Source organism: Mustela lutreola, chromosome 2, assembly GCF_030435805.1.
Source record: "Mustela lutreola isolate mMusLut2 chromosome 2, mMusLut2.pri, whole genome shotgun sequence".
NCBI lineage: Eukaryota > Metazoa > Chordata > Mammalia > Carnivora > Mustelidae > Mustela > Mustela lutreola.
Window position 1 is genome coordinate 75,796,820 of NC_081291.1, and position 217,180 is coordinate 76,013,999.

The 217,180-nt window shown below is 42.2% G+C and overlaps 4 protein-coding genes across 5 annotated transcripts; 2 read left to right on the top strand and 2 right to left on the bottom strand.

Annotated features, from left to right (window-relative positions):
- Positions 1–23,193: 23,193 nt before the first annotated feature.
- LOC131825818 (NADH dehydrogenase [ubiquinone] 1 beta subcomplex subunit 1-like) lies at positions 23,194–23,364 on the bottom strand. The gene is given in 1 exon segment (XM_059165198.1): positions 23,194–23,364. A coding segment is annotated over 1 exon segment (171 nt).
- A 33,329-nt stretch (positions 23,365–56,693) lies between these two features.
- DYNC1LI1 (dynein cytoplasmic 1 light intermediate chain 1) lies at positions 56,694–104,195 on the top strand. The gene is made up of 13 exons (XM_059162384.1): positions 56,694–56,973; positions 57,157–57,230; positions 82,064–82,180; positions 82,912–83,142; positions 83,996–84,165; positions 86,828–86,921; positions 89,509–89,644; positions 90,638–90,749; positions 92,956–93,015; positions 93,139–93,183; positions 93,841–93,961; positions 95,301–95,456; positions 97,271–104,195. The coding sequence occupies exons 1-13, from the start codon at positions 56,828–56,830 to the stop codon at positions 97,381–97,383; spliced, it is 1,575 nt and encodes a 524-aa protein (XP_059018367.1). The 5' UTR covers positions 56,694–56,827; the 3' UTR covers positions 97,384–104,195.
- A 9,177-nt stretch (positions 104,196–113,372) lies between these two features.
- On the top strand, positions 113,373–163,784 carry CMTM6 (CKLF like MARVEL transmembrane domain containing 6). Of its 2 annotated transcripts, XM_059162387.1 has the most exons (5): positions 113,373–113,614; positions 124,585–124,761; positions 128,542–128,640; positions 162,682–162,825; positions 163,575–163,784. In XM_059162387.1, the coding sequence occupies exons 1-4, from the start codon at positions 113,477–113,479 to the stop codon at positions 162,802–162,804; spliced, it is 537 nt and encodes a 178-aa protein (XP_059018370.1). In that variant the 5' UTR covers positions 113,373–113,476; the 3' UTR covers positions 162,805–162,825; positions 163,575–163,784. The 2 variants fall into 2 exon arrangements, with proteins under 2 accessions (XP_059018370.1, XP_059018369.1); XM_059162386.1 differs by lacking the exons at positions 162,682–162,825; positions 163,575–163,784 and adding an exon at positions 132,298–135,202 and having other exon boundaries at positions 113,377–113,614.
- Positions 147,509–204,397, bottom strand: CMTM7 (CKLF like MARVEL transmembrane domain containing 7). The gene is made up of 5 exons (XM_059162388.1): positions 204,188–204,397; positions 160,990–161,163; positions 154,102–154,200; positions 151,202–151,283; positions 147,509–148,132 (listed from the first exon to the last, which is right to left on the bottom strand). The coding sequence occupies exons 1-5, from the start codon at positions 204,338–204,340 to the stop codon at positions 148,119–148,121; spliced, it is 522 nt and encodes a 173-aa protein (XP_059018371.1). The 5' UTR covers positions 204,341–204,397; the 3' UTR covers positions 147,509–148,118.
- Positions 204,398–217,180: the final 12,783 nt, after the last annotated feature.

Genomic DNA, 217,180 nt, shown 5'->3' on the forward strand with positions numbered 1-217,180 from the left:
AATAAATATAATACTAATGCATACTACCACATGGGTGAACCTTGAAAACATTATGCTAAGTAGAAGAAATCAGTTATCAAAAAACCACTTATTGTGTGATTCTTACATGAAATGTCCAGAATACACAAATCTATGGAAACAAAAAGTAGATCAGCAGTTGGTTGAGGCTGGGTAGTTGAGAGATAAAGAGTTTCCTGATACCTATAACTCAAGATTCTTAGGGTTGCACCTCCAGTTGGGTTAAATAGAAGGAGATGCCTTGGTGCCTTCATTAAAAGGTATGGATGTTGAGCTGACCAGATTTAGTTTCTCAGAAGATGTGGGTTTGTTCTGGGGGTAATGAAAATGTTCCAAGGGGTGCCTGGGTGGCTCTGTGTGATAAGGCCTCTGCCTTTGGCCCAGGTCATGATCTCAGGGTCCTAGGATTGAGCCCCACATCAGGCTCTCTGCTCAGCAGGGAGCCTGCTTCCTCCTCTCTTTGCCTGCCTCTCTGCCTACTTGTGATCTCTCTCTGTGTGTCAAATAAATAAATAAAATCTTAAAAAAAAGAAAATGTTCCAAAATTGTGGTAATTGTCACATAACTTTGTGAATATACTCAAAACTAATGAATTGTACACCTTAAGTATGTGAATTATATGGTAGGTGAATTATATATTCATAAAAGTACTACAAAATGGAGGGCACCTGGATGGCTCAGTGGGTTAAGCCACTGCCTTTGGCCCAGGTCATGATCCCAGGGTCATGGGATCGAGTCCCACATCGGGCTCTCTGTTCAGCAGGGGGCCTGCTTCCCTTCCTCTCTCTCTGCCTGCCTCTCTGCCTACTTGTGATCTCCCTCTGTCAAATAAATAAATAAAAAATCTTAAAAAAAAAAGTACTACAAAATGATAATCGAGAAAAAGATATTGCTTTGGAAGTGGATTAGCAACTTAAAAATAAAATTAGCTCAGACCTTTAATCAATATTAAACTTGAAAATCATTTCCAGAGATGCTCGGGTGGCTCAGTTGGTTAGGTGTCATGATCCTGGGGTCTTAAGATCAAGTCCCAGATGGGGCTCCCTGTTCAGGGAAGTTTGCTTCTCCCTCTGCCTGTTGTTCCCCTGCCTGTGTTCTCTCTTTCTGATAAATAAATTTTAAAAAATCATTTTTTAAAAAAATTAAAAAGAAAGAAAAGAAAGTCATTTCCAAATAAGCCAGAGTTAAGGAAAAATGTTAAAACAAAAAGGTAGTTTTGACATATCAGCCAGCACTAAGGACAGCAGGAAGGAAGGTGAGGAGAAGCCTGGACTTTTTGCGACCACAGAATTGCCACACCAACCTGGAACTACTTAGCTCTGGACTTTGATGTTTAAGCCACTCCTATCTGAATTTTCTGTAAAATGTGGCCAAATTCTAAACCCAAGTGATACAGTGCCTTATATAATTTTTAACTTTTAAATATCTTCAATACTTTCTTTTCAGAAATTTGTAAGAACTCTTAATAAATTGTATTCTAATTCACAGTTTAAAAAAAAGGTAGAAGAGGAAAACTGGATATCTACATGCAAAAGAATGAAGCTAGGTCTTTACCTTAATTAAGTCAAAATGGATCAAAGATCTAAATGTAAGGGCTAAAACTATGAAACTCTTAGAAGAAAACATAGTGGAAAGGCTTCATGACAATTGGATATAACATCAAAATCATAAACAACAAAAGTAAAAAAATAGATAAAATGGACTTCATTAAATTAAAATCTTCATATATCAAAGGACACTGTCAACAGAGTGAAAAGGAAACCTAACTGAATGGGAGAAAATATTTGTAAATCAATATTTCATAGTAGATTAGTATCCAGAATATATGAAGAAACCCTACAACTGAGCAACATAAAATTCTGATTTTATTTATTTATTTTTAATTTTTTCTTTTTGTTTACAATTTCTTTCTTTCTTTTAAAGATTTTATTTATTTGTTTGTTTATTTGACAGAGAGAGGGTGCAGAGAGAGCAAGCATATGCAGGGGGAGAGGCAGGCAGAGGGATAAATGACTCCCTACAGAGCAAGGAGCCCAATGAGGGACTCGATCCTATAAACCTGGGATCATGACCTGAGCTGAAGGCAGCTGCTTAACTTATTGAGCCACTCAGGTATTCTGAAATCCTGATTTTAAAATGGTCAAAGGACTCAAATAAACATTTCTCTAAAGAAGATATATAACCAATAAGCTCATGAAAAAATGTTCAATAGTATTAATCATTAGGAAAATGAAAATCAAAACTGAAATATCATGCCACTTCACACCCATTAGGATAGCCATTATAAAAAGCAAAACAAAACACAGATAGCAAGTGGTGAGGATAGAGAGAAATTGGAACACTTGTGCACTAATGGTGAAAATGTAAAATGGTACAGCTGCTGTGGAAAACAGCCTGGTAATTCCTCAAAAAAATTAATCATAGAATTATCATATGATTCAGCAATTTCAGCTCAGGTCATGATCTAAGTGTCCTGGGATTGAGTCCTGCATCAGGCTCCCTGCTCAACAGGGAGTCTGCTTCTCCCTCTACCTCTCCATCCTGTTTTCTCTTGCTCTCTCTCACACTCTCTCTGTCTCTCAAATAAATAAATAAAGTCTTTAACAAAATAAAATAAAATAAGTAAAATAAAATAAATGCTATAACCTACAGTGTGATATATCAAGTGGAGCCATGAAAAATGGCAGGTACTCAAATTTTTGTCCTACAAGTTTGGTCATTTCACATCATTAGACATAATAACTATATGCATTATCTTTGATCTACAACACATGGAGGGAGTTAGTAGCCTTAGTCATATCTCAGAAAGGCAATCCTTTAAACAGAAAGTCTACACTTAGTGAGTTTAGTTTTATATATGTTGGGTTGGAAGTACATGCAGAATATCCAAGTGGATGTTTAGGAGATCATTGGGTATAAGGCTCTGGAGCTAAGAGAAAGATTTAGGCTGAAGAACAAGTTCTAAACATTGTGGAAGATGGTGGAGGAGTAGCAAGCTGATATGACAACAGGTAGCAGGAGTTCAGCTAGATAGTTATCAAATCATTCCAAACACCTACAAATTCAAAAGGAGATCAAAGAGAAGAAGAGCAGCAATTCTAGAAACAGATAATTGACCACTTTCTGAAAGGTAGTAGTGAATCCGAAGTAGTGAATCCGAAGTGACGGGAAGATAGACCGCAAAGGGGAGGGGCAGGCTCCCAGCAAGTGGCGGAGCAACAGAGCACAAAATCAGAACTTTTAGAACTCTGCTCCACAGAGGGACATAGCTCCAGAGGCTAAGTGGGGGTGGAGACCTCGCAGGGACAGCGTGGTCTCAGGTCTTGTGGGGTCACAGAAGGATGGGGGGGTGTCTGAGTATTGCAGAGCTCACAGGTATCAGAGCAGGGAAGCTGGCTACAGAGACAGAGCCGAGGAGTTAGCTCTCAACTTGGGGTTACCTTAAACTGTGATCTGTGGAACAGTCAGATCACTGCTCTTTGAGCAGGGACTCCACTAGTGGCAGATCGGGGGTTCCAGGAAGAGCAGCAGGGATCTGCTGGGTTTGGAGACTCCAAATGGGGCTGTGTGCCAGAGACAGAAATGCTCAGTCACAGGCCAGGTGAGCTCAGAGCACGGCCAGAGACCAGGGAGACAGGAGTGATTGAGCGCTTTTTTTCTGAGGGTGCACTGAGGAGAGGGGCCCTGAGCTCTTAGCTACTCTGGATTGGAGATTGGGAGGCCACCATTTTCATTCCCACCCTCCAGGGCTCTACAGAAAGTGTTCAGGGAACAAAAGCTCCCAAGCGAACCTGAGCAGATTACTTAGCTCAGCCCCTGGCAAGGGCAGCACAGTTCTGCCTCCAGCAAAGACACTTGAGAATCACTACAACAGGCCCCTCTCCCAGAAGATCAGCAAGAAATCCAGCCAAGACCAAGCTCACTTACCAAGGAGAACGTGGAACTCCAGAGGAGTGGAAAGCAAAGTATGGAATTCATGGCTTTCTCCCCATGATTCTTTAGTCTTACAAAGTTAATTAAACTTTTAAAAATTTTTTTCTTATTCTAATTTTTTAACTTTTACTCCTTCCTCTTTTAACATTTTCTAACTAGTTTATCTTAACAATACCTTTCTTTAAAAAAATCTTTTTGAACCTTTATTATTATAGTTATATTTTATCCTTCATTGTATCTAACTTTATCTTTTGTATACACATAGGGTTTTTTATTCTAGAAAACTTTGGATACAACTTCCTCTCATAGATCAAAATAAACCTTAAATCTAGCACAGGGTTTGTTCTAGTCCCCAGCCTGAGCAAATTCTCTCCAGTTTCTTTTTCTTTCTTTTCCCAACTAACTTATCAACTCCTTTTTTAGAATTTTTAAAAATTTTTCATATGTATAGTCATATTCCATCCCTTCATCGTGTTTACCCTTGTGTGTATGTGTGTGTGTGTGTATGTGTGTGTGTGTGTGTGTGTGTGTGTTTCTTTCTTTAAAATTTTGGGAGGTAGTTTTTTCTAAGAGACTAAAATACTCCCAAAATCAAGTGGGTGGCTCTGTTCTAGTCACCAGTCTAATGTATATGTTTTTTCTTTTTCTTTCTTTTTTTTTTAATTTTTTGAACTATTTTTTACCCCCTTTCTTCTCCCCACAATTTGAGGTCTCTTCCAATTTGGTTAACGCACATTTTTCTGGGGTCTTTGCCACTGTTTTGGTATTTTATTCTTCCATTCATATATTCTTATCTGGATAAAATGTCAAGGTGGAAAAACTTACCACAAAAAAAAAGAACAAGAGGCAGTACCAAAGGCTAGGGACCTAATCAATACGGACGTTGGTAGACCCGTCTGTATTGATTAGATCTAGAGTTCAGAATGAGGTTTCGCAAGGTGCTAGCTGGGTTCGAAAAAGGCATGGAAGATATTTGAGAAACCCTGTCTGAAATAAAAGCCCTTTCTGGAGAAATAAAAGAACTAATATCTAACCAAACTAAAATTTAAAAAGCTATTAATGCAGTACAATAAAAAACAGAGGCTCTTACTGCTAGGATAAATGAGGCAGAAGAGAGGATTAGTGATATATAAGACCAAATGATGGAGAATAAAGAAGCTGAGCAAAAGAGAAACAACTACTGGACCACGAGGGGAGAATTCAAGAGATAAATGATATCATAAGATGAAACAATATTAGAATAATTGGGATTCCAGAAGAAGAAGAAAGGGGGGGGGCGCAGAAAACATATTGGAGCAATTATTGCAGAGAATTTTCCTAATACGGCAAAGGGAACAAGCATCAAAACCCAAGAGGCACAGAGAACCCACTGAAAATCAATAAAAATAGGTCCACACCCTGTCATCTAATAGTAAAACTTAAAAGTCTTACTGACAAAGAGAAATCCTGAAAGCAGCCCGGGACAAGAAGTCTGTAACATACAATGGTAAAAATATTAGATTGGCAGCAGACTTATCCACAGAGACCTGGCAGGCCAGAAAGAATTGGCATGATATATTCAGAGCACTAAATGAGAAAAACATGCAGCCAAGAATACTATATCCAGCTAGGCTATCATTGAAAATAGGAGAGATTAAAAGCTTCCAGGACAAACAAAAACTAAAAGAGTTTGTAAACACCAAACCAGCTCTATAGGAAATATTGAAAGGGGTCCTCTAAACAAAGAGAGAGCCAGAAGTAGTAGACAGGAACAGAGACAATATACAGTAACACTCACCTTATAGGCAATACAATGGCACTAAATTCATATCTCTCAATAGTTACCCTGAATGTAAATGGGCTAAATGCCCCTGTCAAAAGACACAGGGTATCAGGATGGATAAAAAAACAAAACCCATCAATATGCTGTCTATAAGAAACTCATTTTAGAACCAAAGACACCTCCAGATTTAAAGTGCGGGGGTGAAAACAATTTACCATGCTAATGGACATCAAAAGAAAGCTGGGGCGGCAATCCTTATATCAGATCAATTCGATTTTAAGCCAAAGATTATAATAAGAGATGAGGAAGGACTCTATATCATACCTAAAAGGTCTATCCAACAAAAAGATCTAACAATTCTAAACATCTATGCCCCTATCATGGGAGCAGCCAACTACATAAACTAATTAAAAACAAAATCAAAAAACACATCGACAATAATACAATAATAGTAGGAGACTTTAACACCCCCCTCACTGAAATGGACAGATCATCCAAGCAAAAGATCAACAAGGAAATAAAGGCCTTAAATAACACACTGGACCAAATGGACCTCACAGATATATTCAGAACATTCAATCCCAAAGCAGCAGAATACACAGTCTTCTCTAGTACACATGGAACATTCTCCAGAATAGATCACATCCTGGGTCACAAATCAGGTCTCAACCAGTACCAAAAGGTTGGGATCATTCCCTGCATATTTTCAGACCACAATTCTCTGAAGCTAGAACTCAACCACAAGAGGATATTTGGAAAGAACCCAAATACCTGGAGACTAAAGAATGAATAGGTCAACCAGGAAATTAAAGAAGAATTGAAAAAATTCATGGAAACAAATGATAATGAAAACACAATGGTTCAAAATCTGTGGGAAACAGCAAAGGCAGTCCTGAAAGGAAAATATATAGTGATACAAGCCTTTCTCAAGAAACAAGAAAGGTCTCAAATACACAACCCAACCTTACTCCTAAAGGAGTAAGGAACAACAAAGAAAGCCTAAACCCAGCAGGAGAAGAGAAATAATAAAGATCAGAGCAGAAATCAATGAAATAGAAACCAAAAGAACAGTAGAACAGATCAACGAAACTAGGAGTTCATTCTTTGAAAGAATTAATAAGATTGATAAACCCCTGGCCAGACTTATCAAAAAGAAAAGAGAAAGGACCCAAATAAATAAAATCATGAATGAAAGAGGAGAGATCACAACCAACACCAAAGAAATACAAACAATTATAAGAACATTTTATAAACAACTATACGTCAGCAAATTTGACAATTTGGAAGAAATGGATGCATTCCTAGAGACTTATAAACTACCACAACAGAGCCAGATGAAATAGAAAACGTGAACAGACCCATAACCAGTAAGGAGGTTGAAGCAGTCATCAAAAATCTCCCAACAAACAACCAGGGGATGGCTCCCCAGGGGAATTCTACCAACACTTAAAGAAGAATTAATTCCTATTCTCCTGAAACTGTTCCAAAAAATAGAAATAGAAGGAAACTTCCGAACTCATTTTATGAGGCCAGCATCTCCTTGATCCCAAAACCAGACAAGGATCCCATCAAAAAAGAGAACTAATGGCCAATATCCTTGATGAACACAGATGTGAAAATTCTCACCAAAATACTAGCCAATAGGATCCAACAGTACATTAAAAGAATTATTCGCCACGACAAAGTGGGATTTATTCCAGGGCTGCAAGATTGGTTCAACATCCGCAAATCAATCAATGTGATACAACACATTAATAAAAGAAAGAACAAGAACCATATGATACTCTCAATAGATGCTGAAAAAGCACTTGACAAAGTACAGCATCCTTTCTTGATCAAAACTCTTCAAAGTGTAGGGACAGAGGGTACATACCTCAATATTATCAAAGCCATTTATGAAAAATCCACCGCAAATATCATTCTCAATGGAGAAAAACTGAGAGCTTTTCCACTAAGGTCAGGAACACGGCAGGGATGTCCACTATCACCACCACTATTCAACATAGTACTAGAAGTCCTAGCCTCAGCAATCAGACAACAAAAAGAAATTAAAGGCATCCAAATTGGCAAAGAAGAAGTCAAACTATCACTCTTTGCAGATGATATGATACTTTATGTGGAAAACTCAAAAGACTCCACTCCAAATCTGCTAGAACTCATACAGGAATTCAGTAAAGTGTCAGGACATAAAATCAATGCACAGAAATCAGTTACATTTCTATACACCAACAAGACAGAAGAAAGAGAAAATAAGGAGTTGATCCCATTTATAATTTCACCCAAAACCATAAGATACCTAGGAATAAACCTAACCAAAGAAGCAAAGAATCTATACTCAGAAAACTATAAAGTACTCATGAAAGAAATGGAGGAAGACACAAAGAAATGGAAAAATGTTCCAAGCTCATGGATTGGAAGAACAAATATTGTGAAAATGTCTATGCTACCTAAAGCAATCTACATATTTAATGCAATCCCTTTCAAAATCCCATCCTTTTTTTTTTTTTTCAAAGAAATGGAACAAATAATCCTAAAATTTACATGGAACCAGAAAAGACCATGATTAGCCAGAGGAATGTTGAAAAAGAAAGCCAAAGTTGGTGGCATCACAATTCCAGACTTCAAGCTCTATTACAAAACTGTCATCATCAAGACAGTATGGTACTGGCACACAAACAGACACATAGATCAGTGGAACAGAATTGAGAGCCCAGAAACAGACCCTCAACTCTATGGTCAACTAATCTTTGACAAAGCAGGAAAAAATGTCCAATGGAGAAAAGACAGTCTCTTCAACAAATGGTGTTGGGAAAATTGGACAGCCACATGCAGAAAAATGAAACTGGACCATTTCCTTACACCACACACAAAAATAGACTCCAAATGGATGAAAGACCTCAATGTGAGAAAGAAATCCATCAAAATCCTTGAGGAGAAGACAGGCAGCAACCTCTTCAACCTCAGCCACAGCAACTTCTTCCTAGGAACATCACCAAATGCAAGGGAAGCAAGGGAAAAAATGAACTATTGGGACTTCATCAAGATCAAAAACTTCTGCACAGCAAAGGAAACAGTCAACAAAACCAAAAGACAACTGACAGAATGGGAGAAGATACTTGCAAATGACATATCTGATAAAGGGCTAGTATCCAAAATCTATAAAGAACTTATCAAACTCAACACCCAAGGAACAAGTAATCCAATCAAGAAATGGGCAGAGGACATGAACAGACATTTCTGCAAAGAAGACATCCAGATGGCCAAAAGACACATGAAAAAGTGCTCCACATCACTCGGCATCAGGGAACTACAAATCAAAACCACAATGAGATACCACCTCACACCAGTCAGAATGGCTGAAATTAACAAGTCAGGAAATGACAGATGTTGGCAAGGATGCGGAGAAAGGGGAATTTCCTATACTGTTGGTGGGAATGCAAGGTGGTACAGCCACTCTGGAAAACAGCATGGAGGTTCCTCAAAAAGTTGAAAATAGAGCTACCCTACAACCCAGCAATCATACTACTGGGTATTTACCCTAAAGATACAAATGTAGTGATTCAAAAATTCACATGTACCTGAATGCTTATAGAGAAGATGTAGTATATATACATGTGTGTACACACACACACACACACACACACACACACACACACACACACAATGGAATACTATGTAGTCATCAAAAGAAATCTTGCCATTTGCGATGACATGGATGGAACTAGAGGGTATTATGCTGAGCAAAATAAGTCAATCAGAAAAAGATAATTATCATATGATCTCCCTGATATGAGGAAGTTGAGAGGCAAAGTGGGGGGTTTGGGGGGTAGAGAAGGAATAAATGAAACAAGATGGGATCAGGAGGGAGACATACCATAAGAGACTTAATCTCACAAAACTGAGGGTTGCCAGAGGGAGGTGGGTAGGGAAAGGGTGGTTGGGTTACAGACATTGGAAAAGGTATGTGCTATGGTGAGTGCTGTGAAGTGTATAAACCTGGCGATTCACAGACCTATACCCACTGGGCTAATAATACATTATATGTTAATAAAAATTTAAAAATTTTAAAAAAAGAATAAGTTCTAGGGAAATCAGCCCAGATTTGGTAACTGGAGCTATGTGTGAGCTTTTTCAGAGACAGCATTCACATGACCCTGCTGGAAAAAGAAGGTTAAAAAAAAAAACCAACTAATTTTCTCTATATACACAAATTACCAACTTGGCAAGACAGTAAACTTGGTGAGTTAGTTGTATTTTCTTTGAAATGTTATGCTTTTAATTATGCTTTTAATTTACAATAAACCTAATTGCCTAATGGTCCATGTGATAAATTACATATATGTTATTCTGAGTCTACCCAAGTGTTAATAGTGGCTGTGGCAGAGAGTGTTGGGAATTCCCTGCAATCTTTCTCTTCTTCTTCTTCCTTAGTAATAGGAACCCTGTTGTTTAGCTTGGCACACTGGTGCCCAAATTACTATTTCAGTCCCAATAGAACTTTATTATTAGAGTTCTACTCAGATTTTCTATTTCTTCTAGAGCTAGTTTCAGTAGTTTGTGTCTTTCCAGGAACTTTTCCAATTCATCTAGGCTATCTAATTTGTTGGATACAATTGCCCACAGAATTTCCAGTACTTTTTATTTATGTTAGGTCTGTAGTAATGTCCTCTCTTTTATTTCTGATTTTAGTAATCTGAGTCTTCTTTTTTTCTCAGTCTAGCTAAAGAACTGTCAATTTTGTCGGTCTTCTCAAAAAAACAAAGTTTAGGTTTGGTGATTGTCTATATTATTTTTCTATTCTATTTTTCTATTTTTTATTTTTCTATTCTATTTTTCTATTTTATATTATTTTTCAATTCTATATTATTTCTATTTTAATTCTTATTATTTCCCTCCTTCTGATTGCTTTGGGTTTAATTTGCTCTTCTTTTTCTAGTTTCATAAGATAAAAGGATAAGCAACAGATTTGTTATCATTCCTGTTTGAAAATGTAGGCATTTACAACTATAAATTTCCCTTTGAACACTGCTTTACTTGAGTCATATAAGTTTTAAAATACTGTTTTCATTTTCACTCATCTCAAAGTATTTTCTAATTTCACCAGTGATTTCTTCTTTATGTTTTTAAATTTCCACATATTTGTGAATTCCACAAGTTCTTCTGTTATTGGATTTAATTTCATTCCGTTATAGTTGGAGATGATACTTTGTATGATGTCAATCCTTTAAAATTTATTGAGATGTGTTTTATGGCCTAATATATGTTCTATCCTAGAGAATGGTGCATGTGCACTTGAGAAGAATGTGTATTCTGTTGTTGCTGGACAGAGTGTTCTATAGATGTCTATTAGGTCTAGTTGGTTTATAGTGTTGTTAAAGTCTTTTACTTTTTTTTCTGACCTTAAGTCTTCTTTTTTCTTGTTGATCTTCTGTCTAGTTGTTTTATTCATTATTGAAAGTAAGGTGTTGAGACATCAACACCTTATTGTTGAATTGTCTGTTTTCCCCCTTCAATTCTGTCAGTTTTTCATTCATTTAAATTTTTGGCCCTGTTATGAGGTGAATACATATTTATAATCACTACATATTGAGGGATTGATTCTTTGATCTTTAGGAAATGTCCTTCCTTGTTTCTAGTAACAATTTTTATCTTAAAGCCCATTTTGGTTGAGACTAGTTAGCCATTGTAGCTTTCTTTTGGTTACTCTTTGCATGGTATATCTTTTCCCATCCTTTTGCTTTAAACCTATTTGAGTCTTTGAATCTAAATTGTCTCTTGTAAATACAACATATTTGGATCTTTTTTTAAACTATTCTGCTAATCTCTGCCTTTGATGGAGTGTTTAAACCATTTACATGTAATAAAATTATTAGTAAGATAGAATTTGTGTCTGTCATTTTACCATTGCTTTCTGATTTGTCTCATGTATTTTTATTTTTCCTATTGCTTTATCTTGTGCTAAATGTTTTTACTGTACCATTTTTATTCCCTTGTACTTTTAAAAATATATATCTATTTATATAATAAATATAATATTATTATATAATATAATATTTATATATTCTATATTTATATAATAAATATTATATATATATTTGTTGTTCTATTAGTGATTGCCTTGGAGACTACAATCAACATCTAAACATCTAATAATCTAGTTTTACTAGTACAAACTTAATTTCAATAGTATATAGAAACTTTTCTCCAATATAAATTCATTCCTTCCCTCCTCCTTTGTGCTATTATTGACATACAAAGTACTTTGTTATACATTATATGCCCAATGACATATTTATAAATATTGCTTTATGCAATTGTCTTTTAAATCAGATGGGAAAAGAAAAGGATTTCAAACAAAAGTTACATTTATAGTCTTTTTTAAATATATTTTTAAATATTTATTTATTTATTTATTTATTTAAGAGAGAGAGAGACAGTGAGAGAGAGCATGAGCGAGAAGGTCAGAGGGAGAAACAGACTCCCTGTGGAGCTGGGAGCCTGAGGTGGGACTCAACAAGACTCCAGGATCATGACCTGAGCTGACGGCAGTCTTAACCAACTGAGCCACCCAGGAGCACCCATTTATAATCTTTTATATTTAGCTTTGTGTTGCCTTTACCAGTGATCTTTATTTCTTCATGTAGGAAAAGGGAAATGTAAATAGGGTAAGTTAAAATGCCACAAAGTCATTGTTCTTACCATGATTCACTAACTTTTCTTGGATAAATGTTTCTTGGATTACTGCAAGTCTTTGATTTATATCCAGCATTCCAAAAAAGATTTTAGCAATTTTTGCCTATGTTCTCATTACATTTATGGAGGAATGGATTTTTGGAAATCTTTATTTTGCCATTCCCACTAATGTCACTCTAATGCCTAGCTAAAAGTTCTGTATTCCCTATCTTTTCCAGTAAATATTGTGATTTAAATCACAACATTTAGTGTGACTAAATTTTGGCCAATGAGTTATAAAAGGTATTGTGTGGTAACTTCTGAGGAAACCAACTTAAAAGACAGCTGTTGCTGGGGCGCCTGGGTGGCTCAGTGGGTTAAAGCCTCTGCCTTCAACTCAGGTCATGATCCCAGGGTCCTGGGATAGAGCCCCGCAACAGGCTCTCTGCTCCGTGGGTAGTCTGCTTCCTCCTCTCTCTGCCAGCCTCTCTGCCTACTTGTGATCTCTGTTTGTCAAATAAATAAGCAAAATCTTAAAAAAAAAAAAAAAAAGACAGCTGCCCCGGCACCTGGGTGGTTGAGCCTTTGGCTCTTGGTTTTGGCTCAGGTTGTGATCTCAGGGTCCTGGAATCAAGCTCTGCATTGGGCTCCACACTCAACACAGAAGTCTACTGAAGCTTCTCTCTTCCTGTCACTCTGCCTCTCCTTGCTGCTCTCTTCCTGATAAATAAATCCGGGGAGTGGGGGGGGGGGGAGCTGTGCTGTGCCCTTTGTTCCCTTCCTATTCCCTTATCCATATTCCCTGGAGTATGAATATTAGGTTTAGAGCTCTGGCAGCTATCTTGGTCCCTGAGAATGAGGACCATACCCTAAGAATGGTGCAGTGGAGAGCTGTAAATAGATGCCTCGTGATGATTTTGGAGCCACCATACAAGCTCTCGACAGCCTGTTTCCAAATATATTAAGTAAATATTTTTCTGTCTATTACTTTTAATATTTTCCTCCTAATAATTGCAGCTGAAATTAATTCTGACCCAGATGGTACCTACCATTGGATTGTAGGAATATTAGTTGCTTTTACTTTTTAAAATATTTTTACTTATTAGTATTTATTATCTTATGTGAGAAAAAAGCTATTTACATGTAAATAAATGTATAGTAATATTAATGTATGTACTAAAACATACATATATGAATGTAATACATAAATGTAGATATAAAAATGCATATATATCACATTTGTGTGTGTATATCATGTATATACATATGGACATACACATATATATGTTTCCATCTTTTTATGTTTTAGAGGGTTGAAAACTGTCTTCTTTTACATGGTCGTCTATCAGAATGATGCATTTCCAAAATAATTGGAACACAATCATGACTAGTCAATCAAGTAAATCAAGAATTCAATCCTAAAACTTTTTTTCAGTTGCAAGGTGGGGGTTAGGTGAGGATGAGCTGGAGGTGGAGGAGGAGATTACAGTGTGTGGGAGATGTGGGTGGATGGAGACTGCAAAAAGATATGCTAGTAAAACAAGGAGCACAGACACACATCAGCACAGCAAAGTCTGAAACAGCCTCCTCTTCTCCCACTCCTATTTTTAGAGGGAGACCGTCCATTAGGATCTAAAGACTCTAATGTTATTTCAGTGTTCATAAAATCTTTACAATAGTGTTTTTCCTGCCTTCTCTGACTACTACATAATTAAAACTAGGTAAGCCAGTTCTCCACCCAGAACCATTACAGAGGAGGCAGCCTGGAGTTACCTTGAAAAAACGTATATATGATTTAAGCTTAGGTGACTGCCATACTTACCTCTGGGTAAAATATAAGAGAAAATGGTTGAGATGAAATTAGAAACAAAAAATCAGAATAAGCACTTCTTTCTTCTCTTGTGAAAATAAGAATTTAAGCCTCTCTCTGGAAATTTCTATGTGATAATAGAATGGCTGAGTCTTCCATGTTCTCTTTTCCTGTATTACTTTTAATTGGCTATATACATGCATAAATCTTAAAAATAAAATTATATTAAAGAGTTCAGAATCACCACTCCTTGCTTTCCAATCCTACTATCTAGAACCAACTGCATTCAATACTTTTGTTTACTCTTCATTAGTTGCCTTATTAGTTGCCTATTTCTAAACAATGTGTTTATTACATTAATATTTATCAAATTTAGACACCATTTATAGCTTTCTGAATCAGTTAGTTTCAAGTTAGAAAAATAAAACCCTCATCAGATTACTTAGTAAAGAAAACGTGATGCAGCTATAAAGGGATTGGAATTGTCATTCCCAATTTGGGGTGATTCCACCCCCCAGGAAACATTTGGCAATGTTCTAACAATGTCTGGAGACATTATCGTCACAGCTGGGTAGAGGCTCCTGGTATCTAGTGGGCAGAGTCAGTCCATGGATGCTGCTAATTATCTTAAAACACACAGGGCAGCCCCTGAAACAAAGAATCATCCAGCGCACAGTATCAATAGTGTTCAAGTTGACAAGAAAACTTAGACTGAAAGAACTGGAAAGAACTGGGGGAAGGGGAGGCAACACTAGGATCCGCAACTGCAGAAAGCCACTGTGACTTCCAGAGCCAGTGGGTCAGTGTGAGAAGGCAATGCTAACAAAGGCCATCACAGGAAGCAATAAACCCAGTAGGATGGCCTAGTACTACCAGGAAATGTTCAGAGGAAACTGAGGACATAGAGGAGAAGGAGCTACTACCAGAGATGTTGCCCAAAGCAGGGAGAATGGGGAAGAGAAATATCCTGGCTTCTCCTTGTCTCTTACCCTCCAATCCCCTGGCACTGCCATTGGCTGAACTTAGCCAGAAGCCAGTCATCCAGGTCTGGGAAGCATAGCCCTTGCAATAGGAGCCCAAGAGGAGAAGGCAGTGTATGAACTAGAAAGCAAATTACCAGCTGGTCAATTACCAGCACACCTTTCCATTATGGAAGATGGGGATCAAACTCTATTTGATAGCTACTTCCCTCACTACTCTACTTTCTCTAAATGCATTAGAAAATCTATCCATTTTCTTTTTTTCTTTTTAGTGACCTCCTCATAATCTTCTTTCCTTATATATATTCTTGAATATATTCACAAGTTTCCCTAGCTTTTCCTTTTAAAGAAATTTTACCTCTTCTTACACTGTCTGTTGGTATTTGTTAATTACACTATTTTCCCTAGTGAGACAGGCACACAATAAATAATCAATCCCTTTCATCTGACCTGTCTCAGAATCAGTGGTAGTCCCAGGATGCTTGTGCCAGTCTACAGATGAGAAGCCATGGACTTAGCAAAGCAAATCCAAATGTCTTGCCTGTATTACTATAGTAGTAGTTGACCTTGCTGGTGTCCTGCCCTGATCCCTTGTACTGTGCTGGTGCCTCAACCTCAGCTATTGTAGTGTTGGGGCTAATGGCTTCAATATGCCCTTCCCTGGAGAACTATTCTTGGTCAATGAGAGCCACCTTACTGAGAAATGCCTGGGAGGCTATATCTCATCTCCATGCATCGTGCAGCCAGTGACTGATACAGGGATACAAAAGCCAAGCCCCCTTGCCTCAAAGAGGACAACTCTGTGGTGTCATTCACACTCCAAAACTCTTCAGGGAGTCAGGTTTAAGTTAGACTTCAACTGAAATCTCATCTTTGTTTAGCCACTTCCCCTGCTCTATCTTGCTTCCCTTATTTTCTTCCAAGTGTCTCCTGAAAGCAGAATTTCAGTGTGTCTCTTAAATAAGCATTCAGCCTCAATTGCTGTTTCTAAAAACCCAATCAAAGATGATGGTGAACATCAGACATTTTTTGGCTTCTCAGCATGCATTCTCCCTTCCTAACGGCACAAGAGTTTCCTTTGGGAAATGATCTCCCACACCTTTTGAACAGTCTTGATGGGACCAAATCTGGGTATGTGCTCTGCCGTCATGGAAGCTAAAGGAGCTTGTGAAGTTCCTTTCCATTAAATCCCTCCTCTCACTGCTTTGGTATAGCAGGCCCAGGCATGTGACCTAAATTCAGCCAACTTGACATTCTGTCCTGGCATTATGAATCTTAAGTGAGTAATACAAAGATAGAATAGTTCTTTGAGGTTCATTTATTCCATTACAGACTTCTGCTAGCCTGCTTCTCCTTCTCAACCTTTCTGGGCCTTTTAGCGTCAAAAGCCTTGGTTCCTGCCCATTTTCAAGCTACTTGGCTAGGCTTTTGTGAGTGCTTCAAATCCTTCCAGTGATGTCCCTCTTATATAAAGTCTCTCACCCAGGCTCTCTTGCTTATTACCAAAAGAATGATAAGTAATGTGATTCTTACTGTCCTTCATCTAAGCACAGAGTGAAAATGGATCTGGGACAGAACCACTGATTCAGAAGAGGGCAGACACAGGGCTTCTGAGCTTGGTGAGTAACAGCCTACCTGGACAACTCTCCTGGCTTCAAGAAAGAAGAAGGCGTAAACAAAGCATTTCTCAACTGGGTAAATTATACTTTGATCCTGTGTGAGATGCTGAATTAGCCTCTTGTCTTAGTAAGCCATTATCTGGCTTTCAAGATCCAAATAAACACATACCTTAATCTGAAACCTCCCCTCTGTTGACATTTTTCCTTTTCTTATATGTTTATGCATTTTTTCCCATTTCTTTTCTTATATGTTCAAACAACAATCCTGAAAATAGAGGAATTCAATGGTATGGAAACAGCTGTACTCCTTAACAAAAATATCTTCTGGATGAAAAGTTTTTCTTATGAATGGAATTTTCTCCCAAAATTGTTCGAGTTTTGGATTATAGGAAGGAAATGAGCTCAACAGAAAAACCAAAATAGACACACATGATTCCAGAGGAATCTGAAGACAACCTTCTGGTCTGAGTTGCCAGGCAACTGTCTCTCCAAGGATGCTGCCATTTTGAGGTTATAGAATAATCAGGTACTTGAATTTCTGACTCAAGATATATTGGGACCATAATAAATTTATCTTCATGATTTTAAAAAAGTATAAGCAGAAACCTCTCTCCCTCTTGGCACACATGTTCCATTGCTTGACTATTTGTATGTTTGTTTATTTGTTTCACAATTTCTTTGCTGTGTGCCTTCAGAATTGTGTGCCAATAGACTTTCATCTGTTTGGGATGGTTTTGTTGGATCCTGGTGAGAGTAGGGATGAGTGGAAGACTACTCAAGATACTGATTTCTACTTGCTTCAGATTCTGATCTTACAGTCAGTAACATGTTTTATCCATAAGAAAAAAAAGAAAAAATTGCACGTAAACATCACCTAAAACATCCTTGGAAACAGCTTTATGTCTAGAAACAGGGTCCCCGCACATAAGGAAACAAGCTATTGTTGGATAAAGAGCTAGACAGACACAGGCACGTGGAAGAGTGTTTTTATCAATATTTGGAAACAATCCCTCCAGTGATACAATTGTCTGTTCAAGGACTTGTGTATAAAATCGCAGAATTGAGTTTTAGAAAAAATTCAATACTAATTTTCCATTTTCTTTTTGTCTGTACTATGATATGCTACTTTTTACTCATTTTCTTATTACTATAAGCCTAATTTGTGCAAGGTTTTCTGCTAGATATGAGTCTACCCAAGCAGCAAAGTCCATAGTCCTAGCCTTAAAGGTGCACCCTTTCTAGAGATGGAGAGTGACATGTCAACAACTCTTGACCTCCCTGATATAGGAATGAAATAGTAGGATCTACTGTCTGTGCCATTACAATGGCCTATTACCTAAGGCCTTTTAGAGTTATGAAATATATTATTTATAGTGTGAGCCTATTTTTTCTCTCAGGGTTCTTGGTTGTGAACAGTGGAAACTAACTAAACAGAAAAAGAATGTAGGAGAGGGTGTCAGGGAATCAAGTCTGCATGGCTAGGCATGGCAAAGGTGCAGTCTCAGGGCCTCTGGCGGTGGGGGTGGGAAGACTAAGCATCAGGAACCCAGGTGGAGGCCATATGTAGAAGAGTGTAGTCAGTAAACAGTGCTGGGCCTGTACTGGGCCTGATGGGGAAGGGGAAGTTGGGCCCTTTGGGAAGCTGCCACTATTTTCTACCCATACCACATATGGGGAATTCCTTCAAACAATGATTAATGAATAGGAAAGAATTGATTCTAGAAACAAACAAACAAACACAAAAAAAAAAACCCAAGTGTCCACTACATGTATTATTTACCATTGAATCTCAAAATCTAGGTACAATCTAGCCATAATGAGCACAATTCTTCGTTATTAGGGGAGAAAGTATCAATGGAAGACTGGAGGTAAAATCACCTACCTCAAATCTTTAATTTTATAGTTAAGGAAACTTATGCCTTAGGCGACTGTGAACTTCTACTGTTATACTGTTATCAGCTAGTTTTCTGGTTCTCAGGTCTTTGGACGTGGACTAGAACTATACCACTGGCTTTTCTGGATCTTCAGCTTACAGACAGCATATCACAGTACTTTTCAGCCTCCAAAGTCATGTGAACCAATTCCTTATAACAAATTTCTAACTTCAGATATAGATATTGATTCTGTGTTTCTAACGTCATATATCTATTTATCTGTCTATAGATACTGATTCTGTGTTTCTAGAAAACCCTAATACAGCATCCTTGTTTGGCCTCCCCCCACTTCCCTGTCCTGCTTCATTCATTTTCTAAATGGTCTTCCCTGGAAACATTTCCTTAATAAATCACTTCTACATGAATACACATCTCAAAGTCTGCTCTAGGGCACCTGACCTTCTAGGATAATTCCCCAAATCCCCCCTTTTTTAATGTCCTAGCCCCTCCCATAGGATGCCACACATCTCCCAATGATCTACTAACTGCAGGGTTAATGCTTGATCCAGTAGGGGTCCTCCTGGACCCTGTTCCTGGGCTATGACCAGCATTTGCTCTGCATAATCATTGCCTGGGCCAGGGCAGTAGTTAAGTATTTTGAATATTTACCCTGAGCCTATTTAAGTGTTAGGGTTATATAACATAAAAACTAACCAGAGTGTCTCCTGCATTCATAAACCCTCTTAGTTTTCAGATAAACTTAATATATAGGGGAGATCCTCCTGGGTCATGTTTGAGCCACATGAGCCTTCCATTCTGGCTGTGATTGATTAAATCATGGTTAAATCCAAGCTGGGCTAAGCAAGTTCTCTCCCCTAGAAACTTAAAACTGGAACTGAGGGACAGAGGGTTGGTATTTGTTGGGGTGGAGTCCCATCATGGCATTATCCCCTTAAGGGGAAGTTCCGTGAATACCTATTCTTGTCCCATCCAGGGCTTGAATGTTGAACTCTTCCAGGAGTAGCTTTCCAATACATCACCATTTTTGCTTACATTTGCTAGAGTAGCTTTTGATTTAAAAAAGTAACTGGAAAATTCTTACCAAATAGCTTATATTACCATCTGGAACAAGCGCAGTTTGTTTGTCTTGTGTGTCACCTTCAGCACTTAGCATAGTGCAGCATGGGTTAGGTACTAACCTCATACATATTTGCTGCCTCTATATACAGGTCTCTATTTTATTATTATTTCTGTAGGAAAGAGAAGAGTACTTTATGTACATGTAAATATACAGGAAAATGGAAAATTTGGAAAGTAGAAAATTTCACCAGATCAGATGAGTATGTGTGAGGAGCCATGGGGCTCAGCTGGTTAAGTGTTGGCCATCAGCTCAGGTCACAATTTCAGAGTCCTGGGACTGAGCCAGGCGTTGGGCTCTCTGCTGAGTGGGGAGCCTGCTTCTCCCTCTCCCTCTGCTACCCACCCTGCTTGTTCTCTCTCAAATGAATAAATAAAATCTTTTAAAAATAAGAAAATAAAAATTTAAAAATTAAAGGGTGCCAGGGTGGCTCAGCTGGTTAAGTGACTATCTTCTGCTCAGGTCATGATCCCAGACCCCTGGGACTGAGTCCCGCATCAGGCTCCCCGTTCAACAGGGAGTCTGCTTCTCCCTCTGACCTTCCCCCTCTAATACTCTCTCTCAAATAAAGAAATAAATACATTTTTTAATAAATTTTTTTAAAATTTTAAAAACAAATTTAAATGCCTCCTGCTTGTGTTCATACTTTTTCTTCATCAAGTTTTCCTCCAAATAATTAGCCTATCTCATGGCCTACCTTTGTTTCTTAAATGTAACATAGTTTAAACACTGATTAGTGTTAAAAAGCTTTAAAGTTAAAAATCTGAAATCTCTGTCACCTTGGTGAACATGTACTCACTGCTACTGAAGTAAACCATTTGGGCAGCATCTCTGATTTCCTCAAGTCACTATTCAGTGTTACTCCATTTATTTTCTTCCTTTGTTCACTCTATAGTCTATACCTCTCAATACCCCATTTTGATCTCTTAAGTCAAAAATTGTAGCAACTGCAGCTTAGGAACTTAGAGAAAATGACTGTGCTCAAGATACATTCTTTTTCACTCTGCTAACATGAACTAGTCTTTGAAGTAAAGAGAAGTCTAAGTTGTTGCTACTTACATCTGGAGAGAGAAAACCAGAAGTTTCACCTCCAGAAATCAGGTTGTCATCATCATTGCCAGAGAATCAAGCCAGCAAGAGGCTGTTCTCGGGCACAAAACAACTGGTTTTGCTCCTGGTGGCTTCTGCTGAGTCATCAGTAACAGTCAGACAACATGTAGGTGCCAACAGCAGCAGTCAAAACAGGCAAAAACACACGGTGGGGAAAAGTTGAGTTCTACTTCCTGCTTGTCAGCAGACCCAGTCTGTCGTTATTTTGAAGTTATATGAAAGTTCCAGGAAACAGATCTTTAAAAGATTTGCAGGTTTTGTTGCTTAACTAGGAAGTCTGAGCAAGCCAGAGGCTTAGGAATGGAGCACATGGACCCAGAGAAAATGATTTTTGTGTGTATGGGGCAAGAAAATGAACTTGAACCCATAGGAACTATGAAATATTTTCATTTTCTGTCACTTGACTGTGACAAAGTTGCCACAGGAACTTAACAGAAAAGTCTATGAAAGATACCTTAACATCTGAGGGTGTGACATCTAATAAGAAAGAGGCCTTCTCATCACAATTCCAAAGCATTACTTCATTTTGCCCTAGGGTGACTCAAGTGTATCCATCAAAGCAGAGCAACTGTCTGAACATGGGGAGCACACCCACTAAACTGCTGTTTATTAACTTTGGGCCCTTGAAAACAAAGCCAAGTCCTCACCTTGAATATAGGAAAGCAGAAGATAGCAGGCTCTGGTTCAGGTCTCTCGGTTCCATCTTTGCAATAGTGAGACATGGCACCATTTACAGAGGGTCTAAATGCGCCAGGCATTCTGCAAGACCATCATACCCATTGTGTCGCAAAGTCTCCTGGGCAACTTAGTAAGGCACGCGTTGCCTCCACTCTCTGTTTTACCAAAGAGGAAACTAAGTCTCAGAGAGGCTAAGTGACTTGCCCATGACCACCCAGTGGGTGGAAAGCCAAGATTAGAATAGAGCTTTCTTTGTCTGTCCCCAAAGCCCAGGTTCTTTTGCTACAAGGAAATGCCTGGAAAAACTGAGAGTTGTTTGCTGCCCCTCTGCGCGGCAGAAAGATGTTCATAGCCTGTCCCTCACCTTCCTTAAGACTTAGTAGCATTTCCTTGCTAAGTATGGTCTCCAGATCAGCATATCAGCCCAGTATCTTCTGGAAGCATCTTACACATGCTGAAACTCAGGCTCCACCCCAGACCTACTAAGCCAGAATCCACTCTCTAAAGTTGGAAGAGAACAGATCACCTTCCTGGTACCTTCATTACAGGCCTTTAATAACAGACTAATTATTCTGTGGCAGAGAGCAACTCCGAGAAACAGCTTCTATGCCTTTCATCAAACCTTTTGCAGTGTGTTCCTTTCACTGAGAAAGGGATGTCACTTCTACTGACCCCTTGCCAGAGCAGAAATCTCCATCAAACAAGAACAGGAAAGAAGCAAGGGGAAGTGTTTCATCAGGTTTTGCTGATAAGGCTGTTGGCAGCTGCATTTCCTAGCACCTGAAGAGTACAAGGTAATGCTAAATATTAACACCTAAGAAGATTAGTGGGGATTGATGGAGGAGAGTCTCACTGGGTTAAAGGTCATTTGCTTACAAATCTCAGGACAAAGAAGACTCAAACAGTCCTTGGGGAGGAGACTCCTAGTTAAAGCAACAAGAAAGGAGGCCAGGAGGAAGGTCTGTGTTTCTAGAGCCTCTTGTGGGATCTGAGTTCTGTTTCTCCAGTATGGGTGGTAACCAGTTATGGTGACTATGCTTAAAGGGACTTCTCTTCTATAGGGGAGGGTGGACCTAAGTGAAATAAGTCAGACAGAGAAAGACAAGTACAGTGCGATTTCACATACATGTAGAATCTGAAAAACAAAGCAAATGAACCAATGAATGGGAAGGGCTTCTTGAGGCTCCAGGGTTTGGACAAAATAAAGGGTTACTAGGCAGAGGAAATTAGGGAGACAAGAAAAGAGCAAGTAAACTTGAAGTAGAGTGAAGAGGTTGGTAAATAAGAGAAAGTAACTCAAGATGGAGAGAGAGAAGAAATTCTTCACTATTAGAACCATACAACAATATCTATTTTTTTGCTGATTTTTTTTTTTTTTTTTCAGATCGAAATACCATTGGCTCCAACTTCTGGATCTTTGGAAACCTAAAACCCTCCCAAAGGTGTCTTCAGGTTACCAGGAGCTCATTTTTCCCTGGGTCCATCAGGTTTACAGTTTGCACATCTGTTTTTGTTTTGTTTTGTTTTGTTTTTATGAATGAGTTTTTATTTCTCTCCTCGTTTTTAAAATGTGAATATTCCAGAATTCAGTCACAGCCTTTACTTCCAGGTGACTCCTTCACTGCATCTCAATTCCCTCTTAAACAATACACTCTTGTTCCAGAGGCAGTTAGCTTTTCATCATTCTTTGTCTAGATAACATCCAAGGACAAAGCCCACAGGCACAAGTAAATGTAACTGGTGGTCACGAACAACCTGAATTATGTTCATTATGAGTGCTGTAGCCTTGGTGACAAACACGACCCCACTACCGCTCTGCACTTCTTTCTAATGCTCAGGTCCTTTCTATGAAACACCATGCAATGATTGTACCCACTTGACTTTATAGATGATGTTTAAATTCAATAAATGTTTTCATCTTCAAAAACAAACAAACAAACAACAACAACAAAACAGAAAGAAATCGGGCCAAGAAATATAATTAGCAAGCCAAGGAGACAGGATTTGAATTCACATCCATCTGATTCACTGGCAATCTGTTACATTGGTGGCCCTAGTGACCCATGCCTCCTGGTATTCATGCCTGTGTGTTCCCTTCCGCTTGAATCTGGACTGGGCCTGTGACTTGCTTTAGCCAAAAGAATGCAGGTAGAGTTCCAGGTCCAGGTTCCTGGGATCCCTGAGCTGCCACGCAAGAGGGCTGACTATGCCCCTGGAGAGAACCCGTGGAGAGGGAAAAGCTCTGACACCGCATGGAGAAGCTAGGCACCCAGCAGCCAGGGTTAAGGTAAAGCCCCAGTCATATGATCCCAATTAAACCTTTCCCAACGGCACTCACCCCCCACTCTGGACAGTGATCCTAGAGGAGCCATCAGACATGATGGACACTATGCCCCAGCAGACATCCTGTGGAACAGAGATGACAGGGCTTTGCTTTGTTCAAACTGCTGACCAATAGAACTGTGCAAAGTGATAAAAATGGTGGTTAAGTCCCTAAGTTTTGAGTAGTCTGTTATGTATCAATAGGTAACCAAGACACACCTCTGTCCTGTGGCTGAGGAGATGGAGACCGTGACAAATTTATGAAGTCCTTGAGCAAGAGAGAAAGATGGACAGGGAAAGAGTGGGTACAAGACAATTGCCAGGGGTGGAAAGAAAAAAGACAAAGGGCATAATTATGCAGACCTCTAAGTAGCGGAAACAAGAAGTAACAGAATCTTTAGGTCTCATACCTTTGCCAGGCAGTATTTCTGCCCCAGAGCAATCCTCACAGTGGAATTAATGCAAGGAAGATTAAAAGGCAAGACTCAGAAGTGCCTATTTTCAACAACAAGGTAATAGATCAAAATGTTCATAAAAGCTTTCTCTGGGTAGTGGTATCACAAAAAAAGCCTCATAAGTTAGTTTTTTGCTCTCTTCCAGTTCTTCCATATTTTCTACAATGATTGTTTTCCATTTAATTTTTTTCAAAGCCTTAATTATCAAAGAGATAAAAGTACATGGATTTTAATCCCCCCCCCAAGTGCTATAGGAAAGCTCTTCACTCTCCATTTCCACTTCTTCTCCCCATCTTGCACCACACAGGTAATTCCTTTAATGATTTCTGTTCTAGTTCTTTGAGTGGTTAGGTCCACATCCTTACATAATGTGCTTATATTTCCATAACTTGGTTTATTAACCTGAGGCATCTATAGGTTCCCTATTACAAAAGTCTTATTATTTTACTGAACAAATGCACTGAATACCTACTATGTGCCAGTACCATTCAGATGCAGCCCTTTTATGGCACATATTCTAGTAAAGGGAGGTGGTTGATCAAAAGCAAAGAAATAATATCCAATAATAAAAAGTACTATGAAGAAAACCACATAAAGTATGGGGCAGTATGGTTGAGTATATTTTACAAAAATTGGCTACAATCTTCCATCCCACATGCTCATCTAGAATCTTACCATTCACTTATCAAGAAGTAGAGTATATTTTCCTGACCTTTAAATCTGGGTGGATTGGTGACTTCCACAATACATCAGCAGAAACAATACTTGTGATTTCCAAGGCTAGATCATAAAAGGTGATAAAATTTCCGATTTGCCAGAATACTCTCTTGAAACTTTCAGTTGCCATAGAAAAGAATCCAGCTGCTCTGAAATTGCCATGCTGTGAGGAAGCTCAAACTAGCACACAGAATGGAACCACAGAGAGATGCCCTATAACCACAAGAAGATAGAGGGGTGACCAGTCAGTTCCCAAGTGTTCCAGCCCCCAGGCCCTCCCTTAAGCCTCTGACAGCTGATTCTTGAATGGTGAGAGGTCAGCCTTGCAAAAATCTGGAAGCAAAGTAGTCCAGGTAGAGGAAACAGGAAGTAAAAATGACCTAAGTGAAGAATGAGAGTCACTGGGGATGTCTGGCTAGCTTAGTCAGTGGAGCATGTGACTCTTGATCTCAGGGTTGTGAGTTCAAGTCCCAAGCTGGGCATAGAGTTTACTTTTAAAAAATTAAAAATTAAAAGAGAGAGAGAACACAAGCAGGGTGAGAAGCAGAGGGAGAAACAGGCTTGCTGCTGAACACGGAGCCCAACACAGGACTCGATCCCAGGACGCCGGGATCACGACCTGAGCCAAAGGCAGACAGTTAACCAACAGAGACACCCAGGCGCTTCTCCCTGTATGTATTTTATACCTCAATTTAAAAAATCAACTTCTCATGCTAGAAGAACAGAAAAGAGGTAGTGTTAATTTAGTTCAGCTTTTCTACCTCTTCCTCATCACCGATTACTCTTGCAATTTTTATTTATTTATTTATTTATTTATTTATTTTTAAAGATTTAATTTATTTATTTGACAGAGAGAAAGAGAGAAATCACAAGTAGGCGGGGAGGCAGGCAGAGAGAGAGAGGGGAAAGCAGGCTCTCTGCTGAGCAGAGATCCCGATGCAGACCTCAATCCCAGGACACTGAAACCATAACCTGAGAGGAAGGCAGACGCTTAACCCACTGAGCCACTCAGATGTCCCTAATTTTGCAATTTTAAATAATATACTTAAGCCTCTGGTTTTTGTTCCATAAACATCTATCAATAGTTCTTCCTTCTATCAAGTAAGATGAACATATTGGGACTACTATTCTTACTCCCCTTTGTTCTCCAACCCTTCTTTCTCCTCCCACTTGTTTTCAGCTCTCCTTTACATTTCTTAGATCAATAAAAGTTACATTCTCTTCTGTAACCATAATGAAGTCTTCTGGGTTTTAAGTTACTCCTAAATGTTGAAATCTAAGAAACAAAGTTTACATTCTTGTGATGATATAAATATTGCTGCTGGCTGAGTCAAGTGGGATGGATACAAATTCACCCATCCCTGTTTGTTGACAACAGGGCCAATGTCATGCTCTCTTTATCACTTGAAGAGTATTCTTAGCATCTAAGTCAAATAAATACTCTTTTATTTATGAATTAGTTAGCTATTGCTGCATAACAAATCACTCCTAAACTTAGTCCTTTAAAACAATAATGATCCGATATTTCTTATGAGAGTATAGGTCAGTTAAGTGGTTCTGCTCATCTGACTGGACTTGGTCAATCTCTAATGGACTCACTGCCGTGGCTACGTTTAGTTGCTGGATTAGGGTAGGAGCTGGCTGGTCTAGAACTGCCTTGGCTTTGATGACTTTAGTTTTCTTCTATGTATTTTTGATATCTTTCTAACAGGTTAACCTGGGTTTGTTCTCATGGTGGTGGCAGGGCTTCAAGAGAGAGAGCTAAAACATGTAATAACTTTTCATGTTTCTTCTTGGATCATTTGCTACTGTACCACTATGAGCTAAGTCGAGTCCTATGGCAGAGTTGGGGTGTTGGTAGGGAGTGTACAGAAGAGGTGGATACAGGATAGTCATTATTAATAGGGCCATTAATGCAAGTCACTAAGTCTGCTACACTTAAACTATCCCTGCCTCAAAAGTATACCACATTTTCCTTTGCTTCATTTGTATAGTTATTTTCTAGTGTTTCGAATTGGTTGGTTTTTTGCTATTGAAAAAAGAAACGTGCTTTTTTCACCACATGATTAATATTATTTAGCTTCTTATTCCTTTTCCCTATTGTCTGAAATTTATTTCATGCTTCTTAAAAACATTCTTGTGTTGGGGTGCCTGGGTGGCTCAGTGGGTTAAGCCTCTACCCTTGGCTCAGATCATGATCTCAGGGTCCTGGAATGGAGTCCCCCATCAGGATCTCTGCTTGGCGGGGAGCCTGCTTCCCCTCTCTCTCTCTCTCTGCCCACCTGTGATCGATCTCTCTCTCTCTCTCTGTCAAATAAATAAATAAAAATCTTAAAAAAAAATTCTGTGAAAGCCCACTGAGTTTTTGTCTAATGTGAACTGACTGTATTTAGGCTAGTTAAACAGTTGATATGCTAGAATACCTTTTTACAGCACTCCTTGGGGAGTTCTACTGTGTCATACTTATCACATCTTCCTTCTGCAGAAAGGATACTTGAGAGACAAAATTTCTAAGCTCTTTCATGTCTGATAAGTTTGATGTCTTAATCTTGTTCCTTCATTGATTACCTGCTGTTTCTTATTCTCCTAGGAAACTTGTAGGTTCTCTTAATCCATGATATTCTAATGGTTCACTCTAGACTTCGGTCTTTTTAAAACACGTATTATACCAGGCACTCAAAAGTTTCTTTCAAACTACAGACTGCTATAGAAAATGTTGTTCCATATTTCTTTAATAACTTCCTTCCTTTGGTTTCCAAATTCTCCCTTCACTGACCTCCTATTATTTAGAGATTAAACCTTGTAGAGTGGCTTTCTATGTTCACCATCTTTTCTGTTTTCCATTTCTTTGATTTTGCTCAAAGCAAAATCACCTATTTCCTAGGTGACTTCCTTTCCCCCCCCAAGCTCTCTATTGATTTTTTAAACTGCCATTATGTTTCTTTTCTTGTGCTCCTGTTTCCTCCCACCCACAGTATTCTGTTTTTGTTTTATAAATGTAATAGCTTCTCAAATCTCTTTGAAGTCCTCTAAGTTTTTTTTGTTTGGTTATGTATTTGATCATGCCTCCTTCTGTTCTCTGATTTATCTCCATGTCCTCTGCGGTTAATTTTTCCTTTGATTTGGTATTTCTTTTTCATAATTCAAACATTCTTAGTATTTTTGATAGTCCTTTGTTAACTGTACATACCTAAGATTAAAAGACTAGATAGATTTTTTTCAAGATAGTTTATACTGATATTCTCTGGTAGTGTATGTATTGGTCTCTTTCTTTTGGCCTCTCTCTCAACTGAGAGTTCTGTTTAGGTGGCCAGGGCTTATTTATGAGCAGACTTTTCTTTAGAATTAACAAAAAGGGAGTAAGTTTGAGGTTATAAGAGCCAAAGATCCCAGAAAGGGGAACACTTCATTCCTGGAGCCCTCCAAGCAGTTCATTTAGTTTCTTTAGAGAGTCTATGGTAGATTGTTAATAGTATGGTTCCCAGTGAATCACATCTCCCTGTGTCCATGCCCCTTTAACAACAGCTTTGTAGCAACCCATCAAAGGCGAAGTCTATTTCTCACATCTTAAATCTGGTCTGGCCTGTGACTTGCTTTGGCTAATGAAATGCAGGAGAAGTGACAATATGCAAGTTCTGGAGCCTTGGCCACAAGCGGCCTTGCAGCTTCTTCCTTCCTTGTCTTAGAATGTTCCTACCACAATGTAAGAAAGACTGAGCTGGATGACTGAATGAGGACAGACCATGGGGAGAGGGGCTCAGATGAGTCAGAACTAAGGCCCCAGGCCATCTTAGATGCTCCAGACCCAAGGAAGCTGCCAGTTGACTGCAGCAGCATATGTGATTCTAGGTGAGAGGCCAGCCAACCCATAAAATTGTGCAAAATAAACAATTTTTCTATTTTCAGCCACTAAAATCTGGAGCAGTTTGTCATGCAGTCGTGATAACTGATGCAGAGCTTTTTTAAAAAATTGTTTTTGTTTTTGTCTGGATTGCCTGTGCTCTGCATGTGTGAGGTAGATGCAAAGTAGAGATCTAATTGGTTCAGTTATTCCAAAAACATAAAATCAACTAACCCTTGTTTTCTGTTCTTCTCATTCCTGCCTTCACACCAAACATCTCTAACCCTTGAATCTTTCTTTGTAAGGTAGAGATTGCTGGTCACCTGACCCAACAAACATTCTCCCCTCCCTACTTAGTAACACAACTCTGATTTTAACAATGTATTTGGCTAAGACAGTTTGTTCCTTTATTTTTAAAGATTATTTATTTGAGAAAGAAAGAGAGAGCATGAATGGAGGGAGGGGTAGCAGGAGAGGAAGACACAGACTTCCCGTTGAGTGGGGGGCTCATTCCCAGGACCCTAAGATCATGACCTGAGCCGAAGTCAGATACTTAACTGACTGAGCCATCCAGGCACCCCAAGACAGTATATTTTTAAGCCTTGCAGCGAGGGCCTGCCACATGAAGAAGTTCTAAGCAATGAGATCTAAGTGGTAGAGTTCAGTGGGATTTCCAGACACACTGCTAAAATGGAATTAACCTGCTAAGAAGGGTCCCTTTTTGCTCTTCTGTTCTTCCTTCTGTGTGCTGCCTGGAATATAGACGTAATGGCTGGAGCTCTAGCTGCCACCTTGGCAACTCTAGCTACCACCTATGAGATGACTTTGAAGCTGAAAGCTATCACAAATAGTACTGCTGGAGAGGAGGCTGAGTCCCTGATGACAGAGTGGAGCTGCCCTTTCAGCTACGCACTGCCTAGTTCCAGAATTCTTTTACATGAGACAAGAATAAGCTTCTCTCTTGTTTAAGGTACTGCTAATTACCCCCCCCACACACACACCCTGTTTTATATATCTGAATTTAATCCTAACTATAATAATTTGGCCTCTGCCTCTTACCCTGGGTTCCTTCTCCACTGCATCCATCACCCATATGTATCTTGGGGTGCTTCTATTTCTAGAAGTTCTATTGGACTTTAGAGTATCTTCCATGTCTCATCTTAGTATGTTCAATTTTTCTTCCATTTTTTTGAAAACATAAAATACAGTGATAATAATGATTTAATGTCCTTTCTGCTAATTCTAACATTTGTGTCAGTTTATGTCTACTCCACTAACTGAAGTTTCCCTTTTTAGCATTTCCTACAACTAATTCTGAAAGGTCTGCATTGCCTTAGGTTGGGTTCCCCTAGAAGCAGACACTGATACAAGGATTTGAGTTGGGGGTGATGCCAGACTGGGAGGGGACTAGGAAAGGGAGAGAGGGCAGGAAAGGGAACTCAGTACAGAATGTGATAATAAGCAGGTCACTGCCATAGGCATCTGGGACCTAATTCCACTGAGGACCTGGTAAGATGGTATAAAGATGTGCTACCCAAGGGACAAGTAAACAGGGATATTTAGACACTGTCTCCCATAGGTCACTGGTTGAGCATTGCTTCAGAAGGTATCTTCTTGCACTTCAAGGCTGCCTGTCCAGACAGCCCTGAACAAGGCTCCTTTAGCTAGGGAAAGCCCTCAGGGAAAACTTCTCAGGTGCATGCAGTAGGAAGTGGATGACATATCTGAGAATGCTGTGTGCTGAGAGAATATGAGCGGCACTCTGCCAATGTCTGTGATCTACTTCATTACTGGAGCCCCAGTATCCATTCTGCAAACAAGAAAAGAATTATCTGCTCTCTCCAAAGTGCTTTGCCTTTCCCAGTGTAGCTTTCATTGACTTGTCCTGATTCAATGGACTATGCACCTTCTGGTTTATTTTTGTTCCTAGGCACTTCACCAACCCTTGTGCTTCTTCCAAGTGTAGGAAGAGATATTTTATCCTATTATGTGTAATCAGCTGATGGGGAAGGCGGTGCTCTTTCAGATTCCCAAGCACCAGAAGAACATAGCCTCACTTCTGGCTGGGCAGCTAGCCGTCTGGCCATTCCATTTTCAGTGCCATGATGTAATTTAATTTCTAAAAACAGCCCAAGTCTGGAGTCTGATGGCCTGGTCAAATCTGGCAAATCTTTGCGACTCAGTTTCCTTATCTGAAAAACAACAAAGAGGGTGTGGGCAGAGGTTATCTCTAGGGTTCTTGCAAGCCTAAGGACTCTGATCTGTATGTTGGCAGGCCTGGTCTGCAACTCCACAGCCAAGGAGAGCCATCTTCGTATGTCACAGATTTCCCGGTTAGGAGGCTTCCCCTCAACTCTGTCCTCAGACTTCTGGTCTCATTGTCATTTGACTCTGCAATCCCACACCTGAGAGAATACCTCAATGAAATACCCAAAGGTCAAGTGGTCAGTACGAAGGTGTTCACCACAAATTCATAGAAGAATGGCAAAACAGTTTATAGTATATCCAGGTGATGGAATATGATTCAGGTGACAGAAACACTTTTTCTTTTCTTTTAAAGATTTTATTTATTTATTTGACAGACAGAAATCACAAGTAGGCAGAGAGGCAGGCAGAGAGAGAGGGGAAGCAAGCTCCCTGATGAGCAGAGAGCCCAATGTGGGGCTCAATTCCAGGACCCTAGGATCATGCCCAAGCCGAAGGCAGAGGCTTTTCTTTTTTTTTTTTTTTAAAGATTTTATTATTTATTTATTTATTTATTTGACAGAGAGAGATCACAAGTAGGCAGAGAAGCAGGCAGAGAGAGAGAGGAGGAAGCAGGCTCCCCGGTGAGCAGAGAGCCCGATGCAGGACTCGATCCCAGGACCCTGAGATCATGACCTGAGCCGAAGGCAGCGGCTTAACCCGCTGAGCCACCCAGGCGCCCCACAGGTGACAGAAACATTTTGAAGAATTGTCAGTGACATGCAGAATCATACAGCCCATGATACACTATATGAAAAATGGATACCAAATCATGGTTCCAATATATGATTATATTATAAAAGATCTGTATTGTAATTACATACTTCTAAGTTAATCCATTTTGTTTACATATTTGTAAAGAGAGGAACATGGAATTACTGTAGGTTTTTCTCTTCCTTACCTTTTCCTGTATTTTCTAAGTTTTCTGCCATTACCAGAAGTATATATTATTCTTATGAACAAGAAGAAGAAAAAAGTGTTCTCTTTTCAAAAGAATTAAAACAACATATTTGAGCCTTCTTCTTTATCTGCAAGAGCTCTAATATGGGCACTGGTACTCTGCTGGGCATCCATTCCTCACTGGATTTAACTGTCATGACCATCATAGGTATTTAAAAATGTTACCTGCATTGTCTACATATAGATGAGGGAGTCTGAGGCCCCATTCCTTCCGATGTCTTGCAAATGCTGCTGTCTCCGTTTTCAGCTGAGTGTCATCTGCCCAGACTTGTGCTGACTCTACAGGGAGAGGGTGACCTCCTTTGCTCTGGGTACAGTTGTAGAAGGGGGTTGGGAACTGCAAATGGTGAAGGCTTCAGTGCCAATTTGCATTTGCTTCACAGCGATAGCTATGGCTGGATTTTCTGCTACTTTACTTTAAAGGCAAACAGATCCTGCAAGGCAAATGTGGGTTTTCAAAAGACTGTACTGTCTTTTAAGTAAGGAACACGCAGCCCATTTATGAATAGGACTCTGACTCTTGTGGCAGAGTCTGTCAGTGCCCCACCCCAATGTCCTTTGCCTCCCTAAAGGACTGCTCATGTCCCTCTGTTTGGGGACATTTTCTGACCTTGGGGAGTGGGCGTTGTTGGGGCCACTCTAGGACAGGCCTGAAGTGTCCGAGAGCTAATACACTGGAGCAAACCAAGACACTGAGGGATAAATGTATAAATACCCCCATTCTTTCACTCAGCGGGACAATTTGTAGGAACATCCCAGCACACTCTCGGATAGGCCTGGGCAGGATCAAGCCCCAGTTGCTGACAGAAAACTGCTGATTAACATCTGTCTTATTGGCTCTCCACCCTTTCCTTCTCCCTGAATAAACTATTTGCACCCTTGCCTCAGGGTTTGCTTTTGGGGGAAACCAAACTAAGGAAAATTCACCCTTTAGGTACCTGACAATGGGTCATTTGGAACAAAAGACATCATCCTGATCCCTCCCCCTAAAACCAAAGTGGAATTAAGGATACTAAGTTTATCTACTGCATAGGCCATAAAGCAGAAGGCTGCCCTGAATTCCAACAATTTGAGGGTCTCTAAGTTGGCTATGGTTAGCACCCGAGGTGCCAGCCAGCAGCACACTGTTTCCTTTTACTATAAAGAAAGAACTCATCCTGGACACAGGCTGCAAAAGAAAAAAACAGAACCCACTTCGTTTCCCTGGAGCACTGAAGACATTTCCCCCCAGGCCAGCAAGAGCTTTTAAATTACTGTGCCCTAAAAATAACAGTCTCACTCCTGCATGGGTTATAAAAACTGAAATGGTGGGTTATTTCCACCCACCTCCAGGGAAGCTGCTCAGAGTTCTGAGCGTTGAGAGGGATTATGTAATGACTTGGTGCTATCTTCAACTGGGCAGAGCAACTCACTCTTCTGTGAGGGGCTTTCAGGGTAATGCAACAGGACATTTAAGGATCTAACAGGAGGGAAGGAGAGGGGTGAAGAGGGAAGAGAGGATTAGAAAGTCTGGATCACAGAAGGGCCTGCCTACCTCCCTCCTTGAGTTGGGGAGCCTCCTGCACTCCCCACTTGCACCATGCTCCAGAAGGCCCTGATTGGTTCTTCCTGACTGGTTCCCTGAAGCACTGAAGACATTTCAGAACCTGACTAGTTCTTCCTAGCTGGGAATTTCTCCACACCATGTCTGGAACTGACTGCTGACCTAGAATTGACCACTGACCTGGAGTTTACCACTGGTCTAGAGTCAATCCCTGACAGGTATGTAGAGAACACACAGGCTTTCAAAATGTTTACTGATAGGGAATCAAACACACTCAGCTTTGCGGAAGAAGCCAGAGGCCATGGTTGATTCCAATTCAATTTCTGAGTGACAAATATGCAGCTGTCACTGATGTTTATCATGACTGGAGCACCAGACCAGTCCAGAATCTCCATGGAAAGTAATGAGTTCTTCTCAATACTTGTTTATTTTTTTTTTATTTTTTTTTATTTTTTTTTTTTAATTTTTTTTTTTAAAGATTTTATTTATTTATTTGTCAGAGAGAGAGCGAGCGAGAGCAAGCACAGGCAGACAGAGTGGAAGGCAGAGTCAGAGGGAGAAGCAGGCTCCCTGCGGAGCAAGGAGCCCGATGTGGGACTCGATCCCAGGACGCCGGGATCATGACCTGAGCCGAAGGCAGCTGCTTAACCAACTGAGCCACCCAGGCGTCCCTCAATACTTGTTTAAAATGAAACACATTGCCAGGGCACCTGGGTGGCTCAGTTGGTTAAGAATCTGCCTTTGGCTCAGGTCATGATCCCAGAGTCATGGGATTAAGCCCCACACTGGGCTCCCAGCTCAGAGGTGAGTCTGTTTCTCCCTCTGCCTCTCCTCCTGGCTTGTCCTCTCTCATTCACTCTCTGTCTCTCTCAAAACAAAGAAAGAAAAAAACTTTAAAATGAAACACATTGGGGCGCCTGGGTGACTCGGTGGGTTAAGCCTCTGCCTTCGGCTCTCAGGTCATGCTCTCAGGGTCCTGGGATCAAGCCCCACATCAGGCTCTCTGCTCATCGGGGAGCCTGCTTCCTCCTCTCACTCTCTCTGCCTGCCTCTCTGCCTATTTGTGATGTCTGTCTGTCAAATAAATAAATAAAGTCTTTAAAAAAAAATAAAAAATAAAATGAAACACATTGCCACTAGCTGTGACCGTCACTCTGCTATCCATCACTTTCTTTTTTTTTTTTTTTAAAGATTTTATTTATTTATTTGACAGAGAGAGATCACAAGTAGGCATAGAGGCAGGCAGAGAGAGAGAGAGAGGAGGAAGCAGGCTCCCTGCTGAGCAGAGAGCCCGATGCGGGACTCGATCCCAGGACCCTGAGATCATGACCTGAGCCGAAGGCAGCGGCTTAACCCACTGAGCCACCCAGGTGCCCTATCCATCACTTTCTAAAAAGATTCTGATCTTCTGAATAAGGATGCTATACATTATAGGACTGTATAATTATAGGCTGCATAACTGTAAAAAATTAGTGGACATACAATGTACCCAAATGAGAAGAAACAGCAGGGTGAAGGGAATTGTACACAGATTGGAGGGGGGGGCATTTAATATGGGCTTGATAAATGTTCATTTTAATTGAAAAAAGAAAAATAAAAAAGAAAATCTGGATAGAACTACAGCTTTCTGAGTCCCTGAGAATATGATGACCTAGGACTGAGCAAATTTACACTTGTCATCCAAGTGTAACTATTAGTGTAACTTTTATTATTAGTGTAACTAATAGCATCCCCTTTTAGCTCTCAAAAGTGTCCTGGTTTGGAATAAATTGTATGGACATTCAACCTAAGAATGATAGTTCAAAGAGGCAACTGACTTATTTGGTATTATCCATATATGTATCTCTGAGGCAGCTTCTACTGCTCATTGCCCAACTCTGTGAGCAGAGAAATTGCTCATCCTTCTTCTTCCTGGTGCCTTGCAAATAATGGATAAAGACAATGATGGAAGGAAGGAATGAATGAGAAGAGGCCCCAACTGCTGATGGTAACTGGGACCTGGAATCACTGAGTTAGAATGGGAAGAGATCGTCAAACTCATCTTATTTTGTAGGTGAGGAAGGTCTGTCTGAGAACTGTAAAGTAGCAGATGCCTGGGTGGCTCAGTTGACTAAGTGTCTGCCTTCAGCTCAGGTCATGATCCCAGGGTCCTGGGATCGAGTGCTGCATTGGGCTCTCTGCTCACCAGGGAGCCTGCTTCTCCCTCTGACTGCCTCTTCCCCTTGTACTTGCATTCTCTCCCTCTCTGAAAAATAAATAAAATCTTTAAAAAAAAAAAAAAAAAACCTGTAAAGTAGCTTGCTGACTTGAAATCTCAAGATTATTACTATGCAAAGTGTAGTGGGTAGACTAGTGGCAACAGAAGTACCCGTTAGCTTATCAGAAAGGCAGACTTTCGGGTCCCACCCAAAAGTCATACTAAGGTCTGTGAAGGACTGGCGGTTTTACCCTACTCTCAAGCTAATAAATGAGTTTGTTAGTGTCTCATAAAAACTAACAGAGGACACAAGACTCCTGAGTCGAAGGATTTTATTACAGCATAGCAAGAGGCATGAGCATGCTGTTGGTTTGCATTGGCTCCCCTCGCCCCTCCAGGTCCCATGGGGGAGACATGGGGAGGCCCAGGGACAGTGTTTGCATCAAAGCTGAGAAACACTTAGCTTAGGGAATTCACTGCTTTTAAAATGAGCAGTAAGCAAACCTGCTTTTTGTTCTTTTGGGGGGTTCCGGAGGGATGTTATCTTCTCCCTCGCTGCAAAAACAACCCTAAGAAATGGCCCTGGTAATAAAGAGCCAAGGCCCTTGCATTTTTAGCATACCCAGCAAGAAGACATGAAAGGGGCACTCAGGGCCCAGGGCACCTTACTTGTCCCAACAACCTGCTGAACTGAACACTGCATTTTAACCAGATCCCTTGGTGATTTATTTGTATGTTAAAGTGTGAGAAGTGCTTCTCTAGACTACTTGTCCAGAGCATCTTGAGTTTACTAATCAAGCCACCCTTATAAGGGCAACCAGCCTAAGACTCATCACCATTGTTAGAATCCGTGGCTCCTCTCTTGCCTTTTGGTTACAATTCCTCAGTCATGTCTGCCTTCATATGTTTTCATCAGGACTGATCTTATAGTATACCAACACTGGGGAAGGTGGGGGGGTGGGGAGAATATAGAGTGGAGAAGAAAAAGTGGAGCTCAAAGAGTAAGTCCCAAATAAGGAATTATGTTTCTCAAATATCAGGAAGTCCAAAGGAGGGTAGTTCAAGCCTAATATGACAAATCCACAACGCTATTAGGAACCCAGATCTATTGCATCTTTCTGCCCTTCCAACCTTGGCATTTGACTTTTATACTCTTGATGGCAAAATGACTATTATACCTCCAGGCAGCACATCAGTATTCAAAGAAGGAAGCAAGAGGGGCAAAATCCACATGCCAGAAGAGTCTCTCGCTTTCTATCATTAAAATAATAATGTTCCTGAAACCCCACCCAGCAGACTTCTGTCTAATCCTATCAGCCAGGAGTGGGTCATATGGCCTTTCCCAAGTGTAAGTAAGACTGGGAGGCTACATGTTTTAACTGGTATGATGATCATCAGGCAAAACTGCAATTTTGTTAGTGAGGAAGAAGAGAGTACTGGATATCCAATAGACAATTAGTAACTGATGCCACAGAGCCTACCTAAGCACACTGGGAATGGGGAGCGAGGGTGAGTATCTGGTCCCAAAGCCCCAGGCTTATCACAGGGAGCAACGAGGACCACTGGCTTTGGCCTCACAGTCACAAGGGGCCTCAAATTTTGTCTTTTGATCTTATATAGTCCATTCATTGCATTTTGAACACAGTTGACATAGGTTTGAACTGTGCAGGTCCACTCATATGGTGATTATTTACATTAAAGTAAATGTACTTTATCTTAAGATTTTCTTAACCCTTTCTGTTCTCTAGTTTACTTGTTTGTATGAATATATAAAACACACATAACATACAAAATATGTGTTAATCATCTGTTATGTTATTGGTAAGGCCTCCTATCAATGGTAGGCTATTATTAAGTTTTTGGGGAGTCAAAAGTTATACACGGTTTTTCAACTGTGTGTGTGGGGGGGGGGGTCAGTGCCCCTAACCCTTGTGTTGTTCAAGGGTTAACTATGTATGTCAAGATTCTAACTTTATTAAAAATAAATAATTAAGATAAGGAGTAGAGTTTTTACAATTCTCTTTTGACTTTTCTTCCCACACAAAAAAATTTTACCAGGAGTTTAAAATATAGAACCATTCCTGATGTCTCACATTTTCTAGCTTTGTTGCATTGGCTTAACAAGTAATAATAGGCAGTTGATGGAAATATGGGCCCTCACATACAACAAAAAGAACTACCTTATGTAATCTGGAGAAGTCTGTTTGGGCTAAGTAGGAGAAAGGTAGAGCAAGGGATATTTGATGTTGTAGTTTTGATCTTTCCCGTGGGCGGCGAAATGTGGCTATTCATTTTGGTGGCCTTGACCCTACCCAGGGGACCTCCATAGACCCTTCCCAAGGCAGTGCGAAACTAAATTCCTGCTTCAGTTGATCCGTGGTCTGTTCTCTTAGGCAGGCAATAGATAATAAGCTGAACTCTGAGTCAAGATCATGACATCCAGCATGCCCACTTCTCCCCAACAGCTCTCACTCCTCCATCTTCCTCAGCTCTTTCCTTTAGGGAATTTCAGCCTGTCTGCTTAGAGGGCAGATGCTCTGGATGCAAATGTTGCTGTAGGAGGTTCACTTCAAGCAAACTGTGCATTCAGCTTTAGCCAGTTCTTGCTCCAAATCTGGACACCAAAGTCACCCCTAGCTGATGAATCCCTATGTAATACTCTGGTTGCATCAGCCATTGTCCTCCAATTGTTAGAGAAAACACCAACAATTTTAGGAATGATGTTTTAGGCTCTTCTACCCAAAGTGTTGTCCATAGACCAGCATCATCTGGGAGCTAATTAGAAATGCAGACTTTCCATCCTGATCTCTGATATTCTGCATAAGAATCTGACTTTTAACAAGAACCCTGGTGTTCCTAGTTCACAGTGAAGTTTGAGAAGTCCAGCCTTAAACGTTAGCACCTTAAATCACAAATCATACATCCAGCCTCTCTGCTCATTCATTCAGCCACCTTATGATTATAATCACTGCTGCAGTGAAATGCCAACCCCAACATCCTCTTCCTTGTCTCTTTAATAAAAATAACCTCAGTTTTATTTGGAGGAAACAATGTACCTTCCTAAAAGACTACATTTACCAACTGCCCTTGTAGTTACAGAAGGCTATGAGACTAGATTCTCACCAATGACAGGCAAGTGGAAATGTTTATGGGCCTAATGGTAAGTCTAAAAAACAGGTGGTATTTCATTCTTGCTTCTTTCCTCCTAACTGTTGTTGGCACATGGATATTACAATGGGCCATCAGCAGTCATTTGGGACATGAGGTGATCTCAAGCATGGGAAGCACAGGCTGAGGATGGCAGAATAAAAAGATAAAAGCTTATATCCCAGATGACACACTGAAACCACTATCTCAGCCTGGAGCTGCCTCTGTGCAGACTTCTTTTATAGGAAAGAGAAACTCTATCTTGTTTAAGCCACTGTACTTTGGGATTTTCTGTTATATGCTGCTGTTATTTGTATAAAGGTCTAGAACTTGCTGACCAAAAAAGAAAAAAAAAAGGCAAATGTCTAGTCCCTCAGCAATTTGACCTCTCCTTGTAAGTTATACAATGAGATTCTGCATTATACACCAGTCTGTCTGAGCTCTGACAATGTGACTTTCCTGTGTGACCCTGAGAAATGATCTGGTGACGGAAAGTTGAGGGCAGGGCTGTGAGGGTGCCAGTCGAGGAGGATCGCCAGGTGGCTACCTGGTCCCCTTCCAGATAACCATTACAGACTGAAAAATCCACTCTTCTGCCTCTTAAGAACCCCTGTATTTATTAATTGTTTTCTGGGTTATAAAGAGTTAATTGATTTTTTTATATACCTTAGTGTTCTAGACAGAACTACCATTCTATTCTTATTATTAATCCAGGAGGATTTCACTGTAATTTTGATATCTTATCTTCCAAACTGCAGTGAAGCTATTATTTGTTTTATGCTTTCTATCTCACAAAGCCCGTTCACATACTTAGTTTTACTTAATCCTCAGCAGCTCTGGAAGAAGGCATTCAATCCACACATTTATAGATGAGGAAACTAAGACTGAGAGAGGTTAAGTAATGTGCCCCAAGACACAAAGGTAGGAAGAAATAGTTATTTCATCAATTTCCTTGTCACAGTGCCATGTACTCTAATCCTATGCAGGGACTCAATGGGACCAGAAGATAAGTGCAGGAGATATATTGGGGAAGTGGCAGAAAGTATCCTCTTCAATCACACCATATAGACTTTGCATATTTACATACACTGTATACTATATACCACTGGCTATAAGCTGGTTTAATTTTTCCTTTCTTCCTGAGCTGGAAGGGATATGAGATTATCTGTTATTACACAATTCATCCCTCAGATGAAGATTCCAAAGCCCAGAGAAATGAAATAATTTATTTTAGATCCTAGAGTTAGATACAGGGCCTAGATTATGCCACAAAACTCCTTACCTCCAGGAAAGTGAATGCTCCTCCAAAAACATCCCCATGAGTTTTGGTAAATTCTGAGTAGATCATGTTATCATAGCAATGTTTTGGCCAAAATAAAGAAGTATGCTTGATTTAGTGTCTCAAGATGCAGCTCTGGTTGCTACCTAAATCTGGCCCAGACTTGCACTGATTAACACCAAAATGAATCACTGGCTGATCTGGGACATGCATATTAATACGAGAATTAGTCCCTTTAGAAGCCACCGCTTGCACACAGCTATGGTTTTAAATCAGCACATGATTACCTTTCTTATTGTGTTTTGCTTTGTTTTTAAGATTTTATTTATTTATTTTTGCACATGCAAGAAAGAGAAAGAGAAAATAAATAAAAAATCTTAAAAAAAAAAAAAAAAAAGGGACGCCTGGGTGGCTCAGTTGGTTGGATGACTGCCTTCGGCTCAGGTCATGATCCTGGAGTCCCGGGATCGAGTCCCGCATTGGGCTCCCAGCTCCATGGGGAGTCTGCTTCTCTCTCTGACCTTCTCCTCGTTCATGCTCTCTCTCACTGTCTCTCTCTCAAGTAAATAAATAAAAAATCTTTAAAAAAAAAAAAAAAAAGAAAGAAAGAGAAAGAGAGCATGATCCAGGAGGAGGGATAGAGAGAGAAAAAGACTCCCCACTGAGCAGGGAGCCCCAATGCAAGACTTGATCCCAGGACCCTGGGATCATAACCTGAGCTGAAGGCAGAAGCTTAGCTGACTGTGCCACCCAGGGGCCCACACGATTACCTTTGAAGTACCTTGAGTTTAAATTTGAAAAAAAATGCCTAAAATCATTCACTACATAGCTTTAGTCATAAATATTGCTCTACAGAGATATAGATACAAATCAGCCAGCTTTTCTTGTAGTATAGGAACATCCAGCTGTTTCTTCAACCAAACACCAGATGAGGAAACTAACTTGCAATTGGGCTTCACACTGTAGGAAAAGAAATCCATACCTTCAGAGACCAGAAGCATCTTCAGTGTGGCCAGATATCTCCCTTACAAGAGGCAAGTTAAGCAGTGGTGTGCTTGCTGGTCAGTCAGCTGGCTAAAATAAAGCATCCCCTGGGGGCCTGGGTGGCTCAGTCAGTTAAGCATCTGCCCTCAGTTCAGGTGGTGATCTGTGGGTCCTAAGATCAAGCCCTGCGCATGGGGCTTCCTGCTCAGCAGGGAGTCTGTGTCTCTTTCTCTCTCTCTCTCTCCCTCTGCCCCTCCTCTCTGCTTGTTCTCTCTCTCAAATACAGAAATAAAATCTTTTTAAAAAAATAAAATAAAAATGAAATCATCCCCATTTGTAGCACTTGCTGGTACACAGCCAGTTTCAAGCTACTGATGTAGTATCACTGAACACCGAGGTGGGAAGAGATGTGCACATGTGCTTCAGTGCCTTGAGAGGCAAGGACCAAGACAGACTGGGAGATCAGTCACTTCTCTCTTGTTCAGGGGCGTATCTTCGTGTTCAGATTATCAGGCACAATTGGCTATGCTATTTAAGATTTTTGTTCTTTCTGTGTTTTATTTTTTGGTCAAATTCTTTAAATGAGTCAATGCAAGTGAAATGTACTTCTGATCTTTTTCTCCCTTAGTTGGAAACAGGTAAAATCTAGACATTGTTCTGTGTAAAGCTTTAAAAGATAAAACATTTCTATTTGGTACCTCTTCTTCAGAGCCCCCAGTGTTACTCTAGATGCCCCCTCCCTTCATTGCCCTGAACTGTTTAATTTTAGTCATACACTGTAGGTAGTTTTTCCCTGTCTCATTATTCCTGTCCTTTGGGACATTCCTTTAGGGTTTTGCTTTCTCTCTGATGATTGTAATAATTAAAGCTAATAATAAATAGTACTTTATATGTGGCAGGCACTGTTCTAAGTGCTTGACAAAATTGAACTCATTCAATTTTCACAGCCACCCTATGTGGTAAGTACTATTAATATCTCCATTTCATAGATTAATAAACTGAGGCACACAGCAGTTAAGGAATAGCCTTAAATAACAGAGTTAATAAGTGGAAGAAGAGAAGTTAACTCAGGTGGTTTGCCCTTAGGCTCCACGCTCTTCCCTTGTTGTCTTCTCCTTTTCCCATAGAGATGAGTTAAATGGATAAACTAATATATATTAACATTAATTTGTTATCTAATACTAGTTTATTACTTCCCAGCTAATAGAAGGCCATAATTCATTACATGAATAGAGGGCCCTGAGGAAATCAATCTAATGATGGAATTCTGCCCTTATGACAAGCCATTAAGGAGATAATTTGAGGGTGACATTTTTTTCTCATGCTCCACAGATCACAAACACTCTAATTTCAATGAAAGCCATAAAAGCAGCAAACTCAAAACTTGAAAGAAGAAATCTGAGGGGGAAGGTACATGAACCCTGTCTTTTGACAGTGTGTGGGGAACACACAGTTCAGGTACTGTCACTGAAAATCCAAATACCACTTGGAGCTTTCCTACCCTAAAAAGATGAGGAAACTTGGCTTAGGTTCTCCTTTTGGAGGCTGAGCAGTCCCTCCCCAGGATTTCAGGCTCCACCTCCTCATGCTTGTTTGAGTCCTTGCTCCAGTGGTTACAAGGCAGCTTCAGACCTACTGTCCCTGCATCACATTTTCAGAAGTTCCTGCAAAAATATCAATGAGACCAAACATGTGATTATTTTCATTTTTACTAAAAATCTGTTAAGACACAGAGGAAAGGATCACCTCACAGATTACACAGCCATCTATCATCTCATGAGGCCCCAACAAATTCTGCAGGTCACACTCCTTTCAAAAAATCTTCCACCCTCCATGAGGGAGCTTTTTGTGAGTAGTCCCCCAGCTTTGGCTGTTTTTCCCATGGGAAACAGCCCCACCAACCCAAATGTTTCTCTAGCTTTCAACAGCTCTTTCCCCTCGAATTCTGATAAACCAAAAAAATCTCTATCTTGTTCAGTAAAAAACGTTAAGGAAAATAGTGAGCTAAGAAAATCTGATTCTCCACAGGAAAATCTACTTATAGATAAGTTATTCGAGTAAGAGTTAGCACTAAATTGGTGGATATAGGATCAATATATAAAGATCAATAGCATAAGAGCTTCTTAATCTCAGGAAACAAACTGAGGGTTGCTGGGTGGTGAGGGTGGCTGGGTGAGGGACACTGGGGAGAGTATGTGCTAAGGTGAGTGCTATGAAGTATATAAGACTGATGATTCACAGACCTGTACCCCTGAAGCAAATAATACATTATTTGTTAATAAAAAAATCAACAGTATGTCCACACATATATAACCAACAATTACATAACCTTAACTTATTATTATTCTAATAAATAATAAATGAATCAGCATATATTTACAAAGATGCCATTTGGCCTATTTGCAAAAACTATACAGCACCTATTGATAGCACCTAATAGAACAACCTAACTGCTCCTCAGAGAGACAGTGAATTCATTCATTCATTCATTCATGGAATTAATGTCAGCAAATTAATTAATTAGTTAATTAATAAACTGTGGCTTATTCATATTCTTCTATATAGCAATTAAAATGAACAATTCAAAACCCATCTATATATTACATGGCTCAATCTTGGAAATATAATACTGAATGAAAAAAGCAATTTGCAAAATGTACGTGTAGTATATAATTCATGTAAAAATTTAAAACACACAAAACAATTGACTGTATGAAGACATCTGCATGAGAATGAAGTTCACCTATTTTTAAGACAAAGACTAACTCTAACGAAGAAAGAATTGGAAAAGTATGCCAGTAGAGTGGGCTTTCTTTAAAAAATTCTAAGAAGATCATACACCTTATATCTATGTTATACGTCAAATATATTCAATAAAAGAAAATTCTAAGAGGGGAAACTTTCTGTGATGTCATTACATTAATTTTATATAATGTGTATATTATGAATGCATATTAATGTCAATATATTTTTTGATATGTATATACTTGAAATATAATTAGAAATTAAATGGAAATTTCATGAGTTCAAGGAAGACTTCGGTGAGATAACACTGAAAAGCCTTACATCTTTTTTAATAACTTTTACTCTAATCATGTATATATATTTTTTTTTAAAGATTTTATTTATTTATTTGACAGAGAGAGATCACAAGTAGGCAGAGAGGCAGGCAGAGAGAGAGGAGGAAGCAGGCTCCCCACTGAGCAGAGAGCCTGATGCGGGACCCGATCCCAGGACCCTGAGATCATGACCTGAGCCGAAGGCAGCGGCTTAACCCACTGAGCCACCCAGGCGCCCTAATCATGTATATTTTTGAATGTACAAACCAAAAAAGAAATTTTGGACCTTAGCAGGAAATCAGAGGGACTAACCAAATGTTGTAAAATAAGGATCAAACTCCTTAATGGAAATTTTATCATCACAGAAAGGTCAGATTAGATGTGCAATAATTCAGCTGAATTTTGCAAGGTTTAGTCCCTTAACACTCCTATCCGTTTTCTTATCTAATGGCTGAACTGTGAAATCCCTTCCAGCTCTAACATTTTCTGTTGAGAGCCTAGACCTCAGATCAGCTTGTCAGGAGTGCCCTGCTCCTGGCTAAAGTGAGAAGCAGTCACTCTCTCCTCAGCTAGAAAGAATTAAGTGGGGAAGCCTCAGGATACAGAAAATCTGTATTTTATTGCTTGCCATGTAATGACAATGTGGACCAGAAATCCACACCTAGAATTGGCATTTAGGACCCAGAGGGAGCCCTGAGAAGAGGGATGCTGAGAAGGTCAGTCCTGTAGATGAGACAATTATTTTTCTGCCTCTTTTGTTTGTTAGGGAACAAGTGTATTTACTTTGTTCTTAAGTGTTGAGCTATTTTGAATTCGCTTTAACACACATTTCTTATTGCCTATAGTAAAAATTTTATGGCAATTTAAATATAAATTCAATAGTTGCATTTTTGTTTGAAGTAATTATTATAATGGTATTATAGGGGTTTTCTTTTTAAGAAAAAGGATCCTTATTTTTTTTTTTAAAGAATTTTATTTATTTATTTGACAAACAGAGATCACAAGTAGGCAGAGAGGCAGGCAGAGAGAGAGGGAGAAGCAGGCTCCCTACTGAGCAGAGAGCCTGATGCGGAGCTCCATCCCTGGACCCTGAGATCATGACCGGAGCCGAAAGCAGAGGCTTTAACCCACTGAGCCACCCAGGTGCTCCAGGATCCTTATTTTTAAAGATATATATTGAGGGGCGCCTGGCTCAGTTGGTTGAGGTCATGATCTTGATTTTGGTTCAGGTCATGATCTCAGGATCATGAGCTCCAGCCCTTAACTGGGCTCTGCCATAAGCAGGGAGTCTGCTTAAAATTCTCTTCCTCTCCTTCTGCCCCTCCACCCCTCAAATAAACCCATCTTTTTTTTTTTTTTTTTTTTTAGATTTTATTTATTGTTTGACAGAGAAAGAAAGAGAGAGAGCGCACAAGCAGGGGAAGTGGCAGGCAGAGGGAGAGGGAGTAGCAGGCTCCTTGCAGAGCAGAGGAAGCCCAATATGGGACTCAATCTCAAGACTCTGGGATCATAACCTGAGCCAAAGGCAGTGGCTTAACCAATTGAGCCACCCAGGTAACCAAAAAAATAGATCTTTAAAGATATATGTTGAAATATTTATGGATGTCATAATGCCATATTTTGGAGATGCTTTAAAACAACTCAGAGATGGAGAAAGACGGTAAGAGTCAAACTAAAAGACTGGCCATGTGCTGGTAATTATTGAAGCTTAGTAATGCGTATGTGGGTTTCATTAAACCTCTCTGTTGTGATATGTGTTTTTAATTTTCCATACTTAAAAAAAAGTAAAAGTCATACTAGTAAGATGCAATGCTTCATGAGCTAGATTCTTTTCTCAGTTACCTACACTTGCAGAAATTCTATCCACTGTGACTTTAGGCCCACTACTTGCCTAGGGCATTTTCCCAATCTGTTTCCACAACATCTGGTATGAATTGACTTGCTTGCCATGTAATGACAAGCTTTAAAACAATGTCAATGTTTGATTTTATAGTAATAGAATTTTAATTAAGTTTTCAAAGACAATTGGAATTTTCAGCTCTTTCAGGAGGGAAACTATTGGTCTCCCATACTAGAGGGACCACTAAAGCATTTCATATGAACTGAATTTAGATTTGTGAAGCACCTACAATATCTTGCATATTGTGTGAATACATCATTTTGTATTTAAATGAAAACTGATTTAATTAGTAATATTATTCTTTCCATCTCAGAAATAAGGAAGCTTGACCTTGCCAAGGTCATATTGCTACCATGTGTGGAGCCAGGATTCCAGTCCATGGATGGATAAATCCAAAACCTGTGTTCTTTTTCCTGCATACCCTTGGTTTGTGATACAGCAATAAGGATACCAACCTGAAAGCTTGTTAGAGATGCAGGCTCATGGGACCCACCCTGGGCTTATTAAACCAGAATCTGCATTTTAACAAGGTTCCTGGGGAATTAGGGAACATTTAAACCATTTGAACAGAAAAACTCTGTTCTATAAAACACCTTATATCTCAAATAAGAGTAAATATTCTCACGAACATTTATGGAGTCCTCACTGTTTGTCAGATTGTGTTTACTCCTCATGACAATTCTATTAGAGTTGAGCAAACTGAGGCTTCAAAGTTTAAACAACTTCAAGGTCACACAGGAAGAGATGTGAACTCAGGTTGGTCAGATTCTGGAGCCTTGACTGTGACCCATTACTCCATCTGCCTCACTCCAAACACTAAGTCCAAATGTTTTATTTCATCTAAATGATGCAAATTAGCTGTCTATATCACTTCATTTATAACAGACATTGTTTAATCCACTACTTAGGTTTGATGGTATGGATAGAGTCCTAAATGTCAGACTCAATATGGTATTGTGAGATCATACACTTCTTAGACTAGAGCTAGTATATGAAAAAAATATATATTTGTGTGCATACACACACACACACACACACACACACACACACATCAAGGTGTAAATTTCAGTGGGTTATCTGGCTATTGCTCATCTACCAATGGATGAACTGAAATGTAAGATGAAGTTGAATGATATTTACTGAGAAAGGATCAGAAGGACATTCTGCTTCCTGATTTCATTTTTACATTACTAGGCAACTCCATGTTTTCTACTAGTAAAAAGCTTAGGATCATTAGATTCTCCTTAAACATCTTCAGATAAACAACTCTTTGATCCTATATACTGTCAAATAACTGATTCGTTTTGCCTAAAAGAAATCTCCCACTGAGCAACTCTTTCATCCTCTGCCATGTGGGGAAAAAAAGACATATATAACGCTTTTGTTGGTGCACAATATAATGGGTTACAATTCTAGGCTTACTTTTAGTAAAGGCAATGAGACCATAAGTAGCTCTAGATGAAAGCAGACTAAGTTGTTATGAATATGATATCACCTGCAGTTATAAAAGATAGCACATTTCTAAAAATACCAGGGAATTTCAAATTTTTTTCCATTTTGCCTCATATAGAGCACCCAAAGCAGAAAAACTTAATGACCTTTGTGATCTAATGTTTGCAGATCTTGATCTATAAAATCAGTTAATAGTTATCTTCTTTTTTAGGAAAGAGAGTGGCAGAGTAACACTGGAAATCTAAGAAGTAAGTGACATTAAAATTACTATTTTTTTGAAAAAAGGTATGGACTTTGGGGGCACTTAGGTGGCTTAGCCAGTTAATAATACCAGGGTCCTGGGATAGAGCCCCACGTAAGGCTTCCTGCTTAGCAAGGAATCTGCTTCTCCCTTGCCCTGTGCCTCATCCCTGCTAGTATTCTCTCTCTCTCTCTCAAATAAATAAAATCTTTAAAGAAAAAAAAAGGTAATGGACTTGGACTTCAGAGAATTTAATTACAAGGAAATGAGAGTCTCCAAAAATCTATGTAATAAATATCCAACTAAGTATAATCAGTGAACCTTTCTTTTGTCTTCTCAGTGGTAAAGAACAGATTAAAACAACAATGACAGCTAAACATTCTAAAAACCCTATCTATTCTATTTTAAAAATGTATAAGCAGATAATTACAACACTTAGATGAAGAAGAAACATTCTTATAGCCTAAAAGATAAATCTTGTTATTTTCCCTGTGCATTGCACTATCGGTGAACATGATTTATATGCTGTTCCCCTTTCATTCATCACCCATTTTCCAGGAATGAATACAGATACTGTGGTTAGGAGCTGATTCTGAAATGAGAAGGTAATTCTAACTATTATCCTATCCTAGAATTTTAAAAATATTCAGGAGGTATTCTTTTTCAATGAGACATTTCTAAGCAAATGAAGAAAAAATCTTTTTAGACCTAGAAATAGAAGAGATTCTCTTCTTAGTGTTTTCTATGAAGGAAAAGCAAAAACACTGAGAAAGTCTATTCCTCTTGTTGAGTATTTATTTGCCCCACTTCTTTGTTTAAGATAGGAAGTTCTGTGAGGACTGACCTGATAAAAAGCCTAGGTAAGTAGTAGGAGAGAGGTTAGGTCTGTAATTCAAGGGACTGGTGACTGAAAAATGAATTAGATAGCCTTTATTTCATTCATTCTATGTAGGTACTTAGAATGAGATATATATGACTTGAAGGACAGCAAAAATAAGCAACACTGGGCATTTGTTTTCACTGTAATTGAATCCCTGGATCTGCTGCTGGCAGAGTTAGTAAGCAAGGAATCTGCCAATTCTAACATTACCATTCTATTACCAAAAAAAAAAAAAAAAAAAAAGGGCAACCAAAAACCAAACAACAACAAAAAACATATATTGAGTAGTTTGTGGGAACTATTTAATCACTGAAGTTCTTTCCAACACTTTTATTATTCAAGTTGCTCAAAGAGTGAAATGTCAAGGGTCCACTCACCTTGCTTAATTATTTTTCCTTTTTTTCTTTTCTTTTCTTTCTTTCTCTTTCTCTCTTCTTTTTTTATTTTGGCTTTTCAGATGGCATTTATATCAACTGTGATTGCCAGGATTTGGCACAGTGGGTGAAGCAGGTCTTATTTGAAAATCTGTTGGAGGTAGCCTGTGGGAGTTAGTACAACAGGAAGCAGCTCAAGGGGTAGCTGCCTTGTCCCAGTTCTCAAAAACAGAGGAAGGCATCCCCAACAAAAAGAGGAAGTGGCCTGTATTGTCTCACCTCAGCCAACAGAAGGCTCTCCTCCCAAACTGGTTTTCTTCAGAGCTCTTGGGCCTGCCAAATTACCCCTTTTCGTAAAATGAAGAATATCCAACCGTGGCCTTTAAGAAGTTGATGAGTGGGGCGCCTGGGTGGCTCAGTGGGTTAAGCCGCTGCCTTCGGCTCAGGTCATGATCTCAGGTTCCTGGGATCGAGTCCCGCATCGGGCTCTCTGCTCAGCAGGGGGCCTGCTTCCCTTCCTCTCTATCTGACTGCCTCTGTCTACTTGTGTTCTCTGTCTGTCAAATAAATAAATAAAATCTTTAAAAAAAAAAAAAAAAAAAAAAAAAGAAGTTGATGAGTGAGCAGGAGATGACGGTCGACCAAGAGAAGAGAGGCACGTAGCTCCCAGGAGACAGAAAGATGGAGAAGGAAGGAGCTGTCTTTCTTCTGGCTCCTGTTCCATTTCCCACTTCCAGGCCCCAGGGCTCAGCTGAATTAGAAATCAGACTAAAGGGACACTGGGTGGCTCAGCTGGTTAAGTGGCTGCCTTCGGCTCAGATCATGATCCCAGCGTCCTGGGATCGAGTCCCACATCGGGCTCCTTGCTCAGCGGGGAGCCTGCTTCTCCCTCTGCCTCTGCCTACCACTCTGTCTGCTTGTGCTCACTCTCGCTCCCCTCTCTCTCTGACAAATAAATAAATAAAATCTTTAGAGAAAAAAAAAAAGAAATCAGACTAAAGACATCTGTGGTACGCCTCAGGGAATTCCCAGTAAGATTGAAGGACTTCCTCAAATAAATACAGGGTACTGTTATTGATGAATTTAACAAAAGTCCAGAGCCTCCAAGAAAAGGCAATCTGTACTCACATAACCCGTTAAAGCAAGAGAATGCTTTAACATTTTAAGAGTTGTATCAAAAAATGATTAAAGGGGTGCCTGGGTGGCTCAGTGGGTTAAGCCGCTGCCTTCGGCTCAGGTCATGATCTCAGGGTCCTGGGATCGGGTCCCGCATCGGGCTCTCTGCTCAGCGGGGAGCCTGCTTCCCTCTCTCTCTCTCTGCCTGCCTCTCCATCTACTTGTGGTTTCTCTCTGTCAAATAAATAAATAAAATCTTTAAAAAAAATGATTAAAATATTGCAAAAGAGAGGTCCTGCTTTCAAGTATTGGAGTAAAGAATTTTTTGTACCCTCTTCACACACACACACATATCACACATATACATCATCATCATCCTGAAATTTTAGAACCCTGGTGACAAGGAGTAAATCTGTTCATTTATTCATACTTTCAACAACTCTTTACTGATTGTCTACTATATTGTAGGCACAATGTGCTTATAGTTCATTAATGAAGTCCTTACAGTTCTGATAAATAAGTAAATTCGATATTATGTTAGGAGATAATAATAAGCAAATGTTATACTATCCTAGAAGGTAGTGTTATATGGTAAACAGAAAGGCAAGCAAGGTAAGAAGAATCTGAAATTGCAGGTATGAAGGTTCAAGTTGTTGTGTTACATGGGTAAGTCAGGACAGACCTCACGGAGAAGCTGAGATCTGAGCAGAGACTTGTAGGAGGAGTGGGAGTCAGCCAAGTGGCTGTCTGGGGGAAGATACTGGATTGGGCAGCTCCTTGCATCCTTCAAGGCAGAGGAAACAGCTAAAGCAAAGGGATAAACAGTTTAAGGAACAGCAGTGGGGCCATTGTGCCTAGATGTGAAAAATCGATGGAGGGAATGGAGCAAAAGAGTTTAAAGAGAAAGTCAGGGCCAGCTTTATGGATCATTGTAAAGACACTGGCTTCTACTCTGATTAAAAAAAGGACTCACTACAGGACTTTGAGTAGAGGAGTGGCAAAATCTGGATTATATATATGTGCATATATGGGTATATGTGCATATGTATACATACATAAACAATTTTTTAAAGATTTTATTTATTTATTTGAGAGAGAGCACGAGCACAGGGTAGGGAAGGGCAGAGGGAGAGAGAAGCAGATTCCCTGCTGGGCAGGGAGTCCAGTGCGGGGCTCGATCCCAGGCAGTCGCTTACACTGACTGAGCCACCCAGGTGCCCCTAAGTATTGACCTGGCATATATATATATATATATATATATATATATATATATATATATATATATATATATATATATATATATTAAGATTTTATTTATTTATTTGACAGATAGATCACAAGTAGGCAGAGAGAGGAAGGGAAGCAGGCTCCCTGCTGAGCAGAGACTGGCTTATATTTTTAAAGGATTCCTCTACCTGCCATGTCAAAGAGCTTTTTAAAGGAATTTAGGCAAAGACAATAGCTTGGCCCAAGGTGGCATCAGTGGATGAGTGATAAGAAGTCAGATTGTGGGTATATTTGGAAGGTAGAGAATACAGGATTCCTAATGGATTCAATGTGGGGTGTGAGAAAAATAGAGAAGTCAAGAATGACTCAGGCAAAAAGGAGTTGCTACCCACCAGGAAGGTCTTGGGTTGATGAGTCTTTTCTTGGGAAGGTCAGAAGTTCAGCTTGGAACATGGTGAGTTTGAAACATGTTATTAGACACCACTCCAAGTGGAGATGTGGAATAAGCAATTGGATATATCAACTTAGAGTTCCACATGGAGCTCTGGGCTCCAGAGGTAAATCTGGGAGTTTTTATCATACATTTGGGATTTAAAGTAATGAGACTGGATGAGATTACCAAGGGAGTATAGATGGATAAGAGGAACAAAGATATAGCCCTGCAGTCCTTCAACATTAGGTGGTAAGGAAAATGAGGAAATGGTGAAGATTAAGAAGGAGCAGGTGGTGAGGCAGGGAAAGAACTAGGAGAACATGGTAACCTGGAAGCCATAGGAAGATAGATACCCACAAGGAGTGACCAATTGTACCATGTGCTGCTGATAGGTTAAGAAAGACAAGGATGGAGAATTTAACACTGGATTTAGCAAAAAAGAGGTTATTGATCACAAGTATAAAAGTAGTCTCTGTGGAGTCAGACAGGTAAAAGTCTAACTGAAGTGGGTTATAAGGGCAAGGGGGAGGAAGAATTGAAGACACCAAATAAAGACAACTATTTTAAAGAGTTTTGCTGTTAAAGAGACGGAAGAAATGAAGCAGTAGCTGGTGAAGAAGTAGAGTTGAAAGAGACTTCTTTTCCTTTTTTTAAAGATTTTATTTATTTATTTGACAGACAGAGATCACAAGCAGGCAGAGAGGCAGGCAGAGAGAGGGGGGAAGCAGGCTCCCCACTGAGCAGGGAGCCCGACGTGGGGCTCGATCCCAGGACCCTGAGACCATGACCTGAGCTGAAGGCAGAGGCTTAACCCACTGAGCCACCCAGGCACCCCACTTTCCTTTTTTTAAAAAATGGGAGACCAGCATGTTGGTATGTTAATGGAAATGATCCAGTGGAAATCAATAAATGATTATATAAAGAAAGGCGGGGAGAATTGTTGGAGCAATGTCCTAGAGTTGAGGAGAAGGATGGAATCTAGCATGTAAGTGGAGAGACTGCTTTACTTTAGGAGTATAGATTATTATCCTGTGATAATTGGGAAGAAAATTGGTATGAGAGTATAGACAGTGGAAATTGGAGTGAATGTGTTAGTGAAAATCTGTGGAAGTTCTAGAGGCCTCCAAAGAGCGGAAAAGAGGAACATATAACAAAAGATTAGGAATGAGAATGTCTTTGAACTTCTCAGTGGCAATATTAGAATCTAGCAGATAAGGCGTCAAGGCCTTTAAAAAACCTAAGGGAAGGTAATTTGCAACAAAAGAATTCTATACTAAGCCAAACTATCATTAAGTGAGTATAAACTAAGAGCATTTTCAAACACACAAGGTGTGCTGGATATCATTTGTTTGTCCCTCCAGATCTACCTTCCACCCTTCTTTATCCTTCTTTGTGCTCTGGGACGTAGACCTGCATGTATTGCTTCACTTGAATTCTCTTGTCCTCCAGCTTCTGGTTGGGTTTGGCCAACATGGCCAACTGGCAAGATATGAGGGGTCAGAAAGAGAGAAGTCAGTGCTGTGTTTCTTTACTGAATTCACAGACCTTATTGAGAAATTCTTTCCTACAACTGCAGCTCTCTCTGGATTCTAGTAAACACTCTTCCTCTTTTTCCTTCAAGCCTAAATCTTCCTGCTCCTCCTAGCCCCATCTTAATACTGTCCACACCTTTATAAATAGTTCCTTTGTTGAGCTTTCATCTAGCACCACCTCAAGAATGCCATTTTTTCCCTGGCAGATCCTGGCTGGATATCTCAAAAAATGTATCCATACATCTTTCCTCACCAAACTCTTGGGGGGAAGTTTGCCTATAAGATAAGAGAAGAGGGGGCACCTGGGTGGCTCAGTGGGTTAAAGCCTCTGCCTTTGGCTCAGGTCATGATCCCAGAGTCCTGGGATCGAGCCCCGCGTCAGGCTCTCTGCTCAGCGGGGAGCCTGCTTCCTCCTCTTTCTCTCTGCCTGCTTGTGATCTCTGTCAAATAAATAAATAAATAAAATCTTTAAAAAAAAAAAAATAAGATAAGAGAAGAGAATGAGGCAAAGGAATTCCCCCGAAACAATGGTGAGAGAAGATCCCATGATGACAGCTCCGTATTAGGCACACAGAACAACCAATTCAAATTGAAGCAGCTTAGATAGTTCTTAAAAATGTGTTTAAGAGGGGTGCCTGGTAGCTCAGTGGGTTAAACCCTCTGCTTTTGGCTCAGGTCATGATCCCAGAGTCCTGGGATCAAGCCCTGCATCAGGCTTTCTGCTCAGCAGGGAGCCTGCTTTCCTTCCTCTCTCTCTGCCTGCCTCTCTGCCTACTTGTGATCTCTGTTTGTCAAATAAATTAAAAAAAAAAAAAAAAAAAGGTTTAAAAAAAAATGTGTTTAATGGGACGCCTGGGTGGCTCAGTTGGTTGGACAACTGCCTTCAGCTCAGGTCATGATCCTGGAGTCCCGGGATCGAGTCCCGCATCGGACTCCCAGCTCCATGGGGAGTCTGCTTCTCTCTCTGCCCTTCTCCTCGTTCATGCTCTCTCTCACGGTCTCTCTCTCTCAAGTAAATAAATAAAATCTTTAAAAAAAAATGTGTTTATGATGAAGTTGTCCAAATACCTAATGAAAACTTTTAAACCATTAGGACAAGAATCCGAGACTAAATTACAGTTAAGCCTAGAAATCTAAGCAAATGAAAAACCAAGAGAATTATTAATTTTGGATGTAAGAAAAAGTTGGGGAAGAAAGAAAAGTAATCATAGTATAGGAAATAACTCAATTGTAAATAGCACTTATCTAACAAAAATCCCAAGGGACTGCTGGATTCTTCCCTTTTATAGACTTCCTTCAAGTTTCCCTATTTTTGTTACGTAGAGATTTCTGTAGAAGATATTTATCATAACAGCAACAAGAATTGCCAGGACATTTATTCTAATGTAATTTGGCATAGGCCATTTAACGGGTTAGAAAGTCAAAATATCAATGTATCTACCTCCTACCTGTGGGGTAAATTACTTAATTTTGCCAATTCTTTACAAAGTATGAGGATTGAAAACCATAACACATGTGCCTGGAGTATACGAGGTACTCATAAATGACCACTCTTATTAGCCATCTTAATGGAACAACACTGGATAGGGATATTATAAAACTACGCAGAATACAACTTTGACCTCGGTATAAGTGGGTAGTTGGGCATCTAGAAGTCATGGAGCATTAGAAGCCTGAAACCATTATAAAGTTAATACTTCCCAGGTTAAGTAAATATGATACAGAACTAACAACTCTGTTACAATAAAATTGGGGGAAACAATGACCTGACAACAAAAGATGACTGAAGGAGTAAAGTACAGAAAGTGAACCAACTCTCAGAGAGGCCCAGTGCAGTAAACAGCCCTCCTTTACATCAGTGACTTAAAACACTCAGGTTCCCCCAGAAGTCCTTGTCCTGCTTGTCACCATAGAAAGCCTGGGATCCCAAGACTAGATTCTGGTTCCTTTCCTAATCATATTAAACAAACTAACAAAAAATGAAGAGCTTTAACTGCAGGAATTCATTAGGCCTATCAGCTCCAGGGGTTGGTGAGATGTAAATGGTTTGAACCATAAAGGAAAACATTAGTCATTAAAAATAAACATGTATCAAGCATTCAAGATTTGTCAGTCACTGTTCTAAGCCATTTTACATGAATCATCCCATTTAATCTCCATAAAAATCCTAGGTCCTTTTATCCCCGTCTTACAGGTAAGAACACTGAGACTCGGGAGAGGTGAAGAAAATGGCCTATGATTGCTGATAGAGTTGAATCTCAACTCAGATTTGCCTCCAAAACCCTAGGCTACTAACAGCACTGTTAACCTGTAACTAAGACAGTCTTTAGCTGTGGATTTTCCCACTCGCCTAACAACAACGATCAGATCACATATTAGCAAGCAATCTTCAAATATGACAGCAATGATGTACAAAGGGCCACACCATCAAGTTTTGACAGAAGGGGAGTTATTTTAGGGCTACTTTAGGTTCTTTGCATCTGTGTATGCCCAGTGCCAACTGCGCCTGCCATAGTAAGTGCTGAGTAAAACGTCTGTTGACTGGCTGTATGGATGACTCACCTAGCGGGTCTTGTCAATTCTCACGCGGGGCATCTCACTCGAAAACATCGAGGCTCCTATTAAAGCGCCCCGTCAAGCCTTTTACTGTCACGCAGCTCTTAGTGGCCGGGGGGAACCTGCTTCAGATATGGGGCCAAGACTGAGGAACACGGCACCACGTGAGAATGCAAAGTAGAGAGCCCAGAACTCCGGGACCCGGGTTACACTCTGGACTCCGGCTGCACAAAGCCTCTTTGACGGCGGGGCAGCCCATTTCCCTCTTGGCGCAGGGGAAGTGCGGGTATAGGCGGGTGACCGCCGCTCAGCCTGAATGGGGGGGGGGCGGGTAATGACAGTGCAGGAATTCCACGCTAGCTGCGGGGTTCGTAGACCTGACTGAAGAGTGGGAGGGAGCACTGTTCACCTGACACACCCCAACCCGCTCTGCTGCAGCCAGGGCTGCGGGTGGGGCGGCAGGAGACTCCTCTGCACGCTGAGACCTGTATAAGCCGGGAAGTAGCACAACCACCGGCGAGGCAGCCCGCGCACGCGCATTCCTTACGCGCGTTCGACAGACTGCAGCGCACGCGCGGTGCGTCCTCCCTCGTTCGGTCTGTGCCCGCAGAGCCCGCGGCTCCGCCCCCGCAGGCCCCGCCCCGCTCCCGTGTGCCGAATGCTCCATATCCGGGTTCCCGCCGTCGCCGCCGTCGCCGCCGCCGCCGCCACCGCCGCCACCGCCGCCGCTTCCCTCATTCAGCTTTGCCGGGAGTGGTGTGATTCCCGACCAAGATGGCGGCTGTGGGGCGAGTCGGGTCCTTCGGTTCCTCTCCGCCGGGATTAGCCTCGACTTACACTGGGGGCCCCTTGGCTAACGAGCTAACGTCGGGCAACGGCGGCGCCGCAGCGGGCGACGACGAGGACGGGCAGAACCTTTGGTAACGACCCCACCCTTCCCTGGGTCCCCGCTGACACTCCCGGCCCTGCGGACACCTCGGGATCCCGTGCCGAGGCCACTGCGTTCTCGGCAGCCCCCGCCCAAGCGCGCCAAGGCCGAGTCCGTCCCTCCCGCGGTGGGGCCGCGGTCCCCGGCCTCAGCGTGCGCCTTTGCTCCCTGCTAGGTCCTGCATCCTCAGCGAGGTCTCCACCCGCTCGCGCTCCAAGCTCCCAGCGGGGAAGAACGTACTGCTGCTGGGTAAGTGTCCTCTGCCTCGCTCCGCCCCGCCCGGCCCCCACCCGGGCCCGGGTCGGGGTCCGCCCGCCCGCTCGCTCGCTTTGTGCGGACAGGCGAGCCTGGCCCCGCCCCGCCGCCGGACCTGTCGCTGACAGCTGGGGGAGAAGGCGAACGGGGACCCAGGCCCCGGTACCTGCGGGGACCCGCCCTCCCCAGAGCCCTTCCTCCCCTGGATGTGGATGTGGAGGTGGCCCTGACAGTCTCGCATGGGAAGGACAAACGCGGTAGCCCATCTGACGGATTCTAGAGGCTTGGGAATTACCTCGAAAAAAAGGATGGTTTCTCTTTCATAACAAAAATTGCTAGCAGGAGGCTCTTTGCAAGGGCTCCAGTGCAAATGGCATACTTATTAATATTTAATAGCTGACTCTGTAATTGACAGAGAAGCTAGAAATTGAGACCTGGTAATCGTGATAAATGTTCTTACTTGATTCAGCTTTTTTGGGTACAATGGCCTCGTGTTGCCAATGCCTTTTTAACTGTCACTTATAATTCTGAAATTTGTAAAGGGCAGTAGAACACCTTACTAGTCCAGTCCCTTCAGCCAAATAATTTTAATAAGGAGAAATGGTCTAATGTCTCATTCTTGTTCTGTAGCTCCTCTGCTCCCTGGAAGTTATGTATTTTGTCTCTCTTTACTGATTTCTTAGGGTGGGCGTATTGGACATTGAGGGAGAATAAATCACAGATTCACATTTTCTCAGGCTTAGCTCCTGAGTCATTTGCAGAAGACATTTCTTATTCTTTAAGTGCCAGATATTGACGATTGCTTATAAAATGATGGTTAAATTTTAAAACTTTGATATTGGTGTCTCAAGACTGTTTTTCTGTACATCTAAAAACAGGAAAGGAAACAAAGAAGTCAAATGCTACATGACAGGGTCTATTTTAATAAAAATGTTTAGATAGAGACAAATTACTTTTTTTTCCTGAATTGCTGCCAATCTAGAATATATAGGATTCTTGATTGATGTTCATTACTACATGGAGCTAGTTGAAAAATTAGTTTTTACCTCGTTTTTAATATGATTAAAACTACCTACTGCTTATTAACCTGTGTTCACTCACAGCCCTATGATCTTAAACAAGTTCCTTGATATCTGTAAACCTTGGTTTCTTCATCTTCAAAGTGGATATTGTAGAAACAATAATGTCTTCCTCCTAGAGTTATGGGGAGGATTGATGAAATAATGCTTATGAAGTGATAACAGCACGGTGACTTTTTGTGATGGATTTCTCTTAACTGAATTAGAAAATCTTTTATCAGAATTCTCTTTTTGAAAATTGAATTAGTGTCCACATTAGTGATACTTATAGGGCAGAGATGGATTAGGGTCCAAATTAAAAAAAAAAAAATCCCAGAAAATAAGTTTACTAATTTAAACAAATTACTGTTAGCTGCTAAACTAAAATGGACTTAATGTGACCTCATTGAAGTGGGTTTTTTTAATGACTCTAAGTTCAGTAAGACTTCTTTTCAAATACTACTGTTACAAGGTTAAGATTCTTGAACTTTCTTTTCATTTTGTAAGTTCCTCCCAATTACTTCTATGCATTAGATGTTACTTAGAGGATTCTGTTTGTAGTGAAACAAAAGTGGCAGTTTATTCATTTTTGATGTCCCTGATGTGCTGAGGTTGTACCAGGCTTTTTTTGTTATTGTTTGTTAACCCTTTTTTTTAACCTGCTTGATACTGGATCCCTGTATGTGACTGAGTATACTTAGAGACCCCAGACACTTCTGTCCTTCCATACTTAGAACAGACTAAATTCCCTTCTTCAGAGCCTGATAGTTTGTAAGGCTCCATCTAGTATAAAATTATACAAGCTTGAAATTAAAATTTTTTCTTTGAGTACTGTTGGGATATTCATCAAAGTCCTTTTCAGCTTTAGAAAAACAGATTTTTACACTGATTACATAAATAGGGTTAATTTTTTAAAAACATCTCTAAAGATTGCTTAAAGACGTTTTACCATCACATGTTACAGCAACATTTAGTCTGTGCTGGTGGAGGGAAGAAATACATAAATAGGTATTGTGGTTTTCTTTGTTACGAGTTTGAGGGTACTAAGCAGGAGGATGCTTGGCCTTAATGTGTATTTCATGAATTACGGTGATCTCTGGAGTCCTGTATTTAAAAAACAAAATCTGAGGCTGCAGTAAGGTTTTACATTTCCAGAAACAACCTAAAATAGGACAGTGATCAAAGCTTGCTTATGTTCCCCAAAACAAATTGCAGTTTAACCTTAGCTTGCTACATGGCCTCCCCTCCCACTCCCTATGGGAGTGAGAAGAGGATGAGGACCAGTACTGTATACTGTATGGGCCATTCTCAAAGCATTTTCATGTAAATCTTAGTGTATCTTCTCTGCTGTGCCCCTTCTTTCACCACCTCCAAATCTGAGAGGTAGATGTTAGTACCAATTTATGGATGAGATAATGAATTTTAAAGACCTGTTAAGTGAGTTTTCCAAGGTCACACAGCTGTTAAGACCATGTGTTCCTGACTCTGGCATGGCTTTCCTTGCAAGGAAGGGAGGGCCACACATTCTTCCTACTGTGTAACTTTTTTAAAAGACTATCTTTGAGTAAAAATACTAGTAATTATTTTAAACTAAAATCCAAATATTTGTTGGATTCTAGGATGCAGCTTATTGAGGGACATCACTGTGGCCGTGGCATTCGTGTTTAAGCAATCATTTAATCTACCTAGGCCTGACCTGTCATGAAATGCAGAAACACTATGACATTAGTGCTTAACCATTTTCTCTCTTGAAAGATTTTGAGAATGGGCTTCAGTCAAGTTTGTTTTTAATATTAAAGGCAAAACTTCTCATGCACGTATTTTAAGTAGGATTTAACTTACCAAGTGCCCTTTGAAGAACTATTTTTTTCTTTACCCTTTTTATTTAATCAACTTTTACCTCAATGATTGTAATTATATTTTAATTGCTGCTTTTTAAAGGGCACTTTCTCCACATCTTAGTTACTTTTCCTCTGTTTTGTTAAGGAAACTCCCTAAGGAAAATAACAGTACCTAACATTTATAGAGCACTTACATGTACTAGCTGTGTAAGGATTATGTACAGCATTTGATTATCCCCTTAAAGATCAGGAAACAAACACAGAGCTGTTGAGTAAATTGCTGTAGGGTTACACAGCTAGAAAGAGTGAAAATCAGGAATCTAAACTGTATAGCCTACCTCCAGAGACAGGATTCTTTTTTTTTTAAGATTTTATTTATTTATTTATTTGAGAGATAGAGCATGAGAGGGGAGAAGGTCAGAGGGAGAAGCTCTCGCTGAGCAGGGAGCCCGATGCAGGACTTGATCCCAAACTCCGGGATCATGACATGAGCCAACTGCAGTTGCTTAACCAAGTGAGCCACCCAGGTACCCCAAAGCCAGTATTCTTTTTTTTTATTTTTAAGATTTTATTTATTTATTTGACAGAGATCACAAGTAGGCAGAGAGAGAGAAAGGGAAGGAGTCTCCCTGCTGAGCAGAGAGCCCGATGTGGGACTCATCTAAGGACCCTTGGGATCATGACCTGAACCGAAGGCAGAGAAAGCCAGTATTCTTAACCTATATACTGAACTGTCTCCCTAAAGGAAACGAGAGCCCTCTTTGTAGGAGAAATAATGTGTTTGCAGTTTATATTAAGGAATTTTGTCTGATTCTCGAGATGTATCTATTTCATTGCAAAAAATCCCATTGAATTAATTAAATTAATTCATTAGTACTAAGATTCATATATAATCTTAGCTTCCAGCACAGGACCTGGCTTATAAATAGAACATCAGTATAACTTTCTGATTTGGGGTCAACATAAATTAATGAAAACTAGTTGGCCCTTTGGTAAATCATGTAAGCCTCATCTTTCTCGTCTGTAAATTAAGATATTTGGATTTAGTGATTTCTGAAGGCTTGTCTGATCCCACATTCTTTAATTCAAGTTTTAAAGCTTGTGGGTTATTAAATATTTTTAAAGAACTATTTTGAGGATATATTGCAGTTAGACTGAAATTAAGAAAGTATTTCCTTACAGATGTGGGCTGTTTGACTGTACCCAGGGAGGAAATTTAGAGCCTTCTATTTTTCCCTGAAGGCACTAGTCCAGGATTGTGTACAGCCAGCAAAGCCCCACAAAATGCTGAGCATCTTTAGGCAGTGTGTTTGAAATAGTCTTTCTTACTCAGGAGTAAAACTAGCTTCTTTTAAGCTTGAATTATTGGTAGGAAACCTAAAGATACATAGCGAAACTCAAGATCTGTTCACAGAAGTAACTTCATGTGAGGAGCGACTGAAAATAATGAGACTGTCCACTCTGAAACCATTAACTTATGAGGAGCTGGGATTAAAGATCATCAAGGTTCCATGACTTATGGAAGTTACAGATTTTGATCAGTTGAAGTATGTTAATGCTGTTTTCTGAAGTAATTTGTTATGGGATATGCTACAAGGAAGAGAATACTACCACATATTGGATATGGATATGGGTGATATTGGATTGGTAGTTTTCAAAGAACTAACAAAATTATTCAATGCTTGTTAGGTGCTACCACTGTCAAAAATAAACCATGTATAGAGTGTTTTAAGACTCCAGTGACAGTGGTATTTTACAGTGGTCAGTCAGTGACCTATTAAGTAAATGGCCAGATAGTAAATAATTTAGGCTTTGTGAGCTATATGGTCTCTGTCTTAAATAACTCAACTCTGCCCTTGAAGCTCCCAAGCAGCCATAGACAATACATAGATGAATGGGTGTGGCAGTGTTTAACAAAACTATTTACAAAAACAGGCAGCACACAGTTTTGTGTGCTGGTTTGTGGACTCTTGCTTTAGGGTATTATGGGCATCAGTTTTATCAATAAGCACAGATGCCAGTTAATAGAGTTTTCTGGGTCATGGAGTATGATGTTTGGTGCAGAATGAATGATGATGAGCTTTCATTTAAAGTATCATTGTTATTCCAACTAGAGGTATAGTCTGAACATAGGTTTAAGAGGTGTTAAGTGGAGTTCATATGTTTCTTCCAGTGCTGAGAGATCAGCTCAAGCACGAGTGAACAAGGGCACAGCTTTGAGATAGGAAAAAAAGGACTCAGCAAGTGGGTGATCATGGACTAATTTGGGGGGCCTCATTTTACTTATAAAATCAGGGAGTAGCTGTTAGGAAGGCCTTACAGATTATCTCTTTATTCATTTACTCATGAAACATTTATTAGAACATGCTGCGCATAAAATGCTTTGCTGGAAAGCATTTCCATCTGTGGAAAACAGAGTTAAATAAGATTCCATCCCTGCCATCTAAACTTAAAGTAGTAAAATCATATATGTCAGTATGAAATGATTGCTAAATAGGTCACATAAAATTTTGCGGAAAAGGTGATATCTGAGTGAAATTTTGCTAAGTTAGATGGGAGAACACTGTGGGCTGCAGACGAAGGGAGCTTGTTGCAGTAGCTAAAAACCTAGTGGAAAGGCCAGGGCAGCTCAGATATGGTGGGATCCTGACCTACAGGCACCAGATCTGAGAGTCTGCCCTTCCTACCTTCCCCTGAAGCTGTGGGGTTGTGGGTGAATTACAACCTACTGATCTGTTAATAGAGATTCTTTCATACTTACTGGGATTAAAAGAACTAAAAGAAATTATGTCTTAAAGCACTTTCCTCTCAGAATTGGAAGTCACTATTTTAAATTGTAAAGTAATACATGTTTCTTATCAGAGAGAAAATATTATGAAGATAAGATAATGAAAAATAACACATGATCCCACCAACTAGATATAGCAGTGTTCATTTTTTTCTATGTGTCTATATTTGTTTTTTTTTTTTTTTTAATTTTTTTAAAAAGGTCTGGGCTTTTTTTTTTTTTAAGATTTTATTTATTTGTCAGAGAGAGAGAGCACACGCTGGGGGAGCGGCAAGGTGGGAGGAGAAGCGTCTGCCTTCATCTGTGGTCATGATCCCAGGGTTTTGGGATCCAGCCCTGAATCAGGCTCCCTGCTCAGCTGGGAGCCTGCTTCTCCCTCTCCTTCCCACTTGTGCTCTTTCTTGCTATCTCTGTTGAGCACCAAGGGGAGAAGATGACTCCCTGCTGAGCGAGGACCCTGGTGCCAGGACTTGATCCCAGAACCCTGGGATCATGAGCTGGAGGCAGACGCTTAGCAGACTGAGCCACCCAGGCATCCCTGTATTTGTTTTTTAAACAAATTGGCTTATACCTTATATACTATTTTGAAATCAGATTTTTTTTTTAACTTAATCGGGTTTTGTTTTGTTTTTTGAAGACAGTAGATATGGGTTCCTTCCTTTTAGTGACTGAATAATATATATGGTTATGCCATAATTATAATTGATGGGTAGACAGATTATTACGGTTGTATCTAATTTTCCACTTTTCCAATAGTATCTTTGGGATAAGTTCCTAGAAGTTGAATGGCTGGCTCAAAAGTATGTATCTTTTTATATATTACCAAACAGTCTTGGGAAAGTTATGCCATTTTACATTCCTTCCGTCAGTATATGGGAGTACTTGTTTACCTAGCACCATTACTAACACTAAGGATTATTCGCTTTAATCTTTACCTATTTGGTAGATAGGTTAAAAATTGGCATCCTATAATTTAATGACATTTGGACTATAGAATACATATATTTATTGATTAAAAACTATTTAGTGTGACTTACAGGAGCCTAGGAACTGTTAATAACCATTGAGATTAGCATTTATTGGCTGTGATAGATCTTTATTGAATTAAATTCAGTGGTTTTCAGTTCATGTCTAATTAGTCTGAGCAGGTGAGGGCAATGATAAAGGATGAATTCTGTTTTTTAATGTGGATTACTGAATGATGATATTCAAAGGTAGAGCTTTGGCCAACAGATGGGATGGGAACATCCGTGTTAAATGCCTATTGCTTTATTATATAACATGTTCACTCTTTTATAGAAGAGCGTTTTGAGCCCCAGGTTACACAACTGAGCTGGGATTCAAAATTGAGTTTGTCTGACTTTCTGCTATGCAGGTGCATAGCAGGTCCCCAACATTAGAGGAATGTAGTCTGGAACAGCCATGCATACATGTTTACTTAGAACCACTGGGTGCAGTTGCTGCAGCTGATTAACAGCCTCTCCCTGTTCTTGCCTGCTGAGGCAAGGGAGGAGATGCTCTTTGTGAGATGGAGAGCAGACCAAAAGCTCGCACCCTGCCTGGGTCATCCAGATAACCTGTGGGAGGCCACATAGCAGGTATGAGCCCAAAAGATTCCAGTGAAGACCCTTCATGTCTCTTATCACCACAGCTTTCAGATAAAATAGGATGATTTCTTTTTCTTTTTCTTTTTCTTTTTTTTTTTTTTTTTTTTTAAAGATTTTATCCATTTATTTGACAGACAGAGATCACAAGTACGCAAAGAGGCAGGCAGAGAGAAAGAGAGGAGGAAGCAGGCCCCCCAGCAAGCAGAGAGCCTGATGTGGGACTCAATTCCAGGACCCTGGGATCATGACCTGGGCTGAAGGCAGAGGCTTAACCCACTGAGCCACCCAGGCGCCCTAGGGTGATTTCTTTTACATCATGCCAGGCCAAATAAAAAATGTCAGCTTCACAATGTTGATCCCTCACTTGGATAAAGAAGGAACATGGAAGGCTAGAATTCTTTCTATTCTAGCCATGATTATCATGATACTGTAGGCAGTAATGAATCCACTATAGCTATGGAGATGTGAATCAAAGCTCTCCATAGATAGCAGATACCAGGCACACAAACCTGTGCACAAGAAGAGCACAGTGTCTCAGCCTTCCACCACCACAGGAAAGGAACCTGGGAGAAAAGGGAGGCAGAATACCGCTTAATTTTCCTTTTGTCCCCCCTGTTTATCACCATTGAAGACTAGAAGCTGCTCCAAGTACAATGGCAGTGTTTACAGTGTTGAGTAGTATTGCTGGATTCTAATCCTGACCCTTCTTTAGCAAATTGCTTAATCTTTCAGATTATGCTATTTACCTTTAGAATTATCATATGGATTATAGGAGATAATGTTTGTAAAACATTTCTAACAGCGGCATACACTGGAGGTGTTCAAGATAGCTATTATTAATGTATTATGAGTACTTAAGTGTTTTTCTTTGCTCATTTTCATGTGATTCTTGGTTTTTGGGTGTGGGGGGGGGGGTTTAGATTTTATTTGAGAGGGTGAGAGAGAGCAACAGAGATAGCGAGAAAGAGCACAAGTGGGGAGGAGAGGGAGAAATAGGCTCCCAGCTGAGTGGGGAGCCTGATTCAGGGCTGGATCCCAGGACCCTGGGATCATGTCCTCAGCTGAAGGCAAATGCTTAAGTGACTGAGCCACCTTGATGCCTTTGATTCTTGTTTTTGTATTATCTTTTTAAAACACTGTTGATGTCTTATAAAAGAATTTTGTTTTTGTTGTATCACTGACCAAGAAGTAATGAATTGGTAATAGTTACAGAACTTTAAGTCCATCACCATAAGTTTTGTCTGCTTTTACCCCCCCTACTGAGAAGATGGGGAGCAAATGGAAATACTGGACTTGTCGAGGTTTACACACTAATTGTGATATTGTTACAGTTAGAAATCACATCTTCTGAATCTTCCTATTTCTAAATCTGTTAATTAAATTGTCATTGTAAAGTTTATGAACATGACCTCTGGTGTTAAATTAGAGATCTGTTGGGGTGATAAAACAGTATCACAAGCACACCTTTATCCCTATACTGTTTTGGTAGAGTTTACAGACTTTCTTTTGTAATCAATTCTGTTAAATTTGTGCAAAAAAGAAGTAAGAATCGATGGTTATTGTTTCATGCTAAAACTGAAGTTCTTTGGGGGTACCTGGTTGGCTCAATTAGTAGAGCATGTGACTCTTGGTCTCAGGGTTGTAGGTTCAAGTCCCACATTAGATGCAGAGATTATTTAAAAATAAAATATTTTGGGCGCCTGGGTGGCTCAGTGGGTTAAGCCGCTGCCTTTGGCTCAGGTCATGATCTCAGGGTCCTGGGATCAAGTTCCGCATCGGGCTCTCTGCTCAGCGGGGAGCATGCTTCCTCCCCTCTCTCTCTCTGCCTGCCTCTCTGCCTACTTGTGATCTCTCTCTGTCAAATAAATAAATAAAAATATTTTTAAAAAAATAAAATAAAATCTTTTAAAAAATTAAAATAAAACTGAAGTTCTTTTAAGTGCGTGGATTTTATACTTGGTTTACAGAGAGTGACTTATTTGAATAGCACCCAGACATAATTTGGGATATGGGCTTATTTGCTGTGGGGAATTTCACTGTAATCTAATCAACAAGTCTTTCCTCCTTTGGTCCATCCATTAGGACAGTGTTTGGCCTGTAGACTGTTTTTGTACGTCCAGCAAGCCAAGAATTGTTTTGTTTCTATCTTTAAAGATTTGAGGGTTAAAAAAAAAAAAAAAAGATCAAAGGTGATTTTTTTTTTTTTTTAAGATTTTATTTATTTGACAGAAAGAGACAAAGTATAAGAGGGAACACAAGCAGGGGGAGTGGGAGAGGGAGACATGGGGCTGGATCCCAGGACCCTAGGATCATGACCTGACCCAGAGGCAGACACTTAACGAGTGAGCCACCCAGGTGCCCCCTTTGTGGCTTTAATAACTTAGGAGAATTTTAAGATCCCATTCTAAGTGATTCTAAGAAGTGTTTATGTGATTTTAGTGGTTTTTATCAATTATTGTTGTACTTAATGCCCCTTAGTATCATAAAGTCACACAAATATTCCTATATTTCTCGGAGGGTTTTGTCTTTTCTCCTTTCATTTATGTATTTAGCATCAAATACTTTCTTTTTTAAAATTTTACTTTTTTTTTTTTTTAAGATTTTATTTATTTATTTGACAGACCGAGATCACAAGTAGGCAGAGAGGCAGGCAGAGAGAGAGAGAGAGAGAGAGGGAAGCAGGCTTCCTGCGGAGCAGACTCGATCCCAGGACCCTGAGATCATGACCCGAGCCGAAGGCAGCAGCCCAAACCACTGAGCCACCCAGGCGCCCCAAAATTTTACTTTTTGATACCCTTCACCCATCATTTGAATCATCATTCAAAGATGAATATCTGATAGAGACCTTATGTGAACTGCAAAGCCTAAAATATTTACTCTTTAGTCCTTTGCATAAAAAGTTTCCTGGCACTTGAATGAGGACATAAAACTAGTCCTGTTAGAATATAATTTGATCTAATGAAATATTTCAGTTTGTTTTAAAAACATCTGTAAAATATGCCCTCTTTTAAAAAATCTAATATAAAATGAAAATTTAGATAAAATGTTTAAAGAATAACTTTAGCATCATCATTAAAGTGTTCTTTATAGGAGGACTTTCAGCTTTGTCTGTTTAAATGGGAACTCTCAGTACTTGTATAAGTGTATGTTTACAGATCATTAACTGTTTGGCTGGCACACTTAAAGCTAGGATGTCTGTTTCACTGCCAGCTGAAGGCAGAGGAACTGAAGATAAAGCTTTCTTACAGTTTGTACGTGACGGGTAGATGAATTCTTTGAACATTTTTGGAAGTCACACAGGCCTCATTGCCCTGCTTGCCACTTTAAAAATGTATTAATTGCAGAGAATAAAGTATTTCTGTAGTTATTTTTCTTTTATTTTACTGTTCAAACCATCAGGTTCTGTGTTTTTTCCAAAAATAACTTGGAATTTAGTGATTTTTGTTTCTTGAATGGTTTGGTTATTAGAGACAGTTTTTCGTTTGTTTATTTTTCTCCGTGTTCTCCATGGTTCTTTATGTTTTGTTGGTTTTTTTTTTTTTAAGATTTTTATTTATTTTAAAAGAGAGCAAAAGCTGGGGCGCCTGGGTGGCTCAGTGGGTTAAGCCGCTGCCTTCGGCTCAGGTCATGATCTCAGGGTCCTGGGATCGAGTCCCGCATCGGGCTCTCTGCTCGGCAGGGAGCCTGCTTCCCTCTCTCTCTCTCTCTCTGCCTGCCTATCCATCTACTTGTGATTTCTCTCTGTCAAATAAATAAATAAAATCTAAAAAAAAAAAAAAAAAAGAGAGAGCAAAAGCGAGAGAGAGCACAGAGGAAGAAGGAAAAGTAGGCCCCCCGCTGAGCAGGGAGCTCAATGTGGGGCTTGAGCCCGGGACCCCCAAGATCATTACCTGAGCTGAAGGCAGATGCTTAACCGACTGAGCCACCCAGGCGCCCCCTTTGTGGCTTTGATAACATAGCAGAATTTTAAGATCTCATTCTAAGTGATTCTAATAAGTATTTATGTGATTTTAATAGTTTATATCATTGATTGTTGTGCTTAATGCCCCTAGTGTCATAAAAGTCACCCAAATATTCCCATATTTCTGTTTTGGGTTTTTGTTTTGTTTTTTTTTGTTTGTTTTTTTTTTGTCTTTGCACCTTTCCTTTATTTATTTGGCATCAAATTCTTTCTTTCTTTCTTTTTCTTTCTTTTTTTTTTTTTAACTCTTTGACATGCTTCACACATCCTCCCGTCCCCCATAATCTCCAGTCTGTTCTCTGTATCTCTAAGCTAGAGCTTTTTTGTTTTTTTAGATTCCCCACATAAGAGAGATAATTTGTCTTTGACTTATTTCACTTAGCATAGTGCCCTCAAAGTCCATCTATGTTGTCACAAATGGCAAGATTTCATTCTTTCTTATGGCTGAATAATGTGTATCTCACATCTTTATCCATTCATAATTGGACACTTAGGATGTTTTCTTATCTGGGCTATTAATAAGAAATAATGCTGCAGTCAACATGAGGGTACATGTGTCTTTAAGTTAGCGTTTTCATTTTTTTTAATAAGTACCCCAAAATGGAGTTGTGGTTTCATATGGTAAAAATATGATCAAAACTTTTAATTTTGGGGCGCCTGGGTGGCTCAGTGGGTTGGGGCCTCTGCCTTCGGCTCTGGTCATGATCTCAGGGTCCTGGGATCAAGCCCCGCATCGGGCTTTCTGCTCAGCAGGAAGCCTGCTTCCTCCTCTCTCTCTGCCTGCCTCTCTGCCTGCTTGTCATCTCTCTCTGTCAAATAAATAAATAAAATCTTTAAAAAAAAAACTTTTAATTTTGGGGGAAACCTTATACTGTTTTCATCAATGGCGGCACCAATTTACACTCCCCAACAGGGCACAGAGGTTCCCTTTTTTTTCATAGCTTCTCTGACGTTTGTTTTTTCTTGTCTTTTTGATACTAGCCATTCTAGCAAATGTGAGGTGATATTTCACTATGGTTTTGATTTGCATTTCCCTAATGATTAGTGATACTGAGCATCTTTTCATGTGCCTGTTTGGCATCTTTGTCCTGGGAGAAATGTTTGTTCATGTCTTCTGCCCATTTCTTAATTGTATTGTTCCATTTTTTGCTAGTTGAATTGTATGAATTCTTTATGTATTTTGCATTTTAACTCCTTATCTAGAGATACAACTTGCAAATATTTTTTTCCATTCAGTAGGCTGCCTTTTTATTTTGTTGATGGTTTCCTTTGTGGTGCAGAAGCTTTCTAGTTTGATGTAGTCCCACTTGTTTGTTTTTGCTTTTGTTGCTTTTGCTTTTGCAGTCAGATTTTAAAAAATCATCGTCAAGACCTATGTCAGGCAGCTTACCACGTGTGTTTACTTCTAGGAGCTTTATGATTTCAGATCTGATGTTAAAGTCTTCAGTCCATTTTGACTTAATTTCTGTGTGTGGCGTAAGATAGTGGTCTAGTGTCATTTTGCATCTGGCTGTCTAATTTTCCCCAACATCATTTATTGAGGAGACTGTCCCCTTACCCATTGTATATTCTTGGCTCCTTTGTCATAAATTAGTTAACATATATGCTTGGGTTTATTTTTGAGCTCTCTGTTCTGTTCCATTGATGTATGTATCTGTTTTTATGCCAATACATACTGTTTTAATGACTGTAGCTTGTAATGGAATTTGAAATCAGGGTGCATGATCCCTCTAGCTTTGTTCTTCTTTCTCAAGATTGCTTTGATGTATCCAGGGTCTTCAGTGGTTCCATACACATTTTACGATTGTTTGTTCTATTTCTGTGAAAAATGCCACAGGAATTTTGATATGGATTGCATTGAGTCTGTAGATTACTTTGGGTTTAAAGCCAAATAAGCCCCATTGCCCTGCTTGCCACTTTAAAAGTGTATTAATTGCTTAGAATTAAGTATGTATATAGCTATTTTTCATTTGTTTTATTTTAGTTTTCAAGCTATTAGGTTCTGTTTTGTTTTCCAAAAATAACTTGGAATTTAGTGACTTCTGTTTCCTGAATGGTTTGGCCAATAAAGATGGTTTTTAAATGTCTATCAATGCCAAGTATAGGTATCCTCCATTTTAATATTTTCCAGCCCTTCTAACTGCATAATTGAATAAAGAGAAGGGGTTCATGATGGACTTTCTAATATTGTCAAACATAGCTCATCTTGGCTGTGGCAAGGCAGCTGAGTACTGACAACTTAGTCCGAGCTTTTCCAAGTCCTCATTAGACATCAGATCTGCCAAGGCCTTCATTATGAACTTCCCAGCCTCCAGAACTGTGAAAAATAAATTCTGTTGTTTAAAAGCAATCTAGCCTATGGTGTTTTGTTATAACAGCCCCAAAAGATTAAGACGACATGGTTTTTGTTTTTGCTGAGCAAAACAAATAGAAGAATATCCTATTCTTCTGTTAAGAATAGGATAATTTCTTATCTGTAAGTAACTTAAAAGCTAGGACTTTATATCCTGCTTACTGTTAAGAGAACTTGCCCAAAGAATATTTGTTAAATGAAGCAGGACAGACTTGGCAGACTTACACTGTGCCGAAGGCAACCAGTAAATGACCTGACACATGACACTGAAGTGTCTTCAGTGTGCAGTGTGTTGTTGGGAGTGTGAGGGACAGTGCTTAACCAGACTTACAGAGGAAAAGAACGCTTCCTAGAGCTTTCCTAGAGCAAACTCAACTGAGACCAGGATAAGCTGTGGTTATCCCACGTGTGAGAAGAAGGGAAGAATATCCCAGAAAGAAATGACAGCATGTGCGAAGACTCAGAGTTGGGAGAGAGCACCCACTCTAGTGCTCTGCAAGAAGTTGTGCATGGCTGGAGCCTAGCATGTGGGTTGTGGGGTATGGTGGGAGAGGGGCAGAAAAATGAGGTGGCTTTTGGAAGGAACATTGAGCTTTATTGTGCAGGAGCAGCAGAAAGACCCTGATGGTTTGTCCTGACATCTTATGAAACTGCCAAACATGTTAAAGCAATTTTACAGTGAATACTCATATACTCAAACGTTGATTCTACCATTAAACTTAACTGTATTTGTTTTATCACATGAGCGGCTCACTGTTCCACCCCTTTTTTTATGCATTACAAAGTAAGTTGCTGATGCTAGTTTACTTCCCTGGAAATACTTCAGCTTTTGTATATCGTTAACTAGCATACCCTGAAGGGTTTTAAGAGGGAGAAGTGGCGTAAGGAAGATCACTTAGCTGCAGCGTGAGCAACGTATTGGTGTGTGGTGCGAATTTAGTGGATGTTCAGTTTTGAGTATGCTTGTATAGTGAGAGGAGAACCAAGCAGAGGCCATGGGTTAAGTGCCTAAAGACATAAAAAGAGAAAAAAATTGTCTAGCAAATAATCTGATTAGAAGATGTATATAACAGTAGAACAATTACATCTACAATTACATCTTTGTAATACCAATAGCATTTTTCACAGAACTAGAATAAACATCCTAAAATTTGTATGGAACCACAAAAGACCCTAAAGAGCCAAAGCAATCCTGAAAAAGAAAACACTGGAGGTGTCACAATTCCAGACTTAAGTTATATTACAAAGCTGACATCATCAAGACAGCTTGTTTGTTTCTAAAATGGCACTGGAACAAAAATAGACATATAGATCAACGGAACAGAATGGGATACCCAGAAATTAACTTTCAACTGTATAGTCACTTAATCTTTGATGAAGCAGGAAAGAATATGCAGTGAGAAAGAAGACAGTCTCTCTTAACAAATGGTGTTGGGGAAACTGTAAAGCAACATCCAAAAGAATGAAACCGGACCAGTTTCTTAAACCAAACACAAAAATAAATTCAAAATGAATTAAAGACCTAAATGTGAGACCTGAAACCCTAAAAATCTGAGAAGAGAGCACAGGCAGTAATATCTCTGACATCAGTCATAGCAACATTTTTCTAGATATATTCCCTGATGCAAGGGAAGTAAAAGTAAATATAAACGTTTGGGATTACCTCAAAATAAAAAGTTTCTGCACAGTGAAAGAAATAATCAACAAAACTAAAAGGCAACCTACTGAATGGGAGAAGATATTTGCAAATGACATATCTGATAAAGGTTAGTATCCAAAATACATAAAGAATTGATACAACTCAACACCCCCCCCAAAAAGAATAATCCAGTTGAAAAGTGGGCAGAGGACCTCCCCCCCCAAAAAAAGGCCAGAAGACATAAACAGACATTTCTCCAAAGAAGTCAGACAAATGGTCAAACAGACGTATGACTGATCATCAGGGAAATGCAAATCAAAACTACAATGAGATATATCACCTCACACCTGTTAGAATGGCTAAAATCAACAATGTAAGAAACAAGTGTTAACAAGGATGTGGACAAAAAGGAACCCTCCTGTACTGTTGGTGGGAATGCAAACTGGTACAGCCACTGTGGAAAACAGTATGGAGGTTCCTCACAAAGTTAAAAGTGGAACTACCTTACTGTCCAATCATCACACTACTGTGTATTTACCCCAAAATACTAATTTTTTAGTATTTTTACTAATACTGATACTACTAATACTAATACTAAAAAAAGCACTAATTTAGAGGCATACAGACACCCCTACATTTATTGCAGCATTATTTCCAATAGCCAAACTATGGAAGGAGCCCATCAATAGATAAATGGATAAAGAAGATACGCATACACACACACACTGAATATTATTCAGCCAGAAAAGAATGAAATCTTGGCATTTGCAATAGGATGGATCAAAAATAAGTCAGTTAGAGAATGACAAATACCATATGATTTCATTCCTATGTGGAATTTTAGAAACCAAACAAGCAAAGGGAAAAAACAGACAAACCAAGAAACATATTCTTAACTATAGAGAACAAAGAGGTGATTACCAGAGGGGAGATGGAGAGAATGAGTGAAATAGATGAAGGGGATTAAGAGTTCACATTTATTGTGATGAGTACTGAGTGATGTAAAAATTGTTGAATCACTCTATTGTACACCTGAAACTAATAATAGTTCTGTATGTTAACTATATTGAAATTAAAATAAAGAACTTAATAGAAAATACAAATAGCAAGAAATTATGTGATTTAAACTTGGCACTAGTTACAGAGCACCTGGGTGGCTCAGTAGTTAAGCATCTGTCTTCAGCTCAGGTCATGATCCTGGAGTCCTGGGATCAGTGTCCTGGGATGGAGCCCTCCACTGGGCTCCCTCAGAGAGGAGGCAGCTTCTCTCTCTGCCCCTAGCCCCTGCTGGTGTGCTTACCCACACACATTCTCCCTCTCTCTCAAATAAATAACAGTCTTAAAAAAAAAAAATGTTGGTACAAGTTTAAAAACTTTAAAACTAGGCTAGCTATTCATGTTTTGGTAAGGATTTTTTTAATATTAAAAATCTGTTTAAATACTACATATTATTATCTCATGAACTTTAGTTATTAGCAATATCTTGTTAATAGTATTTATAGTAAAGTTGAGTTTCTTAGATATAAGGACTTATTCCTGGAAAATATTCATGAGTTCTCTGAAAATTTAAAAATTGTTTTCATTTTCATGTTAAACTTCAAAAAAATTATAAATGTCTTGGATCTTTTCTGAATGAGCATCTTGCCACAAGATTGCAGTACTCCCTTCTGCATAGGTGCTTACAGTTCTGTTGGTGACAAGCTGAGACCAAGTAAGGCAGACAGAACAGAGAGAGGACACATGGATCTGTCAAACTCCAAAGAAAGTATCTCAGAGCAGTACTCTATTCAGTCGTATTGGCCAGAGTGGTTCTTTTTATGAACCATTTTCTAACATATCATAGCAGTAAGTATCACCTTAAACAGGCAATAAAGAACTCGTCATTAAATAAGTACTTCTTTTTCAGTGCTATTTTTGCAGTGTACTATTAAAATGGACCAACAAAATAACAGATTGGGTTGAAGATAGTAATATCTATGATAATGACAATGATTATTCCCATGATGATCCATCATGCTTAAAATAGAAATAATAAAGTTAACTAGTGAAAAATATATGTTTCTACTCTTAAACCCAGCACTGGCATTTAATTTTAGCAAAATATCATTTGTTATATTTATTGTGATTTGAATTTTATCAATCCTATAATTTTTATGGCATTTAATTTATAATGTTTTCAAGTAGTTGTTCAAGAACTATAAACAAAAAGAATTTAAATCATTTCTATCTAGTCATCTCAGTATGCAGGAGCACTGGACATATTAAAAATAATTTAAATCACCATGTGAGGCGATCTATAAAAACTTTCTTTTAAAAAGTCTGAATAGGCAAAGCAGAGGATTTTTAGGGCAGTGAAACTATTTTGTATGATACTGTAATGGCAGAATACATGTCATTATACATCTGTCAAAACCCATATAGTGTACAACACCAAGAATGAACCCTCATATAAACAGTGGACTTCAGGTGATAATGACATGTTAGTGTCAGTTCACTGTAATAAATGTACTACTGTATCAAGGGTGGGAGACGTTGTATAGATGTGGGGACAGGATATTAAAAAATTCAGAGAATTTCTCGCCCAATTTTGCTGTGAACCTAAAACTCCTCTAAAAAACAGTTGATTGGGGGCACTTAGAGACTCAGTTGTTTGAGTGTCTGACTCTTGTTTTCTGCTTAGATCATGATCTCAGAGTTGTGAGATCAAGTCCTGCATTGGGCTCTGTGCTAAGCATGGAGTCTGCTTACAATTCCCTCTCTCTTCCTCTCTCTCTGCCTTCCCCACCACTTGCACATGTATGCTCTCTCTTTAAAAAATAAAAAAGAATTAAAAACCCCAAGGTTTATTAATTTTAAAAATCCCAAGTTTATTCTATAACTAGAAAGTAAAAAATCCAAGTGTCGCTTATGACAGACTACTTTCCTGAAAAGAATTCTCTAGATTAAATTGACACCAGCTGAAAACTGATTATCCCGCAGAAACAGTATTACATATTATAGGCAAAAACTTAGTGCCCAGACTTGTAATAGAAGCTTTTAAATTGATTCGTGAAATCAATAAAATATCTGATTTTCTAAAGTACCTATGCATCCATAAAAATAGGTGGTAACCGATAAAACTTGATTTTATTTAACCCAGGATTTATCTTTTCTCTTTAATTCCTACTTTAGATGTTAGAAAATGAAAAGATACCTTAAAAAGGGTCAAAATCAGATGGATTTATTTCAATTTCTTTTTAATATTTCAAATGACTTAAATATAAAGGTTTCTGAATTTTAAAATGTATACTTATAGATAAGCATAAGCAAAAGACCCAAACCATAATAATATCACCTAGAAATAGTCACTGATTTGATTATCTCTAGTGGTGATACTGTGGAGTGGTTCTTCAGTGTAGAGCATCATAGGAGAAGGGAGGAAAAATTGAATGGGGGAGTAATCAGAAAGGGAGACAAACCATGAGAGACTCTTAACTCTAGGAAACAAACTTAAGGTTGCTGGAGGGAAGGTGAGAGAGAAGATGGGATAACAGGGTGATGGGCATTAAGGAGGGCATGTGATGTGATAAGCACTGGGTGTTGTAGGCAACTGATAAATTGTTGAAGTCTACACCTGAAACTAATTGATGTCATATATGTTGGCTAATTGAATTTTAAAGAAAAAAAATTATGGAATGGTTTTTTAACAAGTTTGTATCTTCCTTTTAGTTTATCTAATTCTAATTGTAAAGGCTTAAATTCATATGCTCCAAATTTTTTTTTGGATTTTGAGCCCAAATTCATGACATCAAAAATACAGTCAATCCTAACTACGTATGCTATATTTCAAGTTTCAAGCTCCACATTTTTTTGGATTTTGAGCCCAAATTCATGACATCAAAAACATAGTCAATTCTAACTACGTATGCTGTATTTCAAGTTCTTGTAGCCATCAGTAGAGGATGGCTGTTTCCTTTTTCTAAGAGCTGAAGTTGAGGAGTTCTCCCCTACTTAGGAGACCAGAATTTATTTCTCTAAGTAAATGTCCATCATTCATTTCACTGGACTGATGGTTCTCAAATATGCCACACTCATCCGCGGGGCTTTTTTTTTTTTTTTTTTAAGCTTATTTATTTATTTATTTATTTGACAGAGATCACAAGTACACGGAGAAGCAGGCAAAGAGAGAGGAGGAAGCAGGCTCCCCACTGAGCAGAGAGCCCAACGCGGGGCGTGATCCCAAGACCCTGGGATCATGACCTTAGCGGAAAGCAGAGGCTTTAACCCACTGAGCCACCCAGGCACGCCTCTGAGGGGCTTATTAAACACACATGGCTAGGCCTTCTCCTGTACTTCTGGGGTAGAGTCCACAAATCTGCATTTTTAACAAGTAGCCAGTGTTGCTGCTGCTGCTGCTAGTGCAGGTACCACAATTTAAGAACCATTGCATTTGACATTTACTACACTAAACACTAGAAGTACAAGGATCTTTATATTCAAATCATTGTCCTCTAAGAGGCTTATAAACTGGAGAGGGAAAACAAGCAAAAGATAATTTCAAGATATTGTCATTAGGACTACACTGGAGATATGCAACAAATCAGGAAGCCAGCCCTAAGGGAATATCCTGGTTTTGCCTGGAAGTCAGAAAGGGCTTTGTAGAGACGGTAGGTAATACTTTAGGCAAACCTCATGGTGTTTAATGAGCCACGGATAGTTAGTCATTCTAGGCAGCAAGGAAAGCATACACAGAGGCCTGGAGGCAAAGAAGTGTCCTTCTACAAAGGACAGTTAATTTGAATGCATGAACTTCAGGACATGAGGGGGGAAAAGGAGTCAGAAAGTGAGAACAAGTACGGCATGCCAACTCGTGAAGGGCATCTTATGCCAGGTGGGAAGGTCAGACTATCCTGAAGGTGACCGGGAGCCCCTGGCAGTGTTTAGGTATTTTAGAAAGACTGCTGTGGCGAAAGTGTGGAAGACTGACTGACAAGAATAAGTTTAGGATTAGGAAAACTTAGGTTACTAGGTATTAATGGTGTCCTAGCAGAAATAAGGTAGGCCTGAACTAAGGTATTAGCTAGTGGTGGGGACAGCTGTATTCCAGGCACACTTGGTTGGGAGCTGGCAGAGAGATGAGGAAGACATAGAAGTCAGAGAAGGCTCTCCCTTGCCATTGCTTCCGTAACATTGCCCTCCCCTACTCTACCACTGACCTCTGAGGCGGCTGGTCCCGAGTCTTCCTTGCAGGCTGCTCTTCCATTCCTGCCCCAAGTTTGTGTTCCCCAGGGTTCCTTTCTCAGCCTTCTGCTCTTCTCACTCTGAATGTAATTCCAGGAGCAACTCCACACACAGCTTCAGTGACCCACAGATTTCCTTTGAGCCTCAGCCTTTCCCGAGCTGCCTTCTGCTTGTCACTATGTGCATGTTCCATGAATACCTCATGTTTCAATATACACAAAGACAGTATCATTCTCTTGTTGTCTTTCCCCCAGATACTCACTTATATGATGATTCATGTAAGATTCCAACCTTAGACTTTCTGTATTGCATGTTCCCTCTACCTAAAATATACTCTCTTTAGAATCCTGTGTTGCCCAAACTTCTGTCGTCTTTCAAATACCACTTACTTGGGTAGGCTGTTGCTAATCACCTCATTTAAAATCACAACCTCCCTTGCATTCCTGTTCCTTCTCATATTATTTTTCTCCATTGAACTACTAACATAGTATGTATTTTACTTAGTTACCCCCTACCCTCAGAAGCTCTAGCAGAACAGGCTTTTTTTGTGTTTTGCTTACTGCTGTATCCCCAGTACCCAGAAAGTACCTGTGACTGCAGTACCTGTTAACTCTGTTAACTCTGCACTTTCATAGTGAAATGTACATTCTTAAGCCTCTTACAGGGCAGCCACTGAGACATCTGGTCTCAGACAACAAAAATGCTGCCAGAATATTAATGAGTTTCACAAATCCCTGAGTGAAGGATATAAATTTTGTTCCCTTATCCACTTTGGGAGTATTTTTAAACTTGACTATGTATTAATGGGTTTGAAATACAAAAGCTGAAGAAGTTAGTGCAGCAAAAGGATACAACTTCAAGTCTGTCAGTGTGTTTCTATATAACAAAAAGCAAAGGACCGTAACTACTCCCTTTTGCCCACATTCTAGTCAGATGGAACTGTTGGCTTCCATTTCCATCTCTCTAGCAGGAGCAGCAGAGATTTCCAGAGAGCCTGCTGCATTCATTTAAGCAGCAGTAATTCTAACATAACCATGACTGTAATGGGGAATGGTGATTATCTCCTATTTGGCAGATGTTGAATACTGGAGCTCAGAACTGCCAAAGATAAGTATCTTATTCAGAGTTTCATAGGTGGGAAATGACAGGGCCAGGATCTAAATTGATATAAATTTAAGTTCAAAGCACACTTTCCAGTATGCAACAGTGCTGCTATTTTAGAGGCCATTAAAATAATACTGTTTATTATTTTTACATTATGACTCATAAAAGAGAAAGGTATTTCTGCTTCTAGGGATCATTGCTATTTTCAGAAAAAAAGGAAAATAATTTAATGCATTCTTCTCTGTGGGTTGCCTCTGAGGAACAGGTGTTTATGTTCCTGTTCTCTTGATTCTGCCTCTAATAATTTCTTCTCTTCTGAAATTTTAAACGATGGTAGTTGTGCCTCTTAATACTTAGCACCTTCGAGATCCATTTTAAGATAAAGCTTAAAACATTACTTTTTAAAAAGAGTATACTGTCAAATAAATGTAATATGGTAAATATGGTAGTTTGAGGCTCCCCCCCACACACACACCCTGCAATTTCAAAATTTGTCACTTTGGTAACAAGGTGGAAGTATTCACATTGAGAATAAAAAACATTTCATAGACACACACAGGCTGTAGGGAAATCTAATGAAATCCTCTCTACTTAGAGATGAGAAAATTAAGACCAGTCTAGTCACAAAGACTGTGGGAACATGGCAATAATCAGGTCTCACAAGAGAGTCCAAGTCAACCTTCTCAAGAGTGTGACTCTTGTTTGCACTCAGGAGAAAGTCAAAGGTAAAACCAGAAGAATATCTTATTCTCAAGAATATTCTGACATCTTACAGTGCTTGGCAAAGAGAAGATTCTCAAGATGTCTGAAGAAGCACTTTGCTAACTGAAACACAATTTTCTGGTAGCAAAACTTCTATCCACTACTCACTCTTCTCTCCACTTCAACTTCAACATTTGGAAGTTACAGTTGGTTGAAAATTGAACATGCATATTTTACACATATTTTAAGTCCATTTCTTCTTTTTCATAAGTCTTAAGCCTCCATTAAAATGACCAGTTTCTATGGCTGTCACTTTTTTTACACCTAAATGAATTCTGATGTGATTTGTCTTGATGGCAAATGCAAATGTCTGAAAATAGACCTGTTTCATAAAACATCTGAAAAAGCTGATGAAGACATATTCTGCAGACAAAATCTCATTTGTTACCTACCATTTCTAGGAAATACCTCTTATCTCAGGTATTAATAAAGATGCAAGGGTTTTTTTCTTTTTTTTTCCATCCAAGATTTTATTTAAATTCAAGTTAGGTAACATATACTATATATGCATATGTTATTGTATATGTATATTCTACTCCATTTCAGGAGTAGAATTTAGCAATTCATCATGTACATATAACGCCCAGTGCTTATCACAACATGTGCCCTCCTTCGTGCCCATCACCTGTTTACCCCATTCCCACACTCATCTCCCCATTTTTTTCTTTCAAGTTTTTATTTAATTTAATTAAAAAAATTTTTTTTAAGTAGCCTCCACAGTGGGTGTGGAGCCCAACTTGTGGCTTGAACTCACAACCCTGAGATCAAGACCTGAGATGGAATCTAATCAGATGCTTAATTGACTGAGCCACCCCGGAGCCCCAAGTTTTTTATTTTGATTCCAATATAGTTAACATACAGTGTTACAGTAGTTTCAGGTATACAATATAGAGTGATTCAGCAATTCTATACATTACTCAGTGCTCATCACAATAAATGTGTACTCTTAATCCCCTTCATCTATTTCACCCATCCTCCCCACCTCCCCTCTGGTAATCATCTCTTTGTTCTCTATAGTTAAGAATCTGTTTCTTGGAGCACCTGGGTGGCTCAGTGGGTTAAGCCACTGCCTTCAGCTCAGGTAATGATCTCAGAGTCCCGCATCCGGGCTCTCTACTCAGCGGGGAGCCTGCTTCCCCCTCTCTCTCTGCCTGCCTCTCTGCCTTCTTGTGATCTCTTTCTGTCAAATAAATAAATAAAATCTTTTTTAAAAAATCTGTTTCTTGGTTTTTCTCTCTGTTTTTTTCCCTTTGCTTGTTTGGTTTCAAAATTCTACATAGGCATGAAATCATACGTGTAGGTCTTCTCTGACTGACTTTGCTTAGCATTATACTCTCTAGCTTCAACCATGCTGTTGCACATGCCAAGATTTTGTTCTTTTATGGCTGAATAGTATTCCATTGTATACATAAACCACCTCTTCTTTATCCATTCATCTACTGATGGATACTTGGGCTCCTTCCATAGTTTGGATATTGGAAATAATGCTGAAGTTAACATAGGGATGTCTGTATTCCTTTGAATTAGTGGTTTTGTATTTTTGGGTAAATATGCAGTAGTGTGATGATTGGACAGTAAGGTAGTTCCACTTTTAACTTTGTGAGGAACCTCCATACTGTTTTCCACAGTGGCTGTACCAGTTTGCATTCCCACCAACAGTACAGGAGGGTTCCTTTTTGTCCACATCTTTGTCAAACACTTGTTTCTTCTATTTTTGCGATTAATATTTTCTAAGTCTACATTTTATTTTTGTCTGTTCTGCATTCCTTCTACCCTTGTCCTTGTTCAATTTGCTACCCCCACCCCTCTCCTTTACTAATATTTCTTATGACTTTATGGTTTTGGTGAGGCTACAGCCACAATTACCTGCTCTGGTCAGTTTTGATATACCGTCCATCCTCCATGAGTGTGGCCCGTGGGTGGGTACGTAACCCAAACTGGGCCAGTTAAAAGTCTTTACCTGAGATTCTTAAGACTGAAAGTCAGTCAGTAGGAAGAGTTTTTTGTCCCTTGTATATTAAACTGGGATGACCTAAGAGTTGAACTTTCTGAAATACCCACAGAGGAAGCCATTTGTAATAGGATAGAACCAGACTTAATAAGAAGGGTAGAGAAGCAGGGACAAAGCATCTTGGAGGTGAAGTCTGCATCTTAAGTGTAATTACCTAGATGTCGTCCATCAAATTATCCTTTTGGTTGAGGTTAGTTCTAGTTGGATTTTTCACTTGACACTAGAAAGCCTCTTTATTTATTTATTTATTTTTAAGATTTTATGTATTAGACAGAGATCACAAGTAGGCAGAGGTGCGGGGTGGGGTGGGGGAGCAGGCTCCCTGCTGAGCAGAGAGCCTGATGCGGGGCTCCATCCCAGGACCCTGGGCTCATGACCTGAGCCGGAGGCAGAGGCTTTAACCTACTGAGCCACCCAGGTGCCCCTAGAAAGCATCTTTAAATAATCTATATTATAATTTAAAAGACTCGTCTTCTTTTACAGGTGAAGATGGAGCTGGGAAAACAAGCTTAATAAGAAAAATTCAGGGAATAGAAGAGTACAAGAAAGGAAGAGGCTTGGAATATTTGTACTTAAATGTTCATGATGAAGACAGGGAAGGTGAGTGTCATTTATTGAGATGTACTGCTGCTCATATTAGTCTGACTTTTCTTAGTGTGTCATTTTTCATTAGGAGTCCTAGTCTGTCATGCTAGTCAGTGAATAGTTAAATAAAAATGTGAACATACTTTTATTGTTTTGGGATTGGAATTCATATAGTGATATTTTTTAACATCTTAAGGTATTCTGGTGTATAGACTAGCTTTCTTGCTATCCTTGAAGAATCTCAATTTTTCAGTTCATTTCCCCCTCAGATAGTAAAATAATAGTATCCTAGGGTTCTTTTGTTCACTCCCTTTTCGCCTTTTCATTTTTGACACAAAAATGTCATACTCCCCAGATTTTTTTCAATCTGATCAGCCATTTTTTCTTGTATACATCACTTGCCTTCTCATTTTTATGTATAATATCCTGAATATGCATGGGTATCTCTGCTGATAAGAAGAGAGAGAGAGTTTGTGATAGTAAGAATAGAAACATGTAATTCGTGTCCGTGATTTGGGTTTGAGAAATCAGCAGTAGAGGCTGCTGGTGTTCTGTATTGGCAGTTAAATCATTGTCCTGAATGTTTGTTAGGGCTTTACTAAGTTGATAGATATGACCTACCTAAATAGTCGAAGCTTGTCAAAGGAGACCTCTCCTGTGGAGGTGCCCTAAGATACTAAGTAGTATTGTTAGTTGAATAATGAAATAATCCTGTTGCCTTGGTAACTTTCTTTTGTCTATTGTAGATCAAACAAGATGTAATGTATGGATCTTAGATGGAGACCTGTATCACAAGGGCCTCCTTAAATTTTCACTGGATGCCATTTCTCTGAAGGACACTCTAGTTATGCTAGTTGTGGATATGTCAAAGCCTTGGACTGCTTTGGATTCTCTACAGAAATGGGCAAGTGTTGTGAGAGAACATATTGACAAATTGAAAATTCCTCCTGAAGAAATGAAAGAAATGGAACAAAAGTGTGAGTAGTCGGAAATATACATATACTGTTTTTGTAAAGTGAAGGTTTTGACAGACTTGCAAATGAGTTCTAAAAATTTATTAGCATTGGTTATACCTCATTAATTCTTACCAGGATTACAGTGAATTTGACCCAGGTTTGCACCTCAGTAAAAAGGAGAAGACCTGAATAAAGGGTTTAGAGAAAGGAAAGTAATGTTAGAAAGTCATGTAGGTCGGACATTCATTCATTTATTCATTCATTTGTTCATTTATGATTTTATGTATTTATTTGAGAGAGAACAAGAGAGCACAAGCAGGGGGAGGGGCAAAGGGAGAGGGAGAAGCAGGCTCCCCTAAGCAGGGAGCCCAATGTGGGGCTCCATCCAGGACCCCAGGGTCATGACCTGAGCTGAAGGCAGATGCTTAACTGACTGAGCCACCCAGGCACCCCTACGTCTAACTTTTAAATTGTGGAACACTCCCCCCTACCCCTCCTCCTGCCACACACACACACACACACACACACACCTATTTTTTATCCTCTTAGTCCCCTTTGTAAATTAGAGAATGTAGAAAAGCAAAGCCAGATGTGACTTTCCCAAAGTAATTTGCACAGACAGAACTGGGCTTACATTGAACCCCACTCTTTGAAGCCACTTAGTGTTGTAGTCTGCCTCCTCATAATTAATGTGGGTCTAGTGTTTCTGTCCTGTCTTTGAAACAGATTTCTCAAACCGTTTTTGTTTCTTCTCTTACATAAGACTAAGTATAAAGTCTCATTAAAATACATACTTAGATTATGGCAAAAAAGGTACCTGCTCAAATAGAGCAATTTCTAAACTATGTATTCAATTATTTACTTTGATTTTCAGTGATTAGAGACTTCCAAGAATATGTAGAGCCGGGAGAAGATTTTCCAGCCTCTCCTCAGAGAAGAAATACTGGGTCACAGGAAGACAAAGACGACAGTGTGGTTTTACCTCTGGGTGCGGACACACTTACACATAACTTGGGCATCCCAGTACTAGTAGTTTGCACAAAGGTTAGCTTCCTTCCTAGAGATTCTACTACTGGTATTAACCAAGGATGACCAACTGTTTTGTTTTCCAGCCTCCTTTTGGAGTTGACAAACTAGCTTTCCTAGATAATTTTTCTTAACAAATAGAAATAATAGTTTAAAAAATTGAATGATAATGACATGTTGGATTTGTGATCTTAATCATAGTTTCTTTGAAGGAAAACATTACTTCAGATACTCTGTTCATGATTGAATTTCATATTCCTAATTTCAGTTAGACTTCATTGTCAGTCAGTTGAGTAGAAATACTACAGGTAAGGTGAGAACTTCAGTATTGATTTTTATAAAACACGTTCTACATTAAATTGTGATACACTAATATCCTAATATCAGCAGATTATATACTTAAGATAAAATAGACTTAAACACCTACTAGTACTCATTATGTAAAGTTGTTATGTATTTATCAAGGGCTTTTTATTTACTAAAGAGGTTCTGATAGTATTGCTGTTGCCAAATCCTGCTAATTTAGTTCCAACATTATATACACTTTTTTCATAAAACCAAATTCCCTTTAAAAATAACTTCTGCTTCAAGTTCATCTTCTTCCCATTTGGTCCTAAGTAGTATGTCTTTATTGTTTGTAAATCATAGAATATTAAGGAAATGACAGAACATATAAACCTTTTGAGATATAAAATTATTAATGTTTTCCATAACATAAAAATTTGCACATAATTGAAGGGAGGTATGGCACTTACTCATCTTTGGAATAACAATGATTAAAAAAAATTAATCTAGCTTAAGTTTTTTTTTTAAACTTTACGGTTGTAAATTATCAATAACAAAGAAACGGGGATAGCATTTAAAATAATAAAATCAAAATCTGGTATCTGCATTTCAAATAGTGATTGTGGTGTAGTTAATTGTTACTTATACCTTTTCTGCAAAAAGGTTTTGTTTTGTTTTAAGATTTTATTTATTTAGGGGCACCTGGGTGGCTCAGTAGGTTAAAGCCTCTGCCTTCGGCTCAGGTCATGATCCCAGGGTCCTGGGATGGAGCCCCGCATCGGGCTCTCTGCTCAGCGGGGAGCCTGCCTCCTCCTCTCTCTCTGCCTGCTTCTCTGGGATCTCTGAGTGTCAAATAAATAAATAAAATCCTTAAAAAAAAAAAAAGATTTTATTTATTTATTTGACAGAGAGAGAGAGATCACAAGTAGGCAAAGGCAGGCAGAGAGAGGGGGGAAGCAGGCTCCCTGCTGAGCAGAGAGTGGGGGGGGATGCGGGGGCTCAATCCCAGGACCCTGAAATCATGACCTGAGCTGAAGGCAGAGGCTTAACCCACTGAGCCACCTAGATGCCCTCTACTGTAAAAAGGTTTTTAAACTCTCACACTAGAATCCTTTTGTGTGTGGTTTATTTTATTTTGTTTGACAAAGAGCTGTTTGTTGGCAGATACTTTTCTTGTTTTACACAACTTGTCTCTTGTAAAAAAAAAAAAAAAGACAAAACAAAACTCTTATTTTCAAAGGAAAAATGTTAAGCTTAAAGGGACCTGAATTAGTATCAAATGAGTCAGATTCATAAGATTTTTAAACCAAAAGAGATTATCTGTTGTACTTCACAGACTCTAAGACAATCGTCAATTTTGTAGTAGCTTAAGAGCTTTTAAAATGTGTAAGGGGATGGGAGAGGTATCTCAGGACAGAGAAATAATGGCAGTTCAACTCTCCTTAAAGACTCGAAATTGAGATTCAGAGACTAAATGTCTTCTTGTCCTTAGGTCCAAATCTCTTACTTCATTTAAATGTGTTCCACCAAAAGTATCAAAAGTCAACAATATAATTATGATAAATATCTTTAGTAATTTGAAGCAATTACTCTGTGTTCTGTAAAATGGACAATTTCGTGATTACAAAGAGACTCTGTTGTATGATGTATATATGCATAACAAAAAAAAGCATATCAGATTTGACCCCCAAACCAATATTAGGTATAGTGAACATTATTATTAAGTGGTTATTTTTCAGTTTCATACCTTCAGTTCCAAAGGGTTTTGGTGAAGTAATTTGGACATCATGTTTATTTTTTGTAACATTTTAGTGTAGCAAGCCGAATTCAGAATCATCTCATTGACTGTACAGGTGACAGTTCAAAAATAGCCTGTCATTCCCCCTTTTTTTGCTGTTGGTAAGATTGTAATCACAGTGAACAAAAGAGCTGAAAAGATTTGAAGGTCAGTTCAGAGTTACCAGATACACAGAGGAGCAAAGAGGAAATAGGTAAAGGTGCAGACTCCCAGATATACAGTGTTTTATAGAACTGGAATAGAGTTTAGAACTTAAAAACTGTTTAAGTCAAAAGGAGTTGAGTCAGCAGGTGTGAGCAACCATCTGCTTGTCCCGTTACTCTTTATTCCTTTATACCGGAACTTTGTCTTTGGTATTTTCAGCATCCAATAGAGCATGGACATTAATACATTTTAAAGAAAATTATTCTTAGTCTTGACTCTAGCTAAAAGAATCTAGACAGATAGGAGTAATCGATATTCTGATATTCTCATATTCGGTCACCATTTTGGAGTGGTAGCTTTGTGATGCTCCCCTACCCAAAACTGTTTATTACATCATTATATTTAACTTTGATTAAAGTTAATGACTTTTTAAAAATTATTTTAACTCAACAGTGTGATGCCATTAGTGTATTGGAGAAAGAACATGACTACAGAGATGAACATTTTGATTTTATTCAGTCGCATATCCGGAAGTTTTGTTTACAATGTATCCTTTTCCTGGTTGATCAGTGCAATGTACTTTACCTGTTTATTTGCTTTTTTTAATTAAGGGAATTAAATGGATGGACTTTAGAAATTCTGTAAGCTTTTTTCCTCCTGCTCTGGTTAGAAATTTCAGTTTAGCTCCCAAATCATTTATATCTGAGTATTTTGAGCTATAAAAGTAAGTACTGAAATATGTAACTTTAATTTGCTGTGTTTTAAAGGATTATGCCTAAGAAAAATAATTACCAATTATCAGTCTTTTGTGGAAGGTTCTAATGAGTTGGCATTGTAAACATTTTGATAGTAGTATTCATTTATCGGGAGTAGTGTTTGGGGGCGAGATCAATACTTAGGTTTGTGTGTTCCCATTTTTAATATGTTCAGTGTGTTACCATCTCTATATATAGTCTAATGCAATGGTCTCAAAATCTGGCTGTGCCCAGCTAAGCCTTGCTGAATTGGAACATTTCAAGGTGAGACTGAAGAATCTCTACTTTTAAAAAGCTTTCTGGGTAAAAAAAAAAAAAATAAAAATAAAAAATAAAAAATAAAAAGCTTTCTGGGTGATTTTGATGATCACAAGGTTAGAAAACCAGTTATAAGGAATCTTGTCTAGGTTGCACAGATTCGAGAAGCCACTGAATAACATTCACAGCTAAAAGAAGGATAAAATGAGTGTTGTACATGAATGCTTTTAAGATAATTTGCTATTGAAAACTGCCACAGCTTGAGTGCACTGAGGAGAGCTGTTCTCTCCCACCCCTCTGGGACCAGAGAGTCTGTGGTTGCATTCCTGACCAAAGCTTTTGTGTCTGAAAAGTGAAGAAATGATGACATTAGGAGTAGACAGGAATCATAAGTGATATATACATGTTTATAGAGTCTTTAGTTTTTCATTTTCATTTTCATTAATGGACATTTAATTTAAGGACCACTTACAAGAAGCCTAGCTGGATAATGAATAAGATCACTTGACACTGGTAGTTTCCCTTTCCCCTTTTCCCCTCAGTACTTTGTCCTCTCTGTAGCCCTAGCCCTTTCTTTTTTCCTGTCACATAATAGTTGACTTGGGTTGAATTGAAGGGCATTTGTCTACATAAGAGACTTTAAAAAGAAGACAAAAAGTGGGAGTAATTGAAGTAGAGGTCTATAGACTTTTTGTTATCTTTGAAGATTAGCAGATTTGGGAGTAGTCTCTTTAAACATTTATTTAATCCTCTTGAAAATGTGCATACAGAAATGTAATCAGGAGGAGACTCTGCTAAAATAATTACAGACCTTTAGGAGAGCCCATTGATTTTAAAAGAATACAAACGAGAAGTCACTTCAAGATAGACACGTGCACACATGTGTGAAAGCAGCAGTTCAAAATCATCTTTATTTCTAAGCTTTTTTTCAGTGCTAATTACAGTGCAAATTTTTCAGCTGCATCATAAGCTGGTTCTCATGAGAAAAAATCACTCATTAATGAAAAGTTGACATAATTAAGCTTTTACTTATTAAGATGATGATGTTTGTTTCTATCAAGTTTTATGAGAAGTCGTAATTAGCAATACCACTTTTAGATTCATAAGCCTCGGTTCATGCGCCAGTAAATATGAGTATCCCACTTCAGAAGTAGAAGTTTGACCATTCCCAACATTTCCCTTTGGTCTAAGTTATTATCTCAGGACACAGTAAGCAATGCTAGAGTGTGGTCCTTAGCAGTGGCCATAGAATTTCTGATAGCCACTCCGACCATATCATTGGCCCCTTTTCCACAGGCCTCTCTTGATCTTTGGATCTGCCATACCGTTTGGTAGGGTCTGCTTTAATTAATATATCCTGCGGTGAAGGACTCAAGTTTTGGTCATAAATCAACTTTTGCCTTGAATCATGCCTGAAAGTGTCCTGATGGTACCTGTTGATTTATCTCTTTTCAGAGAGGTCTCCAGAGCTTTGGTCCTAAAGTTCTAATTCCCAGGGCTAGTGAAAACCACAAGAGATACTAGTATACACCTTTTTTTTTTTTAAATGTAAGCAAAATAGTTGTTGATAAATAATATCCCTCCCTCATGAAGTTTAGGAAGGTTAAAAACAAAGCCAGTCATGTCTTGGGCTTTAAATGGAGACGTAGAAGCAGTGGGGTTTTTTTGTTTTGTTTTGTTTTTAAGATTTCATTTTTTTATTTGACACAGAGATCACAAGTTGGCAGAGAGAGAGAGGAGAAAGCAGGCTCCCGAAGAGCAGAGAGCCCAATGTGGGGCTCGATCCCAGGACCCTGGGATCATGACCTGAGCCGAAGGCAGAGGCTTTAACCCACTAAGCCACCCAGGTGCCCCAGTAGCAGTGTATTGTTAAATTTACTTTTACTTTCTTGGCTTAATGAGACTTTTGCCCTCCTAAATGAAGTTGATAATGTAAAGATTGTTTTATTTGCATTTTAGCTTATATGTATTTTATACTTTGAAATTCTTGACTACCTATAATGTACCTTTCAGAATTATTTTTGAAACTACTATGCATGTAACTGTTAAGCTGAGAACACAGAACTTTATGGTACCTCTTCATGGGATTTGTCTAAAAGTTGCCTTAACGGTGTTATTCAGATGGTGCAGCGCTTATTTACACTTCAGTAAAAGAAAACAAAAATATAGATTTAGTATATAAATATATTGTTCAGAAACTGTATGGATTTCCCTATAAGATTCCTGCTGTTGTTGTGGAAAAAGATGCAGTGTTTATGTAAGTATCCCCTTCAGTGTATATTTAATCATGTGTTGTTATTGCTGCAGTTTGGTGGTGAATTCTCATTTTTGGTTTTGAGGTAAGACCAATAGATCTTTGCATGATGAAAAGGTGAGACTCTCTTCTAGACTGTTTTATTTATAACCTGCCATGATCTGTTAATCTTTGCCTGTTAGATTTATTGCTGGCTTGAGCCCCTTTTGGATTCCCTTCCTATTATATATAGCTGAATTGTTGAGTGCATATATCTGTGTATTTACTTACTTTTTGATTGGTTTTGATAAAGGACCCAATGTATAATCTAGACATTCTTTCAAAAAGTTATGTGAATACATTGAGAGGTAATAATAAACCAGACACACACACCCCAAGAACCCCTATAACTGTGCATTTTTTATTTATTATTTTTTTTATTTATCAGAGAGAGAGAGAGAGGGAGAAAGAGCGAGCTCAGGCAGACAGAATGGCAGGCAGAGGCAGAGGGAGAAGCAGGCTCTCTGCTGAGCAAGGAGCCCGATGTGGGACTCCATCCCAGGACGCTGGGATCATGACCTGAGCCGAAGGCAGCTGCCCAACCAGCCGAGCCACCCAGGCGTCCCATAACTGTGCATTTTTTAAATCAGGAAGATTAAGAACCTTTTATGTAGAAATTAGTAAATTATAATTATAAGCTGATTCATTTTGTTTTGTTTTTAAGATTTTATTTATTTGATATAGCGAGAGAGAGCAGGAGTGGATGAGGAAGGGGCAAAGGGAGAGGGAGAAGCAGACTCCCTGCTGAGAAAAGGGAGCCTGATGTGAAGCTCCATCCTGGGACACTAGGATCATGAGCTGAGCAGAAGGCAGATGCTTAACCAACTGAGCCAGGTACCCGAAAAGCTGATTAGGTCTTCATAATTGGTCAGATTTGTTTCATTTAATATGATCGTGGATTTAATGAAGGAATGACTATATAAATGCTTGAGATTTATAATATGTGTTTCTTTCCAGTCCAGCAGGGTGGGATAATGATAAGAAAATAGGAATATTACATGAAAATTTTCAGACATTAAAGGCAGAAGATAATTTTGAAGACATTATAACTAAGCCACCTGTCCGAAAGGTAACAGTTTTAGTATATATAGTCTCAGTATTTGGCCTTTTAAACTGAGGGGGGAGTCCATAATTCTAAGATTATAGTTGGAAAAGTAAGGGGGAGGGTTCTTTCCTACCACCGGTTTTCTACGTATAATTTGGGTGTTTCTAATGTCAATTCAAAATAAAAATCTGTGTTATCGAAATATAAACCAGCTGTTCAGTTACTGAATTCTTCCTTAGCCTTTGGCATATTTATATGAGAAAATACTAGGGTGGATTCCATATTCTAATGGAAATAATGAATTGGTAGTGAATATGTGGATCTTGAAGAGTTTGAGTAGGTTGACGCTGTGAACTTCCTATCCTAGAACTCAGCCAAAAGCCAAAAAACATTGGTAGAATAATCTTACCAGCCTCTATCTGTTGAGGCAGATCGGGAATCTTCTCCATAGTCGCTAGTTATCCAGGTTAGCCCACAGCTATCCAGGAGCTTCCAGTTTAGTCTTAACTATTAGATGTCATTCTGTGTCTTTAAATCTGCTTCCAGAAAGTACTCTTCTTTCATGTATTTTGATTCCATGTTAAGTAATACATCATATTCTATAGTTAGATGTTACAGATGTTTCTCAAAAGTTGTATAAACAGAAGTATTTACATGCAGTACTTGGCAGTGACATTTAAGTGGACATACTTTAGAAAAAATAATTTTGAGTTAACATTTAATAAGATTCTTACTTAATCCAAACATTGAAAAAAAAATACAAACATTGAAACTGAGCATCTGTCTTCTGTTTGTGGGTAATTAGAAATAAGATTATTAATGACAAATGAAAACTCAGTTGGCATGGTGTTTGGTTTGAATGTCTGTTAAAAGAAATAAACACATCAAGAAAAAAAAAAGCAACAGTTTTCCCATTCTCTTTTACCAACAGAATGGTGCTGTAAGTTGTTTTTTATTCATCCCACTCATACCTCCTGAGCCACTGTTTATGCACAGGGTGCTAAATAGGACAATGATGCAATAGTAAATCAGTGCACATGCCACTGCTCAAGTGCAGATAAGTGCTGTGGCTCCAAAGGCCTGTTGTGGGGGGTGGGGAGCAGGGGCTCGGAGGGGTGCTGTTCTAGGAGTGGTTAGGGAATGGCTCTGATTAGAGGGGAGAGTGTTGCCTGCTGAGGGAGCAGAAAGTGCACATGCCCTGAGGCAGGAATGTAGGAGGAGGACAAAGAGGCTGGAAAAAAGTGAAAAGGAGGGCCAGACTGATAGGAGATGGAAGGCAGAGTTAAGATCTTCTGGGGGGGCCTTCTCATTCAGCTGAGTCAGGATTTTGAATTCCATTCTGAGTGGGATGGAAAGCGAGTGGAGGGGGAGTTTGAGCACAGGAGTCATATAATCTGCTTGACCTTTTCAAAGGATTACTCTGGCTGCTGGTGGGAAATAGACCCATAGCATATATTGTACAGAAATAGTAGAAGCGAGAGATGGTTGCTGCTTCTTTTTGCCTAATTATTCAGCAGGTAGAAGAGCCATTTTATTTTTATTTCAGAGAAACCAGGCGCAAGTCACTTTTCACTCACCTGGGATATTATTGGCCCTTTTAAAACACCTAACTGTTGGTTGACATAGGCCTGATTAATATACCTATTGACTTTAAGGTTGTGTTGTCCAGTTCCGCAGCTACTGGAACTTTTAAATACATATGGCTTTTAAATACATATTAAGTAAAACTAAATAATATTAAATTTTCACTACCTGATTCACAGTAGCCACATTTCTTTTACTTTTTCTTTTTCCTTTTCCTTTCCTTTTTTTGAGAGCAAGGACACAAGGTGGGGGGAGGGCAGAGAGAGAGGGAGAGAGAAAATCTGAAGCAGGTTCCATGCTCAATGCAGACTCCCGAGCCCAAGATCACTACCTGGGCTGAAGTCAGGACTCAGATGCTTAACCTACTGAGCCACCCAGGTGCCCAGTAGTAGCCACATTTCAAATGTGCAATAGCTACAGGTGACTGGTGGCTAGAGTATTAGACAGCACAGCTATCAAACATTTATACTATTGCAGATGGTCATTGGACAGCTTTGCATAGGGGCTTGGGTCGGGCAGCTCACTCGTGTAAATATATGTAATGTTTGTATTGAATTTTTTAAAAAATAATTAGTCTAGAAAGTATGTTATTAATGGTTTTAGCATACTATATTAGACTTGATGATTTATATGTTGCTCATTTCAGTTTGTCCATGAGAAGGAAATTGTGGCAGAAGATGATCAAGTGTTTCTTATGAAGTTACAGGTATGAAATTATATCAGAAGCAGATTTAGAGTGGTTAATGGGTAAACCATTCCTACATACTTTTCAAAATACAGTAGTACATGCTATAAGTGTCTAACCTTAGAACTCTTGTGTGTTTTTCAGTCCCTTTTAGCAAAGCAGCCACCAACTGCAGCTGGAAGGCCTGTGGTCAGTATTACAGATTTTGACAAAATTATTAAAGTGCCATACATTATTGGTTGAGTTCCTTTTTTTCTTATTCATATACATGCCTCCTATGGGTGTGCTTTGATAGAAGAATTAAAAATTCTTTGGGATTTGTGACATCTTAAAGAGTAAACTTCACTCCTTTATTAGAATATTTAAATCCAAAAGATCCATTTTGCCTTATTTGTCATGCACAAGTTACTGTGTGGAACCATTTATCTGTTATTTCCTTATCCTTACAACAGCCCTGTGAGACAGGTACTCCCAGCCCCATTCTGCAGGTGGGGATATGGAGTCTGTGGAGGACCTTATGGTTCGCCTGAGTTTTTACAGCTAGTAGGATGCAAGTCCAGATTGGAACTCAGCTCTGACTCCCATGCTTATACTTGTAATCACACCCCATTATCAATATATCCTTTTCCCATGTAAGGGGAATTTGTATTCTAAAATGTGATGGGTCTCTGGTATTTTCTGATAATGAGGACACAATTGCTAAACGTTTTTTAGCAATGGCTTTCAGAGTAAATGTACCGGTAGAACGGGTGGCGGGCAGTTAAAAACTAATTTCTTTTTATAATAACTTTGGTGAAGTTGGAAGTTTCCTATTTTGATAATTATGGCTTCCCTATTTTTACATAGGATGCCTCACCGAGAGTCCCAGGAGGCTCCCCTCGAACACCAAACCGATCCGTGTCATCCAATGTTGCCAGTGTGTCACCCATCCCTGCAGGGTCAAAAAAAATTGATCCAAACATGAAAGGTACATTTCTCTCTTTTCTAAAGAAAACAATACAATACGTTTCACCCTAAAAGGAAATCTACCTAGCTTCCCACCTTTTTTCCATAGCTGTTTTTGTTTTGTGCAATAGCTTCTAACCTATATCTCTGTCAGTATAATCTCATAGTTAATCAGACTTCAAACCAAAGTTTTATAGTATAGCCTTAATATATCATATCTATGGTTTAAGCTTTATGAAAGTTTTATGTTATATTTAACCTTCTCCTGAGGTAGGTCATTGAAGAAATTCATCTGTTAATAGGTTAACTGCAGTTAACATAAAGAAAAAAACTATGTGCATAATAGCTATTTCAGTAGGAATAATTGCCATAAGTGGGAATTTTTTTTTTTTTTTTTTTTTTTAAGGCTTCCTTCTGGGACACTTTATTTTTTGGTTAAAGCCACATTGATTGAAGTGCCGTAAAAACAAACATGTAAACAAGGTATCAGAACTTTGGTTCACTGAAAACACCTCACACCTAAAACATCTGAGGTACAAAGGCACCCTGCTAGGTGCTAGATAGCCTGATTCTGCTGCAGCCACCCTGACCCAACTTTTGTGGCCAGAGGTGGCACAGGCTGACCAGAGAGGTCAGGACCCAGGTCACCCAGGACCCTCCCCAGTCGGTTCTCCCTTCGTTCCAGACAAACATTTATTCCAACGAAGTCCCAAGTGTTAGGGCCTGGAACATACAAAGGTGTCTCATGTTGAACTTGAGGATGACATAGGCTGTAGGGCCAGGCCATTTTTGTGCCTTTTGATAATATGTTTCAAATGGCTTATTCATTTTACAAGTCATCTACATTGAGCATTGCAATTTTGCCACGACCTAATAGCATTCTCTAAATACCAGTAAGAGCTTTGTCCCTGGTATTTCTCTTCTGTGAATTGTTCCTTGTTATCCTTTACCCATTGCTCTCTTGGAACTTCTACAGGTTTTCATACAGGATTAGGTAGCTTTTTGTAATACTTGAAGCAAACATTTCTCAACAATTACATTTTTGAAGAACCTTTTTCAAAAGGGAGATATAATAGCATCTAACATCGGTTCTAAATGCTTTTGGTTTTTTAAAAATAACATTCTAATTTTTTAATAATTATCTTATACTCTTAAAGTTTACTCATACTTTCTTTTAAACGTGAATAGTTTAGAGTTAAGTTACCCAGGGTCAAAAGATTAAACTAGACTTGAATTTGGAATACACAGCTCTTAAACTTTAAGTATTAATTGCTTTCTGGGTGTGATTACTATAATAATAATTTATAGAAGAATCTAATGTTTTGAGTGAAAGTTTTTCGGTTTTGGGTTTTTTTTAATAGCTGGAGCTACAAGTGAAGGTGTCCTGGCAAATTTCTTCAATAGTTTGCTGAGTAAAAAGACTGGCTCTCCAGGAGGCCCAGGTGTGGGCAGTGGTAGCCCTGGAGGTGGGGCTGGAGGTGGAAGCAGTGGTTTACCACCATCTGCCAAGAAATCCGGTAATGTTCCTAGAGCTTTTTTTTAAATAGCTTTATCAAGATATAATTTACATACCATGAAGTTCTCTCATTTAAAATATACAATTTAGGGGCACCTGGGTGGTTCAGTCAGTTAAGCATCTGCCTTTGGCTCAGGTCATGATCTCAGGTCATGATCCAAAAGGCCCTGGGATGGAGCCCCTGCATCAGGCTCCCTGCTTGGTGGGGAGCTTGCTTCTCCCTCTCTCTCTCTGCCTGCCACTCCCCCTGTTTGTGCACACTCTCTCTGCATCAAATAAATAAAATCTTAAAAAAAAAAAATGGTTTCTTAAAAAGGATGCTCAAGAAATATTTTAAAAAATAAAGTATATAATCCAGTATTATAGTATATTTACCAGAGGTATGCAAACCATTATAATCTAATTTTGAAACATTTTAATCTCCTCAAAAACAAACCTCTGGCCTATTGGCAGTAACTTTTCCCCTTGGAATCCCTTAGTCCTAGGCAACCACTGATCTTCTTTCTGTCTTTGTGGATTTGCCTGTCTGGAGATTTCATATAAATGGAATCATATAGCATATGCCTTCTTTAGTGTTTTCAAGGTCCATCCACGTTGTAGCACGTATCATTATTCCTCCTTCTTACTGAATAAAATTCCATTGTATAAATATGCCACATTAGTTGATGGGCATTTAAATTGTTTCCATTTTTGCCATTATAAATAGAACCACTGTGAACATATGCTTTTGACAGATGTTTGACAAATGCCATGTTTTATGTTTTCATTTTTCTTGGGTATATACCCAGAGAGGAATCGTTGGGTCATACGGTAACTCTATATTTAAAGTTTTTTGCAAAACACTGCAGCATTTTATATTTCCAGCAAGAGAGAATGAGGGTACCAATCTCTCCACATCCTCTCCAACATTTGTTTTTGTCCATCTTTTTGAATAGAGCCATCCTAGTGACTGTAAAGTCTCGTTGTGATTTTGATTTGCATATCCTTGATAGCTAATGATGTTGAGAATCTTTCCTCTGTTAGTTGACCATTTGTAGATCTTTGGAGAAATGTCTACTCAGGTCCTTTGTCCATTTTTAAGTTGGGTTATTTGTCTTTTTATTGTTGAATTTTAAGTGTTCTTTATATATTCTGTGTCCTAGATCTTGATCAGAAAAAGGATTTGCAGATGTTTTCTCCCCTTGTGTTGGTTATCCTTTCACCTCTTGATAGTGTCCTCTGAAGCACTAAAGTGTTTAATTTTTATGAAGTTCAGTCTATTTTTCTTTTGTTGCTTGTGTAACTACCCTTTAAACAGACCTTTTAACCCATTTCCCTTTTTAATCCCATCTTCTTGCCACCCTTTCCACAAATACCATTGTGCAGCCACCATTTTTGGAACCTTTTACAGTTTTCTGGGTATAAACAATTACTTCTTGGCTTTTCCCACTGCCAGTGCAGAAGATGAAGCTTTCCCAAGACTGCAGATATGGTTACTGCTCATTCTACATTGCAAAATTCTACTCTCTCTACATTGCAAAATTTTGCTGCTGTTTTCTGTTTTACTGTTCTTACTGTCCTATGCCTTTTTTACAAATATCTTTATGAGATTAAGTGATAGGTGCTAGTTTTACTTCCATTTAGTAACAGACCCAATAATGTAAAATGAGGGGATTTATTTTTTTTGTAGGATTTATTTTTAAATTAAGGATGTCTATATAACTTAGTATGCTAGATAAAGTTAATGAAACTGTTGGCAGCTTTTAAATGAAGAGACATTGGTGTAAAAGACACTTTGACTTCTATCTAAATCTTGTTTCTTTTCCTTCAATGTAGGCCAGAAGCCTGTCCTGTCAGATGTTCACGCAGAACTAGACAGAATTGCACGCAAACCAGTTACAGTTTCTCCTACAACACCTATGTCTCCTACAGAAGGAGAAGCTTCTTGAAGATACCAAATAAAGCCATTTATTCAGTTTTCTGGGATAATGTAAACTGGCCTCTGCCTTCTCCTTCAAAAGTGGAATTAGGGAACTGGAGTGCTTTTTCAGATGGACTAAATTTCTTTCTTTCTTTTTTTTTTGTGGTTGCCCATTTTTATAAAAGGAAGCTATACAGAAGAAAAATTATTCTACACTACGTAGGATTGCTGTTTGCATTGCCACTTTGCATAAGGAAATAATTTTGGATTTTGAAAAACTCAAAATTTATAGGTCAGAAATATAGCCATGTGATCATACTCTACGGGCTATTTAAAACATAAGAGGGTTTAGGAAAGGCAGAAAATAATATGCTTTGGGCATTTGACTGACTTGGAAGTCCAAACTTGTTTTAGTTAAGACTGTTAAAATCATTTGAAAAATTGTGTTAGTTTTGCTGGAAAAGAGAAGATGATCAGTTGTCAGATTTTCCACACCAACGTAAATATAACACCACACATGAAATATGCTGAGAAAACTATCAGATAGCATTTTATACACTAGTCATTGTCTCAACCCACAATCCTGTAATTTGTCATCAAAATTTGATTTTGAAATACTGGCCAAGATTCATTTCTTTAACTGAGAAGAAAAGAAAGCACACTGCCTAAATGGATAAAAGAAAAATGCAGAGGTTATTAAAATGTAAAGAGGTAACAGTCTTTGGATTTGTCTATCTATATCTATATCAACATATAGGTATAGATATATATATGGCTCTGCCTTAATATACCCCTTTTTTGTTTGTGACTTTCAACTGTAATCAGTTAATAAAGTATTTATTCTCTGCATTCAGGTTCAAATAACTTGCTGCATTCTCTTACACATAATTTGTATTTATTGGACAATGATTAAGATTCATTAGCATGTTGAGATGTTAGATTTAATAGGATTATATTAAGTATTCTGATCTTTGTAAGAGACAAGTGAATACATGAGATTCACTATCCTATAAGTTTCCTTAAATTGGGAGTTTACCTTGATCAGCACATCTTCCCCACAAGCATGTCTTGAACTACAGGATCTTATGTTAGCATTTCTAGTAGATAAAATGTAGCCTTTTATCATTATTTATTGGGCAGAAACTGATTTAAAAGCTTGGCAGATGCACTGACACATAGGTCCTTTCTCACAGGTAAGAACACCTGCTGGTAGTTCCACCTGAATTTTCAGTACTGTTTTTAAATGCTTGTTTTAGAACCTTCATAAGAACAATTTGACTTCTTACTGAAATTCAACTAGAGAACACATGCACATTTAACTTTATTGAACAAATGGCTATTGCCCTTTACATTGGCCTTCGTTATTACTTTAAAATAAATACTCCAAAGATTTTTTTCTTCAGCAAAATGTTTGAGGAAAATACCTCTACTATCTAACATAATCCTTTCATTAAAACTTTAAAATCTTTACTTTTAGACAGTATTTGGCTCCTAATAGTTGAGTGTAAATGCTAAAAATACATGAGAGGATAATAATTTGTTTCAAGATGGGAAAAACTTAGGTTGTTCACAGGCATGGAAAAATGAATTTGTAAAAGCATTTTTGCTTGAGGAAATAGGAGACGAAAAGTGCCACTGATAGAATCTTTAGTCTGGAAAGGGTTCTGCAGTCATGGTGTTGTAAAGAGATTATTTTGAAGTAGTGCTTGATGAAATAAGGGAGACTAATGAAAGAAAATCACTGACTAGGCATCATGGTATACTTTGGTATGTCTGCTGTGTTTGCGTGTCTAGGCCAACTCATTCTTTTCTGTGTGACATTGGAGATGTACTAGAAAATCCTTGGAATTAATTGAGTCATTAGCGGAAAGAACTGTAATTATTCACTTTATAGGGTATTCAGTTTTAACTAATCTGCAACCTTGTGTTTACCATGTTTAAATCTTAAACCAATTTTTCCCCTATTTTTTGCAAGAATTTGTTTTTAAACTACTTAAATCTTTTTGTTTTTAAGCACTTTTTATTGAAGTATACATTAGAGAAAAGTATACAGATTACAGGTTACATGGTTTGAAAGATCACTAATCAGCACCAAGATCAAGACAGACATTACTGGCATCCTATATGCTTACTATGTGCCCTCCTCATCAGCACCCCTGCCTAACCCACCAAGTGACCAATGCCCCAACTTCCACATAGATAAGTTTTATTTATTTTTAAGCTTTATACAAATGGGATCTTAGAGTTATATTCTTTTGGTGCAAGTCTTTCCAATTTTAGTTCTCCAACACATCAACAAATGCATGTAGCAATAATAATTATTCGTCTTCATTGCCTCATAATACTCCACCATGCAAATATGCTATAATTTATCCATTATGCTATTGATGGGTGTATATTAGTTTCGTATTGTTGCTGTAACAAGTTACCACAATTTAGTGGCTTAAAACCATACAAATTTATGATCTTACCATTCTGGGGGTCAGAAGTCCAAAATCAGTCTTATTGGGCTGAAGTTAAAGTGTCAGCAGTGCTGATTTCATTTGGAGGCTCCAAGGAGCATCCGTTTCCTTCCTTTCCAGCTTCTAGAGGCTGCTTGCATTCCTTGGGTTCCTGGCCCCTTCTCCATCTTCAAGGCCAACCGCATAGCATCTTCAGCTGGGTGCGTCCGCCACATGGCTTCTCACTCTGAACCTGCTGCCTCCCTCGTGTCAGCAACCCTGTGATTAACTTGGGCCCACCTGAGCAATCCAATGTAAGCTCCCTCAACACTTCACTCTCCTTGCTAGCATAGCATGGTTTCTGAAGAGAAATTGGGCGTCATTCTTATCTTTGCCCCTTCCTTCGTAGGTGGGTTTTTTTTCCCCTTTGGCTTCTTTCAAAGTTTTTTGTCTTTGATTTTATGCGGTTTGCTATGTTATGCCTAGGTGTAGTTTTTTGGAATTTATCCTTTGTGTTCTGTAAACTTTCTGGATTTGTGGTTTAGTGTCTTGACATTAATTTGGGGGAAATTCTTAGTCATTATTGCTTCAAATATTTTTCTGTTCCTTTCTTCTCGTAATTCCATTATATATATGTTACATCTTTGTAGTCCCACAGTTTTAGGATATTCTGTTCCTTGCCCCTCTCCCCCTCCAGTCTTTTTTCTATTTGCTTTTTAGTATTGGAAGTTTCTATTAACATATATTGTCACCCAGAGATTCTTTCCGCATCTATATCATGTCAACTAATTAGCCCATGGAAAGTACTTTTCATTTCTGTTATAGTTTTTTTTTTTTTAACTCTACCTTTGTTTTTTATTCTTCCTTAGAATTTACATCTGTTTGCTTATTATTACCTGTGTATTCTTGCATGTTGCCTACTTTTTCTGTTAGAGCCCTTAGCATATTAATCATAGTTGTTTTAAATTCATGACCTGATAATTCATCATTTTTGCCATATGTGAATCTGATTCTCATGCTGCTTCTGTCTCTTCAAAATACTTTTTGCCTTTTACTATGCTTTGTAATTTTCTGTTGACAGCTGGACATGATACACTGGGTAAAAACTACTCCAGTGAATAGACCGTTAGTAATGAGGTGGTCAGGTGTTGGGGGGAGAAGAAGCATTCCCTAGTCCTGTGGTTAGGTGTCAGTGAACCTGCACCCCTGGGCTGTGAACTTCACAAGTCCTTCCCAGGCCGCATTTCCACCCCCAAGGCCTTACACCTGAGGTGGACAAGATGGCTAGATGGGGAACACCAGGGGATTTTTCTCATTTTTCCCTTTGACATCCTGGTAGAGCTCGTGGAGGTAAAACTCACAAAAGCGTGGGGAACCCCCTGTGACTGGGGGTTTTTAACTCACAGACTTGACTGCTGTTAGTCTCCAGCAACTTGTCAATTACCGTTTAGACTTTCTTACCCCAGAACTCTCACCCTCAGAGGTTTCTGCTTGGGAGTTTCTAGTTAAGCAAGTTGTTATTCTATGTCCACTTGCCAATCTCTAATTCAGGGGACAAGGGTTGGCCCTGGGACCTCACTTCTCTGACAAATCTAAAAAGAGTAGATTTTTAACTTCAGCCTTTTGCTTGTTAGAGTAGAGAGATGACTTTCAAACTCCTTCCTTGCTGGCTTGGAAACTGGAAGTCTCATTTCTCCTCAAAATCCTAAATACATCTGCAAAGTCCCTTTGCCAAACAAGGGTCCTAGGTCCCCAGGGATTAGGATATGGACATCTTTGTAGGATCATCATTAAGCCTCCCTACAGGGTGTTAGCAGCTTTCAGCTTTTCCAATGCTATTATGAATTGTGCTGTTATGAACACTCAGATGTGTCTGGTGGGAAATATGTTCTAATTTCTATTGCATATGTACGTAGATGTGGATTGCTAGGTCCAAAGACTATGTGTATACTCAGCTTTAGTAGATAATGCCAGTTTTTCCAAAAAGGTATAAGAATTTCCATTCCTGGGAGAAGATATTTGTAAATGATATATCTAATAAGTCTAGTATCCAGATTATGCAAAGAATTCTTACAACTCAAGGAACCTAAACTTAAAATGGTCAAAGAATTTGAATAGACATTTCTAAAAAAAAAAAAAAAAAAAAAAAAAAAAAAAAATAAGATACACAAATGACAAGCACAGGAAAGATGCTTATTCTCATTTGCAGCTGGGGAAATGCAAACCAAACCACAATGGGATACCACTTCACAATCTAAATAAAAAATGAATGTTGGCAAAGAATGTTGACAAGATGTGGAGAAATTAGAACCTCAGCATTGCTGGTGGGAATGTAAAATGTAAAATGGCAACCACTTTGGATAGCAATGTGGTGTTCCTCCTAAGAATATACAAGAGTATACATGTCCTAAGAATAAACATGTTGTATTACCATACAACCCAGCAGTGCCACTCCTAGATAAGTACCCCAGAGAATGAGAACATATGTCCTCACAGAAACTCATATACAAATGGTTATAGCAGCATTACTCCTAATAGCGACAAGATATAAACAACCCAATCATCTACCAACAGGAAAATGGATAAACAAAATGTGGCATATGCTACAATGGAAAATTTTTCAGCCATAAAAAGGAATGAAGTATTGATACATGTTATAACATGGATAAGCCTTGAAAACATGTTAAGTGAAAGAAACTAGTCAATAAAGTCATGATATAGGATTCCATTTATTCAAAATGTCCAGAATGGGCAAATCCATTGAGGCAGAAAGTAGATTAGTAGTCTTTCTTTAGTTTGAGACATGCTGGCAGGTATACAGTAGGATATTGTAGTGGTTTTAATTGTATTTCCTTGATAACTAATGAAGTTAAACATATTTCATGTTTATTGGCCGTATAGATCCCCTTTTTTGTAAAGTACCTGTTCAAGAGTCTTTGAAGTCTTGTCCTTTTTATTTTTTCTTTTTTTTGGGAGGGGGTTGGGGAGAAGGGTGGGAGGAAGGTGAGGGGGAAACTATCTGACTTTTTCTTACTGACTTACTCTTTACATATTCAGGATGCTAATCCTGGTCAAATATGTATTGTAAATATCATCTCATTTTGTGGTTTGCCTTTTTACCCTCTTAATTGGTATCTTTTGATGAATAGGAGTTATTGATTTTAATGTTTCATTTGTCAGCTTTTCTTTATTGTTTTTGCTTTTATGACCTATTTTAAAGAAAATCTTTGCCTGCCTTCAAGGTGATGATAGTCTATGATTTTTTTTTCTAAAGGATTTATTTTACTTTTCTATAATCCTGGGATTGATTTTATGCATGGTATGAAGTAGGGAACAAGATTTTTTTTTTTCTTTACCATGGGTAGTCAATTAATTCAGTACCAGTATTGGAAAAAAATCATCCTTTTTCACCCCACTGCAGTGCCCCCTTGTCATAATTTGTCAATTTATATATAATTCTGTTTCTTGACTTTCCATTCTATTTGCCAGTTTGCCTATAATATACCAATACTACACTCTCAATCTCTGTCCTCTATCTGGTAATCAAGTCCTCCAATACTGTTTTTCCTTAAGATTGCTTTTGCTATTCTTGACTCTTTGCATTTCAATATAAACTTTGGAATTAACTTGTCCATACACACACACACACACACACACACTCTGCATTTTGATTGAGATTGCTTTGAGTTTATAGATTAATTTGAGGTTCATTTTTCATCTTTAAAACATCTTCCAAACTATGTATAGGACTATCCTGCCACTTACGTAGATTCTCTCTAGCAATATTTATATTTTTCAATGTATCATCCTGCACCTCCTGTCGGTAGATTATTTTTTCCAGTGAATTTTTTGATGCTGTCACAAATGAAATCCTTTTAAAATTTCATTTTATTTGTTGCTGGTGTATAGAAATACATCTTTATCATATTATCCAGAAACCTTATTCAAATCCCTTTATTAGTGTAATAGTTCATGTGAAATTTTTTATGGATTTTTCTACATAGAGTTATGTTACCTGCAGATAGCAAGTTTTATTTCCTTCTTTTTAATGTTGTCTTGCTTTATGACACCTGTACACAGTACAGAATACTACAGAACCAATGAGAGGAAGCATCTTTATCTTGTTCCCCATCTCAGAGTGAAAGCTTTTACTGTTCCACTGTTGAGTGTTTTTGCTGCATGCGTTTTGTAGATACTCTAGCAAAGAAAGTTCTCTTCTTTCCTAGTTACTTTATATCATGAGTTTTATCATGAATGAGTGTTGAATTTTATAAACTGTTTTTTTCTTTATGGAGATACTCATTTTCTTTTTTTTCCCTGTTAATGATATCATTGACATTACCTTTTAAGAATATGAAGCCAACTTTGTATTTCTGAAATAAATCAAACTTGATCTTGATGTATTAGTTTTATTATATTGCTGGATTTGAGTTGCTAACATTTTATTAGGATTTTACATTATGCGCCTAAGAAAGATTGGCATGTAATTTTTATTTCTCATCATGTTTTTGTCAGTGTTTGATATCAAGATTATGTTGACCTCATAAATCAAGTTGGGAAGTCTTCTCTTTTTGTATTCTTTGTAAAGAGTTTGTTAAAGATTGGTGTAAATCTTGTCAATTTGTTTCTTTAAAACTATCTGACATCAATTTATAAGGCCCTTTGTGGAACTTAACAATAGCCCAAATGGTAATATCCATTACAGTTTTCTTATTTGGGCTTCATTTTTTAGAGAAATTACTTTTTCAGTCTGCAAAATGTCAGAATATGGGAATTCCTCCTTCATGTAGCACCTTATTAATGTCTGTACCAAACAATTGTTCCCTGTGCTGAAATAGGATGGCAGTCGATGTCAGGGAATTCTTGCTGAATGTGTAAGACTTCTCCTATGATCATCATTATTTTAGGGAATCTTGGGAAAAATTATGATTCATGCATACAATAAAAAATACAAAGTTATTAATGTGAAGAAGTACATGGATTCAAGAATATTTTTAAAAATACTTCTCAATCATATAACTAGAGAATAGAGGGATATGATCATACTTTGAGAAATAGTTGTTACTCTCCATTTTCTAAAACTATGGCTACATAGAGACATATATACACATATACATACACACTAACACATTTGGGGCAGAGTGGTATCTCAATACCATTGTATCACCAAAATCTCTTTAGAATTAGCTGGCAACAATTCTTTCCTGTCTTCTCTTAGGTTAAGATTTTTTTCTAAAATTCAAATACCATGATTCTCCAATTTTTTGTCATGGGACTCCTTTACACTTGTAGTTAATAAGGAGACTCCAAAGAATTAATTATGTGGGTCATATTAAAACATAAAAGTATGGGCCATATATATCTATTTTTGATGTATTATAAAAGCTGAAAATTTTTAAATGAAATAGTAAGGCTATTAGATATTAAATAACCTTTTTTAGGGCTGACTGGGTGGCTCAGATGGTTTAGCGTCTGCCTTGGTCTCAGGTCCATGATCCCAGGGTGCTGGGATCAAGTCCTGCATTGGGCTCTCTGCTCAGTGGAGAGCCTGTGTCTCCATCTCCCTCTGCCCCTCCCCCTGCTTATGCTCTCTCTTTCTCTCTCAAATAGATAAATAAAATATTTTTTAAAAAAATAACATTTTTTATAGAAAATAACTTTTACAAAACAAATGTATTGAGTGTCATTGGTTTTACGTTTTTACAATTTTTTTTAATGTCTAGCTTACTAGAAGACACCTAGATTCTATTATCTGCTGTATTACATCTGATCTCATGTTGTTTGGTTGAATTCTGTGAAGAAAATGCAGCCTCACAAATATATATATAGGGTAGGAGTATCTTAATAGCTCTTATAATTGTAGATTTTGTTTCTAAAACTCAAGAAATTGTAGTTTTATAAAGGTCAGTGGCAGTGTAATGCATCGATCTGTCTAACCCTAACCCTAACCCTAACCCTAACCCTCTAACCCTAACCCTAACCCTAACCCTCTATCTATTGGGGGGCTCTATCCCAGGACCCTGGGGTCATGACCTGAGCTGAAGGCAGACACTTAACTGATTAAACCATACAGGCACCTCATCTCTTAAACTTTTCTAAAGAGATCAGTAATATTACTAAAAATGTGATTTGTTTGATATTCTGTAAGACATGTCAATACTTGGAAGAACTCAGTAGCTTTATTCGACCAGCAGTGCAAACGACTGTCCACACAGTGAAAAAGCCAAATGACCTCTTAGTAGTCTTATGAGGATAGTTTTGACCTTCCAAAAACTTTGCAAAGGTCTCAAGACCTCTGGGGGGCGGCGTCCGCTGACCACATTGAGAACTGTTGTTATAATCCAAAGTCAAATTACTCTTTTGATTTTGCCCTGTGTTGGCTTAGAATTTAAAACAAGGCTTTCATTCCAAAGTTTTGGTTGACACACTGTAGAATGTGACTCTTCCAGCATCTTCTATTGAAATGTTTTCTGTCTGGAACGCTGCAACTTTGCCACCGTTGGCTGAGTGAGACTTGTATTCTTCTGTGTTTTGTGTGTATGCACTCTGCTGTCTCCTAGAGTCTGGCTCACATAGAAAGGACTGTAGACGGCAGGTGATGACCACGTCTCTCGCTGCTCTAGCACTCCTTGACATTTGGAGGAGCACACGCAACCTTCAAGTCTAATAGACTTACTTCAGCCCTGCCCTGCGAGATACCCAAGCATCTTAGCAACCACCTCCATGAGAACCTTCACGTACAAGACTTGCAGTGCCAGGACACTGTGGAAAGAGCCAGAAGAGCTGGGCTACCTGCATTTACTAGTCACATGACTGTGGAAGAGGCCTCTGTTGTCCTGCAGCCTTAGTTTCATCATCTGCATGGTGGCCAGCACAACGTGTCCAGGTGTAGGGTCACAAGTGAGGATAAAAAAGAGGGAGCTTGTAGAAGTGCTATGTAAACTGTGAGGGGTCACACACATTTAAGTTTTTATTGCCACAGGGGAAGGCGTTTTAATTTATATAAATATCATAAACATTAGTCCCATGCATAAATGACTCAAGCAAGCATTTTTAGATATTACCCTAAATGTATTAGTGTAATCAGACCTCTTCTGACAAGCAGTTGCAAGGCAGTTGCTACTTTGTGTGCTTGTTTTACAAAAAAATATATATATTTTATACATATATTTATATACTATACATATATTGTATATACATATATCCAATATATGTATTGTATATACATATATCAACTGCTAGCTCTTTGTAAAGAAGAAATTAGATCTATGCCTAACATCAGTCACAAGAATAAATTCCAAATGTATCAGACCTAGATATAAAATATGCAACCATACAAGTACTAAAAGAAAATAAAAAATGAAACGCTTTTGCATCTGAGTGGGAAAAGGCTTTCTAACTTTAATTCAATCCACAGGTAATAAAAAAAAATTAAATTCAAGTACATAAAAATGATTGAAGAACACATGATGACAAAAAGCACCATAAGCCAAGCCAAAAGGCAAATAAAAATGTAGAGAGAAAATATTCGTAATATACCACCGATAAAGAGCTAATATTCCTAATTACACGAAGAACTCTTAAAATAGAAGTGGGGAGCCAAAACCCCTTTAGAATGTAAGTAAATAGGTAAAGGACATGAACAGACAAGTAAAAAATAATATAAAAACAGCCCTTGAACATAGACAAATATGTTTAACTTTCCTTAGGAAGAAATGCAAATCAAAACTACATTGAAATATTATTTCTTCTCATCAGAATGAAAAAAATTCAAAAGCCTGACAACGCTTGATTGGAGAGGGGATGCGGAAATAGATGTATTCACTCACAGCTCCTGGGAGTGCAAAACTACCTCTCAAAGTGAGGGACATTTGCAGTATTTAAAGAAACGACCCCCTCAAACTCAGCAATCACGGAACTTACCCTAAACTTTCCTATCTGACAGTACAAACGTAGTATTCACACAGATACTCAGTGCAGCATTATTTGTAATTGTAAAATATTGGAAGCAACCTAAATGCCCGTACACAGGAAATTGGATGAATAAACTGTAGCACAGCCACACAATGGAGTACTATGCAATTATTCAGAAAAAAATGTGAAGCTGATTTCCATGAACTGATAGGGAGCAACTTCCAAGATGGTATCTGTCTCTTTCCACCAAAGAGACACAGGAAAGATCGCCAGAAACAGTCAGAAGTTGTGACCTGGGGCGGGTGGTTGTGTGAAATGAAATGGAAGGTATAAAGGCTGAGCAGCATTTCTCTAAGGATACCCTTTTGTATGATTTTCCTTTGAGATCTTTGTTAATTTTTCACATTTTCAAAAAATATTTATTCAACGATGAGGAAAAATCTCTAAGACGGGGACGTGTCTGGGTGGCGCAGCTGGTGAAGCATCTGACTCCTGATTTTGGCTTACTTAGGTCATGATCTCAGGGGCATAGGACTGAGCCCCACGTTGGGCTCCACGTTCATTGGAGAGTCTGCTTGTCCCCTTCCTCTCTGCCCCTTCCCTCTCACATTGTCTCTCTGTCTCTAAAATAAACAATTATTTTTTTAAAAACAACAACAAACCTCTAACACGGTTTTCTATAATCTTTAATGACTCTATGAGCCATGAGGGAAAGTCTTGTGTTAAGGGTGGCCTTTTGATGACAGGGACTCCCCGTAATCCAAATCCCAACCTGGCCCCCACCTTCTTTCTTCCCAATCAGAAGCGTCTACCCTTCTCCATCACATCTGTCCCCCAACTAATCAGATTGTCCTGTAGTAAAATACTCAACTGATGGGGCATTGGGGTGGCTCAGTTATTAAGCATCTGCCTTTGGCTCAGGTCAGGATCCCAGGATCGCAGAAGCCTGCTTCTCCCTCTACCCCTCCCCCTGCCTGTGATCTCTCTCTCTCTCCCTCTCTCTCTTAAATAAATAAATAATAATAATAATAAATACCCAACTGATAATGAGAGCAAGGGCGCTAAGCGACCCATGGTGTCCTCCTTGCCCCACAGGCCAAATACCACTGTGGAATTAACTCCCTGCAGAGAGCAGAAACCCTAGATCAAAAAGCATTATTAGCATTCCTTTGCCCTTGCAGCCCTCTGCTGGTATAAATGAAATGTGGAGATTGAACATGTTGATGTCTTTTCCTCTCTATTCTAGTTTGTCCGGAGAGGAACTTGATAAACTATCATCCCAAGAAGATCTCTGATCCAAACTTTTCTTTGCATATCTGGCATTCTTGTCCACTCTGCGGTGTTTGGAAACGTTAGCAAGGAAAAGGTAAGACTGTTGCTTTGCCTTCCACAGCACCACTTCCTGTGTTCTCATGCTGGCAATAAATACCTCTTTATTTCTCTGCCTCCTCACCTTCTCTCCCACTCCCTCCAAAACTTCAGCCTAAATCCTCTCCTTTCTATAGGTGCTTCCCCTTAACATTCGTATGGTTCTGTCAGTTCTCTGTGTGTCCCCCCAAATGCCTTATCTCTTCCAATGCTCCAGATCCAAGTTTGAAACAATTTACCAGGAACTCCACGTGATGCCCTCTGGCACTGAAACCTCCATCCTAATCTGAGTTTTTCATCTGCCTTTTGTTGAGACAAATGATCCAAAACCTGGAAGTAAGGCAAAAGGATTATTGATTGCCCTTTCCTATGTCCTACTAGAATAGTGTCAAAGTATGGTCTTAGCCCAGCAGCATCAGGCATCACCTGGGAGCTTGTTAGAAATGTAAAGTTTGAGGTTCTACTCAAGATCTACTGAGGCAAAAATTGTGGAGGTGGGGCACAGAAGTCTGGGGTTTAACAAGCCCTCCAGTGATTATGATGATCACTCAAGTTTGAGAAATAATGAACAGGAACAGGGCTGGCAAACTATGAGCCAAATCCAGCTCAATGCCTGTTTTCATGAAGTTTTATTGAAATATGACAGCATTATGGCATTTATTTTTACTCTACAACAGCAAGATCGAGGTGAGTGGCTGCAACAGAGACTTATATGTCTGCGACAGAGACTTAAATGTCCTTCATAATCCGAAAGACTTACTATCTGGCCCTTTAGAGAAAAAGTTTGCCAACCCCTGGACTAGCAGCAAATCATCTACCAAACCCTCTTTCGGGTCATTGTCGGTTGAAAGATAATTTGATGTGACTTACTATTTATTACTCAGTTGGGCCCAGAGTCTGTGAAGTTAGGTGTTAATTACAGAAGATTGATAAGCTACAAATGATTTTTGTCTGATAGAGGTGAAATGATTTATCTCAGCTAGAGTTAATCACAAAGGCAACAATTTTATTGTCCTTGTAGAGGTTAGTCAATTTTGAGTCTAACCTAGCAACCATATTCCTGCATTTTTTCCCTTTCACTATGTATTTTTAAACACTATACATACATCCATATAATATATATACACAGATATACACACATACCACCATCTCTTGTATCCTCCTCTGGACCAGTTTTACTTTCTCCTGATTGCTTTACTAATAAATTTAACCTCTGAAACATGCTCGCTATATACTTATATGACAGTCATCTTTTTAATTCTTCGAAATTTATACTTTGACAATGACAAGGGTTAATGCCTCCTTCCTCCTCAAACAAACCAGTCTCCAAGTCTCACTGATTTTACCTCCTACATATTGTCTTCTGTAACTCCTCTCTGTCCTTCCTTCCTTCCATCTCTGTGCCTGTGTATACTTTCTTTGGCTTCTTTCCTATTGCCTCTCTGCCTACAGTAAGTATCCTCTGTCCTGTTTTTGGCATGTCCAAGGGTAAGTATCCTTTAACCCCCAGCTTGAAATTCCAGCAGGCTGATCCTTTAGCTACAAGTGATTTCTCTTTGCTCTTTCCCAGCACTTTTAATTTGTATCTCTTTTGTAGCACATATCACTTTCTATTTCATGACATGGTCTTTTAGGGAGGTTTCTGCGGCCTTATTGTAGGACTTCATCTATGATTCGACTTTGTATCCACATTATTGCCTAACTGTGCTAATATAGATAAGAAAGCCAATAAAAGTTTTCGAGTAGGCATGGCTGAAAAATCAAAATCTCAACGGACAAAAGTAGCACCAAATTATTTTTTGAATGTCTAAAATCTCATCAAAGTGTATTTTCCCAGACCATCTCTTTTTGTGAATGTTTCCTCTGTCTCATTTAAGAAACACTAACTATAGGGGCGCCTGGGTGGCTCAGTGGGTTGGGCCGCTGCCTTCGGCTCAGGTCACGATCTCAGGGTCCTGGGATCGAGTCCCGCATCGGGCTCTCTGCTCAGCAGGGAGCCTGCTTCCCTTCCTCTCTCTCTGCCTGCCTCTCTGCCTTCTTGTGATCTCTCTCTGTCAAATAAAAAAAAATAAAAAAATAAAAAAAAATAAAAATAAAATCTTAAAAAAGAAATACTAACTATATAATATTGAAGGAGAAAAAAGAATATTCTTCAAAACTTAAATGAGCCTTTCTTTTTTTCTCTTTGGTAGATCTTTTCTCCATAAATAAGATTTCTCATTTTGCTGTGGCAAATCTCAGCATTTAACTGTTCAGTGTTGTTTATCCATGACCAAACATGACAGTTTTCCTACTGGATGCACCCATCAAATGGGGTCCCTAATTCAAGTGTCTGTTCATGAAGCCCTAAACTCTTTATTTGATATTTTTATCAAGAAAACTTAAGCGATGCACAGTTGTTATTGTAACAACAATTTTTTAACTAGGAGGGATATTCGTGCCTTAATCTAACTGATTTGGGCACCCCTAAATCAATCAGGACAAAAGAAGTTATGGTACATCTGCTGTCCTCTGCGTAATGGCTTTCGTTCTTATCACATCATAAAATAGTGTTCCTTTGTATGCTTGGATTTCTCACCAGTATCCTCTGGAGAGTTTGTTACAAAAGTATGTTCCCAAGACCCACCCAAATTCAGAAGCTTTGGGGGCAGATCTCCAAGAATCTCTGTTTTTAGTTAACTTCCCAGCTAAAAATCCCAGTTTGGGATTCTTACGCATCCCAAAGTTTGTGAATCATGAGCTAAATTCTTATCCTCTTCTAAATTCAAGAAGTAGAGACCCCCTAGAGCATAGTGCACCTTAAATAGACTGAGAGGGCTGGGAGAACCTGTCCATCTTCTCTCCTCCATCAAAATTTTTAAATATAACTTCCCCTCAATAATTTATCTTGAAAATGTTCAAACACAGAAGAGTTGAATTAAGAAACGACCCCAGTAGTCACGCATATACTACCTCCTTAACATGTTACTGTGGTTACTTTGTCACAGGTTTATTCTTTTATCCTTCTCTCTGCTCTTCCACCTTTTTTTCTTTCTTTCTTTTTTTGAGTGATTTTCTTTTTTTTTTTTTTAAGATTTTATTTATTTATTTGACAGACAGAGATCACAAGTAGGCAGAGAGGCAGGCAGAGAGAGAGAGAGAGAGAGAGAGAAGCAGGCTTCCTGCGGAGCAGGGAGCCCAATGCGGGGCTCGATCCCAGGACCCTGAGATCATGACCCGAGCCGAAGGCAGCAGCCCAAACCACTGAGCCACCCAGGCGCCCCTTGAGTGATTTTCAAAGTAAATTTCAGACTTCGGTAATGTCTGATTTGGGATGATGGCAACTGGAAGAATAACAGGGCTGTGAGTCCTTGTAGCCCTGGTGAAAACACGATGGTCTCATCTCATTGAACACAATCAGTGGCTGCTTGGCAGGACATTTATAAGGCATTTAATCAAAGACAGAGGGCTGATTTGGACTGGCCGTATGGACAGCCGCGGCAGAGTAGTATCTCCTTGTCTCTATTCCTGTGAATGGGGGCTTTTGTTCTGTTACCAGAGGAAGAAAGGGAGATTTGGGACCAGGGAGGAGACTAGATTAAATATGGAAGTAGGCGGCAGCAGTGGCCCCTCCCCTCTTGCATGGATTTTGAAGCTCTGACGGTGAGATGGGTTAGAGGCTGAGGTTTGCTGAGTCCATGTTAGCAACAAGGTTGAGGCGGACTGTGGAGGTCTGCATTCCAGCTACCCCTAACCGCCTGCCCTTGGATATATTCCCCCTCTTGGCCTCAGTGTGTTCATCTGTAAAATGAAAGTAATGATAGTACCTACATTACACTGTTGAGGAGAGAATATGTGTGCCTGACATGGAACCCAGTCACCTTCAGTTGCTAAAATATAAAAATATGAATTTCCTTAAGTTGAGACAAAATTAACATATATTACTGCGGAAGTTGGTGCACAAGTAAGAGACAAGTAAACTAAATGGTTTTGACAAGCCTGAAAGGAATTCAGAGAGATGCAGGAGGGAGCAATCCTGAAAGTCCTTTCAGACAACGCCCTGCACTCAAAATGAAACCACATTTCTTTCCTTGCTCTACAAGGCCCCTACATGATGTGGCCTCCGCCTACAACTCCAACTTCCTCTTCTCTCCTTCCTAACTCGGTCCTCAGGACATGCCGTTCTCTTTGCGCGAAGGTTTCCCCCCAAGAACTTCAGTACGTTGGACGAGTGACTAAGGCGCAGACGCAGACGCAGGGGTTGGGGGTGGGGCTAGAGCGGAGGCGGGGCGGGGCGAGGCGGGGCGGGGCGGGGCGGAAGCGTGGGCGGAGACCCAGGAAGTGACGGCCCTGCTGGTGGTCCTTCTGGAGTCGGTCAAGTCCGCGGCGACACCTCTGCGGCCACCGCGTTCCCGGGCGATGGAGAATGGAGCGGTGTATGGCCCCACCACGGAGGAGGACCCGGGCCCGGCTAGGGGCGCCCGGAGCGGCCTCGCCGCCTACTTCTCCCTGGGCCGGCTTCCGATGCGTCGGCTCGCGCTCAAAGCCTTGCAGCTGGTAAGTCCGCGGCCGGGGTGGGCGAGCCGGACTCGGGGGTAAGGGGTCTGGCCTCGGAGCCGCCGGCCTGCGGGCGTGGGAGGCTGCCGAGCTGGTGCTTCTCGACCTGCTTGTTCAGGAAGCGGCGGTTTCCACACCCCCAGTTCCTTCTCTCTCGGCTGGAAAGGGGGGCGTTACCTCCCGCCGTGGGGCAGCCTCTCCACCCCAGTCTCACCCCCACTGGGTTCCCGGTGACGACCTGGGCCCCCGAGCGTGTTGCGCGGGTCCAGGAAATGCGTCGGAAAGCCTAGTCAGCCGCTTAGACTTCTTTCACTCCATCCTCTGTTACGACCTCCGTCTCCTCTCCCAGCTGTTAGGCTGCATTATCGACCAAAGTGCCTGTATTTAGACTTCCAAGTGCCTTTTGTTTATCTTTCCTGGTTCTTGTGGTTTTCCTGGTACGAGCCCGTGGGGGGGGGGCAGTTTAATTTGTTGGGCGAAGTCTTCGTTACTGCGCACGGCATTGAGATGGGTGTTTCCAGTGAATTGTTTCTGAATGAGCAGTATGCGTATACGAAGTACACAGTGAAAGGACAGCTTGTATTTGCGCGCAGGTGGCAAAAGGAGGGCATGGTTTACCCCTCTCTGAATCTCACTGAGTTTTAGTTCACTTTAGGCAGTAAAGGTACCTTAAACCTCATAGTGAAAATATCAAACATCTTTGGATTTTAACTCCAGTTATACACATACGGACACACTATGTTCTGTTTTAAGCAACGACGAATATTTTCTGCCAGAGGAAAAGTCAGACTGCCTAGAGTGTTCCTAAGTTGATTTTGCTTGGTGTTTTTTGGTTTTTGTTTTTTAGGGTTTTGTTTTGTTTTGTTTTGCCTTTAGTCCTCTCAAGTAAAAATAGCCAGTTGGTTTCCTTGGGAAGAGCTTAAATTCTTAGAACTCCAATAACCAGAACTTACATTCTTAGAACTCAGATGACCTACTTTTATTAAATTTTTAAAAAAATGCTCTCAGAAAACAGGCACTTCTTTCTGGTTGTCAAATGATCACATGTGGGAATAGTTTGGATATCACTTGGAGGCAGCTGAAAGTGTGGCCTAGGGAACTGAGAGCGTCTGGATTTCTCCAGCCTGTTTTTAGGGAGTTCCTCTCTGGTAGCCTTTCAGTTATTAACAGGCATCGAAGGCTCCCTTCTGCATTGTTCCTTTGTATCATGTGCTCCTTATACCCAGAGATACTTCTTTCTGTTCTCTTGTCAGTTCTAACAGGACTTTTATTTTTTTATTTAAGATTTTATTTATTTGAGAGTTGGAGAGATAACACAAGTGGGCAGAGCAGCAGGCAGAGGGAGAGGGAGGAGTAGGCTTCCCACCAAGCAGGAAGCCCGATGCGGGGCTGGAGCCTGATGCCGGGCTTGATCCCAGGAGCCTGGGATCATGACCTGAGCCGGAGACAGCCACTTAACCAACTGAGCCATCCAGGTGCGCCTTAACAGGACTTTGAGATACCAGTGATGCTCCTCTGTAGTGAAGCTGAAATGTATCTACACCAATAGAAGAACTTTTTAGAACAGAAAAGGTTAGTATCTATATCTGAAGTATTCTTGCTGCCCTACAGACATCATCAGTATTGGTGTCCTGCCTGTTAAATCTAATTTTCAGTTGTCTGTTTTTCCTTTCTAATTAGAAATGGCACAGCTGAAGTAAAATTTTTCATTACCTTATTTACAGTTTAATAGACTGTCGTTCCTATCCCTGGACTAGACCTACAACCAGAAATTTTGGTGATAGACTTTTTACTTGAATGGGAGAAAAGGAGATGAATTTGCCTTACAAGGGTTGGTTGTTCCTGCTTGTTCCCCATCATAAGGAGAAGGAGAGAAAGAATAAAAACTAATGTCTCTTCTTGAAATCCATTTATAGGCTTATCTCGGAGTCCCTGCATGTTGGGTTCCAGACCACCACAGTAAAGCGAGTATCACAGTAAAGCCAGTCTAGTGAATGTTTTGGTTTTCCAGTGCATATAAAAGTTATGTTTGCACTATACTATGGTTTGTTAACTGTTCAAAAATAGTATTATGTCTAAAAATATATATATACATGCCATAATTTAAAATGACTTTTAAATTTTTTTTTAAGGTTTTATTTATTTATTTGAGAGAGAGAACACAAACAGCGGAAGGAGAGGAGGGAGAGGGACAAGCAGACTCTGCACTGAGCTCAGAGCCCAGCAAGGGGCTTAATCCCAGGACCCCAAGATTATGACCTGAGTTGATATCAAGTCAGATGGTCAACAAACCAAGCCACCCAGGCTGTCCTTAATTTAAAATATTTTATCACCAAAAAAAAAAATTTCCAACCATTTTCTGAGCTTTCAGTGAATTGTAATCACTGATCACATCATCATAGCAAATATAATAATGCAGATGTTTGAAATATTGCAAGAATTACTGAAATGTGACACAGAGACATGAAGTGAGCAAATGCTTTTGGAAAAATGGTACCAGTAGACTTGCTTGGCTCAGTGTTGCCACAGACCTTCGATTTGAAGAATGTAATCACCTGTGAAATACAGTAAAGCGAAGTACAGTTAAATAGGTATGCGTTTATTTACTTATGGGGGATTTGTAATGTTATAAGAATACTTTCTTGGGGTGCCTGGGTGGCTCAGTAGGTTAAAGCCTCTGCCTTCAGCTCAGGTCATGATCTCAGGGTCCTGGGATTGAGCCCCACATCAGGCTCTCTGCTCAGCAGGGAGCCTGCTTCCGCCACCCTCTGTCTGCCTGCTGCTCTGCCTACTTGAGATCTCTGTCTGTCAAATAAATAAATAAATAAATCTTAAAAAAATTTATTTTAAATAAAATATTTAAAAAGAATACTTTCTTTAATATAGATTTTAAAAAATATTTTATTATTGCTTTTGATTTTGATTGTTGTCTTTTCATTTCTGCTTTGAGTGATGGCCTCTATCTCTTTACAAGAGTGTATATTATGGAGTTACCCAGGAAGTTCCAAGGAAGTTATAATGAAATTAAATTAAAGCTGTCGTCTAGCCTGGGGCAATAGGCACAGTCTTCTTTGCCTTAAGTCACATTCTGCCTTTAGATTGTTTTACTTTAGATAACTTTTTTTTTTTTTTTTAATTAAGTAGATTTGCAGAGCTCCAGTAAGGAAACACCTGTAATGAAGAAACCCATAGTCAGAAGAGGAGGTACTTAAACTAGGAACGTGCAAGCCCTGTGACATTTTACCCAAAATATGGTGCATTTCCATGTCTGGGTATGTTATTCTAGACCCATAAATCTTATTAGAGCCTCAAAACTCCAAAAGGAAAAGGAACCTTACTCTCAAACTTAAAAAGCAGACTCTCTGGGCTTAGGAAATTCTTAAGAGTCCAAAGAGATGGAGTTGGATTTCCAAGGTTCTTTTCACCATTTAAGGTTTTTACAAATCTCTGAGTCTCTGTGGGGTGTGCCGGTACAGAGCTGAACACCAAGCAGGTCGAGAGTGGAGCCTACAAACAGGAGAGGTTAGAGATAAGGAGTATAACCAGCTCTTGAGGTTTGTGCTCTTGGAATTCTATAGCTGTGTCTGCTACCATTCAGATAAAACCTTAATTTCGTCAAAGGCTTGTCTAAAACTTAAGCAACCCATAACTACTATCTGCCCTTCCAGAGCTGAAGAAGAAATACTCGGCTGGAAATGCAATGCCAGGAGTCCTTGCAGTCCTAAGTTTATGCAGTTTATTTCTTTTTCAGTTTATTTTGTCCTTAGATTGGTCGTTATGCACACATACACATATTGTCAAGTTTTTATTGTTATTTTTGAGGGAGTTTTTATTTTCAGGGGAAAATTGACATTGGGCAACCTAGTTCCTTGCTAGTAAGCTGGTGGAATGATTTGAATATGTGTAATATTCTCTCTGCAACAAGCTGACATTGTGTTTATGGTACCAGTTGAATGTCCTGATGGCTGCAACTTACTGTAGTTATAATGACTCTTCAGACGGGCAATCACCAGTGATTTAAAGTGCCAAGAAACAAGACACTGAGAAGTAATTTCTCTTGTATTCATGCTTTCTTCATTATTTCAGTGTGAAAATTGATCTGTACTAAATGGTAGTGCTCTATTTTTAACCTTGAGGAAGATCCATAAGGTCAGCAAATTATATCCTTGAACCTTTGTGAGAGTAAATATTTGCCCAAGGCAAGCGAGGCCTAACCTAACTTCAGGCTGACAGATTTGTTTACTTGGACTTTACATAGGACTGTAGGCTTTGGTCATAAGTTCATTAATTCACAAATTAATGTTATAGTGAGGCCTTATAATGAATGGCAAACATTTGAAAGTTCTTTTTGTAAGAAATGTTTTAATAGTAGACTCTTAAAGATCAATGATGGAGACTTCATGTTTACTATAACGACTGTTAATTTTAAGGAAGACTGACGTTTCAGAAGGGGTAGTGAAACTGAAATGAAGAGAGACACAGGGTAGTCACTATCTGAATGTTTAAATCACCAGAACTGTGAGTAAGCCGCATTTTAGTCACGAAGATTTCCCAAATGTGTTGACCCTAGCACATTGGTTTTAATGTAAAATTTAACAGCAAAAGGGGAAATGCACATTAATCTGATTGTAACTTCCAAAATCCAGTTTTAAGGGAAAACCCACACGAACATACATAGTTGTAAAGTGAGCTTAATAAACAGCATTTCAGTGGGGCGGGGGATCAGGTTGGCGGGGGTGGGGGGTGGGGGGACAAGCGCAAGAATGGGAGTCAGGAGACCTGGGTTTTGGGTTGTGCCTGGCCAGCATGGAACCTCGCTGTCAGAGATTCACTCCATCACCTGTAGACAAAAGGGTGGGAGACTGCCCTCCAAGGACCTCCCAGCTCCAAAGGCTTGACAGTTCCCATAGTTCTGTTTGGGTAAGATTTTTTGTCATTAGAAGCAGTCACATTGACAATAATGTTGTTAGGTTCTTAATAGTCAGTAAGCCGTATTTAATGTGACGTCTTCATGTTACTGAGAGTAAAATTATGTACCAGAAAATAATAATTGAGCCTTTCAACTTTTAACATTCATCATGATTTCCTTACCGAGTGACCTTACCTCTCTTATCCTTAACCACTTTGGTATTTAATGCTGGTGACTATCCATTTCTTGAAATTATTCCTTCCCTTAACTTTCACAGTACATTTTTAAAAAATTTTTTAATACAAAAAGTGTTTGTTTACCAAAAAATATATATAAATTAGGAAATACGATTAAAATCAGCGATGCCACCACCACCTCACCCCGTCATTGTTTAAATCAGGGATATGGAGTATGTTCACTTGTTTATTGAGGAGTTTTCTTACAAAGTGTTAGACCCCCATTTCTTGCTTGTCAGGTGTGAGCTGCTCTTTCCCCTCCTAATCCTGAACTGCGATAGTCTTTCAGGCCCCACCCAGTCCTCTGTTCCTCCTGTCTTCTAACCAGCTAAACCAGGCCGGTAATCCCTGTTGCTTTCATCCGAAAGCCCTTGCTCCCCGGCCTGATCATCACGTAGCCACACCCAGCTCCTTAAACATTTTCATCATCACTCCCCACTCAGGTCAGTCACCTCATTATCCCTCTGGGTCTTACCATGCAAATTCTTGCCTTCATGAATCTCTTCTTTTTCATCCTCCACCTGAAATGTTCTCTGCCTATCCAGATCCCATGTGTCTCTTGGCCCTGGTTGAATCTGGCTCTTCCATTTATCCTTGTCTAGCTACTATTAGTCCCTGAGAATCCAAGCATTTTCCTGAGATTTCCTGAATCTGCATATAAGGGATGGTCAATTAGGAGGTGTATTGTTTTCTTATTTCTTTTTTTTTTTTTTTTAAAGACTTTATTTATTTGAGAGAGAGTCAGAGAGAGTGTGAGAGGAGAGGTCAGAGGGAGAGGGAGAAGCAGAGCAGGGAGCCCGATGCAGGACTCGATCCCAGGACTCCAGGATCATGATCTGAGCCGAAGGCAGTCGCTTAACCAACTGAGCCACCCAGGCGCCCCTGTTTTCTTATTTCTTGTACACTGATCTTGTTGCTCTATCATTAATGTGCCTATACATTTTACGGTGTTGGATAATAATACTCAAAATGCACTTCTTCAAAAAATCTTTTGTAATTGAGGTAGAATTGACACTTGTTCGTTGCAGGTATACAACATAAAGATACTATAGAGTACTGTCGGAGATTATATAGGAAGGTTTGGAATATCAGACAGATGGGGAGTCAGGAGAAAACTTCATACTGAATATAATTTGTAGTGCTGATTTCTTGGCCTTTAACTGGGAATAGGAGCCAGTAAATGTCCAAACTTGATATTGTACCCCTTTAATCTCTCAGGATGTCCAGGCAGAATCTGCCTCTTAATACTGCCCTGAGGCTTAACTCCTGTTAATAAGTTTGGAACAGGAGTGGTAAGGAAGGCACCTACTGCTGCTGGCTGAGCTGGGTCCTGCCCTTTCTTACTGAGAATAGACAAGCAGTCTCTATCTCTGCAGAAAAGATGGTATTGTCATATGGCTTACGCAGATGAGCATTCCTGATAACCTAATTATTGTGATATGAATGGCTCTTGAGCAACTTGTCTCAGACCCCAGATAGAGTCTTAGGTTGACATCTTCTCACAATTAATTGACTTTTATATACCTGAGGTATATAAAATTGTCAAATTTGTCAAATTTGTCATAGAGAAACTCCTAAAAGTTGGGTAAGATTTAACACAGAAGCAAGAATAAAACACATGGAATATTAGACATTTAGTATTTTATTTTACAAGAGTCATGTAATTATGACTGTAATTATAATTACAGGAGACTAAGGAAGTAAGTTTACACAATGACTTTCTGAGATTTGTATTGGTGTGTCACTTTTTATCCTATGGTGTAATAATTGGGAACACCTTACCTAACCTAACATCTGTCTGAAGGTGGGTATTTGGGATATGCTGGACTATTTTATGTTTTACTAACTTGTAGGAAATCATAATAAAGGCTCTGTTTTCATCCCTGTATAGATTCTTTTCAGTTGTGTGTATATAGGAAATTATGTATTGGCAGTTGGAGGGGGAGAAAATCCCTTAGAGACCTTCATACCAATTTAGGTTTGACCATTGCTTTTGAACTTTTTATTTTGAAATATTTATAGATTCACAGGAACTTGTAAAACAAAACATACAGGGAGGGCCTCTGCACTTTGTGTGCATGTGTGTGTGACCTGTGTAGCTTCCTAGAGTCACTACCACAACTGTTCCAGAACTGTCTAGTCACCACAGGATTCCCTCCACCCCTTTATGGCCACACCTTTCCCCTCTCCCCTGGCCACACTAATTAGTTCTCCAGCTTTGTAATTTGTTACTTCAAGAATGCTGTATAAATGGAACCGGGCGGGTGTGTGTGTGTGTGTGTGTGTGTGTGTGTGTGACAAGGAGTGGGTGCTCAGTGAAGCAGTCAGTTAAGCCACTGACTCTTGGTTTCAGCTCAGGTCATGATCTCGGGGTTATGAGATTGAACCCTGAGTTGGGCTTCACCCCAAACATAGAGAGTGCTTGGGATTCTCTCTCTCTCTTTCCCCCAGCCCCTCTGAAATAAATAAAGAAATCATTAAAAACATAAATAAATGAAATCCTGTAGTATGTAACCTTTGAGTTTTGGATTTTTTTCACTGCATAGTTTGGAGATTCATCTAAGTTGTTGCATGTGTGAAGTTTGTTCCTTTTTATTGCTAAGTAGTAGTCCATGGTAGGATATATCATGGTTTGCTTAACCAAAGAAAAACATGTGCTTGGTGTCCAGTTTCCAGAGCCATTATTAATAAAACTGTAATGAACTTTCATGTATCGGTTTTTGCACAGACATAAATTTTCATTTTTCCTGGTCACATGCAGAATGTGGGAATGCAGTTGCTGGGCCATACAGTGACTGGGTGTTTAGTTTTTAAGAAACCGCTCAGTTGTTTTCCAGAATGGTGTACCACTGACTACTGTTTGATGGAAATATTTTGTAGCCTGGGTGGCCCGGTTGGTTAAGTGTTCTGTGTCTTGGTTTCAACTCAGGTCATGATCTCAGGGTCGTGGGATTGAGCCCCGAGTCAGGCTCCACATTCAGTGGGGAGTCTACTTGAGGTTCTCTCTCTCTCTCTCCCATTGTACTCCCCAACTCATGCTTGCTTTCTCAATGCTCTAAATAAATAAGTAAAAATCTTTAAAAAATGAAAATACTTTGTAAGATAACATTTTTATAATATGCAACATATCTGCTGATTTTGGTAGCACTCTTGTTGCTATTAATATATCTGGTTGTTTCTACTGGTCTGAGGGGCAAAATGGCATTTCCCAATAGGCTTTGATTTAGGTTACCAGTCATTTTGATGGTCTTAATGCTTGAAGGAAACTCCCTTGGCTTTCACAAAACCACACATATTGCCCAAGTGAACCTCTCTTCTTTCTCTTCCTTCCTATTTCTAGAGAAGAGTTAAGCCCCAAATCTGGGCTTTGAATCCTATCTATAGAGAGCCTCTTTTCTTCGTTGTCTTTAGGCCCACCCACCTTATTGGTTTCTGCCTAAGTATTTAAGTTCTCTCCCGTATTGAAATTCCCTTCCCTTTGACCTTGTCCACTACTCCCCTATCTGGCCGCTCTTGTTAGGCTATCCCTTTTGACTCTTCTGGCTCTATCCCACTGCTTTGTCTTCCTCTCACTTCCCACCATGTGTCCTATAATCTCAGCCTCCCTGGTTGACTACACTGCAATGGGCTTGCTGTTGCCACCAGCAGCCGCCTTGTAGCTCAGTCTGATGTCAGTGTTTCAGTGTTGTTCTTACCTGACTTCTAAGTACCATTCATTACCCGTGCTTACTTTCTCTTTGTAAAAACACTTTCTCCTTGCTCTGCTACCTCTTTGGACTGCTGCTCCTAACTGTCCTTTGCTGGTTTTACCCCCTCTGCACATCCCTTGGATCTTGGGTTAGCTCAGATTTCTGGATAAAGTTGGCTTTCCTCATTCTGGGTGATCTCACTGGCTGATGCCCATGTATTCATCTCCACCCTAGACCGCTCCCCCGAGCCACAGACCTTATATCCTTTTGCCTCCTAGACACCTCCCTTAACTCTTTCACAAACCCCTCACACACAGCACCTTTAAAACAGAATGTATTCTCTTTCCAGCATGCTTGCCTCTTAAAGGGGGGGGGGGGCAAAAAAATCCTGACTCTTTTTTTCTGCAGTGTAGTCCTCAGTATATTAACACCTTATATACAACAATGGGAGTGCTACTAAATCCCACTTGCATTTAATTGAGTTTCCAGATTCGCTGGACTTTACCATTGTCCATTCAGTACCATTGTCCATTCAGTGCATGGCTTTCTGACCCACGCGTGTCTTGAGCACTCTTGCCTCTGCCATTAGTTGACTTGGGTTATTCCCACTACTACCAACTATACTCTTTATGGTCAAACATTTAATTAAATATTACACAGACTGAAATTGAGTGGGAAAAGGAATTGTTTTTGTGAAAACTAAATTGAATGCTTTGGAAAGTCTGAAAAATAAATTACTACAGTATTTTCTGTGGAATTAAGTAAGAGTGAGATAACCGTAAAGGGCTAGTAGAATTAGTCAAAATCTAGAAGGATTCTGCATTCTGCTTCTCAAGTGTCCAGGTCTTGCTCCACTTCAACTAAGCATTAGTCTGCAAGTGATAATAATAGATGAAGAAAGTGGTTAATGCAGAAAACATGATGTGGAAGTGGAATTCCAGTTAGTAGGCTCAAAGTCCGAGAAAAGCCCTGTTTCAAAATATTGGTGAATAAAATGCCTTTTTGCTTTAAGTTAAGGTGTTCAAGTCTGTTATCTTTTTTCCTCCATTATTTGTACCCATGCTGATAAGGGCTTCTGTCACCTCTTGCCTCTCCCAGTGATTGCAGGAGCTGTTCTCCATTATCACTACGCAGCTCACTGTCTTCCCCTGGTTTCTTCCATCAGCTTTCCGACAGGACATCTGCCCCAAGATTGGCCCTTCCCCAGCCCCTTCTTCATGCCATAGCCAGCGAGAACCACTGAAAGCATAAGCCTGAACGTGTCACCCATTTGCTTTAAAACTCCTAGAATCCAGACTTTTTAAAACTAGAAATCAAGGACATTTAGATCCAGCCTCCACTTATGCCTCTAGTTTTGTCACATCGATTTTGGTTTTTTGTTTTTTGTTTTTTTTTTTTTTTAAGATTTTATTTATTTATTTGACAGAGAGAGAGATCACAAGTAGGCAGAGAGGCCTGCAGAGGGAGGAGGAAACGTGCTCCCTGCGGAGCAGAGAGCCCGATGCGGGGCTTGATCCCAGGAGCCTGGGATCATGACCTGAGCCCGAGGCAGAGGCTTAACCCATTGGGCCACCCAGGTGCCCTCGTCTCAATGTTTTTGTGCTGCCGTCCCCTTCCTTCACGCTGGGTACCTGAACCAGGTTCACTGAACTTGTTCTGTCCATTCAGTGGAGGTGGTGGGATCTGTGCGTGCCTTGCGGTGGGAGGGTGCCAGGTGCTCTTGCCACCAGGTTTGCGTCTGCTCCTTCTCTGCCTGGAGCTTCCTTCCCTGTCCTTCACAAAGGTGCCCCACCTGCCTACCCCCCCAACCCCCGCAACTGACCCTCCTTTCCCATCAAGTCTCCGCTTTCCTTCAGGAAGCCTTTCTGACCCGCAAGCAGAGGGTCCCTTCTGTGTGCTTTTACAGCAACACCCTGTATTTCCCCCAAGTCTAGCTTTTAGCACTTGGTAGTTAATTATTCGTGTCCCTGGATTCCCTTCAAGGCAGCCGGACTGTGAAGTTCGGTGGGGATCAGGTCCAGCCAGTAATCTCGTTTGCTGCAGTCTCCACTTCACAGAGTTGAGTAAACAGATGAGTTTTCTGAATACGGGTTTCTGTGGAGAACACTTGAGTAAACCGCTTTGCTTCTTTTGTAGTTGCTGTCCCTGCTGGCCTTTATCTGCGAGGAAGTCGTGTCACAGTGCACACTGTGTGGAGGACTTTACTTTTTTGAATTCGTAAGCTGCAGTGCCTTTCTTCTGAGTCTCCTCATCCTCATTGTGTACTGCACTCCCGTTTACGACCAAGTCGATACTCCCAAAGTCAAGCAGTCGGTAAGCGTGAAGAAAATAGAACCCCTTGACGAAGAACATGGCTCTTTTGGAATCTTGTGTAGTTTTGTCACTCAGACGAGTGTTGCTTTTAAAACTCAGCATGAGAAGACGCTCCCCATGGTACCAGCTCTGCCCCTGAGCAACTCCATTTTTCCTGCCAAGCAAGGGGGTGGGAGAGGGGGAAAGTAAAATCAGAAAGGGAGCGACAGATGAGGTCAGGAGTTTACAATGATTGGTGGTTTAGTCTCATTCACACTAGGCATTTTTTAAAGATTAGGATTTTTGTCATTTCGATTTCTCACATTTCAGAGCATCCCTCATGGGTTCTATAGTTGTCCATTGTGTTCCTGCTCTACACCAGGCATTATGTTAGACGTGAGAGAGAGTGATGAGCTAATGTGATATATTTCTGGAGCTTTTCAGAGAAAGTACCACATGATGCTACCTATTTTGTTTTGATTTTTTGTTGTTGTTGTTGTTATGAAAGAAGTTACCAGTAAGTGAATTAAGGCACTTGTTGAATTCATTGTTCAGAAATTTCCCTTTTAATGAAAGTGCACACGAGAATTTTATTTTCACAGGATCAGTGTTGCGTAACTTTCTGAAGACCATCTGCTGGCGCACATTTTTATTTGAGTAGAGTGTGGATTTGTGAGATGACACATGAGATGATTCACATGTTTACTGTACTTAAGAATGGAGATGTTTCCTTCCTCAGTAGCACTGGAGCTAATAATAGTGGTTTCTGAAGAATTGTATGTGTCAGGGTTGCCATTCATCTCTCTGAGGGAAAAGATACAAATGAGGTTGAATTTTTAACTGTTAAGAACAAGGGATAATGAGCAATACAAACCAGTAAGATTCTGTTAATTTTTTAAACTAATGGGAAGTAAGCATTGGGTCATATATTAATATAAACCTAAAAGATGTACTTTGTTCTGTATACCCTTTGGTACATTGATACAACATTGATCTTTTTGATAAGAAACAAGATTAAAATATTTTCCAGTTTAATGGTCTAACTAAACAATGAGAAGCATTTATTATATCAAAGGAGCATTTGAAAGTTATTTTTTAAAAAGTTATTTTTAAGTAAGTACTGATATTAAAATGTTAGAGGGGAAAATAAATCAGTCATTTCATTCTAAAACAGCTTTTATAAATATTTTACTATATCTCTTTTGGGTCTTTTTTTTCTGTTCATAGGTGATTAAGAGACATAGCCCTATATGTTGTACGTTTCACCTAACATTATAAGGATTTCATGTTTGTTTAAAACTTTTAAAAATCACTTTTACTCTTGCTCCGTTAATGTACCTAAATACTTTCTAATATCAGAGAAGTTTTCTGTTTTACAGAAAATGTTTTGAGAATGTGGTGGTGGTGGTGGTAGTGTCTGGGGGGTGGGGGAAAATAAGGGGGAATCTGAAGGGTGGGATCTTTTCTCTTCCATGCTGTTGAGGCTCAGGTTCTGTTAAGAGTAACAACACCCAACACTAACAGGACATTTACTGTGTGCCTGGCACTGATCTAAGCCTTTTCTACTGATTAACTCTAATCTTTAGAATAACCTCTGAAGAAGAACTGTTATTACTCCCACTTTGTAGATGAAGAAACTAAGGCACACAGATGTTAAATAATGAATTCATTCAAAGTCATAGAGCCAAGTAGTAGTATAACTGGGATTTGAACTCAAATAGTCTGATTCTAGAATCCATGTTTCTTCTTCACCACTTTCTTCTTCTTCTTCTTCTTCTTCTTTTTTTTTAAGAGTTGTATTTATTTATTTGACAGGCAGAGATCACAAGTAGGCAGAGAGGCAGGCAGAGAGAGAGAGGTGGATGCAGGCTCCCGCTGAGCAGAGGAGCCCTCTCAGCGGGATCTCAGGGCTCAATCCCAGGACTCTGGGATCATGACCTGAGCCGAAGACAGAGGCTTTAACCCACTGAGCCACCCAAGTGCCCTAATACCACGTTCTTCTGCCTCAGAATGGTTGTCTTGTTTAATGCCTCCTTAAATGTTCTCCAGATATCAGTAAATGTAGTTTTATTTGTATGTCACAGATTTGAAATAATATTCAAAGAAATAGGAAAAGCAGAGTAGTGCAGAAAAACCACCTCTTTTAGAAGCAAAGAGAAAATCTCTTAATTTTTTTTTAATCTTAAATGCACAGTTGACATATAGGAATTCTGTATTGGATGCCTTATTGATATTAGATTTAGGAGACTGCACCTCAGAAAACTCCGAAAGTATCAGACTTAAAACCCTTTGGAATGGCCATCATTTTTACCAGTTTCTCCTGAGTCAAGTGTGCATGTCAAGCACTGGTTTCAATAGGCATCTGTGAGGAGCCTTATAAGATTATACCTGAGAAAACCCTTGGAAACCTAGGGAGAATTTCATGTCATGAGCTGCATCATGAGGAGATAAGGAAGCTTTGATAGAGTAGATAAATTCAACTTACAAGCTCATTTTGGGTCACTCACTTGGAACAAGTGAAAGCAGTATGTTACTGCAGAAAGCTTAAGTATCTAGAAAACATACTATTGGCATAATTTTATGTAGTTAATGACAGGTGGTGGTTCTGATTCTCTTTTCTAGAGTGCTTTGCAGGCACTGAAGTACCCTCAGAGAGGCCTTCCTAACATAGAATACAGATCTTCCCAACTTACAGTGGGGTTATATCCCAATAAACCTGTCGTTAATTGAAAAATGAGTCAAAGTGCATTTAATGCACTTGGCCCCCTGAACATCATAGCTTAGCCTGACCTACCTTCAGTGTGCTCAGAACACTTAAATTAGCATCCAGTTGGGCAAAATCATTGCCCAAAGGCTGTTCGATATTAAAGTATGGACTCATGTAATTGGGTACTATACTGAAAATGGCCAACAGCCTGGCCAGCCGTGTGGGTACAGAAGAGTTGTCAGCATACCTGTTGTTTACCCTTGTGACTGGTGGGTGGCCAGGAGCCACTGCCGCCGTGTAGCATCACGATGGAGGATCGTCCCATACCATGTTAGCTTGAGACAGCATCAAGATTCACAGTTTAGAGCACAGTTTCTCCTGAACGTGTAATTACACCATTTAAAGTTAAAAATCCTAAGTGGTGGAACCATTTTAAGTCAGGGACCATCTGGACTTTGAAAGGGAAGAAAAATTTTTTGTTTCTGCCTTTTGGGTTTTTTGGCTGGAAGTAAGATGGATTTAATAAACCTTTGACTTTGATAATATCAGTATGTCCTTGAGAAAAACACAAACACACACGACCTTTGGGGGAACTGCTCTTATTAAAAGATTATCTTGTGGGGCACCTGGGTGGCTCAGTGGATTAAGCCTCTGCCTTCGGCTCAGGTCATGATCTCAGGATCCTGGGATCGAGCCCCGCATGGGGGGGGGGGGGCGTCTCTGCTCAGCAGGGAGCCTGCTTCCCCCTCTCCTTCTCTGCCTGCCTCTCTGCCTACTTGTGATCTCTCTCTCTCTGTCAAATAAATAAATAAAATCTTTAAAATAAATAAATAAATAAAAATAATTAAAAGATTATCTTGTGATGTGCTTTGAATACGCCATGTCCAAAGTATGGATAGTGTTCCTTTATGGCCGGGGTTGGTGGGGGGTGTTAGTGAATGCCAGACTGATGGAAAAGTTAGAAGCTGAAGTATGTAGGTTTGGGCTATGTGAAAATAGACACAAAAAATACTGTGTTGCTGAAGTTTTTTAAAAATAAAAAACAAAAGCATTTGTTTCTGTCAACCTAACTATGTTCTTTATGCACATTACAGGATTTTTATCTTACTGCGGGAACAGGATTTGTGTTTTTGTTGGCATCCATCATTTTCGTTTCCACACATGATAGGACCAAAGCTGAGATCGCTGCAACTGTGAGTATCTCATATTTCGAATCCTTGCTTAGTTTTGTTTCCTTAGAAATACGGAACTTGGAAAGTACTTGCCAAGTGATACAGTATGGGAGAGTAGTTTGTCTTGTAACTTATTTTTTAGCGTAATTTTGAATAGAGGACCTAAGTGCAAATAAATACAATAGCCCTAGCAACCTAAGAACCCGTCTTTAGAATCTAGAATAAAAATCCATTTACTCCACTTATGAACATGTCACTGCTAATGGAAGTGGTAGAATTGACTTCGTTATCCTATATTTTTCTACTTTGCAGTCCATTAAAAATACACCTACATGCCAGGCCCTGTTCACGGTGTAGAGAATACATGAGAGAAATGATCCAAAGGTTCAGTCTTTATAATAAAAGATAGATAAATAAATGTCTTTATCTGGAAACCTTAGGGGAGGAGCAATTTTTTTTTTTTTAGGAGTTCAGTATATTATGGTTTTTCAAAAGGTAATCCTGCACATATTATATGACACCTTCAGACCTTCAGAGGACCTGGGGCAGCACCCTGTAATCCAACATATTAATATTTCTGAAGGATGAATATTCACAGTAAAAAGGATAAAGACTCTAAGTAGTTTTACCTCATGCCACTTTTGAGCCCAGTAAATTATGAAAACTTCACTTTTGTGGGTTTTTGGATTTGGGAATGACAAATCAGGGATCATGCACCCGAATTGGTGCTGGTCTTATGAACGTGAGTAACTGATAGCTGTGTAACAAATCCTCTTACAAATCAGCTGGGTTCCAGTTAATCCTTGTCTCATGGCGAAAGTGAAGTTATAATTAATTGACTTGTCAGCTAAATAGATCATTAAAACTATTTTTAATTACAGAACAACTCTGCAGGAGTTCAGAGCCTTGCATGGTTCTATCTACCTGTTCACAGGAGTGCTGTTTACGAAGCACACATGTAAAGCAAGTGTAAAACAAAACAAACTAAATTAATGCTGAACCTTGACTCATTCCAGCCACAAGGAGTGTTTCTGCATGGGCACATGAACCAATGGGTACATGAAGAGAAAATCAGTTTTAATAGACTGTTATGGTTAATTTCAGTTTATATACATATTTTTATTGTGGAGGAGTATGGTAAGAGTGATCAGTTTTGCAGTGTGGATATATATTACTAGAAAATCATTGGAGTGGGGCCCCTGGTTGACTCAGTTGGATGAGTAGTTGACTCTTGGTTTTGGCTCAGGGTTGTAAGATTGAGCCCTTACCTTGGGCTCCGAGCTCAGTGGGGAGTCTACTTGAGATTCTCTCCCTCTGCTGCTCCCCCAGCTTGCTCCCTCTCTCCCTCTCTATGTCGAAAATAAATAATTTTTTTTTGGTCAGAGAGAGAGAGAGTGAGCACAAGCAGGCAGAGGCAGAGGGAGAGGGAGAAGCAGACTCCCCGCTGAGCAAGGAGCTCAAGGAGGAACTCGGTCCCAGGACCCTGGGATCATGACCTGAGCTGAAGGTAGTGGCTTAACCAACTTGAGCCACCCAGGCATCCCTAAAATAAATAAATCTTCAAAAAATAAAATAAAATCCTTGGAAAAAATGAAACAGAATTGAGGAAAATTGAGTTGAAGGGGGAAAGAGAGCATGGCATGAAATTCTGAGCTATTAAAACAGCTTATTTGTGTGTTACAATCAGGTGATGTGTTAGATTATCACAGTATTTCGATTTCATTGCATATATTTAAGAGTAATGGTAGTTTAAGAACTCAGTATAATACGCTGGAAATTACCTTTTGCAACTGTTTAAATTATGAAAAAATTTGCAGACTAGAATGAGTGAGGGAAGCCATTAAAAAAAAGAAATTGAAGTATGTGAGCAAAAGATCTGGACGATCATTTCTCTGGATGTCCTGCATGGCCCAAAGCTCTCAAGGGGATCAGGGATGGCTTCACAGACACAATGACATCTGGTCTGTCCTTAAATTATGTAATATGTTCGTCGGGCAAATAAGGGGATAGATACCAAGATGCCATCAAGCCAAAATGAAGACTCCAGAGGGGAGAAGTGACTTGGGTTTGGAGATGTGGGATTGGTAATTAATTGTAGGTTGGACAGACGTGTTGGGGTGTTTGGGTGAATTAGTGAATTTGGAGCGGAGTTTGCTTCACAGTGGCATGAGGCAGAATGCATATTCTTTAGGAGAGAGGGGTTGGGAGTAAAGGGTTAAGACACTGGAGCAGAAGACAGCAAAATGTTAAAAATCTAGAACAGGGGCTCCTGGGTGGCTCAGTCGGTTAAGCGTCTACCTTCGGCTCAGGTCCTGATCCCAGGGTCCTGGGATCAAGTTCCACATCGGGCTCCCAGGTCAGCGGGGATCCTGCTTCTCCCTCTGCTGCTGCTCCCTCTGCTTGTGCTTGCTCTTTCCTCCTCTGCTCTCTGTGTCAAATAAAATCTTAAAAAAAAAATCGAGAGCAAAGTGCTGGTTACCAGAGGGGAGGTGGGTGAGGGGATGGGTGAATGGGTGATGGGGACGAAGGAGTGACTTGAGATGAGCACAGTGTGACATACAGAAGTGCTGAGTCACTGTGTCGTACACCTGAAACTAATATTACACTGTATGTTAACTAACTGGAATAGGAATAAAACCAAAAAACAATAATAAAAATCATGGAGAGATGGGGTGTTAGAGGTGGAAGGGACTTTAGCCATCACCTGCATCCATTTTTCCTTTTTACAGAGCAGTTCTTTGCCCCATTTCTTTAAGAGTTTTGCTAGTGTAGATCCCGTCTTGACGGAACTCTCAGAAGGTTTGATCATATGTTAGAAGAGTACAATGAGGAAGTGATTTAAGGAAGAGGGAGTAGGTTGTAGTGTCATGTTGCTGTGTCATTACAGTGTGACAGTTAACTGGAAAATGGTTTTTAGGTAATGTAACCTAGACGTATCTTAAAAATAGAGTTTCTGTTGATCAGACACTGGATAGTGATTACTTCTTGCCATTTTCACCTGTGCTCAGCTCCCTACTCACATAGTTCGCTTCCCTCCTCTGGGGTCAGGCTAACCATGGCTAATAATCTTGTGTTTTGTATCATTTTATAGGATTTTGTTTTTCCTCTGTTAAACTTAGTATCATAGGTTGGCACCCCACACATACACATGCACATGTAAGACAGGACATCTCTATTTTGCGAAACTTCAACTAATAGCCATTATTCTAGAATTTCTTTTTATAACATCTGTCTTTTTGATGCCCTTAAAAATTCCTTTATTACTAGGATTAAGAATAATGTGTATAAGATAGGGATGCCTGGGTGGCTCAGTTGGTTAGACATCTGCCTTCAGCTCAGGTCATGATCCTGGGGTCCTGGAATTGAGTCCTCTGTCAGGCTTCCTGCTTAGCAGGGAGTCTGCTTCTCCTTCTCCCTCTAACCCTCCCTCTACTAGTGCTCTCTATCCCTCCCTGCCCCGGCCTTGTTCTCACTCACTCTAGTGCTCTCTTCGCTGTGCATGTGTGTTCTTGGTCTCTCTCTCTCTCTCTGTGCACGCTCTCTTAAATCTTAAAAAGTAAATGTGGATAAAATTGGTGAATCGTCTTGTTTGTATAAAACACTCCCAGAGCCAAGTAGGAAATGGGAGATTATATTCCAAAATCTGTCACATAAACCCTTGCTCTTTCTTCACCTCAGGTGTTTGGATTTCTAGCAAGTATTATGTTCCTGTCTGACTTTGTCATTATGCTCTTCGAGAGACGACAGGAGTCCCAGATGAGGAAACCAGAGGCTGCCAGGAGCGCAGGGGCCCTCACAGAACCACTTAATGCTTAAGGACTTTGGGGACCGGGTGTTACATAAGGTATTGACTGCGTGCCGCCTGAGCCCTGGCCGAAGCTCATCTAGAATTTGTGTAATTGTTAAACCACTTCTTTTGGAGACCAAGGGGAAGGGCAGGAAGGCAGTTTTATTAACTTTGGCCTATGTGTCAGTCACCGCAAATTAGGTCAGTGTTTGGGGGTTTAAAAAAAAAATTTCTTTTTAAATAACAGTTAAAACTTCTGTCACATGAAATGGTTCTGCTTTTTTGTTTTGAACGTGAGGACAGTTTCTTTAAATCTCATAGCTCAACTGATTCTAATTTATTCTGTCATTGTTAACTAGGCCTAGCTTTCAAATTAAGACTGTACAGCCAGCATAATTAAATTTATCCATTTAGAAATTGTTTTATTTTCAAATTAATTTGTTTAGCCAGGAGTTTTTTAGGTTTTTTTTGTTTGTTTGTTTTTTGTTGTTGTGGTGGGTTTTTTTTTTTTTTTTTTTTTTTTTTTGATGATCAGATACAACTTAATGTATATTTAAGAGATCACTATTTAAAATATTGGACTAGGGATTTTTTTTTTCCCCCTTAAAAATGTAATACCCAGGCTTTACTGTATGTCAGTCTTAAAATTGTTTAACATTTTAGGATAATATTAACTCTTTCTGAGACCTTTTATAGCCTAATAGAAACTATATAGGAGGTGTTGGTATTTTGTATATATAAAAGCAACAACATCAGAAACCCCACGTTTATACTGCACTTTGGTGGTTGGTGATAAGCAAAAACAAAACAACCCCACCACCACCACCACCAAAAAAAGAACCAACAACCATTATAAAACACTTAGAAGAAATGGAAGTAACTCTCATGGCTAAGGACCAAAGATAAGGAAGATAGACTTTTTGCACCATACAGTGAAAGGAATTATAAAAACAGTCTTCAAGCACTTACCACTGTCTGAAGAGATAAGTTCACACTAGGAGTTCAGAATTGGTCCCTTCCCTTACTGGCATACGGTCATTTCTACCGAAGCCAGTACAGCTCTGGAAGTCCCAGTAAGTGTTTTCCTTGAAGGCTTCCCTCTTTAAGACCCCAGCCTTTGATTTTTCATCTATTCGAGATTCTCCTTGTTCTGTCTTCTTATCCCCATGGTCCGTATGCTGCTTCATCATCTGACAGAGGTGAGTGTCTAGCTCTGACTCTTGCTTGATGGTGGTGGTCTTTAGGTGGTCCACAATTTGGGGCCCTTTTAATTGCATAGTATATGTAGCAGGATCTTTCGGGTTCTTGTTCCCACATTGGGCATTACTCTAACTTCTGTTTGGGGGAGCCCTTCTTAAGGAAGTGAGGATCTAGCAAATCCCGGCCTGGTGAATACTAATGATGGTGTAAGGCAGTAGTCAACCCATTCTCAAGAGACACTTCATAACTAGTTCTGATCATTTGGGAGAATTGTCTCTGCTGGCAGGCTGTCTTAGAGACCACCAGACAAGGCGCTCAAGATCAGACCTTTCTGACCAAGTGGTTCTCAGAATAGACCTGTCTTGTCCTCTTCTTGGATTTTTGACTCCGGACTCTAGAGTTCAGGCAGTGAGCCATGCAGCTGGTGTTCTTCAAGACTTTGGTGGAGGTCTCCTGGGCTAGTCGGCCTGGGTTTTCTATAGGAAGGAGTGGAATCATGTTTCCAGTGAGACAATTTAGTGGCCCTGCCCTTTTTAAATTTCTCATTTGTGTGTTAGTCAAGGTGGTGAATGTGGTGGTCAGAATTCATCATTATGGCCAGACACAGCCTCTGCTCTGTCTTCACTGACTCAGGACCTTAGCCCTTTACCAGAGCGTGGGTGCCAGCTGGTGCTGATGGTGTAATCACCACTGCCTCCCTGGGAGGCAACGAAACCAATCACTGATGCTGTTGTTTTTCTGGGCATGGCATCCAAGAGAGGAGAAATAGCCTGGGTCTGGTCTGCAAGAATGAAGAGCAGTGCAAAGACAACCCAATTCTGGTCAGCAGGTTCTGGAATTTCCCATCTAACTGTACCACTGTCATTTGAAATACCATCTAGACCCAGCTGGGTTTCACAGCAAGTGGTCTGGGCTACCTTTGCCCCCCCATCCCCACGCACAGACTTAGTTGAGGTTGATGGACATGTCCCCGCCGGCCTCACACATGGAGCGCGTTGACATTGAGCTTCAGCTCTGCTTGCTCTGAGGCTTTGTTTCCATTTATTTGATTGGGGCACAAGTGGGCCTCATAGCTGCCACTTAATCCTTCCCTTTTCAGAAAGATCATATATTCACTAGTATTTTTGGTCACTCTAGAACTATTCTTCATAGTGGTGGTTATGGGACCCGTGACGGATTAGCCTCCCTCTTCTATAGAAGGAATGAGAGGAAAAAGACCATGTGGAAAATAAAAAGTTTTCAAGGAGAACTTGGGACCAAAACCCCTTCTATGTCCAAAATAGGGCACACTCAATAAACTGAAGTTTAACACAATTTTTTATTAACAGCCATATTAGACTTAATTTGTTATATTTTATACAAATAAACTGTTTAGAGTGGTTTTTAAAAATTATAAGGGAAATGAACATACAGTATAAAAATTTTATAATTGTACTTAAATTATGTTCTGTTTGGGGACTGGGAAATGTATTTTTACATTGTTTATGGCCAATTGCTTTTGTATTTATCAATTTAAATCCTGTGCGTCTTTTTTTTATCATCTCTCTCAATGTCAAATTTTTTAGTCTTTTTAAATAAATCCATTTTATTGTCTGACTCTGTAGTTGTTTCATTATTTCAGAATCCTGATGCTCAAGGTGCCTGGGTGGCTCAGTCAGTTAGGAGGCTGCCTTCAGTTCAGGCCCTGATCCCAGAGTCCTGGGATCCAGCCTAACATCGGGTTCTCTGCTCAGTGGGGAGTCTGCTTCTCCCTTTGAGTTCCCCCACCCCTGCTCTCCCTCTCTCTCTCTCCCCGCCCCCCCCACCTCAAATAAATAAATAAAATCTTTCAGGAAAAAAAAAAGGAAGCCTGATGCTGAGATGAGACCTTTCTCCAGAATTCTAGGAATTGGCTCCAAAAATGTGGTAAGTCCCTGTGTAGGACACTGAACTGTGGGTCTACCCAGGTATGGGGCACAGGCAGAAAAGAAACAAGCCCTCTTCCTACCTAGGGGCTGCTCCTCTTGTTGCCAAGACAGAACACACCTTCAAACAGTATTTTTAGGGAGCCATAGAGGAATGTTATGGAGTGAACACCTTGAAATACTTGTAAAGAAGCACATTGGGGCTCTCCCATCCCATTTCTCGATGTGGCTAAACAGTGCTAAAAACAAAATAGGCACATTCTTTTTCAGACAGTCCAGTGACTGGGAACGTGTGAAACAACTAGGCTGGTTCTGATAAAGCTACAACTATTTGTATCATTTGCAGAATTCCTGCCTCCAGTCTGGACAAAAAGAACAAGATCTTTATAGTCATCGAGAACTCACTGGAATTTGTACATTCTTCAGAGTTTTGTGTTTTGTTTTGATAAAGAACAATGTGTATTGATGTGCAGTCAATGGTGAGGAGCAGAAAACCCAATTTAAACAGGTCTTAACCAGTAAGGAAAATACCTTTCATAAGAAGCCTGGGTGAGGTGGTTCTGTGATGGTCAGAGTTTGGTGGCTCAGTGGTACTATGAAGCGCCCAGACTCTCTCCGTGTTTTTCTGCCCATCCATCTTCTGCTGTGAGTTTTTATCCTTAGGATTAACCATCTTTGGTGTAGCAAGATGGAGGCAACATGTCCAGACATCACCCACTTGCACGACTATATCCAAAGGCCCGAAGAGAAGAGATTGTGTATTTCTCTGTTCCTAAGGAGTTCCTTCTTCCCAGAAGCCGCTCAGTAGACTTCACCTACTTGTCTTTTACTAGAAGACTTTAAATGCCTCTTTCTAAATCACTTACGTGCAGAATGGCATTACTGAAGAAATGGCCTAAAGTAGTCCAAATTCCTCACCTTAGGTGGGAACACCCTTTGGAGCATAGTCTTCTGTTACTGGAACAGATTGGTTTTATAGCCGGAGAAGGGCTACTGTCCTGGGATTCAACAGTGTCTGTCATAGGCCAATTGAGGATCAGGCCCCAGCTAAGGGAAATAATATTCCCATTTAAGAAAGTTTCACAGGCCTGACTACCCCCAAAACAATGTGTCATAGAAAAACTAATGATTTTGATGTTTAAATTATAATTGTATAAGTAATGGTACCATAAAAAAATTGGTTTAATAAAATAAGGAAAATACTGTTCTTTTCCTGAGATCTTTGCATTTGGCTACTGTTAATTATTGAAATATGTCAAGCACTAGAAGTACAAAAGATCATATCCTGTTGTAGACACCACCGAGCTTTAGAGCCCAACTTTTTACCAGATTTTCTTGAAAGGGCCTTATTTAAAACAGAAAATGAAGTTTCTCTTGTGAAGTACCACCACCTCGAATTTTGCTCTTTTTACTTTTCCAAAGGCAAACACTACCTTGAATTTGGTGGCTGTTTTTCCTGCTTTGTGGTCTGTGCTCTGTATAGAGATGTACCCGTAAGCAATGTACAGCATGGTATCTAGGCTGTATTTATCCTTTTACAGATGGCTTTCTTCAATTCTGAAATTCATCTGATACATGCAGCTCTAACTCATTCACTTTAACTACTACTTGGTATTCCATTGAACAGATATGCCACAATTTACTTACCTCTCCTCTGTGGATAGAAGACTTCTGGTGTGGTTTGTTTTTGACCGTTTCAACTTCTGGTGTGGTTTGCAGTGAACATATTGGAGCATCTCATGCACGTGTACAAGAGTTATATATAGAGTGTGTACTTAGAAATAAAACTGTTAGGTCACAGGGTGGGTGCAATTCCAACAAGGCTAAATATTTCCAAATGGTCTCCAAAGTGGAGACTTCTCAGCAGCGTACAGGGATGTTTGTTTCCTTATTCTTGTCTTGCACTAGTTTTAGTTTGGCTGAAGAGGTGGTCTCTCATTTGATTGTATACTCTCCTTTCTGCTGGTGAGCCTGATCATCTTCTCATTTGGTTGTTGACCTTTATGGCTTCCCCACATCAAAGGTTGTTCATTCATATCCTTTGCCTTTCTTTCTTTCTTTCTTTCTTTTTTTTTTTTTTTTAAGATTTTATCCATTTATTTGACAGAGATCACAAGCCGGCAGAGAGGCAGGTGGAGAGAGATGGGGAAGCAGGCTCCATGCTGAGCAGAGAGCCCAATGTGGGGCTCGATCCCAGGACCCTAGGATCATGACCTGAGCCGAAGGCAGAGGCTTTAACCCACTGAGCCACCCAGGCGCCCCTCCTTTGCCTTTCTTTCACATTGAAGTCGTTTTTGGGTTTTGGTTTTTTTTTTTTTTTTTTTAACTCATTTGAGAACTCTTGACATGTTATGGATGTTATACTTTGTTAGTAATAAGCCTTGGAAATAAATCTCAAAGTCTATATATTTTAACTTTGTGTCTTTGCTTATTGATGCTTGCTACCTCAAGGTGAGAGATGTTCTCTGCTTTCTAAGATGTTTAAAGATTTGCATTTTAGGGGCACCTGGGAGGCTCAGTGGGTTAAGCAACTGCCTTCGGCTCAGGTCATGATCTCAGGGTCCTGGGATTGAGCCCCACCTCAGGCTCTCTGCTCAGTGGGGAGCCTGCTTCCCATCACCCCCGCCCCGTCTGCCTGCTTGTGCTCTCTCTCTCTCTCTCTCAAATAAATAAAATCTTAAAGATTTTCATTTTATATTTAGTACTTGAATGTACCTTGGTTTCTGTGTACGGTGTGAGTACCACATGCTATCTGATTTCTCGTGTTAGCAAGTGACTCTTTCCTTCTCTAAGAGACAGTGTTCCCTCTGTCATTTACAAGGTTTATGTATCTGTGTGGGTCCAGGGCTGGCTTTCTTGGGCTATTTTTCTGTACCTGATAAAGTGTTAATATCTAATAGGACAAGATTAAAATTGTTCTATTCTTGGCACCTTTTAAAAAAGATTTTATTTTCTTATTAGAGAGCATGAGGGGTTGGGTGGGGGCAGAGGGAGAGGGAGAAGCAGGCTCCCCACTGAGGAGGGAGCCCAATGTGAAGCTTGATCCCGGGACCCCAGGATCATGACTTGAGATGCTTAACCAACTGAGCCATCCAGATGCCCCTGTTTTAAAGGCTTTTAAAAAATACTTACAGGGTGCCTGGGTGGCTCAGTGGGTTAAGCCGCTGCCTTCGGCTCAGGTCATGATCTCAGGGTCCTGGGATCGAGTCCCGCATCGGGCTCTCTGCTCAGCAGGGAGCCTGCTTCCTCCTCTCTCTCTCTCTGCCTGCCTCTCTGCCTACTTGTGATCTCCGTCTGTCAAATAAATAAATAAAATCTTTAAAAAAAAAAAAAAAATACTTACAGGTGGGGCGCCTGGGTGGCTCAGTGGGTTAAAGCCTCTGCCTTCGGCTCAGGTCACGGTCCCAGGGTCCTGGGATCGAGCCCCACATCTGGCTCTCTGCTCGGCGGGGAACCTGCTTCCTCCTCTCTCTCTGCCTGCCTCTCTGCCTACTTGTAATCTGTCTGTCAAATAAATAAATAAAATCCTTAAAAAAAAAAATACAGGTTTGCAGTAACATTGAGAGAAAGGTTACAGAGGTATTTTATTGTATAAAATTTTAAGCTAGATTTGACAAGTTCCATAAAAATCCCTCATTATTTTTTTCTTGGAACTGCAGTGAATTTGTAGATTAATTTGGGGGGAAATGATTTATGATAAACTTCATCACAAACCTAGAATCTCCACTGATTTGGATCTTTATTGTTTTTCAGTCAAGTCTCATGGTTTTCTTCATGAAGGTCCCAGCACATCTTTTGTCAGATGTGTCCTAGGTACTTGATTTCTGCAGGTTTCCAGAATGGGATCTTTATTTTAAAAATTACGTATTCTCCAGGCGCTTGGGTGGCTCAGTGGGTTAAGGCCTCTGCCTTCAGCTCAGTCATGATCTCAGGGTCCTGGGATCGAGTCCCACATCAAGCTCTCTGCTCAGCAAGGGGCCTGCTTCCCTTCCTCTCTCTCTGCCTGCCTCTCTGCCTACTTGTGATCTCTCTCTGTCAAATAAATAAATAAAATCTTTTTAAAAAATAATAAAAAATAAAAATTACATATTCTGATTAGAATAGTGGAATGGGATTGTGATAGATTGTTATCCAGCACTGTTGCTGGCATCTCTTGTTACCTCTGAGAATTTGTGGCTTCTTGTAGGATGTCTGATATCCTGGATTTATTTGTGTCTTTGTGGCATTTTAAAAAATATTTTATTTATTTGAGAGAGCGAGAGAGAATGAGAGAGAGCATGAGTGGGGGAGGGGAAAAGGAAGAGGGAGAAGCAGACTCCCCTCTGAGCTGGGAGCCCAATGTGGGGCTTGATCCTGGGACCCTGAGATCATGACCTGAGCTGAAGGCAGTTGTTTAACCAACTGAGCCACCCAGGCATCCCTGTCCTTCCGTCCTTTAACCTGTTCCTCTCCCTTCTCATGTTTCCTCTAAACTAAAAGATCACTCTAAAGGCTTGCTTAAAATCAGATTAGTCTTTTTCTTTTGTCAAGGTTTTCTTGTGGGTGATGGTGTGGACTTTACCAGGCTCTCAATCAAGCCTGCACTCACTGTATCCTTCATGGTTGGGGGCCTGACATTGATCCCATCAACTTTATTCGTTCAAAGTTTCCATCCCTTGACCTTTCTCTACATCTGTTATCAGAAGTTGCAAAATGGTGACTATCACTCCTGCCACGTTTATTAGCTAAAATTCTTCAGTAATGCTCTTCACACTTGTAGCACGCATATCTGACGTTCTAAACAACGTCAGATATTAACAACGGTCATCGGTACTCCTCCTCACCTCCTGAACCAGTACAAAGACCTTAGAAGTGATGCCCATCAGTCCTTCCTGTCTAGTGCACTGTCATGGCCTAGCAGTTTTTACTTCATCCTGTTTTAACACCTCCCTCGCCTCCCCTGTGTTCATCTCAGTGCTTTTCTCTAGATGTGGTTGCTTCACGTAACCATGGGTATAACATAAACATTGTGCCTGTAATTACGGGGTGGGGGGCACACTCACTGGATTATGTCGTCACTACTCCAGGCCTGGGTGGCCCAAACACCCAAACATACAGCTAAGCCGTCAGTGACAGCCCAGGAGCCAGCATATGGATGTTGTTCACTGGATCTCAGGGAGATGCACTCTGGCTAGAAGTCCCATGAGTTCAGCCCATTGCACAGGTTGTCCACGGCTATGGGCCGTGACCCGCCTATAGCGTTGCACAGGACCTGCTTGCCTTGGCGGTGGGTGGGCTGTTTCATCACGGATTCTTGCCAGCTGGCTTATTTGCTAGGTGGGACCTTCCTTACACTAGCAGTTCATTAGGGCAAACACCTCTTAGTGAAGACGGTTAAAAGCTCAGGGTCTGGCCCTTCGTCAGAAGATCTATTTTCTTCTCAGGAAAGGACTTTCTGGTTCTTGTCCCATCTGGAATCTAGCTCAGAGGTGCCAGATGAGAATGTCAAGTTGGAAATGGTTTGGTTTAGGGCCCTGGATGCTAGCGATTGCCTCACGGCAGCAAGAGAAAACCCTCAACTTCCAGGGCTCACAGGCCCAGAATCCCAGGAGTTTCCATTGCCAGAGGCCAGTCAGCTGTGCGATCCATCAGACACCGGTAGTTCCTTGACGTCTGAGGGACACAGAGGCTTTAGGGTATGGCATTACCTGAATCACCCCTAAGATTTCCTTGTTGGGGCCCTCCCTCAAACAGGCCTATCTGCTGACTTGGGGCGGAGGCTGTAGGAATATCCCCAGGCTTGAGACGTACTGTCTCCAATAGCTAATATGCAAAGCAGCCAGTTTTGGTGCAGGGCCACTTCTTTTGTGGTTGGTGGCTACTACAAAATTCCTTTTTTTTTTTTTTAAGATTTTTCTCATTTATTCACAAGAGCCAGAGGGAGAAGCAGGCTCCCCGCTGAGCAAGGAGCCCAACTTGGGACTCAATCCTAGAAACGTGGGATCATGACCTTAGCCAAAGGCAGACGTTTAACTGACTCAGCCACCCAGGTCCAGTTTGTCCTAACTTGATTGTGAAACAGCTCCATGAGCTGTGATACAGCTTCCAAGATGATCACTTGAAAGGCAGGTCACTTGGATTTTGTCCTCATTTAGGGCCCATCCGGCTTTCAGCAGCTGGGCTTGGGTGGCATGTAATGCAGCAAGAGCAGTTTTCTCTGTGGAGCCTTTATGGAAATGCATAACCACAGGGAGTTCACATCATTCTAGCAGTGTCCCATGCACAGAGGCTCTGTCACCGGAGAATTTGGAGCAACCCAAGTGTACTGCTGGGTGCTGTGGGGGGAAGGCACATTCCCCCACTCCATGCCCCTGCCCCCACCCCTAAGGAGATCTGAAAATCAAGTATTAGCAATGCCGGCAATGGCTGCAAACCAAGAGCCAGGTATGATAGGTAGCAATCCATTCATTCACTATGATTATGTCACATACTGTGGAAATGGACAGGACCGTGTTCTTTAAGCTTCCACGGTCTGGCTTCCATTGAAGCCACCTTCCATTGGCTGGCCTGGGTGTCCCATTGAAAGGAAGCTCGGAAGCTTCACACAGCACCCCTGGCTATATGAAACCTTGTGCGAGAAGACAGTGTACTTTTTCTTCTTCCAGGAAAAGGCACAAAGTTTTCCATCATCATGCTTGGCAAGCTATATGGGTAAACACCGTTCTGGGCTCAGCCTCTGACTGACCCTTAGATGAGCTACCAACAGAGGTCGCCATGAGTGTGTCCTGTGAGCAGGTTCTTGCAAAAGAGCCCCGAGCAGAGTCCAGACCAAAAAACAAAGTGCCCCACAAAACCACAAAACTACAGCCAGTATCTAATAAGTTGAGGAATATTTGGGGCTTCCTGCAGAGTGGGGTACAACCTGGAGACCCCATCCCATACCTGATTCTTGTCCCTCCTTGTCCCATGGCTAATCAGTGCAGTCGGATTGGGATCAGCTCAGATTGAGGTCTTTGCTCTACAGGAGCTGTGAAATCCGCCCCAGGTTTTCACTTCTGTTGGCCTGTGCACCCTCACAGCCCCCAGCCAGTCCTACTTCGTCTCATTCTGTCTTCCCTTGACTCTTAATCATAAAACAATGGACATGTGCAAAGCTTCCCCCACCCCTCCCTCAACCCCCGGGGGCTGCTTTTTTTCCCTGGCGCTCAGTGGCCTCATTACCCAGGATTTTTATTTCATAGGAAATCCACATCTTGTTCAAATGATTTGCCTGTTTGAGAATTTTGGTGGCGTTCTGCCCCGCCCACCCCAAGGCCTTCCTGGTCTTTCTCTCCAGATCCCTGGCCATTCACCTCTTGCCAGGGCTCTGTTTTTCATTGTTAGGCCACTTGCACCCAAGTGAATGATGAGAAGCACTGCACAGTGCTTTGACCATTGGAGTTCTTTCCCCTCACCTTGTCTTCCAAGGCCACACCGGAGTAAGGCTATTCATGCCGCGCCCTCGTAATTCCTGCTTGTGCCCACATATCCAGCCCAATGAACAAACCACCCCATGTTGGCAGGAGTGAAGCTGGGAAGGAGAGAGCCAGCAGAAGGATGCCTTACCGAGCTGGCCGCCCCTATGTGATTCTTGCCTTGGTCCCACGGAACTGTCTTGGAGAAGTGATCTTGGAGAAGTGATGTAAAACCTGTCTCAGAAGTTTGTCCTTGTAAGGACCTGTTTTACTGTCCCTGCTCCCCTTCCCCCGGGGACTTAAAAACAAGTCCCAGAAACCAGCTCCAGGTGTTAAGGCCAAGAAAAACAAGGCTGTACCCACCTCGAGTCCAGCCCTGACATAAGTACAGCCATCTTGGCAAAGCAAAAGCTGGCACCTTGTACTGTAAGAGTGGGTTAGCAAAAGAATGGGCATCCTGAAGGCCGGGAAGCCATTTTACTGAGTATCCCTAACGGGCCAACACTGCATATACCACCAGGGCGGTTAGGTGATGGCGCCACAGGGAAAAAATGTTGAGGGAAAAAGTTAGTGCTTTACAACAGAAAGGTCATCTTTTCAATGGCTCAGTACCTCGAGGCCAAAGGTCGCCCTCCCCACCATAAAACTGTAGGAGGCTGAGGCAGAAGGAAATGTAATTAAGGTGAAAATTCTTCTAACCCTAAATCTCACTTAACTGCCAGGGTGACACCAGAGTGGCAAAAAGTTAAACAAAGTTAAACTGTCAAATTGGGGTGCAGGAGATGTATGTAGCTATGAGGAAGTGCCTTGAAAATGCTATATAAACCCCTGGCTTTGAGTGCTCGGGGTCCTTGTTGAAACCCACTGCGCCGGGTGGATACTTGAACCCCAGCTAGCTGGAAATAAACCTCGCTGTGTGACTTGCATTATTGAGAGTGTTCTCTGTCTAATTGAGGGGTGGTTGACACCGTACCCTAACATCCTGGGAAAGGAGAACAGATGTATCCCCTGACACCTGCGCCCCAGCGGGTAGGGTAGGGTAGGCACTGTCCAGCACTTGCGGGTTATACATGTGTGGGTGCTGGCTGGGGTCCCTGGCAACGCCCACAGGAAAGCTCCCACATAAGAGTCCGGCAGGCATCAGTGGAGGTCTGGAGCACAGCTGTGTGCTTATGATGGCATGAAGTTGGTCACAGCCCTTGCAGGACTGGCACTATGGCGATGGCTTGTATCAAGACATACGTGAGGCCCGGAGGATGTAAAGTGTTGCGTAAAGGAGGGAAAGGGGTGTCTGTTACTGTAACATAACAGTAAGAGAATGAAGTCCCAAAAGATTATAGAGGGCGTGGTGACCGTTTCATGTAATTACAAATAACTACTGTAGTTATATGCACTTTCTAGGCAATCCATATAACTGCAATAGAGCTACAGAATAAGTAAAGCAAAGACGTGAATGGAAGAGTCTGCAGGTTATGCTGGAAGGAGATGGGGAGGGGTGAGGAAACGGAAAGTTTTGCAGTCACAGTTCAAGGTTAAACGTTGCGCTGCGCCCCGCTGCCACAAGAGGGCGCGCGCTACTCGTTGAGGACGCGCCCGGCGGCCACCTGCGGGGCCGCGGGGTTTTGTTTTCGTCAAAGGAAAGTTAGGGCCAGCTGCGAGAGGGGTGGCAGGGCACCAGCGGGGGCGCCTGCTGGCAGGGGACCTCGGGGAGGGCCCCCGCCCCACAGGTTTCGGGAGGAAGCAGGTGCCGGCCCGCGAAGCCCGGACGCGCGCCGGCCTCAGCCCTGACTTCCTGCTGCCCGGCACCCTCCTTCCCCGGACCCCGCAGGGGCGCAAACCGAGGGCCCGCGGGCTGCGCGAAGCCTCCGCACGGGTGTGGTTCGGCCTGAAGCGCGTCATTTTGAAAGTTCGTTTGGCAGCCTTTAGAACCCAGGAAATGTTTAGCCTGAAAATCCAGACTTGCACTTCTCTAGGGCACTTGGGGCTGCCGTCCCCTCCACGTGCACACCCCCTTCCCTGGGCAGTGCGGCCTTTCAGTTTGGGTCAGATGGGTATTCAGCGGGACCGTTATTCCGGCTGTTAGCGCCCCTCAGAACCGAGCCAAGGGGCGCACTCGATACCGCGGCATTTCCTTTTTTGCACAACTCAGCGTGGAGTTAACCCCGGTCTTTCTCGTTTGCGTAATCCTCATATACGGAAAACACGACGGTAAAACCCCAGCGAGCCGCCAGTCGCCTCATTCACCTTACAAGGTCCACAGGCTCCAGTTCCCCTCCCGGTGGCCTTCAAGAGGAGGCCCCTCGGGGTCCCCTTCCCCGGGCTGGGGCTGATTGCTCTGGCCAGGGTCCCGGAGCCTGGCAGCTCCCTTCCTCTCAGGGGGTTGGGAACGTTGGGGTTTTTTTGTTTTGTTTTGTCTTTTAAACTGAAATCCCCCTTCTCAATCTAAACCATGTGGAAACTCCACTATATAAAACAGGAAATAGGCTATTAGTATAAATAACCGATTTATAGTAATATATACTGTAAGAACGGGACTAATATGAAAAGTCCCCAGTTTGGCATGTAAGACCTCTTCTCTGGATTCATTCCCCTGCTTTGTCTTGGCTGTGCAGGGACAGAGAAATTCTGGTTCCATCCAGAACACAGCAGGTTCGGAGACACTTGACTCACACACTTGGCATCTTCCTCCTTAAGGGCGCAAGGCCAGGGTCCCCTGAGGCTGCCCAAGGGGCGGCAGGAGGGTTGAGGGGTTCTAGTGTCAGTGTTTGTTACTGAGAACGGAGAGTGTGTGGTTTAAGGGGTTAACATTTTCTGCACATAAAATCAGACCTCCATGAGCCGCCTGAAGCACCCCTGAGGGCTCACAGAATTTTCAAAGTGCTGGTTGCTGTGGAGAGGGCCCAAAGACCCTTGTGTTTCCATGACAACAAAGTTAGCTTTTCATGCTGGGGAGGTGGCCTGGGTGGGAGATGGTGGCACAGGGAATGGGCCAGCTCTGGGTCATCTGAGCATCCTGGCTGGAGGGCTGAACAGGTAAATGTGTCTGGAAGGGAAGCTTCTAGCACAAGGCTGCAAGCACAAGGAGTGTGTCAGGCCAGGACCTCCCTCGGGAGCACACTTGTTTCCTTCTCTGGGCCTGTCTGCAGACACCACAGCCAACTGTCTGTGGACGAAGCCAGCTGGCCTAGGCCAGCTCTACCCTGGCCATTCCTGAGGCCCCCTGGGCACGGTGGTCACAGGCCAGGCCCAGGAGAGGGCCAGATCTGGCCTCAAATCCCAGCCCTTTCGCCAGCCTGGCTTCCCACTCAGCTTCCTCCCTGGGTCCCTGCTCCACTGCCCGTCTGTTCAGGGAAGGTGCGAGGCATTTTACTGTAGCCCAGAGCAGCCGGCTGGAGAGAACCACACCACATCTGTCTCAGAGGGCCTCTCCAAGCAAGTTTTTCTTGTGGGTGGCAGAGGCTTCCCCGAGAGAGAGCACCACCCTCCATCTTCCTCCCTCCCTCCCTCCCTCCCTCCCTCCTCAAGGCTTGTAAGGCAGGCCCAAGGAGGCTCTGCTTGCCAGGGAGCTGGCTTTCTATGGCAGAGGCTGTGGGCAGACCAGCTTCGGCCTTGTCTCCCAGTGCCCCCTCGAGCCACAGGTGCCAACATGCTTCTCTGGGGGCTCAGGTTGGCCTGACTCCCTGTCCTCCCTCCAGGGCCCAGTCTTCCCTCCTCTCGCATCTTTCCTGCCCAGTGGGTCACTTCCCACTGGGAGCTGGGGAGCTGGTGGTGGAGTCTGGGTTACACATAGCACCACCCCTGCCTGGGCTGATCAGTCTCACACCCACATCCTGCAGCCTTGGCTCTCCGGCAGCGGTTAGCACATGGCACGGGCCGTGCTGCCAGCATGGGCTGGGCGGCACCCGGGGCTCTGTCTTCCTCCATGCCCCAGGTAGCTCTCCCAGCTGCTGAGGTGCCTAGACAGAAGGCCTCGTATTGCATTTTTGTTTTTTAATTTTGGTAAAAGATACATAAAACTTACCAGTTTAACCATTTTTAGGGGTGCAGTAGCATCATGTTGTTGGGCAGCCGCCGCCACCATCCATCTCCAGAACATTTCATTCTTCCCAAATGGCACTGTGCCCATTAAACATGAACTCCCCGGTCCCTGCTCTCAGTCCCTGGCCACAATTCTTTCTGTCTCTGACTTGTAACTTCTCTAGGAACCTCCTGTAAATGGCATCAGACGGTTCTAGTCCTTAGATGTCTGCTTATTTCACTCAGTATCATGACTTTGAGGTTCTTCATGTTGTACTATGTTCCAGAATCTCCTACCTTATTTTTTCTTTTTAAAGGGCTGCTTGCGTGGCTCTTGAATACTGCTTTCTGTTTGTGTGTGAACAGTACTGGCTTCCACCCTTCACCACCAATTTACTCTGAAAATATGCAAATCTGCCTCTGCTGTTCTCCTTCCCCAGGGAGGGGGTGGTGTGCACACACACGGGTGGGGCCCCCAGGCTTCCCCATGAGTTCTGTGGGCCCCATCACTCTACTCCTGGTTGACAGCCTCAGTTAATGAGAAATCCTTGTGCAATTGGCCAAGTCAATTATTTTATTACAAAACACACACACACCCCTACACAGACACACACACACACAAAACACACACAAAACACACACAGACAAACACACAATGGGAATTAAGGCTGAGGCCCGAAAGGAGCCAGGATCTCTGATCTCGGGACAGGCTGACCGCAGACTGCTTCTGCAGATGTGCCTCACTTAAGAAAGAGGGTCTCTCCCAGAGGGACTTCCCAAGCTAGATAAATTAGGAGATGGCTTGGTTTCTATAAGGGGACTTAAGGCGGCTTCACTCCCCCTGAGGAATGTGAAGCAGAAGCAGATTTAGGCAGGCGTTTCCAGAAACCCCTCCCTCGTGAGTTAAGTGGGGTCATCGGTCCCTGAGGCGACAGGAGGGAGAGACCAGATCTCCCTGGAGGCTGGTCTTCATTCCCAGGCGGGGAGGACTATTCTCCAAGGACTGGAAAGAGGCTCAGCGTGGCTCTGGAGCCCAGGACACCCTCCTACGTGGATGGGGCTTTGGCACAGGAGCTCAGGGTCAGAAGCCCTTCATGGGGGCTGGCCCACTGACCCTCCTGTCTGCAGGGCCTCCAGCGGGGCCAGCCTGGGGTGGCGTCACACAGCTGCATCTTGGGAAGGAAATGACAAAGTTAGAGGGCTGGCCGGGCAGGGCCCACAGAGAAGCCACACAGCAGGGGGCCGAGCCCAAGCTGGGCTCAGTGCACTTCCTCCCCCACCCAGCACCAACTGCCCTAGGAGTGATTTTAGTCTTTCTGAATACACTTCTTAAAGAGAAAAAAATTAGTAGTGCGGGGAGGATTTCCCTTCCTGCTACCCCTCTCCGCCTAGGCATATCCTCAGAGGGACTTGAACTGCTTTAGCTCCTTCTTTTGGTTCTTCCATCCCCCCAAAAAAATTTTTTTAAGAATTTATTTATTTATGGGGCGCCTGGGTGGCTTAGTGGGTTAAAGCCTCTGCCTTCAGCCCAGGTCATGATCCCAGGGTTCTGGGATCGAGCCCCGCATCGGGCTCTCTGCTCAGTGCAGAGCCTGCTTCTCTCTCTCTCTGCCTGCCTCTCTGCCTACTTGTGTTCTCTGTCAAATAAATAAATAAAATCTTTAAAAAAAAAAAAAAGAATGTATTTATTTATTTGACAGAGAGAGATCACAAGTAGGCAGAGAGGCAGGCAGAGAGAGAGAGGAGGAAGCAGGCTCCTCGCTGAGCAGAGAGCCCGATTCGGGACTCGATCCCAGGACTCTGGGATCATGACCTGAGCCGAAGGCAATGGCTTAACCCAATGAGCCACCCAGGTGCCCCATTCCTTCCCAAACTTTAAGCCCTATGTTTCTGCCAGTATTTACACACGTATCACCTTCAGCTGTTACCTAGAAACACTCTTCTTTACTTTTCATCCTTCATTTTTCCTTAAACAGCTTAACGGAGATATACTCCAGGTACCATATAACCCACCCGTCTAAATTGTACACTTCTAAGTGTACACATATTCACAGGACGGCACCAGAACTCACTGTCACAATATGAAAATGTCTCGTCACTTCCAAGAGGCCCCCTGCCCATCTGCCATCCCGTCCCCTAGCCCCTGGTCACCCCCCACCCCATGCCCTCCCCGCCATCTACTTTCTGCCTCTTGGGATGAGTCTATTCAACACATTTCCCATCAATGGGATCCTACAGCCTGTGGTCTTTTGTGCCTGGGTCCCTGCCCTCAGCGTCCTGTTAACTTTTTGTCAGCAGCTTCTGGAAGGAAATGGAAGCTCTGATGAAATAAGCCCTCTGCGGGGCAGCTCAACCCCCAGACGGTACATGCTCTGCTATTTTGTAGTGTATATATTTTTTTAAGATTTATTTATTTATTTATTTGACAGAGATCACAAGTAGGCAGAGAGAGAGGAAGGGAAGCAGGCTCTCTGAGAAAGCCCTATGCGGGGCTCAATCCCAGGACCCTGGGATCATGACCTGAGCCGAAGGCAGAGGCTTTAACCCACTGAGCCGCCCAGGTGCCCTGCAGTGTATTCTTTTAAAGGAAACAAGAACAGAGGAAGGAAGGCTGGAGTAGAGAAGGGAACTAATGAAAATTGTTGGCTCAAGTTCTCAGCAGTGTTACTTCTAGGAATGTATTCTAAAGAGAGTATCAGGGATGAGTATGGGGCTATATTTACAAGGATGTTCTTTACAACACTGCTTAGTAGCAAAGAGTTAAAAAAAAAACAAATGAAACATAATGACCCCAAGTAGGAGACAAACTATGACACAGACGTGCAGTGGGGTCAGTGCCACACCATGCAGCCATTAAAAGTGAGGGAGAAGAGGGGACTTGGCTGGCTCAGTCAGTGGAGCATGTGACTCTTGATCTCAGGGTTGTGAGTTCGAGTCGCACGTTGGGTACAGAGGTCACTTAAAAATAAAATCTTGGGGGACGCCTGGGTGGCTCAGTTGGTTAAGCAGCTGCCTTCGGCTCAGGTCATGATCCCAGGATCCTGGGATCGAGTCCCACATCAGGCTCCTTGCTCGGCAGAGAGCCTGCTTCTCCCTCTGCCTCTGCCTGCCTTTCTGTCTGCCTGTGCTCGCTCGCTCGCTCTCCCTCTGTCTCTGACAAATAAAATCTTTAAAAAAATAAAAAATAAATAAATAAATAAATAAAATAAAATCTTGGGGCACCTGGGTGGCTCAACGGGTTAATCCTCTGCCTTCGCTCAGGTCATGATCTCAGAGTCCTGGGATTGACCCTTGCACTGGGCGCTCTGCTCAGCAGGGAGCCTGCTCCTCCACCCCCGCCCCGCCTGCCTCTCTACCTACTTGTGATCTGTCAAAATCTAAACAAAAACGGGGTGCCTGGGTAGCTCAGTGAGTTAAAGCCTCTGCCTTCGGCTCAGGTCATGATCTCAGGGTCCTGGGATCGAGCACTGCATGGGGCTCTCTGCTCAGCAGGGAGCCTGCTTCCACTTCTCTCTCTCTGCCTGCCTCTCTGCCTGCTTGTGATCTCTGTCAAATAAATAAAATCTTAAAAAAAAAACTTAAAAAAAAAACTAAAAAAATAAAATCTTAAAAGTGAATGAATGAATGAATTCATAAATAAACTCTTTAAAAAAAAAAAAACCATGTTGGAGATAAATCCTCAACCATGTGGGGAAAATGCCTGATAGGCAGTTAAGTAGGAGAACAAGAGCACGTTACAGTAACACAAGAAGTCTGATCCTTTAATAAAAGCAACATATATATCTATAGATCTTTATACCTATCTATGTATCTTTACATCCGCCCATCCATCCCTCCATCCAGAGAAAGGAAATACTGGAAGGACAGACACCCAGCAGCTGCTCTTCCTGGGTCATGTGATAACAGATGGTTTTCATGAAATTTTTTTTTCTTTATGTGCACTTTGTAAATTCTCTGCACTTCACTTTTGTCATTAGGAATGATTTAAAGAAAATGCTTCAGCATTAGAGGCGGACATGTGAGGGTATCCCGGGTGTGGAAATGAGGCAAGGGCAGAGGGTCTTGGGTTCCACCTTTCCAACTAGGCCCCATGCCTCTAGGCCTCCCCTTCAGTGGGGCCCTTCCCTGTTGTGGAGTTTGGTCAGCACTGTTGCTGACCGAACTCCACAACAGGCTGTCCTCCCGTTCCCCAGCAGAGGGAACTTTCAGAGATGGCCTGTGTTTGGACAAGCGGAACTCACCTGTTGACTGGGTCACACATGAGATCTTGTAGGACATCCAGATACTCGCCAGGCAGAGGAATGTGGCCACGAAACCAAAGATCTGCACAGGACAGGGAGGAAAGGAAGTTCCAAGGCCCAGGGCCAATCACTCAGGCTGTCCTTTATGTTTCTCATTCCTGTACCAGCTGTGGCCCAGAGGGAGCCTGGGGAATTGAGTGACTTGACACCTGGGCCTTGCTCAGGTGCAGGGCCGGTCCCCAGGCCTCCCCCAGCAGGGCCCTGGCTCAGGACTGGCCCTCAGGCTCTGGCCTCCACCTCCTGGCCCTCCTCACTCCAGGCAACTTCAGGGCCCACGTTCGGGTTTGTATTTACAACTGAGCTAAGGCCAAGACACTGCACAAGACAGTTACTGGGTTAGCGAAAGAGGAAAAGGTGGAACTGTACATTTCAGTTGGGGTTTTTACATTTCTAACGTTCAAATGGACTTTACTGATGGGGCAGGGTTGCATTTCATTCATAACGGCTTTCTGTTCCGTCTTGCTGTATAGCTGTGTACTAATAGTCAGAATCTGAGGCCTTGATACACGGTTTTATGTTTGCACATACTTCAACAATAGTAGACTAAAATCAGTTGAGGCAGCGCTCCTTCCCTTTCTGAGGCTCCCCGTTGTGCTGAAGTGGCTAACCTCGCTGACCTAGGAAAGCTGACCCAGCCCAGTCCAGCTTCATTTAAAGAGGAGGAACAGGGCCCCCAGAGAGGAAAAGGGCCTCAGGGCAGGGCTCCTCCGATGGTCCAGAGAGAAGCAGGTGCACCCTCTGGTGTCTGTCTGGCCCTTCGAAGCCTGAAGCCATTTCCTCACCTGTGAACACCTGCAGTAGCTCTAATTTACCGACCAATAGCTCTAATTTACTGTGCCCATGTTCTAAGCCCATCAGGGGTGCTGTTCCCTTCTACTCATACCACTTTGCTAGGTGGAGGCTGCTGTTACTTCCCGTCTCCCTCATCTGCAGCTGAAGACATGGAGGGACCGCAAGTCAACTCCTTTGCCCAGGGCCGCGAGCCAGTGAGGGCCGGACATGGGACGTGGGCCCTAGGAACCTGGCTCCAGAGCCTAGGTCGACTGTAGCCCGGGTGTTCCCGGACTCACCAATGGCTTCAGGCTGGTGACGTGGCCACAATGAGCTGATGTGCAGCAGGAAGAGCCCGGGAGCAGCCAGAGACCAAGGGCACAGTCTCCAAGGCCCTGGTTCGCTTTTCAAGCCCAGCTGCTGGTTTACAGAAGCAGCTGCCCCCTCTCCCCACCGGCCCACACCCGCCTTCCCCTCCCCCAGGCCCCTTTCCTTGGCTCCTTTTGTACCGATTGTCTACAGCACATAATTAGCCTACTGGAGCCTGTCCTGGCCCCTCATGGTCTGTTCTGCACAATTAGCACATGAGCTGCCATCCCAGGCTCCTACTGTCTGCACTGCATAATTGAACAGTTTACTATATCGCTACATCACGCTCTTCTGGATGACCATGCCTTCTTTGCTCATTGTTTCATGGGCCTTGACTTTGACTCTACACTGGATGACCCTTTTCTTATAAGCAAGGACTGTATCTTTTAATTTATTCTGGCTTCCCCATGGCCAAGGCTTTATCCTATTTACTAAGATGGTGTATGATAAATTGGGCTTACTGGGATTCCAGGGCTAACAAATGCGGTTGGGGCAACCTGAATCATAAAACCCAGCAGGAAACTCCCCATGCACCAGTCTCCTCTGTGTCTCCCCCAACTGCCTGCCTGTCCTGGGGCGGGTGGGAAGCTGGGGTGGTACCCACCCCTCTCATTGGGGACTGGGGGGTGTGGGGTACTTAAGCCGATGAGTGTTCAGAGGCTTGGTGGCCCCCTCTATCAATGTGCTGCCTGTGCCCACCTTTGGAGGACAGACCCCACCCCTGAGTGGAATTCCAGGCATTTAACCCACTCCCAGCCCAAAGTCTGGAGACTTTTGCTAACATGTAAATGAAAGAGCGATTGTCCCATAAAGCTTTTCTTAAAATTCATTTAAAAAATTAAAGGTGCCTGGGTGGCTCAGTCAGTTAAGCATCCGACTTGATTCTGGCTCAGGTCATGACCTCAGAGTTGTGAGAGGGAGCCCCGTGCCGACATGGAGCCTGCTTAAGATTCTCTCTCTCTTCCTCTGCGCCTCCCCTGCCTTCACATGCACCTGCTCTCTCTCCCTCCCTCTCTAAAAAAAAAACCTCATTTAAAAAATTTAATCTGCTCAATAGTGAGGCAAATCAGGCCACCCAACTGTAACGGATTAGCTGAATCAGAAATCAGCTAACAGGAATCTATAAGCCTTTTAAAAATAAATACATATACACATACATACATATATTTGCGTCGGTGTGGTAAATAATGCTCCCACATTACTGTATTTTTGAACATTTCTATGCTTCTATTCAGACTACCAGATGGATTAGTTTTCACCTCTGAAAGGTCTAGGAGTGTTGTTTCTTGACCTGAATACTGTTACAAGTAAGGACCAGCAAAGCTAGGACTCATGGCAGGTATCACTGATGGATCACACGTGCTCTTCCCCTGGGCCCCAAAGAGGCCTTGGGATCTTTGCACAGCTCTGAGGCTGCCATCAACAAATGACCCGAATGGCCCCCTGATGTAAGAAGTGGCTGGCAGAGGGAGGGCCAGGCCACTGGGGCCATTTGATTGTGCCAGGAACCCTGACCAGCCATCTGCTGAGACCCTTTGCTGTGGGCCCGGCTCTTTCGAGGCTGCTGTTAGCTAGGTGGGTTCTGATGAGTACTTTTCTGGGGAAGAAAGTCCCCAGGAAACAATCCCCTCACTGCCCATCAGGAAGAAAATGCTCTAGAAGTGAATTCATTCGTGAAGGTTCCCTGAGACCATCCTTACCGCTCCAGCTACCAGCCCGCTCTGGCTGTAACTCTTAGAGGCTGCCACAATGGAGGCGATCAGGAGGAGGAGGGTACCGATCAAATAGTGCAGAAGTTCCTGGGGACAAAAACAAAGCAAAGCAGTGGGTCGGGAGGTCTACTCCTGGCTCTCAGGGACAACTGGGTACAGAAGAGAGGAACAGAGGGGAGGGAGTAATATCACCTCTTCTCCTCATGGCATCCTGACAGGAGCAGTTAGCTCACAGGGAGCAGACACGGAAGGCTGGCCACGATGAGGCCCCGCAAGACAGAAAAGGAGCTGGGCAGGCAGCCAGAGAGATGACAGAGAGAAAGGACACTTGTCGTGTGAGGAGAGATATCCACTAAGGTCTGCTCCACTCCTGAGAGCACTCTGTAGACAGTACCCTGACCTCCAGCCAAAGCTACTGAAAGCAAACAGCTTCTCACAACTCCCAGGCTATGGAGTTTAAAGGAAAATGCCAGCTCTGAGAAGCAAAGCCCCTTCAAGAGGTGTGTACCTCTCCCTGCTTCAGAGAAAGGTCTGGGCTAACGACATGCTGGCTTTGCTGGCTGCCTGGAGTGCCGCCCGCGCTGGGAACAGTTTTAGGTATGGACTTGAGAAGCTGGTCCCCTCAGACTTAGAGTCAGAGCTAGGAGTGAGGTCAGGGGCCTTCTGTGAAGTGCTTGTGGGGCTGGGGAGAGCTGACTTTCTGGCCCCTAATAAGCCTCCTCGCTTTGTCCTCATTTCATCTTCTCTCTTCTCTGTTCTCCAGAAATCTGCCCTCAGGCCACACTGCTGAGTGTGTTAGCTGGGCAGATTCCGCCTCTGCTTCCATCCATCTGCACCCCATTCACCCCCCGGGCTCAAAACAGCATCCCCACAGGCCATGAATGAGGCTGAACCTTGGTCATTCAGCAGCAGGGTAAGGCTTCCACCTTCTTCCTTCTTCCTCCCCATTAAAGACCAGATCAGAGGAGAACTGGGGCTTAGGGCCACAAGAGGACTCCCTCTGGATCTGGAGCATATTCGTTTTTAGTTGTCTTCCATGAGGATCCAGAAATTAGTTCTTCGCAAAGTTCTGCCCAGGGCAGGCACGTATTAAATTTTGGAAAAGTGGGGCGCCTGGGTGGCTCAGTGGGTTAAGCCACTGCCTTCGGCTCAGGTCATGATCTCAGGGTCCTGGGATCGAGGCCCGCATCGGGCTCTCTGCTCAGCGGGGAGCCTGCTTCCCTCTATCTCTCTCTCTCTGCCTGCCTCTCCATCTGCTTGTGATTTCTCTCTGTCAAATTAATAAATAAAATCTTAAAAAAAAAAAAATTTGGAAAAGCATTCCACTTTTAAGCTGCAGCTCATCTGAAAGCTGTGCAAAATCAAAGACCCCTATTTCTCCTTTAGTGACTAGAAAGGACTATCAGAAGGTAGACCACAGAGATTTTGACTGAAGAGCAGATTAGTAACTGAAGTTCCCTACCTCCAAGATTCTCAAACGAAGAAAGGAATACGACACGGGGTAGAGAAAACTGACTTGAGAGACTGCTAAATCGAAAATGCCTCCACAGTATCCCATCAAAAATGTGGGGCTGAGCTTACCTTCCAACACATACTCCCCCATTCCTGCCCCCAGCCCTTTTCTCTCCTGCGGGAATCTCTCCTCCAGCTGCTTCATTATCACCAGTCCTCATCATCATTCTTTTGTTCTCAAAAGAAGCAGAAAGGTGCCATAACTTTGAAAGGGGCCTCATAACTTTGGAGCACAAAAGAAGTGTCTCTCAAAATAACACAGTAGGTAATAATATTGAATGTGAACAATTCAGCAATCCAATCAAGAAGTGGAGGTTGTCAGATTGGTTCTTTAAGAAGGTAACAGGGGTGCCTGGGTGACTCAGTTAAGTGTCTCAGCTTGGGTCTCGATATCACAGTCATGAGTTCGGGCCCCACGTTGGGCTTCACACTGGGTGTTGCTGTTGTTGTTGTTGTTTTTTAAAAACCAACTACATGCTGTCTGTTGGAGAAACACTTTATACTCAAAGATACAAATAGACTGAAAGCAGAAAGAAGGAAAAGGAAGGTCATTCAAACAGCAACCAAAAGAAAGCTGGAGTCGTTCTACTAGTATCAGGCAAAAATTTTAAAACAAAAATGTTACCAGAGATAAAGAGGGATATTCTACAAGGACAAAAACGGCAATCTATCAGGAAAACCGAACAATCACAAACAGGTATTCACCTAGTAACAAAGCAACAAGATACATGAAGCAAAAACTCAGCAAAATGAAGGGAGGAACAGGTAATTCAAAAATAACAGCTGGAGACTTCAGTACCCCTCTTTCAATGATGTGTGGAACAATGAGGGAGAAGACCAAGAAGGAAACAGAAGACTCAATGCTGTAAGACAACTAGACCTAACAGACATCGATAAAACACTCTACCCAACAACAGAACATACATTCTTCTCAAATGCATGTTAAGATATTCTCCAGGAGACACTATATGCTAAACCATAAACCTCAACAAATGTGAAGGATTAAAATAATATGAAGTATGTTATTCAACTACAACAAAATGAAATTAGAAAGCAAGAGCAGAAAGAATTTTGGGAAGCCCACGAATACGTAGAAATGAACACATTCCTAACTACTGGGTCAATCAAATGCAGAATCACAAGGGAAATTAGAAAGTACCTGGAGATGAATGAAGAGGAAGACATAATATAATAAAAATTATGGGATGCAACTAAAGCAGTGCTCAGAAAGAAATGTATAGCTGTGCATACCTACATTTAAAAGGAAGAAAGTTTTCAAATTAAAAACCTAATCTTCACCTTAAGACACTGGAAAAACAAGAGCAAACTAAACCTAAAAGCAAGAAGGGGAAAAAAAGGACTGAAGCAGAAATTATGATATAGGGAACAGAAGAACAATAGGGAAAACTAGTGACACCAACACTGGTTCTTTGACATGATCTTTGTTGATCTACAAAACAGCCAAACCTTTAGCTAGACTGATCAAGAAAAAAAAGAGAGAGAATAGATGACCATATTCAAATGACCAGAATCAGAAATGAAAGAGGGGACATCACTATGGATCTTACAGAGAGGTAAAAAGGATTTTTTTTTTTTTTAAAGATTTTATTTATTTATTTGACAGAGAGAAATCACAAGTAGATGGAGAGGCAGGCAGAGAGAGAGAGGGAAGCAGGCTCCCCGCTGAGCAGAGAGCCCGATGTGGGACTCGATCCCAGGACCCTGAGATCATGACCTGAGCCGAAGGCAGTGGCTTAACTCACTGAGCCACCCAGGCGCCCCGGTAAAAAGGATTTTAAAGGAATACCATGAACATTATATACCAGTCAATTAGAAAACTTAGATGAAATAGGCATATTCCTGTAAAGACAGACTACTGAAAATGACTCAGGCAGAAAGAAACAATCTGAACAGATCTATAACAAGTCAAGTTTGAGTTAATAATAATAATAAATTACCCACAGGAAAAACCCAGGCTCAGATGCCTTCACTGCAAAATTCTACCAAGCATTTAAAGAAGAATTAATACCAATTCTTCATAAACTCTTCTAAAAAATATAAGAGATGGTAACACATCCAAAATTACTCTATGAGACCAGTATTATCCTGATAACAAAACCAGACAAAGACATCACAAGAAAACCACAGACCAGTATCTCTTATGAATACAAATATAAAAATCCTCAACAATACACTAGCAAACCAAATCCTATAGCTACATATAAACTGAATTATATAATCATGACCAAAAAGAATTTATCCTAGGAATGCAAATGTGTGATCCACATATGAAAATCAACGTAACATACCATATTAATAGAATATTAAGGGGAAAACCCTCAAATGATTATTTCAATGAGGAAAAAGCATCTGATAAAATCTAACACCTTTTCATTATAAAAACATTTTCATGATAAAAACAGGGGTGCCTGGGTGGCTCAGTAGTTAAGCGTCTGCCTTCGGCTCAGGTCATGATCCCAGGGTCCTGGGATAGAGCCCCACATCGGGCTCACTACTCAGCGGGAAGCCTGCTTCTTCTCCCTCTCCTACTCCCCCTGCTTGTATTCCCTCTCTCTTCGTCTCTTTCTCTGTCAAATAAATAAATAAATAAAATACTAAATAAATAAATAAACAAACACATTCAACAAAGTAGGACTGGAAGTTAACTTCTTCACTCTGATAAAGGACACCTACAAAAATCCATAACACCACATTTAACGATGTTATGATGGAATGCTTTCCTCCTAAGATCAAGAACAAGAAACGATGGTGTGGTCTTGCCACTTCGGTATTCATCTGATTTCTTGCAGTAAGACAAGAAAATAAAATAAAAGGTATCCAGATTGGAAGGGAATATGAAACTATCTCTATTCATAAATGGCATAATCTTATATAAAATCCTAAGGAATCCATTAACAATCTGTTAGATCTAAAATGAGTTCAGCAAGGCTAACGATATAAGATCAATATACAAAAATCTCTTGTATTTCTACCCACTTGCAATGAACAATCCCAGAATGAAATGAAGAAAATAATTACATTTGAAATATCATCAAAAAGAATAAGATACCTAGGAACAAATTTAAGCTCCCCTCCCCCAAAAAGCACAAAATTTATACTCTGAAAACTACAAAACGTTGTTGAAAGAAATCAAATATCTAAATAAATGGGGAAAAATTCCATGGTCCTAGGTCACAAGACTTAATATTGTTAAGATGGCAATATCAAATCAATCTATAGATTCAATGATTTGTATTAGAATCACACTGACTTCTTTGCAGAAACTAAAAAGCTGGAGCACCTGGTTGGCTCAGTAGGTTAAGTCTCTGCCTTTGGCTCAGGTCATGATCTCAGGGTCCTGGGATGGAGCCCTATATCCCCTCTCTCTGCTCAGCAGGAAGCCTGCTTCTCCCTCTCTCGCTCCCCCTGCTTATGTTCCCTTTCTCCCTGTCTCTCTGTCAAATAAATAAAATCTTAAAAAAAAAAAGAAAGAAACTAAAAAGCTGATTCTAAAATTCATATGGAATTTCAAAAATCCAAAACAATCCTAAAAACATGGAAGATTCACAATTCCTAATTTCAAAACTGGCCACAAACCTACAGCAATCGAGACAGTGGGGTAAGATCAAAGCGAGAGTCCAGAGTAAATCCATGTGTTTACGATCAACTAATTTTCAGCAAGGATGCCAAGACAATTCAATGGGGAAAGAACAGTCTTCCCAACAGATGGCGCTGGGACAACTGGATAATTTTTACCTCCAAAAGAATGAAGTTGAATCCTTTTCTCACACTAGACGTGAAAATTAATTCAAAACAGACAGAATATCTAAATGTAACAAACTATGAGAAGAAAACATAGAGGCACACCTTCATGATCTTGGATTTGGCAATGGTTTTTTAGATTTTATACCCACTTTTTTATATACCAAAAAAAGAAAAGCGGTTACATTAGATCTCATCGAGATTAAAAACTTGTGCTTTAACGGACACTATCAAGAAAATGAAAAACAACCAACAGAATGGGAGAAAATGTCTCCCAATCATTTATCTGATAAGGGACTAAAATATACAAAGGACTCTGAGAATTAAGAAATAAAATGACAACCAAATCCAAAACCAGCCAAAGGATCTGTATAGACTTGTCTCTGAAGAAAATTCACAAATGGCCAAGAAGCTCTTCAAAAGATGACTGACATCAACAGTCATTAGAGAAATACAAATCAAAACCATGAGCTACCACTCCACATTCGCTAGCATGACTAAAATCAGAAGGTCAGAAAATAATGAGTGTTGAGAAGGCTGTGGAGCCACTTAGAACCCTCATACACTGCCGATGGAAATGTCAACTGGTTAGCCACTGTGGAAAAGAGTCCAGCCGCTCTTCAAAGATGAGACATAGTTAGCATGGGGTCCCACAGTTCTACTCTCAGGTATCCTCCCAAGCAAAATGAAAACATGTCCACACCAAAGACTTGTAAACATGAATGTTCACATCAGTGTTAGTCATAACAGCCAAAAGGTAGAAATGACCCAAATGTCCATCCATGATGAATGAATAAACAAGACATGGTCTGTCCTTCCAATGGACTATGACTTGGCTATGAAACAAACGAAGTACTGGCCTACACTATGACAGAGATAAGCCATGCTTATCTTACACTGCTAAGTGTAAGAAGCCAGTCACAGAAGAGCACACATGTGATTCCACTTACAGGAAATACCTAGAAGAAGAAGATCCACAAGACAGAAAGTAGATCAGTGGTTGCTTTCAGGCTGGAGAAGCTGAGAGGTGGGAGTGTTGGCTAAAGGCGATGGGGTTTCTTTCTGAGGCGAGGAAAATGTTCTAAAATTGACTGTGGTGATGCTTGCACAACTCTGGGAGTATGCTAAAATCCGCTGAATTATACACTTTAAATGGGCAATCAGATGGCATGCGAACTACATGTCTATCAGGCTATTTAAATAAATAATAGAGTGGGAAGAAAAACATCCTGGAAACTTCTGAAATCTTTCCTCGGACTCTACTGTCCCATTTAAATGAAAAATCTTGTCATAACAGTATGACCACTCATGGCCTTTATCAGCTTCCTCCTCCCACCTCATGCACACAGATGTCCCCTTTTCTGTCCCTTGAGAAAGCGCATGCACAGCCTTCTTGTCCCTGGAAGAAACCAGCGGGACATGGGCAGCGATGCCCGCCAGACGCTGCCTGCCAGACGGTGAGCAGTTCAGGGCTGCTGCAGGAAGAGATGATGCTGGCGGCTGTGGGGGAAGGGCGGATGGGACAGACTCCGTCAGCTCTCAGGGCCCCAGCTCCTAACCTGACCTCTGGGAGCCCAGAATGGGGCCAGGCCACCCCCTTACCGACAGGGGCCAGCTGATGCACGTGAGCAAGCGGTAGAGGCGGAACAGGTGCACCAGATAAAAGACGAGGATCATTATCAAGTTGCAGATGGTGACCACTTGGAAGTAGCTGTAGGCACTGTAGCTGTACCACACAGAGCTCCTCACGCAGATGAAGGCGATCAGCAGCGTGACCTGGGACAGAGATACAGACACGTCAGACACAGGCCCGCCCACGACGGACGCCCACGGAACCAGCAACAGCAGCCCGCCGAGGAACTGCGGCACTTCTGGTGATTTCCTGACAAACTAGCCGTGAGGCCGGAAAGGGCCAAGTTCCCAGAGCGCGTGCTTTTAAGGCTGAAGTGCATTATGTTTGCATCAGACAGAGGGCAGGAACGCAGGAAAATAACCAAGCAGAATCATTCCATTTATTTCCCTATTAGGTGGACCTGTAGGAAGTTGCCAATATTGGACGGTTTCTGACCCACAAAGGTGGCGATTCCTATGTCACAAGTTATCAGCTAGCGGAGGGTAAGCTACCATTTACTGATGCCCGATGTACATGATCTCCTGGAGGCCTCACAGAAATCTGCCAGGGAGAGGATATCACCCCCATGTTCATATTTGGGAAACTGAGGTACACCAGTTCAGTAATTAGTCCAAGACTACCCAGCTCATCAGCGGTGGAGGTGGGATTCAAAACCCAAGTCTGTCTGACTCCAGGGACCCGTTCCTCCGTGTCAGCTAGTTTTGCCTTCCAAGAATATAAGCCCTCCTCACACGCAAGCCGAGGAAGGAGGACATGTTATGAAACACAAAGGAATCCTGGTTATTCAAGGCTTGCCTGCTCATCACTGGGCATGTGGTGAGAGCTCACCCAGTATATTGTTGCAAATGAATGACTGGGCAGAATTAATAAATTAATGAATTAAGAGGTCTGGTAGATTATTAGCAACAAATGAATGCCATGGGAGAGCAGAATGGAAGAGGAGAGAGAAGATTCTAAGTTTTTGTGAGGGCCGCTCAAAAAGAGTAAAATCCCATTTTTGTTCCCATGTAGGGAACAAACCACTAACACACACAGGGGTAAATGTATAAAAAACCTTGGGACCAATTTTAAAAGTACACTTAATTTTGGATAAAGCTGATTTTTTACTGCTGCTTTCCTACAGAACAGTGAGCAAAGATGTGCGACAGAGAGACTTTGTGTCCTATGGGACACTCGGCAGTGCCTCGTTTGGTTGTCACCACTATGGGAGGTTTCTGTGGGCATTTAGTGGGTAGATGCCAGGGATGCTACTGCACACCCCCAAATGCATAGGACAGTCCCCACAACAAAGAACCATCTGGTCTCAAATGTGGCCCAGCAGAAACCTGCTGTAGAAGATGTGAATGTCGGGGCGCCCAGGAGGCTCATTGGGCTAAGCATCTGCCTTCAGCTCAGGTCATGATCCCAGAGTCCTGGGATCAAACCCCACATCGAGCTTCCTGCTCAGTGGGAGTCTGCTTCTCCCTCTGACCTTCACCCTACTCATGCTCTCTCTCTCTCTCACTCTCCCTCTCTCAATAAGATAAAATCTTTAAAAAAAGAAAATGTGAGTCTATCACAAGCATTGAATCATACAATGGAGCTAATACCGGTTGAAAGGGTTAGTGTGAAACATACTCTGTTTTCTGAAGACCCTTAATCCATTCTGGTAAACTCCTCAGAACAGGCACAAGGGCGAGAAGAGAGTCTCGTGGAAGATGAAGGCGGGTGCGAGGAGTGCTCTGCTTGCCGGATCCGAACAGCGGAGGGACTCTGACACAAAGGGACCCTCGACATTTGCCTAGTCCCCGTTGCTAATGAGCAACGTGAGTATTTTCATTTTTTCGGTTCCTCTCAAGCCAGCCAGGCTTGCTAATATAATATGATTCATGCCCTGAGGTTGTTTTAAAGCTCCAAGGGGAGGTTTGCTTCACCCAGCACTGGGCATGATCACCAGGGCTGCTCATCAGTCCCCATGTCTATGGGTCTCCCCACCTCCTGCTGACACCCCTCTCAGAAAGGGGGGCCTTCAGGGCCCACCTTAAAATGCAGAGAACTCAGGATTATGCAAGGCCATTCCTAGGGGGAGAAGCAAATTTGTGTCTAATTTAATGCAAAGACTAATCTGTACAACTCTTCATCTGTGACAGTCACCTCTTTCTCATGGTGACACAGAGATGTGGGAGTTTCCCAGTGAATAGGGGGGTCTGTGCAGGTCTTCCCCTCTGAGTTCCCAGGGCTGAGGACCTTGTAGCAGCAAGGATGTTACTGCTCTACCACAAAACTATCTCAGATCCGCCTGGAAAACATTCTCCTGAAGGAAGACATCCAGAATTCAGTTCGATTGGCCTAAAGCCACCTACCACTTGCTCTTCTTCAAAGAATCCCAATTTTGGAAAATCTCATTTAGACCACAGATGGCATACACTAATGCATGCAACTAAATCTTTCTTTTTGTCCAATAATTCACCCATTCCTACTTTAAATGGCCAGCATCTTGGCCAGCGCACCTTAAAAAAAAAAAAAAAAATTTTTTTTTTTTAACTGACATCTCAACTTTTCGGAACTCTTCTAGGCCAGCAAGTAACCTCTGCAAATGCTGGAGACCCCTGAGTCATCTAGATCAATACTCTGGGGGCAGCCAGAAAGGTGCAGAAGAATGAGCAAGCCAAACCATCGTGGAGAAAAGGCCCTGGGGTATGGCTTCCCCCTACCACGCCCCCCTCGCTGTAACCAGGGCCCCCTCAGACCTCTTGTTTTCAGTTAGAAAAGCAAATAAAAAACACAGTGGAATGGAAGGCACTTGTGGTTCTGTTCAGAGTAACTTAAATGTGATCCATCCAACGGACTAACTTGTTTCCCTAGGGGCCCTCTAGCTCCCCTCATAAAGGTTTGTTCTTTTATATCAAACTGCCATGAAAGTTGCAAATAAAATCTCTAGCACACATGTCCGGGGGTTTAAAAGGAATGCTATGAGTCCCCTCCACCCAGAGTCAGGGTCTCACACCCCTGCTGTGGTACTGTTCAGAATCGCTGGAATCATCTCACATTGAAACCACCCCCTTTACCCCCAAACTGTGTTGTTTCTGACTTCATTCTATCGGAGTTCTTACTAGCGGGAAGAGATGATTTTTTTGGAAGCAGCAGTGGGCTTAAATTGCACAGATGAGGCAGGGTGACATCACCAGAGGAATGTTCCTCCGCCAGAATTCTGCAACTAAAACATCCTGGTCTCCCCAGCCAGGCGCCAGGCAGCTTGTTTGGGTTCTCAGCCTGGGTGGGGGTCCCTCAAGAAAGAAACCACCTGCAGCCTGCAGTCTGTGCCCTCAAACACTCCCTCAAGCAGGTTTGATCTTCCCATGCACCTGCCAAGTCTGGTCCACTGAGCATTCCGGCATCTGACTGAAGATGGCACCAGACACCTTATATTTCAAGAACCCCGGGATGGATGCAGGCAGGTCACCCAACCCCACCTTCTCATGGGGGTTTTTGCCCTGACCTTGGAATAATGTTTCAGTGAGGGAGACAGGCAGGAGAAAGAAAAGTAGCTGATGAAAGCCAGCATCAAAAGGTCTCAGACCCAACTGTACGAGGCTTTTCTGGAAAAGCCTAGGAGATGAAAGCCAGTCTTGTTCAAAAAGTCAGAGATGGGGTGAGTCAGTGATTGCAAAGTGCATTTGTAGATGCAGGCGGGCTCATAAATGACTTCGCTTGGCCGTGGGCAGGCAGGAAGAAGAATTTGATATGCTTCTAACTTCTGAATTCTGCCGTGCGGTGGGCAGAAATTTCCCCCCACCTTACCGTTAAAGCCCCCGCTGGCCATCACCGCCAAACAGCCCTTGGGGAACCTCATTAACACCCACGTGCAAGAGAACCCTCCCCAGCTTACTTCCTCTGGATCCCCGTCTCTCTCACCGATATCAGGCTCTAGGTGCAGGCTCCTTCCCACCCCCCCCCCATACCCCAGCATACAGTTCTGTTCTGTATCCATGAATAAAAAATGCCATCAAAAGCACAAGGGAGGGGGAATAATCCAAAGAACATGATGTCAGGGGTCCTCAGATGGAGGTCTCAAGCAGGCCTCTAATTAGTGTACTGGGTTCTGACTGACTATGTAGCAAAGGACCTGCAGCTTATTAAAAACCAAATACGCTTGTCCAGGCTGGGACTATTTCCGGAAGGACACATAAGAAACTGGCCGCCTCAAGGGACAACTGATTATTTAGCGGTTTTTCAAATTTGCTATTTTCTTTTCTTGATTATTAAAAAAAAATACACTAAGCTGTTAAAAAAAAAAAAAGCGCATCCTTTTTTTAAGGACACAACTTGGAGATCTTTAATGGTACAGATTTACCCTTTGCTTTCAGTTGGCTGAGGCTTTATTTGACCCAGCGTTTCTCAACCTCAGTACTACTGGCATGTGGGGTTGGGTAGTTCTTTTTGGTGGCGGCTATCCGGGAGGATGGTTAGCAGGATCCCGGTCTCCACCCACGAGGCAGAGCCCAGAGCCCTTCCCTAGGTGCAAGAACCACAAATGTCTTCAGATGTTGGCAAAGGTTGTCGAAGGCAAAGAACCGCTACCTTAAACAACCTTTTGCTAAGGGGTATTTGTCTAATCCCCCGTTTTTTACTAATATACACAACCCTGCAAAAGAATATCCTTGGACATGCCTCTTTATGTATGTATGAACATTTCTGAAAGGCTCTCCGAAGTGAAACTGACGTAGAAAACAGGCAGAAGAAAAGTTATTAAATTTCCTTACTATCTAGAGCCCACTGACAAGTCCTTAAAACAGGCAGAGTGACATTCCTCCAGGGATTCATCTGCTTCCACCTTAATACTTTGCTAAGAGCAAAAGGAAATCCTAGCCTGACGGCTCCCCACCCCCAACCAGGACCCTGTGGGTCTACTTATATAAAAATTCCTTTGGAAACTTCCTTTATCTCTAAACCCTCCAAGATATGTGCTGGCAATCATCCCCAAGCATATGGCCCACCGAGATACATATCTGAAGGGTCTCATGACTAAGGTTTTATTAGATGGTAATAAATGACCTTTTCCCAACAACAGCTAGCCCGTCAAGGTCCTGGAAACCTTGCTTCCAAAATTCCTTAGAGACTTACGCTACCCCTGACCCCCTCCCAAGTTACAAGTATATAATGGACCACTCCTCACAACCGGGAGGCAGCAGCTCTTCCTGCCCACAGGTCCTGTCCCCATGCTTAATAAACCACCATTTTGCACCAAAGATGTCTCAAGAATTCTTTCTTGGTCATCAGCTCCGGACCTCACCCCACCGAACCTCACTTAAATTCTAAGACTTCATCAAAATGACTAACTGAAAGCATATTCTCATTGAAGATTTTGATGTTTGCTGCCAAAATGCAATCCAGAAAAAGAGGAGCTTCCCCACACAGGTTACTATCAGCATTTACAAAAAAAGGAAATGGTATCTTGTTATTTAATCTTCATCTTCCTGATTACTAGTGGGTTGAATACCTTTTTGTAAGTTTATTGGTAACTGCCTGTTCGTATTTTCAGCCTATTTTTCTCTTGTTTATATTTTTATTATGGATTTGAAAATATTCTAATTAATCTATTAATCAGATTAATCTCCTATTAAAGAGATTGCAAATATAGTCTTTCCATCGCCTTTATTTTTAGTCTTTTTGTTTTACTGAAATTAAAGTTTTTTATGCAGTCAAATCCATGTGTCATTTTTTATAGCTTCTGGGTTTTGTGTCTGACATTTCACCTGCAGACACACTGGGCCCCCAGGGTGCCTCACTTGCTGCCCCTCAGGGTCCCAGTATTTGCTCTGATGGAACCCTTGTGATTGATACTGTATCTCCTTGTTTGTTGGTTAAATGTGTATTTTCTTGTTGGTTACCTTGTTCACTATCCTTCTCCCAACTCCTCTAAGGACTCTGCTCCCAGCAGAGTGCCCTGAACATGATAGGTATTGAATTCAGCATCAGGTGAATGAATGATTTCTGGGGTCATCCTGTCATCCTCCACAACACTCTATTGCACTAAAACCCAAAAACCAAAAAACACACAAAAGCATGTCTCCCTCCCTTAATGGCCTCAAGTGCTTTGAGAAGAGAATTGTGCTTTTTCATTAAACTTCACTTGGGAACCTAGCACAATGCCTGGCATGCAGAAAAAATGAATGACTTTTGGAGGCACTCTCAAACACCTTTCCAAGTTGGCTGAATGGGCTCATTAACTACCCCGGGGGCTCTGGCATTCAGGCTCTCCCAGAGAATGGGGTGTAAAGGTTTCCAGACACCTCGTTCCTGATGGAGCCAGAACATTCTCTGCTTGTTATTCAGGCCAGGCCATGCTCCCCTTGTCCCTAATCGATTTTCCACCACAGAGCCTGGATGGCAATCTAGGCAAGCATCATGTCACCCATGTCACCCCTGCCCTTCGCTGGCAAAGGTCATCAGATCACACTTAGCCTACTGAGATAGAACACTCAATGTGTCACAAACTATCCTCGTATGAGAAAGGTTCAGAGAAGCACAACTGACATTTATTAGGGAGCAACCTTGATGGTTTGGTGCTTATACTGAAGCAAACTGAAACCATTTTTTGTTTGGTTTCCAAGTCAGTTTCTCTACGTCGTTTTTCTTTCAGTATCTGACCCTATTTTCTGGTCTCTGTTGTGGCTGACTGAATTTCAAGAACAAGAGCAACGTCCTCTGCCTCTTGCTCCTGCTGTTACTAGGGGAGGCCCCGCGGCTTTGTCTAGGAATGAAAGTGGAAGGACAGGGCCGGGGGTGGTCACCTCCCTGAGAAATGGGTCATCAGGGAGGACCAGGGGCAGCTGAGACAATGTGGAGACGCCACAGGGGATGGAATGATTCAACCAGGAAGAGAAGAGCCTAATGGCATGGCTCCCCAGAGGCAATACCTAATGCTGACCACGCATGGTGCACTGAGCTCGAAGTGCTTTACAACTACTCACCCATTTTATAATGCGGGTTCCCAGAAAGGAGGCTGAGCTACAGAGACAGGAAGCAGCTTTGCACCAATCCCCCAGCTAGTGAGTACACGCCGGCTTGGACCTGTGCCTGCCCGCTGCAGCGCATGCTCCCCAGCACCTGCAGCATCCCGTTGCCATGGCAGCCATGGCCAGAGCCCTGGGAGCTGCATCTCATCACTGGCTAGTGAATGTGTCTCAGCAAAGTGAACGGGACAGAGAGGAATGGCTGGGGTGGGGTGTTTTTTGTTTGTTTGTTTTGACTTACACTCCTTTCTGTTGATACAATTCAAAAATGATTTCCTACCTCCTTTGTGCTAGGCACTATTGACAGAATCATTGTCAAGGTAACAGACAGTCCCTGCTCTCCTGGAGCTTACAATCTAAAGGAAGAGACAGATAAACACCCACATTTACGCCATCACAAATTCATTATAAACTTTTCAGAAGGAAAAGTACAGGGTTTTCCAAAGATCACAAGAAATTTTGAAGAACTTGGGGCACCTGAGTGGCTCAGTGGGTTAAGCCTCTGCCTTCAGCTCAGGTCCTGATCTCAGGGTCCTGGGATCCAGCCCCATGGCAGGCTTCCTGCTGAGCACAGAGTCAGTTTCTCCTTCTCCCTCTGTCCTGATTATGCGCGCTCTCTCTCTCTGTTTCTCTCAAAGAAATAAAATCTTTAATAAAAAGAATAATATATAATATAATAATGTATGATAGAGCTTGAACAGGTCTCAGGCTAAGTGCCATGGAAACCCCTGAGGGACGAAAGAAGTGCTGGCAGAGGCCGGGCAGGAGGCATGGAGGCCCAGGGAGTGAACTGGGAGCCCTCCGGCGTGAGGAAGCCACAGCAGTGACAGGCACCCCCTCCTACTGAACACCTACTAGGTGCCAGCTGGTAGGATGCTAACTCATGTCACCCTGGCCCTGCCCCCGTCCATATTGAGGTCGCACCATGCCCATTCCGGGCCAGGGGCGGGTCAGTTGCCACAGATGGTAGATGGTGGAGCCAGGAAGCAAATCCAGGTCTGCCTCCCAAGACTCTGTAAAGAGTGAGCCTATTCCAGAAGGACGGGTTGCCATGCCTCGGTGGCTTGAGCTAGCACGTGTCCCCCCCGCCCCCCCCCAGGTCACTGTGTCTGCTCCCAAGTCAGCAAGCAGGAGAAGTCCTGTAGGGGCATTTGAGAAGGCGGTGATGGGGGTAGGGAAGCACAGCCCACCTTTCCTTCCTCTTTTTTTTTTTTTTTTTTAAGATTTATTTATTTATTTGACACAGAGAGAGAAAGAGAGAACACAAGCAGGGGGAGTGGGAGAGGGAGAAGCAGGCTTCCCGCTGAGCAGAGAGCCCAATGCAGGGCTCGATCCCAGGACCCTGGGATCATGACCTGAGCCGAAGGCAGATGCCAGAATGACTGAGCCACCCAAGCGCCCCCTCTAAGGTTTTTTTAAGGAACTTAATTACACTTAATTACACTCTTGCTCGGCAGCTGGCCCTCCGTGAGATTGGTGGAAGTGGGGGCAGGAAGGGAGAAGGGACAAACCTTCTGGGGGGAAGGAGAAGGGGAAAATGGGGGCTCGCAAAGAGAGGACACAGAGCATGGCCAGCGGGGGTGTCCAGTCCCCACAGCTTTTATGTTTCTCACGTGAATTTCCTTCCTGCCATATTTCTCTTGTCACAGTCTGTGATGTCACACTGCCCTCCTTGACTTGCTCCGCAAATGACAAGTGCTACCATTTCTAAGCTCTTACTCTTCCTCTGTCTAGGCCCTGGGCTAAGTGCTCTACAACTGTTAAACAAGTTCACCCTCACAACAGTCCCAGTACAATTATCACTGTCCTTTTGACGAGGAAATAGGAAGCACAGAGAGTTAAGCAACTTGTTTCAAGTCACAAAGCCAGGCAGAGTTGCTGCAGGCCCTGAATCTAACTAGCCATTACTCTGCCTCCAGGACCTGCTTGGTTCTCATCACAGTCCCTCTCTCAGCTCCTGGCCCGTTTTCAGCATGGACTTGAACCCTTTGTCCCAACCCCCTGCAAGCAAGCACAGAGCATGGCCTAGAACTCTGCATGATAAAAGGGAAATCCTACTCTGCCTCAGTGTCCCTCCCACTGGAAGCAGGGCTCTGGGACTCCAACTCAGAAACAGCCTGTTAGGAATGGTGATCATGGGGTGCCTGGGTGGCTTAGCTGGCTAAGCATCTGCTTTTGGCTCAGGTCATGACCCCAAGGTTCTGGGATGGAGCCCTGCTTTAGGCTCCCTGCTAGTGGGGATTCCTCTTCTCCCTATGTCCCTCCCCCCCCGCTCCTGCTCTGTGTCTTGCTTTCTCTCTCTCAAATAAATAAATCAAATCTTAAAAAAAAAAAAAAAAAAGAATGCTGTTCATATTAAGTCTCCTATTTAAACCGAAGTTACTCAAATTATATAATCAATACCTGTTGATGATAGAAAATTAATTATGCAAGTGTCTATTTAAGAAAATAAAAATCACCTCTCATCCCGTTTCTCAAAGATAAGCACCACCCCTCGCCTTTTGGAGTATTTCTTTCCACATAGGTATGTTTAAAGAACATATGTATTATTTTTTTTTTCTTTTCAAAGATTGGCTTATACTTAAACATATACTGCATTCTAAAAAGATTTTATCATTTGTAAATGCGACTTATTCAATTACTCTGCTCCAGAGCCCTTATCATGGCCTAGCAGCTGTTTACTTTTACCTATTTATTATTATTAGTTTTGGCTGTCATCCCTGAATGTAAGCCCCACGATGATGGGGGTTTGATGATGGGGGTTTGGATCACTCTTCAGCTGTCTCCGCAGGGCCAGGAACCCTAGATGCTACCTGGGTGCCTCAAGGATATTTGGTGAGTATGTGAATGAACAGATGGCTGACCGCAGTCCGAGACCCGTCTGTGTCCCAGGCACTGGGGGAGGAGGGGCATTCCCCATCATCTGCACCTGGGAGGGGGGTGAGGTGGACAGGGGAGTAGAGGAAGTTAGTAGAAGCATCACTCTGGAGAGATCCCACCTTGACACGTGGAATGAGACCAGGACACTCCCTGGTTTCCTGTGCAGCCTGGAACAAGGAGAGGCGTCAAACCCAGAAGCCAGGGGTCATCAGGAAGTGTGTAGAATACGCACATGCCAGCTGTAGGCCACGCCGGAGCGATGCTCTAGTTTGAGACAAGCTGACTCTTGAGCTCATATCCCAGCTGAGGCCACCTCTGCTCCCCTGTTCCTCAGTGTGTACGCAGCTGACCCCGGGGCACACAGAGGGGGACCATGACTATGTCCCTGTTGGATCTCCAAGTGCACAGGCCTTCAGTGGTCAACTGAGATCTAAACGGGGCGGGGGGGTGGGGGGGGGTGAGCTAAAGTCTCAAGGGCGTTCCTGGGGTAAAAAAACAGCTGCCAGGCAGGGGGTGTGGCCTCTTCTCTGTAATCACTTCCCCCCAGGCTCTCCAGGGTTTTGCGGACAGGGAGCATGGTGCCAGGGCTTTGCTTTTAGGCCTAAGCAGAAGAGGAACAGCCCGAGCAGATGCCACCATAACAAGTGACTAGGATGCCCGGCAATTTGGATGCATGCTAAATATTAATGGACAAGATAACACACAGTAGAAGGTCTGCCTCCCAATAATATGGGAGCAAATGGCATAAGGGGTCTTTCAGGGGTGATGGAAATACACCAATCCAATACAATTGGATTATGGGAGGGGCTGCACAACTCTATCAAGTTCATTAAAAATCACTGAACTGCACACGTGAAATCAGGAGCTTTTGTGGGATGTATATTATACCTTGATAAAGCTGTTAAAGAATAATATAGGGGGGACTAAGTGGGTCAGGATATAGTTCAACGAGGACTGGCTAAGGGTTGGTGGCTGTGGTCACTGGCTGAGGGCAACACTACCACTCACTGCGCTGTTCTATTTTCATAGATGTTTGAAACTGTCCATAATAAAGAATGAAAAAAACAACAACAACGAAAGCTCAGGGAGATAATGAATAATGAAGGGGGAGAAAGGAATTGAAATTTGCAGTCATCTCTGTTATATTAAGGCACCTGTGGGAGTTAGGGAGTTGTTACTTTTATCTGTAAAACTATAATAATAAATCAATAATCTCATGTCATGAACAGTTCCGGACACTGATGCCACGGGGCTTCATCCAAGAGCAGACAAGGGGTTTTGGTTTCTTCAGATAAACCCAATTCCAGCCGAAGGTGACGGGGTCACCAGACCAAGTACCAGAGCAGAGAGCACCTCCAGAGGCAAACAATCACCCCGGGGGCAGAGAGCATGGGGGTGTGACCAGCTGTCCCCAGGTGGACAGCTGCTGCCTATGGTTCTTGGTACAAGGTGGGCTGGACACAGCATGCCTTCTGCCAAGAATACAAGGAACATTCTGGAGCAATGTTTTTCCATGATTGATCAGAAAAACAGCCAAGCTGCTTTGATCAATTTGGCAGTGGGGTGCGAAAAGTATATCCAAGGCGCTCAGACGTCTGGAAATCCACGGTTTGATTTTATAAGCCAAAGAGCCTTTGTAAGCAAAAAAAGAAATGAGAAGCCTTATACTAAGATGAGACCTATTTCTTCCCTAAAAGGGCAGCTGCCCCATAACAACCCGGATTCATTCTTTTAAAACCTTTCCTCCGCCCCAATCTTACCAACACTTTTGGCTTCTAAATCCTTGCTCTCCAGAAGCTAAGAACCCTTGCAAACTCTTTTCCCAATGGAGAGTTCTCTCAACTCTGGTTTATCTTTGCTTCTTCTCTAGGGAGCACCCCTACCTGTGGGCCGAGATAAGGAAATAAAGGGAAAACTCAAGGCAGCGCAGCCAGACTTGAGGCTACAGGGAGCATGCCATCCCCCAAGTCCCCTTGGGTGATGGTGCTTGCCCTAAGGACAAGGGGAGCCGCTCCGAACAGGCCTCTCAGGAAGAGCTGGTGGGCAGCCCTCATCGCTCAGGGCCCAGTCTACACATGGGTGTCCTTCTCCCTAGACCGTGCCACATGCTCCAGGACTGAGCCCCTCTTATCCCACACTCTCCACAGGGAGCAGCCCTGTCCACCAGTCACTGCCCAGAACCAGGCCACCACGCAGGCCTGGGACCTCCCTCATGTCCTGTTGACAAAGCAGTCTCTGCTTTAGCCAGTTGGATCCAGGGTCACATGATGCCATACGCAGGATTCTAGGCCAGCGATGTCCACCAGGACTTTCTGTGATGACAGAGAAGTTCTCTACCTGTGCTGTGCAGTGTGGTAGGCCATGGCCACAAGTGGCGATGTGGCTGGTGAGGGGGGCGCCTGGGTGGCAGAGTTGACACTACTCTTTGTTTCGGCCCAGGTTGTGATCTCAGGGTCATGGGATCCAGCCCCGCGTCGGGTGCCATGCTCAGTGTGGAGTCGGCCTGAGTCTCTTTCTCCTTCTTCCTCTGTCCCTCTCTATTGCTCTCTCTGTCCCTCAAGTAAAAAATCTTAAAAAAGAAAAAAAAAGGAATGTTGTTAGTGAGACCAAGGAACTGAATTCTTAATTTATGCTTAATCGATTTAAAGTCAAATAGCCACACATGGCTAGTGGCTACCATATCATACAGTTCTATACTGTCCATAAGGCATTCTCTATGAAGGGGCCTCTCCGTCCCCCAGCACCTCACCCCCATCTGCCATACTGTCTACTCCCTACTCCTACTCCCATCAACCGTATCCTCTTCCCAAGCTCGTGCCCCTCACACGATGGAACTTCCTTGCAGATCCAGGCAGGGTCTGGGCCTCCCTGGATCTCGCAAGGGAACCACTCAGTGAGAGAACTCACTCACCAAGTACTTTGTCCCTCCTTGGATTTAGTGTCAGGCTCCCAGCAGTGGCTGTTCCTATAGTCAGAGAGATTGGTGACTTTCCACAGATATGAGTAGAGAGCACACACTCCAGCCATCCGTTCCATTCCACGTAAATCCAATCTTATTTCTGACAGGCAGCTTGACTATGGTATGACCGACTGCCTCAGCTCAATGGCTGCGGCCACTTTCTAGCTGTCAGGACTCACTCTTCCTCGCCTCGAGTTCCTCATCCAGTGAGGATAAACCTTGTAAGGACGTTGTGAGGATCAAATCAGTTACCACATGTACCTCTGGACTGAACACCAAATTATCCTATTAAAACACTCATGGATTAAAAACAAAAACAAAAAACAAAACACTATGGGTATAAGTCAAGATTTATTTAGAAGAATAACACAGTGTTATGAAAGTGGAGACCTTCTTAAAAACCTAAGTATTCAATAGTACATTGATTAAATTATGGCTCACCCTCATGATAAAATACCATGTACCCATTAATGAAAATGTTCAACTACCTAAGAAAAACAAAGTCAGGCACAAAGCTTTAATTCCTCCCACCGCACACCACACAAATAAAACCAGAGACAATACATGTAACGGACACAACCACAGACAAAATGTTAACTATGAAAATTCTGGTGTGATGGCATTATGGGTGATTTTTATTCCCTGGGTGTTTTTTCATATTTTTAAAAGATGTCTATGTTGAAATGTATTACTTTCATAATTACAGTAAACATACTTTAAACAATCTTGCTTTAATAACTTGGGAAGATATTCCCAACATAGTAATAAATATAAAAAGGGTCCCAAAGTGAAAAAAGGTCACAATGTGAAAATACCCTTGCCTGTATGCCAAGAGATAAAAACGGAAGCCAAGTCCCCAGCATGTGGTTCATGGCTCATCGTAACTCAGGGTTTTAGATGAGCGGTGTGGAGACTCTATAGTTTGTTCAGGATAATCCTAGTTTATGCCCCAGACCAGCTGGCCAGTGGGGTCTCCCTAGCTCTTAAGTGTCATAAGAGGTTCTAATTTTCCCATTTGTGTTTTCCAATATTTCTAAATTCTAATGAACAGAATGTGTTTCCTTAATTATGATTTGTATATGTGCAACACACACACACACACACACACACACACTGATGCTGTTGAGATTGGAACTTAATTTACAACAGATTAGTGCTCCTGATCTCCCCACGGCCTCTAGGTTCTAAAATCAGTGGAGGGTCTTCTGGTCAGTGTAAGGACCTATTTAGAAACTGTCCCTGCTCCCCTTCCCCCAGGGGATTTACTTGCAGACAAGTCCCGGAAACCAGCTTCAGGTAACAAAGCCCAGATACAAAGGTGGGTCAGGCCAGGTGGAGACATCCGATCAGTGGGGGGTTGCATACTGTCTCCCTGGTTACCAAGGAGTACAGGCCCCGCCCTTTGGGAGCCTTTTGGGCGCCAATCCCAATCAAGGTGTAAAAGGCTGGTTCAAATGTCTACTAGGGTAAATTGTAACTCAATTGGTCACCTATCATCACTGTGGAGTTTCCTGTGTGTGTTACAATCTCACTGGCCACCTGTGCGTGGCCAGGCCCGACCGCATGGCCTTTGCCCTTAAAAGCTAGTCTGTGAAACAGAGAAGGGTCGCCCTCTCTTGTAAGAGGTGCGGCCCCGAACGTTCCGTTAGATTCTTGATGCTTGGCGCGAAATAAAACTTTGCTTGACCTTCACTTTGTATCAGTCTCGCTCCTTTAATAACGGACCCATTATTGGGGCATAAGAGTCAGTAGGATCTTAGAACCAAGACAATACAACATATTAATTCAGAAATGGGAAAACACAGAAAATCTATTAAATGCTATTTGTTGTTGTTGTTTTTTTATGATTACAAGACCTAGAAAACTGGATAAAATCAGCTGGATAAGACCCTTCTGTGTAGCCACGGTCTTACTGGTAGAAGGGGTTAGTGTTTCTCAGAGATTCCCTGATGAGATGATTAACAAAATAAAAGACTGTGACTGCCAAAGAATCTTCTCCAGGACCAGAAGGGGGCAGGGGCAGGGCTTATAGCCCTTGCTGGGACCTGAGTGGGGTGCAGGTTTATTATTTCCATGAATGGCTAATTTCATTAGGCATGGGGGTAAATTCTATTACCCCCATTCCACAGATGAGAAAACTGAGGCATGGAAGAGGCATCTGCCCCAGGTTGTAGAGCTGTGTGCACAGAGGTGGGATTCGGGTTTTCCATTTCATTCCAGAATGTGCTTCTTAATCACAGTATTATTGCTTCCTGCCTCTTTTATGTTTTTCCCAAGCTGTGAGACTGAGCAGATGAATGCATCAGCAAAGCCCTGATTTGTAAAGTTTTCCCAAGGACTCAGTGGTCTGGGGTGGGGGTACAGGACGGTGCAGTGGGGAGGACTGGCAAGGAAGGCTTAACCCAGCTCTCTGCAGCTTCCGCCTCAGTAACGAGGTGTAAACAGAGCACCCAACACTCTATCTATGCACAGTCACTGACTGTGACTCCCCAAACGGCCACAGCAGCATTTGCAGTCCCACAGACTCTTCCAGAACCTTGCTGTTCCTCACCAAGAAGCAGAATCTATTTCCCCTCCATCGATCTCAACAGCCTTGGTGGCCACCTCAAATATGGTGTTAAACAGATCTCAGTACTGACTTCCTTCTGCCCTCTGTTTTAAAAGACGCTCACACCTGGAACCTTGCTACTATGTTACAAGGAGGCTCAGACTCTTGGAGAGGCCACGCGTGGCTGTGTCCAGCCCACAGCCCCAGCTAAGGGCCCCGTTGCCAGCCAGCATCAGCAGCCCATCCCAGCCCCAGCTTTCAAGGCTTCTTAGCCCAGGCCCTGGCATTACCGAGCAAAGTCAAGGCCTCTTCACTGGGCCCTGCCCCAAATTCCTGCCCCCACAGAATTCCAGAGAAGAAGTGGCTGTCTTACACCACCGAGTTCTGAGGTAACTTCGTATGCCACAGGGCAGCTGGACTGTGGATGAAAACAGAAGAGGCCCCCGCTTGGTCTGTTTTGAAAGTAGCGTATGAATTGTTCTGGGTTTCAGGTTCTGATTCTTTGCACAAGGAAGTGGAGCTCCATCCAGAAGGCAGCGGTGAGCCCAGATGAGAGACAGCCAACATCTGTGACCTGCACCTGGGACTCCGGCTTCAGTACATCCCCTCAGAATGTTCTCAGGCCAGGCTCAGCCGGAAGGCAGCTGTCACCCTGAGAGTCTCGCCGTGAAGTACTGTGTAATGAATCACCACAGGGGGATGACGCGAGAACGGCTCCATGGAGCCCACCCCTGCCCCGCGGCACTGAGTCCATGCTCATCCTCAGTCATCTGCAGACGAGAGGCTCTGCCCGAGCTAACACCGCTGCCCCTTGAGGCCCCGGCTTGCTTGAGGTAAATGAAACATGCCAGTGACGCTCAGAGGCAACTCTGGAGAGCTCTTGGTCTAGGGCACCCTGTCGCCCAGAACCCACGAGGGAGGAGGAGGAGGACAAAGAGTCTACGTGTGCTTCCGGCACGACTTCATTTGGCTACAAGGCCAACCACCAACTGTATCTACGTGCACTCTGCGTGCTGCTGCCCACGTGGGATTTAGGTTCAACCAAGTTCATTCGGGCTAACGTGGGTTCTGTGGCCATGCTATCTTCCCATCCCCCACTTTGGAAAAAAGATTTTATTTCTTTATTTGAGAGAGAGCGAATGAGCAGGGGGAGGAGCAGAGGGAGAGGGAGAAGCAGGGCCCCCACTGAGCAGGGAGCCCGAAAACGTGGGGCTCGATCCCAAGAGTTCCTGACCTGAGCTGACGGCAGGTACTTAACTGACTGAGCCACCCAGGTGCCCCCCCCCCCATCTCTTTTCTTTGCTCAAGCTACTGTCCTGAGGGGCCTAGAGGACAGGAGACATGGGGACCGTGATATCCCATATCAGATGACAGAAGCCAACCCCCAGCTGTGGAAGCAAGCCTTGTTCACGAAGAGCAGGGCCAATCCCAGCCGACCTCAGTCATGTGAGCAATAAACACCTGTTGTTATATGCCACCAAAGGGTTATGACTATTTGTCAGACAGCAAAAGCTAATTCACACATCTGATTTCAAAACAGCCCTGGTTTCCCAGTCAGGCAACCCTGGTTTTTAAAACGGAAAGAAGAGGGGCGCCTGGGTGGCTCAGTTGGTTGAGTGTCTGACTCTTGATTTCAGCTCAGGTTATAATCTCGGGGTCGCAGGATCAAGCGCTGCATTGGGTTCCATGCTCAGCAGGGAGTCCGCTTGGGTTTCTCTCCCTCTCTCTTTCTGTCCCCCCTCCCTGCTTGTGCTTGCGTGCTCTCTCTCTCTCAAATAAATAAATCAATCTTTAAAAATAAAATAAAAGGGAAAGAATAAAGCTATTAATTCAGTGATTATTTAGGAAGGACCAACCACGGTGTCAGCCCTGTGCTCAGCACAAGGGATACAAGGCTATGCTGGTTTCCCCTTCTGCCCAAGACAATCCTAAGGAAACTGTAATGCAGGGAATGAGTTACATGGCCCATACTTTGGCGGGTGTCCTGGGGAAGTAAATATTTGGAGAAGCTGTGGGGCCAGTCCCAGCAGGAGGCCTGGCATCCAGACCTGGGCCTGATGCCAGAAGTGAGTGGCTGTTGGATCTGAGAATGTGGGCGTGGGAGGCCTTGATTAAAAACCCAGGCAGTGTCATGCCAAAAAAGTGCCAGCCAGGGGAAGAAGAAATTAGTCTGGGATAAAAAACGACAAGGCAAGTATGCAAGGACCATTAAGGGATTGTAAGCATGTGTCACTGATGGAAAACCACAATTGTTAAGGCTGTCTGATCATCAGAAGGGACCCAGTGAGGAGGAGAGAAGGGAGTCCTGCGTGTTGGCCAAAGGCTGGTGCTCAATCTGTAAGTACAGCCAAGTGGGAGCACTAAAGCATGGCTGGCAACCTCTAGAGGTCCAATAGTCACTCAGCAAACACAATTATTAGTGAGCCAGTCAACCATTCTGGGACTCAGTTTCCTCATCTTTAAAAGGCAGATAATTGGGGTGCCTGGGTGGCTCAGTGGGTTAAAGCTCCTGCCTTCGGCTCAGGTCATGGTCTCAGGGTCCTGGGATCGAGCCCCACATCGGGCTCTCTGCTCAGCAGGGAGCCTGCTCCCTCCTCTCTCTCTGCCTGCCTATCTGTCTGCTAGTGCTTGCTCTCTGTCAAATAAATATATAAAATCTTTAAAAGGGGGATAATAAAATCTACCACACAGAGTAGATGGGAGGATTAAATGAGCCGATTTGGGCAAAATATTGAGAACGGCTTGGAACATCTCTAGTAAACATTCAACAAAGAATAGGTATTAGAAGTCTTTTCAGGGTTTTCTTGGGAAGAGTAAATGGGATGTTTGAGAAGCTCTTAGCAGTGTAGCTCTTACACAATGATTCTCCAAAAGGGTGAGGATGTTCAGACCCAGACACAACTACCTTAAAAGAAAATGGGATAAATGCCGTCCAAGAGGTGCTGTTTGTGAGGAAGGGTCTGGAAAAAGGAGAAGGTCAGGCGTCCTCTGTGAGAGGCTGACGTGGCCCTTGTAAGGACTCTGTAGGAGGTAGGATTTGAACATACAGTGAAGGAAACATGGGGAATTCCAGCCGAGGGAACATGACAAAGGGAGGCCCAGGGATGCAAAGGCACAGGGAATATTTGGGACTAGGTGAGTTGTCCATTTGGGGCAAACCCCACACACGTGTAAAGGGGCATGATGGGAATGAAGCTGGCAGGGAGGAGTGGCAGGAGGAGGAGCCAGGCTCAAAAAGTAGACACTATTGATGGGCAATGGGGAGCCAGTGAAGGTTACTGAGTAGAGAAGAGCCACAGGCAAAACTGTATCTCTGGACACCTAATCCAGTAAGTGGGCTGGAGATGGGAGAGAAGAGACTCAGGTCAGTTAGAAGGCTGTGTTAGTTCCAGCAAGACAACGAGGACTGAAAGCATCAGCCAGAGGCGATGGGTGGGAGAGAAGGTGGCCCTCGAGGACCCAGACTGCATGACCCCTACCCTCCCACCACCTCGTCCATGCAGCTGGTGGGTTCCAACAGGAAACTCCCTTTGCTAGCTTGGTAGGGAGGTAGCTGCCTCAGATTCCTCCGAGTGTTGACAAAATGCTCAAAATGAGCTGGGGGAAAAAAAAAAAAGAGCTGGCAATTCCAAACTCTTTCACACACGAGCCACAGATTAAAGAAAAATCTGCCAGGCCTCACCCATTCTGCAGGCCATTAGCTGTCCCCCACCACCCCCGCTCTCTGACCCCGTTCGGGAGAGCAGCCCCCCAAAGAGGACCTCTTCTGCCTGCCCTCTGGCTGCCTAGGCTTCTAGAGAGCACAAAGGCCTCTTTGTGCCCATGGGGAACCACCTCCTTCCAACAGGCCAGAAAAGGGACACCTTGCCCTTCCCGCCTCCCTCCTGCAGCTACGCTGTCCCCAGCTCAAAGGCATGACTACTGTGACCTGCATCTCCAGGTTCAGCGAAGTCATTTCAGAAGGCAGGTGTCAAGCAGGCCCTTCTCCGATGTCTCTGCTCTCTCACTTCTCTCGCATCTGCACGCCAGGGGAAAACAAAGACCTGCCTTCAGAAAGTTCTCCACTCGCTTGGCCTTCACGTATTAAAAATAACCTAGGAAGGCTGGCACCCAGCCACTCCCTGCATTTCCCCTTACCGGACTGCAGAGTCACGGAGCGTCCTCTCCCACCAACACAAAAGCCGCCTGGTGACAAGACAAAGAGGGCCTTTTAGCCCCCAGGAAGCAGCCCAGCTTCTGCCCTGGTGCAGATGCCTTTAAAGGAAGCAGAGGGTGTGGTGTAAACAAAGCCCCACCCCTGTGCACCTGCTAAGGGGAAGGGATAAATCCAACACAGCCTTCCAAGGGCAGTCACCACAGCAGGCACTTAGCTCCACAGTAAGGGGAGGCCCCTCAGCTTGAATCTGGCTACTAGGCTCCCATGCTTCTTCCTAAATCCTGTTTCTGAACTGGGTCCACAATCTCATGTTTTGTTTTTTGTTTTAACATGTGGGCAGAAGTGAGAAACAGGTAAAGCCTAGAACAAAAGCTGTCACAGGATGAGGAAAGAGAGAAAAGAATTCTGAGTAACCCACATCAGACTATTAGTACGTGAATGTCTCGAAGGGACAGACTGGAAGTGGGCTGAATCATTAGCCAGCTTACTCTTTCTAGGCTATCAGAATCCCTCAACAAAATATTAGCCTTTCAAATCCAACAATGTATAAAAAATATAAATATACAAAGTTGAGTCACAACAAGTGACTCAACTTCATTTCAGAAAGGCATGGCAGGTTCAACATTTGAGAATCAATGTATATACATCATATTACCAGACTAAAGATGTAAAACCAAACATGCATATCAATTAATGCCAAAAAAGTATTTGACAAAATTCAATACCCATTCATGATAAAAAAAACTCCAGCAAACAAGGATAGCAGGGAGGTCCCCTGACCCAATAAAGGGCACGTTTGCAAAAATCTACAGCTAACATCCGATTTAGTGGTGAGAGGCTGCCCTCTTTCCCCCTAAGATAGGAAACAAGGACAGACTGTCATCTCTCACCACTCCTATTCTGCATACTTCTGGAAGCTGCACTAAAGCCAAGAAAAAGAAATGAACGACATATAGATTGAAAAGGAAGAAATAAAACTTCTTTATTTGTAAACAGTACAATTGTCTACGTAGAAAATCTCAAAGAATCTCCATAAAAAGATCCAAGAACTAATACATGAGCTTAGCGATGTCACTCACAGGTTGCAAGGTCAACGTGTTTGCCTACATTAGCAATGAACAACTGAAACTGAATATTAAAAACGCATAGGACTATTTATGGGAACACCAAAAAAAAAAAAAAAAAAAGGAAAAAAGGTATTTATTAGTATTTTTAGTATAAAAAGTATTTATTAGGTATAAATCTAACTTTAGAGACTGCTCAAACTACTAAAATGATAAAAGAAATCAGAGAAGACCTAAATAAGTGGAGAGGCAAAACCTGTTTATGGATTGGGAGATGCAACACTGCTAACATGCCAATTCTCCCCAGATCCATATACGGATTCAACAAAATCCCAACCAAACCCCAGCAGGCTTTACGGGTACATGTTGATGAGCTGATTCTAAAATTTACATGGAAAGGCAAAGGGGTTATGATGTGGGGAGAGGGACTGACTAAAAAGGGACAGCACAAAGGCATTCTGGAGGGTGATGGGGCTGTCCTCTATCACTCTGTGGTGACAGAGACATGACTCTACGCATGTGTTGAAAGACAAAACTCTTCTAAAAGTTCTGATATGAATTGTGGTGATGGCAGCACAGATTCTGTGACTATACTAAAAACCATTGAGTTGAACACCTTAAATGGTATGGTATGTGAATTATATCTCAACAGAGCTGTTACCAAACTCCACCCACCCCCGCCCCACCACCGCAAAAAAAAAAAAAAATTCTGCAGGGAGATGGTGCAATGATGCTGCCAAACCACAGAGTGGGAGATCTGGGGACAAGAAAAAATTCAGAGGCCCCAGTCCTCACTACACTTTGTAAAGACTTTACTGTGCCATTTCCATAGCCCCCCTTTTTTTTCAGAACTCTGACCTTTTCTCTGCCCTGGAATTTTATTGATCACGACAGAAAAACCTTCCAGAAACTCCCCTGCTGTAGAAATGGCAGAGTCCCCAACACCCACAGCTCACCCACGCCAGGGCCCAGGTGTTCTTGAAGGTACCCAATGATTCACACTCTGACCCAGCACACACGTCCATATGCCTAACACTGAGAACAACAGGGAATCTTGAACATTTGCCTCCTACTGCTCAGGAGAAAAATTTTTGATCAAGAAAAGCGACATGACTGACTTGGGGTTACCCAGCTGATGTTCTTTCTTGATTGTCTCGATACCTCTGTTGGGTCAAGAATAGAGCCTGGCACATAGGACACATTCAACACCAGAAAACTGAGGGCAGAATAAAAGTTCCACGTACCCCGAACGAGGGGGAATGAGTTCTCTCCTCATTCCGACACTGACCTAGGCCAATCTAACTTTCCCATCAAAAGGACCAGCACGGAGTCCAAGAAATAAGAAGGGGACACGCAAAGGGGAAAAGAGGATGAAGACCTTGTAGGAAACAGGACTACTATCAATATGAAGAACAGACGCCATTGATTTCTGGAGAAAGGGGTAAAGCTCGCACCAGGCACTGAGAGGAGGTAATAGAATAATTAACATTTCCTCAGAGCTCAAATGCTTCATACAGGATCTAGATAGTAGCCTAGGAACCAGGTCATATCATCATCTCCATCTCACAGATGAAGAAACTTAGGCACAAAGAGATTAGGTGACTAAACCGGACTCTCACTCCAGCAGTGGGGATTTCACTAGCTGTGTGACCCGGGAAAGCTACATAACCTGCCAGAGGCTCAGCTTTCCCATCTGGAACGTGGGGATGACAAACGACCTCATTTAGAGGTTAGCTCATCCGGGGTAATACTGAAAAAGCACTGAGCACAGCACCGGGTACTAATTACATGCTCTACATGTATTATGTGCAAAATAAAAGCTTCACTGGGTCCACGCAACATTCTAGTATGGTGAACAAGCTGTAGGCTGTGTATCATAATATTCTTGGGTTATCACCGCCTCTTCCTTCACTGAATCTTCTCGGAGTCTCTTTCGGTGTGTGAGTGAGAAACTATAGAAACCACCACTTCATCAGCTTTCTTTTTCCCCCCAGTGAGGAGGGGCTCTATCTGAAATGCTTGGCCTTTATTTTTCTTCAACTTTCTCCTTGGCCCCAAGGAACAGAGATGGATATTGACTTAAAGTGGACATCTGTTTGGGGTGCCTCGGTGGCTCAGTGGGTTAAGGCCTCTGTCTTTGGCTCAGGTCGTGATCCCAGGGTCCTGGGATTGAGCCCCACATGAGGCTCTCTGCTCGGCAGGGAGCCTGCTTCCCTTCCTCTCTCTCTGCCTGCCTCTCTGCCTACTTGTGATCTCTGTCTGTCAAATAAATAAATAAAATCTTAAAAAAAAAAAAAAAGTGGACATCTGTTCAGGGGCAGACAGTCTGTGCGATTTGAGTATTTATTATCTCAGTAATTTGTACTTTCCCTCTTCCTAAAGGAAGAAGGTGACAGAAGGGAGCTTGGTAAGAAATGTCAAAGAGGAGGGAAGAGCAGGGATTTGCACCAAATAGGAACTATGAACACAGTGCTGAAGTATCATTACGAAGAACAAGAAGCACGTACAAACTTTCAAAGTCCGTGCAAAGTTAAGAATAAAAATTTAATCCGAAAAGCTTAGGTTGGTCATTAGGATTGAGGGGGTGGAGAGAGTTTCCTGGAAACAGACTCTGGAAGAGGTCTCATGCCCCAACTGGCAATTGTGGGGCAGATACCAAATGAGGAAAGAAGCAAATAAGTAATTATGTATTACAGAATCCCATGCCATGACTTCTAATATGTGTGTATATATACTGTAAAATCAAAACAGCAAGGTGAAAAATATCAAAAAGCAACAAACAACTGGTTTGTTGAAATCAAGTTCCAAACAAAAACCTTATAGTTTTTGCCCACCTTATAATGAAGGGCTCAGGCTGACAACACACAGGCCCACCAATCCATTTTAACAATCATGAAAATAGAGATAAAGAGAGATCACGTATTACCTGATGGAAATACACATCAGCACCCATGATGTGGTCTTGCAACAAATTTGAGTCTGATGAACCTCTAAATCTAACTGCCAATTTACAGGAAACACGGAGGACTGGAGAACTTCTTAATGATACCATAAGGATGCACTCAGACACATCTACTCAATGGGAATGAACCAAAGGAATGAATGAGTAGGTGTGTCCAAGAAATAAATTTATAAGGAAAAAGAAGGAGGGAAAGGAATGCACAGATTAAAAGAAACTTGAGAGGGCGCCTGGGTGGCTCAGTCAGTTAAGTGTCTGACTCTTGATTTGGGCTCAGGTAATGATTCAGGGTCTTGAGATCAAGTCCCATGTTGGGCTACATGCTGGGTGTGGGGCCTGCTTAGGATTCTCTCTCTCCCTCTGCCCCACCACCACTCCTGCACATCCTCTCTGTCTCTCAAAAAAATTTAATTTAAAAATGAGCACATAAAAGAAACTTGAGAAACATAAAGGAAACACAATAAGTGGTTTTTGTTTGGATCTTCATTTCAACAAACCATTTGTTTAAACACACAATTGAAGAAAGCTGAACAGACTGGATATTTGATGATGTTAAAGAATTACAGTTAGTTTTTTAAGCTGTAACAATAGTAATCTAATATAAGTGTTTGTTACTAAAAAAGAATGCATACTGAAATATGGCGTCTAGGACTTACTCCAAAATAATCTGTGGGGTAGATCAGAGACAGAGATGAAAGAAGGTTGGCAATGTACTGGTAATTGTTCTAGCTGCGTGATGGGTCAGAGTGGGGTCATTATAATATTCTTAGCAGGCTGATGCTGAAAATTTCCCATAATAAAAACTTTTAAAAGCAAGATAACCAACAATGTGTATAAGTGAACTATGGAAACAATGTTGCCACAGGGAACTGTGGCAGCCCAAGAGAGGTGTATAGAAACTTTACCCAATTTATCCTTTTAGACTTTGTGAATTCTTTGTTGAGAGAGCATGGGAGTGGGGAATGGTGGGGTTGACAGAGAGAGAGAAAGAGAGAATCACAAGCAGACTCCTCACTCAGCACAGAGACCGATGCAGGGCTGGATCTCATGACCCTAGGACCATGACCTGATCCAAAGTCAAAAACTGAACTATGTGAACATATATAATTATACATAATACACATTATATATTGAGTATATATTATATGTGATATGTATATTATATATTTTTAAATGATTTAAAATGTTAAAAAAAAATAGCAACTATAGCAGAGATGGCTAAGTGATATCAAAATCTGTACTCCTCCTTCCAAAGTACAGAGCTGTAGGTAAGAAGTGGTGCCTAGCCAGGGAACAAGGAAGAGGAAAGGTTATTGTGTGAAAGCACTGGAACTGAGGGTCTATTTGTTATAGAAGCTAGTGTTCTACTGTTACAGCAAAGAACTCAAAGAAATACTGGGAATGAAAAGAAGCTTAAAATGAAGGTATAAATTAGTAAATTCTGAATACAAACAAAATTGACCAAAGTTGTTTTAATAATACCTTCTAATTATTAGAACATATAATGGTCAATAAACTGGCTTATTTGTCTCCATGACATTTCACCATCTAAATGGATCATATACAGGCTGTAAATTAGAAATCACTTTGAATTAAATAAAATAACATACATATCCTCTGAGCAAAAAATCCTCTCTCCTGCAATTTATCTTAAGAAAATGAATGCTAACCAGAAGAAAGCTCTAGTATTGTACAACAACAGAGGTTGACAATTTCTTTGTTTTTTAGCGACAAGTGGGGAGGGGCAAAGGGAGAAGGAGAGAATCTTAAGCAGACTCCAGGCTTAACATGGAGCCTGTCGCAGGGCTCCATCTCATGATCCTGAGATCAGGACTTGAGCTGAAATCAAGAGTTGGATGCTCAACAGACTGAGCCACCCAGGCGCCCCCAGAGGTTGACAAATTTTTTTGTAAAGGACCAGTAAGTCAATATTTTAGGCTTTGAAGGCCATACAATCTTTGTTATAACTACTCAGCTCTGCCACTACAGTGCAAAAGCAGCCATATGCAATACATGTAAGTGAATGAGTTTGGCTGTGTCCCAAAAACACTTTATTTACAAAAACAGGTGGCAGGCTGGATTTGGATGCAGGGGGCTGTAGTTTGCCAACCTCGGCAAATGTTCAATGTAATATCATTTATAGTAGCTAAATGCTCAAAAACAACCCACATGTTCAAAAGTGAATGGTTAAGTAAATTAAAGAATATCCATTTCAATGACTGTACATATTATGCGCAATTACAAAGACTTTATAGCAACAGACATGTTAGTAAATAAGGAATTTTTTAATTTAAAAAAAAGGAGGAAGCAGAATCCATGATTATAATCAGTAGGATTACAGCTCCGCAAACTTCATGTACACACTCAGACAAGGACCAAACTAGATCATCTCTGGAGTCTGTGGAATGGGTGAATTTTGTTTTTAATTTCTGTGGCTAGCAGTAATTCCATATACTACCACAACCGAAAAGCCAATTTTGTGAACTGACCAAGAAGCTTTCGAGCCCTCTACCTTCCTTCCCAATGCTGGGCCTTTGCAAAGGCTGTTCCCTCCTCCCAGACACTCCCGCCTTCTCTTGCCTTGCCCCTTCCCATACTCAGGGGAGGTTCCTTCCCTAGACAAGTCTGACTTATGGACTAGGGAGGACCCCTGTTACCTGTGCTCACAGCATCCCCTCCTTCCGCCTCCATGACACTCACCACCCTGACACTAACCACACCTGACTCATTCAGAGATGCTCTACCTTGCTCATTTTTACTTCCCTGGAGTCAGGGCTATAACTTACAAATGCCGTTGGCCGACCAGACCGTCGCTGTGGAGTAGTTATCTTTCCCTGCCCTGTGCCATATGCTGGCATCAAAACTTCAGAAGGGTGTCAGCAGCATGGAAGAACATTCCAGAGACACGAGTGGCGCACACCTTAAAGCGCTGAGAACCAACGGTTTGTGGAGCTGAGACGGCGGGATGGGGAATCAGGCGTGTTCGGTATCATTGCCGGAGCGGGAGTCAAAGAGAGCCTGTGAGCCCACCACCAACGGCTTTCAGCTCTTTTATGAACTCTTCTAAGGAATGCTCCACTGCTCTCACTCTTGATGGCACAAAGGACAACAGGGTGTGTAAAAATACTTTAAAAAAAAAAAAAAAAGGAATTTAGAAGAGGAGGGCTCTGACGGTAAAAAAGATTGAAGGAATATCTTAAGCAATTTATTTTCCTTCATCAGTTTTTCTTTTTATGTTTTCCTAAGAGTATATAAAACTCCGATTTAATTAAGTCTCTTCAAGGGGTGCCTTTTGGTTCAGTTAGTGAAGTGTCCAACTCCTGATTTCGGCTCCCTGAGATCAAGCACCCCGCCTCCCATCACACTCCACACTGGGCATGGAGCCTACTTAAGATTTTCCCTCTTCTTCTCCTTCTGCCCCTCCTCTCCCCTTCTCTCCCCTCCCCTCTCTCTTCCCTCAAATAAATAAATAAATAAATAAATAATAAAAGTAAGAGAACTCTTCCAATGAGCATAAAATAAAAATTCCAATAAGAGAAGTATCATCGAATTACCATTTTCTTTTTTTCTTAGCCGTGCCTCAGAGGTAATGAAACCTGACACCTGTTCAGGGTCTGGATTTTGTGCCCACAGGGGAGACATGGACCTGCCCTGTTCATCACTGGAGCCTCACAACAGGCATGTCTGATGAAGTCCCAGGAAATAGCGCCCTGCCAGCCAAAGGGCCACGACCAGGACCCCACCCTAGGGTTAGCGCCTGAGCCAGAAATAGAAATCCAAAAGCAAGCTCGCCACATCTGGCACTGGATTTGTTTAGCCTTTACTCCAATTCTGTAATGCCACTATTCAGCATCTGTCAGCATCGTGTTAAATTCGGAATCCTGTCCTGACAGCTTGACACACTGACAGACACTTCCCTCATCCCTAGGCTTGTCTCTGTTTGCTCTGGCACAGCAACCCGCTGATTTCACAGTGTGAGTCAGTGGAAACTTGTCAAGTCAACTAAATAGGAAAGAGAGGTGCTCTCACACCAGCAGCCAGGGCAGCGAATGTCACTTTACCAGAAACTCCAGGCCGGGCATCCTAGTCTCTCCCTACTGGGGTCTCATCTGTATCTTCCTCATCCTTTCCTCCCTCCGCAGGGAGACCCCCCCACCAACATCCTGGCCTGACGTTAGTGCTGTGGGCACGCGGTGCTTCAAGGCCTGGCACAGGGGCCCTTCCCAGAGCGAGGCCCACCCCCAGCCTCTCACAGGCACCTCCCCACATGGCATTACCACACCATCTGAGAAGATCCAGGTTTCACGTGGGCTGACTTTTTTGAAAGGAGGGCTATTACCAGGGGCTTTGGCAAGAAAATATACTTTCACTCATTAAAAACAAAACAAAACTGGGCACCTGGGTGGCTCAGTCGGTTGGGCATCTGCCTTCACTCAGGTCCTGAGATGGAGCCCCACGTCAGGCTCCTTGCTCAGTGGAGAGTCTGCTCTCTCCCTCTCCCCCTGCTCTTGCTCTCTCTCACTATCTCTCTCTCTCTCAAATAAAATCTTAAAGAAAAAAAAAGAACTGTTGTGAGGGAATCAAGACTGGGGAAAATGACAGGGTGGTGGGGTTAGGGTGGTGTTAGGGGGATGACTTCAGAGGAGGGCACTGGAGAAGGCCTCTCGGGCAGGGCAGGGAGTGGTCTAGTAGGAAAGCAGGCAGTCTCTACCCTTAGATTTGTTTCTGTTTCCTGATCTGTAAAATATGAGAAATAGGGCCTTGAAGCTTCCATGTATAGCTGACAGAAAAGGAAAGAGTAGAGAGAGAATCCTGCCCCTTAAAAGCCTCCAGCAGGAAGCGACAAATACCTCTTCTACTCGGATTCCACTGGCGAGAACTAGCAGCAGAGCCACAGGGACACAGCCGGCAGGAAATGTCTGCCTATACAACTGTCCATCAGGAACCAGCCCACACTGCAAAAGAGGGAGCGTGAGCTTGGGGTGAACAGCTAAATATCTGTCACCACACTGAACCCTGTACCACAGTAACTGACTGCACAATTACAGTGAATTCCGATGCTTGCAATGAAATATGAAAAACCGTAGTATCTAAATGATAGGGGAAGGTCAGGAAGATTAAGTGAGGTCATTCCTGTCAAGTTCATAGAATGGGAAATGGTAGGTGACGAGCCCTCGGAAAATTTAGCCATTGTCCCAAGGATGTGACATGTGAGCTAAGTCTTTCTTTTTTGTCTTTTTGTCATCGTTGTTGTTTTTTGACTAGGACAGGCAGTTAAGCTCCATATAAACAACTAACTTCAGAAAGGAAGTTTACAAAAGGGTCTCGTAAGCATAAAAATTGAGATAAGGTGTATGTCAGGATCCAGACGTGTTTTCTTCCCCTTCTTCCTTTGCATCAACCGTGGCTATAAAACACTGCCCTCCAAAGTAACTTTAATGTCCAGTGATGGAGTGGCTCTGTCCTGGATTCTTTGGAAATGTCAAGGTCACGAAAAACAAAAAGGACTCGTCAGGCTTGAAGGAGATTAAGGACACAGGACAAATGAATATAACTCGTGATCCAGGACGGGATCCTAGAGGAGAAAAAGGACATCAGTGGGTCAACTGGCGAAATCCAAATAAGGCTGGTGGGAGAGATAATAGGGCTGGTAGGAAATGCATACTGGAGTATTCCTGGACAAAAGAGCATGACGTCTGCAGCTTACTCTCAACTGATTCAAGGAAAAAATAATATATACATATATATGCAAAATGATTATTAGACAAGTGTGTTAAAAGGTTAATAGTTGAGAATCTGCAGGGAAGGATATATGGAGAATTCTTTGAACTGTTCCTGAAAAGTTTCTGTAAATCTGGAATTATTTATAAATTAAAAGTATAAACGTATTTATAATTAGAGACTTAAGTCACAGGGCACATCTCCAAGTATTTTTTTTTAAATTTTTATATATTTTTAAAATTTTTATTTTATTTGAGAGAAAGAGAGAGGGAACACAAGCAGGAGGCGCAGAAGAGGCAGAGGGAGAAGTCGGTTCCCCACGGAGCAGGGAGCCCAATGTGGGACTCCATCCCAGAACCCGCGAATCATGACCTGAGCCAAAGGCAGATGCTTAACCAACCGAGCCCCTACAGACATTTTTTTTTTTAAATTGCAACTATTTCACAAGCAGGGCTAACTCAATCACCTTTAGATATATTTTGGGGGCACCTGTGTGGCTCAGTCGTTAGGCATCTGCCTTTGGTTCAGATCATGGTCCCAGGGTCCCGGATTGAGTCCCACATAGGGCTCGGCAGGAGGCCTGCCTCACCCTCTCCCACTCCCCCTGCTTGTGTTCCCTCTCTCACAGTCTCTCTCTCTCTGTAAAATAAATAAATAAAATCTTAAAAAAAAAAAAAAAAGACGACATATTTTGGGGCTGCAATATCTTATCTTTAAAAGTTCTACTGGAATGCTATAAAATTTACTTGGCAATCTAATGGTTTGGGGGAATTGGGGACATTTCATTCGATGCCCGAAGAAAGCCAAAAGCGGTTCTTTGGAATGTACTTTTCATCTTTTGTCTCTACTCTGCATCTGAGAATGACTCTCCAATGCTCTCTTCATGTTTGCTCTATCTTTATGGTCCTGCTTTTCTCAGCAGAAATTCAAGGACTGCTTCTCTTTTTGAATAAGCTATTAAGGAAAAAGATGTACCAAAATAAAGAAGATTGAAATGGAATTGCCATCCAGAGTGTCAGGGGATGGCCATCTCTTCTCTGAAACACTGTTCCTAGAAGCAAGCAATGCCTCTACACAGAGAAAATAGTAAAAGTCTACAGTCTACGCTGCTAAGGATTTTTAGAATTTAACCACAGTGGAAAGTCTTGAACTGGCTGTACTAGTTTCCTGTGGTTGCTGTAAAAAATTACTATCAATTTGGTGGCTTAGAAAAACAGAAATTTATTCTTTCACAAGTCTGTAAATCAGACCCAGAAATCAGTATCATCGGGCTTAAACCAAGGTGGCAGCAGGACCTAGTTCTCCCTGGGGACTCTAGGGAGAATCCATTCATTGCTTCTTCCAGCCTCCGGTGGCTGCCGTGCACCCTTGGGCTCATGGCCACATCACAGCAATCTCTGTCACATCTTCATGTCACTGTTGGAGAAGGTCATCAAACCAATGTGACCACGAGTTGACCTGTAAGCTGGACCTCGGCACTCAGAGCTCCTTGCCCCTTCCCTGTCCTTGGAATGTGGGTTCCACTGACCCTTCCCATTCCTAGAGGCTGCTCCAAGGACACAGCCTTGAGACAGTGAGGCAATGTTGAGAACATCTGGACCATATATGTGACTGAACCCAGTTAAGGCCTTGGTGTAAACTTTTAAGGTTTGTTGGGCAGGTACAGAATTGACTCATCTTGCTGCTGCCCAAGAAAAGCCTTGTATCTAAGTTCCCTTTGTTTATTAAATGTGCCTCTTTCCTCAGCTCTGCTTGCCCGCCCAGTATGGGGGGCTGGTTTCCTATTACACCTGGGGAAGGTAGGAGAGGGTTTCAAAGCCAAAAGTCCCCATCCCCTTCTCCTTTGTGTGTCTCTTCTAAAAACACTTGTCATTGGACTTAGGGATCTCACAGGTACATTTGGATAAATGATTTCAAGACCCTGAACTTCATTACATCTGAAAATACCCTTGTTCCAAAAAAGGTCATGTTCATAGGTTCCAAGGGTAAGGACGCAGACCTATATTTTGGGGGCCGTCTTTCAACCCACTAAACTAGAAAGTAATTTTTCATCCCTAAATCACAGCAAGCAACTGTATGTTGAAGTAGCAATCACATCTCTAAATGGGGGACAGATGTTACCACAAATTGTGAGAGTAGGTCAGCAAGGAGACCCCGTTAGATCCAGGGGAATGTACGTTATGTGACAGAGATTTTTTACCTCTGACTTAAGCGGCGGTCAATAAACAGGATGTACTGCTCAGTAATGGTAATATTTAAGGAACCCTCGTAAAACCAGGTCACATCAATAAAAGGTTAGACGGGCCTCTTTTACCTTTTCCACGTGAAACTCACAACAGTATGTCAAAGAGTCCCCAGCTCTGAAATCAGATTGCTTTTCTCCAGGAAAAATTCCTGTGGTTCTGTTCTTAAGTTTTTCCAAGGAGTTAAAACAGATATAATCAAGTTAACTACAGTATGATGGCAGTGACATTGCTTATCATTCCCTTCTAAAAGGTTACAGAAATACTTCTGCTCCCTATTGAGTTTATTTTTCATCCAGTACACGTTGATTTGTTTTCCTCTCCTCTTGTTTCAAATAGGAAATGACAAAAAATAACAGGACTATTTAAGTGGACCTCAAAAAGTAACATCAGAAGTCTGGAAGGCTGAGCAGCCTGGCACTGCAGATCCAGAGGGGGCCTGGGGCAAGAATACTGATAAGCCAGTTTTGCAGGTGGAAGCAGTCTGCAGTCAGCTGGCCACAGACTGCATCAGCTCAGAGCCTCAGAAGAGATCAGAATGACCGAAGCAATTCCAAAGGCTCCGTTTAACCAGGTCGGTGCACCACTGCCCAGGCACTGCAGGGGGCGCTGCTGCTAACCCCGCCCACATGCATTAATGATTCCCCCTCAGACAGGGGCGGTGGTCTGGCTCAGAGATGAACCTCCTCCCCACCACCCCAGGTCTGTAGTCAATAAAGGGTACAAAGGCCCAGCTCCCCGGCCTCAAAACAGGAGAATCTCTAGGGTGCACTCACATTCCAGAGATCCCTGAAACATCAAGGTACACTCACTTTCCAGAGAACCCTGAAACATCAGGCCGATGCTTAGACTTATAAAACCCATCTTTGTCTGGCTCCTTCTCCTGCCTCTGCCTGCCTCCCTCCCTCAGAACCAACCAAATGCACAAGAACATCTCTAGCTCTACTCTACAGAAGCGGACTTCAACACTCCCTGTGATGAATGTTGGGAAATTCTAAGAAAAATGCTGGTCACACAATTTTCTTGTTCCCTAAACTTTCCCAGTTCTTAATATCTTAATGCTAAGTGGAACTCTGAACACCAAACACTAAGCAGTCTTTCCCAATGTCAATAAATGTGGAAGACACCTGACGGCCTGAAGGAGAAGATCACAAGGTAAGGTCTGTTATGCTGACTTTTGGGACAGACGAAAGACTTCCAAGAACGGGCCACATTTGGTCCAGGAATTCTATTTTAGGGACTTCTCCTTCTGATATTCCCGTACATGTACCACACTGTGTTATGTACAAGGCTATCTGCCACAGCACTGAGCGAACAAAAGATTGGAAATAACCCAAGTGCTGTCAGTGGGGACTACTTCAATAAATGATGGTAAATCCATTCTCTGCAAGGCAATGCAGCTGTTACAGAGAATGAGAACTCTTTATGAATGGACGTGGAATTAGCTCCAAAATGGAAAGCTAAGTAACAAAAGTACAGAACAGCGAGTTTAAGTATGCTCCCATCGGGGGTGAGAGAAGAGACACACATGTGTGCACAGACACACACACAGACACAGAGAAGCACAAAATAATTCCTGAAGGATATACAAGAAACTGGTATCACTGGTGGCCTCCAGGGAGGGAGAGTAGAAACTGGAGTTTTTATACTTTTAAAATCTTGATCTTGTTATCTATTTCTTTTTTAAGACTGATGTACTTATTTGAGAGAGAGAGAAAGAGAGTGAGTTGGTGAGGGGAGGGACAGAGGCAGAGAGAATCTCAAGCAGACTCCCAGCTGAGTGTGCAGCCTGATGCAAGGCTCAGTCCCATGACCCTGAGATCATGACTTGAACCGAGATCAAGAGTTGGACGCCTAACTGACTGAGCCACTAGGCGCCCTGATCATGTTATCTGTTTTTAAAAAATAAACATAATTTGAGAAATTACACAGTCATACCTTCTGTTTGGATCAGTTTATTTTTTAGAATAGCTCTGGAAGGGACCATGGAAGAAAAGAGGACTGCTGGGGAGGCAGTTTTAACAAGCCTAAAGGCTGCAGAGAAGGCCCCCTCCCCCCACGTCTGTAAAATGGGAATATGGACACCTCCTAGAAATGTTATAACGACAAGTGGAGTTCTTGCAGATCAAGCAGGCAGCACAATGCCCACAGCAAGGGCTCAACAGATTCACTGCCCAGGAATTCAGTGACGTATGATCATAGCTCATATAAAAATAATATGGTCATTACTGTTATAAGGATGGCACTGCTGTAGCCTCATCATCCCTGACAAGGAGCAGACACAGGAGAGGCTTCTGTGGGTGCAGGAGTTATCTACAGCTGTGTACCAAATGACCACAAACTAAATAGCTTAGAACATTTATTTATCCTGTCACCGCTTCCACTGGCCCGGAGCCCCAGGTGGGAGTCTTCTGCACTAGGTCTCACAAGGCTGCAGCAAGATATTGGCCAACCTGGGGCTTTATCTGAGGCTTGGGGGCCCTCTTCCAAGGCCACGTGGTTGATGGCAGATTTTAGTTCCTTAAGCTGTAGGACTCAGGTCTGTTTTTCTGGCCATCAGCTGAGGGCTGCTCTCAGCTTCTAGACACAACTCATAGATGCTTGCCACATGGGCCTCTGCCTGGCCCCTTGCCCCACTCCCAAAGCAGATGATTTCTCAGGGCCAGCAGGAGAACCTCCTTCTTGAGAAGGACCCAGTACCTTCTTCTTCTTCTTTTTAAAGATTTTTGTTTACTTATTTGAGATAGAGAGAAAGCAGGAGCAGGGGGTGGGGGTGGCGGGCAGAGGGAGAGGCAGAGGGAGAGGCAGGCTCTCGGCTGAACAGAAAGCCTGGTGTGGACTCAAGGATCATAAACTAAGCCGAAGGCAGACGCTTAACTGACTGAGCCACCGAGGTGAACCCCCCTTCCAGTACTTCTTTTAAGGACTTCCACATGAGTAAATCAGGCTCCCTTGGAAACGATCTCGTTTTGATTAACTCAGAATCAACAGATTTGGGACTTGAACTGCATCGGCAACATCCATTCACCTTGGCATATGACATGACATAGCCATGGGGATGGCATCCCGTCAGCTCTGCTGTATTCTGTCAGCTAGAGGCAAGTCCCAGGGTCCATCCACACTCAAGAGGATGGATTACACAGGGTTGTGACTCACGGGGGGTCACCCTGGGGTGCATCTGCCACCCTGGACTAGACTGGGAGCCTGCTTACCCTACCTGAATGGATGGCATACCACAGTGGCAAAAGACTAGGCCTTGCCCACACCTGGCTTCAAATGCTGGCTCCAGAATTAAATGAATATTTGAAACTTGGGCAAGTTACAACACCTCTCAGCCTCTATTCAACCAAAAGAAGGGGAAGATAAATAATCTAGGGTCACTGAAAGGGTGAAACCAAGGGAAACTGCATGGGAAATTGCCAGGCATACTACAGCAAATACACAAACCTTAGCTCCCCTCTTTGGTCCCAACCCTTCCAGGAGGCACTTGTGATTTACAAACAAGGATAATAGTGATGGTTTCCTCTCAAGCGTTCCAGCAGCCCTATGCGTGACATGTTAATATGCTTTCTGAAATACTATACACATACTGTTCAATACCCCAGTGAGGGGTTTTCCCTACTCTGGCTGATTTCATCTCTGGCAAAGGGTGAAATTGCCACTGGCACCTGCTGTCGAGTCTCATAGCCCCTCCCTTCAGATCTGCCGCAGCCTATCCACCAACGCGGAGCCGACGGGATCAGTTAAGATACAACCAATGGCACATATCCCATCATTTTCAAATAAGGCTTAATGACATGGGAAAATACTCATAGGGTATTGGCAAAGAGAATGAAATGACCCCAAATTGTCCATTCATGAGCTCAAGATCTGACACAAGCTGGCTGGTTCAAAACCCAGCCTCATTCTTTACAGCTGTGACTTCGGGCAAGTTACCAAACCTCCCTGCCTCTGTTTCCTCATCTATAAAATGCAGGTAACGACAGAACTGACTTATCATGGGGGGATTAAATGAGGTAACACGTGTAGAACACCTGGCCCAACAAGAACTCAGTAAGTGATCAACTCTGTGATTATTATTGAAGTATCACTTTTATCACTTGAGAGGAAAAGTTCGAAAAAGACTTCTTCACAATCACTAGCACTGCGGCCGCCGTCTTAGGGGAATAAAGAAAACCTAGAAAACAAAGTGAATAAAACCACGCTGCGGTCACAGGGTAGTTAGTAATTCTCGATGCTTTCCAGAAAGTTCCAATTTACTCTGCACCTGGAAGATGTAATTCATTTCTCCTTTATTTCCTCCTTCCCATCCCCTTCTTAAGGAACTGTATCTTCTCCATCTTTAAAACTCAGGATGATACCCCTCCCCTCTTTCACAGCAATCCTTTCCGTGGGGAATACGTGGAAAGTGCTTTACAGACAATTTCTCCTTCTCTGTCAACCCATCTATCCTTTTACCTGTCTGAAGTAAGGAAAAAAAAAAGTATGGCCGCTCTGGGGAAAGGAAGGGCCATGTTCCAATCAGATCGGTGCTGATTAAAACACAAACCAGGTGAACTTCTTTTTTCTGTAGAAGGCTGAGCAGCTTCTAGGTTCTGATTGCGATTTCTGCCTGGGAGCTGGGATAGGGTGGGGAGAGAATCCCTCCCATTCTCCTTTCTTTCCGAAAAGTCCCTGGGGCTGCCCAGCCACCAGCAGCCAGCAGTAGCCAGCCACTAGCCGGCTCTGCGCCAGGATGTTGCCAGGATGCCAGGAGTTGCTAAGGCCCCGGTGAGGAATGCCAGAGAGTGAGCAGCAGGCGAGGGAGCGGCCGAGCCAAACTGGTGACAAAGGCGGCAAGCATGTGGCAGGCGGCGGGTCAGAGGGAGGCTTCCATGGGCAGCACGCCTGGGCTGGCGCGGGAGGGCAGAAGACAGGGGGAGGAAACAGATGGAGGGTCCAGTGGCGCTGGCGCTGAGCAGGAAGCACTGGGAGCATGGCGGGAGGGCGAGGGCCTGGGAGGTAGGGAGCAGAGAGGAGCCCTTCCCTGATCCCGAAATTGGACGACACATACTGACCCCCACAGGGAGTCCCCGAGTGAGGCCCAGGATTGCCCTAGAGGGTCTTTAATACCCACGGTAATGCCCAAACACCCGTGGGATTCCCTTCTGCCTCATGAGGGACCACACACGCACCCACTTGTGCTCCCCCAGCCCCTGTAGCCCAGGGGACCCTCCATCTGGTGTCTTCCTCTTCTCCAGCCACTGGCTTCCAATCTGGAGGCAGGTAGTTTTTGGGGTGCCCTGGAGGGGAATTCTTGCCAGTAGTGCAGAAACGCACATGCTTTGCAACCTGAATAAATAAGCTGTGGTACCATCACTCTTCAAATTTATGCAGATGCTGTTGTCTTTACTCAGATTCAAGTGCATTGAAGAGCACTACAGAATCTTCTAGCCCATCAATGGCATTGTTCCTTTCCCAAACCATCAGACACCAAAAACACTATTACAACTTCAAATACTATTACCATCACCTCTGGCTCCTTGAAATTTCTGGATGATAAAGGGACACTCATTAATTTCCAGATATTAAAACGTTTACATCAGTTTAATGTCACCAGGCTCCAAAGGGCACAAAACACTTCATCTCTATCTCTGTGAAAGGTCACTGCCATTTATCCTGAGGAAGGATTTAGGGATGTGTATACCAGGACTTCTCTACAAGAAGTTCACCGCGGCTTTGTTTGTACATGGACAGAACTGGAAGATTTCTGGGCCACAACAAGGGGGAGGGGGCTGTTCACCCAGACCTTGGTACAGCCATGACTGGCTACAGTGATGCTGTAAAAAACCAAATGGCAGACAAACATTAAGTGGCACAAGAAAACATCTATCGCATATTAAGCCCCTCCCCCCAAAAAAGGCATTTTACAAAATAGATATATGTCATTCTAATTTTCTATATGAAACAAAACAGGGGCCCTTGGGCAGCTCAGTTGGTTACGTGTCTGCCTTCGGCTCAGGTCATGATCCCAGGGTTCTGGGATCAGGCCACACATGGGGCTCCCTGCTTCTCCCTCTCCTTCTGCCTCTCCCCCATGCTCGTGCTCTCTCTCTCTCTAATAAGCAAGATCTTTAAAAAAAAAAAAGAAAGAAAGAAAGAAAAAGAAACTACCCCAAATTATAGATGTCTACTATGAAATGGTATAAGATTTTACTTTAAAGACTAATCTTGGAAAACAGACAGTCTGCTTTTTTTGTGTTTCCCCAAGTTTCTTTCTTTTTTTTTTTTTTTTTTTTAAGATTTTATTTATTTGACAGAGAGAGAGAGAGAGAGCAAGAGAGGAAACACAAGCAGGGGGAGTGGAAGAGGGAGAAACAAGAAACAGGCCTCCCACTGAGCAGGGAGCCCAATGGGGGGCTTGATCCCAGAACCTTGGGACCATGACCTGAGCTGAAGGCAGACACTTAACGACCGAGCCACCCAGGTACCGCATGTTTCCCCAAATTTCTACAAAGAACAAGCATTACTTCTGTCATTGGGAATAAAGCTCCTAACTTGTTATGTTTTATTATTTTTATTTGTTTGGCTATTGATGGAAAATTGTTCTTGGATTAGGACTGGGCCACGAGTAAAAGAATCTTGGCAGTGAGGTTCTTTGCTGCCTTTAACACCTTTAACCCTCTGCCTTCCAGGAAATAGGACAGGGATGTGCAGACTGCATTTGGGAACCCAGCTGCTGCTGCCCTGCTATAGAGACATAAAGTAGAACAAAGAGGGGTGGACCATTCTGGGTTATGCTGGGTCAGTCTCCAAGCATAAGTCCATTCCCAGCTACTCCAGATGCTGGGATCAGCCCCCCATCCCCACAGTCCAATTCTGTTTGGGAACTGGGCTGTGAATTTTCAGAGTGAAGCTCATAATCGCCCTGGCCTGCTGGAGGGTATTTAGAATGCTCTCTCATGCCAGAAAACTAAGTGTACTCTCCCCTGACTCACAACCCCACTCAGCTTCCACCTGGCCTGCGCAGGCTCCTTTAAGCTTCTTCCAGATAAAACATCTCTTTAGGATACTAATTATTGGCAATGCTCTCATTATTATCCCGAAATTAATAAAATGTATATATATAATATGATCCTAAACCCTGCCACAACCAAGTTTCCATAAAGTTCCAAAATAACCTCTAGGGGGCGGTACAGCCCTGGTTTGAAAACCACCACTTGGGTGGATGGTGACAGGATGCTTTCCTGGTATTCTTAGATGAAGGACCATACCCTCAAGGTGATCTTGCAGGCCCCAAGGGTCTGGCCCTTGCATTTTTCTCCAGTCTCACCCAAACCACTTCCACCTCTGTCCCCTGCCCTCCAACGACAGCAATACTCCTTTTTCCAGACTTGCAGAGTCACTGTGTTTCTCCTTCATCAGGAAATGCCGTTCCCTCATTCTTCCAATATAATATCCCTTCCTTAGAGAAGCCCTTCCTCACCACCCAGACAGATCAGACTCTCCATTTAATTCTCTATGACACTTAATACTTCTTTTTCCGAGCTCCTGTCCCAGTTTACAGTTACAGATTTATAATCGTTTTATTAATGTTTATCTCCCCTATTTGACTGATCTGCCTTATTTACTCTTCTTTTCAGCATGTTCTAGCATACAACAGGTGCTCAAATATTTGCTGAGTAAATAAATGAAACTTCTGGAGGACATATAAGTTTCCATATTTGCTGCTTGTGAAACCACAATCTGATTTTCCCTCCATATGGACCAGCCTCTGTTTCTCTGCACATGCAGAAAGGGTCTGTCTTCCATGTGCCTCACATGAGAACACAGAAGATACCCAGGAAATGAGATGACACCTCCTTCTAGATATCAGGACTGCCCAAGTGCTTCCTCATGTCCTGCTGTATTCTCTTCTCCTCCAACACCCCCAAACTATCCCTTATCTCCAACTTAAACATACTGAATAAAGACATTCCAGAGGTAAAGGTGCACTTCCAACCTCACCAACCTGTACTCAGTTCTCAAGTTTCAACTCAGATGTGACCTTCTTGAAGGTTTCAAACCTCTCTCCTTCCTTCCTAGTATAGGCAACCAGACTCTTTTTTTAACCTCCCCCACCAGTCAATTTTGGGACTCCTCTGTCTCCTCGGTGAAACCACAGACTTCCTGAGGGTAAGGGCTTTGTCACAGCCCCCTGCTCCCGCAGAAACAAAGATGAACATGGCACTCATAAGTGTCTGCTGAACAACTGCACTGATGAGGAATGCAGGCGAGGTCACACACAGGGCCATCTGGACCCCTCTGGACCTCAGGGCACCCCCCTGGGCTCAGATTCTGTGAGGTCTGCAGGGGACATTCCTCTGTCTAGTAGTGGATGGGGAGGATGGCCGGGGAGTTTCCTGTGTTGTGGCGCTCCCACACCCACCACACAGAGTCCCCTCTCCAAACTCTTCCCTAGATTTCCTTTTAGCCGCTTTACGGAGATACAATTCACACATTTAAAGTGTACAAACCGATGGTTTTTAGTATATTCACAGGGTTGTGCAACCATCACCACAATCCATTTTAGAACATTTTCCTCATCCGAAAAGAAACCACCTACCTCTTAGCAGCCACTCCCCATTGTTCCCAAACTCCTCAGCCCTGAGCAACCACTACCCAACTTTGTCTCTAGAAATTTACCTGTTAATTAGTGAAATCATAGAATATGTAGTCTTTTAGGGTGCCTGGGTTGCTCTGTCGGTTTAGGAGTCTGCCGTCGGCTCAGGTTAGGATTAGGGTTAGCGGAAGGCAGATGCCTAACCGACTGAGCCACCCAGGCATGCCTCCCTAGTGCCTTACAAAGAACAATGATAGGGTTCAAAAAACAAGAGCTATTAACAACAACAAAGAAACCTGCTCCTTTAGGGTCACCAAGTGTGACAGTCTCTTGGCTAAAGAGGGAAACCCAAGAAACTAAACTACTGAAGCCACAAGATTATAAAATTTCATTAAAGTGACAAGTACTAACATTCACTAAGAAACTCACTTTCTTTCTGTTATCTCTCTTCATTTTCTGGTACTGGTGGACCCAGGAGAGATGCAAAGCAAGGAAAGGAAGTTGTTCTCAAAGGGAACAGCCTTTTCAATTATTTAAGGTAATATATTGACAGGTCTGCTGATTAGACCATGAGGAAAACACTTAATGGGAAGTCTAGGATATTCAGTTCAGCCTTTTCAGGATGCAAATGAGATGGCGGTGGTCTAAATCAGAGACCCATGGATACAGTGCCCACTGGTGGCGCCATTTTAGCTGTATCTGCCCTTCCCCAATGTGGTTAATTCCTGGCTATGCACATGTTTCCAGGAAAACGATGAAAGAATATCAAATGTCCATGCAGGCCCCAGGAGAAGAGGAAGAGGAGGAGAATGGGAAAGAGTTAGATAAGAGGCCCAAGTAGACAACTCTGAAGAGTCTCTCTATATGATTACCCTGCAAGGACAAGTTCACTTTCAAGGGGTCAGCTCAAACCAGGCTGCAATCACAGGGGCCTCCTCAGGGGAAGAAGAAGGCATTAGAATCCCGTGAAGATGATTTTAAGGGGTACAATGGAGAAGCAATTCCCTAGGTCTTTTTTCCCTTCTATGGAACAACAGGCCCTGTGACTATCACCTGCAACCCAGCATAAGGGCCACAGGCGAAGAGGCTAGTGGAGGAACTTTCAATGAAATGGAGCTTTCTCTTTTCCACAAACCTTACCCACCAAACTCATGGACCAACATGGAGCCTTCTTAAACCCATGACCTTTGTCCATGAAACTCATAGACCAGAAGAAGTAGTCCTTATGATCCTAATTTTTGGCCACCAAACTCATTATTTCATTCATGACATGTCTTCCAGTCTCCATTAGGGTCTGTCTCATTCCCGCTCACCTTTTAAGGATGAAGAGGTAGGCTGGTCCCCTCTATTTGGCTGATCAGCAGTCTTAATGTGAGTCCAAAAATGCCCGGCTCAAAACCAACACTCCTCAGCACAATGTGTTGTTGTTCATAGCTAACACTTCCTAATTTTTGGTCCATCTAGACACCCTTCTTAGAGAAAAGAGAACTCAGCACCCCTCCCTTCAGATCTGGCCTAAGCAGGAAATGAGAGCCCCTTTTACACACACAAGAACAAAGTGCGTTGGACTCATGGGCAAGCTTTCACAGTGTCCAGCATCCTGGGACTGGCCTGCCATAGGAAACACCGGCTTCTGGCTACGTAACCTTGTCCCTATGTCCACCTTCTTTTCTCCACAGGCCTCTTCAAAACTACCACCTCCCCCGCCACCATTCTCACTGCAAACATTACAATGAGTGGACTCACCAAGAGCCCAACCTAGTTTCACAATACACATCAGACGAATGGGAAAGGTGTTTAAGATGAACATGTGTTTAAAGAAGAAAAAAAATGGGGAGAAAGAAAAGAGTGGGGAACAAGAGAACAGGCCAGATGACGTCAGCCCTGGTGGAGGCCACCACCTGCACCACGCTTGTCCTACTCAGGGCTTAGACCTGCAGCCTGCCAGGCTTAATAGGTGACTCCCCATTCGGGTGACTCTGGCTCTCCCAAATGAGGACTCCCCAGCACTGCCCATCTGCAGCTTTGCTAAATTACCCACAGTTAACCATTAAGCAGAGCAGATGACCCTCTGCTCTGCTGATTCGTCAGAAGATCAATAGCAGCTTAATGCTATGTCACAATGCTTTATCTCATCCGTCAGGCATTTTTTTCATCTCACATCAGCACAAGAAGAGTGAGTTCGTACAAAAAGGCATTTTGAGAGTGAGAGACCACATTTACATACTTTTTATTCCAGCATATAGTTATAATTGTTCTATTTTATTATTAGTCATTGTTAATCTCCTATTATGCCTAACTGGTAAATTAAACTTTACCGTAAGTATGTATATACAGGAAAAAACAGTAAATACAGGGTTGGATACTCCCTACAGTTAGCAGGGGGACTAGTGCACAGGCTCCTCAAAACGGAGCTTCCCCATCGATCCTCTGCCTTCCAGCGGCCCCCTAAGACCCGGACCCTCCCTTGAACTTGAGAGGTCGGGGGTCTAGGACGGCTGTCTCCGAGGATCCCCATTCCGTTTCCCCACCAGGGAACTGAGAACTTCGGACTTCCTCTCCTCTGCGAAACTGCGCCCAGAGCAGGGCAACCCTGCTCTCTTCGGTTGGGAGGAAAGAGGAGGCCTCGAGGGGGAGAAGGACGGGTTTCGCCGCCTCAGCGCCCCGCCTGGCGACTCTAACACCCCAGATTCGGGTTCGAAGCGGCGCGGCCCAAAGAAGAGGAAGGAAGAGGAAAAGCAACTTTTGCCTGCGCTTTCTGTCGGAAAGCGGGCCGGGCCCCGCAGAGGGCTGGCTGGAAAAAGCCTGGGGCCCTGGAGACCTGCGTCCGCGGGAGCGAGGGCGGTGTCGCGGCTGAGTTCCAGGGCCGGGGCAGCGCACCCAACTTTCCGAAGGAAGCCCTCCCCGAACTTGACCGTAGCGGCGCCGTGCCCCGCCCCGCCCGCCGAGCGATGCTCCCGCGGGCTCCGCCCGGCTCCAGCCGCCCCGCGCGCCACCGCCCGCTCCCCTTCCTGCCCCGCCTCTCCGCGAGACCCCGGCCCCACGCCCCGGCCTCTCTTACCATCTGCGCCACCTTCAGCAGGGCCGAGTACGTGCGGGGGTAGACGGGGTCCAGCCGCCCCTCCGAGGGCCTTGCGCTCGGCTGTCCCGCGCCGGCCCCCGGGCCGCCACCGCTGCTGCACGTGGTGCGGACGAGCCCGGCTCCGTGCGACATCGCGCGGCCCCTGCCCGCCCGCCGGCCACCTCCCGGGCCCCGGCCGACCGGCCAGATAAGCGGGGCGGGGCGAGCCGGGGCGGGGCGAGCCGGGGCGGGCCGGGGACGGGGGCGGGGCCGGGGCGGAGCGGGCCCGGGCGTGCGGTCGCGGGGCGCCCGTGGGGGCGGGGCGCACGCGTCTAGGACCCGCGCGGGAGACCGCGGCCCCGCCTTGGCGGGACACAGTCGGACAGTGGGGCTGGCCGGCACTTTCCCGGGAGCGGGCAGGGCCGGGCCCCAGCTGGGTCTGGGCCTCCGGGGGTTTGTGTGGGCGTGGCTGCGGACATGTGGGGAGAGGCCTTGACTCAAGTGTACTTTATACCCACTGAAGCGCGCAAACCCTCCGGGTTCAGCTCCACTACTTTCCCTTTATATGCACACCTGTGTAACCATCACCAGATCAATAGAAAGTGCCAATACCCCCCAAAGATCCCTTGTGCTTCTTCCCAATCTACCTTCCCTCATGGCACCCCTGGCCCCCAAGCAAGAGGCAACCACACTATTCTGCTTCCTGTCATTATAGATTTGTTTTGCCTGTTTCTGGACTTGCTATACTTGGAATACCGAGTAGTCTCATTTGTGTCTGGCTGCTTTCACTCAACACTGCATTTAAGATCTTCCTGTTGTACCTAATAAAGCTGTGGTGAACATTCTGGAAAGTTTTGTTCGTTTTGGTGGAGGTAAGCTCTCATTTCTCTGAGGTAAATACCTGTGAGCGGACTTACTGGGTCACAAGGTGAGCCTACGTTTACTTTCATTAGAAGCTGTGTAACAGGGGCGCCTGGGTGACTCAGTGGGTTAAAGCTTCTGCCTTCAGCTCAGGTCATGATCTCAGGGTCCTGGGATCCAGGCCCACATCAGGCTCTCTGCTCAGCAGGGAGCTTGCTTCACTCCCCACCCTATGCCTGCCTCTGCCTACTTGTGGTCGCTATCTGTCAAATAAATAAATAAAATTAAAAAAAAAAAAAGCTGTGAAACATACTGGGTTGTTTCCCTTCTGGATTATTATTTTTAAGATGTTACTTATTTATTTGAGAGAGAGAGAACAGGGGGAGGAACAGAGGGAGAGGGACAAGCAGACTCCACACTGAGTGTAGAGCCTGACACAGGGCTTTTAATCTCAGGAACCTAAGATCATGAACTGAGCCCCTCTGGGTTATTTTCTGAATGAAGACAGGCCCAATGGGGGTTACCACCGGCAGATATGTTACCAACGTACCCTTTGAGCAGAGTGTTCCTTGTGGCCAAACTTCTAACTTCATTTGTAAATCACCAAAAAAATCTGCCTCTCAGAAATTACAGGTTGCCTGCGCTGTCCAATTAGAAGACTGCCACCAGGCGCACCTGGGTGGCTCAGTGGGTTAAGCCTCTGCCTTTGGCTCAGGTCATGATCTCAGGATCCTGGGATCGAGCCTCGCATTGGGCTCGCTGCTCTCTACTCAGCGGGGAGCCTGCTTCCCCCTCTCTCTGCCTGCCTCTCTGCCTACTTGTGATCTCTCTGTCGAATAAATAAATAAAATCTTAAAAACAAAACAAAAAAACCCTGAGCAAGGTGCTTGGCAAATGTGCCGGCCTGGTGTGCAAGAAAAGACTCCATAGATCAGACCTGCTACCATGAATATGGAGATTTCTACGCTAGTGTGATGCCTCTTGGTGGGAAGGGCTGTCCCTTGGAGGAGCAAGGGCTTAGGCAGAGGACTCCCTAACCCCACTTAAAGATTTCACACCCTGGGAGAAAGCCAAACAGATGCATGATCTCCAAGGAGCTGGTGAGAATTCAAGAATTCCCAAGTTCTTCTCTGTTCACCTGCCCCGAGGGAGTATAGGTTCCAAGGCTTCAATTATTGTGGCACTGTCTGACTACAACTCATTTACACCAATGTAATTATGATGACTTTTCTGGTCATCATAGATTTGTTTTGCCTGTTTCTGAAAGAACATAATAAAATGAGAGTTGACTCTGTATCAGTCACAGTGCTTTTGGTTGCAAGTGACAGAAACCAAACTCAGGCAAAAAGAATTCATTGGCTTGTGTAAGTGTGGTAATGCAGACATGAGACCTAGTTCAGGCACAGGCAGAACCAGGAGTTCAAATCAGGCATGCTCAGGACTTCTGTTCTTATGGTTCTGGAGGCAGGAAGTCCAAGATCGAGGGGCCATCAGAGCTGATTTCCGGCGAGGCCGCTCTTCCTGAATCGTAGATGCTCACCCTCTCACTGGGTCCTCACATGTCCTCACCCCTCTGTGCATAGGGACTGGGGTTGAGAGACAAAGAGTTGGGTTGGGGGGAGGTCTGGGGTCTCTTCCTCTTCTTATAAGGACACCAATCCTACGGGATTAGAGCACCACCCTTGTGATCTCATTTAACCTCAACTATCTCTCATAAGGCCCCATCTCCAAATACAATCACATCAAGGGCTAGGATTTCAACATATGAATTTGGGGGGGTAGCATAATTCAACCTATAGCAGTCCCTCTGATTGGTCCAAATATAGGTCATGGTTCTCTTAAATATAATGATTATTAAATATAATGATTATTATATCCAAGGGGTAGATACATTCATTGGACAGGGCAATTTCTACCTACCCAAGAAGCTGCATGTGGGTGGTTCTCCAGGACCACAGGAACTGAGTGGGGAAGGGAAGGGGTGGTTCCCAAGAGGAAAGTCAGGGTGCAGGTCCCAGAAAGGGGAATGAATATTAGGCAGTGTTATACACTGAAGGCAGCGCCCACAAATTCATACACTGAAGTGCTAACCTCCAGTGTTTTGGTATTTGGAGATGGGGCCTTAGAGATGTAATTAGGGTTGGATGAGGTCATGAGAGGATTAGTACCCATGGCATTAGTGACCTTATTAGAGACACCAGAGAGTTCTTTCCTTCCCTCTCTGCCATGGGAAAACACAGCAAGAAGGCTGCTATCTGCAAGCTAGGAAAAGAGCTCTCAACAGAAACAGAATTGGCTAACACCTTTACCATGGACTTCCCAGCCTCCAAGACTGTGATAAGAATCAATGTACGTTGTTTAAGGCCCCCAGTCTATGGTATCTCGTAAGGGCAGCCCAACCTGAGACAGGAAGGCAAAAACATCCATGTCCATGAATACTTCAAATACCAGCCCTTTTTAAAAAAATAATAATAATAATAATAATATTTTATTTATTTATTTGACAGAGATCACAAGTAGGCAGAGAGGCAGAGAGAGAGGAGGAAGCAGGCGCCCCGCGGAGCAGAGAACCCGATGTGAGGGTCGATCCCAGGACCCTGGGATCATGACCCGAGCCGAAGGCAGAGGCTTTAACCCACTGAGTCACCCATGTGCCCCTAACACCTCCCTTTTAAGTCCTTTTTGAGTTGAAGTTTTAGAAGTTTCTTAGGCTCTGAGACCCAACTGGACTTTCAGACCCTTCTGAGGAACATCAGACGTCCCTAACCTCTTGGCAACATCCAGTTGGACCAGGATGGCCCATGAGCCAGGAGCAGCCCATTATGGGGTCGGCCAGCAGCATTTGGAGTGGCCTGACATGAGAGTTTTGCCCAACAGAAGCACATCAGAGCCTCTGTGTTGAGAAGTCTGACTTGGAGGCACTGGGAGGGATTAGCAGTTGACAAGGAGAGGCAGCAGAAGTCACAGGACCCCAAGAGATGAGGCAGAAGTTGTGAGGCTGAGGGCCATGGGAGGGATGAAGGAGGGTTCAGTGGAACAGAGTGGCTGAAACCCAGCGGATGGAGAGCAGTGTATGCCCATTATTGTGGGCCAGTAAGAAACCTGGTCCTTGGCTCTGGGTGGGACCCCGAACTCTTGTTCCTGCTACCTGGCTGTGTGGCTGAGGGGCAGGACTTGGGACCAAAGCCCCTGAGTTTGGCTCCCAGTTCCATCCCTTGTAAATATATGTCCTTGGGCAAGTTACCCAACCTCTCTGAGCTTCCATTTCCTCATCTGTAAAGAGGAACAACAGCAGAACTGACCCCCAGGGCAACCGTGAGACATGAATAGGATAATATAGACGGACAGCGCCTCCAATAGTGTTTGGCTCATAGTAATAAACTTTTTTTTTTTTTTTTTTTTAGTTATTATTCCAGGAGTGTCTGAGTGGCTCTATCAGGTAAGTGTCTGACTCTTGGTTTGGGCCCAGGTCGTGATCTCATGGGTCATGGCGAGGAGCCCGTCAGGCTCTGAACTCAGCAGTCTGCGTGAAGAGTCTCTCTCTCCTCCTCTACCCTCACTCACACACACATGCACACACATGCTCTCTCGAATAAATAAATAAATCTTTTTTTTTTAAATTATTATTTCAAGGGGTGCCTGGCTGGCTCAGTTGGTAGAACATGCAACTTTTGATCTCCAGGCTTTGAGTTTGAGCCCCATGTTGGGTATACAGATTACTTAAAAGTAAAAGAAAAAAGAAAGATAAAGAAAATTCCACGTCCAAAAGGTTGCACTGGAGAGGCCCACCAAACATTCAAAAGTAATTATTCCTTATGCCCTTGTGTATTTAAGCAAGAAGACGCCACCACCTGGAGGCTGGGGGACCCCCAGTGGGTTGCTGGTTCCGTTAACCATAAGCATCAGAGACCATTTCTAAGGGTGAAATAAAAGACTTCTTGGATCTCTAATAAGATGTCAGACAATCTGAGTAACTGAGAGTTTCTGGGGGAAAATTTCACTGGGAAGGGGAGGAGGGGGAGAAAGAAGATTTACTTAGTTATTTGTGACTCATGTGTCATGACCCTTCCACATGCCAGGCAGAACAATTCATAGAAGAAGAATTCCCTTACCCAGGGAGTTTGTAGCCAGTAACAGTATGGGGGAATGGAGTCAGGTAACAGAGGGAGCTGTGATTGTCAACTCAGGGAAGGCTTTCTGGAGGAGGGGCCATCTTAACCACACACGAAAGGATAATGAGCCGTTAACCAGCCACTGGTAGCTGAAGAAGAGAGTTCAGATAAATACTCAGAGGCATGATGTATCAGAGGACATGAAGTTTATTGAGGCTTGAGCACGGGGGTCCAAAGGAGGGGAAGCCCCATCATGTTAGATGAGGCTGAAGAGGTGGCGAGACATGGCAAAGACAGGCAGGTCCCCTCCTGTGTGTGCACCCAGTCCTGCACGTACATTGCAAATGTCTTTGTGCACCACACTTCAGGCTTAGCTCAAGAGCCTAGCGGGAAGAAATTACTTGTGGCAACTTCGCAGTCAAGGTCATGCTGCCTTGGGTTTGAATCCTAACTCTGCCACCTACTAGTCTGTGAATTTGGGAAGTTTTTGAGGCTCCCTGGGACACTGTTTCCCTATCTGTAAAATGAGGATGAAAACTTGGACCTATGCTTCCTAATCCAGTTATCACCTGTAGCATAGCCAGCAACCCAAAAGGTTAGGGACTTACAGGGGTGCCTGGGTGGCTCAGTGGGTTAAGCCTCTGCCTTTGGCTCAGGTCATGATCCCAGCATCCTGGGATCGAGTCCTGCATCAGGCTCTCTGCTCAGTGGGGAGCCTGCTTCCTCCTCTCTCTCTCTGCCTACTTGTGATCTCTGTCTGTCAAATAAATAAATAAAATCTTAAAAAAAAAAAAAAAAGGTTAGGGACTTACAAAACATTCATTACTATCTCATATGGTTCTCATGATTTGACCTGGCTCAGCCGTGCCATTCTCCCTTGGAGTCTCATGCAGTGGAAATCAGATGGGAGTCAGAGCTTGAGTCATGTGAAGGCTCAATTGTGCTGGATGTTCTAGAAGTTTCTCTCCCATGTCTGACAGTTGATGCTGGCTGTGGACAGGGAGCTCAGCTACGGCTGTCACATGAAGTGCCTGCATGTAGCCTCTCCACATGGCTTGGGCTTCTCAGATCACGACAGCGGGGTTCTGAGAGGGAACACTGCAGTGAACATTCCAGGAGGCAGGGCAAGGACGATGCCAGGCCCATTAAAGGCTACACCTGGGACTGGCACATAATCGATTCCTCCATATTCTACTGGTTAATGAATTCACAGGACCTGCCCAGATTCTAGAAGTTTGTAAAATAACCTCCACCATTTGATTAGGAAGTTGTATGGTGACATTGCCAAGCCATCTTTTGAAAATACACCCTGCCATGCCTTCCACGAAGATTCGATAAATTAAAGCATGGAAAACTCTCGGCACTATGCTGAGCACACAGCAAGTCCTCTGAAGTACGCAGGCTTTTCTTGGCCTTTATCCTGACACCCCCAGCACTAATCACAATGCCCGGCACAAAATAGTGCATCTTTATTATTTTTCTATTTGATAGTAGACAAACTATTTACCACTTATTTATGTTTAATTGCTAGGCAGCCCAAGAATAATTGTGATTCTCATTAAACAGGTCAGATCAGTTTCACTGTTGTATTCAAGCAAAATCAAGTCTGAACACGCATGCCCCGTCTGCATTCTTCGTTGTGCATACAGAATCATCCTCTACTTGGCAATGGGGAAAAAGTGAGAGAAACTATGTCTAGAGAGTCAAGAAAAGAGCAGCACGGAAAGAGCATTGGACTCAGAGGTAGCTGTCCTTGGTGTCTAGGCGCCTTGGAGCGCTCTGAGCATGAATCTCCGTATCGGCAAAGTGGAGGGCAACGCAGCTTTCCTCCCAAGGCTGCTATGAGGCTACACTGCAAAATGAGATTATGCTTGTTTGGACATTTGGCACAGGTTAGTGGAATGTGAAACAGGCTGGGATGAAAGCTGGTTGGGGCTGGCAGGTTAGGGCACTGGCAAACAGGTGCAAACAGCATTGTAAGCCAGGACCTAGCAAAAGAAAACAAAACAAAAGCAAAGACCCAAAAAACCCCCACAAAAACCAAAAAACAAAAACCTCAGGGCTGCCTTTGATTCATGATTGCCCACTTGCTTATAACCCTCATCCCATTCAGGTGCCTTGTCCCATGTCCTACAGAAAACCAAAAGAGAGGTCTGTGCATAACTGAGGGACAAGAACGACTGCTAGCGCCTGCTGGCCCAGCTGTTTGAGAATTTGGCTTGAAACTGCACAAGTGGCTTCTCATTCTCTCCCCCTCCTGCACAGCGTGTTTCTAGAAAAGCCACCATATGGTGGGTTGTCATTGAGCAGACTGATAGCCACTGATGTTTGTCTACTCCAATATGATTGGCGAGGTGAGGTCTGCTGTCGGCCAGTGCGCACACAGTGACATTTCACACATCAGGCAGTGAAGCCCGGTCTGGGAGAGTTTTCTCTCATTTTGTTGATTTCCTATGTGCTTGCCATGCCTCCTTCGTACGGCTGTAACTTACAGACGAGCAGGTTCCCCATGCTTTGCATCTGTGCATTTTAGGAATGGTCGGGCAGGGGCAGGACACCTTATTTCCTTATGTAGTGGAGGGTCTGCACAAAGCTCCTGGTTTTGTTTGCTTGACCTCTGGAGTAAGGGCATGGGAGTCTGGCTGCTGGTCTGCCCAGAGGTGAGACTGTCTGAAGGTCAGCGTTTCTCTTTGTTAAGGGGATGGGTACCGCCTGTCTTTGGTAATAAAGTAACATAAAAATACAAGGAATAGTTTGTTTTTCATGCTAATGTTTTCTACCAGAATCACTATTCCTTCTATGAAGTTATCAGGGGGAGGGGGACGGGAGAAGAGGTGGGAGCAGGTGGGAGCATCCTACTTTCTCCATGGAATCGTTCATAAATGAGAGACATGGTGGCCAAAGAGGATTCTGCTTCCCTTCAAATGGAGATGGACGATGCATATAGTCCCCTGAATGGTTTTCATGCAATTGGTCTGGGGGCCACGGGTCCACCTTCATAACCAGGCGGTGAAGATGTTAATTCTCCCACTAATCATGAGGATCCTGGTTTTTCCAACCCCCTTGAAACCGCTGCCTGCTCTTGTTCTCGATCGAAAAATATTTGCTATTTCCTGCTCCTTATAGAAAATTTGGAGAGATTCAAAACAACGAAGAAAATGAAAATCACCCCATGATCCCACCACTCTTTATAATTTGGTTTGCTCTGCCTTTTGTCAACTCCAAGTGATACTATCAATGCACTCTAATAAAAATTCCCCAGTTTTCAGTCGCAGCATTGATTTGTGTGTTCATAAAGGACTTATTTTTCTCCATTATGTAATTTTAGAAAGACAGCCCTTTAACAACTGATCTTCAATTTAATAACCAATTTAGCAAGCGCAGTTCAGCACAGCTTGCGAAGGGTGTTAAAAATACAAAGTTAAATCATTAATGATGGCGCTAATCAATTCTGGTTTGGAATAAATTTGAGAGGGAGTGGGTTGTAGTGCATTCATTTCTAAAGGCTCATTCAATGGACTTATTTATTTAACCATTCTTCTGTTAGGGTTTTAGGCTAATGCCTTTTTAATTTTTGTTTTTATTTTAAGACAACTGTATGCCACATGCAGAGCTCAAACTCACGACCCTGCAAACAAGAGTTGCACGCTCTACCAACTGAGCCAGTCAGGCACCCTGTAGTTTTTTTTTTTTTTCCTGCCATACATAAAGCCAGGATTAACATCTTTGTGCATGAACCTCAGGCTCTTAAGAGAAGCATGCCCAAATCCAAGGGAGAGAGTACTTTTAAGGCTCTACATACATATTGCTAAAGAGATTTCTGGGAATGTTGTACCACCTCATTCCCCCACGCTGTGCCGTTTCCACCTTCTTCTTTTCCTCCCACTACTGATTTTTTCAGGTGGCTGGGCTGGGGGAGCTGCAGACTAGGGTAAGAAGGCCTGCAAGATGTCAGCCCAGGCTCTTCCAATTACTCGCGGCGTAACCTAGGACAAACCGCGGATACCTAATGAAGTCTCAACTGTCCTTATCAGATAAATGCGGCTGTGGACACCTGCTTTCTCTAAGACACAGATGTTCTGAGGACAACCGACACCTGTATGAAAGCAACTCATCAAGTATAAAATTGTAAGCTGACTCATATGAAATTTCTGTAGGTCAAAGAGTCTAATTTGGCAAGTTCATGAGTTCAACCCCAGGCTGTATCATTAAGTGGTTGGAGATTATTCGGTAATTAGTCATTTATGCCTTCCAGAAACCAATCAGCTTGTTGTGTGTTTTCCCAGGTACCTCGCCCTAACCTAACCAGCCAGTGGCTCTCATCACTAAGCGCTTTCTGACATTAGTTTTCAGGCACCATGGGTGGAGCCACAGATTCAGCTCTTCACCTGCAGGGAGGTCCCTGGCTGCCCACTCAGTGCTGGGCCCCCTGCATGCGCAGAGCACTCACTTGCCCAGCCTCTTCCCTCTCCTGCCCCCACCTCTTCTCCAGCACCATCCCCCGCCCCTGATAATTTCACAGAAAGAATGCTGATTCTGGTAGAAAACATTAGCATGAAAATCAAATTATTCCTTGTATTTGTAAGTTACTTTATTACCAAAGACAGGTAGTAACCATCCACTTAACATTGACAGCCCCGGCTTCACAGCCACGCTCAGCCTCTTTGTCTTCTAACCTATGGATCCTTCGAGGTCTTCTGGGACTCTGCAGTCATGTCCCAGCATCTTCACTGTGGCCGGCATTTACTGAACATGTACTATGGTCCCGCAACACGCTGAGCTCCAGAGGGTAGATGGAGATGAAAATGTACTACCTTGCCCATGCAACACATTGCAGACCAGATGGGAGAAAGACAGGAATAAACCACTCAGCAGTATAGCAGAGGAGGACAGGGGCCTCAGGACATTTCAAAAGGCCCCCTAGTATTTTTCTTTTAAAATTAACTTCACCTTTTTAAAAATAAATATAATGATAATATATAATGTCAATATAAATAATGACAGAGAGAAAGAGAGCACAAGCAGGGGGAGTGGAAGAGGGAGAAGCAGACTTCCCATCAAGCAGGAAGCCCAACACAGGGCTCTATCCCAGGACCCTGGGATCATGACCTGAGCGAAAGGCAGATGCTTAACCAACGGAGCCACCCAGGCTCCCACTAAGCCTTACTCTTACTGGGTTAGTTTCTTTGGCACTAAGGGCCAACTTACTTCCAGAGAAGGAAGCCATCTCTCGATGGCTAATTAGATGACTATTGCCTTTGAGATGCAACAAAGGAGAGTTTTCATTATAAGTTAAAATGATAGGAGGTCCTACTGTTCATGTTTCCTTCATAGGCGGTCTTCATATTGCAATGACCAAAGTCAGGTCAAACTCCTTTGAGTGTCCATTCTCCTGCTGTTCCTCTTCCTAGGATCTTTCCATGTTATCACCATCCTTAAACAACAGCTTTGGAAAGGCCTGAGTCAGTCTCTCAAGCAGATTCTCAAATCTTCCTTTTTCTCCCCCCACCCTTCTTTTAAATATTTATTTATTTGAGAGCGAGAGAGAGCTTAGGCACATGTGGGGAGGGGCAGAGGGAGAGGGAGAATCCCAAGGAGATCTCCGCTGAGCACGGAGCCCATCCTGGGGCTCAATCTCATGACCCTGAGATCATGATCTCAGCCGAAACCAATAGTCAGACGCTTAACTCACTGTGTCACCCAAGGAGCTCCCTTTTTCTACCTTTCTACTGCTAAATAGTACTGGAACTAACATTGACCTACACCATCACTACTGTCATCTCCTTAGAGCCTGTGGCGACTACTGGAAAGTACATCAGAACCAAGGCGTTACACATTTGCTTGAAAGCCATGTGCCAGGACGTCCTCCTGTGCATTGGTTAGGGTGCCTGCTGTTGGAAGTAACAAGAATTAGTTTAAGCAAAGTGAGTATAATTGCTCATGTCATTGCAAAGCTCAGAGTCTGACAGCATGGATTCAGTGGTTCAGTGATGTAACCAAGAAGTTTCTTTCCATCCCATTGCCCTTCTTTCCAGTCACCTTCATCCTATGACTGGCTCCCCCTTGTGCTCACAAAATATTTACCAACAATTTGCCCACCTACTCATTTCCTCAGAAAGCCCTGAGTCACATGCCCATCCCTGAACCAATCGGTGTGGCCAGGGGGTACAATTAGCTTAGAGCCACACGTCCCCCATTCCAGGGTCCTGGTGGAGTCAGCTTCCGCCAAGAAGCTGGGGCATAAGTGGGTGTGTGTTTACTGAATAAAAAAACCTAAGACGATAAGAGGATGGAGAAGAGATGTGGGCCAGGCAGTGATGAGGTTCACTACTTCCCGTATTTAGTTACTCCGAATATTCTAGGGAAAAAAAAAAACCCTCTGTCATTGACATTCAAGTTTTCTCAAAACATACCTTCCCAACGCAATGTCTCTTCGGTCAACAACTTTCTTGTTGGCCACCTTCCTCAGTTTCTGAAGTCATCACCTGTCGGTTGCCAAGCTTTTTCCCTCAAGCCCGGTCCTCTTCTGTATAGCATACACCTAAGTTTACCTACCCTCTAACTTGTAAGCAGATTTGTTCTAATCTTGCCCATTACTCTCAGTCAGCCACATGGGGATAGTCCTCCTACCTTCCTTCACAGGAACCCAAGGCTGGCAGCAGCACACTGCCAAAAATTCCACGTAAGGCCAAGTGAGCAAATGCTTCTTAGGTTGTTGTCCTACAGGGTATGTGCCTGCTCACACGTCCCAGCTTTATACATCTGAATTATTTTTTTCTGCAAAAAATCCATCTTTACAATTAAAATGATAATTGTCTAGGGAATAGAAATACAGACTTTAAATTGATTTTCTACCCAAGGCTGTATCTTCCGTTAGTATTTCTGAGTGTCTGTGCTCTATGCAGAGATCACTTTATGTATTTAAATGCTTTTGTGTGCTGATAGCTTGATGGAATTTTTCTGTGAAAGCAGCAACTTTCAAATGTACAAAAATAATTGATATTGAACAGTCCTGTCTCTAGGTTTTCTTATAGTTTTCAAATATTGGCTAAATATTTATCCTTTGAGGGCTATGAGTTGGACCTTGCAATAGAGAGAGATTAATTGCCCAAAGTGTGTCACTGATTGGCCATAAGTGAGTAAATACATCAAACTCAAAACCCACCCAACTCCACCAAAGAGGACATGATGGTTTGGGGAGGGCAGCTGGTGAGCATGGATGACCGAGAACAGTTTGAGCACATTTTATACTGTGCCTGCACTAATACTTTTCAAACTCCAGAAACCTATTCTTTTTGTTATGTTGGCTGTATTGCATGTGGCTGTTTGTTTTTCTTTCTCAGGAGAAAAACTGAAGCAGTTCAAAACTTATAGCTTCCTCTGAACAACAGAGAATCATTTTGTCTAAAAACCCACACTTAAAAATTCAAGAACAAAGTCAGTATTCAAAAGAGGAAATAAGAATTTCCTTTCAGTTAAAAAATCGTGTATTTCTGGGTTTTGTTCTGTTTTTGTAGCAAACGTTCAGGACCACACAAATGGTCAAACTCCTGAAAAACCACGAATACAAACACCAAGTGCCTCCGCATGGACACAAACAAGTACTGTTCTCTTGAAATCGATCTCCTTGGTGCTACTGGTTCAAGAAAGACCTATAGCTGTGGTCTCTTTGGAGAACATTTCAAAGTGGTTTATGGAACTTTTCACTGCAGAAGTTACTGCCTATCAATGGGGCCATGATTATAGAAATCACACACACACACACACACCCCACAGCGGGTAGGGAGGACATAACACAGGCTTCTTTCTTGATGGCTGTTTCCAGAAGTTTCCAAAAACAGGCACATCTGGAGGTTACAGTTTGTCTGCCTTGTGTGGAGCTTTGGTTGCAATGTGACATACTTAAAAACACCCAAAGTATATGGAAGACGGATATGCCTTTGTGAGTGAGAGAGAGAGAGAGAGAGAGAAACAGAGAGGCAGAGCCCACCAATTCTGGCTAGTGATTTCAGCTTTTCTT

Bases quoted from the DNA above. Each gene is read 5' to 3' on its own strand.
- DYNC1LI1 (XM_059162384.1), top strand. From the start codon at position 56,828: ATGGCGGCTGTGGGGCGAGTCGGGTCCTTCGGTTCCTCTCCGCCGGGA. The intron at 93,184-93,840 runs GTCAGTATTACA...ATTTTTACATAG, and splicing joins CTGCAGCTGGAAGGCCTGTG to GATGCCTCACCGAGAGTCCC. The intron at 93,962-95,300 runs GTACATTTCTCT...TTTTTTTAATAG, and splicing joins AATTGATCCAAACATGAAAG to CTGGAGCTACAAGTGAAGGT.
- CMTM7 (XM_059162388.1), bottom strand. From the start codon at position 204,340: ATGTCGCACGGAGCCGGGCTCGTCCGCACCACGTGCAGCAGCGGTGGC. The intron at 154,201-160,989 runs GTAAGGGGGTGG...TTTTGTCCCCAG, and splicing joins GCATCAGCTGGCCCCTGTCG to GAACTTCTGCACTATTTGAT. The intron at 151,284-154,101 runs GTAAGGATGGTC...TGTCCTGTGCAG, and splicing joins GCGGGCTGGTAGCTGGAGCG to ATCTTTGGTTTCGTGGCCAC.
- CMTM6 (XM_059162386.1), top strand. From the start codon at position 113,477: ATGGAGAATGGAGCGGTGTATGGCCCCACCACGGAGGAGGACCCGGGC. The intron at 113,615-124,584 runs GTAAGTCCGCGG...CTTCTTTTGTAG, and splicing joins CGCTCAAAGCCTTGCAGCTG to TTGCTGTCCCTGCTGGCCTT. The intron at 128,641-132,297 runs GTGAGTATCTCA...TCTTCACCTCAG, and splicing joins AAGCTGAGATCGCTGCAACT to GTGTTTGGATTTCTAGCAAG.